General features: G+C 40.2%; 5 protein-coding genes and 1 long non-coding RNA gene across 9 annotated transcripts in view; 1 reads left to right on the forward strand and 5 right to left on the reverse strand.

The window, feature by feature from the left end:
- Nucleotides 1-41,072: 41,072 nt before the first annotated feature.
- fam135b (family with sequence similarity 135 member B) lies at nucleotides 41,073-73,772 on the reverse strand. Of its 4 annotated transcripts, XM_061664673.1 has the most exons (21): nucleotides 73,692-73,772; nucleotides 70,385-70,894; nucleotides 66,033-66,129; nucleotides 63,985-64,064; nucleotides 60,211-60,350; nucleotides 57,391-57,461; nucleotides 56,112-56,285; nucleotides 55,773-55,893; nucleotides 53,259-53,418; nucleotides 52,299-52,348; nucleotides 51,749-51,904; nucleotides 50,944-51,017; nucleotides 50,720-50,874; nucleotides 48,838-50,647; nucleotides 48,061-48,227; nucleotides 47,854-47,945; nucleotides 47,650-47,747; nucleotides 46,529-46,680; nucleotides 45,418-45,528; nucleotides 44,882-44,995; nucleotides 41,073-44,442 (listed from the first exon to the last, which is right to left on the reverse strand). In XM_061664673.1, the coding sequence occupies exons 3-21, from the start codon at nucleotides 66,107-66,109 to the stop codon at nucleotides 44,237-44,239; spliced, it is 4,008 nt and encodes a 1,335-aa protein (XP_061520657.1). In that variant the 5' UTR covers nucleotides 66,110-66,129; nucleotides 70,385-70,894; nucleotides 73,692-73,772; the 3' UTR covers nucleotides 41,073-44,236. The 4 variants fall into 4 exon arrangements, with proteins under 4 accessions (XP_061520657.1, XP_061520654.1, XP_061520656.1 ...); XM_061664670.1 differs by lacking the exons at nucleotides 70,385-70,894; nucleotides 73,692-73,772 and adding an exon at nucleotides 68,627-68,770 and having other exon boundaries at nucleotides 52,299-52,345; XM_061664672.1 differs by lacking the exons at nucleotides 70,385-70,894; nucleotides 73,692-73,772 and adding an exon at nucleotides 68,627-68,770 and having other exon boundaries at nucleotides 50,720-50,865.
- A 986-nt stretch (nucleotides 73,773-74,758) lies between these two features.
- LOC133395745 (collagen alpha-1(IX) chain-like) lies at nucleotides 74,759-92,569 on the forward strand. The gene is made up of 38 exons (XM_061664898.1): nucleotides 74,759-74,787; nucleotides 77,146-77,225; nucleotides 78,577-78,648; nucleotides 79,657-79,786; nucleotides 82,117-82,513; nucleotides 83,927-84,007; nucleotides 85,025-85,042; nucleotides 85,336-85,425; nucleotides 85,636-85,671; nucleotides 86,359-86,430; nucleotides 86,511-86,558; nucleotides 86,650-86,685; nucleotides 86,778-86,801; nucleotides 86,874-86,927; nucleotides 87,301-87,372; nucleotides 87,643-87,681; nucleotides 87,833-87,889; nucleotides 88,005-88,058; nucleotides 88,154-88,207; nucleotides 88,295-88,348; nucleotides 88,426-88,479; nucleotides 88,554-88,607; nucleotides 88,678-88,731; nucleotides 88,849-88,902; nucleotides 88,996-89,049; nucleotides 89,760-89,804; nucleotides 89,895-89,948; nucleotides 90,018-90,071; nucleotides 90,151-90,204; nucleotides 90,302-90,373; nucleotides 90,452-90,487; nucleotides 90,569-90,613; nucleotides 90,705-90,737; nucleotides 90,899-91,045; nucleotides 91,125-91,179; nucleotides 91,248-91,442; nucleotides 91,530-91,616; nucleotides 91,750-92,569. The coding sequence occupies exons 1-38, from the start codon at nucleotides 74,759-74,761 to the stop codon at nucleotides 91,953-91,955; spliced, it is 2,850 nt and encodes a 949-aa protein (XP_061520882.1). The 3' UTR covers nucleotides 91,956-92,569.
- A 1,950-nt stretch (nucleotides 92,570-94,519) lies between these two features.
- Nucleotides 94,520-129,562, reverse strand: col22a1 (collagen, type XXII, alpha 1). The gene is made up of 64 exons (XM_061665360.1): nucleotides 129,457-129,562; nucleotides 128,813-129,379; nucleotides 124,951-125,031; nucleotides 121,479-121,590; nucleotides 120,187-120,310; nucleotides 118,905-119,180; nucleotides 118,752-118,832; nucleotides 117,329-117,445; nucleotides 117,199-117,243; nucleotides 117,048-117,110; nucleotides 116,860-116,898; nucleotides 114,510-114,563; nucleotides 114,360-114,413; nucleotides 114,235-114,288; nucleotides 113,781-113,834; nucleotides 113,654-113,689; nucleotides 112,116-112,169; nucleotides 111,975-112,028; nucleotides 111,574-111,609; nucleotides 111,416-111,445; nucleotides 110,964-111,017; nucleotides 110,802-110,855; nucleotides 109,709-109,762; nucleotides 109,427-109,480; nucleotides 109,281-109,334; nucleotides 109,135-109,188; nucleotides 107,659-107,712; nucleotides 107,517-107,561; nucleotides 107,342-107,404; nucleotides 107,133-107,186; nucleotides 106,968-107,009; nucleotides 106,846-106,878; nucleotides 106,614-106,667; nucleotides 106,001-106,054; nucleotides 105,848-105,901; nucleotides 105,700-105,753; nucleotides 105,539-105,592; nucleotides 104,787-104,891; nucleotides 104,067-104,111; nucleotides 103,473-103,550; nucleotides 103,349-103,384; nucleotides 103,154-103,207; nucleotides 102,988-103,032; nucleotides 102,818-102,853; nucleotides 102,627-102,740; nucleotides 102,265-102,318; nucleotides 101,088-101,141; nucleotides 100,960-101,013; nucleotides 100,807-100,860; nucleotides 100,600-100,653; nucleotides 100,418-100,471; nucleotides 100,259-100,312; nucleotides 100,129-100,173; nucleotides 99,279-99,332; nucleotides 98,696-98,749; nucleotides 98,534-98,587; nucleotides 96,621-96,692; nucleotides 96,513-96,548; nucleotides 96,380-96,424; nucleotides 96,100-96,279; nucleotides 95,942-96,008; nucleotides 95,680-95,862; nucleotides 94,881-94,958; nucleotides 94,520-94,783 (listed from the first exon to the last, which is right to left on the reverse strand). The coding sequence occupies exons 1-64, from the start codon at nucleotides 129,545-129,547 to the stop codon at nucleotides 94,590-94,592; spliced, it is 4,860 nt and encodes a 1,619-aa protein (XP_061521344.1). The 5' UTR covers nucleotides 129,548-129,562; the 3' UTR covers nucleotides 94,520-94,589.
- A 5,360-nt stretch (nucleotides 129,563-134,922) lies between these two features.
- On the reverse strand, nucleotides 134,923-138,768 carry LOC133395992 (uncharacterized). The gene is made up of 2 exons (XR_009767308.1): nucleotides 138,707-138,768; nucleotides 134,923-135,314 (listed from the first exon to the last, which is right to left on the reverse strand). It is a non-coding gene; the product is annotated as an uncharacterized LOC133395992 (long non-coding RNA).
- Nucleotides 138,769-145,102: 6,334 nt separating this feature from the next.
- kcnk9 (potassium channel, subfamily K, member 9) lies at nucleotides 145,103-170,235 on the reverse strand. The gene is made up of 2 exons (XM_061664802.1): nucleotides 169,088-170,235; nucleotides 145,103-147,176 (listed from the first exon to the last, which is right to left on the reverse strand). The coding sequence occupies exons 1-2, from the start codon at nucleotides 169,668-169,670 to the stop codon at nucleotides 146,293-146,295; spliced, it is 1,467 nt and encodes a 488-aa protein (XP_061520786.1). The 5' UTR covers nucleotides 169,671-170,235; the 3' UTR covers nucleotides 145,103-146,292.
- Nucleotides 170,236-178,557: 8,322 nt separating this feature from the next.
- The window catches only part of trappc9 (trafficking protein particle complex subunit 9), a 117,826-nt gene continuing 8,025 nt past the window's right edge, over nucleotides 178,558-288,358 (reverse strand). The window contains 18 exon segments of the mRNA XM_061664150.1: nucleotides 178,558-178,982; nucleotides 179,381-179,604; nucleotides 215,465-215,555; nucleotides 218,595-218,748; nucleotides 225,989-226,099; nucleotides 232,564-232,706; nucleotides 248,683-248,801; nucleotides 255,476-255,628; nucleotides 260,622-260,785; nucleotides 262,472-262,604; nucleotides 262,938-263,064; nucleotides 268,890-268,975; nucleotides 272,279-272,424; nucleotides 273,796-273,922; nucleotides 279,877-280,020; nucleotides 284,087-284,303; nucleotides 285,103-285,228; nucleotides 287,819-287,940. Coding sequence (XP_061520134.1) covers nucleotides 178,803-178,982; nucleotides 179,381-179,604; nucleotides 215,465-215,555; nucleotides 218,595-218,748; nucleotides 225,989-226,099; nucleotides 232,564-232,706; nucleotides 248,683-248,801; nucleotides 255,476-255,628; nucleotides 260,622-260,785; nucleotides 262,472-262,604; nucleotides 262,938-263,064; nucleotides 268,890-268,975; nucleotides 272,279-272,424; nucleotides 273,796-273,922; nucleotides 279,877-280,020; nucleotides 284,087-284,303; nucleotides 285,103-285,228; nucleotides 287,819-287,940 — 2,567 coding nt within the window. The 3' untranslated portion in view covers nucleotides 178,558-178,802.

The raw sequence follows: 288,358 nt of genomic DNA on the forward strand, positions 1-288,358 counted from the left end.
AAGATGGCGGGTTGCTTCTCAATCCTCGTCCACTACTTCGCTGGACCAAAATTAAGCTCCAAAAGTAACTTGAAGAACCAATCATTCCTCCATTTGTTGCAGTTCTGTAGAACGGGGAGATAGAGGAACAAATGCGCTTGGCTAATTAATGCCAAACACGAATCAATGAATCACTAATGACAATTAATCACCTCGACATTTGTGCCTTAATATAAACAAACAAGCAGAGCAACTACATTATGCTTGTGCGTGAAACGGTAATCACGGAATAGCATTTTTTCTTTTAAACATGTCTCTTATCCTCATGGTAGTACATTTTATTCCTCCCACATCCCCAATACATGCTTCTTGGGTTAACTGAAGACCCTAAATTGCCAATAGGTGCCATTGTTTGTCGATATGTGCCCTGCCTTTGAAAATGCTTCTCACCCGAAGTCAACAAAAATAGGCTGATCTCACAGTGTCATTGAGACGTTTTTGTTAAAATCATAATGCACAGGCTAATGACTAGTTTAGCTGATTTTCATGTTATTGTGGATCAAAAGTACACCACCTCCACTCCTCCTAAAAAGCATTGATCAGCTGGTTTTGTGCTAACTTGATCTAAAGTCGTTATTTAGGTATATATTCGGACTTGCCTGTGTACTATAAAATAAAAAGAAATCACTTACAAATCTTCTATAGAGCTGGACGATGAATCATGATAAATTTGGGAAACAGAAAACAGTTTCGATCAGAAGATGACGATATTCAAGTTTATAGATGGACTTTGTATGTCCTTGCCGGTGAGTTCAAGGTCGCTCCCGCAAATGAAACGAGCCGTGAAACTAAACTCCATGACAACAAACACACGCCAACTCCCAAAGATGAAGGACGTGTTTAGAGTGCGGACAGAAGACATGTCAGCGTTAGCGCAGGTACAGCGTTTTTGTTTACCGTATTCTTTCTTCTTGACACTTTGCGATCAAACATCCTGTGATGTAAATCTTGTTGCTCGGCGGCGCCTCGTTTAGAAGGCGACGGGGAAATCTCCGGCATACGCACGCGGCGACATGAATAGACTTGTTTTTTTCTCTCTTTTTTTTTTTACATTGCTGTCAAGAACTTGGCACGCAAATGTGAAGCAAAAAGAAGTAAAGCGGTCATGAAGAGCAGTGGGGGAGCACTGAGCATTAGTCATCCCTGTACACAAGCACTAATTAATAAAAAAAAGGAATGATTTTCATTTCGCTCTTCCACCATCGAATCATTTTAAAATAGAGTTTTTGTCCTCTGGGAGGAAAATATCTTCCCCCACATGGCTGCTCGATTTGACATTAAAAATGGTGAGGACAATGTTCCGATAACCGTAAACACTTAATTGATGACTAATTAGACACGCTCAGTAGAGCGCAGAACTAAGAATGAATTGTTAACAAAAGCGAATTACATTCATTTGTTTGTTCATATGTATGCAGGATTTCCTGGTTCACATTTTTGATTCTGGGTTGGGGGAAGCCATTCTATCATAACAATATGTAACTAAAAAGACAAAAAGAGAACAGTGAAAAAGTGGAAAATATATGTGTTTGTTTCTCCATCAATTTGTTAGTTAGCAGGCTAGTTCTTGGTTCATGCAAGACTGTGTAAGATGTTTGATTGTTAATTTTGTTAGTTAGCATTTTACTAGTTCACTAGTTTGTTTATCTGTTTTTTTTTAGTTAGCAGTCTACATCCTGATTGATGCACACTAAAGTGTACCATTTGAACTTTTGTTCCAAATGTCACTCAGACAGTGAAAAGAAGCAATCTATCTGTATTTTTATCTGGATTTGCAGAAAAATATGGGTTGTGCCACCCCATCCCAAAATATAATGGAAATCGGTTTTGTGGTTTTGCGTTATTCTGCTAACTAACAAATCAATCGGAAACGGTGCCTATGGCCTTGACGCTATTTATTTCACTTGGTCAGGAGAATCATATGCGTTACAGAGCCACCCGCAATACGTGAAAATTTACAATAAAGAGAGACCATAAAAATGTTGTTGTTTTTTTTTAATAAAATGTAACAACACATTAAAACAGCGCATAGAACAATACTCACAGGCATACAGTATAGTGTCTCTGCTCTGTGGGAACAACTACTACTGGAGTTTAGTCTCTGCCTCTTTTTCTTCTATGACGTAACATCTTTTCCAGAAGACCTCAGTGCTGCCTGGCATGTTGTCGCAACACGTGATACTATACTGAAAGTGGAGTACTTGTTACATGGTGCTCATCCTACTGGCTACCCATGAGGTTCAAAAATAGAAAACTTGTTCTTATTCCTTTTCTAATGGCATATGTGTTGAGAAGCGTTCCCATTCTTACTTCCTCCTCCCAAGCAGATTGTCAACTCGTCCCATATTCCATTTACTCCATTTGCAGCATATCGAGCAAATCCAGAGAACTGCAGCACTAAATCCACTTTCCCATTTCACTCCAAAAACCTAAGCCCCGTGGTGACGGCTATTCTCTGCGCTCTCTTTGATTTGACATTCCATTTTATTACTCGTGGCCAGTGGGCTTGCCGCGCTGCCACGGCAAGCCGATGTGGAGGGGGTACTACTGACACAAAGTGCCCCTCCAGTGCGTCAATGAGCAAAGCGGCGTAGAGACAGCGGTCAAGGTTATGATGCTACGAGAGCCATTTCTTCCGTATCCTCGCGCTGCGGGGCCGTCGGGAAACCGTTTCAGAGCTGCGTGGTGGCTTCATCATCCCTTTATCCTTTTTTCATGTCATTTAAATTCACAAACTGAAGCCTGATTGGGCAAGACCAGAAATTCATATTGATATAATCTAGTAGAGAGCAGTGTATGCCTTCAACTGTTGATGGATACATAATAAAATGTTCTTCTAGATTACTTTCTTAATTAAAAAAAATATGGTCGTTAGACATGTCGGGGGTACTTGCAATCTTATTATTATGATGAAACATTATGACACAGAGTTGCTTCTGAGTTCATTCCAAACACTAACTAGTACTCATATTGGAATACATTCATGATAATATTTGTTTTCATTAGCTAAATAGGCGATCGCATCACAGTTCCTTTTTTAAGATTTAAAATATGTATTTTTCTTTTTCACTAGTTAAGATTTTGATTCATATTTAAGATGTATGGTTTGATTAATTATATTATTATTATTTTAGTCATTAAAACAAATTATGTAAATATTGTATCATATTTTTCAATTACCCTCATTGTTTTTTGTGAACATCTTCACAGTTTAATTCTTTTAGTTTCCTGGCACAAAAATGAAAAAAATACCATACAAAAGTACATTTTTGAACTCCTCAATTAGGAGCTATTTTCTTCACGTGCATTTGAAAAGCTTGCTTTCCAACAGTACATATTTGTTTTATAAAACATACAAGTTTAAAAAAGCTGTAACAATAACTTTTTTTGTTTGTTTTCTTCATACAGGGCACGTGCCTCTAGGCTCAAATCAATCGCTGGCTTGGCTAAAGCTCTTGAAAAACCACACTGTAGTTCTCTTCATTTTCTTTTGTTCATATTTTCCCTTTCTTTTTCCCTTTTTAAATATACCTCCATCCATCCATCCATCCATCCATTTTCTGAGTCGCTTCTCCTCACTAGGGTCGCGGGCGTGCTGGAGCCTATCCCAGTTATCATCGGGCAGGAACCCCGCCTCCTGCCTGAACTGGTTGCCAGCCAATCGCAGGGCACATAGAAACAAACAACCATTCACACTCACAGTCGGGCCATTTAGAGTTATCAATTAACCTACCCTGCATGTTTTGGGATGTGGGAGGAAACCGAAGTGCCCGGAGAAAACCCACACAAACACTGGGGGGAACATGCAAACTCCGTACAGGCGTGGCCGGGGATTGAACCCCGGTCCTCAGAACTGTGAGGGAGACGCTCTAACCAGTCGGCCAAAGAACAGTGTGTGGCAAAGCATCCTCATTGATCAGAGCTCAGTATCAAATGCATGATATCCGATCCACATCAGTGGACCACACTGGGGCCTGTAAACAGTACCCTGTTTTAACCTAGCCATGTAAAAAAATGGTAGCAAGTTTGGTAGCAAGTTAATAAATCATGCTCCACATGATTTATTAACTTGCTACCAAAGGGAGAAAAAAATGGCTTCCCCCGGGTACTCTGGCTTCCTCCCACATTCCAAACACATGCATGTAAAAAAAAAAAAAGCAATGTTGTACTGCTAACTACTGGCCTGGAATGCATAGTGCATTATTAGTATTTTTTTGAACATTTAGTAGTTTTACCCACTCCTGGTGGATAATACTGATTCAATTAAAATGGAGGAAAATACCCCCCCTTAAAAAAAGCAAACGATATAAATCGGTAAAAAAAAGAAAGAAAAAAAGAAAGAATCCAAAGAAAATGTCTTGAAATAACCTGATGTCTACACTTGCAAAAATATTTTCTACATGAACTAATAACGAAAATCTAACAGCTTTAATGCCCCTTTTCTTAGCTCGTAGTTATAAAACATGACATTACGTGTTTATACGCTTTCTTCCTTGGACTACCCTCCTCACCGCTTTTTTGCCTCGCACACACCCACTTGCTCCACTCACGAAGCACCTCTGAATGAGCCTTTCGAGGCCTGCATACATTTTCTCATGTTGTCTTTTGGTGTCTGAGGGGCGTACCCGATGCTCAAATTTTGGCTTACAACACAAAGCAACAACAAAACAAAACAAAAACAAAAAAACGACCAAACGACAGCTCGTAACTTGGAAAACTTGCCAGTTGGGGCATTTGTAAGTCAAGGTATCACTGTCGTCAAATAATAAGTCTGGGGCCATATAGACAGGTACCTACTGAGTCCCCCATCTTCTGAATTTAATCGCAAGAAATACTGGTTAGGACGATGTAGCTATTACCAGCCACTATCTATCATTTTTGCTAAAAATGTCATTTTCCAGCACAAATCTTTGTGAAAAGGCCTTTAGTTTTCCATGTATTTATGTTGAAGAATGATTTTTGAGCAATCGTAGATATCTGTATTGTTAGTCTTTCGCCAGCAATAACTTGTCTCGCCTTATTATAAAGCACCGAGGAGTCCTCCATTATCATTGTTGAGGCGCGGCATATGTTTAACAACCTCCCCATGTTCAGGCTGACCCCGTATGCTCTGTAGATTGGTTATCGACCCTGCTTGTCCTTAAATGTAGCGCCGCGTGCGCTCGTTCCCTTTAACCCAGACGTCTAAGCGGCGTGCGATACTGTATCTTGTTGCATGAAAAATGCTGAACGGGATGAGCCCTGTCATCTTCTCCGGCAGCCCCCCTCCTTATAAATAATGATTATTTCACAGGCTCATCAATTCTGCTTTGTGGAGCAATATTTTCATGCGCATTTATTTTTCCAATTCAATAGCTGCTCATATTTCATTACCTGAGGCAGCGTTCTTTCTCTCTCAGAAAGCGGACGCCGGTTGCTGTAATCCACGTTGTGCAGCAACACAATCAATAAACATGATAGAGAGTCTTATCAATCAATAGCACTGTGCCTTCGCATCAGTTAGGACATTCGAGCAACTAGATAAACATGCCATCGGATAGATTTAGCATTATTATCGGAACCTTATAGTTAATTTACCGCTATTTCCCCGCAAAATTGAAAAGCTAGCTAATATGAAACTATTGCGACGCTCACTGCAGCTCCGCTTAATGTTTGGCTTTGACACTGTAGTACCAACATCACTTGAAAGTGGCTCTGGATCTTGGCCCAGCCTAGCTGTGAGCTCATGGGCGTAGAAATCCGGTATTATGTATATTACCTGACGTCACAATTTGTCAAAACGCAGCACGGCTCGCTCACAGACACAAAAAATATTGACTTGGTTGTGTAATTTCACCCTTGATGAGTGCGCAGGCGTGGTATACAAAAAGTTGGCTCACTGGAGACTTAACTATTTGTATAGAAGCAATTAAAACGTTACTTTTACCCATGTCATAACATGCACCCTATCCCTCACCACTTTGAAATCATACCAAATTTAAAAGAAGGCACTTGGGGGGTAGTAGAATAGTGTCGCGCACACTGCATCTCCTCCAAATAATGAATGCGTCTGTGCTCGAAATGAGCGGAGCGATGCATGTGTGGGAGGACATTCTTGCATTTCCATATGACTCTCATGCACTGTAGCAGCAGCCATTAAAATGAAGGGAGGGTTTGAGTCACTCTATTTTATTTTATTTTATTTTTTTGTTCGTGCTCAATTGCTGACTGAAACCAAAAATGTTTTTGTCGTTTTGCCTCCAAGGCAAATTTGGATTATATTTGCAATTTGTATTTGGATTAAATTCAGCAGGCGCTTGTTATCAGGGAAATCCATCCATTGTCCATACATCCATTTCCTAGACTGCTTATCCTGTTCAAGGTCACAGAGTCACTCAGTGGGAACTGAACCAGGGGGGGATTCTAGGATCAGAGGTTTCGGAGTCCTAAATTCCCGGTCTGGCACAATAACATTTGCATTTTGAGGCAATTTCATTCCAACATGAACGAGAAGCATACACTTTTTTGGGCAAGTCTGTGACTAGACCATCAAATCTAGAAACAGAAATGGACTTTTGTGAATACTTTGAATACTAATATCGCTCTTTGTTCCCCCACATGACACAACAGCGAGTTAATCTCATTCCAATTTAAATAGTGAACAGTGATGCTTTCACAGACCACCTAAAACGTTTCCTAGACAGAAAAAAAAAAAACGTCCGTTAACTCCTTCCTAACAAAACAGTAAGCTATGATTAAATATAGCAAAACGAAGAATTGTAATGATAATAGTGTACTGGTATTGAGGGGTAGAATTTAATTTTTTTTCAAAATATCCGAGTTTACACTAAGAACTTTATACCAAGACAGCATATTGATCTGTTCGTACTCAGTGAAATGAATGACTCCATTCCAGTCCCCCCAAACCCCCCAAAAAAACACCACCATTTTCTGTTATATTTTCAATTTAAAAGTAATCGCAAAATGCAACGAGAGCGACCAGCTCCAACAAAAAGTACAAAGACATTTGGTTATTTTCCATTCTACTCGTTTCAGTCAGTGCAGGGTGACAGTCTGCCAGCTGGTCGGCCTCAGTGTTCTCTCAGCCTCCCTCCTCTTCAATCAATCATTTAATTAGCAGTTCCAGCATTCGCAGGGTGAAAATAACACTGGGAATTAGCCAGGAATCTGACACATGGGTAGAATGATCTGGTCCCGACAGAACCACTGCAACCTGCCTGGCAACTGGCTTAGTCTCAGTCTATATGGGGACCATCGTCACCACTTTGTCACCACACTCGCCGGTAACGACGTTTGACGTCCTACGAAGACATCAATTATTCACAAAGAGCTCTATGCAACCCCGAAACATGGCAGCGGGGTGTCACAGGCACCCCGTGGTCACTCGCCACAATACACTTACACAGGGTGGAACTCACACAGACTCAGTAAGTGCTTGATCCCACTGTTTCGGCGAAAGACGGCGCTACCAGGACCAAGCTTCCCAATGGTTAAAAGCGCAGTCTCGCTAGAACAGAGTGACATTGCACAGCAAGCAGGCCGCCGTGACTCTGAAAAGTCCTCTGCGCAGCTCCGACCGACTTACCCCGACTGTCTGCGTGCACGCTCGCGCTTCTTTCGAAGACACTGCGGCCGCAGGGGTCTCGACGGCTGGTGAATGCTGCTTTAATGTTGAGGGGGGGTGAGGGGGGTGGGGATTAGAAAGATTTAAGTGCTCAAGATGACTCCATGTCAGGATTGCGGTGGGAGCTGCAGGGCTGCGCTAAGACTCTTTTTTTGTTTGTAAATGACAGGAGCAACTTTGCTTTTCCAACAGAAAGCACCAGAATGTTGCTTTTAAAACTTTGAATGCCATCGTAATGACAGCTGGTATAGTGCATTTTGCTCTGAGGTTCAGACATTGTTAAGACTCTGGATTTCCTCTCACATCCCAAAAACACGTGTGTTAGGTTCAATGAAGGCTCTAAATTGTCCTTAAGCGTAAATGTGAGGTTAAATGGCCGTTTGTCTATACGGCGTTCCCTCACAGCAGGACTCGTAAATTGCGAAAATCTGCAAATATTATCTAAATTTAAGATAATCAGGTAATAACTTCATACATTATCGCATTGAAATGTGAAATTGATCACTTCATAACATCATACTGAACTTTCTTTCCTGGTGTGGCAGGAATATGCTTCAGTACTGAACCCGAAGGACTTTTTTTTTTAAAACTAATTTTGAATAAAATATGTCAAAATAAGTGCTTTTGAATGAGGCCTGGAATATGAAAAAATAATCTAAATTCTCGTGTTGATTAACTACACAATATGACAATAACTACAATATGAACTAATATTGACAAGCAGGTTGCTATCTGTATCGCTGGCAAGCTAAGCCAGCGAAGCTAGCAAGGTTAGCTACATGCTCCTGGTTGCAAAGTTTGTTTCGGTCAGTTGCTTTCTATTGTTGCTATTATCCTGTTTTACAGGAACACTGTTGCGCCTAGCTACTAGGTGAACAGAGAGGGTTTTATTATTCAGCCTTACAGGAGGTCTACGTCTACTTAGTGCTCTTGTTTATTCCACCTTGCAAAAAATTGGTGTTTTCCAAAACTCGAGGCAGGTGATGCAAAGTTTAACAAGAATCTCCCGACTCTGTGAAAGGCAAGAAAATTGTCACGCTGCCTGAAGAAATCTCGGTCGTTACGAATGAAGGGACATATATCATCGATCTTACCGCTGCAAAATGTTACATTTATCTCGACTGAGGCGCTCTTGCTTTTTGCTCTGCCTCAATCAAATGATTATATGTGCACTGGGGAAAACCTATTTGTTTCCCCTCACTCTAATGGCCCCCTACATATGGGCCCTTTCCAGTCCGGTGATCACAACCTTCACTTTTATACATGCCTCTCTGCGTCGACACCGGTTGTATGAATTGAAACGGGTCAGGCACATCTCGTTCAACGTTTCATTATTCATTGTTCTCATTTTCCATCCTCCGAGATTCATTTATTTCAGGAAGTCATCTAGAAAGCGCTGAATGCCTATTTCCTGCTTGCCGCTCTGTGGAGGGGCTGTGGGAACCGCAGGGCGGGGTGGGGGGGTGGGGGGGGTTGGGTGGTTTAGGTGTGGGGTGGGGTGTTTGTTGGGATATGAAAATGCACTACATAGAGATAAAAAAAAAAAAAAAAAATCTGCCTTAACTCAAATTGCTTTCTTTGTCATTGATCGTAATCACAGCATATATTATGCTACTCATTTATTGATGCAGATGCATTGGAACCCTCATACATCTCTTTGCTGCTGCATTAATTTACTTACTTATTCATTTGTGTGTGTGTGCGTGTGTGTGTGAGAAAATAACCCAAACAAAAGTGGTGATAATGCATTGTTGTGGTCAGCACGCTCAATTTATGGCCCGCCGGCGCCTGGCTGAATCTTATCAGCGGCTCTTGCCAGCAGTGTGACTGATGCAATGTGTGCACGATGCACAGCCAGGTGACAAGACAAGAATACATCAGCTGATATGAAGGTTTTATGGCGCATATTGTCACTGCCAATGAAAAGTGTGCGTTTCTTTTTTTTTTTTTTTAATTCTCCTAAAACCAACAGACCAACGCAATCAGTGTGGAAATATGGACTTACATGAATCATAAAGTGGACTTACAAGATGTTCAAAAAGCAAGAAGGTCTTCTTTGGGATTTTTCTAAGCAGAGTTCCCCATATTGCCAGCCATTTATTAGCATTTTGACTGGTCTTTTATGACTCACAGAATATTGTGTTCACAATATAAGCACTGAAGCTACCAAAAGAAAGAGTAGACGAGGAAAAATAAAATCTACCTTTTTCCATTCTTTAGTATTCAGCAGTAGAACATGAATTTGTTTCAGCTGAAAAGAAACATGTTAAGTTATTTACAGATATACAACTATGAACTCACGCTGACTCACTGCATGGCTCGATTAGAACGGCAGTCGCATTTTTACATGGCATCCTCTTTTCTCACGATCGCGACACACACTTTCTACTTCAGTATCGTTACTCTGTTCGAGTGTGAGGTGCCTAAACTTGTCCGCTGCTATTTCTCTCCCTCATAATCAAAGCCTAATCTTTATCGTCTGCTCAAAAGTTGTTGTGATCTCAAATCCTAAGTGTTGCAACGCCACCATTTCCAGGGACAGGTAATCAAAACACTGCTTTAGAAAGCTGAATTTCATAGACAAGCTGGACAAGACCCTCTCTTCCACGCCTAGAAAAACTTACTTGACGTACATATACGTCGGTGGCAGTGAACGGTTGGATTCCAGTGGACGAAGAAAAATGTCCATGGCAATGAATGAGGGTATTGCGTTGTGGTCCCCATTGCCCAAAGTCAACTGCGATAGGCTCCAGCTCCAGTGCAAGAGAAAATTGATGGAATCTCCCAACGTACAGTCAAGCATACCTGCTGATTTGTTGTCATATTAATGCGCGTTAATTAGCTCTAAGTAGCTAATAATAACGAAGACGTTCTTCAAATTTGCAAGCCTATGTGGCGCAATTACCACTGCATAAGCTGTTAGTGCTAATTAGGTCGCTGTTTCTAAATTTCTTTAGCGTATTGATTCTTCCTTTACTGTATATTTTCAGAGACAGTATTTTTGTTCGATATTACTTTGTTTCTGTTTTGCTACTGCAGGCATTTTGGGAGTGTCTCTGTCTCTTTCACTTTAACTGACACAATGGTCTTTGTAAAATATAAATTTTACCTTACGCACAAGACTGCTAAAATAGATTAAAGCGGAGAAGAAACATCTCCCTAATAATCCATCCATCCATTTTGTTTGCCACTTATCCTCACTAGGGTCACGGGTTGCTGGAGCCTATCCCAGGTATCTTCGGGCGGGAGGCGGTGTACACCCTGAACCGGTCGCCAGCCAATCGCAGGGCACATAGAAACAAACAACCATTCGCGCACACATTCACACCTACGGGCAATTTCGAGTCTCCAATCAACCTACCATGCATGTTTTTGGCATGTGGGAGGAAACCGGAGTGCTCGGAGAAACCCCACCCAGGCACGGGGAGAACATGCAAGCTCCACACAGGCGGGGCCGGGATTTGAACCCCGGTCCCCAGAACTGTGAGGCAAATGTGCTAACCAGCCGTCCACCGTGCCGGCCTCTGTAATAATAATCTGTCAAAATTGAGTGACTTGACATAACATCCTGAATGCGAAGTAATGAGGTAACCTCTTGGTATCAAAGTCTAGTGGCATCAAATATTACATGACGAATAAAAGCTTGTGAGTTCTTTTTCCTGTGAACTATGTGAGCCTGATATCAATCACAGTCGAGCTGAACAATGTCAGCTGATAAGATTTCAGTGGAGTAAGGAGGGGATGACATTACCGGGATGCTGCTGGTGTCAAAAGTGGTGTGGGATCCGTTGTCACATCTCCCCTTCGAAGGATGTCATCTGCCATTTTGCAGCGATCGTCCGATCGATTGACTTTTTCGGCGCCACATTTGGAGAAATCCTACCCAAGGTGACACAGTGGGGGAAATGAAGCATCCCTTTTACCAAAGGAGCTCTTAGATGAGTTAATTGAATCTGTGGACTAAGCAAATTAGCGTTATGATGTATCATGTTCTCACTCCCGAGCCCTAATGGCCTCGTTGTTTGCGAGGCGCCACCAGAGAACACGAGAGTCCCTTTGCAACGCCCCACAAAAGACATCACGACCGTTACTCAGACAGCTCTAATGAAGAAGCCACTGTATAAATAGCTAGTAAGGGTGACAATTAGCTATTTCAAATGAACAATTTCCTATTTAAGTGAAGCACCACTTTAAAATGTTGCTTATTTCCACTTAACGACTATGTTCATTAGGGACACAGTTTCATAAAGTGCAGTTGATTAAACTGTTTTCAATCAAATAACTGGGTCACCCTCAAGTGGGAAACATAGGAAATGCTTTGTTAGCTGAGTATTTTTGAAATACTGTTCGTCACACCACAGTGTTACCAGTGTTACCTTCAAGATGAGATGTATTCCGAGAAACTACACTTACGCTTCACGGTAATATTATTGTAGGCCACTGTAACATTGTGCAAAAACAACTGTACTTAAAAAGGCTGAATGGAAATTGCACCAAAGATAAATGTTAAAAAACAGTTCCTAAACGTTACATGCAGTATTGAATTTAAACCTTAAATACAACTTGTTTCCTTCCAATTGGTGAGTGATTCTTTTGCCTACTACACTTTGAGAAACACTACGCTACACTGACAAAGTGCAAGTCCGTGACTTGGTAATGAAGTGTTTCTTCCACCAGTCAAAATACAATTTAATCTTTATTGCCAGGGTCAAAAAAGTCAGTAAATATAGCTGATAGAATATAGATGCCAAGTAATCGACACAGTAACTTACTAGCTCAAGCCCAGGTCGTCATAGTACCAAAAATTGCACTCTTACTAAACTTTGTGCTAATTCCTTACATTTGTGTATTTTGACAAAACGTTGCCAAAAAGCTTGCATTAATACACTTGGGATCTGTTTTAAATTCCGGAAAAAATGACATCTGTGTGCATTAATGTCATTGTCATAAACAGTTTTACACTCATGAAGATCACACATACATTTTCCTATCTGAAAAGAATTAGTTGGATGGGTAGATTATTTCCACTCCAGCGAGTATGTGTTGTTTTATTTAGCATCATCATCTTCATCATCACTTGCCCAAAAATATGCTTTCATGTTGAGTAATGCCATTTTTTATTTCAACAACTTTATTGACAAGCTGAATCTCACTAATCTATCTTAATTCTCACTTCTTGTTCTCTCTTTTGCTGTAAACTTGCTTAAAAATAACACTTATGTTTAAATCGTTCCACCTTTATGACCAGTGATGGAAAGAAAGACACAAAATTCTCAGTTGTAAATGTTTTTTTTTTTTTTTTTTATAACACCCATACGACACCTCAAGTTTGATCATTCCTCATCTGAACTTTAGCCCCAAGGCACAAATTCCCAACAAGATCTTTCGCACCTTTGCCCTGCTCAAAATGTCAGCAGCTTTAAGCAGCTTTCAACATCTTTTTTTTTTTCCCCCCCAGCTTAATTCTCGACCGAGCTGACACCTGCCGTCTTGATTAAAGAAATGAATCAGCTTCTCATATTCTAAAAATATGTCCGATGAATCTTAATGCCTGCTCCCAAGGATTTATAATTAATGTGGTCACATCCGGTGCGAGAAGGAGAAATCTGATGCCCCCCCTCCCTCCTGAGACCTCCTCTGCAACCAAATAATTCCCAGGAGAAAAAAAGCGAGCTGCAAAAGCATAAATAGAAGCATAGTATCAAAACTCTCTGCTCGTCGCCATTGCTTTTCTGACAGCTGCCTGCGCTAATTAGCCATCAAAGGTCTCCCTCTTCTACCAGCAGCTAACACCCCTTCAATATCATTTCTGCTGTCAGAGCTCATCGTCGCTGTTTGTTTCTCTGTTAACAAGGTTGCAAAACTCTTTGCGGAAAATGTTGGAGTCGTTAAAAAATAATAATAATTCTAAGCCCAAACCGCTATGAAGCATATATGTCAGTTCAGTGAGCATCTAATAGATCTAAAGTTATTTTTTTCTCACTCCCTTATGTAAGCGAATGCGTATGTTTTAACTAGGGCTCGCATTGACATTAACGAATGACAAGCCAATCAGAATCGAATCGTTACTCGTTGTACGATTCTGAAATAAAGACATGTCATTATCCAACAAATGAAAAATCTAATTTGATTATTTGACAACTACCTATAGTTCCGTACAAAATACTATTTGTATAAATACTATAAAGTACAAATGAAAAATCTATAGTCTGTAACTCTGTTGTTCTTTGAAGCGTCATGAGGGAATCTCAAAACGGCCACAGAAAAGAACTGCATAACAATGATCATATGAAACATAAGGAGCAGATGTTATACAAAGGTCAGAGGGTACACTTTCTTTTTTTCCCTGCACCGTCGATTATGGATTAATCAATTTCATCTAGTGTCAGACGGGCTATTGATACATTTTGAAAAGATCTATAGTACATATTTAGGGGTACAAATTAACCTGGAACTGAAACGTGGCCTATATTATAGGCCTGATTTACTAAACGTTTGCGCTTTCATGACAGATATAAAGTTGATTGCTCACCCTAACTGGTTTTAGCCTTGAATGACAGTTAAAAATGGTTTTATGGTCACTGAAGTTCTTTGAAGGAACTGATTTTCCTATGACCATTATTTGGGGAAAGGAAAATTATTCCTAATCCAGACAGATTGTGTTTCTTTTTCCACTGTATTAGACGCAATGACTGGAGTTTTATTGGGTCTTTTTGTCATCGCTGACACGTGACACGGCTCGCTGTCATGGTTTATTCATTTGCATATCATTGTCAGCGCAAAGCCACAGTGTATTCCTTGTTTGCTTCCACTTTTGATCAAAGTCTTCCCCACGTCACCACTGGACTGCGTCCGTTACATTTGTCACTGATGACAAATAAAGCCCATTTAATCCCACTGGCCTCCTTGGAAGGCAATGACGAAGACAAATGACAAAGCGGGAACTTGTCTTGTTTGTTGGGGTCCACAAGTGGCGGTTTTTGCATAGCGCAATTGGCTCCTTGGGAACCTCCAATGGTTTATTTGAAGCTGAGGCCCTGATGTGGGGGGGTGACACTATTGCGTATAATCGCTCATTTTCAGAACTGACACTTCCTATTAATACAACCCACAGACAATCTGATCAATTATGCAAATAGTGTGGGATGAATTACAGTAACGGCAGTCGCTGTGCAAGCGGCTTCTCTGCTGTTGCCTTGTGAGCTGCGACGCATTCGAATGTTTTAATGCATGGGGGGGTCAAACTCATTTTCGGCGCCACAAATGGTTTCCCTCAGAGGACCATTATGAATTGTGAAAATCACAAACATGTACAATGGCCTCATCATATTACATAATCACAATTGCCCCCGCATTTGATTGTTATTATCTGTATTATTAGCAACAAGTTGAATTTGAAATCAGCAGTCATGGAAACTAGTGATGAGCAAATCTTACTATTGTCCAATTATATTTAAGAAGGAATTTGGTAAATATAAATGCTTATTTAAAAAAACAAAAACAGTTACAGTGATGAACAATTGCAATTTTGACAGTTTATATGCTGCAGAGGGCCACATAAAATGATGTGGTGGGCCAGATCTGGCCTCTGTGCCTTGGGTTTGACACCAGTGTTTTAATGGATTTGTACTAGAATTTCATTGAAAGAATTACAACAGTATGTAAGAATTACATATATTAGTCCCGCCGCTCTAGTTTCACTAAACACGCATTGTATTATACGGCCATATCTTTCAATATTATTCCCCAAAATGTGTGTAAATAAATCGATCGCTTCCCTATATGACTAAGTGAGGAACGCAAATCATCAGAATGCAAACACTCCTCAGTCCAATTGAAGAGACATGTGAGTTCACATCGCCCATGGCCTCCACTGCCAAATACGCCCTTACAACTTTTGTACATAACACATTCGAGACGTGCTGACAAATCAGTTTAATGACCAGCAACGGAATAAATGTCACATTAGGCACACTGATGTGACCTGTTGTGATGGTGTTCAATCAATTAATTCTTCAGTCGACAACAAGGGGCTGACAATTTCCCCAAAAAATAAACACATATCGCCCGTTCCCAACTTTAATTTGAGTCTGTAATTTTAATTGTAAAGTCACAATTGAGCTGCTGCGCCATTGATTGGGCATGATCTAAATTAATACAAAACATAAGGCTGAAGCCCATTTTCCTTATCATTTGCTTACACTTATGTTTGTGTGTTTTTTTTCTGTTTTAATTGTCCTGTTTAATAATTGTAGCTCCAGACTTGTGCAATATTTTTTAATTAAAATTCATAGGCAATTCTTGGAAATGCAATTAAACTAATTGTTCAGCAAAAAGGGTTATATTGTATGCGAGGAGTTACATTTGCACATGATTTTCTTTCATCCATAAGAACATTTGAAGCTTTCACACGCAAAAGCAGACATCTCAATTTTTTTGTGAATTTAGTAAAATGATTTTTTTTAATTTCTGTGTTCCAAGCTAATAATGCGTATTTAGGGTATGTCAGGTTAATATAAATTAAGCAATTAAGTCACTCAAATCTAATGTGTCATTGTTCTCAGCATATAATGATTTACTTTCCTCATCTTTCTTTCAGCTCATGCTCTGTCTTTTGTTGTCTTTTCTTCCTATATTATTTACTTGTCTTTTCACGATCTCACCCTTTTGCTTTGTCACCCCCCTTTAAAATTTTGTTCCGTCCAACTGACATTTTCATACGTCCAAGTGAAATTTTCAATAAATATCCATCAGAATACAAAGATCCACAGTGGCATCTTAAAAAAACTCCACTCTGGCAAAGTAAAACTATAAAACTGTTCCAGCATAAAAGGGATACAGAGAAAAAAAGAAATAAATATATATATATATATATATGACAAAAAAGCAGTTAAGAGGCTGATGATTGACGAGTACGTGATGACGTAAATATGTATGGCTTGAGATTTGTTTTTTAAAGGAGATGACACTATCTGCAATAAAATTTGTATGCCTCTTGTCGGTTTCTGGAATAAAACTTTTATTTTCAAAGAGTATTACATAGGAGTTGTTTGGTTTTGTAGGGTTAGGAAATGTAACATTCAACAATGTTGGCTGACTTCAGACCATACTGTTGACTGCCAGTCAATCGCAGGCTATAAAATTCAAACCAAAACGATGCTTTCTGACGAGCTTAATTTGCCCCCGAGCACATCAACAGCCAATCTTTTAGCCGTTATGGCTTTTGGCATTTACCCGCGTCTTGCAGTCGGTCATGCGAGCGCAGCGCCTGACGACGGCAGGATGCAGCTCGTCAGAGCATAAAAGCTACGGTGCTCCGATATAAGTTGACACGCCACTCATTTGCTTTCAGAGGTGAGAAGTCCTCAACGCCATGGTGCCGAATGACCTCGGCAGTCGTGTCCCCCGGGGAGAGAGGTGAATTAATAGCTAACCTTTACATGATATTCTCAACTTCTTTTTATTTGACTTTTTGCTGATGGTCAGCTCAGGCGTTAAAGTGAGAGAAAACTAAACACATTACTTAAGGAACCATATTTGTTCAATTAAGAGGGTTTCGACACGGGAAATCTGAAAAATCCAAAAGTGACCTGTCCGTTTATTTTCTTGCCACGAAAGACAAATAAATTCTCATTGGGGGAAAAAAAAACAGTAACTCTTAATGATCTCAGTTCAGAGACACTGTCGTTCACACACAAACATTAGTTAACTACTTAGACCATTTGAACCCTGTTGCAAACTCTGTTGCTAATCAAAACAGCAGCACCGAAGCACGTAAGTCTCAAGTCAGCTGAACGGAATTAGAAGTCTTTGTAAACAAGTTTCCTGTGCAGTATTAAAGATATTACCTTATGTTGTGACAGCATTTTTTAAAGAATAATTAATATTCCTGTAGATTCCGTTGTGTGCGTCTGTGTTAAAGTTCTGGCGCGCAAGTTATTGGCATTTCTCTGATTTCTCTGCATGAGTCCTTTTTTGCACTTGAATAAATAATAAACTAGAAATACATTTAAGCCTAATGGTTAGCTGTATGCTCAAAAAGTGCTAAAGTGAAATTTATCTACAATAGCAGTACCCATTAGTGTTCGGACATAAACACTAGCCTGATTCAAACTGAACCAGAAACTTCACTCACTAGTTACACTAATCTGTCAGCAATCAGCAGAAGTTCACCGAGGTTCACAGAAAGTTTGCTTTCAAGTTTCCCTGAGAGGTGCAGATGAGATCTTCTTTCCATTCCTTATTATGCAGTCAGCAGCATTAGAATCTGGATCGGTCAACTACAAGGTGAAATTTTAAAGCAGTTCTGCCGACTATAAAAATGTGAATCAGAAAAAAAACTATGTATGAGAGGTCAAATTCTATTATCTGCTCTTACTGAGGTAAGCTCCTGATGAACAAGCTGTGTAAGTATTTACCTTCATGGATAAACCATCTTGTGCTCCTTTGATTTGTTTGACGCCGAATGGCACAAATGCAGTCATAATATCTCCATCATCCTCAACATTGCTGCGATTGGCTGGCAACCAGTTCAGGGTGTACCAGCACTCCCGCGACCCTTGTGAGGTTAAGCGGCTCAGAGAATTCATGGACGGATCCTCAACATTGATTCAATATGCTCTCATTTCCTGGTGTTTGAATACCAGGGCCATGGAGGGGCATTGGCAAATGTTTCAGCATAAAACAGCACAATATTACGTGGTTACTATATTTTCAGCTGGAAAGACATATAAGACAAAGAAAAACACATAGGCCTCAAACCCCAACCTAAATCAAAAACCTAACCATACCCGAACCCCGAACCAAAAGTGTAACCCTCACCCTGAACCCTAACCAAAAACCAAACAAGCCCCTCTTTTTTTTATCTTAAAAAGCGAAACAATTTCAAGACGTGAGTGAAGACTGAAGATTCGGCTTGAGTGTATTGTATGCCTCTCCTCCTTTCACACTCCACTGGAACATTTGCATAACATTCTTGGGGCCGGCGCGGCGCTCTGATGAGTAGGAGGTCCCGCTCAGCGAAGAATATTGCAAGCCAAGTGTGAAATCAAGCACTCCATGAGACTTTGTAATTCTCGCAGCTTGTCAACAGCTTGTTCCAGGAATCCAACCGGAATACATTTCTCTGCTGGAAATACAAGAAATATGTAAAATCAATAATGTAAAGTTTGTATCTTTCATCTTACTTAAAAGTTCTTGTCAAATGTGTTATGTATTGTAATCATTCCTAGCTAGTGTGCAGATGTCTTGCCTGCAGCTCAGGTCATGTCAGGTGAAACTGGAGTTTAAAACTAAATTACAACTACGAGAAAGTAATTGAAATTGTTACACTACTATTACATTTTCAATAACTTTCAGTAACTTTAAATTGTAACCAACTACATTTACAAAGTAATCTTCCCAACACTGAGCCCTGGCACATAAACACGGACGTATACAACATTGTGGAGCGATCACATCAGTCTACTCAAATATGAATCGTCATTGAAGACGTTGTCACCAAATTAGACACAGTTGTCTTTTATAGTGCAGTGGGAACTTATTTACACATTAATTAACAAGCGGGAGGACTCCATGCTTATATTTTTTTGGGTTCTGCTGTTTTTGTTAGCAATAGAGTTCAAATGGGTTAAGCAATTTAACTCCTGATGGGAAATAGTGTTGAGAGGTACAACTAGACTTCAGCAATTGGGTATTTTGTAGCTACCATATGCGGTATGTGTGTGAGTTTACCGTGAAGGAAGGAATTTGCTATTTCCCAGTTGATAACTTTTTCACTGTGTGATGTCTGAATAAATAAATTTTCCATCGTACATTTATGTAAGCAAGGAACATAACTATTCATGACCATCACTGACTCTCAATGGGAATGTTCACAGTTCATTATTTTCCATTTGGAGACACCTTCTTCACCCTGAACTGCACTTTATAACAATATGGTCACTTGTTGAATATTGGGGGGGGGGGACAATCTTTCAAATGAGGTGTTGCAAGAAATATTTCCCAATGGAAAATAGTAGTTTTTGGCACAGTAAAGGACTTACCAGTTCTCATGAGAATATTGTACAAAATTTACCAATTTTTTAAAGTTGAAATTACAGTGGTGCCTTGAGATACGAGTCGTTCCACATCCATGCTCTTACTTAAGAAACAACTGTATCTCAAATCATCTTTCCTCATTGAAATGAATGGAAATGCCTTTAATATACTATATTCCAACCTCCTTTATTTTAAAAAAAAAAAAAAAAAAAAAAATATTGTTTTTGCCACCTTTGTTGATTGAATTCAATGAATATTGTGGTGCTCCTTTTCGTGTGTGCGCCTTTATCACCTGGGAGCAGTATAATACAGATATGAATATACTGTGCATGGAGACATTCTCAGCTCCTCCGTAGGCATCAATAATATTAATCATAAACAAAGAATGTATGCCTGTGAACATTGTTATATTATCTGTCTATGTGTTGTTATGCATGTTTTTGTTTTGCTTTTATAATAGACAATGTGTACTTCTTTGTTTGATTGTTTCTTTGGACAGAAAACCTCAACTTGGAATGGCATTTAAAAAAAGGTGGTCTCTTTTCTTTTTTTGATAGCTTGTTCACTAGTTTTTCAGTTTTTACCTTATGCTGGAGCACACGTCTCAGTAATTATGTTGTCAGGTTACAAAAGGTCTAATTAGAGTGTCACGCCATATCACTCGCTTGCCAACGCCGGCAATATTTTTATCATTAATTCCCTCAAGCGTGCTCGACGGCAATCAGTGAGGAGTTGTCATTTGCACTGATGGAAAGTAAAACCTGGCTTCATGCTAGACTTCGATTTCTAGCCCAAGTCTTAAATATTTCCAGTGCAATTCAGCTAATCTCGATGAAAAGACATCAGTAGGTGGGATCACAATGGATATGTGACTCACGGACAATTATAGTATATTTGCAGTCTTTCTGCATTACCGGGTCGCCACTTTAGAGCCGAGCGTGCGGAAAGCGAAATAATAAATCATCATACAATGGATTTCCAGTTACTAGTAAATCACATATGCTAAATACTGTTGTTGATCAGTGTACTTCAAGTGCAGGTACATGTTAAATTGTCTTTACAGGCTGTCTTTTTGTTGTTGTTGTTGTTTTAATTACATTTTATCCCAGGATTTGACTGACTCACACCCCGGACTGAAACTTAATAGGCATCTAAGTTTAGCAGCTTATTATTTTACATTGTCTTATTTCTCTTTTTATTTCAGATCACCCCCTAAATTATTCATATGAAATTTCCAAATCACTTTTCTATGAATATATGAGTGACTTTGTGAGGGATGTTCACATTTCTACTCAATCTCTCCAGACACCGTCATTAGCTTTCTTAGCAGCTGCTTTGTAATGGGCCTCCCTGTGCGTTGTATCGTACAATCGCAAGCTGCCGTAAAAGTAAAACATCGCCGCAAGTTGGGAAGTTGTGACCTGCAGCAAACCTGACACGAGGTTGCAAACAATAAATTTGAATATTGATGAGGCTGGCAGCCAGAGGGAATATGCGTCGACGTAACTTGCTGTTCACCTTCAGCCGAGTGAAATAGCCGCTGGCGTCACTCCAGTTAAGATGAGATTCAGGACGAGTTGTTTGGGTGAGCTTTTCTTCAATCGTTCATCTATTGCAGTCAAGTAAAGCCAAGTGAACCAGATATTGTTCATTCTTGCTGTCAGAGTTACTACACAGATGAACTGAATTGTTTGTCCATGTTGTGACAGACATAAACATTGTTACGAGGCTTTTTGCTAGATCCAAGTGACTGGAAAATCCCATTTTTTGTATTCTTGGTCAGGGGGGACGTTTCAATGATGACTTAACTGTCAAAAAGACAGACTATCGGAAACACTGACCTTCATTAACAAGAGCAATCCTACTACTTGTTCCATGAAATTGTATTTATTTATTCACAACAGTCTATTCCCTTCATTTCATAGCATTTCTCCTGGCTGCACTGCTTCCAGTACGTGTATCGGAGATGTTGGAGTTTTTATTTATTTTTTAGGTCTAATCAGATTAGAAGCCTCTATGTTTTGCATGTCAATTTGACTTTAAGAACCAGAAGTGTTGATGGATGTAATTTAAACTATATTAGCAAAGGGACTGTTTCTTTAAACAATCAGATTTTAAATTTAGTATTTTCCCGTCCTCTGATTGAGCAAGTTCGACTAGCAAACCACAATCTGTGCGCATTAATACATTTTGTCATCAGCATCTCTGGTGAGTTTGATACCTAAATTGCCCGTAGGCATGACTGTGAGTGCGAATGGTTGTTTGTTTCTATGTGCCCTGCGATTGGCTGGCAACCAGTTCAGGGTGTACCCCGCCTCCTGCCCGATGACAGCTGGGATTGGCTCCAGCACGCCCGCGACCCGCGCGAGGAGAAGCGGCTCAGAAAATGGATGGATGGATGATTCTAAACTGCTTCTGATGGTGCACGTACACGTGCTGTTATATTGCATTTTTGTTTTAGTTTCTGTTTCTTGGTCTGTCCATTTGTTAGTGAGCATTTGTGTACAACTACTAAACACCCAATTTTCTATGTCACCTTTAACGAAATTTGCCAAGTAAAGTTTACAAAATCATAAGTTAAGAGAGCGGTATGCAGGTAAAAGTTCCAAAATTTCGGATTTTTGCCAACAATGTTTCCCATATCACTCGAACATACGGTATAAAAGAAACGCACCCAAGGTAAAGAGATATTTTGCCGGCTTACTTAACCGGAAGCACTGCTTTCTCTCTGTGGGGGAAAAAAACTGTCAAAATGTACATCAGTTCAAAGTGACTGCTGAACCTCAGCAAGGTTCCACACTGTATGTGACCGGCAGAATGGGAGCCTGCTTACTTAGTGTCACATGAAAATTAATAGACATAAATGTGCTCTGCAGCTTTGGATAATCACCCCGTCGCTGCGGGCAAGTGGGGGAAAGCGTAGGGGGGTTGGGGGGAAGAGAAAACCTTCTCCTAAATAGCTCATTAATTCAAATACAGGGAGGTCACAGTGAGATTTTGACTTTGTGATGCTGACATTTTAATCAGAGGTCCGCCAGTGTGTCCATTAATAGACATTTGTTTTACAGTAATAGCAAGCACTCAAAAGCCAACTGTGAGATGTGAGGGCATTGATTATATTACTTTGACATTCCTGTTATTGCAATTATAGTAATTTACCCTTTTTGCTGTAATAAAGTAACGTAAGGCAAGTATAATTGTATTTATTTTCTTATTTATACATATACATTATCTAACAAAAGTGACAACACTAATCCCTCATTTATCGGGGGCGTGTTACACAAGCTGTACACAGATTTACGTTGTAACAAAGTGTCATTTGGCGGTCCTTGAAAAGAAACCTTTCCTACATAAAGGGTTCTTGATTCCTCAAAAAGTTGAGAATCCTTGCTCTAATAGTCCAATTTGTCTATTTGCCTACATTATGCACCAGATGAACATAAACATTAATTAGGAGTCATGTTTGCAGCCACCTGAAGAATGCGAGTGTTCAACACTCACTCCGTTTACGGCCATACGCTGTTTGCTCTCCTGGGGGCAAAATGCGGTACGTGCTTCATTAAGTGCTTAATGCTCCGTCGTCTATGCCGTCCGTCGTGTCTAGCTGCTAAATTTGCACCGTAGATTTCCTCTGCCACTGGACATTTGGCGAGATGCCCGCTGTGTCTGAAATCACACAAAACCCATTTTTAAACGTTATAATTCATTGTGTACATCAGACAGCCGAGCCATGCAGTTTGAAAGATCATTCGATTATGTTTAATTGTTAAATGTTTAAAATGTTTACTTATTAAAAATCGGATTTGAATATATGCTTTGACAAATGGGACATTTTTTTTTTTTCCCCCAAGAGGAAGAAAAAAAAATTCTTTGCAAGTTGATGCTGGGAGAAAACAAGCTGGAAAATAAATGTTTCAAAGTTGGTTGGTATAAGGAGAAATAAACGAAATCCCAAAAAGGGGGGTGGGGGGGGGGGGCGGAGACTAAGATAAAACATTCTTTCATTGTCGTGCCTCTTCTAAAAGCTGAGGAGGAAAAAATACGATTAAAATCGGATTTTGGTTATTCCATCTTAGGGCCATTTCGCTCAGCAAACTGTATGTGTTAAAACACGTCTACATTCTAACTAGTGAAGAAAATGTAGTGGAGCAAAGCAATGTGATCAATCAAAAAACTAAAATAAAATAAAACCGTCTGCTTGATTTCCCATGTGGATATCAACAAAGAGAATTCATTTTTAGAAATGAGAATCAGAGGAAGTCCGATGATGGCGGAAAAGAATACCTTGACACTGAATGAGAATGTTGTCCATTAACATATTTAAAATTGACAGCTTCGTTAATACACATTTCTTTTCTTTTTGAAAGGTTGCACACACAAAATGTTAGATTTGCGTGCATGTGTAAGAGAGGAAGAAGCCAAACTTGAGAGCCATGGGAACAACTCATTTGATGAAGAGCCAGAAGCTTTCGCTGCCATCGTTTATTGCGGCGACGCAGGAGGAGACGGGGACGACAAAGAGCCGTGACAAATAGCTTTGACACTCGAGCCAGTGATACAAACATCAGGCTTTGTGTCGGAAACCACCGAAGACCTGCCAGAGCCTTCGTGATGAATCACATGGCACCGAAAATCCATCTGCCGGCTCAGAAACTTTCAGCTTCTCCGATATCGAGCACTCAGCACTTCGAGGAATAAACACCACACTGTGTTCCTGCATTAAGTCATGTTAAGACATCTTAAAAGGTCTGCAGGACCTGACAAGATGGAGGAAAATTGAGCCCCCGAAAATCTTTTTACATTTTTTTTTTTTATTTGCCTGTCATTTGTTGAACAAAAGCAAAATCTTAAAATTTTCAGGGAGGCAATTTGCATTTGTTTATTCAGGGCTGCGGCTGTCGCCAAAAAAAAAAAAAAAAAAAGTTTTCAACTTACTAAAAGAATACTTTTAGGTCCTCGCAAAGCAGGAAACCCTTCCAAACTTGCCCGACCCATAAATGGCAAAATAAATAATTAACTAAATGCACTTTTCGGGGGTCGGGGTAGACATTTGTCCATTTCATCACGTCCCTGGTAGTGGTAAAATTTTCAAGCTGCTAAACTTGGCTTCCGCTCACCTCGCTTGTCCCAGAAATGAAAAAGAAAAAAGCACATTTGTAGGTAGTTCTGTTTGTTCAGTTCTCCAGCTGTTGCAAAATTGACCATTTTTCAAGTTAATTTGATACTATATATATACTATAAAGTTGATACTATATTTGCCTGTTTCGGCAGGTTTGCAGAACTGCAAATTTTGCTTGGTTGGAAAAAAAAAAATAAAGAAAAAGAAAAAAATAAAGAAATAAAGAAAAAAAAAAGGTTTAGGTCATCTTGCGACGGACTTTGTTCCACAGACAGGCGAGGAGCTTGGCCTGACCCGGAGACATCGGGATCCATTATTGCCCGTCAACTTGTAGGATTTGAATCAAATCGAACCTCTGAAAAAGCAAAAACAACATTTTTTTTTTCCTTTTTAGAAGTTTTTCTAGCACTTCACGACTTAAAAGTTTTTGTTGTGAGTTTATTTTTTTTTTTAATTTAATTTTATTTTATGACAGCCACATACTTGAAGAAATTCGAGCCCCTGAAAATGTGCAGTTTTTTGTCATTTCTGGGACTGTTTGTGTGGGTGTCTGTGTGTACCTGTGTGTGCGCGCGCGTGTGTCCGTGTGTGTGTTCTCAGCGATCGTGGAACTGTGTGTGAACGTGTGGAAGGCAAAAGTGTATTTTCGTTTTTAACAACTTGAAAAATGGACTATTTCATGACAGTTGCAGACTTTATGAAAGAGTCTGCATGTGGTCTATAGTAATATATGCTCCGTCTACACCAGACACATATGAAATGACTGACTGCTCGTGAATGGAACAAAATGGTCCTAAGTGACATTGACGCAAAGCTACTTAAAATGAAGGTCACATTTGCATATAGTCTATCTCTATGGAGTTGTGAGTGCTACAGCCAAATCTCACATCATTTTCTTTCGGGGGCGGGGGGTTAAAAGTCCACCTGTGACAAGTTGTGCAGTGTGTTGTTGCAGAAATGTCACTGCAAAACATTTGGCTACTGAAGAAGAAAAAGAAAAACTTGTTTCATGTTAAAGGAAATTGCCTTCTTCTGTGAGGCATGCATCTTTGACGTCTGAATTGCAGCCAAGAAAAAAAACATATTCTCCCTTCTACAATGGCCTGGATCTTTGATTAGCCCACCGAAGATAAGTACCCATAATACTATGGCACTTTATCAATACTGCTTCCTCTATTCACAAACGGTTCCCTATAGGACTGAGAAGTGAGTGATTAATTTGATTGGTTTTCCCCTGTGGCGCTTGATTTTCCGACTTGCGCCGAGAGGTTTCCCAGCGAGCCGAGCAGACGGGACCGCTACACGACTCAAGATGACATTTATTTGCATGCGCGGTCTCTCCTGTGTGCACACTTTCAAATTAGCACTTTCTGTTCTTGCTCGCCACCAATCCCGGTGGCATTATTATTCACAAATATAATAGCACAGATAATATCAAGTCATTTGCTTTTATTTCACACCGACTACATTTCATCGGTTCCAATTTATGTGAGCTTCCAGGAAAGCAAAAATACTGCGCTTTTCCAGACGGTTCACGGCATGAAAGAAAATCATAATTGCCTCAAATAATGCATTTTTTGTTTGTGTCAAATAACCTGGGTTGTCATATTGGAAATTGAAATAGAGCAAACATCTGAAAGCATGAGTTAGGCCTGTGTAATCCTCATATCATTGCTAAGGTACGCCTTTAAAATAATGTTAAAATAATTGTACATTAATAAATCATGTATTACTCAGCTATTAACTAGGAGTTAATGCTAAAATGTCAGCAGTAAACCTATTTACTACCAAATGTTGAAAATTGTAGTTGAAAAGGTTATTTATAGAGGCTTAATTAATTAATCACAAAGTTTTTATAACATAATTATTCATTTAAAACCCTTATTGTAAAGTGCTACACTTAATTTACATGTCTAGGATTATAGAACATTTTAAATTAGGATTAGGTTGGCTAGATAGATTCTCTATTAATCCCAAAAGTACATTCTGGACATTTTAAGAAATTGTTGTTTGTTAAAATAAAAGATACTCCACCCAAAAAAAAAAAAAAAAATATATATATATATAACATTTAGTGCATGTAATTTACTCACCTTGATAGCAGACTAAACAATAAATAAAAGAGAGACCTATCCAAAATGCAATGCACAGTGCTCAGTTATACTTTGTAGAAAATGCATGTTGAATAATTAATAACCAATAATAAGAACTATAAAATAAGGGTAGCCTTTTGAATTCTTTATAAAGGTCTAGCTCTTTACTAACTACTTATTACTACAAAGATGTCGTGCTATAACCCATATGAGGAGATTTAGATGTAGCAGTATCTTAAATACACTTAACACTCAATGTTAAAAATTGTCGTTTGTAACTGTGTGATAACAAATCACAGAGTTTAGGGCATAATCATTTGATGACAAAACCCTAAAATACAAACATATATTTTAAAATCAAACTTACGGAGGCTGGATAGATGGATTTGCATTATTCATACGGTTAAACCTAAAGCTATACTTAAATAACTGATTATACCACACTTAATCCTTGACTAGAGTTTGCGACGTGAGCAGTAGGTTGGAAATTTTAAACTCTTTTTTTTTTTTAAATGAAGACAAAACCAACTGTTTGAGCTATTATCGTTTAACAGTGTTTTTGCTCGTGTTTTTATGTTTATAAGAGAGGGAACGTGATTACTTGTAATGACTGTGCTTCTGTTTGATAACTACAATCAATGTTTTAAGTATAGTGATGGCAACATATCATTTAAAATAAATAATTGCATATGCTTGTATTAAACGTGACTTAAATTGAATGTTTTTGTTGATTACTAAACTACAAAACACAAAGGGCTACCTGCATTGTAAGGTCATGCGCCTACGTGGTTGCATCTCATTAGGCCCGGCCTCTTCCTTGTAGTTAAACATGCATTCAAAAGAATGGAGCCATTGACTATATTTGACATGTATTTAATAAATAAATAAATAAAGGTATGACCTCATCATTAAAAATCCATGTAGGGCCCTTCAGAGCTGAGCAGAGATGATTTCACGCTTGGCTGCGTCATTTGCTCGGTGAACCCCCCCGCCCCCCTCCAAACACACAGACACACACGTACACACACACACACCATCAAAAACACCCACGATATCAGAGTGTGACGTCCTTGGTTTGGTCTCCTCGGTGGGATGGATATGATGTCTGGACTAATGGAGCAAGGAGAACAGCGTTTCATTGATAGACTCGTTTAAGTCGAGTCTGAGCAAGGAAGACCCCACTTTACTGTAACTTTTTCTAATCCCTTTTGTTTATATATAGTATGGCCTGATGCTCATAAACAGTAGATATGTAAAGAAATGTTTTCTGTGGAACACGTTGTTGTCTAGCAGCAACCTCAGGACAGTCGTAAACCGAGGACCCCCTGTAGTGTGTGGGGTACTTTGCGATGAACAACACAGCACGTAATCCATCGTAATGTTACGTAGTACCCAGACTGACCTGTGGGAGGCAGCAACTTGCCACAGTGAAAATGAAGAAGAAAAAAAGCTAGGCTAGCTATTGTCATGACGCCACTCTTCCACTTTTACATTTCTATTGAAGTAAAAGACATGAAGTATGTGTTTTACAAATACATAACTTGAATACCTACCTTGACTTTTGACTGCCACAGTTTTTCAAGTTATGAGGTGTTGCTTGGTCGATTTTTTTGGCTTTGTGTTGCAGGCCAAAATTTGAAGATGGTACAAGGGATAGTCTGACTAAATTTCCTTGATCGACTATCAGGAAAGAATAATATAATTGATAATTAATTGATATAATTGATTCATTGTTTTTCGGAACTCCTGTTCGATGAATTGAGCAGAATAATGCTGCCAATGGAGTTGTGCCACAGCCAAGGTATTTCCATAGGGGGACTCACGATTTTTTATTAATTTTTTTGTACTAGCTTGCTTAACTGAAAACGCTGACAGGTGTGACTGTGTGAATGGATGTTTTGTTGATGTTTTGAGGACAAAGCAGAATGGATGGATAGTTGAGATGAGATCAACTGGTCAACTGCTAGGAGGAAACAAAATTTTGCCTCAGTGGCCTGAAGATATGTTGAATCAACAACCAATTCCACACAATCACTATTCAATTAATCGGTTATTGAAGGTTTTATGTGTTTTATCCATCTGCGATGTTATTCTTAGGCTGATGTGATATTCTTAGGCTCTCCTTAGCAAACCAGCAGACAAGATGTTCAATCAACTATGCATGACTTGACCTTAATGGGTTTTTCACTAGGAGGCTTGGCTTGGTTATTAGAGAACCAGCTCTTGTGGAACAACCTTGTCACCCAGGGAGGGAAATTACAATAGTGGGGAGGAAAACCACATTATGGCGAGAGGAAAACGAGGGGGGGTAAGCGCCGCGTATGCTCTTGGCTGACCCGCACACTTCTGCTTCCAATGTGCCAACCGTGAGGTCTCAAAAAAAATGTTTTTAAATTCCATCTGTTACTTTACAAACAGATTTCGCTGCATTGATTGTTGAAGTTCGAATGCCGCAAAAGTTGCTTGGAGTTTGACCCAAATGTTAATGCCCCAAAATTCAAACTCTTTTTGGAGTTCAAACATAATCATAGGTGACATCTGCGTATAACGTCAGCTGTCGGTGCACCTCTAAAGGATTTCTTTCAACCAGCACCAAAGGATGTTTTGCCTTTTCCATTGGATTTTTGTGACATTTATTCTGAAAGGACGACGGAGAGAAGACAGGAAGACTCACATCCTTTCCGAAAAGTCTCCAGGGGTGTCTAAGTACTTGCGTATCTCAGTGTCGTATTGGAGGGAGATGAAGTGATGATTAATGCTATGACTGCTTTTATTTTGGAAGGTTTCTACAGCCTGTTTTGTCCCCATTCCCTATACTTGACAGCACTCTTAGCTGTCAGCCAGCAGTTTCATGTAAAGAGAAAGGACTGCAGTCTTAAAACATCTAAAACGGAGGCCCTAATTATTCTTAAAAATGATGATTAGATCTTATATGTTGTTAATTTTTTGAAAAATCACGTAATAAACAAGATTGCTGTGATTGCCAAATGTGTAATTGGTCTGACCTCACTGTAAAAAATTTTACATACATATTTAATCCAGCCATCTTCTCAAAACCTCCTCTAACCCCAGCTACATTATGCTACGCTGACAACTACTACTTTCCTATTAGCTAGTGCTTTGGTGCCATCTTGTGGCATTTTAGGCCACAATCCTGTCACCACTTCTTCACACTACTGTACATTCGACGGTCATTTATGGCGTCGTACAAAGACACAAACCCAAATGCCTTAATGCACAATCTGAGATATTGTTGATTAATCATTTAAAGCAGCCGTGGTGTTAAAATGGTCGCGTTGCGTGTCTGCTTAATACAATGGCAGCCATTTAGGAGAGACAAGGCTCAATCATCAGTGCTCTGTTTACCCTCATTCCAAGTCACGCACGTCTGTAAATAAGCAAACAAAATGGCCCGGCGGAGGATTCATTTTCTCCTCCAGCTGTGTACTCTAATTGCGATAATAAGCCGAAAGGTTATCAGTGCTCCATGAGCCAGCGGCATAATTCAAGCACCTCGTCCAACATCGCTTCTCTCTCCTTCGTTTTCTTTTGGCGACCCTCCAGTGCGCTTAAGTGGATCATAAAGGACACTAAACATCCAGTTAAGGTTACTAATACTTAATAGGACTGAAGCAGCTTTAAAATTGAAGTGCAAAAACATGAAGTCAGCAAAACCTCTGGAATAAAGTCTTACAAGAAGCTAAATTATATTTTGAGTAGATTATATTCCAATATCATGAGATTCAAAAATACCTTCAGTAGTGTACTCAAATAAATGAATGAGAGACGTAAAGCCAGCAGTAGTGAGAAAAAAAAATAAAAATTGTGTACAGTAGCTCACTGTCTCTTAAATACAAACCAATAAAAATCACATAATTGATTTCATTTAAAACTAATGGGATTTTTTTGTAATATACAATACAATACTAAAAAAAAATTCTTTTTTATTGTTGTAGTTTTGAGTTTCTTTTATGTTGGCTTATTACCGATTGTAAATACAAATTACGAACATTGATTTTTCTTCAAAATCAATAATACTCAAAAAGCTTTGTGTATTTTGCAATTTTATTGTATGGGCTCCCTACCATCAGCCAAACGCAAGCATCACAAGTAATTATTGTTAAAAATAATACTGACTAATACAAAAGAAACTTGATTTAGTTTTATTTCATTATTTATTAATGCCTTGATACCATAAAGTTAAATATAAGTAAATCCTATGTTATTAAGATGGATTTTCCCTGAAAAACCAATGCAAGTTTGTTAAGTAATATTGCATAACATACACAAGATTTAGGTTTTCATTTTGATTTTCTTTATTTTTCAGTAAGTATGTATAACACGTTGCATTTTTGAGACAGGATGGGGCACCAGGATGCCGTTGAGTGGACAACATTTATTGGATGGGCATCTGCTCACAGGTCACGGAACTCAATGTTTTGTATATGTTTAGCATTGTAATGCAACAGAGCAGAACGGCTGCGTGATTTGTTGTAGTCCGAGTCATCAAATGTGCTCATCGAAATGGCGACAATTACAAAAAAAAAGTCATTACGAGATTCACTCACTGAACCATTCTAACAAATTGATCTCATCAGCTCTCCTGCTGATTTTTTTGGATTGTTTTTGTTCAATGTGTAGTCACATTGTATTTAACTGAAAGTGGATTTATCAAATCATCACTTATTCAGCGTGGAATAGTTCAGCTTCCCTGGATGGTTATCAATTTTATGCTGAGGGGAAGACACTCAGTCAGTCCATTCAAGCTAGAACTGAAATCTCCAAATGATAGTGTGGAACGCGAGGGGATGTCAGAGGTCTCCATCTGACAAATGTGACAAAAACAAAGTGCAATTTTATCCTCATTTTTTTGTTTTTTCAAAGGTAGATGACTAAATTGTCGCACATCAACCATGACATTATGGACAAAACTCTTACTGTACTTTATTTTGTCACACCATCTTTACTATACTGTAGCTTTAATATTGCTATTCTGTTATTGGACTGTAGCTGTCCTGTCTAGCTGTCCTCTGTGTAGCTTTAGGCAGAGTTGCGTTCCATATGGCCAAACCTTGAACGTCTGCCACTTTTAAAATGGCTTGTTGCTGCACGGTGAGGCCCGAAGATAACAATGACCGGATTATGTTAACATTCACGAGTAGTAGATAAAAGCAGCTGGAGCCTTGGATTGGATCAGCATGTTTAAATGGGGTATAAATTGATTCACTGTGATGGATTATCTGGTCCAGTGTTTCACACCCTTTATTGTCCAAGGCATTTACTACATTTCGTTGTGAGTTAAGAGTTTGAAGCACAGCTCTGGCCTTCCTGTGTGCAGTTTCTTCCATGCTCGTGCGGGTTTTCTCCGGATACTCTGACTTACTGCCACATTCCAAAAACATGCATGTCAGGTTCACTGAAGAAATCTCAATATGTGTGAATGGTTGTTTGTGATCAATCCAAGGTGCACCACTAGCCCAAAGTCAGATGGGGAAAGACTCCAACCCACCCGTCACCCTAATGAGAATAAGCGGTGGTCAAGAAAATAGATGCATGGATGTATCACATTCTTGTTTCCTTGACTGAGTTGCCCCCAAAAGACGTTTAGTCAATATCCGGAATTCGGACCCGACGAGCGCATACACAAGGTTCTCTCGTTCCACTCCCGCTTTCAATCCAGAGAAGAGCAGGTGTGAATCAAGCTACATGCAACACGATAGCAGTCCCCTGCATAAATTCATTCTGATGATGAGCAAACATTGGCCTCCTTTGGCCCTCATTATGCAAATGGGGAATTGTCTTTTCAGTGCAGGGGAGGTCCAGGGCGATTTGTTTCAAAGGGATCCGTCGCAGCCTGGCAGTCATATGCTGTTGATTAACACGCTAATGGACGGGGAGCCGAGTGGGGTGAAGTCATTTCATACCAATCACTATTCATTAACTAATGAGAGATGATGACTCGGGGGCGCTCTCCACCTCAAAAGGCAAAGTTGATGAATCATATTATCATTATTTACCTCTTTAAATTCCAAACCTGTAATTAGGAGACCGCAAAAAAGGGATGTAGCTCATTTTTCCACAGACAGACCGTCATCTATCATGAGCTAATAGGATTTACAGCTCAATGTGCTTACCTGTTGAACCATATGGGATTGAATCAAACAAACACATCCTTAATAAAATTGTTTTTTGTCCCCACAATGTGCAGCTTCCCATTGACTTTTCAAGGTAATGAACCAGATAAAGATAGTTAAATAGTAAGGTTTCATTATTTCTGATGAGAACTCAGTGGCTTCTAATTGGTTGATAAATGCCCAGAGCACAGGTTAACTTGAGGTCACGCTGGTTTGAAAAAAATAAAATAAAAAAATAAATACTGCTTCTCATGCAGCAAGAATTTGGTAGTAAATCCTACAAAAAAATGGCTTGCCAATAATATTGCACTGTGATAGTTTTCACAGCTGTGAAGTCGTAGTGCACACGCACACGCCAAAATTCTGATAAGCATCTTTATTCGTAAAAATCCTACAAAAATAGGAGTCAAACTTGACGTATAATAATAAAGATAATAATGGTCGTTACAGTTCACCCATGTGCATTTGATTGTGGATTACTTGAAATGGAGTGCACTGCTTGAGTCCATTTAATAATAATAATAATAATAATAATAATAAAACTGCCGGCACGTATGTGCCCTGCGATTGGCTGATGACCGGTTCAGGGTGTACCCCGCCTCCCGCCCGACGACAGCTGGGATAGGCTGCAGCAGCCCGCGACCCTTGTGAGGATAAACGGTAAAGAAAATGGATGGATGGATAATAATAATGATTAAAAGTGGGGGCATTGATGAATGGGCTCTCGCACTCCATTTTACATGGCAAATCCTGAATATGCATCTAATTGGGGATCATTTGAGTGAATTCCTCAGTAGGAGCTCTTCAAAATGGCTCCTTCAAACCAAAATGGGCAACTTATTGTTAAATTCCGAGCAGTGATTTTATTTTATTTTTTTAACTTTTTCATTCGACCTGTTACGATGTCCACCAAAGTTTGTGTCAGTTGAGGATACTGCTGGCACGGGCAAATTTCTTTTTTTGAAGATAATCCTTGAAATGATCATCAAACCTTAACGCCATGTTCTGCCCATGTTGAACTGTGTTGGTATAAAAAAAATTAAAATAAATGTCCTGGATACCGGCTTCCGATCGGGGCTCATTTAGGCGAATTACCTTGTACAAGTGCAGTTCTTCTGCAGTAACGCGTTCCACAACATCTCTCCAATGAAAAACGCATCAGTTCGGATCCCCCTATCCATTGCGAATCTTGGATAAGGTTGGCTTTCCCGTACAAAACTCTTTCCTTTTATTCCTCTCCTCCTGTCTTTGTCTTACCTGCGTTCAGTTAAAAACGAGCACATCAAACACGGCCACCGCCGCCGCCACCGCTCAGGAGGCTTTTCCTTTCAATTAAAACTGACCCTGACGGTTTCTGTGGCGGGCCTCCTGCGATCGCGAAGCACACTGGAAGCTCCCTGTTATTACTTCCACTCCGATGGGCTCCCACTTTATATCCAACTCTCGCTTTGCACAACTTCAATAAGAAAGTGAAATGATAACGAAGGAGTATGACGCGCCCCCCCCTCTCCCCACCCAATGAAATAGCAAGTATATAATCCAACCGGGCCTCAAAGACTATGCGCAAAAAAAAAAAATGGACTGCAAGTCATACAGGTTGATTTGCTTTGTGATTCATAAATGCATAAGTGTGGTCTACAGGATTCCATGCAGGAGCTTGACTTTTTTCTCCCCTCTCCAGAAAATAATTACCTTGTGGCCACTCTCAACACGATGATTCAATGCCATCAAATCTTTTGTCTCAACTATCTTTACAGACAATTCACATCTGCGAGCTATTAAATGGGTCAGTAACTTAATAAATTAGCCCCTATTACTTTTTATTAATAGACTTCCCTCTCATAGTCCATGCAGAGAGAGCGAGGGGGGCGTGAGGGGAGATGATACAACTCAAATGAAAATAATGAATAGCCAACTTCTCAATTCAATTCTGAAGTTTAATCAACTTGCCAATTAACTGTATTAACATGGGAGACTTCGTGTTTAGAATTGATGGATCCCAATTGCTGCTCGCTGCATCTAAATGAAGCTGAAAGGGCGGGAGGGGATCCTTGCGAGGACGACCTTCGGATCATAATGCGCTAATTAACTCACTGCTATGCTTTGAGGATCAATTATTTACCTGCGTTAGCGCAGACGCATATTCGGGGATGACCAAAAAACAACAAACAATGATGTTGACGCTTTACACTTTTTTGATAGTTTTCAAAGAGATTTCTTTCAAACGGTACGCCATGATATACAAACAAAGGAGGAACTGTTTACAAAAAGGCAAAATCTTCCTCGCCCCACAAGGAATGGCTCTAATTATTGTGATGTAAGTAAGTTTTTTTTTGTTTTTTTTTTTTAAATTGACATGATGGTGAATCCTATGTAGGGTGCATCCTTAGTCGGGGAGCATAATGTAAAAACAAAAAGAAAATTAGAGTTGATGATATAACTGAACCTTTTTTCTACATTTTGTTGACATGAAGTATAATAAAACAGTTGAGCCGAATTGTTTTTACATGATTTCCAATGGGAAATTTAGTTTTATAATTAGAATGACTTGAAAGTCAACCAACCTCATGTGATAGATTGTATTTCACGTTTTGTCTTTGACCAGTAATGACAGTTAATGTGCCTCAGAGAAGATATGTTAAGAAGACTCTCATGTTGCAGTTTGGGGGCTAAAGTGAGTGGGGGGGGGGGGGGGGGGGGGATTCAATGAATGCACGCAGCTGGTTGGAACAGAGTTCATTTTTGTCCGAAAAGCACACCATATGCACTTGTCACTGAGTGGATAATCCCAAATCGAGGTTAATCTGTGGTTAAAAAATGAAATGGATTCAGAAGCTATCAAGAATGAAATCTCTCGCCTGGCATGTTTTGCGCGTTTGCCAATGCAGCACATTTAGTAGAAAGTCATCACATCGTGCCGATCTGGACCCGCAAGCCTGCGTGAACACACTTTGAGCGCATTCACCTTTCACCCGTCGGCTTTCTTTCGCATGATAGAAAGCAGACTTTTGTAAGGATCAACTATCATTTTGTGGGATTAACATTTCTTTGTATACTGGGATCTTTTAGGATTACAGGAGGATTACTTCTTTCATATTTTCAAGTCCTCTCTGTGCCAGATCCACTTTATCTTTCACCTACCAGCAGTTTTTGGTAAAATAGTGGTTAACCATTCCATACTGTATGTGTCCCTGTTTGTTGATTTCAGCATCAGTGTATCTTTTTTTACTTGAATTATCTCAAAGGATGCTTCCAATTTTGATACAATTTCCAACAGCAAACCTTTTTTTTTTTAATGACAGCATTTAGAGCTGGGAGAGCAGGCCCTATATATATACACACACACTGTATATATATGTATATATATATATATATATATATATATATATATATATATATATACAAACAGGATATATAGATATATACCGTATATTGGGCCCGTTGTATATTGATTGTTTTACCTCGAGATTCAAACCCCAAACCTTCAAACTGCCAGTAGACCTGCTGAGCAGTCATCTACCTTGTAGCCTGCTAAAGTCATTTTTTGTTTCGGTTATTGTTTCTGGCCAGATTAAAGAATAACTTTGTTCTGTCGGAATGCTTTTGGTCCAATTCATGCTCTGTGCTTAATACACACAATGATATCCATTTTCTCGCCTTACTCTGAGACAGGAACCAATTAAATGCATTTCCCAAGGCGACTTACATTTTTCCCCTTTGTTCAACATGGCATTTACCATCCATCGCTCTGTCCGGGGCCCGGCCTCTTAGTAAAGCTCCCTCTCGTCGTCTTGACAGGCCGTCAACCTCCCTCCCACAAATGTATCTGCTTTCAACATCCACTGACCTCTGCAGCGACACACGCACTCAACCACAGCTGAGAAATGATACGCATGTGACCGCTCAAGTGTGCTCGCCAACAATGCTAACAAAATTGCCGGCTATCGTCCAAATCATTTTTTTCTCGCTTTTATCCAGCACCGGGGGAGGGGGGGGGGGCTGGTCACCTTGAGGAAAAAGGTGAAAGAAAAAGTTCTGACTGCTCCGTTCAAGCAGCGGCAATGACGGATGGATTTTAGGTTTTAGCCTTGTCAATCAGAACAACAAAAAAAAAGTCTCTTCTGTAAAACTGCTGAGAGAGAGAGAGAGCGAGAGAAGACATCTGGATGGTTTATGGCCTGTATGGCGTCTGAGATACGTGACCCGAATGCTCGAAAACACACGCTCAGCCGCTCATTATAAGAAATCTGCAACACTAAGATGCAAGTCTACTTTAACGTCTCAGCAATAACATTCGAAATATATATATATATATATATATATATATATATGACTGTCAATAATTGGTAAAGCATAATAATATAATTTTGTAATCTGTTGTTTCAATGGGAGGAACAGATACCAGTAGCACCATCTGGTGGAAGGACTGGAGCATCCTGTTCTAATCTACCAGCGTTTTTCTCCTTTATTGCGCAAAGGCACATTGTTAACATTACACCACCACAAGTTATTATTCTGTTGTATAAGTGGATACACAAGTTAATTGTACCTTCTGCCATCAAGTGGAGGAGGATTTAAGTGTTCTGCCTTTCACTAATAAGGTCGCTCGCATAGATAGATGATGATTTGTAGGAAACCAATCATTTCAATGAAAATTGAATGAAAAAAGTGAAATTGAATACATTTCTGTGGCACAGTGGTTGGGAATCACTCATCTATACAAATATACTACCTAATTATTGAATCTTTCTTCTAGACTTTATATAATAAAAAAAATGATACACTGTAACTGCCTCTGAGTATTTCTTACCAACTATGGAAGTAAATGACTAATGGAATCCTGTTAAATTTGCAGGATTGGGTCTGAATTCCCCCTGCCGATGAAGACCAGAAATCCATTGATCAACAAATGTCATTTCTAAGAAGGCAAAATGTTCCCCTGCAGGTTAGAGCCCACGCCATGCCTACAAAGCCTGTTAACGATTACAATGAAAATTAAGTCTCACAAATAAGCCTCAAAATTCAAGCAGGAGGCGTTTTGCCAATTTGTTTTCTTCCAAAATGTCAGCAAATGTAGTGGGACTGCTCTGTGAGCATCTAAAGCATTTGGACATTATTAATTTTGTTCGCAGACATAAAGTATATTTGTTGCGTTGTTGCCTATAAAACATCCCGGTTCCCTCTGCATCTTCAAACAATGAACAGCTTTGCGTTTGATCAGATTTAGTTGTGTTACTCACACAGTGCTTAAAGTCTCTCCAAACTTGTACGACAGTTGTTAATGTTAACACTGATCGTACAGTTGATTTGAAGCTTTCGTGATAACGGTGGCAGCGTCATGGTCAGTTGTTGTCGTGACTTTCGGCTTGTCCTATCACGGGTCGCCACTGGGAGTCATTCGATGTAAATACCATATTTTGACCTAATAAATGAAGAATTGTATGTTACACTTTTAAACAGACAATCCTTTCTTTCTTTCCTTCTTTCTTTAAATTGTATTTATACTTGGTATTTTATTTATTGCCTCTCTAAATGTTTTGGCTTTTTTTTTTAATTGCTAAAGACTAAATTATTGTATGTACTCTACTCCAATGTCCTAGAAAATCATTATTTCGAAGAAGATCCACATTGTTGATGTTTTATAAACTACGCAACGTCTTCATAGTCAGGCTATACTGTCCCTATTGATTTTAACACCATTGCATGACCATGGGGCCTAATACAAACAAATCACTTTTGAAGATAAATCTATGAAGGTTAAGAAGCATAAAGCCTTTTTCAAATTCATTTCGGATCATGGTCACTTGATAATATACTTCAGGCACAAACAACATGCCCATTGCTGTGTTCTGAGGGGTTTTGCGTCATTCTTCAGATGTTTACGTATGAAATGGTGCTCATTAGCGTCTGTTTGGCTAATGACACCGTCGAGCTCTTATTACCTTGCAGCGCTGACGTTTCATGCAGGCTTAATCACTCCCACTGGAGACTTGCTTATTGATGACGTACGGGCAAAGTATCACTGTGGGACGAATGCTCCTCGCTTCTTTACAATAGCCTGAGTGAGTGACGCTTCAATCAACGAATCGATTTGATGCCAAGTTAATTTTTCACTTTTCGCTTCTCGCAGTGCGCGTCTGGGCAAACGCTGTAAACAAGAACGCGGGCGCCTCTTATTGGCTTCTTGATGCAAAGTGAAGGTGACCGAGCAATTTCTGCTAACTCGCAGCAAATCAAATGCATTACTCCGTGTAAGTGGGTACTCCCTCATCAGTTTTCCCACAATGGGAGACGTGTCTTTTGGCTACGGAAAAATGAGCTCTATTGATTTGAGGGGCGAGGGGGGTAAAGGGACTCCACGAAGAGGCTCACTCGGCTCATGAGCTCCAAACGCAGTGACAAATGGACGGTGGGATGAGAAAGAACACCCTGTAATCAGATTGGCTATGGATTGTTGTGGGCTGAATGGATAGCTCTCGGGTTTTCCTCGAGCTGGAAGTCATAAATTGGTGCAGTTGAAACGGGGCGCCAACAGGGGATTGTTGCTCTGATTCGTTTACTGCACATGTCAACGCTGCTCAATACAGATAGGGAGTCGTCGTTGTCCCGCAAGAGGGCTTCTTAATAGAATGTACATGGGCAGGAGTTTAAAGGCTGTGTCATATCTGCCTCTGTGGATGAAATGGAAGCAGCCTGGTGCTGTACCTTCAAAGAGCTGCTGGCACGGTTCAACCAGTACAGTATTGTGGGCTGTGTCCAAAGAACAGGGTGCGGCTGGATTTGGCTTTTGGGTCAGATCATGGGAGACAACCCGTTCGTGATTAAACTGACTTGCTCAAGTTTGGCAAATCATGTATACCAGTTCCCGCATATGAGGTAAAGACCGGACGTGTAACTTCATGACAAAATGAAGAAAAGAAGATAGAGTAGTGGTTATGCACTTTTTAAAAAAAGAAGCCAAAGTACTGATGTTGCATTTTCTATAAAAGCAAACAAACTATTGCACTTTCCTGAAAAGAAGACAAAACCTTGAAGTTGCACTTACCAAAAAAGAAAACAAACTGTGAATGTTGCACTTTCTTAAAAAGAAGAAAAGAAGATAAATTGAGGATGCATTTTCCTAAAAAGACAAACTATTAATGCTGCACTTTTCTAAAAAAGAAGACAAAGTATTGCACTTTCCTAAAAAAACAAAGAAAATCTTCATGTTGCGCTTTCCTAAAAAGAAAAAAAGGAAGACAAACTGTGATGTTGCACTTATTATGTTGCTCTTTCCTAGAAAGAAGAGAAACCTTTAATTTTGGACTTTCCTAAAAAGAGGACAAATTATTGACGTTGTTCTTTACTAAAATAAATACGCATTTATTGATGTTGCATTTCCTGGAAATAAATGATTGATGATGTACTTTCCTAAAATGAAAACATTTCAGCTGTTACATACTATTAAGCAATATTTGTTTATATGACTCGCGACCTCATTTTTAAAATGTGATTATCATTTATTGGCAAATTTACTGCTTTCATTTTTGTTGTTGTTGTTGTCATTAAATCTGTTCCTGTTTACACAAAAGCTAAGAAATGTTATGTTTTGTGATTTTATTCCATGACTGTAAAGAATGCGAACCGAACTGTGATTTTAAAACCCCACTATGTACCAAATTAAAATGTTTGCTGTACTGGTATACCCTTAGTAATAACATAAAAGTAAAGGCCGCAAGTGTGGAAAAATGGGCCTTCACACTTTTTTCTCTCCACAGTGAAGGGATTTGCATATTAGCTTGTAAATGTTGCATGTTGATATGACGCTCAGATTCGACAACCGGAGGTCCCCCCCCACCCCCCGCTCAGGGTTTGTTGTTTTCTTTGAGCGCTTTTCACTAATCCCGCTTTCGTCTCTTTGTTTCACAAGTTATTCTGTACACGCTCAAAAAAAAGGCATCTACTCAAAAGAGGTCTCATACTGCTTGTCGATGTCAGTGATTAAAGCTGCCGGGGAAATAAATTAAGCACACAAAAGCGACACATTATGCAAAACAAACTATTTTATTACACTGTTGTATCTGTTTAGTAGTATTGGCACAGATGAAGTAGTTTTCTCTGTACTTTACATATTATACACTTCAAAATAAATGCGGGATGAAATACATGTTTCTCACAGTGATTTCAGACTGCTTTGTTGTTGGTTTTCTTTTTTACATTCATTTAAATACATGGAGGATTTTCCAGTTTAGGGCAGACAATGAATACCTTTTCACACACGCGTGACCGAAAACTGGCCAGGCGGTCCCGTAATGGTGACGCATCACCATCATCCTCACATCACACACAAACATGAGAGCATTTCTCTCTGTAAAGGGAGATCGGATTCAAATTGCATTGATTGCTTGGATTTAGAGATAAATATACAGTCTAAATTCCCAAGGATTAGTTGAGTTGAATTTAATACGCAGTGGAACCTCCAAAGTTTTACTCGACATTCGAACATTTCTACAAGTGTAAATGAATTATTATTAGGTAACCTCTGTATATTTTGTCACTTAGCATAAGACTACATGTGCTTAGGTAGTAAGTAGGAACTGTTGAAGTTGTTTGAATTCATTTTTTACGTTTTCGGTAGAGTAAAAATACAGCTGTTCATTTTCCCAAGGAATATTTTAACCCGTATGCTAATTACGTTGGCATCTGCGTGGTAAAATAATTTTGTGTACATTATGTTTTAGTATGATATTTGATTAATTGCGTGGCTCATTTTGTGGCGAGCAGCCAGACACTTCCTTGCGATGCCGCAAGTGCCATTTCTGGTCCTATCTTTTGTTATCACTGGTACGCTTCAGAAGAAAAAAGCAAAGAAAAAGTCACCTGATAGTTTCAACTCCAACTTATGAGGCATATTTTTTTTTGAAAATTGTCCAGAAAAACTCACTCCAAATTCTAGTATAATGCTTTTTTGTTTGACTTTGAAGGTTCCACTTTAAAACATATTATGGCAGCTATTCTTGGGTCGCTTGGCTAAGGGCTGTTTGGGAACAATTGTGCTCCTCAAAAAGATCCATTCAATTCTAATCGGTCACGACGACGCTCTTAATCTCATGACCAGAAAAGAAAACGTCGCGCCGTCATCGACTTGTTGGCGACACAAAAAGCGCAGACAGCTGAGAAGACCCGGGGTTAGGTCGTGACCTTCATCCACGGGGGGTGGTGGCGCATGTTTCAAGGCAAACACACAGATGCGCGCTGGGGGAAAATGGATTTTCTAAAGCCTGCTTGATGTTGAGTCAAGGTTGTCAATAAAGTGCACTTGCCGTCAACCTGGTGCAATGGCTAAACATACACGAGCTTCATGTTTAATACTTTATCTTTGCAGGAGAAGAGGGCGCGATCTGAATGGCTTCATGTAAACTTATCGACAAAATGAAAAAAGGACATTACGGAGAATAAATAAATAGATTGGGACACCATTGCAAAATAGAAGAAAATATATTTGTCGCTACAACAGCTTCCACTCTTCTGGGAAGACTATTTACAAGATTTAGGAGCGTGTGTGGGATGGGGGGTTGGGGTTGAGGTCAGGGCCCTCAAGTTCATCCACATCGAACCATTTAACCACATTTTTGTGGATCTTGCTTTGTACACATACCCAAAAACTGTTCACCAAAAAGTATTTGTTTTTAATTTATTTGTTGTGTCTATTAAATGCAGCAGAATTGGATCTATACATTAGCTTACAGTGTATTGCCTACAAAACAATTTTAAGTAGTATTGCACACGGTTTAAGGACACATAATTATACTGTACTTGTTAAGCTGTATCCTGTTGTTTAGTAAAGCGTAAGCCGAGTTTAGGTTACATTGCCTGGTTGGGTACATATTTATAATGCGTTGTTTTAGGTCTGTGCATGTTAGCATATTGCTTTAAGTATGTAAAATAAAGTAAACCGACTTATCCGGTGATGACGTCTGATCAAAAATCCAGCAAAAGAAAATGTGTTGGAACAGTTGAACTCATTTTTGCTTGAAATATGTATGAATCATAAAATATTGTTAGGGCTGAAGAAAAAAAAATTGAGCCGCGAACAAAATGAGCATTAATTTCAAGAATATTGATAACATAATTTGAGAATAAAGCCACAATTTTATAATCTTAAATTGTAGAATTATTAAAAGAAAAATTACATTATGAGAACATTTTTATTTTTTTTAAAATATTAAAGTACTGCAATAACTCTACAAGAATAAAGTCATATTATGGGGGACACATTCGATCATATTGTGGAAAAAGTAGCAGGTTTACTTCCAAAGGGAAATTTTGTCGTGTGAATTTGAAATTCTGTACATCTTTTTGTGACATCAGTTGTGGGCGTTGAAAATCGATGTTTTAATACTGATGTAGAAAACATATTTTTATCTTCTGGCTGGAGAAGAAGCCTGAAAAAAGTTTGCGGGGGAGTGAACGTCACTTAGTTATTAGTTAAACTTATTCTATATCCACAATAGCACTCTATAAGGGCTAACCTTTCGAGATTGACTGTTATATAGTTTTATATTACATTTAAACTACATACAACACTGGATACGATTTACTTCAAAACACCATCGGATTTCAAAATAAATAAATAAAAGGAGTAAACCGGCCGTGACATCGGGTACACCAACACATCTCTAATATCTGAATCAAGCCCAGTATGAAAAATTCTCCCCAAAATCATTTTTGGTCAACTTTGATCGAGACTACTAGAGAGGTATGATTAAAGCTACATAAAGCAAGAAAATGACAGAAAAATGTAAAAGACATTTCAACATTATTCCCAGATTTCTTATCAAGACCTTGCATTTGATGTTATTAGTTTGTGCATGAAGCGGCTACTCGGACGGCAATGGATGGTCCACACCTAAAAGAAGTCGCAGAAAGGGGACGCGGCGTAACTAGCGTGTGTTAGTGTTGCGGCTGACAGGTTATCGATAAGGCCAACAAAGCATCTATGCTGGATAGATGTTACATACAGTGTTTATGTTACAATTTTGCATCGCTACTAGTCACACTCACACCACTGGGTGAGCACTTGAAACAGTCACAATACACCAATCGCTAACCATCCTAACGAAACAAATACTCGCCTCGTTCCTAACAAGGTGATGTACTGTACATAAGAGTATATCCTACATGGTGGTGGTAATAGACAGAAGCACCGTTATTTGAAGTAGGCCAGTCCCGCCACCAAGAAGAACTTCTCCAGGAAAAGTTCAGAGTCCAAGACGGCGATGTGGGCGGCTCGGCCGATCAGCGTGTTGGCCGTGTTGGGCAGAGCGTGGAAAACGTTCTGGCGGATTAGCCGGCAATCTTTGGCCTCCACGAGAGGCTGGAGAAGGTTGTTGATCATCTCCGTGTAGACGGGGCCTGACGCAGAGGAAATAACGATGATTACAATTTACAGATGTGTCAGGCTAAAGTTGACTCGGTTACCAGGGGGTTAATATTTCACCACATAAAAGTGAAAGATTGAATCTCATGTTGACTGACAAATTTTACATTATTGTCTCATTTTTTTCTGTATCTTTGGTTTGTCTCTGTATTCTGAGTTTTGCAACTTTGCGATATGTTGGTTGCACTTTGCAGTGGTGTTCAACTGCAGAGATGTTTCTAATATTTTGTCACTCTTGTAGCTAAATAAGTCAGCCCCTCCCAAAATTAGGAACACAACTTAATATGCACACTGTCAATACAATCTTAACCAAAGTGAAATTAATACTGAGTGAGCATTGTTATCTAACGGCAGAAAGTGATGTGCCTAAAGTTCCCGCCAGTGAATTTATATCATATACTGTATATACAGTACCAGTGGTTTTGTCTTTGAGAGCGGTTTTGCACATTTCTATTCGGGCAGAGTGGAAAGGAACGTAACGGTCCTGTGGAGACGCCACCAGCACCACATTCTTGAAGAAATGGAGCCCTGACAGAAAAAAAAACAAAACAGTTGAAAGTGACTGAAGTGTGTGTGTGTGTGTGTCTTTTTGTATGAGTGTGAGAGAGGCAAATGAGTCAATTTACTGTAAATGGCAAAGCACACTTTTTCCTTTTGGTCTCTTGTCAGCGAGTGCTTTTAAAAGCGTGCTCTGGTGCGTTTTCAGTGATGGGGTGTCAGACGTGTGTGTGTGTGTGTTTGTTTTGGGGGGGGGTTATAGGTGGACAAAATGCATTTCTGTGATTATCGTTGTTTAGCCCGTGCAACAAACGACCGGGTTGTTGCACTCACACAGCAGGGAGGCCTCTCCCACTCAGAAACGTGACATAAAATAGGCTTATAAATATTTTAGTCTTTTTGTTGTTGTTTTTTTTAACGTTGGCAAAATGGCCCCTTTGCAGTTTTCCTACCCGGTTTCTGACTCAGGAGATAAAGGAACGTTTTCCGCGGATCCATGTGGTCTCTGAAGGTGAGCTGCAGCAGGGATCCCGACTTCTTCAGCTTCTGCATTAACCACAGACCTTCAGCATACATAAGCACAAACACACAATCCTGTCAAACTTTGCCTCAGAGATGAGTGGTGCAGATGATATTATTAGATGAGTCGATAAACTTTGTGGAGCACAAAATGTTCACGTCGGGTAAAAGTAGACCTTTATCCCTTTACAGTACTCCGCAAAATACTTTCAAACTCAAGATAATAATTAGAAGACATTTACGATCATTATTTTTAATGATGATTATACACAATTATGGTCCTTTTAGTGAGGTGAGCAAGGCCAATTTTGAACACCTACTTACATGACCTAACTTGGTTCTTAGTTTGATAAAAGGCTAAAAATACTTGAAAATTCTAAAGTTCTCTTCAATTTGTGTCTTAGCAGGATTTCATTAAAGCAAATAAATCGTTTTATGTAAAAATGGTATACTTCCCAAAGAACCTCTCTCTACAGATAATATAGCACTGTATTCCCTATTATCACATTACACTGTACTATATTGTACTCTTTACTTTAAGAGTACTCTGTACTACTTTTCTTTTGACAATTGTAGTTTCATTGAAAAAGAAACATGTTTGATTCAATCATTTAAAATCAAATTTCAAATGACACTGTTACATGGCACTAAAAGCCATGAAATGAAATAGCACCGTTTTACCCATCTTTTGACAAGGGCTCCCACTTTGTGATTGTAGTTTTTGCAATGCGGTGCAGTCTGATTTTTGTAAACGTGCACACCACAAATGGAATCAACAAATATGGCGAATTTTTATTGTCTTAGCCCCGCTAAAAACTATGTTGAGCCGCACCCCCAAATGTTTGGTTTCCCAGCGGAACAAACCTAACACTATACAAGTGAATGCAAGAAATGACGGCATTATACAGAGTTTCCAAACTTGAAGTTTGTACTACTTGATATTGATATTGTGTAGTAAATGGTTTTGTACTTGATGCCCATGTGGGGTGTTTGGAGGTCTTTGTTACACGAGGGGGCCGTCAGTGCGGCTGCCGTCGGCCTCACCTGTGCTGACCAGCGTGCTGTTGTTGTACAGCGTGCCCAAGTGCGGACCGGACAGCGAGAGGAACGTGTGCAGCCGGGGCAGATAGCAACGGAAGCGAGGCCTGGTCAGCACCGAGCGGATGATGACGTTCCCCAGAGAGTGGCCGATGAAGCTGTCGCCGTGAGGAAAAACACGGTTCAGAGAGAAACTGCCTGCAGTTAGGAATCGCCTAATCAAGAAACTTCTTTCACTTGTCAAATGTTTGCCTGTCCTCAAAGACAATTTTGAGGACACAGCATGACAATTCATTGCTAAAGCCTATAGTCACCTAGTTTAATTTTGCCACTGTTGCTGCAACTCCAACCAAAAACCTTCATCGCCATGACGACTCCCTCTCATCTGTGTCGACACGAGTCGGTATGTGAAATGAACTGGATGCTTTTTGCCTTACATGCACTCGACTCTCCGGAGAGTGCGGCGCGAGGGAAGAAAGTTGAGTGAAAATTCATTTTGAGGGCAATTAAGTGCTAAGACGAATAGCTTAATTTGATGGGGAACTTGGCAACCCGTCGCTGCATTATGGGTACAGTCAGTCAAGTATACATTCAAAAACTTTTGGCTATGAATGATAATAGCTTCCAGGAAATAATAATAATAATCCATTCTGAGTCACTTATCAATTTGGAGTTTTCCGGGGGCAATAAATTATCATGGGGACTATGGGGCTAGATTTCTTTTTCTTTTTTTTTTTTTTCTTCTTCCTGTCTCTGCTGCCCTCTACTGAGTACTGTATGGCGATTAGGAAGGAGTATTTTACTAGCAACAATTTTAAAAATAAACGTGCTTTTGGTTAAATGAACATAAATATACTTAATTCATCATCAGAATATTATTTATTAATTTTTTTTAGTGGACACGTAACAAAAACATGCAAGATCAGGACAATTACAATAAAAACAGAGTCAGGAGTGAGTCTCGAGTGGCGACATGTACTGTACACCTTGTCGCCAATAGGAGGGCAGTTCTAGACAAAACTGAGGATAATATTTAATATCTAAATATCGGTGGTGTTTTATATCATTAAATGGCTCAGGTGTAACTAATATTGTGGTCTGTGTCCTTTCATAAGGTGCACACTGACCTTATCCTGCCTATGGTGAGATTGTACAGCTGGATGTGCTGGATAATCTCATCCAGCAATCTGTCCGTCATGGTGTCAAAATCAGCAAACGTGTCCGTCTGCAAATAAAAAGCGCAGTGAAAATTAAAAAGAATTTAATGAATTGCTTTTAATGATTTATTTTGTTTTAAATTCAAATTGACTGGAGGTCATCTACAAACGTACCTGGTTTCTTTCAGACATGAGGAAGTCCAGCCGGGATCCTGGCAGGCCTAACTCAATGAACGTCTTCACCAGGCGAAGGTCTGCGCTGTTTCCTGGAAGCAAAGATTAAATTATACGGCACGACGTCTGAATCCGTTATTTTGACGAGCTGAAATGAAAGAGAACTCCCCGTGTCCGCTCCTATTCGGCCTTAACTGCAGGACTCACCATCCAACCCGTGCACACACACCACGAGGTGTATTCCGTCGTCAAACTCCTCGTCGTCCTCCTCAGGGGGGAAGTAGGGCAGGTCAGATGCCAGCAGAGGGAGGTCGCTATATAGGCCGCCCTGGAAGCTCACGCCTTTCAACAGCTTCTCCTTGGCTTTGAAGAAACTGGATGTGCGCGTACACGCCAATTATGTAACTCATGAAAGGTTGCGTCAAAAGATCTTAGAACTGGAAAATGATTCATTAAAAAAAAAAGGGCAATTTCATATTTCAACACTCAATTTGAACTTTGCAGAATTTGAGTCATTATTATTATTGAATTATAAATACACTGTTAATAAAAATTGTATTATGAAACAAACAAACACAGATGAAGAGTAAATAAGTAAATTTTACATGTTACAATAGTGAAAGACATTCTTATTTTTAAATAGGATCATTAAGAATGTTGTTGTTAAGATTGTTGTTAAGATTTTTATTGTTTTCTATGATGATGATGATGATGGTTATCGTTATTATTAAATTGCAAATTAAAATGCAAATTTCCCCAATGAGAGATTAATAAAGATGATCTGTTTTGGTCCTCATGTCGTGAAACGAAGTAACCAGCTATTACATATTTTGTCAGTATTCTGTCATTATCAGTATCACAATATAACAAATACAGCAAATACATAATCAGTTGGCAGAATGTCAGATACACACATATGACTCTTGCTGCACTTAATATTGAAAGTGGTCAGTGAGTGTATGAAAAAAACATGTCAAAACAAACCTCAGCATGCGTTCGTTGGTCTCGTGGTCCACGCCAAGATGGTTGGCTAACGTTGAAGAGATGATACCAAAGGAGCCCAGGGGCTGATTGGTGATGGGTGAGGTAGTCTGGCGAGTGGACATGCCACTCATGGACGGAGAGTCTCTTAGAACAGAGGAAAAGGGCAGACAGGTTGGCGCGCAGGACACCGACATGTTCACCACCTCCGCCATCTTCTTATTAACGAAGGCCAGGCCCGAGTTGGGCTCCTTCGAGGGCTTCGTCTGCTCATTGGCGGTCTCGTTCTGGCTGGCTGTTATCCCGTTGTGGTCAACGCGTGACGTGAGCTCATCGGTTGCCGGCCTCGTGAGGTCACAGTCTTGTGAGGATCCCGAAGAATCAAGTTCTAGAAGTGTTCTGGACTCCTGGGTATGAAGTTCAGTCTGATGGAGACTTTGGCACTCATTGACGTTGATGACACTCTGCTGGTCCATTGCACTTTTATGAGCACTTGGCTTTTGTCCACGACTGCAGGGAAGTGCTTCCAAAGCCGCAAGATGCACATCCTTCACAGAGACACTTACACCACTGATGTGGTGATTCACATTCTCCTCATGGGACACCATAACAGGACTCTCCTTGACGTGAGGGCCCTCCACAGACTCGCAACTTAGCGCCGAACTGGATTTGTAGGTCTCTAAAACGTTTTGGGGATGATTTGACATTTCAGAACTGACAGTCCCTTCACTACTAATGTTTGTTATTGAACTTGTGTCTAAAATCAATGATTCTGACTGCTCCGAGTTCAAAGAAAAGTGGATTTGATCGGAATGTTGGTGTCGGATTAGACTATTTGGGGCTTGTACTTCCTGAATTGGCGGTGCGCAGTCCTCTTCGTTGTCATCAGGGCTACTGATCTGCGGCGCAGACATGGATTTGGTTAGTTTACAGTTGTGGCTCTGCTCCCGCTCGTCCTCATAAGGCAGGGAGCTTATCGACGTCAACGAGGCCTGTATGCCTCCACTCGGAAGGCTGCCGTTGCTTTCCATCTGCAGGCCCTCCAAGGAACTGCGAAGCACCGGGTGCCGAAATACTTTTTGCTGTGGAATTTCCCGTTCACTGGAGAAATCCAAAGGGGGTCGACCTCGCAGCGCTACTTCAACGGAGCTGGGCTCGCTTTCGATACCCGAGTCCGAAATGACCGAGGATGAGCGCTTTATGATCTTAGAGATGACTGAACCTCCTCTGTGAGGCGCCTCCTTTCTGAGACCACCAGGAGAGGAAGCTGAAACTGAACGTGCAGAGACCACAGGGTTGCTAACTGAAGCATCCTCACTTTGGCCATCCATGAACTGATTTATGGGCATAGACATATCAAACTCATTGTCCTCACTCTTTTGGCTAATGCTGTCCTTTGAGGCACCATAATGGTAAGAGCAATCTTCTGTAACAAGATGCGCATTACCATTATTTTGGATTTCTTCTGTTCTACAAGAATCGGGGTCAGCCGATTTTCCCAGGCCTGAACTATAGCTTGCCTCAACTAATGAGACATCCTTCGATTCCTGTGGATCTGCGACTGGTTGTTCAATACTTTCCTCAGTTGGAATGGTGTCCTGAGAATGTTTGCAGTTGGTCTTACTCTGTTTACCTATAAGCGATACGTAGGTGGTCAAATCCATGCAGTCGTCACTGTCCGAAGGATCCTGGGATACTTCAAAACATTTGGCTCTCAGGCCACTTAGGTGAGTCCTGTTGGCAGCCACGACGATAGCACCTGAGTCGGTATGATCGTCGGACGTTGCAAGAACCGGCACATGGGGTAACCACTCTGGAAAGACAAGAGCATGATGGTTCTCGAGCAAATATTTTGTCTCCTAACATATCAAAAAACATGATTCACCTGTTTGACAAAACTCCACATATCTGTCCTCAAAGATGATGGGAAGACTGTTGCAGTCGCCATCAATGTCCAGGCACTCGACAGGTAAAGGAGGCATCTTGGCCAAGTAGTCTGAGCACCGCACTTCTGCAGCAATCTGGCCCTGTCTGTTGATTCTTGTGCACAAAAATGACCATTTAGTGAATGGGTTCATCCATTTGTGTTGATCTGGTTCTTATACTTACAGTTCCTCTTGAAACGTCAGGGATGTCTCTTTGGGGTGCTCTGTGAAGAAGTATGCCTCTGAAAACCTCCGCACCTTCCAGTAACGAAATACAGCACACCACTAGGATCACACTGCAGTTAAAATGTCACAGGCTGCCATTAAAAGAAAAAATAGAAACCTTTCAAAAATCTTCCTTTAATTGCGAAATGATCATTGCCCGTGACCTTCTTCAGCTTAGAAATGCTTCGTAGTTTAAACTCAAGCACTGTGAAAATGAATCACCAGCAGGAAAAGATTCCTGGTTTATTTACACCCCCCAAAATAATTACAGAATACTTGTTAATTGAAATTCCACTGACGGATGAAGGCTTGCCAGCATCCCGCCGCCACGGGGTACTTTAATACCAAAGCAAACATGTTCATTACTTTCAGACAACTGCAACAAAAGCAGAAAGCAGAATCACCCCACAGAGCGACGCAACAAACAAGCTTTTGTCTTTTTTTTTTAAATGGGCCCGTGATTACACAGCAGTTGGTGCAGATATAATGGTTGTCAACAACAATCGATTTAAGGTGCGCAAGTCATTGCATTTGTATTTGTATTTGTGAAACTGACAGCATTTGTATATTTTTTTTTGTGCGCAGTATCATAGGGTGACATAAATATAACAAAAATGTAGATCAATATACACATGGTCAAATAATAATTAAAAAAAACCTTTAAAAAAATGCAAATATTGAAATATAACTACTATATATATATTTTATTGCAAAAAAACAAAAAAAAACTAATTGAATTTAAATGCTGTGTTGGTGCCTCTCACCCTGAGCGTGTGGTGCTCCTGGGCCAAGTAGGACAGGATGTGGGGGTTGAGCACGGCCGCCTCCAGGAAGCGGCTCCACAGGGCGGCCAGCTGCGTGCAGAGGTGGCCCACGTCACCGCTGATCTGCTCGGCCACCTTCTCGTGGCCTTCCTGCAGCTGTCGTGGACAGGGGCGTTCCTCTCAATACTATGCTACGCTGCAGTTTGATATGACTCAAAAGTGACATTTGCTTTTTACGTCACTCGGGAAAGTGATTGGCTAGCACACTAATATGTAATATGTCAGACTTATCAAGCTATTGTTCTTTATTACAGATACATTTATATAAATGTTTACAGATGTAACCTTTGACTTGAAAGCTGCTCCAAGAAATCAGTGTGTCATTGGGTTTTGTAGCAAAAACATGATTTATATTCAACCATACAACCATTTCATATCCATGGTTCGTCATCGCTATTATGATTCATGTATTCATTTAAAAAATAATAATTTTAACAGTTGTTGGTTTTTTTTGTCTCATTACAGTTTTGTGTGTGTTTAACATACATACCTGTAACTCTATTGCGAGCTGATTTAGCCTCTCTTCAACAGGCAGGGCTTCTGGGATAAAGCAAGCAGTGTTGAGTAGAAATTACTGCCAAATTTTTAAATCAAATGTTATTGAAAACAAATAGTTTGTTACACACAGCAACATGAAATCATAGTAAAATGCTTTGTGAGACCTGACCAGTCGAGAAAGAGAGTTTATAAACATTATGAAGCAAAAAATAAAAACTATTTTAATAAAATTCAATTTAAAAAGTGTAAAAAGGTTATACTATAATAAATGGAACGAAATAATGATATAAAAATAAATACTGTACAGTTAACAAATTATATAATTGAGAAATTCCTGCGCATGAATGCAGGATAATGCTACTGATACTGATACAAAGTTATGATCAGATCCAATAAGCTGTAGTGCAAATGTATAATGAATTGTGTAAAATAAGAATTTTTGGAAGCCAAAACCGAAATAAAATTAATGTAAAGAAAAATAAAACCAATGTGTGACAAACAAAATTGTATGTACTGTTAACAAGATTGGGGGAAAAAAAGGAAATTTATAAAAGAAATAGAAATTGAATGTAGGCACAGGTATATGGTGCTTAATACTGTGACTGTATTTTTTTTTTTAAATAAACGAAATAATACAGTCAGGCCATAATTGATCAATTCCTTTACGAGTACATTTGAATGCAGTGAAAAATCATTTCTACTGACTAATATAGAGTTCTAAAATGTAGTGCGAATTCATAGTTTGTGTAAATTAATACTTTTTGGAAGCCCAAAATGAAATATGAATGTAAGGAAAAAAATAATAATCATAAATGCATCACACATGATTAACGTATCATAACTTAAATAATCCAGTGTAATTTTAACATGAATATCGAGATAATAATTATGTTTTAGACCTCAAATAGACCATTCAGACTTATTTTGTGCTCGTGTCCATAACGCAGCTCACCCGTGTCCACCTGCATCTGCTGTAGCTGTGGGACCTCCTTCATGAGTGCCGTGCAGTAGCTGCTGAGGCCACCGTGGGCGGACAGCAGGAGGCGACAGAGTCTTCTGTGCCACGTGTGCGCTCTCTGCAGGCAGTCCTCACTGGGCACATAAAAGCTCCCCTGGGGAGAGAAGAACCAAGCAGGCAAATGTCAGCTGCTATGTAGGTCAGTGGTCGCCTCTCCGAAAAAGACCCTTCCTTAATAACGGCCGTGTACACACATTTGAACTTTATAGCCTCCACTGAAACAGTTGTGACGGCTGGCGGCTGACCTTGTGTTCAAGTGGTTCTTTTAGCGCACTGGCAAAGTCATGGTAATTACATGGAAGATCAAATAAGATGGGAGAACAAATGGTGCTTAAACACAGCTTGCTGGGAGCCGTAAATGCACACCAATATCGTCTGCATGCAGAGCAGCAGGATGTAACGTGGCCTTGTTTTTGACCTTAACGGTAAAACATAAAACCTGCTTCTCAACCCCGAATCTCAGAACTGTGAGGCAGACATGCTAACCACTAGGACTACGTGCTGCCTGGAAGCAAACCACAGAATCAAAATAGCGGAAGGAACTACAGTATGAGACTCTTGCAGCAGATGTCTGCCAGGCAAAGCGCTGATATACTGTACTGTAAAAACGGCATCCTTTGATATTCCCCACATAACCTCTGCGAACAGAACAGCCATTGCGGCCATGACGTTGTGTTCACAATCCTGATTTATCATCTAGAGAAGCCATCACTTCAGATATCAGCAAGCCTTCGCCTCGACCACAGGCTGCTGGTGCCTGACCTCAAGCTGCTTCAATTGACCGTTTTTCGTGGTGAGAATGTTTTAGCTCTCCTGGCTTAAAAAATAAATAAATAAATAAATAAATAGAAAACGGCTCATGCCTGGAGTATCTACAGACATACTATAATTTGCCCCGGGCAAGTTCAGTCTCTGGCCCTGTCATCATACCGGTACGCTCTGTAATTGCAACAGCGCAGTATAAGCAAACCAGGAAGGAACATCTGGAGGTTTTCTTTCATAATTTTCTTTACCTATAAGCAGCCTGCGAGGCCGCAGAGTGACGGGTGGGAAAAAAATAACTTATATGTTTTTGTTTGAACTAGTCATTATACTGAAAACTATGTCTTTGTCTATGCTGACAAAAGTTGGCTTCACTCCATTTCTTTTTTATTTTACCTTAATAGTATATGGAGAAGTCAAAATGTTCAATAATGTGTTGTATGTGGAACAATTAATCAAGTCATTGACTGTTAATATTCTGCATCGTCAGTCAAGTAAATGTAGTCAAATACCTATCCCGAGTGGAGAGGATGTTTTTCCGCCATCTTTTAAAATGACTATTTCACACTAGCTACTGACAACTAGGATTTCTTTTTAAAAATCTCACTAAATCACGTTTAGTGAGAAGGAAGCTTTTCACCTGCAGCTACGCAATATGTGTCACTTGTGAGCAGAACTCATGACTGGGATCGAATGGAGATACCTCACCCCCAAACCCCCCTACAACCCAATCCAACCCAACCCAAACACTCCCTCCTCCTGACCCGTGGCCTAACGCCAGAGCTTATTAAAGTGGCCAGCCAGAAGTGGGAATAAAAGCAGGAGGAGGCGACTGGGGCGCTCATTAAGATTTACACTGGTGACGTCCAAAAGAACCTCAAATGCAACTTTAAAAACTGGAACCGTTTTACACCCGTACAGGGAGGCACAGAGTGGTAAATTTGTATTGAAAGTATATTAGTAGGTCACGTTTTAGTGGTGGGGGAAACACATTTGTGGGTTGAACCCACTGCTAATAAAAATAATGTAGAAATACCAACAATTACATACTGTATAAGGATCTGCAACTAAAACAAACTGAGAATACATACTACTGAAGGGACAACTTCCACGTTGGTATCATCAATAAATTTGTTTGTACAAGAAATGGATTAGTGAATTATCGTAGTTGCTGACAGAAAACTAATATGATCAAACATTTATTGAGCAGCAATATGTGCCTCCCGCGCTGACGCCGACTCTGGAGCCAGGCCTCGACTCTGTTGGGGCCACAAACGTGTTCTACATCTAATCATGAATATCATTCCCAGAACAGGATTTAAATGTCACTATAAATTATCTTGATGATGTAAGACAGGCTGGGTAAATAACGTATCCATGTAACAAATTCAGCTCAGTTTGTTCCACTCATCAGCTCTGTTAGTTTTAAACTCTGTAATCTGTGTTAGCGTCTTTTTTTTTTAAGCCTCAAATGACCAATTCCGAGGATGACACACATCATCCAAGATCCATAATTCCGATTTGGCTGAGACTTCATGCAGCATGATGGCGACTCGATGCAAATGGAATCCAGATCCATCAAGTCTCCCGTCTTTAAACAGATCACACTTAACACCACATGACATCTGAAAGCTGGAACATCTATGTAAATGTTGTTTGTCTTGGACTGGATTTCCTCCGCCATACCTCAGAGATGATGGGCTTGCAGTACCCTGCTCCGAACACAAGGTTTTCCATGGCAGCTGGGTCACTGGTGCTCTCGGGTGAACCTTTTCCCAGCCAGGAAACCTTTCCTGTGCGAGCAAAGCTATAGGAAGATGACACATGCTCAAATACAACATTTATGTAATGTATAGGAAAAACTATTAAAAAAAAATACAAAATATTGAGGGCTTGATGTTCCCGTGATATCGTAGTTAGGTGAATTGCCCATTAGGCCCGCGCAATAGGACTGTATCAAAAGACCCGCTGTGGTTTGTGCAATTTTAAAGTCATGCAAATGCGGAAAGGCTGCCTTTGCTTTACCTGATTAGCGGCTGATGTAAGGCAACCAGTGAGGCATGAATGGAGACCGAAATGACGGACAGGTGGAAGTAGTCGAACATGACGGGAACGTGATGATGTAAGCCTCTCTGCGGGTGGAAGTGGAGGTTGAGGGTGCGGCTGCTGATCAACGGAACATAGGCGATCTCCGCCAACCTGGGAAAGTAGACGATAAATTCAGAAATGTATGAAAAAAACTCATTACAGAATGAGGTGGGTCATTAAAGATCCAGGACTGATTTCTCAAAAATACAAAAGAGGCTTTCCAGCGAAATTTCATGATTGAACCTTAACTCCACTATAACCTTGCCAGGTGAACTTAATTGACCATCGCTAAACATTTGAATGCACGCCCAACTGTTTAGTGTTTCAGTAGTTTTTGGACAACTTGCTGTTTTGTAACAAGGACCTGAATGGCAAAATTGGTGTCTGATCCATGACTTGACCAACAACGTTCACATCTGTCTTTCTGTGACTTTCCCAGACTTTCTGCATCTCTGCTGTTTGAAGCCTTGCAGTGGCGAGGTACTGTTGCTCAATCCGGTATATGCACAACGTACTTCCACATTCAGTAAAACCGGTCGTGGCTCGGGTGATTGGTGAAGGGAATTGTGAGAAAGCACCTGTAGGAACTTTAACAATGTCTTTTTTAAACACAAGATGTCACCACAGAGCCACGAAAGATCACAATATTCACTGTTTAGGCATCATTCCTGTTTACATATATCATTTGTATATAAAAAAGATACTGTATTTATTTATTTAATATTTGTCTGAAGACACTAGCCAAAACGAAAACAGCATTTTAGCAAGTTTGGCTTCAAACAATCATGTCATCAAATCATATTGCTCGTTAGCGTAGCGAACACATGAAGTCCGCTGACCTGTTTTCCAGGTTCCGCATATGTTCCGCATATAACAGATCGCGAGGTGTCATCTTGGTCTCTGTGATGTCAAAATGTTAATAGAATGATACCAATTCTCATTGAACCAGGAATGTATTGGTCAATTGACGCATCAAATACCAAATACAAATGTAAATTTTGTTGTTCAGCTCTTTGTTAGAGAACAGCAAGTTGTACAAAAAGTACCGAGACATTAAACACTTGAACGTGCGCTTTGAAAAGTTTAAATAGGATCAAATTAATTTCACCAGAAGGGTTATAGTACATTTCATTTTCATTCTGAAATAACCCAAACTTTTTTGTGGTAGCGTATGTGTTTTTTTATTTTGTCACAAAACAGGCGTGAAGACGCTTACTGTTGCTCGTTGTCGGTGAAGTGAAGGTCCAGCTTCAACTGGAAGTCCACCTCGCTGAGGGCCTCCTCCAACTGCAAAGACGAGATCACTCAGAAATTAATCACAGGTGGCTACAATCTATAGGAAGAGGAACATTTTCATCTGGATTATGAATTAATTCCAATTCCAAGATAACCTGAGCTAATACAATTTGATACAGAAACATTCTACTAACATTCATTTAAAAAGTCTGATGCCTTTTCATACAACCAAAGCCAAGGCTTTTCATTGTAACTACTTTATGCCCAAACAAACAAGAAAAGCCACCAGGCTACTTTCTTTTCGATAGCTTAGGAACCAGTGCCAAATATGTGCATGTGCCATACTGCCTTCGCCCCTGCGGCATTCTATGTCCGATCCCAAGGTGGGTGCCCTGAAAACCAAATACAATGTGCCCTAAGAGCAGTAAGAACAGCATGTGTGGCGTGTGACACATTTTGAAAATTGTTTAAGATGTTCAAAATCAGTATGGGGTACCCAGCTTTAGTGGTACTTGAAGGTACTTGGAAGGCCATCAGAAATTAGCACAAATGCAATAAAAACACAATATTGCTCATTTGGATGCTACTTTTTGCAGGGCTCAATTAGCTATATAGCGTTTAATATGTGTGGAACACTGTACATACATACTGTATAGTTATATATCACCTATACAACATGCTACATATCTTGTAATCTTATGGAAAGTGAGAGAACTCATGCCATAGAATCAAAGGTGCCCAGCATAGTACAAAAATAAAACAGTCTGAAACAGAAACAGAATAACTAAGGGAGTCTTTTGAAGGTTTAGGGTGCAGCAGCCATGTTAAAAGATTCACACGGCGGCGGAGATGTAAGTGCATCCCCGCTGCCTCCGACAACAGTAAACAACAGCGATCTCGCTCCTCTGTCCAGTATCGATGCCGCCATCGATCAGGCACGGACTGCGCGTACGCGAGTAGGGGGAAACGCAGACTATTTTTGTCTACGCAAACTATTTTTGTCTGCGCTATCTCAGGATATGAGCAGCGGAAAACCTCGAGAAGGTTAATGAGCCAGGAGCCTTTGGGAGAGCTCCCTGCTGACACCCGACATGTCTTTACGCTCCTCTGTCTTCCATTAAAAAAAAGTATACTTTTATGCAGATTTATATTTTGCACATTCCGTCATTTATAATTCAACTGGTGCAGACATTTTTTAATAAACAATATCTGACATGCAAATTGAAAATAACAAACAGCGACTAGTTCGAATCTATATACAGTATCCCTGCTGCTAATACTGTTATGTGGACGTCACCTTCACTCTGACGGAGGAGCTTAAATGACGCGTGTAAGGAAATGACGCACATAATTACATAGTTTAAAATGTGACTATGCAACAATATGAATCACAGTACAGATTTTCTATGGAAAGCAACACCAGATGCACAAAATAAGGGGATTATCGAAACTGTATAAAATACGGGTTATAAAGTTTTCAACTAGACCACTATAGTTTCAGAGGCTTATGATGTAACTCGAATAAAATGACCAAAAAAATGCATACCAACAATAACCCATCCAGCCTATTCCAACTCATTTTGAATGAGAGGGGGGTACACCTTGACGAGTCACCACCCCATCGCAGGGCACAACAACCATTCACACCTATGGGCAAATTATAGTCTTCAATAGCATGTTTTTGTAATGCTAGAGTAACCAGGAGAACATGAAAGCTCCACACAGGAAGGCCTGAGACAGGATTCAAACCCTGAAACCAAAAACTGTGTGGCAGACGGGCTATTACACTAGAGCATCGTGTTGCCCTACCTACCATATTAATAATGATTAAATTACAGAATATATAGAAAGGCGGCACGGTGGCCGACTGGTAAGAGCGTCAGCCTCACAGTTCTGAGGACCCGGGTTCAATCCCCGGCCCCGCCTGTGTGGAGTTTGCATGTTCTCCCCGTGCCTGCGTGGGTTTTCTCCGGGCACTCCGGTTTCCTCCCACATCCCAAAAACATGCATAAATTGGAGACTCTAATTTGCCCGTATGTGTGACTGTGAGTGCGAATGGTTGTCTGTTTGTATGTGCCCTGCGATTGGCTGGCAACCAGTTCAGGGTGTACCCCGCCTCCTGCCCGATGACAGCTGGGATAGGCTCCAGCACGCCCGCGACCCTAGTGAGGAGAAGCGGCTCAGAAAATGGATGGATGGATATATAGAAATTCCCTACAACCTTAAAAATGTCTCTAATTGCCTATAATAATGGTTTAACACATAAAAATATTCCAAACTCTGATCCGAAAACAATTTAATTTGATTTCAAACTCATCTTAAGATATTACCCTTAAAAATAAATAAATGGCTTACAGATGATTGGATTTTTTTGGAAAATGCTTTTATTTTTGTTTAAATACACTGGAAATGCACATGTACAAGCAAATGCGTTGTGGGTAAACTTAACTCCTCCACCAACAGGCAAAGAGAGACAATTTCAATTTCCTATTTATGAAGGGCTTTGGTGACATTTTAGGTGGTTCAGAAACAACATTAAAACCACAACTGGGTCAGTTTTTAGCAAATAGTTGGGGCTAGGTTCCACAGAAAGAAATGCAGAAAGGTGAATTTGTGAATAGTGACCCATGATTAAGTGGGGGATTACTGTATAGCCAAAAAAAAAAAACGGCATTTAAATTGTGTAACAGCCCCCCCCCCCTCCAAAAAAAAAAAACAGCAATGGAATGAACCCGGAGAGGAAAGCCATAAACATGTGCTTGTGTACGTGGGCACACAAAATGTCACCCGCGTGACTCACCCTCTCTCCATCCAGCAGCAGATGCACTTTGAAGACCATGCAGTCGTTGACGGTGATATCCTCATTCCTGTAGAGGATCTGGAATATCCGGCTGAACACGGTGCCGTCGTACACCCCCGGGGAGCTGAAGCTGCATTCGCCTGCCGTGCGACACCGCAGCATACGTTACAACTCTCAGCGGCGACGCTCGTTCGCCGAACACGACAGGCTTTAGCTACAGATATGCAAATGGTGTCCAATGCGCGTAGAACGTTAATTTGAATTTGTAAGTTCATCTGAGTGTGTATTTCGACAGACAGAGGGCTTTGATTTGGATACCTCTTGGCTGGTGCACGTTTGAGTTCATCGGTCTGTGCCGTTTGACAAGAAGGAGTAAAGATGTCGACATCTGCACGTTAGCTTCTCACGCTAGCTGCCAATAGGTTAGCTGTCATATGTATCGTGTGATAAAAAGGTAGCGCTATTTTAACGTTTGACATTACGTTATTGGTTGATTTCATTTAATATATGTGTCATTGTTCATGTCGAAATCTTTAAAGCTGTTTTTTTTTGGATGATTATATTAAACATTGAGTTTTTGTTGTATTTTACATTTGTGTAGAAGTGAACTGTACTTTTCTTCAGCTGGACCTGAGAACGTAGACAAGGTGGAGTTGGATTTATGAACAGTTCCAAATTCCAGTCAGTGTTATTCTGAAGACAGCCACATGCTCAGTTATAAGAGGGTGTGCACACGAGTCCAACTGTATGAACTCAGTTGTTTATTTTTACCTCCGCTCTCAAAACGATCTTTTTTCCCCCAATTGAGTTATACAAGTTATAGGTCACATTAATAGTGGAAAAGGTTTTGAAAGGATTTATGTTGCTCTCCTTAATATAAAAAACAAAACAAAAAAACCCTGCCATTTGAACAGGGGCGTGGCCTTTTAAGGAACCAAATTATGGTTGAATAAAAAAGTATATAATATGAAGTAATAAGAAAATATATATAATGATACAAAAGCACAGTTTCTGGACCCGTGCTAATGCTAAAAAATAATGGAAAGCAGTTTCATCTGGGTCTCTGCGTTGTAGCTAGCTTACTTTGTATTTGTCAGTGTTATGTTAACATTTTATCTTTTTACAAATGCACAACACAGTCACGAAGCAGAAGAATAACATAGATAAATTAAACTTGCAGGGTAAAAAAGCAGCACACAGTAAAAAAAAAAAAACAAAGGCTCATGGTATACTGTATTATAGAGCACCGCTGCAATAAGATGGCTGTGTAGCATGCGGTATTTTCACACAAGCCGCACGGCTGTCCAGCTGCGAGCCCCGAGAGGCTTTTGAAGTGTCCCGCAGAGACGGTGTCCCTGTCTGTCTCGGTTTTAATCTGCCCCTCTCAGCGGGGGTCCCTCCTGATAATGCTGCGGCCCCCTGCAGCATCGAGCAGCCCTGAACGGGACGAGTAGGAGTGTGGAAGCGTGACTCTTGTTGGATGTGTGGAGGAGATCGTGTTAACCTTTGTGCCAGTGTGCTGCTCTCGTCTCGATAATAAACGATTCCTCAAATCTGCTATTCCTAATTTTTAAAAAAAAAAGCCATAGACACAATAAAAATTTTTGTTTGTTTGTTTGTTTTTAGCAATTTTGCGAAATGTACAGACCTGAATAAACGTTCTGGGCCTCTAGTGTGAATATAGAAGGTTTCCTGCCACCCAGGGATATGAGGGAGTTTGTCATTGTGTATCAGTGATACAAGAATAAACGCAGAGTCAAGCTCAAAAGCAGCGAGAGTTTTGAATGGCCTCTTCCAACTATTTCAAACCAGACCAAAGCACTAATGACCGTCACAGGTTTTAAACACGTTGACAGCAATAAAGAGAATGATCAATCCCCAAAAAATACAACCTTATATATAGTACATATCACTTTATTAGTATTTTGTTGCATACTATTTTGTCTAAAAACGCGCACCCGTCACACACATCAAACGCTTATTGCATAATGAGACGCTTCCGTCTGTACACGTTTTGGGGCGTTATCACATCCTGCACTTTAAAACCTGCTGAAATGCCCCTAAGCTTTAGTCACAGTGATTCTGTGCCAGAAATAATCTGCTTACAGCCTCTGCTACTCCACATCTGCTGTGTCTATATTTGTGTGTGTGTGTGTGCTTTAGTGCCTTTCAGTAAAACCCACAAAACTCTCAGCGTACAACTGCTCTTCATGATACTATGACATTCCGCCTTGAAAACCACGACGTAATTGCGAGTGAATGACCATCATTAAATGCTTCAGACGAGTGTTTGACGCAACCCGTCTCACACACACACACACACACACACACGTGATGCGTTTGTCTGGGGCCAAATAACTCAAATGTCAAGCATGTACTTTGAGAGCGATCACAGTCAGGGATTATTTCCTGTTGCTGCGTATGCTGAACATTTTCACCTGTGCGCTTTTCCCGCTCTGCAATCAGCCTGCGAGGTGAAAACAGGCTTAATTTGTGACCTTGTGAAAGGAGAAGCAAAGCAAGAAGAGTGTGCGGGCGGCAGATTTATGATCTGAATATGGATATGAATATGTCATGCATTGGTTTTCCTTCTGAGACTTTCACTTTGTGAAAGCCAGTCAGTGAATGCATTACCTGTTTACAGAAAATGACAAATCAAAGCTGAAGTGAGGCATATTATTTGTATCATAAGTCGACATTTGTCTTGTCAAGCGATGTATTTTTCATTTCTTGTAAATCTTAACTTCTCTTGTATTTATGTTGGCGGCTTTGTCCACTGCATGCGCCACATACCCAGATCAGCAAGGTGTAATTTGGTGGTTTGATGAGGAAGTGCTGCCACCACGAGTGAAAACACAGTCGATGCTGACATTATGGTGGCTCACTTTTAGACTCAGGGTAGTAGGCCTCACAGTAGACAGGCTGATATCAGCAAGGCTCAAAACAAAAGGTGTAAAGTGTGTTTAAATTCAGTATCCTTGGGGTATTTTGATGAAAGCCACCTCACAGAAACGTTAGACACCTGGGAAATGTTTAAATTTGCCAAATAAATGCATAATATGTTCCATTTAAATGAATGCTCTGGTATTTATAGCCATAGGTAAGTAATGCTTATGATTAACTGTATATGCTATTTAAAATTCAACTCATGCCATCAATTTATTAGCTAAGGACGTTGGTATTTGTGCCATTTCACCAGAAACGACATAAATCAAAATCATACCGACACACATATCTGCTGCTTTAGCACACCAAAGTCTTATGTTGATATACCAAAAAGTGCTTGTGGTAAAAAAAATGCCTTTGAAGAACAATGTCCTCTTTAAGAACTGATCCACATAATCCCACAAGGACATGCGCACACACACACACACACACGCGCGCGCGCGCACACACACACACACACACACACACACACACACACAGGACTCACCAGTCCGGAGAGGCTAAAAATAACTGTTATTACTGTGAATCATTATTGTAGTGAATTGGCTTCCTGAATTGCTGGAGAAGCAGATAGTAAGGCTCGAGAAGGTTCAGCAAGACAAAAAAAAAAAAAAAAAAAAAAGCTAAATGTCAAGTCGGTAAACTGAGAGCACGTGATTATATTTCAGATTTGCAAGATATAGATTGTATAGGGTTGCCTTCAGAAATCGGTTAACCTCTACGCTATTATGACGAGTGGGAACCAGTCTTGCGGGTTAAGGATTATGCATCACAATATTGTCTATGGTGTTGAAAGATATTAGATGCTGATAAATCCTTGGCACTGACCTGCATTTTCTTGGGTCGTCACTATTAACCTGTGGAGCACCCGAGGGGAGACCTTCAACCCTGTTCGTATCTGGTAGAACCTGATGGAGCCAAATAGACACATACATACTGTATATAAGAACAAAATACACAGATTAAATGGCATGCATGTATAAATGTTTACATATTTTAGCGCATTACGTGCTGTGTGTGCATTGAAAAAACAGTTTCTTAAAAAAAAAACAATTTTAGACGTAGTCTTTTGATATGGATGCAAAAGAATATAAATTATGTAAAATGCGTCATTATGGACCACTTAACTCACATAAGTAAACAACAGCAAAGCATTGATTGATTGATGGCATTGGATAGTTACTGGATATATTTTTCAATGAAATATTTTGCTGGTGTAAATTAAATCTGGTTTATTTACAGAGCGTTTCAGATGATTGAGGAATCAACAACAGCAGCACGAGCAGATTAAATCGATGCTTCTTTGCGCAAAAGGAAAGTCTCACCTCTCCGGGGAATTATTCGACAATCAGGGACAGCAAATTGTGGCGGTAAACATAATTATCACGTCAGCGCTTTAGGGACAACGTTCCCAAAGATGAAAGCTTGGACAGAGACAAGCGCAGAAAAACATTTAGACAGTCAATAGATACATAATAGACGTTTATGGCATGAAAAGGGTCAATATGGTGACCAGTTAATGGTTAGACATTGATCTGAATACTGCAGTTATGCAAATAGTGGCCTGGGGTGTTTAATTACTCAACTGAAGATGGGGAAGACATCAATTAGTGGGGGATGGCTATTCGGGAAGATAAATCCCTTGGCGTAAAAGTGGATTTCAAGCAGTGAAACGGCAAGAAACGAATATGTTGTGTAGCACAAACATGCACGCACACAACATTGTGGCGTGACCACGTCAGGCACTATTAGAACACTAGTGGTTGTTAAAAACGCTTTCTACACACGGCCCAAGATCATCTTTAATACGTCACGTGGTTTATAACAAAACTCCCAAATTGAATTCATCGGCAAGAGCTTTACGTCCTTCTGTTTTGGTTAGCAACAGAGTTCAAATAGGCTCAGCAGTCAACTATTTAATGTCTGTGAACAAGACAGATGAGCTGATAATTCCAGTTACGAGCTGTGTTTTGTTTTTTGGACGGATAATTCTTATTTCTCTGAAGTCGTTGACGCCCACATTGACTAATTGGGACAAAGTGTCTATTTGAGAGATGACTTTTTGAGAAAATATGGTATGTATCATGTTGAAGTGACTGTGCAGATGGATGTAAGTATGTTAACATTTTGTCAATCAGATAATTACGGAATACCTTAGAGACAAATAACAGATTCTAATAAATGACATCAGCAGCTGCAGTAATATGAATATTCGTGTGCTAATTGCGATTGCCTCCGTTACATTTTAATTTGCACTTCATCAATACATTTGCATGAGTCAGCGTACAGACTGTTGTACATACTGACCTTCAGACAAGGATTAACATTGACTTGAGCAATTGCATTACAGTGTTGCAAAATGCTATTTATATTTCTCAATCATCTTTACATTAATATTTAATCCGTGCAAGTGTCTACATATTGTCTGTCCTTGTATCCGTGACAGCATGGCAACGTTTACAATTATACATTACAACAATAATAATTTTACTTTTGACTGAAAGGATTACCATGTCATTACAATAAAAGTTTCCCCATTTCGTGATTGTATTTCACTTTGCTGCTTTGCTAAGGTTTTAATACCCTACAGATACATGATATCGCCTCAATCTCATACATAATATGAATATGTGCATTGATTGGCCATCAGCGTTGACAGAGGTGGAATGTTAATAAGCAGATAAATTGGATTTTAAAGTTCACACTGTGCGTCATCGGTTATATCCATTAGTTAATGAAAATTTGCAGCAATAACTAAAATGATGAATTAAGTCTTTGTTGTTGTACTTCTGCAGCGGTTGTAGTAAGATGTGCAGATAGTATGTCTAAGGCATAAAAGTTATTGCTTAGAATATGTCGTGTACAAAATCTCTTACCCTCTCTGAAAAAGATCCACATTATGAAACTTGTGTAATTCTATGGAAAACTCCAATGTTCCCTGTACCTCAGACATGGTATAATCCCAGTCATCACCTGCCAAAAGAGAACATGCAAAGAAAAAAAATTATGCATTGTATAAAACATTTCAGTTACTATTAGAACACTATTGGGATTGGGCTGTCCAGTGTTGCACAACGACCGAAAGGAACAGTTTTATATCTTTCAAAATCAGCAAGCTGACAATGTGCAAGTGACACAGTTGGTAGCCTTGAGAAAGGATTTACACCTAAAAATATGATGAGCGCACTGTATCACAGACAGCCTGAGGCATAAGTGGCACAAGCGCTGCGTGTTAGTTTTCTGTTGAACCAACAATGTCTGGATCCCATTTGGACAAACAGACAGGGATTTATATTCTCCGGAATAGCGCTATAATGTGCACAAGTGAATAGGCTCTGCCACTTAAGAGAAGGATCATGTTTATAGCGAAGCGTATCCAATAATGTCTGCTGAATGCATCGAAACATGATCCGGTCACGTGACGTTTTTAAAGCGACGTGGCTGCTTGTTACTACAAAAGGATCCAATATCTTGGCGTGACGCCGCTCTATTAAAGATATTGAAGATCGCTGATTGACATAGTTACATGTGTAGGATTTCTAGCTAATTGTAAGTATCGCAAGCTCAGTAGGACTAGTTGTCACCCATTTTAGATATTAGTAGGGTTGGTAAAAAGTAAGATGGGAAAAAAGACGTTGAACTGGAATTTTGAATGAGTTCTTGGAATGATTGAAAGATTGTAACATCACAACTGGTGCTGCATTTTTTGACTAGACACGAAGTTGGGACTAATACAGAAACACAAGCCCTAATGTGGTGGATGAATATATGCTGATTGAGGTGATGAAATCCCAAAGATGTATTTTTATTATTTTCTTTTATTATAAAGAACATGCTGTCTATAGGTGTCAAAAAGGCAAAATCTCTGAAGGAAAAGTGGGACAAGCAGTAATCCCATATGATACGCATTCGCAGGCTCGCGGAATATTGACTGACTGGAGGAAATGTACAGAAGAGGCGAGAAACCACAACGACAACTGTTTTCTCATTTTGGTGACTCTCGGTTGGACAACGACATACACTCGCAGCTCCGAAGAACAGACGCATTTGTGTTCACACAGACAAAGATAACAGCCATTACTTTCTTGGTATTTGCATGTGAAAGGTTATTACTTTCTTCACTTCTCTATAATTTCCATTCATTTGCTGGCTGCTCTCTCTAGAAATGTGCTAAGTGGGCAGCGACCAGTCGACTGAACATCGTGTACCGCCAGTAAAGACGTAACACGGTCTTCCCCCAAAACAATCTATCTTTGTAATGTGATTATTACATAACACACACACACACACACACACAGGCCAACGTCACTAGGTTTATTATTAGCCTCAGCTTGAAAATTCATCAATAAGTTAATTATGTCAGCAAAGCCTAACCCTAATTAAATGCCTTTGGCTATAAACAGGCTTTGTTTCCACTTGTTTTGAGGGTGTTTTTGGGGACAAAGATGGTGCGCCAACACTGTTGCCAAATTGGGTACGTGGCTAATCAAAATAAAGTTTAGAAAAGGTTGTTTTAATTGGATCCTTTAGAATGGTGACTATTTTCCAAGCCTCCATTTTCTGAAGTGCTTGTCCTCATTAGGGTTACGGGTGGGATGCGGAGCCACACGTGAGCCGAGATTCAAACCCGGGACCAGGTTCACTCGACTGTGAGGCCGACGCGTTAACCACTGTTCCGCCGTGCTATCCTGCTGAATGTATTCCTTTGCCTATATCTGAACTGTGAAAAAGAGGTTCTGTATTGCACCCGTTGTTCAATATAGCACCACTGGGGTTCTTTAGAAAGGTGATAGTTCATTGACCACACAAAAGGGTGGTGTCGCTGACTCTCATTAAACCATTTGGTTCTCATTTGATGCTATATAAGTAGGACCACTGAATGATGGTTAGTTCTATGTAGAACCAATAAGAATGGGTGCTAAATAGTACTCAAAAGCCACAAGAAACTGCACTACAATCAATAGAATCGTGCAGTTGCATTTGCACTTGTGCAGGCGTACTTAATTAAGTGTCCAGTGAGAGTATAGCTCCACACATCCAGAGGTCAGGGAGCTGTAAGTACACTTGAGGGCATTGCAGTCATGCCCTCAATTAAAAGCAGTGTTTTTTTTTTTTTTTTTTTTTTATATACTTTAAGAAAACAACAAGCCTATATTTTGAACAACTTTTCTGTGTTTGGTGGTGACACGTTAGTGTTGTGTTAACACAAGCTGCTGAACCCGCCTGAACAAAAGCGTTTCCCAGAAACTTAAAAGAGGAGACAACGTGTCCTTGGCAGGAAAACACTGAGCCAGAAATCATGTGATGTCATAATCTTTGCTGAAAACTCCCCCACACTACCCTGATGCTGGCGTATTAAACTCTTAGCTGTTATGACATTACAATGCAGTCCCTGCTAGATAAATGTGTCTCAGTATGAATAAATTGACAAGTCATTTCAACCACCTAGCGAATTGACATTTTCACTTACACTTACAGCTCGTAGTCGCCTGCCTCCTTGCAAACTTGGTGGCGTGCCATTCCATCTGTCATGCGCTGAGATAGGCACGACAGTGACTATTTGTTCCCCGCCTGTTGCAACGCGCCGACGTGATCTTGCGCTCTCCTGCTCTGCTGTCGCAATCCCAGCAGCAACGATAGCAGCAGCAGTCACATGAGAGGCCGCACACGAACGCAACGCGTAACCTCGTTACGGTTATCCGACCCTATATTTTCAGACCACGAGCCACGGAGATGGCGCATGCATGGCAGTGCAGATGCGTAGAACCCTGGCATCTGGGCAAAACTAATAATAGACAACACACTGCATGACTTGCAGTCATGTGCAGTCATATTACGCGCCATTTTAATTCGAGTCATCCTTGACGTTTTACATTCATGTGTACTTAAAAGGAACAAAGTCGCATTATGTGTCATTTATTGTCATAGAATTTCCTCTATTAAAAAGATGTCAGAATTAAGAAAGAGCCCATTAAAATTTGGTAAAGGTCTTGTTAAAAGTGCAGATCCAGGATTTCTTAACGTGTGTTAGCACTTCAAATTCTGTAACATTCTCATAAATTGTCAGTGAAGAACTGAAACATGAATTATAGCGCTACACATCCGACATATGCTGGATTCGGGTGCAGTGTTCCCCCCGCGGGGTTCGTAATTGCCTACAGATGTCACAAGGTGGCGGCAAAGCACTTTTTTTCTATTAGACTAGACTATGGCCTGACTGAGTGAAGCTCCTCCCCTCATTCCAGCATACTTCTTTGGCCCCAAGATGCCATAAGATGGTGGCAAAGCAATATTTTGATATTAGCCTGAGCACTTTGACAGTGTATAGGTGCGTTTTTCAGCAAATAATAGAGGATAGGGTCCCCAAAAATCTGCATATGAAAGTATGATATACTTTCAAGCCTTAACGGTGGTCCACGTTGTTTGTTAGCATATGTACGCAAAAAGAACTTAACCAGTTTTAACAAATATTTGGAATGGGGTGAGCATGGGTGAAGAAAGAACCCATCAAAATTTGGAGCAAATATAATTTTTCATGATCTACTTTGGGCATATTTAAAAATAAGATTATAATTTTAACCTAATGTCAGGCATTGGTCATGTTGATACAGAGCCTTTTATAAAAATTGCATATTTCCTAAATATATCATGAAATGTTTACGATCTATCCAAGAAGGAGACTTTCTTTTAAGGTTGTATGGCATTTCAGTTTGTTTCACAAAACTTCAGTGAAGCCTCGGTCCATGGGCTGAGAAAGGACATATTATATTTGAGTGTTGCTCTCGTTTTTTGTATGTATTTATTTTTACTTTTTGTGTGTCAACATGTCATATAGTGTTTAATAAGAGAACGCAGGACAGTTTATGCATGTGGTGGTACAATTTGGTGGAGAACTAAATGTGCATCGTCAGGCTTTGGTGGGGGTCTCTGTTTCCCGTTTTGTTATTTGATTTCTGGTCAACTCAATAGTGATGCGTTTGACAGCGAAAGATGCAGAAAGTTGAACACATTTGATGAGCGAGCGTCATTAGCTGACGGAAGTGGCTCCTGATGCTGGACAGTATTAATCATTTGGAATCATCATAATAAGACCTTTCGTCTTTCACGCAGTCTGCCTTGCAGCCTCGTCTGCTCTGGACTGTACAAACCCACTCAGACCGACCAACACGCACACACGCATGCACGCAACCGCCAAGAATGCAGACAGAGCAAAGTCCGGCATCGTTACCTTAGCAGTGATCCAGGGACTGAGATGATCCAGTGACTTAATGCAGATGGATGCGCTCCTGTGCAATGTTTATATCTCCGCTTGCACCGCTACTGCTGCTGCTGCTGCTGTTGCCATGGTTATACATCCAGACCCTGCGTGTACTGCAGTCCCCCCACTTTCCCTCTCTCGCGCGTGCTCTATCGCTCTTCATTAATCTGTGTCTCTCCCATCCACATGGAGAGGAAGAAGGAGGAGGAGGAAGAGGAGGGGGATGTCAAATTCGGGCGTCTGTCGCTTAATCTGCCTTTGTCCTCGTCCTCCAGCATCGAGTCCACGCGCAGAGTCGAGCATATTAATAGTAAAGCGTGCAGACACGGCGGCGTGTGTGTGTGTGTGTGTCCTGCTGGTGCACTCTCGCATCCAGCCAGTCAACCAGCCAGCTGACATCAGAGCCAGCCCACTAAAAGCTAAAGTGAGTCGTCAGTATGAGGAAGGAGGGAAAAGGGATAAATCATGCGTTGATGCAACCTGTGAAAGAGCAACATAGTAGATAAGTTGCAGAAAGGGGACGTCGACATCAGTGGCAACCTGAGAGGAATGAAGGATTAAATGCAAAATTCAAGTTTAAAATATTCCTAAACCTGCATAATACTAATATGATACACAAGTCTGCTGTCTTTCAATAATTGAAGTGTTTATAATTGTAGTTTGCGCCACCTCTTCACAAGAGCTCTCTCATATTTTCATTGCCCTTTTTGACTGAATTAGAGAGGCAGTACTTTTGAAACAGCGCGATAGTAAAAAATAAATAAATAAATAAAATAAAAACTTACATAAATACCATCATGACGTTGTATCTGCAAAGGCACAATAGTTGAAACAGCTCTTGCAGCCATTGTGCAGGTGTACCTAATACATTGCCAGTGGATAGAAACCTATGAAGCCAAACCCAGTAATATTGACATGTCAATGAGAGGTGCAACAATTAATTAAATCAATTAATCGCCAACTACCTTGATAATCGATTCATCGTTTAGAGACCTTGTTTTCAACTGAAATTGTCCAAATCATCAGAATTTCAGCCTCTCAACAGTAAATATTTCTGTAGGTTTGCATGAAGGCGGCACGGTGGGCGACTGGTTAGAACTGTGAGGCGTCTGCCTCACAGTTCTGAGGACCGGGGTTCAATCCCCGGCCGGCCCGTGTGGAGTTTGCATGTTCTTCCCGTGCCTGCGTGGGTTTTCTCCGGGCACTCCGGTTTCCTCCCGCATCCCCAAAACATGCGTGGTAGGTTAATTGACAACTCTAAATTGCCCGCTGGTGTGAATGTGAGTGCGAATGGTTGTTTGTTTATGTGTGCCCTGCCATTGGCTGGCAACCAGTTCAGGGTGTACCCCGCCTCCTGCCCGATGATGGCTGGGATAGGCTCCAGCACGCCCGCGACCCTTGTGAGGATAAGCAGCTCAGAAAATGGATGGACGGATGGAAGGTCTGCAGGAAATCAGACAGATTATCTTCGTGTTTAATTAAAATAAGACATTTGCAAAATTCTGCTTTTACTTTGGAAACCAATGGTTAACATTTTTGCCATTTTTGGACATGTTACGGACCAAACCAGTAACTGAATCTTAATAAATTCATGTTTGTGCATTTTCTGCACTGTCAATTTGATATAATGTCCTGTTTTTTTAATAAAGGGATGGAAATATATATATATATATATATATATATATATATATATTTATTTAAATTTTACTTATTATTAAAATAATAGTCAGTTGCAGCACCAATGTATAAAGTGACAATACTGAAAGGACTTGTCAGTGAACAATATCATATAAAAAGATGAATATTGTGATACAAAGCATCTCCTTTTAAACATACTGTGTCAGGGATGTCAAACTTTTTTTTGCTGCGGGCCACATTGTAGTTGTGGTTTCCCTCAGAGAGCCATTATGACTGTGAGAAACCATAGACTGCAAATGTAAATTGCCAAATCATATCATTCCGTTGACAAATGCATCTCTCGACGTTATTGAAAGTGAAGAGGATTTGCAATTTCGGTACAGATTTTGGCAAGATAAATGAAGTAGTTTCACTCAAAGTCAGTTGGGCTGGGCTCCAACTTCCTATGACGCCGAACAGGATAAACACTACAGAAAATAGACGGATGGACGGATAAACAACACCTTTTATATGATAGATTAGATTATTTATTCTGTGCTTGTGCTGGTTCTTTAAATTCTGTGACGCAACAAGTGAGATGGTTGTTCGCGCTTCCCCTCCCATCGTCACCGTCCTTTTAAAAAGTCAAAGTCAATCGTAGCTTTTCTCGCATGGCATTCTGCCATCTCCTTGGAGCACTCTTGATTAAGGATAAAGCGAGCGCTATTGATTTTAATTTTTTTTTTTTCCTTTTCCTAAATGTGTGCCGTATCATTAAGATGCCAACTTCAATATCATCCAAGACTAATAAAATATTACAGGATAACATCTGGCCGATGCCGTAACTACTTTCAATATCATTGTATGAGAATGTCATTTCATAAAAATACTTTTTTATGTGGAATGGTGGACAAGTTAGCACATCGACACAGTTTTGAGGTTGTGGGTTTGAATCTGAGCTCTGGTGTGTGGAGATTGCATATTCTCCTCATATAAACTCCCCTGTTTTCGTTGGGGACGTTCCCACGTACTCCCACAATCCAAAAACATGTTTTTTAGGTGAAGTGATGACTTCAAATTGTCCTTACGTGTGAGTGATTGTCTCTATGTGCCCACCCGAGGAGAAGCAGTAAAGAAAATGGATGGATGGAATATTCAGTATAATTTGGCTGCAAAAATACTAGCTGCCCTGAAACCGGCTTGTTTTTGAAATAGCCAACGCTTGCTCCGATTAGTGGTGGAGCTTGGATTAGTGAGAGAAAGCGAGAGCAAACCACCAAATTCACAAAGTCCGTAAAATCGCCGAATATATTGTCTCTCGTGGAGGCAGCACTTCACCACCAAGCCGCTTGAACTTCACTAGCCAGTGAGTGTGTGGATCCATATGTTTGGGGGAGTTAAATCAGTTGCACAATTCAGTACTCAGAAATACGCCTCTAAAGTCAACGAGAATCTGTGACTATCTATTATTGTTAACTTGTTTTTACACACACCCTGACAGTTAATTTTCGTGATGATCACGGTTATACCCTGGAACAGGTTCTTAATAATTTCATTTTTATGCTAAGCTAGGCTCAATGTACATTTCTACTTGCCATTCAAGTCTATTGAACTGCACAGCTAACAAATGCATTGAGACATTTGGTTGCAGAGTACTGACCTGGATCCAGTAAACATCGTACAAATGACCACGTAACCTTCGGCGTTTCCTTGCGCTCCGACTATTGCGACTTTGACATTTGCGAGCAGGATCCAGCTGGGGTCCTGCTTAAGGGCGGAGCTGTTTGTGTCCACAGGTCATGGGAGTGCTGGTCATGGGGCCTGCTGAAGAAAGAAAAAAACAAAAACACTTTGTAGTTGTTGTTTTGTTTCCTCTTTCTGTGCTTGCTCCAACTCTCAACGATGTTAACTGGACACATGGTTTCATAGACGTCAATCAGTGTCCTATTTAACCCCCTTACAGTTTGGAATCCCTGCTTGTAAAATCCACAGATATCTTTTGTTTTGGGTTTTTTTACAGATCAAAACGGCCTTTTCCTGTGAAGCAAGCATTCCGAACCCAAACATACACGCTTTCAAACCACAAATGACATTCGTTAACGTTGGGCCTTTCTTCTCGCCTCTCTATAAAGCGTCTGTTGAAAATAGGAGCTTTTTGCAAATCAACATGTTGCCGCTATCCTGTAATCGAGCTTATCAGAGCGTGTTTAGCTTGCAGCATGAATGTTGTGTAGCATGTGTGGTTAATAACAAGGCGACCTCACGTCAGCAGAACTGGGCAACAAACATTCTTCTGGCAAACTGATGCCAACACGTGATTATAAAATGCACAGATCATCACCAGCGCTCTGCTTCTTCACTACTGTGGGAATAATATTAAGAGAATTACACACAGGCCGCACATATGATTAGGGGGCACCCAAGAGAGGCAAAAAAAAAAAAAAAAAAATAGAACCAGTTTACACACATGGGCCCCGGGGGCTCTAGCATCTTTTTAAGTGTTGGTGATAAAATGTTGAAACCACCTCCCAAAGAACTCCTGGCCAATGGGAGCCCATTAGCAAACTTTTATTTGGCCTCAGAAAATGCTTGAACATCCCCCTGTGCGGCCGCTCACACTCACTCCTCAACATGCGCAGGTAGGACCCGGCTGAGGGGTGGTGGATTGCAATTCGACTTCAGCGCCAGCATCCGTATCTCACCGCCAAGCGTCCGTCACACTGAAACATGGCCTTCTGCTCCTCCGCTTTGACGAGGTAAATAACTCACGTCCGCTCAATGTCAAGGCTCCTCATCACTCAAGTTTATCGTGACCTTCCCAGAAACAGGCACTCTGGAGAGTAATTATGAGTAGTTTGTTTTACTTCTCGTCAATTAACTCTCAATGAGGCGGTGGGAAACTGAACTTTGTTCAAGGCAGTGGGGGGAAATTAATTGTGAAGCACTTCCAGTACGTAAGGAATAATGGGGAACGAAATGACATTGATTATACGACATAACTAGTTACATAAAACGATACAGGCTCTTTTGCAAGCTATTGCAGCTTAGCCAAAGGTGAAGGGCTTGAACAGAATTATGGATGCAACCTCAGACAACCTCAGGACTTAATGCAAGACACCCAAGGCTCATTTTGTGGTTTTTCTCTTGTAGTTCTGGAAAATAAATGTGTTTATTGGAGTGTATTTGTTACATTTTGATTGTCTGTGGCCCATGAGACTCTCCAGGAACTTTGTTTTAAGACATCTAGATTATTTTCATGGACTTGTAAACAAGATAATCAATTGTTTTAATTTTATTTGCGAAGTTATTGCTTAGCCTTAAAGCAGGATAATTTGAGGTCAGAGTCCACAGAAATATGCACTTGTAATCCTCCCAAAAATGTTTTGTTGTTTTTTAAATTGCCTTTGGAGCAAGATTTGATGCTAAACTAAGATAACAATCTGTAATAGCAATAAACGTCTTTTTTTTTTTTTTTTTTTCCAAAAGTAAATACTTGGAAATTTCTTGCGTTTTAAAATGACTGGATTTTATTCAATCTTTAGATCATTATATTTTATTGCCCAATTTGTTGGGATAATTACTGTCGTGGGCATGCTGTAGCCAATCCCAGCAATCTTCGGGCGAGAGGCAGTGTACACCCTGAACTGGTCGCCAGCCAATCGCAGGGCACATGTAAACAAACAACCATTCGCACTCACATTCACACCGACGGGCAATTTAGAGTCTTCAATTAACCTACCATGCATGTTTTTGGGATGTGGGAGGAAACCGGAGTGCCCGGAGAAAACCCACGCAGGACGGGGAGAACATGCAAAGTCTACGTTGGCAGGGCCGGGATTTGAACCCCGGTCCTCACAACTGTGAGGCAGATGTGCTAATCAGTCGCCCGCCGTGCCGCCTCGTATTCAGTGTGTATCAAAGTTCACATGGACATTGCATAATTCATTCAGCTTATAGCTATGAATGGGTCAGGTATTTTTTATTTTTTTTAAGTTGTCACATTCATTTAGTCAAGTGTTTAGGAAAGGGTTGTCACCACCTCTCATTACAGCCTACAACAACCTTTATGCAAAAACTACCTCATAAAGTGCATACATAAAAAATGACAGATGCGCCGGTACCTTTGAGATGGAGTGACAGGAAAAGGAAGTCGCCAACGAGATCCTGAGGGGGTTTGAAGACCCTTTCCTCTTCGGAGGCTGACGTCCTTTTCTGCTGACAGGGCCATCAGTCACCTCCCTTGGCATTTCACTCACACGTCCGAGAGTTAACAGAGAGGGAGGTGACGCCCTTGATGACACCTCCGTAGAATCAGCTTCTTGGATGGGATGAGCGGCAGCATTTCATAAAGAGTCCTGTATCTCGATCTCTGGAAGGATTTGGGATTGCAGTGGAAAGAAAATAGGAATAGGAGATTTTTAACTGCAAGGATTATTTAATTTTTTTTACTTTGTGGAGTCGTCAAGTGTCCTTTAAATTTGGCACAAATATTTTTTTTAAAATGCTTATAGAGGATTTTATTTTCTCCCTTCAAAATTTTTCAAAAAGTGAAGTTCAGCGATGGATAGATGACTCAGCAAGTGGTGGTTTAGTTTCGGTGCTGGTGCATCATTATGTTAGTATGTAGTACTATTTATCATCTTCAATGAAATATTGATAGATTTGACAGAGGTTTGTGATCAACTAAAATCTAAGGAAAATCCAATTAAATTTCTGTAAAAATAAGCATCAAGATTGCCATATACACCCCCAAGATATGAATCCCCCAGATGTTAGTGTAGCATTTAAAATGTGGATTATGCTCCAATATTGCCAAAATTGAAGTCAGCCCACTCTAATTCTCAGTGGCTCAATTGTGTAGAGCTGCTCTGCATCATACAGAAACTGTTTCTAATATTCTGCCCCTCTTGTATCGTTAAATAATTTGGCCAAAATTTGTATTCCCATGATACAGGTGTAGCTCATATAAAGTCCAATGACAGTATCTGTATTAGACATAAATTGTTTGGAGTGTGTCTGCACTGCAATGCCAATACAATGTTCACCTCGGCTCTTTCTTCTGTTGCGAACGACTGCAGAAAATCACGCTGATGTTTCCCGTCTTGTTTGTGCAGAAAGCAGCCAAGCGCTGCGACGCTGCGGACGCCCGTCTGCGTGGCCCTCGTCTCCCTCCTTCTTGCTCCTGCTCTCGGACGTAAGTCATTACACAATGCGAAACACATTATCATATTTACCTGCATGCAGTTGAATTAGATCACAGGTGTCAAACCTATGGCCCTGGGGCCATATCCTGCCCGCCACATCATTTATTTTGTGGCCCATTAAGTAAATGAAGTGTGTTTATGTCTTACTCCTTCTTGCTTCTTTGTAAATAGATTTGTTCTTTTTATTTTGGCAGATATCTGTCCCAAAACAAATATCTAATAAATAGCAGCTAATCGGCGTTATAGGGCTTTAAGGAACTGATAATTGAACACAAACACTGGTCGGTAGACAATATAATAATACAGGCATATATTCTTTATCCTTTGCAAAAATATAAAAAATACTAATATTACTGCAGATTACTGAGTCACTTACATTAGTTATGTAAAACTCTTCTTTGTTTATCTGCATGAAGCGGTGAAATGTGGGAAATGATAGCTATGATGTGCACTATGATGAAAATGACTTAGACACCCCGATTAGACTGTGCAGGTGTACCTAATGAAGTGGCCGATCAATGTGTGTGATTAATGTTAAATCCTGTGCTGTTGCCGGGTCATCCTCTTTATCATAAACCGCCATGCAAACGTCCCAAAATAGCGGCCATGCTTTCCTGGTCTGTGTCGTGCCAGGGATTAAATAAGATTAAATGCCCCATTCTGACAATCCCAACAATCCCATTGTCTGCACTTGTTTATGGAAGCCGTAAATGTAATATGACTGCACTAAGCTGCAGATGAAGTAAGAGTGCATCTTTTATTTTTTTTATTATTATTATTATTGTTGTTTTAAAAACTGCACGCGGGACTCAATGTGACGGCTTCACTGTGTTCCATCTCACGCTCGTTGCACTAATGGCTGACTTTGCTCGTGTAAAGCGACGGCAGACAGTAACTTTAACAACTTGAGTGTGCGGTCAGATAAGTGTTTAGTAGCAATAAAAAAAATGGCATTATAAATTCCATCTCACCACTCAGTCTCATGTCTCAGCGTTTATGTGGGCTCGGTGAAGGGCTTCCAGATGTGTCACCAGCTGACTCAGATTGTTGACTAGGGTGACTCCAAATGGCTGCCACCCAGGGAACTGTGGGGGGGGGGGGGAAAGTAGAATGAGCATTGTTATACCTGGAATACATTGGCTTTATCATCTCTACTGTAATTTGTGAAATAATTAAAGTGTGCACGGAACTGAAATTTTGCCAATTTTTCCTCTGGGAAGAAAGCAAAATCTGCAACTGAATACACGAATAACAGTGTTCTCGCACCATAATATGCTGTATTAAATGTGTACGTGTTTACCCAACTAAAACTCATTAGCGCTGTATCTTCTGTCCTGTCAGAGCTGGACTTCAACCGACTGGATGGCGATACCGTCTGCCCACCCACGAGAAGCGCACAGGATGATCTTCCAGGTGAAATACTTCTCATGTACCATCCTCAAATAGTATCATCATTTTTTTGTACAATCTTCTAAAATAAGTGCAGTGAGTCCCCACATATTCACGGTTTGGCATTCACAACTTCACCGGTACGCTGATTTTTTTTTTTTTTTTTTTTGGTAGGGAATGTATCCCCCCTTTATTTACTGGGAAAGTCACTCATTTGCAAATAAAAGTATTACTTTAGCCTTTGGTACCAAGTAACTATGGTGAAGTGAATTGATCAGCTTCATTGAGACAAATGTAGTGCTTTGCCGCCATCTTGTGGCATCTTGGTGCCAAGACCTTCCAATATGTTTATATGAATTGAGGAGCTTACTTCAGACAAAAGTAGTGCTTTGCCGTCATCTTTGTGGCATCTTGGTTCCACGGAGCTATGTTGAAGTGAGTTGAGGATTCTCATTTCGACAAAAGTAGTGCTTTGCTGCTATGTTGGGGTATCTATAGTCCATCATAAACCTGTTTAGGGGGGGGGGGTTTCCGTTACTTGCAGATGTTCACTCTTCGTAAGAAAGGCCCTCAGTTCCCTCAGTCCTTATATATAAGGAATACTGTACAGGAATTAAATGCTCGAAAGACTAGTAGACACTCAGCTTGCCATAAGAAAAGCAATAACCTCAATAATTTCAAAAGGAGGCTTATCACATTCCTGCACACATAATTAATACATTTACGCATGAGGCAAATAAAAGGTTCCGCTTGAGTTTCAATATGTCAAATGTAAAATTATTCTAACGCCCCCATTTTGTAATAGTTCTGTCCCCAAGGCTGTGTTTGAAACCTGTTCCCTGGACTGGTTGCCAGTCACATGGTGCTTGTGAATAGAGCATTTAGCAAGCTATACGAACCACTGCACGAGCAGTTACACCTGAGATGATTCTTTCTCCCTTTGCTTCATCATATTGATAACTCATCAAAGAAAAATTCTATTGTTTACTCGGTTTACAAAACTCCAAATTAATCATATCCATTTCTACTTAGGTTTTGATTTGATCACCCAATTCCAGCTGGATGTCATCCCCCTAAAAGGAGTGAGGAAGGTTGATGGCTCAACTCCCCTCCAGGTGGCCTACCGCCTCGACCGGGAGGCCAACTTCCAAATTCCAACCATGTAAGTACAGTTTTTTAGTTTTGGGTTTCAAAGAGCACGCGTGAATGTCGCCGGGTGGGCTCCCGTTGCAGGTGTTGCATTATTACAGGTACGCCACAGATGTTACTGCATGGCGAGCCACACATAATTGGTAGTGCAAACGTGTCGGAACATATTTAGCATCTAGCGGAGCACAAAGGGATGTTTTCGGATGCATTTCAATGGAGTTGAAAGACTTCTGGGAATTTCACCAATGGCCTTACAAAAAGAATGGTTGGAAACAAAACTAACAGGATTATGTTTCTGAGATGCAATATTTTACAATAAAAGTTATTTTTTTGCTGAAATTTCAAAGCAGCTACATCAGCATAAGGGCCTTGTCAGAGGCGCTGCAGTTTGAGAAAAATAAAGAATAAAAATTGAAACCCAGCTAAAATAACATATCGTTATTCTGAGCCCATTTTATGTCTAAATTGGCAAAATGTCAAAAGGGAAAGGTTTTTTTTTTTAAGAGAAATCCCCAAAATTTTCTACTAATTACAGTGCAGTTTTTGTACAAAATCCTACAAAATTCTCACAAGAGCAGCTTGCTGGAGAAACATCTTGACATGCCTATTTTTTAATGATGTATCTTCTGCTGCATGCGCTCCTTCGAGGCTGTGAAACAAAAGGGAGATAAATAACGAATAACGTTCTGACAACATCACAAGCTTCCTGTCAAAAGTAAATCTACGAGTTCGTAATTAAAGGCTGGACTTGGCAGTGTGTCGGGGGCGGGGCTCCGAGACTCAAACTCAGCTGTGGGTTCCAGAACAGGATTACAAAAAATGTAATCAAGCGAGTGAATCTGAACTCCTAGCTAGCCCAAACAGAAAAAGTCCTTCAGTCATAACCTTTAATTTCCTATAATTATACATGTGTATCTTTACGCAGCTACTCAATGCTTAGATGCTTTGATCTTAAGGTTTTATCAGGAACTAGTGGTGTTCCCTTAAATAATGTATAAATCAACAGAACAAACTGTTGAGTCATTTTGAGCCACTTTATCAGTCTTGGCTTCACAGTATAAGTGGAAAGTGTAATTAATGCCTTCCCATTGGGTGATTATCCATGAATATTAGCCCTGCAGGCTTCGTTTTCACCATAAGACGTGATGTCATATCAGTGAATTAAAGAGTTTGTTCAGGTAATGGCACTTTACATAATCAAAGCCGCCACCCTTCAGCTTTGGCTGCATGGGCGCCTGATCCTCCTGCAGGCCAGCTTGATCACAAGCTATTATGTAACACCCCGGCTGCACTGTCACACTGAATGCTAATACGTGTTTACTGCCTCTCGAGTCCGGCGGCCGCCACTTTAAAGTCTGTCCTTGCCAAGGTGTTTTTTCGACTGCACATCCCCTTTCCTTTCCTTCCCTTTCCTTTCCATCTGCAGAGCAACAGCAGCACATACTTGAGACGTTCTAACCTCAGGCTAACGCTAGAAAGATTTCCATTTGTTTAATTGGGTAACAGGAAACTCTTTTATTGCTTCACCTTTGTTGTTTACAAGACAATAAAAAAAAGAAAAGTGGGCCGCAGTGCCCATCTATGAATTCACCACCGACCGCGAATCTGGCTCATTAAAAAAACACAGCGAGCAAATGCTGGCTGAAGTGAAAGATTGAATTACACCCACCAAGGCAGCATATTCCACAGTGCTTGAATAATTACATAGTAACACACATCAATATTAGCTGATGAGTCTAATTTAGGTACTTTTATGCCAGCTTTATACCAGCAACTTTGACTTTACTTTGACCGATCATATCATGAGTTTATTTTTTTTTTTTTTTTTTTTTTTTTTACTGTGGAATAATAACAAGGCACAGTTTTGATACTTAAAGGTATGGGTATTCATTTGACAAACCTGTCAAATTAAATGATTGATTTGTTTCTAAACACATCATCGATGCTTGAAAATAATTACTGAAAACGTGCAAAGCCTAAGAACTATGTAGAACTGAATTGTGGAGGTATTGCGTGAAACTGACCCATTCAGTTTTCCTGATTTTTTGGGGGTACGGCGATTACGGCACCCAGTGACATCACACCAGGCGCTGGGGACACTTTTTTCATTGACATTTGTGATTTAGCAAATTTTCAAAAACTGTGTGAAAGAGACTTCCCCATTCGATGTTGGTGCTGTTCACCCAGAACAGAAAACTTGGAAAAAGTCCAAATTCCCAGCTTTTATTGTCTCACCCTCTAAAGAGTGGGAGATTGTTCTGGATTTGACCTACTTGTACAGTACGTTCAATACGACATTGATTCAGCTACAGTAATTTAAACCCCGGTTTCCAATGGTCCTAGGCTCAACTTTCCTCGTGGTTTCCCCGATGAGTACTCTTTCATGGTGACGTTCCGCATGATCAAGAACACAGTGAGCAAGGTATGGAACATCTGGCAAATAGTGGACGAGGACGGCCGCAAACAAGCCGGGATGAGGCTCAACGGTGACCAGCAGTCTCTGGAGTACTTCCTGACGAGCCCAGATGGCAACTTACAGACCGTCACCTTCCCTGGCCTGTCGGTGCTCTTCAACACCAAATGGCACAAGGTGATGATCGGCGTAGAGCGCGACCGGGTCACGCTCTACGTGGACTGCCAGCCTGTGGACCAGAAGCCCATCAAGGGCAAGGGGCCCATTAACACAGAGGGAGACACTCTTATCGGCAGGCTGGATTCTGATCCTGAGGCGTCCGTAGTGGTAAGCAATGACAGCGAATTGTCTTTTTGAAACAATGTTCTCTGAACTGTACAGTATGTTCATCCAATACAATCCAAGAAAGAAAAACACACATTGAAGAACACCTGTAAGTCAATCACAACAACCTATAGTGGGCGCTGATTAAAAAGCACTTGAGGCTTAGAGCTTTATCAGGCAAGGAACCATTTTTGGTAGCCTGACTGTCTGAATTAAGTGGAATATGTCTGCCTCACTATGAGGAAGTAAAAAAATTCTGGCAATCAGCAGAGCAATGATTGATGTTTTAGTTACAGAAGAATTAAGGAAAGGGAAAAAGGATAATTACTCCCTGGTACTTGACATTTATCCAGATCCTTTCAAGGGTTCTTCATTGGCCGAGGCCACACGGATTTGAGTGGAAATCATACTCTTGCTGACTAAAAAACCAAATGTTACTAAGAACAGCTCTGTCTCTGTCAACATCCAACAATCTTAATTTGGTTCATCACAAAATTGCATACTTCTTGCAAAAGATTTTCTCATTAAAATGAATGCATTATTCTCTAAGAGTGACTGAAGTTGATATCACACAAAAAATTACAATTGGCGACTCACACCTGCACACTTCGCAATTGAGCACCACACATCTCCCGAAAGGCTGTAAAGAAAAAACTACGACTGTATATCAGGCTTTGAGGCTCTTCATGCAATATACTGTACTGTACATTCTATTTTTTAAACCACAAAAACATGGCATGGATTTTGAAAGAAGAAGCGGATTGCCACAAAGAGAGGAAATGGGTGAGAATAAATGACAGAATGTGGATATTTTAATAGGCTGCTGGCAATGAGTGATGGCTTCACTTATTGACTGCAATCGTGCGTTCCGACTCTCCACAGGTACCTGTAAAATTATAGTTGACTACACTATATATTTAGGCCGCAGCAGCTGCCGGCCAGCTGGGTCTCACTTATGCTGAGTACCCAGAAAAATATTTGTATTTTTTTGTAAAAGCTTGTGTATTTTTAATTGGCTGGTGCATTAGCAATGTTCTGCCACTGGCTGGGGACCTGACCAAAAGTCAGATGGCATAGGCTTAAGCGCACCGTGGCCCTCCTGATAAGCGGGATGGAAAATGGATTGGATGGATGGATCTGCGACATTGCAGAACCGTTCACTGGCGATCGTTTTGAATCGCCGCTAAACTGCCGGCCGACAGTCGGCCACACGTGAAAGGTAGTTGCTGAACCCCGCATACGCGCGACATTCCAATCTGGCTCAGCCGTGTCGCTTGGTATGTAGCGGGCCTTAAGAAAATGTACCAAAATTTTGCAATCGTTTATTTAAAAAAAAAAGACAGACTTTAACAACATCTAATTTCCTCAAAGTATTGTAGTATTTCATTTAATTATCCACTAATATCTTTGTTTCAGTTTGAGCTCCAGTGGATGTTGATTCACTGCGACCCAAAGAGAGCCCAGCGAGAGAGCTGCAACGAGCTGCCTGCCACCGAGGTACATGTGACTCAGAGGTGCTCAGCATCTGCTGCGGTTTGTGGTTTTCGGAGAAGCAAGCGGCCCTATTGCATGCTGGGAGGAAAAAAGGCAGAGATGCTGAGATGGAACGATACAAGTGTAACCAATACATTAATGGGAACAAGGAGGGGAAGAAGTGCTGTTACTCTGAATGCAAAGTTAGCTAACAAGAAACTTTAAACATTAAGCAATCTTATTTGGTTAGATGGAGAATATTAGTCAGCCTGCACACTATTGGTAAATTCCAGAAAGCTGTGGTTACTATTAAATTTGATTCCATCCAGAAATGGTGTGCGCCACACCATTTCTTGGTAGAGATCATCCACACTATTCCCCTACGCAACTCATTAAAACTGGCATTTTTTTGTTTGTTTGTTTTATTTGGACTTTAAAAGTAAGATGTGCAATTTGTTTGCCACAGAATCAAAAAGTTGAGAAATTAATAGGTTTTCATTGTTTAAAAACAAATGCAGAATGTAAGTGAATTATTTTAAAAACCTTAATTTTTCTTTCATGGTTTGGAAAAGCATCTGTAATTAAATTAAATATGGTTTTAAACAACATGTCTATCAATCCAGTATGTTGTGAATGAAAGAGAGAGACAACATTTTCACCCAAGCATGCAAGTTAACGAGTGGGATAGCAATATATTTCCTTTCCTTTTTCCTCCAACATTTTGGTTGTTCATTGAGAAGTATTTAACGAGGTGTCATGAAAGTGACACTGCAGCATTATTGTTTGCATCTACGCAAAGTGTTCAATCAAGCATATCACCTTCATACATGCATTTGCCTGGTGAGCTGCAGGCTAGCATGTGGGGAGGCCGGTGTTTACAAGGGGTGTGTTTGGACAATGGGCTGTGTATTAAAATAAGAGCATGATAACTCACTGCAATGATTCTTAGCAGATGCGCTTCTGCTGGCTCCTATGGTGACGAGGGGGTGTGACTACTTTCACTAACTCTGCTATTTTTTCTGATTTCTCTGGCTCCTTCAGATGTTTGCCAATGCTGAGGTATTTATCTATCTACTATGTTTTTGCTTAAACTCTGTTTCAGTGCTGAGGTTGCTTGACCGCCTCATTGCTTTGTTACAAATCTAATTCAGGATGGTGGTGGCTTGATGGTTGAAGAAGAAAACATTTATCCATTTGCACACAATACTAGCAATACTTAATTCACGTCATGGTTTGTATTGGAATACAGTACACCATATTAGAACTCCACCAAATTAAAAGTGCATTTAATCATTATATAGGCATACGCCATTTTTTTTTTTTTTTTGCTGACTGTCCATTTCCTGTCACAGCCAGACAGGTTAATCCAAGGCCCCCCTGGAGCCACCGGTCCTGAGGGTCCTCGTGGGCCTGCGGGGGAAGATGGCCGAGATGGACGAGATGTAAGAATTTCCATCATCTGATAAACGTCCATATATATATATATATATATATATATATATATATATATATATATATATATATATATATATATATGTGTGTGTGTGTGTGTATATATATATATATATATATATACATACATACATACATATATACACTGTATATAGTCCTATATGTAAAGTATTCTATTGACTATTTGATTTTCTCTCCAGGGTCTTCCGGGGGTTCCTGGCAGCCCAGGTGCGACTGTAAGTGTAAAATAAATCAAACTGCCCCTTCGAAAATAGGACCATTCTTCCTCTATGGCTTTACTTTTGTGTCGCGACTTTTAAATCAAGGTAAAGTGACTCACACCCACAGATGTAAACCTTGGTCCATTGATGGCACCCAAACAGTCAACCTTGGAAGGCGAAGCAGAGCAGTCAAACCATCAATTCTGAAGCCCATCCAAGCATAGAAGTGCAGTGATGGCGGGCTGATAACGGCCAGCCTCTGAACGTGATCTAATGCTTGTAATTATTTTTTCTATGAGACACATGAGGATGGATGCCCAAATCCTTTTGGAAGCTGCGGCACTGATCCAAGAGAAGCGATGCACCGATGGTGCAGGCCTATTCTTTGTTTGGGAAATAATTCACCATTTATCACCAGACCATTTATCATCATTACTACAGATGTGTCTTGCATCACTCTCGAAATAACTCTTTCAAAAAAATTTAATCAATATGTTACGCCTATATTTGCATCAACAACCTAAAGACCACCAACAAGCAAAAGGTTAGCTCATCAATCTCATTATTCTAGTCCCATCCAGCCTTAAACAAGCAGAGAAACAATGATTTACGTTCACTGTCACTGCTTTTGTACAGTCGACCAACTGCTGTATGTAGCGAGGAAGATAAAGCTCTCCTGTTTGCGTTGTGTGCGCTTGGCAGGGCAGCAAAGGTGAGCAGGGGGAAATTGGACTTCCTGGGCAGCGAGGCCTACCTGGTCTTCTAGGACCAGCTGTAAGAAACACCCTCTATTACTATCTGGTCTTTTTTATATCAATTACACTGACATTGCCATCTGTGTTTGTTTTCTGCAGGGTTCTTCTCCTGGCCCAATGGGTCCCAGGGGGCCAGTGGGAGAGAGAGTAAGGAACCATTTTAATCTCTTCATAATCTTCCAGCAATAAGATGCAAGTTTATAAATTAACCTTGACACTGTCTGTCCTAAACCATTAGGGTCTCCCTGGCTTTCCCGGGCCTGCAGGTCCTCCTGTGAGTCAACGGCATTCTTTTAACAACGAATCGATGGTCTCAATACAATCAATACGTAATCAAATGTCTTCCATACTGTTGTGTCTTGACAGGGCCCAGCAAGTGAAGGACCCGCTGTATGTGTTCACGACGACAGTCTCGTTTCCCTATAAAGTGCTGCTGTAAATGACTTTGCGTGTTTCCAACAGGGACCGCCAGGAAAGCCAGGAATACCTGGAGATGAAGGAAATATCGGGCCTGAGGTCAGAGAACAAATACTGCCAAGTGTCCTTAGAAATATTGCAATACTTAAGTTTTTAGATTTCTTGTGTTTTGACAAAACATTTTTGGAGGAGAGAGAGTTCTCTTACCTGGTTGATTGTTTCGGCTGACAATTCAACCTTCGTCAGGGCTTCTCAAGTGCCAGCCAAAACTATCAACCTGTTAAGAAAACTTCTCTTAACCCCAAAAATTATTTGGCTGAACAGGAATTCTAAATGATATTATCAAAGAAGACAAGATGAATGCAATCGATCTATTGTAACACTTATTCCGCGATTCTCATCCCTAGTATTTTTAAACAGATTATTGGTCATTTGGTTTTAGTATGAAAGGTTTTGATGACACGTCTTGCAGGGCGCACCAGGACCCAAAGGGGACAATGGAAACCCAGGACTTACAGGGCTTCCAGGACCTCCTGGCCCAGTGGTAAGAAAAGCCTGACTGAAACCATTTGTTCTTGATGGTTTTCTGGGTGTTAAAATTTAGATTTACAGATACTGATGGTAAGGCTGGCCGGATTGTCAGTGCACTTCCGCCATCAGTCCGTTCGTCTACGTCAGTTTGATTCAAACACAAATGTTTTTCTTCTTGGCCTCTCAGCTCTTCAGTAGCTTTTCTCTGGGAATCTGGTGTTTGATCTGTAGAAACATCTAAAGCCCCTTTGGATGTTTTAGATGTGACTCTGCTGTGTTTTAGGGGCCACCTGGTGCCAGCGGTGAGGGAAGTGGGGAAGCTGTGAGTGTCTTTCTGTCTTTCATTCTGTTATCACATTTCTTGGATGCATGGCTGCGAAATTGTCACAGAATGTTTCGTCATTCATGTGAAGAGCTGCTGTGTTTTAGGTTTTGTTTTTTTGTATTATTATTAGTCTATAATATATTTGTAGTGTCCTGCAGCCTGCCCTGCTGGACCCCAGGGATTGGCTGGCCTACCAGGCATGAAGGTGAGCAATGCTACTCAGGGTTTCTGTGGACTGTTACCAATAACGCTTGGCTTTTAAATTCAAATTGCCAAATTCAATACACATTGATCACTAATTATTGGATTGTTGCCCTCAGGGACACAAAGGTATGCCTGGTGAAAATGGCAAAGATGGTATCCCTGGAGAAAAGGTACTTGAGGGAAACCATAAATGTAGTCCAACAAAAACAACACTGATTGTCAATAGTTAACTGTGAACACATGACAATGTTCATTGTTTCCACAGGGAGAGACTGGACCACAAGGTCCTCAAGGTACGCCAGGTCGGATGGGAGACGATGTAAGACGATCTGTCCATTGTCATAATGTTGTTTTACGATGTCTAAATGTCCTCTATATTCTTTAATGAGATATGTGTCTATCTCAGGGTCAAAGAGGACCCATTGGATTTACTGGTACAACTGGGGAGAAAGGAGACAGAGTAAGTTAAATTTTGGTCTGATCACATAAATTCAACCTATAGATTTGTACCTTTAATAAATGCCGGTTCTGTATTAGGGTCCTCCAGGTTTCAATGGCATGCCTGGACCCACTGGCCCACCTGGAGCTCCTGTAAGCAATCTTGCAGTGCATCTACCCTAATAAGGGTCTCTGGAAGTGTTTAATGAGTGTGTTTCTACCCTCAGGGTGTGGAGGGATTGCGTGGACGTCAAGGTTTGGAGGGACCCAAGGGGGATGAAGTGAGTATTCCCTTAGAACATTTAAAATGTTATTTCCCATATGGAATTCATGATTGGACTGCCTGTTTAGGGAGCAATTGGACCTCAAGGAGAGCAGGGTATTCAAGGAGAAAAGGGAGATGTTGTAAGTCAGCTTGATTGGTTTTCAAATATGTATGAATTTTATGCAGCTGCATTTTTAAAAAAGCACTCGCAAATGTCTTTTTTGTTTTTGTTTGATTTGTGCATTGGGGCATGACAGGGAGCGCCAGGCAAAGATGGCATGGATGGAATTCCTGGAGTTGATGGAGCCAAGGTGACTTCTCAGCTAAAAATAAATGAATAAATACATTAGTAAAATGATAATGAGCTTTTTTTTGTGCATCTAAACTTTCAATCTATTCAACAGGGAGAACCTGGTCCAGCTGGAACAGTCGGGGTGAGGGGGGTTGTGGGTATTCCTGTAAGTAACCTTAATATTTGTCGTTTTCTGAACTATTCCTAATGAAAGACAGATTAGTTTTGCTCAACCTCACTTGTGTTGATTGCTACATTTTAGGCTATTCTTTGACTACTTTCCATGAATAGCCTTTGATTGGCTATTCATGGAAAGTGGAGATTTGCATTAACATGTGCATGTATAGGCGGCACGGTGGCCGACTGGTTAGAGCGTCAGCCTCACAGTTCTGAGGTGCGGCGTTCAATCCCCGTCCCCGCCTGTGTGGAGTTTGCATGTTCTCCCCGTGCCTGCGTGGGCTTTCTCCGGGCACACCGGTTGCCTCCCACATCCCAAAAACATGCATTAATTGGAGACTCTAAATTGCCCGTAGGCATGACTGTGAGTGCGAATGGTTGTTTGTTTCTATGTGCCCTGCGATTGGCTGGCAACCAGTTCAGGGTGTGCCCCGTCTCCTGCACGATGATAGCTGGGATAGGCTCCAGCACTCCCGCGAACCTAGTGAGGAGAAGCGGCTCAGAAAATGGATGGATGGATGTGCATGTATAAATAACGGTCTAAATGTGCGTAAATGTTACGCAATGGCAAGGCGCTGTCTCTGTAATGTCCTTAAGAAATTTCCTCACAACAGCATCAGAATTTGTGAATGGAAAAATATTGGGAATTATTTTTGGCAAACATATTTTAAGGGTCTTTTCTCATGTTTTTCTCTTCAGGGCCTTCCGGGCAAGCAGGGAGTAGTTGGACCCTCTGGCGAAAAGGTATCCTTTTAATTTCAACTTCTTTCTAATGTTGAATGACTACGTTACGTGTCCAAAAATAATCATTTAGAGCCATAACACATTATCTAGGGTGATACTGGTGCTGAGGGAGCCATTGGGCCAGATGGACATCCAGGCAAAACTGTGAGCTTCCTGAATTCGGATCATCTGTCATTTAGTGCTAACTGTATATTAATATACGCATGTGTACAGGGCGAGGCCGGAAAACCTGGAGAAGATGGAAAGCCAGGAGATAAAGGGTCAACTGTGCGTTGATATTTACTTATCATTACTGTATTTGTCTATGATTTAAGGGGTTTTCATTGAATATGTGATTCGTTTTCAGGGTGAACCTGGGAAACAAGGGCCAGTGGGGCCTGCGGGTCCTCCAGGCATCGAGGTGACACCATTTTGCTATCAATGGGGCTGAACCAAAGTGATGTTCCCATGACAAATTAAAAGATTGATTTAAAGTGGTGTGAAACTGATCCTCACAGGGTGAAAAGGGAGTGAAAGGCAACACTGGGGGAAAAGGAATGAAGGGTCACACAGGACACAAGGGGGATCAGGTTAGACAGAATATTTTTTCCTAAAATATCACTTAGCAAATGTAAGTCAAAGTATGTTTAATAATGTGCTGTCTATAGGGACCGATGGGACCAGAAGGACCAAAAGGAAGTTTGGTATGCCTACTGCTCTTTGGAAATATAGAAATTATTATTTAATGAATAGAACATAACGTTTCAATATTCTTTTATTACTAGGGAGCTACAGGTCTTCCTGGAGATCCTGGAGTCAAAGGAGACCAGGTATATTTTTGTCTCGTAACCACTACATTTGACTTAATATTAGTTTGAATCAAACATCACACCTACCCGTTCCCTTTTTTGTGTCTGTCAGGGCCCACCTGGTATTCCTGGAATTAAAGGAGAGGTACAACTATCATGTTAATTCGTATCACTAACTATTGGGACCACCATAGGAAAAAAAAATTAAAATAAAAATCCACACCTAAGCAGACCACATTTATGTGGGACATATAGTTGTTGGTAGTGTAAGAGTGGACTGGCATTGCATTGCACTGTCCTATTCAGCATGGAGGAAAGGGCCTGAGAGGAGCAACCGGAGCAGAAGGAAGACCAGGTCAGCCAGGTCACGAGGGTTTGGCTGGTCCAATGGGAGCCCAAGGGCTGGAGGGCGAGCCAGGATTACCCGGAGCACCAGGCCCCAGAGGTCTGCCTGTGAGTGTTGCACCTGATGACACTGCCATAAGTTTCTCTCAAATACAAACGGTACTAACACACATTTATAAACTCACAGGGGCCAAAGGTTGGCGATGACAAGCTTCGGGAGATGTGTTCGGCTGTTGTTGAAGGTACAGTTTGTGCACTTTGACTTGAAATTGCAGGACAAGTTGACTTGATCCTTCTATTGCCAATGCAGAACAATTAGCAGAATTCATGAAAGACTTCCTGAAGAGGCCCGCTGCCCTCGGAGCCCCAGGCATCCCAGGACTAGCGGGACCACCGGGCCCTGCTGGAGCCGACGGAGCACCAGGACCCCCAGGAGCTCAAGGGTCGATGGGTGCCAAAGGCCATCCGGGCTACTTTGGGATCCCAGGTGCACCGGGCAAGAAAGGTCAGTATGATATAAATTATGCTGAATTTACCAGAATATGCTGGTCAGTATGTTCCCAGCTCCCAATCAATTGGCTGCTTTCTGTAGGTGACCCTGGAGCAAAGGGAGATAAAGGAGATAAGGGTGAAGATGGCGTTGGAATCAAAGGAAGCGCAGGGCTACCAGGTGCACCAGGTAAAATAACAGTTGACATGTTACGATTCAAAGCAAACCAGGTTTTGGTTTAGCTACATGTATCCTTTACCTACATGGTTACAAAGTTATAGCAGATAAAGATAACATATCATTTGTTTTAACACTACCTTAGGTGCCCAAGGTGCGCCTGGCATTGGCAAGGATGGCAAGGACGGAGAACGTGGTGAACAAGGAAGCCCCGGTGTCCCAGGCGCGGCCGGTCCAAAAGGTCCCTCTGGTCCACCAGGTCTTTGTGACCCATCGACCTGCATAAACAGAAATCCACCAGCTCTATTCATGTACAGCGGGAAGAAGTCAGCTGCTTACAAAAAGAAATGACACACCACCGCTCATTTGGCACACTCAAATCTTCAACCTTCAAGTGACGGAGTTTCTAGGCTGGCCCACAAGTCCAGTTTTGATCTTCTTGAGAAGTCTACATTGGAACTGTGGATGTTAGCGACACAAAGGGAAACAAGACAAGGCACAACTGCAGATATTGTCTGGACATTTGGACTTTTGTGCAACCCTAATGGGAGCTTATCTGAAGGTGTGTACTAAAAAGATGCTCCCAAGAAGGAGCTTCTGACTTTCATACCTTTAGCAAAACAATTACGAAAAAACTGTAAAACAGAAAAAGACCTCTCTCTCACACAGCATATATTATTGTTTTGAAAAAGCTCACAGAATACTCAAACGTGTATTCTTTTACAGCTCCGGACAGGGTTTTCACCCACTGAGTCTCAGTGCAATTACAAGCCTAGTTGGGAGAATTTAGGGGAATTATCTTTTGTTGTTTTTTCATCCAAGACAAAACTTCAATTAAATTAAAAACCAAAATTTCAGTTGGAGTGCAGACCACAGGCTAACAATGTGCTTGTTAATGTAGAACCATGACATGATATATCATAGGAATGTTCTTTTTCAACGTAATAAAGCCATATGTTTTGGAATTGTTGCATACCTTGCAAACCAAATGTAGAGCCCATCTCTGTCACGAAGCGGCAACCAATGATATCATCATGTCGCAATTAAAATGAATGCTATCCTGTGAAATAGTAATTTATTAGACAGAAAGTCCCTTAGAAAGGTTAGTCAAGATGTTATTCCTTGTTGCCTGGATACAAAGGAAAGTCAATATTGTCCCCAGTGCGTACACACCGCAAACATTCAGCTCAAAAATACTACCTCACATCGAAACCACCTCAAGGATGATCTTATTGTGCCTCACAACCACAAGGGTGAGGGTATACAAACCAGAAAATACAATCCAGTAAAGGATAGGTGATTAACACTGAAACTATGATGATGATGAGTGCTTGCAATCTATTATCAAATTCACTAGCTGTCATCTCTTCACAATCAAAGCCTACAACTGTGGTTTGAAATGAATTTATTCCAGTCTTTATAGTACAGTACATTACATGAGTCTTTCAAATACTTACAATATGCTACTATTTGAAGGGGGAAAAAATAGCACCATTTTCCCCAGATAAAAACAGAATTTATTGCAGTACTGAATAAAGGGACTTGAGATATGCTTTTCAAATCAGCAAAGGTAACTACAGTAAATGGTTCTGTGTTTTTTACATTACATGCGTTACTAAGGCATGTCTGACTGAGGGCTGTAAAAATCCTTTAGAAAATTAAGAGACATGACTAATTGTTTGACCATCTCAAAGAAAGATAAAGCAGATAACAGACATAAAGATGGGATCATTTATTTGGAAGTTATGCATTATCTTGGCGTCACATAAATTACAATAATAGCTCAATAGAGCATAAAGCAATAGTTAATTCAATATCTTCTTTCGTTTATTGGGTTTTCAAGTCCCAAAGATTCCTTCTTGAGTTTATGTTTGTAAAATTATTTTTGTGTGATGACCAGCACATTTGATAATATAACAAGAAACTGGGGGACAAAAAAAGTTAGCTTACTTGGCCCTTTCATGTGTAAGCTCTTATAAAGTCTCACGAAAGATTCATAAAGTGGCACACGAGAAAGTGGTGAGAAGCAACGAGCCTTTCAAAAAAGCTAGCTGACAGCAAAGAGCCGAGAGGATCAACACTCAAATCAATGCGCTGACAGACGTGCCAAGTTAGTCCTCTTTAATAAACAGAAAGTGCTTTTCGAAATTTGTCACTCACTTTTAAATCCATGCAAAATCATTTGCAAAGTCTTGATTTTTTTTTCTTTGTTATATATATAACAAACCAGATCTTAGAATTAAAAACCGTCCCAATCTCTCCCAGAGGTAGAAAGACTCAAATCAATGAGTTGGGAGAGTGGGAGGTGAGTTGCATGGCAGTAGGTTTCTTCCATTGTTAAAGCTTAAACGCATCAAAAAGAGGCCACTACTATTTACCTCTATTTTGGACAAGCTGGGCAAAAATTATCCCATTTGAGGCTACATAATGCACAAATATGGTCTACCATCATTCCCATCAACAATTGTTAATACTGCCTAATAATCCAAACATGGCTTCCCAAAGCCCCCCACCCCAACCCAATATCAGCAAAATAATAACCCCAACACCGAGCGATTACCCAACAGATTGACCAGCATCTGATCATTCTAGTGAGCAGTAATAGACACTGAGACAAATCTATAGCTTGACATACCTGGAGGGACCCGCATCTTCCATCTTGTCTCCTGATATATTTTACAGGAAGCATGCAAGTCAGGAAAACATATTTAGCTGCCCTCTTTACCCCACATTCCATCTTAAAAAGTCCCCAGCGTCCAATCCCCCATTAATTGCAAGCAACATAACAAAAAAAAATAAAAATAAAAAAATAAAAATAAAAATAATAAAAAAAAAATAATGACCATCAGCACTTATTGCTTCAGTCCTCCAAAAGTGAGGTTCAAACCCCCGCCCCCCCCCACCCCCCCAAAAAATGTTCTTGATTCAGACAATGTTCATAAATACAGCTGTACTTCAAGCTCTTGGTGTCATCTTTTTGAAATTTTAAGTCCCCTTGACATTTTTGGTGTGAGGTCTGTTCGCAAGGCTTGCGTAGTAGGCGCACTGAGAGGGGTCGCATTGGCCAGATGGTCCTGAAGGGCCGGGTTGACCATGGGGGCCTGGGTTTCCTGGCTCTCCTTGGGCTCCAGCTTGTCCTGGGCTTCCATCTTTACCATAACCAGGCATACCAGCTGGACCTGTAGTAGACAGAAGCACTTTAGCCCTCAAGATAGCTCAGTGCAAATCCAATAACAGCAAGCTGTGTCCAGTTGAAAGTTTTCATGTGGTTATTACCTATTGCACCAGGAGGGCCTTGCTCTCCTCTTTCACCAACCCCAGAATCTCCCTTGTCTCCTTTAGTACCCTTTTCACCTGGAAGGAGCGATACAATTGTAGGATCATTGCATTATTTTATGTCAGTCATTCAAAGACTTGGTTGCTGAGTTCTAAACACCAATCACAACTACTGAGACTTGTTTACCCATAATACAGTACATACTCATATACATATCTTTACCAACTATAGTTCCTCATTACAGAAACTGCGACCAAATATTGACTGGATTAAGAACACATTTTCACATTTTAATACCTCTGACTTGAACATTTCTTGGGTGCTTTTTAAATAGACTCAAAAAGTCCCTTTGCTAAACAATACATTTGGTCTGGCTTGGACCTTGTGGATCTTAGTTTTTGGTTTTATGGCAAATCATCCAACTTGTAACTTCCATATGCAGATACAATAACAGAAAAAATACATTTTCCACAAATTAACGCAACCCATGTGCCTAGTATATATGGATAAAATTTTTCATTATTAAGGCCCAATGGAAATGGATGCTTGAAACTAAAATAGCAAACTTCCTGTCTCTTTTTGGGCAAGGGTTTACGAACCTTTTTATAAACCCCAAATGCTTTGGGGGTAAAAGGCAGACTACACCCTGGATTGGTCACCAATCAATCATAGGGAACACTGAGACAGATGACCATTGACAGCTGAGATCACTCATGGGAAACGATCACATGGTGGCTGCACAAAAGTCAACCATGTGAACTTGCCTATACATTCGTTAAAAAGCAATGAGTGTTCTACCTTTAGGGCCCATGGGTCCCCTCACTCCTTCGCCTCCATTCAGTCCAGGTATTCCCGGTTCACCAGGTGGGCCAGTTCGTCCAGGGTTGCCGTCTTTACCTGAAGGGCCGGGCGGTCCTGGGCGTCCTACCGAACTCTTCACGTGGGCTGGTTGCATCTGAGCCATGAGGTAGGCCAATTTGGCTGGAAGCACAAAAGAAACACTTCTAAGTAAATTGGCTCTTCAGACATGATGAGAACCCCAGCAGAACTGCTGCCTCACCGTCCAGTTGCTTAGCCAGTTCCTCCTGAATGAGCCTTCTCATCTGCTCCAGTGATGCCGACTCCCCCTGGTCAGATGTTGATGATGCCGCATGACTGAATTGTTTGCATCACCTCATTCATGCATATGGAAATCGTTTTATAGGGAGAGGAACCCACCCTCGGGCCTGGGATTCCAGGGTTCCCAGAAGGTCCTTGTGGCCCAGGAGATCCCATTTCACCAGGTGGTCCTGACATGCCCATCATCCCAGTGTGGCCCTTTCTGCCGGGTGGTCCTGTGTTTCCTGGCATACCTGGTTCTCCTGATTGTCCTTTATCTCCTTTCATGCCTGAGTCACCCTGAATTATTGTATTGTATGTTGTGTGAGTCACCCTGAATTATTGATTTGTATGTTGTGTTTGTGTGTAGAACCTCATCCTTGTACATCCCGGTACCTACTTTTTCCCCCTTGAGGCCACGATCACCCACTCGGCCTGGCATTCCCTACAAGACCCCAAAGATGTAAAAAAACAAACTTGCAATACCAGAATGCACTGTACATTAAATAATATAAGGTATTTATGTTAGCTACCTGTTTCCCTTCTGGACCAGTTGGACCATGTGGACCCTGGAAATCAGGATACATGTCAACATTGGAGAGGTTTAGATTTGGAAATATTTTTAACCAACGAACACTTACTGCAGGCCCTTTAGGTCCACTGAAGCCCGGTAATCCTGGACTTCCGGGCTCGCCTCTTTCCCCTCGCATCCCCTGAGTGGCAAAGACATGGCTGTTCATCACACACAAAATACCGCTTCCCGTACTTAAGTGTACTCCAAAAACCCTGCTCCTTAGAGAGGATTCAGCGAGATTAACATTTAGCTTAGCGTTCTTATCACCATGGTGCAGTACCGTGGATCAAAATCTCATAAAGCAATCTTTTCTGTGTGGTTTACCATCTAGAATGGATTTAAAACATTTATAAGGGCCAAGGACCAGCGTGGATTATTCAGTATTTGCAGAAATGACAGAACATTGGATTCACGTGGCAACATTCAACGTTTACTGAATGAAGAAAAGTGCTGACAATTGGGGTTATTTCACTATCCTGCCTTTTCACTGCTACACTTTCTCCTCACTTAAACCTCTCAGTTTCCTTCCTTCTTCCCTTCTCGAGGCCATTTCTGATTATCTGCTCCCTCTGCTGACTGATGTAGCTCCCATCCGATCTGCCTGCCCGCCACCTCTTCCCAGGAAACCATTTATCAGCCCGAGGACCTGCAGTCTCCCTCCATCCACACTCCGGTGTTTGTGGCCTGGTCCTTGTATCACCCTGCACTCCTTACACAAGTGGACTGATATCATTTGAGTGTGAAATCACTCAATTACACGGAGAGCAGAGGCTTCACAAGCTTGAAGAGGACTCGGGAGGCACTTTGAAGAGACAGGTGTCTGCAAGTAAGCAACAGTCACTGAGCGAGTCCTCTGTCTACATTGAGGTGGTTTAGTTTAAGAGGTACATTGTAAAAATGAACAATGGGAATTAAACTTTAAAGCCAAAGGAAATAATTTAAAGTTAGTTTCCCCATTTTATCATTATAGTTTGCTTTCATGTTATCCCTGCCAAGTTTGAACATGAGAAATCATGTTTACTTAGTTAGTTAGTTAGTTACCACCCTTTTGGATGGGTTGTGGACAGGTACTAGAAACAAATTATAGCATAATAATTCCGACTATTCCTACTGTTACAATTATTTTTGTCTGCAGCAATCATTTTCTAAAAAGAAAACAAACTATTGATGTTGGACTTTCATAAAAAGAGAGCAGTGCCAAGATATATATTTTTATAGTAATATAAACATGCAGTTACAGTCTGTTCATCCTCAATGTCTTAATAAGGTGCTCTGAAATGCACTTTAAACATTTAAGCGCGAGTAGTTATGTTTAAAAACATGACAGTCAAATGTTTTCAAAGGCTATTTTTTGAACAGCACATGAACAGTCCAACTTCTATAAGTGAGTCGCATCTTAGTGACAATAGAAAATGCGGGTTCCACGGTGTCAACAGTTCACAACCAATTACTAAAACTGCTCAACCAATTCCCACTAAAGCCAGTCAAACATTTGTGTTTGTTCTGGGTCTTTTTAAAAATAAAAAGTAACAATCATAATAATAATAATAATGTTTCTATTTTATTTACTTTTAATTCATGTAAAATATGTTTATATAAAGGCCTTTAAATTATATCATATGTGAACCTTCTGGATCCCTTTAAGTGCAACATTTTCCCTGATGTTCCATCGCAATCATTTTCTAGCAACTAATTTTAAAAAATAAACCTGACAGCTCATCTCCGAGATGAAGCAATACTTCACGTGCCCTCGGCATGCTCCCTTTCGGCAAACGTGTGTTTTCCTGTTTTTTCTTCTATTTATTGCCAAGCAACATAACATCACCATCAGTCAAAGTTGTTATCGTGACAGTGTGGCTCTTTACAGACCTTGATATTGTTGTTGCAGAATATTTTCCCTTTTTTTTTTTTTTTTTTTTTTTTTTTTTTTTTTTTTTTAAATAGAGCTGGCATAGTGTGAAGTTGCGACAGATAACTCACTGGAGTTCCTGGGAGACCTGCTTTGCCCGACGGCCCCGGTTCACCCTGCTTGCCCTGAGAGGGAAAGAAACAAAGAGAGAGGAAGTGATGGACTCATTTCCATATATCAATAAATCTTTCTTCTTGACATGACACTGTGCTGAGTCGTGCGTTCATGCTCACTGGCTCTCCTCTTGGTCCAACAAGTCCCTCTGGTCCTGGAGGCCCCTTTGGACCCTGCCATCACGAAACAAGAGTTTAGAAATACAGTATACACATGGAAGAATAAACGTGCTCTGGCCTTTACACGTGAATGCAGATAGTGTAAATGTTTGTTCCCTCTTGACGGTAAATAGGACAAAACTGTCACAATGTAGAAAGCTCTTACAGTGTAATATTTTAAACTGTTACACAGTAAAATATAGCGATGATTGAAGGTTATTCTGGCACTCTGCTCCAAGCTTGTTTTAGTCATCGGTGGGCTTAATTCCAGGAGACGAAGGGAAGAAATGCTGCACCCTGAAGAATGTTTTATGTAGTTTTAACAGTCCAGGACTTTCTACAGTGCAATATTTATGTCTACGATACAGCGTATCTATATTTATTCATTCATTGTAGGCTTTTCAAGCGTCCCACTTTATTTTTGTTGGAAGGAAATAAACCACCTTCTCTATGCTTCTATATTTGATATATGCGTGAACAAAACAGACAAGTCATGAGCGTTACATACTTACTTTATTAAACAATGTTAATAAACACACTGTACCTCCTTGCCAGGTTTGCCATCCCTTCCAGGTAATCCAGGCTTTCCATCTTCTCCCTGTTTGACACATGAAATAACAGCTTAAAGGACTTGTATGCTATATATGACATAGGATGTAAATAATAAATACATGAGAATGTGAGCATGAACTTGATAAATTTGATATTAGCTATATCTATCCATAAACGAGTTTATGGGTCATTTTTGCAGTTGTCCTAGCTTGCAGGAATTATTATCAAAATTGTAGTTTTTAACATGCATGTTTTTAGAGGACGAAATGGCTTCATTGGTCTAAAAGGACACATTAATTATTCATTAATTATTATTCATAATTATTTAAGTATTAGCCTCAAAGGTTCATTAAAAATATTTATTTTATTTGGACATCACATTGCTTTAAGTGTTTTAGCACAAGTGCTAATTCTCAATACTAGTCCACAGGAGCCTTATGAGAATGAAGCAATAATAGTCAGAGAAAAAAAAAAGGATAAAATTGGAATTTTGATGAGGAAAGTATGACACCAAGAGTTGACAATATCTTCTTTTAGGAAATGAAAGATACTTGGTGCTTCATCATATATAATGTGTTTGTCATGCTGTCAGAAGCATCTCATTAGCCATGATGTCCACCAGCCAGAGGCTGAGCTGTATTTATTTACCAAATAGAAGTGATGAGTATGCGAGGCAGTTACAATTCCTGTCCCTTACCGCAAATGTTCTGTTTAGGGACTCAGTAAAACTCTATACAGTAAAGGAAAATCTAAATTGGAAACTACACTGTTACCGTTATATACTGTAAATCACTTATACACTGTAAAATACAGTATAGCTCACTCATGATCGCTTCGCTTACCTTTGACCCGGGAGAACCATGTTCTCCTCTGTGGCCCTTGAAGCCCTGAGCAGGAAGAGATGCAGTCGTGAACTGGCAGCAGCTGCCTTAAGTGTTTTTTTCATTTGTTAAATTTATGGAGGCTACTTACTGGGAGTCCCCGGAGCCCAGGATTTCCTAGTGGTCCGGGTTCACCTTGTTTGCCCTTGTATCAAAAAATAAATAAATAAATAAAAACTCAAATGTAAGCATCACAGCATCCATCAGGTGAGATAAAATGAGGTTTTTATTTTTTTATTTTTTTACTTACTGGTTCTCCTTGTTCACCTTGTATGCCATCTTTTCCTATTTTTCCTGGTGGACCCTGCAGGTGAGTGGAATGTATTGTGATTATGCAGTACTACAATATTTTTATCCAATTAAGGGCTTTATGACCACACTGCAGTTGAACGTATATACGTTGTACTTTGGATGCTGCACAATTATTCTTACAATCAAGCCAGGAAGACCCGGAGGACCCTGAATCCCTTTGAGACCCTCTTTGCCCTGTTAAAAACAAACAGACAGAATCATCTAAAAGATAAAGTGAGCAATAGAAACCGCAACTATTAGAGTGTGACCCATATGATAGAGACGAGGTTTGCAGACTAATGACACGTGGCTTTTATAAGTGGGAAAGTGCAAGACTTCTGGCCTGACCTTTTCTCCAGGGGGTCCTTGGGGACCAGGTGGACCAGGTTGTCCATCATTACCCTGAACACGAACACAATGTTATTTAAATAAAGTAAATATGCTGTTTCGGAGACTATTTGAAGCATGCATTATGGGTAAAAATGTAAAAGAGAAATTCACCGCTGTGCCCATCATTCCAGCAGGTCCGGGGTGGCCTGGAGGTCCAGGGTGACCCTATGAAATGAAGAAGAAATTATTAATACATAACATATGCCAAATATTGATGAAATCAATGTTTGTTTCTCTACCTTTTCTCCTTTATCTCCTGGCATTCCAGAAGTTCCTTGCTCACCTTTAAGTCCCTGTGGGGGTAAATTAATAAACTTCATATTATAATTTGAGGATGAATAATTTTCTGCAAATAAACAGAACAGAACAAATAATGATTTTTATTACATTATTATTATTTTTAAAGGAGACATAATGGATAATTGACTTAATTTCTTGTATACAAATAGTTGCGTCTCTTTCTGGAGTGTCTGCCCACGAATTAAGTCAGAAATTAAATAAGTAAAGTACATCTTTAGTTAGCGTGCCATTCTGAATTTTGTTGGATTTTTGTCACAATTTGGCTAATTTACATAATAACACTCGCACATGGAATTTCTCCACACATGACTTGGTAGCTAGGTTGGGCGATGAAGAAGTGCTGCCTCCACGAGTGAAAATACAATAATTCCTTGCACTGTTTTCATGTGCACTCGCTACTTTCTTCACACTCTGGGCAAGTCTTGGTCACTCGCCTTGTCGCAAACCCCTAGCTTCGCTCCTCGTCGTCATGCTAACGAAAGGCCTACTTGGCATTGGCCTCACAGTAGAGGGGGGTTCTGTGAGGAGTGGCTTATTTGCATGAGACAGGAAATGCATATAAAAATGCATATATGTCGCATTTAAGTTTCAGGAATTATCCGAAAATGGTAAAACTTTTTAAAGTGGAGTATCAATGACAAGATTTTTTTTTTAATGAAAATAAAAATCCCCAAATACTAATCAATAGGGAAAAGTGTACCATTTTCAATATAGTTTGCTGTTGATGTAATATACAGTGTTTTACAATGTGTTGTTACCTGGGGGAAAATAAAAAAACTTTGACAGCGGAAATAAATTGACTGTTGCAACTCATTCACTGCCATTGACGGATTTAGAAGTCAAATATACATGTTAATTGGGAGGGCTGGCAGTGAATTGGAAAAATAAAGACAATTATAATTTCCCCCAAAAAATCTGAATGTTTTTTCCAAGGGTCCCTTTAGAATAGCTTCTTTTTTTTTTTCTTAAAATCTGATGATGTAATATCTTCAACATTACATAAAATTATAGTTTGGGTTGTAATTGAACAAGCAAAAAACAAACAAACAAACCAACAAAAAATATTAATTAGCATCTGTGTCAGCAACAAGGAAAAGCGTAACTGTGCTAACTTGCCTTTCCACCGTCAGCCCCGGGTGGTCCTTGAGATCCCGGTAGTCCTGGTGCGCCCTGTAATGACACAACAGACAATCAGTCTTCGTCTTGGAAGACGAAGTGTGCCCTAATTGCTCACTACTGCCCCCGGAGGAGGCCCTACTAATGATGCAGACTGTGTTTGGGCGTACGTTGATCGATGAGAACACATTAGTAACTTGGACCTCATGCCTTGTTTTAGGCGTAATGAATACACAAACACCCGCGCCTATGCCCGCGCCCACAAACACACACACACACACACACACACACACTCGATTGACTTTACATTAGGGGAGAGGTGATATTAACGACAATCCAGAATACAAATGACTTTGCCCTACTTGGTAGCCATCTTGACCATCTTTCCCAGGAGGTCCATGTTGTCCTTTGTCACCTGGCAGTCCCGGGAGACCAGCTGGCCCAGGCGGACCCGCTGGGCAGTCAGAGCAGATGTCCTAAAAGATGCATAAAAAGGCTTCTACTGTATGATCTCGAAATTTTATTTTATCTCGAAACAAGCAGCGGAGCTTACCTTAAGTTTTATGTCAGAAAGGTCTGCTGCTTTTCCCTAGAGAAGATGACCATAAAGTATCAAACTCATTTGCAGGATGCCCAGTGGGATACATTGTGGTTATCTAGGACCATGTATTAAAAGAAAAGCAAAATGGTACATGCTTTAGAGGTCATTCTATCCATACATACAGGCTCTCCAGGTGATCCCTTCTCTCCCGGCCTTCCTGGTAGTCCCTAATTAGTGGTGGATTACATGGATTACATGTACAATACTATATTTTAAACCCCACGGAGTCAAAATTTTTTATCAAATGTAGTATTCGTATAAACAAGACAGTGCCGTGTTTGGACTCACATTATGTCCCGGGGGGCCATCGGGACCTGCAATGCCAGGTAGACCCCTCAAGCCCTGAAAATCAGTAAAAATAAATAAATAAATAAAAATAAAAATTATGTGTAAGTAGGTACATAAATTTTTTAAATGCATAAATAAAATTACATAATAATAAAATACAATAAATATACATAGAATACATAAAAATAAACATACAGGAGTTCCAGGATTCCCATGATTTCCAGGAGGGCCCTGTAAAAAAACCAAAACAGTAATTGCAGAAATGTTCTAAATGCAAACAACACAGTATAGTGGAAGTGGCCTGTACAGGCGATCATACCTGAGGTCCGGTTTTGCCTTCCCCTGGGGAGCCCCTGTCCCCTGGTAAGCCTGGCTCTCCTCTTGCCCCCGGGGGGCCCTGAGGGACATAAACCAAGCTAATTGCATATTCCTCATCCTAAATTATGAGAATTTATCATTAATGTTTTGGTCTGTTTTGTGCATTGAATATCAGAATCTGTCTCGGAAAACAATGAATTGTTCATTTTACTGTGACAGTGGTGCGAGTTGATTTGCCACCAGGGGGCAGTTTGATACAGACATGCACGAAGAAGAGTTTCACAACTGTAGTAATATTTGCAGTTCTTCACAGGGGATAAATAATATATGCCTGTGAGAACAGTTATATTGTTGGTCTACATGTGTTGCTGCACTGTGTTCAAATATCCGTCATTTGAAGGGTTATAACACCGCAACATTGATGCTAGTTTTGTCAGCCCATTATGGCATTTTGTGAGTTAGTATTAAGCTAGCGGACTTTCGTATGAGGCAAATTTAACTACTTCTGTACAAGGCTAAAGTTAGTTAACTGTTCGTACCGTATCTCCATTTTTTTCCCTCTTTCTCTTTCTCACACAAAGAAAAATCCCATTACCTTTAGTCCTGGGGGTCCTTCATTTCCCCGTGGTCCTGGTTCTCCCTGTCATGTCACAAAGTACGTCAATTAAACATCTTAGACACACAAACACCTCATTTAAACCTCTTAAGGCTGAATCATTAGGCATTAGAAAGTGTGTACGAGTTCATTCTTTATGGACATAAATGGCAACAGCGAGGCCTTGGGGCCACACCTGGCTGTTGTAAAAAAAAAAAAAAATAAATAAAAAATAAAAAATAAAAAAGAAAAGGAAGAAATAAAAGGAAAACTAAGTGTGCTTCCTGTTGGCCCGCGCCTCGTCAGCGGCTCTGAGCTGGGGGAAAAAAGGAACACGTTAGGCAGCAGCACAAAATGTGCTGACTTAGTCTCGTTGTGTTATGTTGTGCTGTGGTTCAACATGTATGCCACACAGTGCATATTTACAAGCACAATACGTGTGGAAGAAAAGACACTTTTTTTTTGCTAGAGTTAAAGAGAGTAAAAAGCTGTTATTAAAACATTTACAAATCAATACAGGTTGAATGATCATTTAATATTTCCTGACACTTCATACACTAATACAAATAGAACACATTTCATTCAAGGGTAATGACTGCAAACACTTGAATTAACACTATAAAGAAAAACTGTAATAATCCATCCATCCATTTGCTTATCCTGTTCAGAGTCGTGGGTACTGTAAGGTGTAATATGTGCATTTTATAATGGGTTCCTTACAGTTAGTCCATCTTTTCCTTTCCCTGTTGGTCCTTGGGGTCCAATCAAACCAGGCTCTCCAGGTGGTCCTCGTTGACCTGCTTGCCCTGGTTTGCCTGACTCTCCCTAAAAAGTAAATAAATAAATAAATAAAGTTGGTGGTACATTAAAACAAGAACACGTAGTAATATGTTGTTTTAATAATACGCTGTTGTTGTTGTTAGTAATAGTAGTCTTAGTATTATGATGATGCTATGTCTTACAATTATTTCTAACCAGTAAACAAAAAAATATAGACATAAAATACAAATAATAAGAAAATAAAATGGTATTTAATGTCACGAACAACAACAACATACTACTACTACTAATAAAAATAATAATAATGGTAATGCAATAAACCATGCAAAATTCAGTGTGCTTGATTTATAATACCGTCTGTGTTTATTATATAATATTTATAATATTTTACAATTATTTTATTTATATTGCCAAGAACTTTATTATTATCTTTTTGGTAATATTAGAATTATCAAAGTATAGGCATTTATCATTATTTTACAACATTTCCGACAATAATAATAACAACTCATTTGGCTGCTTGAAAATATAAATAGCAATTTTAAATATATAACTTCTTTTTTTTAAAAAAAGGTATGTTTCAACATAACCATTTTACCAATTTAAAAATACAATACTGTACTGTATTTAGAGTCTATTTTCTTCCCACATATAAACATATCATTAAACCATGTGAAAATAAACTGGGGGACCTTGTCTCCTCTCTCTCCAGCTGGACCAGGAGGCCCAGTGATGCCTGGTATGCCCTTAAAAAAAATATATATAAAAAAAAAACAGTGTCATCAAAAAAAGGAAAAAAAAACTGACATTGTGAACTTGTGTTTAGTCACACAAATTGTACATGTAGACGTACCACGTTGCCCGGTAGCCCGCGAGGCCCTTGAGGACCAGCTACACCAGGAGGCCCCTGGAGCAAACACATTAGTGGTTACTATACTATTTACTAACTCAACGATTATTAGGCTTCTTACGGTGAATCACTTTAAATCCATGAAACTCACTGGGTCCCCAACACGTCCTGTCTCTCCTTGAAGTCCTGTGTCTCCTTTTGGACCCTACAAAGAAGAAAGGTCAAGTCAAATACGATCAATTGATTGATTGATTAATTGATCTATGTAATTGTTGCTCTTATGTCTTTAGTAGCACAGTCTTACCGCTAGTCCAGGTGGACCCTTAAGGCCTTGCTCCCCAGGTAATCCCCTCGGGCCCTTCAGACAAAGCATATTCAAGAGCACATTTGATAAAATTGTGTTGTTTCTCTTTTCTTTATTTTTTTGGACTGTTTTTCACTTCAATAAATCTCTTTTCTTTAAAAAAATCAAAATTAAAATGGTAAAAAAAAAATATATATATATATATATATATATATATATATATATATATGTAATGTCCATAAACGAAAAATGAAGGATGGAGGAGTAAAGCATTCAGTTAAGGCATGTTTTCTATGTTGATACCGTATTAATTTTTACACAGATATTAATGAGCTATGATATATTACCATTAATATCTAAAAAGTATATTATAATATGAGACAAGTTGAGAAACTTAAAACAAATTATTATTATTTTTTAAATGGTAAGCATCTCAGCCCTCCTGCTTGTCTACGGTAGAGATTGAGAATATTCTTATTGTATCTCTACTGACATCTAGTGGATTTCTGTGCACATTGCCACATGTAGTTTGTCTCCATTTAAAGGAATCTGACAAATGTATTTTTAAAAAAACGTTATGAAATATAAACATTTATATTGAAAAAAATCCCACCATTTCTCCAGTTTGTCCTTGGTCCCCCTTTTCTCCTTTTTCTCCTGTTTTTCCCTACAAGTTACAACAAAGTCAATATGCGTGAGTTTAAATGAACATATCAGGGAAGCGTTATAAGGATTACCACATGAATGTTTCATTATTATTTTCATAATTTGTTATATATTTTATATATATTAAGGACTTTGTTTTATATTTTTCATTGACATTATTTTGTTGAGAGTCAACTTACTGGTTCACCCGGCTCAGGAATGACACTTGCCACCTGTAAAGCAAAAATATTCAATATGTGTGACTTACTGGAGTAGTAATACTATTTAGACATTTTTGTGTGTTATTATTAATGTAATTTACATTTCCAGGCACACCGGGCAGTCCCCTGGCTCCTACTTCACCCTAAAGACAGCAGGAGAAGATTATATTCTTAATTTAATGACAGCAAGATAAACATTATTTAGACGTTGATGAACCGATGATAGGTGAAGCAATGACATTTTTTTTTTTTTTTTGGTGTTTTACCTTGTCACCCTTTTCACCTTTTGGCCCGAATGGTCCCTCTTGTCCCCTGTCACCCTAATAAATGAAATAAAACAGAATAAATCCTTTCAAAAATATAAATTCAAACCTGGGAAGTTTCACCAATGTTTAACTGAATAACAAATGAAGTGTTAGAAGCAAATAAATATTCCATCAAAGTAAATGCAAATAAATGTGTTTTTCATACATACAGGACTTCCCCTCTCTCCTCTTGTTCCATCAGCACCAGCTACACCAGGAGGGCCAGCCAATCCCTGTAAAAAAAAAAAAAAAAAAGTATAATAATTATAATAATAATAAAAAGTAATAATAATTTCTGATCTCCACAAACAAAAACCATTGAAAGAAAGTCATCGGTCCACTCACTCTCTCTCCCGGAGGTCCTCTTGGTCCTGGAGGCCCATCATCTCCCTATATGAGATTTACCGGTACATTTATAAAAAAATTAAAAATAAATAAAAAAGCCACTCGCTGTGTTTGCAATCGAGATGCAGAGTCGTCACAGTACCTTTGGTCCAGCCTTGCCAGGAAAACCATCTGCTCCACGTTCTCCTCTGGGCCCCTTTAGAGACATCATACCTTTAGTAGGATGTTAGATAGTACTTCCAAAAACTTGATTCACATACTGTATGCCAGGTGTGCTTTGCAGGTAATCTAACACTAAATAAACAAATATTAACTTGTTCAGATAGGACTTTAATATAATGATATAATGCTCTAATGATTTTTTGTCAATGTCTTTATGTCCCCAAAGTGTTCTGTAAATTGACTGTCTGTTGTACTAGAGCGGCTCCAACTACCGGAGACAAATTCCTTGTGTGTTTTGGACATACTTGGCAAATAAAGATGATTGTGATTCTGATTCTGATTCTGATATATTATATTTGTTACCAAATATGGTTCCCTATTTCAGTAGCCGGTACCATATAAGATTCCTTACGTCAACATAAGTTACTAAAATGGTTCCTTATTTCGGTGTCGGGTACCAAATATGGTTCCTTACTTATGTGTAAGTTACCAATTATGGTTTGTTACATCAATTTGTTACCAAATATGATTCCTTATTTCAGTATAAGTTGCCCCTGGAGGTGGGGCTCGAAGGCGAGCGCCTGGTGGGGTGCCCGGCGGGCACCCATGGTGCCCGGCCGGGCACAGCCCGAAAGGGTAACGTGTGTCCCCCTTCCCATGGGCTCACCATTTGTGGGAGGGGCCATAGGGGTCAGGTGCAGTGCGAGCTGGGTTGGCGATCCGATGTCCGGCTACAGAAGCTGGCGCTAGGGACGTGGAATGTCAACTCTCGGGCAGGGAAGGAGCCATAGCTGGTGTGTGAGGTCGAGGAGTCGACTCGCCTCCACACACAGCTGACGGTCATTCGAGACGATCTCAGAGTAGAGCCGCTGCTCATCCACATCGAGAGGAGCCAGATGAGGTGGCCGGGGCATCTGATTCAGATGCCTCCCGGACACCTCCGCGGTGAGGTGTTCCGGGCACGTCCCACCGGGAGGAGACCCCGGGGATGACCAAGGACACGCTGGAGAGACTACGTCTTTCGGCTGGTCTGGGAACGCCTCGGGATCCCCTCGGAAGAGCTGGATGAAGTGGCTGGGGAGAGGAAAGTCTGGACGTCCCTGCTAAAGCTACTGCCCCCGCGACCCGATCTAGGATAAGCAGTAGAAAATGGATGGATGGATGGATGGATGGATGGATGGATGGAGTATAATGTGCCAAATATGATTCCTTACTTTACTGTAACTTTTCTTCCTTTAGTGTTACCAAATACGGTTTCGTTTTTGTGTTTATTCTTTTTTAAATATGGCTTCTAATTTCAGTTTTATGTACAAAATACTTTCTGGTTCATGACTTCAGTGTAGGTTACCAAATATGGTTCTTTACATCTTTACAATTTTAGTGTCAGGTAGAAAAGCAGAAGTTTAAGTTGCCCAATAGGTTTCTTGGCTGACAAAAGATTTTAAATGATACTAACCATAGCACCATCATTTCCAGGAAGACCATCCAGCCCATCTTTACCAGGAAGGCCCTTTGGAAGTTCATAGATGGAAGACATTCAGTGACAGACACGCAGTATTACATGTTGGTTTAATTAATTTCAATAATTGAAGTTAAACTCACAGGCTTTCCGGGCTCGCCAGGTTTGCCGGAAAATCCAATTTCACCTGGCAGGCCCTTTATTATGAAAGAGGGAAATTATTAAACAACCCAGTCAGGAATGAGTCTCATTAATAATACATAAATACATGTGATTATATTTTACTTACAGGTGGTCCAGTGTTACCATTGTTGCCTGGCAGTCCTGGTGGACCCTGCGGACCCTGCAAAATAAACATTTACAGCCTGAATAACAGTTACAAGTGAAAGCCTGCAAACTAATTTTTTTGGCACAATCTCCAAAGTTCATTTGAAGCTCAACGCCGCCCCCGAGAGAAGCAAGTCATTTTTTTATTCGACTTTAAATTATTGTGCAGTCCACACTGTTAAAATATGTAATACATTTTCAGTGTTCTTGCTCATTGCTTAATGAAAAATGAACACATTCTTACGATCGGTCCGGGGAGTCCATCCACTCCAGGCAATCCACTTTCACCTTTCTTTCCCTAGAAGACAAATTAAGAGGAAAAAAAGGTAAAGATGAAAAAATATGTTTCTGCTGTAAAAGTGTACATTTGATTATAAACCACATTAGCAGCTACAACAGTTGATTGTAACATATTTGGGTATATGTGACGTTAACAACTGCCAGTGGTCTACAATACTGTTTTTAAAAAAAAGTACTTATTAAGTACCACCATCATGATTAAAATACAGCATTGTAGCAGGCCTAATTGTTCATCACAAACCTTATTTCAAAAAGCATATTTTATATCGATGTAAACTACTGTAACAGTGTGCTTAAATATAGGAAGAAACGCTGTAATTAAATAAAGATTCAGTGAAAATGTATTGCAAATAAATGTTAAATACAAATTGTATCTAAATATTAAAAAAAAAAAAAAAAAAAAAAAAAAAAAGAAATGTACTAAAAAGTTAAATACAATTGAACTGTAATTAGTCAGGAATTATTTTGCATACCACTAGAGGGAACCAGCGTACCGCATATTCAAGATCACTCGATGAAGTCTCTTATCTTCATTCATATTTTGGAAGTAACTATTGTCAGTGTTTTAGCAGAAAACCACTGGGACCTAACATCGGGTGGGTGGATGCTACATAAAAGCAACATACTGCTCGTTAATTAGCACAAAGAATTAATGTTGAAGCTTTCTAAATTGTCTCACTGTGCTACGATTCATTTAGCAACGAGATTAAACGCTGCCAGCAGACACGGGCCATATGGTTGGTTCGCTGGAGAACATCTCAGGAGAGAGAAAAAAAAAATCATCCAGCCAGAGCTCTCAAGGTTGTTTGTTTGTTTGCTAGCAGTTATCTTATTTCCCTTGTGGGGCATGGCCTCAGAATGAAACAGTCGGTGAATTTATCAATTTTGGTGCAGATTTGGATGAAGGTGCCGATTCAGGATTCACAGTGAACATTGTGAGATTTTTTTTTCTCGCTGAAAAAAAATGGATGAATATTCATAAAAAACTAAACAAAATGAAATACGTGGGATCTTGCCAATAAAAACACAATTCCTACCCTTTGACCAAACTCCCCAGGCTCCCCTGGTATTCCCTGTTGCCCGGGAGGCCCCTTTGGAGCAGAAGACATAGTTACATTGGTGACATGATGAATGCCATCACACTGCATGGTTCTGAACATTCGCCCATAACAGCAGAAAGAAAAGCAATAAAACCTTACAGGCGGTCCGGGTGGGCCATCAGCCCCTGGAGGTCCCGGAAAGCCAATCTCTCCCTGAAAATATGCAAAGGATGAACATTGATTTGCACATTTGAATGAAAATACAACAACTTCACTTTGTTCACATTTTGTTATGTTACAGCAGGATTCCAAAATGGAATAAACACCCCCACACACACACCTTAAAATTCTATAGATAATGCACCAAAAAGAAAAGGCAAATATTGTTTTTTTTTTTTAAAGATTTTTTTGTTTGTTTGTTTTTTTAAATAGAAAACTTCTTTGTGGAAATGAATCAACTTTGATGGACATTATGTAATAATTGAAAATATTCATCATATTTTTAAGTCTTGTTTTTGTATCCAGGTTCATATTTGACAGAGAACCTGCGAAGCCTTTCATAGGCGTACAAATAACATGTTTATTAAGGTAATATTATTCTAGCAACTCACCTTTTCTCCCCTTAGGCCCTCTTTATGATACTAGGGGAGGAAAAAATTAAGAAAATTACGGTGACAAACCCTGCTAGAGGCACAAAAAAAAAAAAAATCTAAAATGTGTTTATCATGTTTTCTTTGTTGTCTTTTGGGGGGGGTGGGGGGGTACTTACCACATCACCAGGTAATCCGGGAATTCCTTGTTCCCCCTGTGACACAGTTCCCACACAAGAAAAAAGAACAAATCAAAACTAACAATTCTTACATTTCCTCAGGTGACATGATAACGAGTAGTTAACAGTAACTGCAGTCGTAAAGGGCAATTTGTGTGTGTGTGTGTGTGTGTGTTTGTGTGTGTGTGTGTCTGCCTGCATGCACATGGGCGTTGCGAGACGCAATAAGATGAAGAAAGTCACTAATTGCAGGCGTGCTGACTTTTGATGGTACGAAAAGAGAGAGAGGAATGTCTGGAGTATTTACACGCATGCTTTTGAAAATGGATTATACCTTTATGATTTATACATGTGTGTGATAACATTTTTATTCATGGAGTGGGGGGGGGGGCATACTCTACCTTATCACCTTTTACCCCACTAGCCCCGGGCAAGCCAGCCTGTCCCCTTAAGCCCTTAACAATTTGAGAGAAAAATATTATGATTATTACTGCATTATAGCAACGAGAAACAAACTTTCCACATCTTTGCTGATAACTTACATCTTTGCCATGAATGCCAGGTTTTCCAGGTAATCCGTCCAAACCGCGCTCTCCCTAAAAAGAGAGGAGCTTTCAAATATTTGCCATGAAAATAACTTGTACCCCTGTGAAATTATTAAAATGAAGTGGCAATTTAAATTTGTTTTCTTAAAAATTTACAAGAGCCACAAATTATTCATATCCAGTTCATGCCATGAACTGAATATTCAATTAAATTATAACATTTTTGGTCTGAAAATTACTTTTTTTTTTTAAATGTTTGCTACAAATAATGTATCTTTGTTCATCTATCTCAGCCAGCGATTTCTAATGACAGGAAGAACAGTTAAATGCTATCCCACTGAATAGTAGTAAGTACAATTAACTTCGTGTTTATAGCCATGGCCATTCATTCAACAGAATAAGTCATGGCGAGAACAAATCTGAGGAAGTAAATTTGTGACTAACTTGAAATGACTTCAGTATTTTAGTGTATGTAATTGACAGTTTTATTTTGTGGTGTGCCACGAGATTTTTTTTATTTTTTTTTATGTGAAATATGGGCCTTGGCTCCAGAAAGTTTGTGAAACACTGCTCTAGATTATGATAGAAATTACAAGTATTCTTTGAAATTGCCTTTAGGGTAAAATATTGGGTCTCAGCAAAATTGGCAGGGATTTTCAATATGTGACAAATAATAATTCCCCTTGTCATCCTAATGAGTTTGATTTGCACAAAAACTTGCTGGGGAAAACTGTACTGTATTAATTTTACATAGGGATTGTAGATTACTGCTTATTATAAATACCTGCGTGTGATGATTTTGTAAATGTCAATCATCAAATCTGTGGCTACTGGTTTTAATACTGTTGCGTTGACATTCGCTCCATAAGTAAAATGGCCTTTTCAAATTCAAATTAAGCACTAGAGCAGTCGTTCCGCAGAGAGAGGGGAGAATAGAGGTCAGGTAAGGGATTTTGTCTCTTCATCACTTTCACGTGTACTTGTTCACTTTTGAACCCCCCAGGAAATTGCCAGATTGCAGTTTAAGCAAAATTAAGCGGAACGTCACAGTTTGCTTGTCCGTTGATGGATGCAATGTGTGATTGAGGTGTTCCAGTTGTTTGAGGAAGTTCTAGACATCAACAAAGCGTTTTGGGTTTTGGAAAATTCGGTGCATTGGAGCCAAAACAAGCCCCCGCATGAGAACCAGACGGGAAGTGGGGAGAGTGAATCAAAGAAGTCACATCTGTTTGGGCAATTTTATGTCCCTCGGTTTGCGCTTCTCACTGAGAGGAAGGGTCACTGTTGTCCACAGGCATGACCACATCACGTGCAAATCATCATTTGACAGTTTTTCTGACATTTTGTAGAGTTTAACAAAATGCACACTGTGGTCCAAATCAGGACTGATAAACCATGGCAGAGGTATGCACTTCCCTGAATGCCATTGTAATTCATTTGGAAAATCGTTGTTGTTATTTCAAATGTTTTAATTACTCATCTTGAAGGAATATTAAGTTTTCCCGTAAAAGTGAAGCGCGTTACAAATCACTCACGCTTTGTCCTGTTGATCCTTTTTCTCCCTCGTCACCCTATGAAGGAGTAAAGCAATGTTTACAATATAGTTAGAAAAAAACAAAGCTCATTATCATAATTCAACATTGAGTGTATGCAGACACTTACAGTGACACCTTTTGGTCCCGGTCTTCCTGCATAGCCTGCATCGCCTTGAATGCCCTACATTGTACAGCAACATAACATTAGGATATATTAGTTGTCTTATATTTTATACTTCCCCATTAGGGTCACAGGTGTGCTAGGGCCTATCCCAGCTGACTTTGTGCAAGAGGCAGGGTACACCCGCGACTGATCGTCAGGGCAATTACAGACAACAATACAATCCATCAGATTAAAACAGTTAGATGCTTAAAAAAAAGAAAAGAAAAAAGAAAACAAAACAACTTTAAAATCTGGGTTTTTGTTTTGCTTCGGTGAAAAATTGACATCTCGCCTCAACTCACTTCGAATTGTTTCCATAGCACCATACAGCAAATATGAAGGCGTTTACTGTGTTACAATATTGTATTCGACTAGTAATCACTGTGAATGGATTTTATAGTCGAAGCGAATTACCCACCTTTTCTCCAACCAGACCAGGAAGTCCTGGATTCCCAGTCCGCCCAGCCTCTCCCTGTCAAAACAATGACAAAGAACTGTACAGATTTCATTTCATTCTCAAAATAAAATCACACAAGTAATTACTTTGTCGCCTTTGTCTCCAGATAGACCATCGATACCGGGAACACTGTCAGCTCCCTGTTAGATCATTAAAAGAACAAAATCAGGACCAGTTGCGACTGTTTGGATTCAGAAACCAAATCCGCTAAGAGTCCAGGTTCAGGAGTGCCAGACCTTCTCTCCTTTTTTCCCCGGGGCACCTGTCAGCCCTATGCTGCCTCTATCACCCTGTTAAAACAAAGTATTTGTTATTTACGTGGAGCGAGGGGCCACACTTGAGCATGCAGGGCGGCACGGCGTGTTGTCACAACCTGTTAGCGCCACAAAAGAAGTTTTTGTCTGTTGGTTGGTTAGGCGGTGCATGTTGAACACAAAGAGTTAGACACACACAGACAAAAGTGGCCATCATTTGATTAGGACACACAATTGTCGTATTAAGAGGTATTCTCATTTACGATTGTTGGTCAAAGCCAACAATCGTAAATGTTAAACCTGTTGGATATTTACGATTGTAAATCCATACATGTGGGGTCATCCCTAAGTTCAACCGATCCACAGACGCTGTGATTGGAACGACAGACAAAAAAAGTGGGGGGGACACATACCGATAATCGGGCTAAATCTGAGTATTTTCCATCTCTTGCGATCAAAGTCTGCAAAATTCTGACTATCGAATGATTCTTGATATTATCCTGTAGTGTGGGTTCATCGTTCATTATCCTCCCTGATCTGCTTGGAAAAATGGTTGTGACCCAGAACCGTAAATGCTAAACCTGTTCAATATATGCGATCATAAAAGGGAACAATAGCCAATAAGAAGAGCGACTTGAGTTGAGTGTGTTGATAATGAGTCCCCCAAGTCATTCACCTCAATAAAAAGGACATGGAGAAGATTTTACATCTGCAATGTTTTTGCCTGAGACGCTACCGTTAGCCTAGCATCTTGTATTTCTTCTTCTACTTTTTCTTCTTCTTCTTTGTATTTTCCGGCATCCTGGATGTCAAGTGGTACCATGCTACCAGTCTTGGTACTACGATTTCCGGTGGATATATCGTTATGTGTGCGGTGTACTGTGTTGGTCAACGTGAATACGCCACACACTATAAGAGCAGAAAGCTTGCAGATTATTTTTTTTTTCCTCATGGTGTGGAATTTCTCACAACACTTTAAAAACTTGAATGTGTGTGCCCCTCTTTAGACTGAATCTTTCAGATTGTTCACCGTCCGGCGCAGCGGGAACTTGAACCAGACACTAAGACGTTTTGGAGGAATAATGCGAATAATAAACCTTTTGTCTAAACATAGTTCCGAGGTGATTTATTGGATATTGAACCCTGTTAGGTCTTGTCGTACTTTCAAGAGGTTCTTTGGGATATGGTCCGCGGCACTTAACAGATCACGTGTAACAAGAAGTACAAGATTTTAGTAGAAAAACTCAAATGAATGTCTTTTAAATTTCCCTGCTATTGATCTATAATAAACCAATTGAACACGTCATGGTTCTGCTGTCGTTCTATCAGGGACGTACATACGGAATTTGAACACACGTCATTTCTTTCCTCCCAGACATTAGGATGAAGACCGTCTCCGCTGACAGGAGACATGACTTCAAACATTACTTAAACTACTTCACAGGGGAATTGCCCTTGTGAGTGAGTCACTGGAAGGTGCAATTAGAGGAATTGACTTTCACCCCGTGCAACTCAACAACATGAATTTGCAGTTGTTTTTTTAAAACCGCAGTGCAGCGCTGGTTTATGTCACAATTTTTGCGATTTAAGCAACAAATTGCACCCAGCTATTGCAGGAAACTAAAAAAAAATAAGAATAAGAATAATAATTCATGCATAAATGAACAGGGATGCTGGGGCGTAAAAGGGGGTTTCATGCAGTGGCAAGAAATAATTGAAAATTCAATTTCATTTCATTTTCTGTCATTAAAAGGAATTAAGTGAAAATAATATATATAATCTCAGGAGAATTTTGCAGGGAATTTTACAAAATATAAAGCCAACACAGTGGAGGCTGTTTTGCTTGTTCTTTAGCTTTTTGTTACTCTTACATAATGCAACGAGACTCCTATTCAAATCAATAAGGCTCCAATGTCCCCAAGTGCATGTTTTGCTTTTTCTTTGACTTTTTACAACACTTACATGAGTTAAGCAGATTCATATTTACAACAAGACTCAGTGTTTTTGCTTTTTCTTTGTTTTTTTTGTGAAGCTTACATAAATAAATCAAAAATGTAAACAATAAGAATCCCGTGACTCCATAGTAACTCATTCGTTTTTAGCTTTTTCTTTGGCTTTTTTTTTTTAAATGCTCTTGTGAAGAAAGCGGACTTCAGTCTGCAACGTCGCCAAGTCTGCCTTTTGCTTTTTCTTTGACTTTTTGCAACACGCATATTGATCCATCTGTTTAGTAGAAGTTTAGCAATTCATGCAGTTAACGAGTATGCACGCTCATATGCAAATAGAGTGGTTAATAAGGCCCACGCAGAGCATCAGCGACAGGTTTACTTACCTTCTCACCTCTATCAACTCTAACAGAGATGACTTTGCCCTGCAAATAATTAATCAACGGATTAATTATTATCGAGGCTGGCAGAAAGCCAGAAGAGACTACAGAAGGCAAGCATGCGGTCTGAAATGACTTGTGTTTGCTATTATAAGTCCAATAGTTCTCCGTTTAATTGTTGTGTTTTTCCATACACTTTCTCCTTTTTCTCCTTTGAGGCCCGACAGACCGGTGGCACCTCGAGGGCCGGCATCGCCCTGTAAAAGTAACCCACACAAGTAAAACGATACCGTAAATGTGTGTAATTGTCTAACAAAGTGCAGCTAAGAGGTAGCGGTAGAAGACCTTTTCACCCCTGAGACCTGCACGGCCGGGTGCACCAGCCTCTCCCTGCGAGGAATGACAAGCCGTTAAAGAAAAAAAACAATGTGGGAAAACATGGCCAGTAGGAAGAAGAGAACAAAAAGTCATTCACCTTGTCTCCACCAGGACAGGAGCAGTTGGCTTGGGGTCCCCTTTGCTGCTCCACTGTGGTGGGTGTCGGAGTGGGGATCGCAATTGGAGGAGCCTCAGTAACTACCTTCTTAGGGCACTAGAATGATACACATGTACAGTAAGGACAATATATTCTTCACATCACACAATATTATTATTTATCCATCCGTCTTCGATACCATTTGTGCTCATTAGGGTTGCGGGGTGAGTTGAAGTCTATCCCAGCTGACTGAGTGAGTGAGAATGAGGGAGGAAGCCGGCATACCCAGAGAAACCCCACGCAAGCACGTGAAGAACTTGCAAACTCCAAGTGATTCAGACCAAAAACCTCTCAACTGAAAGGCAGACGTGCTGACCACCCAAAAATGTTGAAAGAATATACAGTATAAAGTTTGACAAAAGGCATTATACACCTTTTTTTTCAAATTTCATTTCCTTTGAACAGACATAAGACATCAGCACTTGCCAGCTTCATCTTTGCAGTTTTTGTAAGCATATCATTCCCATGCTGATGGATCCTCAATCAATCTGTCTTTGACAAATAACGCAGCATAACGCCTCCTACTACCACCACTGATGAAAACACTGAACTCCTAGAGAAGGCGTCCGTGCAAAACCAGGGAAAACCTATCCAGAGGTCTGAACTGAAACTCAGCACCAACAAAAGCTCGATTCAGCGGACACCTCGGAGAATGATTACATTACCCGTACCGCGACTTCCAAGGCTTCAAGGTGAAGATTATGATACTCATCAAACTGAAGTCAAGAAAAGATTCTGTTTCGGGAAACTTGCCATGAAAAGCGTAAATTGTTCTATGCGTTGAAGCACTGTGACATCCGTAAAGCTTGTCAAACTGGTGCCGAACGACGGTCGGTGACAGAAAAACTTTGAAATGTCAGTTGGCGAGAACATGGGCAAGGGAATTACTGCATACAGTATGTTCACAAAATCTGCAAAAGATTAAGCAGTCAAATGCTAATGGCCTCACATCTGTGCGAATTAATAAGGAAATACAGATGTGTATAGTGACTTTTGGGATAGCTTGTATATTATTTAATATGATAAAAACATCTCCAAACTCCAAATTGCCCATAAGTGAGTATATGAATGCGAATGGTCGCTTGTCCATATGTGCACTGCGATTGGCTGCCAGCCAGTCTAAGCTCCAGCTTGCAAAGATTCTGTGGGGGCGTGCAAAAAGGTCATCCAGAGATCAGCATTTCAGCTCAACAACCTTGGTTAGAAAATATGAGTTGTGGTTGTATGGGGGAATTGCGTGTCATGATATTATTAGATATTGCAGTATTTCACCAGAACCCACACTAACCAATGTGTCAAAAAAAAAAAGAAAAAGCCAAAAATAACTTGCAATCCACATGAAATTCCATTGATGTGTACTCACAGGCCCATTGGGTAAATCGCAGCAGGTTTCCAGCTCGGTGTGTTTGGAGTCGCAGTAAATAACCATCCTCTGGAGGTCAAACTGTGCGGTAAACAGGCATATGAGCGACGCCGTGGACTGTAAAGATTGATGACACTTTGCAAAGACGCTCACATCAACGGGCACGCTGTCATACAATCTCTTCCCGATGACCGTCTTCCCTTGGATGTCGATGTCCTCCCTGTCGCCAATGGGCAGCGTCTGGATGTGTTTACAGTCCAGGTAGAGAGACACAGTCTTGGCCTCCACGCTCAGCGCTATCTTGTGCCAGTTGCGGTCGAACAGCTTGTCCACTTCGGAGTTTTTGAACACGGCTCGGACGGCGTCCTTGGTCAGCCCGACGGCGTTGTACTCCACTGCCTTGTTCTCGCCGTCCAGCCTGATAGACACCTGAAAAGACAGATGCAGGACTGTGTTGAGACAAAATCTTATGCTATTGAAGCTGCCTGTCATTTATGTAGGATATAACGGACAGAGAATCTATATAGTAAGCAATTTTACATGATTGTATTTTCTTTTATCACCCATTTTCTATACTTACACTCATAGTTGCGGGTGAGCTAGAGCCGATCCTTGCTGACTTTAGCTGAGAGGCAGCACACACCCTGCACAGGTCATCAGCCAATAGCAGGGCATTTTATTTGGATTTTTGTTTTTATTTGATTTATTTAGTTTAAATTTCATTTTATTTTATGAGTTGAAATAACAAACAATCTTATTTAATTTAATGTCAAAAGAAATTGTAACATTCTAAATTACATTATAGAATGGTAAACACATAGTAAATAAAATATATTAATTAACCTTGAAAATATGAAACTGGATTTTGAAAACCTCAAACGCTTCAAAATGTTTTCAATTTGAACGAAATTGGTTTAGTGCATTCTTCTATGTATTAATATGTAAGTATTATTTATTATTTGCATAATATAATGAAATAGCTGTGACTAATTAGTTAATTTTAGAATAGTTAACCATACAAATTAATACAACTCAATTGAATTTGATTGAACTCAATCTAAATTACATTATAAAATTATTACGCTTTGGCAAAAATAAATACAATAAGCTAATATAAAAGATTAACTCTTAAAAACCCAATACAGTGAATTCAATTCAATGAAGTACGCTAAATTTGCTTTGATGCATTTTAAAGTAGTCACATTTTATAATATAGTAAAACCTATAATTTGTTAGACAATTAGCGTGAATGTAAAATAGAAACCTTTAAAAATGACAAATTTATTTGACGTGTAAAATCCGTGTCACATTTGCTTGTTAATGATAATATTTTCATAATAATACCAATTTTTCGAGTGAGGGTGTCCTCACCCGAGTCATTTGGCAAAGACCTAAAAATAGACCCATTTACGGCATTTGGGGTTTGCTGACCTACCTGCGGGATTCCATATTTGTCAAAGACCTGCCAGAGGTACCAATCCTCTCGCCTTGAGGTTTTCCTGAATTTAAATGTCGTCACAAAGGCGTATTCATCTGGCAGCCCCTGTGGGAAAACATCGCTATGGAAAGAAGGCACACTTTGTATTATAACAAATAATAGCTGATTGAAGCTTAGTATTAGCTTCACTCCTGACCATGTATTAATTGCATTTTCTGTCTGTATTTTGCAGTCAGAGGGTGGTCCTTAGACCTTGTCCATTGAAACCTGTTTGCGCAAGTGTCTGTTTCTGACTTATGTGTATAAGTCCCTGAGGGACGAATAAAACAGATGAAGCCAAAGGGGTCTGCAATATATGTTCAAGTGCAAGACAAAGCGACACAATTTCTGTTTAGTGTATCACTTCACATTCGCCGGATAAAATTTTTTGGATGAAAAAGACCAATTTGTTTGAACCAAAGCTAAGCAGGAGTAAATAGTTTGCATGTTTAATTACCTAACATCAAAAGTAGCTTCTTTAAAAATTAATGGTATGAATTACAGAGCAAAAGCCTCGGGCAACACCAGCTTTTCCTATTTCAACATTTTTTTTTATAGCCGACAAAGGTTAGGGCTCGATTATATTTAGCTTTCGGAGAGGTTGGTTTACATCGTTCGGTCATTAGAATTTTTACATATTTGGAATTAGGAACAGTTCCGAGGTCCATTTCACCACACAAATACAAATATCTATTTACCGTATGCGACAAATAAAGTGAAGATGTGTTTTTCTCCCTTTGTATTCAATTAAAGAGACTGCAAAACTATTATATCATTGTTTAAAAATCGAATCTAAGATACATACATTTTCATCAGCAGACAGGCATGCGCAAAATTGTTTTCGGGAATGTGGAGACCCCAAAAAGACGATTCCTTAGTTTGTCGCTTTTTAATTGAGAATTCTCCAAATGATCATCAAACTTAGATGCCAGGCTTCGCCCACGTTAAATGGCGCACGGAAAATAACATTGGCAATTCAGCGTGAATATCTGCTTCCGATTGGGGCTCTTTTTTTTTTTTTTCTGAACTTTTCAGGGGACGCTACTGAGTGAATTCTGGGGGGGTCGTGTTCCAGACCCTTAAAATACTTACTTACTAAAATTTTACAGCATATTGATGTCCCCCATTCATTAGAAAATAATAACAAATGGCGATTCCTCGAGGGCCATCAACTGCACCGTACTGAATACGATATGGACTCCTGATATGCGCAGTTATTGCGGAGCTTAACGCGCTGGTTGGCTACTTACTCCGCCTGCTGTACAATGGGCATGGTGCCGAGACGGACGTACGCACTCTGACCCTCGTCGAGTTTGGTGCCCAGAATATCTCTGACACTGAAGTACTCCATCAGGTCAAACCCTGCATGAGACCACAGCAACAAAGAAGCACAATTACGTCACTCTAGCATTGAGGTCAAGTAAGGACTTAAATGAACATCAGCGACACAGTGTCAAATTTTGGCTTATGTGTTAGAGCGAGAGGAAAAAACACTGGTACACTCCCCAAATGTTGAGTGTTTAAGTGCACATGTGCGCATGTTTTTCGTTTGAAGTGGCGCGACCACAAACCCTATATCCCTGCGGCCGTAAAGGGGACACTCCCTTATACAATAAACAAACCCATAGCTATGGCGACGCCTGCACGACGGCTCCTTCCAGTTTGTCCAGATGACCTGACGGTCATTCCGCGAACTCTTCCTAAAGTGGACCATTACATATGGCAGGGCTGCAAAAGCTTACATTTTAACAAGCAATTTTTGTAAGAGGACCCGAGCAAGACTCTACATAACAGCAATGACATGATTTGCAATATCAGAAGTTACTTTTGGCTATTAAAGTCAAAACAAATGATAATAAAATCAATTCAAATTTTAAAAAAATAGGGGGGAACTCATCCATGAAGGCAGATACATTTGTGTGCTTGTGGAGTAAGTTTTATTATGATGTTGTATAAATAAAAACAAAAATAAATAATAAAAAAATGTAGGAAAAAAATGACAAACTAGAAAAAAGAAAAAGAAATAATTGCAAGATAGAACTAATAATGAATAAATAAATAGTAAACTGTAAAAATGAAAAAGAAAATAGTAGTTTGAAAACAAAAAAATTGTAGTTAAGGATAACTAGTAACTAAGTAGTAGAAATAAAAAAAATAGTAAAAATAGTAAATAATTAAAACATAAAAAGTAAATAGCAAATACCTAAAAAAAAAAAAAAAAAACATTTTGGTGTTGATTGAACCAGACAGCATCATGAATGAAAACACTATGACCTTAATATCGAATCCTAATAACTAGAAATGCATGGACCTAGATGACCACAATGTATAGCATGAGGTATCCTCCAATTAGTTCTTATACTGTGTATGTTTTTGAACCAAAAAGTTGCTTCAACCAAACAATCGAACGCTAATAATAGGGTCAAAGCAAATGACAGTGTTAACCTTCACTGGAACAGCAATGTTATTTAATGTTATGAATGTATTTTACATTGTTGTTGTTGATGTCCATTTTCCTACGAATTTGGCTTGAGAGCACGTTGCCCTTTGTTTGACAAAGACACACATGATCAATGTTTCCATGTGTCTGATGTGACCCTATTGTTTCAGGCACAGGCTTTCCTGCACTGCTGGCGTCGTCTTCGCTCTCCCCGGTCACCAGCTTGCATTGTGCACACTCGCACAGCACGCCGCCTCTGTGTGGTTGTTCGGAGGCCATCGTTGCACACACTTGTAATTTAGACTGGCGATGCGTGCTGTATAATCAAGTCAGATAGTTATTTTGGACGGCTACGAAAACGACCGTTTTGTGGGTGGGGTGAGGGTGGGGGGAGAATCTGCGGCAAACGCCAGATGAGTTCACGGACCGGCGGACACGGCGAGGTTCGGTCGTGAATATTTGCGCCGCACAGACGCACGGCCCAAGCACGTTCAGACGCAACGGTCCTACCAGACGGCCCGCGGTGAATACAAATCTGGAGCAAACCCACCGTTGTCTTGGTGGTAACGACCCGATAACTCACTATTATCACCTTACTACTTCTTTCTCCTGCTTCTCTAGGAACTAATCTAAAGTTGGCACTAGAAAAGCAGAACCAAGTCATTCAGATTTGAGGTTCTGAGCATATTTGCTGAAAGGAGGATTGATTGGAATGTTGGTATGAGCAGTAAACATCCATCCGTCCATTTTGTGTAGCGCTTGTCCTATTCAGGGTAGCGGGTGAGCTGGAGCCTATCCCGGCTGACTATGGACGAAATGCAAGACTGCACTCTGGACTGCTCGCCGGTCAACCACAGAGATAGAAACACAGAGACAGAAACCCAATCACACTCACAGCCACACCATCGCTGAGTGCGACTGGCAAGTGAACTGCTACACTATCAGCGGACTCAGCCAAAATGATCCGTAACCTGGCAAATTTGAATTTGTATAGTATTTGTTGAATGGGTATCTCTCAGCAGGAAATGACCCTCAGCTAGGGAATAAGGATGATCAATAACACGCCTCAAGGGGCAGCAGACCACTATTAGTGGATGAAAACGAATTGACATGATTTCCCCTTCAAAATCCAACTTCAGCACCTCTCATTCCACAAACGTTGCAGGAGAACAAGCAGTCCGTCCATCTGTTTTTTCTCTCTGCACGATACACGTGGGTGGGAGATCTAGACAGGAACTCGCAATCCCCCCGAAAGACTCTCTTGTAAGAACATCCCAACTTTCTGGAGAAATGCTGTCCAAGTGTTCTGAGAAATGTTGAATGGGAAGAAAGGGGGGAAATCTCACAGGAGAGTCCAAACATTTTCTCAGTACAGGACTGGTGAGGACCACTGCAGAAGTCCTGCAGGTATTCCAACGGCCAATATCAAGTCATTTCATTGAGAAAGTGCACTTATCACTGACATGTTGGTTACAAGAGAAGATCACTTTCAATCCATGTCAGGTTGAACATGTTACATACGGTATGTACAGTCATGGGTCACTTATGTGTTATCATGTTTGTAGTTTACAGTGGTGTTGAATTACTTTGCAACATACTGAGAACTGTTTGTACTATTTCTCTCTCCTTTTTTAACTAGCTAAAAAGCCAAAATATTAGTAACAGCCCTCAGCATTATGTACTGCAGTTCCACACCACTGCAAAATGCATTCACAATAATAAACAAGCTTATTAAATATGTTAACTAAAACTCGGGTTTTAAAGGATGGATTCTAGAAGAGTAGGAAATCCAAAACTTTCCAAGAGAATAAATATGCAAAACTGCAATATGTGGGAATTCACTGTCATGAGGTTAAAATCCCATTAAGATCTGAACTAACCTTTGAGCTTATTCTGTCATAAAACAACCTCAATGTATGCAAATGAAGTTGCACCCTGCAAGCCAACTATTAGTTGCTAGTTGAGGCCACACCCCTTGCTTGCAAGACTATTACTTGTAATATTCATAAATGTCTTTAAAAATCACTTCATTCTAATGGGTAATGTCAAGAATTTCATATTCTCCACCTGAAATTCCAATGTAAATTTGAAGATGACGTTTTTTGTATGAAAGTAAATGTGGATGTTTATCACCCGGCCTACTTAATATCCAATAAATGAATACATACACACTTGCAGGTTGTAAGTGACAGCGACTGACCCCATTGCTTACTGTACATTGAAATAAAAGTAATCAATATTGACTGTAGTCTTAGCATTGCATTAGCATTTTTTGCGCATACCTGAAACCTGTTGAAGGCCATAACTGGTGCTGCTGTGTTTAAAGCGATCAGGCTGCACCTTCATGTTTGGACATAGAACATCTGAGGAAAAAGGACATGTTAGTATGCACGTCAGGCAATTATTATAAAAAAATATATACAGGAGCAGATGTTCGGGGGGGGGGGGGGGGGGGGGGGAAGTAATACAGTGTTGCCACCCCATTCGCGAGGGCTCGGGACCAAACTCTGGCCTGGCTCGTGAAAATCTACCACTTAATTGCCTATATGTGCCACAAGATGGTGGCAAAACCCTGTTTTTCTATTAAACCAGCATTATGGAATGAATCTTCTACCTTCATTTCAACATAGTTGTTTGGCACCAAGATGCCCCAATATTGTGTCAAAGCAATATTTTGAAATTAAAAATGGCTTTGGCCTGGGCACAAAATAGCAAAAAGGTGAGTTTTTCAGCGAATAACCCAGATAGGTTCCCCACAAATTTGCTAATTAGAAAATTTGAATGCCAAGACTGCAAATATGAGGCTGGCAGGGAGGGGGTCACTGTAATGTTTTGAGATATGCATCCGGTGGTCTGACACGTGAAGCGAGGAGCGCAGACAAATGCCCTCCCACTGTGTGGGGAAAAGGTGTTCATGTGTGGGAGCCCAGGGGGTGTTTTGGTCTACAGCAAGGGGGCCCACTCGCAAGTCAGTCTTAAATTTCCACACAGGCGTATTTTACACATTGTGATGACAGAAGAACAGATAACGATGCCAGTATTTAATGGCAGGTTTGCTATTTGTGTAAAGAAGGCAGCTCTGTAATCCAAAAACACATCCTTGTTGATTCTGTTAAACTAAAAATAATTTGGACGTGTTAAGAGAAGGCAGGAGGTCAGTGAGCATGAATAATAATTAATATTTGAAGGAAAACTGAGCAATACATGTATCTTATACTGTAAAATTGCTTGTATACAAATAGTCTCTAGACTCGTGCCTGCCCACCCATCAAGTGTGAAATCACACAACCAAATAAATCTTTTGTTTGTTGCCTATTTCGGAAATGTTTCCGTGAGCTAGCTGTTCTGAATCTCCGAACACTGGGATGTCACAATTCCACTTTTTATTTTATATATATAATATTGTCCCCACACTGATTTTCTCTGCTAATGATTTGGTAGTTAGGCTGGGCAAGGATTCGCCATTTTCAAGCAACGACATGGAAGCACTATTGTATGTGTGTTAACACATATTAGCAATAGCAAGTTGTCGACATGAGTGGGTGGCGGGGTGAACTTGTGTTTGCTGCATGGAAGGATCCGCTACACAGCGGAATCACACTTGCGCAAAGCCAGCAAGTGTGCCAGAGATGGGAAAATCTGCTGTTCTAAATTTCAGAGTCGCTAGATTTGTTAGCCACTTGTTTTTTTTTTAAAAGGAGATGCTAATGGGAATTGCCCTCGCTTGGTAGCGAGGCCCTAGCACTGCCCCTGGTTGTCGTGGTGACAACAGCCATACTGGGCCTTTGCATGAGACCTCCCCCCTCCGCCCATCAAAAACTGAGTGATTTAAAGGGGATGTTAAGTGTCTTCTTTGTGTAATTTGCCCAAAGAAAGTCAGCGAAACATTTTATTAAAACACCTGGGAAGTGTTTTGTATTGTGAAAAAAATGCATTATGTCACCAATAAAACGCAGTATAAAATGATGAATGAAATTTGACTAATTGATGAAAAACATGCTTTTATTTTTTGCAAGGTGCAGACAGCTCTATTGATCCCATTCAAGCCTCGTGTCAAAAAGCGTTAAGCAGCTATGACTAGGCTGCCAGCATTTGCATGTTTTTGGTAAATTCTAATCAAATCTGACGCACCGTTCAGCATTTCAGCGGTTATTTTACTTGCATGTATCTATTTTGGGCATAAGGAAGGAAAGTATTTTCTTGACTTCTTGACTTTCTTGTCTGTGAAGACCACAACTCCCAGCAGAAATTGCAAAAGTGTGCGGGCAACGCTTGTGCGTCACCGTTTTTAGGAGCGCCGCCGTCGCGCTGCCATGACACTCTGCACACCGTAAATGAACGCTGACATCAGGGCGGCTGCACTGGACACACTTAAAACAACAAGAGCTGTAATTTCTTGAGTGAAAATAGCCTGCGCTGCTCAGCGACTCCACCACTGATACACTTATAGGCTCACTTGTGGTCCTTCAAGAGATTATTGAAATAAAAATTTGCTTTTAGGGAGAATTTGGCCTCCCACTGTGGTCTACTTTAAGGAAACGCTGCCACCCAAGGGGTCAGTAATGCAAGGTTAAAGGGCAGATGCATCGAAATGAGTAGCCGAGCTTTCAAAGAAGTGAGTGCTTTTTTTGCCACTGAACAAAGTGACACAATTCAATGACAGCTTAAAGTGAAACCGCAGAATCAGATCCTATGGAATTAGTACTGTATATCCTCTTCATGGCAGGAGACACAAGGCCTCGTTTTCTTCTCTCCCAGGGTTTATTTTAAGCTGGAATTTTCATGCGTTGGAGTGTCGTGCATCCATCATTCCCAGTGGCGTATTTATATGGAGAAAAATAGTAGGGCACCAACCACTTAGGTAGGCTACATACCAGAAAGACTGTAGGGCTATTTACTGTCTGGTGTGCTTCCAGTTTCTCTTGCATGTTGAACAATGCATTGAACAACAACAACAAATCTTTAAAAAGTATGGAGCAGACAGAAGTATAGACTGATCACTTGTTGCAAGGCAGAATTTCTGGGGCGCAATCATTTGTGCCCCAAATAAAAACAGTTGACATCAGCTTGCAGAATACAGTGCTCATTCTAATGTGATTCTGTGCTAATGTGCTTTTTATTTTTAAACTCACAACTTAAATTAAAAAAAACTAACTTCCGACGCAGCAATGTAAATTGACTACTTGTTGCTTGGCAGAATTCATCAGGGCTCATTCATTTTATGCCCCATTAGGCCAATAAAAATTTAATTGATTGTGGAATACTAAGGATTTTGAGACAAGTTAGAAATACATTAACACTTGGGATGGATGGATGGATGTAAAAAGTCAACACACCCTTGTTCAAATGCCAGGTTTCTGTGATATAGAAAACTGAGACCAAAGAGAAAATGTTCCAAAACGTTTTCCACCACTAATGTGAACAACAAACTGTACAACTCAATTGAAAAGAAGAATATTTTAGAGACGGGAAGTAAAAATAAATAACTGAATTAATGTGTCTGCACAAGTGCGCACACCCTCTTAGATCTCAGATACGTCTATGTTCAGAATAAACCAATCACATTCAAACTCATGTTAAATGTGAGTAAGGCACACCTGCCACCATTTAAAGTGCCTGTGATTAAGCCCAAATAAATTTGAGCTCTTCCTGTAGACTTTTCCTGACGTTTGAGGGTGTGCACACGACAACCAAATTATTTCAGTTGTTTATTTTACTTCTCCTCTCAAAAGATAAAACATTTCAATTGAGTTGTACAGGTTATACTGTAGGTCAGTTTAATGGTGGAAAACATTTTTATATGCTTTACGATATGATTTATGATCTTATTATGTCACAAGAACTTTGTGTCACTCTCTCTCTCACTGATCATTCCCGAGAAATCACTTCATTTTGCCTATTGATTCAAAAGTGTACACTCATGTAATATCGCTTTCCTAACCAGTGAAAACCTCCTCTGCAGCAATGGCAAATTCAGCTGCACCACAGAAATGTTCGACTAACTGAAACAGCAGGCCATGATCATGCGCTTTGTGGTCGGTGCGGGCCTTTGAAGGTTAAAATAAAGGCCTACTGTGATGACGTGAGCATTGAGGGTGTGCCGTCTTTAAACTGAGAATGCAAAGTGAGTCATGACTGACTTACTTTCGCACAGCCTCCTCCTGAGCCTGCCCCTGATCTTATCGATGGCGTTGAAGTCGGTCACGTGGAAGACGTGGGCATTCTTTGGCTCTGCCGCAATCTCCTCCAGCTCCACCTTTAGTGCCTCGCCGATGCCCACTGCGAACATCCTGATGCCAGCCCTTGCGGCCGCCCTGGACGGCTCCAGCACGTAATCCTGACTTCGGCCGTCTGTGAGCAGGATGGCCACCTTCTGGATCCCTCGAGCCACGGGCCTCGCTCCGTTTTGCTCCAAAAAGATGTTGTCGGTGGTGTAACTGATAGCATCCCCAGTCATTGTATTCCCCCCCAGGTAGCGTATGTTCCTGGCGGCTTGCTTCACCTCCTCCAAGGTCCGGTATCTCCCTAGGTCGAACTCGGTGGTGGGCCGGTCACTGAAGCGAACCACGGCCACTCTGGTCTTATCTGGAGCCACGTCAAAAGACTCCACCAGATTGGCCACCCATTGCCTGATCTTCTCAAAGTTCTCCTTGCCCACACTGGATGAGGTATCCAGGATGAATGCCAAGTCATAGTGGACATTTTTGCACCCTGACATCAAGAACATATACATATGAAGGGTAGTCCAATGCAAATGAACGAATTAGAACCTATGCAAATGTTCTTACCTGCCCTTTGGGCTTCCACTCCCTCTCCAGAAAGCGTCACGGCCAGGATGACCAAGAAAAGCGTGATCCTAAAGCCCAATCGAAATTCCATCTTGGTCTTGGGTTGGTCCCCTTTAGCGTATTAGCACCATCCAAGTCTCTGGTGTGTGGAAACATCAACAGCATCCACGTCACAACCGACAATTAGGAGTAGGAATCCTAACCTTCAAAGAGCAGATGCTGGGGTGTTTTCATTTCAGCCAGGCAACCAAAATGAAACTGATATTAAAGATCCCGTATTTTGGCTATTTAGATCTCCATGGAGTGACTCTCTAACATGGACTTAATATAAAAGTGTCAATTTCTTATTTTGAAAAATACCTTGGTTTTGTCATGCGTGTGTCCAGAAAAGGCCCCTCTGACAGCTACTTCTGTTTGACCGAGTTTTGCATCCGCTTTGTCCATATTTGGCTAAGACCGCCCCCTCCCCTCTGATTGGTTGCCTCCGTACAGAAAAACCCACTTGTGAGAGCACACGCGTTTGTTATGTTGTCAGCGCTGGCTCGGGAGCGGAAAGAGAGCGAGATCTTCGCTAGTGACGTACGGCGATAAGTTTGAGAAACTCAATTGACCTGATTTCAGGCCTCTCGGCAGAAAAATGTCTGAAAGTCGGGAATGCGTGGATGATTTGAATTCATATTTCACATATTTACTGAGGCACCATCGAGACAATATAACATCCCACATACAAGAAAAAGTAAAACAAAAATTTTAAAAAACGATGCTTTTGATGATGTTTACTGCCTCATCTAATGCAATTCAGATGGTTTCCAGTCTAAGTTGTCTTCTAATCTGGTGTCCAGTTGGAATTTCTCGGTTTCTGCTACGAACTTTGGCAATGGATGTCCTCTATTCTCAGGATAATAATACCTATGACCAAAATACACAAGTCTCCCGGAGGAAACTGGCCTCACCAAAGATTGTTGGGAAAATGTGCCAAACTCGTTTTATGATGTCCAAACACCCGGCAAGGCATGAGCAAGAAAATATGACAATGCAGTTTTTAGACTTTCTTCATGCTTTTCAAGTTAGAAATCCACAGAGGTGATTCTAGGGTTGCTTAGTAACAGCTCTTGGAAGACAACCATTCTGGCATCTTGAAGGAAGATTATACAGTAGTGGTGTCTTATGCCTGTGTGGCAATGACACAAATGTGTCGCATCAACACAAAACCCTGTTTGGCCTTATTGTACACAGGTGGTTGTGATGCCTGCCATGACAACGGATGTGTGACTGGTCATAGTCATAACACAGTCTCATCCCTCCTGGAAAAATATGCCTCGAGTCCAAGTTGATGGCTATGGGAGGTACTTTACATCCAAATGCAACATTATGATTAACTTCCTGAATTATTTGTGCACTTTTTCAACAATTTCAAATAATTTTTGGGCCAACCAATGAATTGTCTCAAGTGTGTTCACTTGGACCAAGACCCTAAAACGGTCTGAGAATATTCTCATTCATCCAGGTCATTTTACTCTCAGGGCGTTGAATCGGACTGGATTGTTCTGGTTGTCTTAGAAGACTCTGTATTGTTTCAATAAATTCACTATTCTCCGCTGTATTTTGCTTGTGTGGAGCTTTATTGAGCAAGGAACCATATTTGGTAACTTGCTACATTAAGGACAACTGTAAAGTCTGACACATCTCTCCCGGAGACCTCTAAGCGTTCCTGAAAGTCCAATGTAAACGACAAACATGGCCGACGTCCTGTAAAAGTGCTGTTAATATGCTAAAAGCTAGTGCGTATGCTAACAACAAAGCAAATCTTTTTTGGTAGCCACATTTGGAAATTTCCTAGATGTTGGAATGCAGCAATTGGCTGTTGAAATATGTCTCAAAATGAGGTGGTAGCACCATGTGATTTATGCCAGCCAACCATTGAGGAGTGTTGTATTGTTATGGGGATATACCAAAACAAAATGTTCCCAAGGCTTTAAATAATCATAAATTGGCTTTATCTAGTTCAATTTAAGGTGTACTATTCCAGTATGCATTTTGTTTTGGGTTAAATAGTGCACTATTGATTCAGCACAAATTAGCTGCTAGCTGCTAAATTAATCTACAACTGCTAAACTAACAATGTGGCTAAAATCACAGACACAAAAAAAATGAATAAATAAAATTTAAAAAAATAATAAAATACTGAAATAAACCCTTTTTTGACGCTTACAATAATGTGTTTGATTTGCCATGAATCTTTAGCTGTCAAACACAAAATACAGGACTTAGAGAAGATAATTTTCATGTATGATGTATTTGAAGTCATGACAAAGTGGATGAGGTGGAGTACCAAACCAAGTAGCTTGTGAAGCAGAATATTATTTCCGCTCCGTAAACGACGTTCTTATCTGATGGTCCATGAGGCTATTTCTGCCTCTTGGTTTCACTGGCGCTATTCAGTGGATTGAGCATGTTACAGTACTAATTACCGCCAATTTGTCTGGGAAAGGCGGCCCAAAATCTCCTCACAGGTCTTACATTGTCTCAGTTGTCTTCTATGTAGGCAGCTGTGCAATATGTTAAAGCGATAACCAAGCAGTTTTTGCTTCTGTCAAAAAGTCATCGATGCTGGTTATTAGGATGTGCGCATGTTTCCACTTCCTTTTTCTGTGTGTGTGTGTGTGTGTGTGAGTGTGTCAATGGTAGATTTGGAAATGCGAATGAAGATGCGTATAGCAGATGCATCATGCTTATCATTGGTTAAATATGAAAAGCAGACTGTATTTCCCCTCCTGGTAACTCAAAAAAAGATAAACAAGAAAATGTAGTGTGGAAAAGTAGAGCAAACAATTACAACATGATTTGATTTGAAGAAAAACCTAACGAGGTGACGTTTCCTTACCTGCCTTGTCAATCAGCTTGACTGGAGGTGCGAGTCCGACCCCTTGCCTGCAGGCCCTCGCCGCCCGTATCAGCAACCCTGCAGCATCTTTATCCAAATTGCACTAAAGTGGCGTAAAATGTGTAAACATATTCCTGGGTGAAAATCCAGTGCGCTGTTAAAAATGTGAGATGGATTGAAAGAACCTTGTGGATGCCTGCGTAGAGTGGGAGGGAACAGTGCAGTGGTGGTGGTGGTGGGAGGGGTGTTGGGTTTCATGGCAGTGGTGGTGGTGGGGGACGAGGTGGCGTCTGTAGCCTATTGCTGCACTCGCACATAAAAAGCACGGCCAATAATAGATCCAACTTTCAGGATATTTTTGGTCCCCCACCCCTCTTACTTTTTACCCCCTTCCTTTCAAGCTGAAGCCTGTCTTGCTTTTTTACCATCCTGCCACCACAAGTGTCCAGATTGCCACAGCGGAGCCGCCCTTTTTGGGCCGGGCCCGCACAGGCCTGTGTTTAAGTTGGCCAAATGATTACAGAACTGCATTACTTGCGACGTGCTGTTAGATGTCAGAACTTCTAGTGGTTCTGTGATCCTATTACGCAAATTCGACATGACTCTTGACAGATTTACATGTATCGGACCGCAACATCTGTCGATTTTTTTTTAGTACCGGTATTATTTTTCTGACACGTTTGTCTTTACCTCATCAGAATGATTCATCACTTTCTACAACATCCTGGACTGGTGCGCTAGTTAATCACAGCGTTCATTTCGACAAACAACCGTTGACCCTCACATTCACACCTATGTACAATCTAGAGTCTTTCATGAGCACAACATGTACATGAACATGTAAACGTCACACAAAGGAATAAGCCAAGATTCTAACCCAGAAACGTTGATGCCTTTAAGTTAGCATTATCCAATATGTCCTCAAAGTATGGGTGTGTTAAAAGAGTTCCAAGACTGGTGCCACATAAGATGCATCTCAAACCCAAACTACGAGTTTTGTCCTTCAATGTGGGCCAGACGATCCTGCAGTGTTTGCTTCGTTTAGTGCACGACGAGAGGCCAGAGTTGTGCCAGAACAACTCGTGGCTGCTTCACCATGGCGACGAACCTGCTCACAGCGCCATGAGCACCTGACAATTCCTTGCCTGGGAGAACATCACCGTGCCGGAGCAATCCCCACACACGGCCGAACTGGTTCTGTGTGATTCCCCTCTGCTTTCCAAAGCTCAAGGAGGTCATCAAAAAAATAATAATAATAAAATAAAAAGTGAAAGTGGAAAAAGCGAAAGACATCGAGATCGATGTGACAACAGCATTGCAGAGGACCCAGGAGTGCATGAAGGAGTGACAGAGAAGGCTGGAAAAGTTGTTTGGATTTGAAATATGCTGTATCTTTGTGGCACCAGTACTGGAACATTTCTGACAGATCTTATAAATGAGTACACCAAACAAACAACCGAAACCCCACATGCCTTTTTCCTTCAAAGCCAAATGTTTACACTATACATTATACGTGAATGGACTCCCTGGTTTTGTGGGTGTGGCCATCTTCGAAATGGGAGTTAGCCCAGTAGTAGCACTGATGAATCAGCAATCAGCTGAGTGCAATAATGGGAATATCGCCCAAATGTCAAAATTGGAAGTAAACCTTGATTGTCTAATAAGATATGAGTTTTCTTGATTAACTTTTGCACTTAACTTCAAAAGGACAAAAATTGAGTTAGCCAAGTCTCGCTCTCACCGACTCAATTGCCATAACGTGAAAATGGATGGACAATTTTCTATAGTGCTTGTCCTCATAAGGGTCGTAGGTGAGCAGGAGTCTACCTCAGCTGACTTGGGGCAAGAAGTAACGCCCGGCTTGGTAGACGAACAACCATTCATACATGGACAATTCAGTCTTATTTAACACAACACAACACATGTTTTTGGACTGTGGGAGGAAGCAAGGGAGAGAACATCGAGAAAGTCAGATTCAAGACTTAAACCCAGAACCTTAGATGTGCGAAGCACATGTTCCAGCATGCTGCCTTCATTTAACTATATTTTGCAAAATGTACTCAAAGTGAATGAGCACATCAAGCAAACAATTATACATCCCACGTGACGTTTTCCCTCGAAGGCAAATGTTGACCTCATGTGTTGTATGTGACTGGACAGAATATGATATAATTTAGTTTATCGGTCCACCAAATAAGAATTGACATACAGTTAACTATCCATCCATCTTAAACAGTGCTTGTCATCTTTAGCGTTGTGCGCTACCCTGGACTGGTGGCCAGCCAATCGCAGAGCAGCTACTGTTTCGACAAACAACCATTCACACGAATTGACTATTTAGTTTACTAATAAAGATGATTCTGATTTCGATTGTTAACATTTCATTTCTCAGGGAATCGTGCATGAATCTTAACAGTAAAAGTCCCCCGCAGAAAGAATTCTTTAGCCTTGGCGGAGGCCTGTGCTGAAGAGACTGCCATTCTAGTTTGAAACTATCTAAGCTACATAAAGCACCCTGATCCAATGTGTGGTCAGACTGTCACACATACTTCCCGTAAGTTTCTGCATCACTGACAGCTCTATGGTATTTGTTTTTTTATTTGTTTTGTTTTGTTTTAAAAGACATCCGCCACAATCTTTGGAAATAAATCTCTTGTGGAGCTGATGTGGCGCTAAAACGCTCCACAGCACATTATTTCAACATTCGAATGTGACAGACAACAAATAACAGAGCCGTTCCATGCAGGCCTATTTCCAGCACCTTCATAGCCAAGGAAAGTGAGAGCGGCTCTAGCCAGGCTATGTATAGATCGGCTCGGCGTGAAGGAAGAGGCAAGTGTGATGATGATGATGATGATGATGATGATGATGACGGCGATTCCGGGCAGATGCGTGTTACGATGAACGACGGTGTCGGTCTGGAGGAGCGTCTGGTGCCGTCGGTGAGAGGGTTAAGGAGGTACCCATGATGCACCTGTGGAGGAGAGAAGGCCATCGGCCACGCGCCGGACAGTCCAGATTTCACCATCCTACATCTATAAAGTAGACTATATCTCAAAGAATATGTGCAACGTGAAGTGTTGATGCAGAAAATACTTTTTTTTTTTTTTTTTTTTCCACTAAAGCCTCCAGGTGCAAACATGGGGACCAGTTTTATTTGTGTTAAGTTTGCATTCGTTCTAATGACCACCAGCAGGCAATCATTCTTACAAACAAGAGCAATTCTATGAGGAAATATATCTAATATATCAACTCTATACAAGAAAAGTCATGAATTGTTAGACTGTTTAGATAATTTTCTTAGAATTAAGAATTATATGATTGATTCACTCAAGAATTATTACAAAATACATATTTTCAGGTTGAATGGTTCCATGCAATTGCCTTTTTAACACATTATTTTTGCAGTGATGTTAAACGAAATTAACATCTGTTGTTATGTTTAATTGTTAAAGTTGAGTGGAACTGGTTGATAATGAGATAAACCAAAATAGATTTTAATTTTGGCGATAACGATAATTATCACTATTTAATCCTCTTATTTTAAATGAAATAAAATTACTTGGTTTGAAAAAATATTTTTCTTTTTTCTTTTATGGGTATCTTTTATTTTACATCAGTAAATATACTTTATTCCACCGACAATATGTTTTGTTTTGTTTTTAATTGATAAAGCAGCGGGAGAATGTTTTTTTTAAGGGGGGGAAAAAAACTGTGGTTCTCAAACACTGCAGTGAGAGATTATCAGGACCGCCTTGGGTCCCTCGATGTGGGACGTGTCCCGTCCGCCAGGCTGCTCTCGTGTGGACCCCTGGGCCTGATCCCGCGCCTCGATTGATTGGGTGGGGTCCTCCTCAGTCTCCGTGGTGCGGCCACAGCAATTACAGGACACTTCTGTCAGTCTTTGTGCATGTAAAACGGTGTCAATTCACTTGCGTGTATACGCAGGCACACACCCCTTGGACTCTTTCACTGGGTGTGGGGTCACGCACTTACTGCGACAAATAACTCACGAATATGCAAATCGCTTGTGTATCCCCTCACGTATACACTCGTCCTGTCCTGTAGACTTTTATAATTTACATAATTAATCCCACCACACTTCATTTGTACAGCCGGGTTCACGACCCTTGTCCTGCATGCTTCTTCTCCTGTCCTTGTCCTGTTCTATCTTGTTCTGTCCTTCCCTCACAGGGTGTGGCACTACAGCCCCATGCAACACGCATATCTAATGTTTCATTGTTGTAGGTAATGTAATGATTTACTTCTCTCATTCTGTTTACAATTAGTGCTTTGTCTTTTGTCTGTGTTTCTCTCTCCCTTCTAGAAACTTTGTTCTGTTCGACTGATCAAGTCTGATTCTCAAAAAAACGCAATTATAATACCACAGCGGAAGCTTCAAATCTCCGCTGTGACAGTAAAACGGTTCCAGCATAAAAGGGATCCAGATTTTCCATTCTGCTTGACCTAACAGCCGAACAGGACAACAGAAAAAAGGAGGGGGAACATATCCTCTGTTATTTTATGCTTCTGTGCTCAGGCCAAAGCCATATCTAATATAAAAATATTGCTTCTGTGCCATCTTATGGCATCTTGGTGCCAATGCACTATGGTGAAGTGAGGTGAGGAGCTTCATTTGACAGGCCATAGCCTTGTCTAATAGAAAACAGTGCTTTGCTCCCATCTTGCGGCTTCTATGGACAATTACAGGCCTCAGACCCGATCTTGCGTAATTTGCAAGAGTTTATTGTCCACTAGGGATTTTCTTTAGGCTTGCTTGCTATTTCTTGTTTGTTTTTACGTCCAGCTGGTGGCATTGCTTTGATGGCAACTAACGGGGAGTTTTCCCTCCTGGAACAATCCCAAAACTCGAATGTCCCTGAATGAAAGCATCATGGTGGGACTTCCTGACACTTTCATATGTCGTTTGCGGGGGATTAGCACAGCACGCCGAGATTTTGATGGCATCTCCCTTTAGCGTCTTCGTCGTGGGGGAGGACACCAGAGTTTCTCGCTGGAGAGACTGCAGTTTTTTCCTCTGGATCTTCACCACGTGGTCAGACAGAGGCGCCAACTTCAGGGGTCGTCTCATCGGTCCTTTCCCGGCCTGGCCGGGTGACTCGAGTCTGGGCGGCTTCAGAAGCGGCGAGTCCAACTGCGGCGAGGGCGGCGTAAGCTGACTCGCGGTCTCCTACCCATGTGTCGCGGACAAATGGCGGCCAGGAATTTTTGAATGGCGGCCATTTTTAGCAGTCAGGCAAAGGTTTTGACCGTTCAGAAGCAACGCGATATTTTTAACTTGGACAGTCGACATTTCTTCCCGTCGAGGAACTTCCTGAACAAAAGACACTGAATATCAGTGCTGAAGAATTTTACAGGAAATGTAAGTGGATGCATTTTAATTTAGGCATACATAGATATATTTTTAGCATTTATTGATGGGTGGGGAACATTATTTCTATAACAGTCATGAATTAAAAAAAACTCAATCATGAAGTCACCCAAACAACGTGTAATTTTCCTACTAATCACAAAGTATCACGTTTTATACAAAATCCGACTAATTTTTCTTTAGGAGCGGCCTTTCAACGGACTGCAGTAACAGCCGAACAAGTTTAGGGTTTAATTCTATGACAATAAGTAGTTTTGCCTCGATCATCTGAAGGACCATATTATAAACTGAACATCACGAATAAATTCAATATATTGTATAATGAAATAACACCCGAATACAAGAAGTTGTGATAAGGAATAAAATAATACATTTAAAAATAAAAACATAAACTGATCGTTTGAAATACTGTAAAATATAATAATCACCTAAATATATTAAGACATACATTAAACACTGGAAATAATATTTACTAATGAAAGAGTCCATTTAAAAGTAAATACACAAGTGCATAGTAAATATTTCAAAACAATACACGATATAATATGGTATTATTTTTTTATGAAATATTTAATTTTAAATTATATTCAATAGTTTTAAAGACACTATAAAATATAAATAAACTAAATTATATGATTTAGTACATCTGTAAGTATTAGTAATCAATTTAAAATACATACATAGTCACTAAGATAAAAATAAATCCCATAAAAATTGATTTGAGAAATCAATACTGAAGCAAAATACTAATTTAAAAAATTGTAGCTAATGGAGGGTAGTTATATTTCTGAGTGTGATAACTTAAAAGTTAATTCTAAATTGACTAGTTCTATGAATAAATAAGAAGGTCATGTTAATGTAAACATGATAACTTACTGTATATGGACTGGATATAACGAGAGTTTAAAACAGTAATAAACACTTTCAAGCGATAAAGTTCTTTCATTGCTCTTGAAGATACCAAACAAACTCACCAGTGTATCTTCCTTCATCTTTTCCTGAGTCATGTCCTGTGTGCGGAAAAAGAAGAATGATCAAACCCATTTGGATGCTGCAGCTCGGACAGGTTTAAGCAGCCTTAATGGGATTACAGAGATTATACCCGCTAAGAAGTAAACGTGGCTTCTAAACAAAGAACCAAAGCCAAGCAACGAAATATCGTACAAATATCTTCGCTATCTTTTTATAGTCATTATTTTCAGTGCATTCATTTTCAACTGATGGAAGATTCATACTCACCTGGAGGGTTACAAGTGGTTTTTTTTTTTTTCATCTTGCCACTAGAGGGTACCAAAGACCTCCATTGTGAGTGAACAGTCTGAGAAGTTACTGCAAAATTAGAAAACATTTCTTAAATGTAGTTTAGTTGTTTTATATATATATATATATATATATATATATATATATATATATACTAAAATTCTCTGAGGCCTTACAAATAATGCAAAAATAATATCAGTAATAGCTTTACAGGATAAGACAAAAATTGACACCCCATGTCAATTAACACCGAAATGGAAAGTTTATAATAATTAATAGTGCAGGGGAAGGAATTTTAACATAGGAAGTTTCAATTAAAACGTTGTGAAGAAAAAGCACTACCTTGGGTTGTTATTGGTATAAATAAAAATTAACAACTATAACAAACAATGGAGAAAGACAACATATACAGGAGTTATCATGTGGGGGACAATATCCATCCATCCATCCATTTTCTGAAATTAAAAATCGAAAAAAATTAATATGTAAAAAAAGTAAACTAATTATAGACAATTATATTGAGTGTATATTAATATTATATGGAAAATGGGGAAAACCTTAAGATTAAACAAAGCCTGCATGACTGGTATATTATTATTAAAAAGATTGTGATAAAAATACAATATTTAAATCATATATACAATGGTCATTAATAAATAAAGAAAGAAATAGACTCAAAAAATGAAATAAAAACAAAATACATATAAGGGTGTGTTCTTATTATTGTAAGGAAACATGAAGTCACAAGTCATAAAACAATGTAATTAAAGCATACCTTAATTTGGTGTATGATTATTCAAAAAGTATGACAAAAATAAGAGTACAAATAATATTATAGGGGTACATTATTTTATTAAGAAAATCTAAAAAAACAAAAAACAAAAAAAAAAAAGTATATTACTGTGGTGTTTCTAAAAATATGAAATATGAAAGTGCAAGTTCTGTAGTTTAGTATTATTATAAATAATAATCCATAATGTAAAAAAAAAAAAAAGCAAAGTACATTATAGTGGTACCGACAGTATATAATTTTTGTAAATATAAAATAGTTCATAAATTAAAAAGAATTCAGCAGCTGTAATTTAGAATGTTGCCTTTTTTCTGAAGTACTTAAAGGGTTAAAGTGACTCTTAGTATTACAGGCAATATTACATGTGATGAAATGCATTGATTAGTCTCTCTCCTGTTCCTTTGCTCCTGGGATCTCTCTCTCATCAAAGTGTGATAATGAACAAGATTCACCAGGCTGGAAGCATTGCGCAACTCAATATGAGAGAAATTTACACACGTCGTTGAGTGGACCGAGCGCTGCCTGCGGGGAGGAACAGTGTTGGGGCACACAACCTCGACAAGCTCAGCGCCTGGTTTTAATTTTAGCTCCATTACTCCCACATCAGCCTCATTTATTGAATTTGGGAGGCCAACAGTCGCTGAGTTTCCACAATGGATGCCATCGTGACTTTCCGACAACACGTCAATATTTTTCATGTAATTTTTCATTTCATTTTTCAATATATTTCATGAACTATTGACGTGTGGTCTTGGGTTTCCCCCCCCCCAAAAAAATGGCGGAAGAAAACCATGTGCACCTGCTTATTGCAGAGCTCCATCACGGTTCCAGCGCAACCTGGCTCCGCTTACGGGATCGTTTTCCAAGCCAAATTACAGCTGTGGACGGCACGAGAGGGCCCCGAACGCCCCTCCACCTGTGCTCTTACTGCGTCGCCCCTTGGGCGGCCTGACGTTTGTGCGGCGCTTGTTGTGATTACGACAGTAGTGTGGGCGGCTACTTATTTTCCCACCCAACACGCAGCTGCACTGGGGCCTACTGGGCCACCGGCAAAATAAAGAAGCAGCTGCAGTTGCGTAGTTCAGTCAAGAAAAGCAGGAGAAACTGTTTATCTTTATCACGGCGCTCGAACAATTTGAGAAAACGGCCGACAAATGTTGCAACCTGGGAACAGGTAGCTAGCCTTGTTAGCTTAGCCGGCTAGTTGGTAGCGTGGAATTTGCATTTTGGATAACCAGCTAACAACAACATACAGTAGGTTATTTTCAGGGTGAAAATAAAATGTATGCATTTAAACAAAAATAGCACTATATCATATTAAAACATTAAAGGAGGGTATACATAAATGGTGGTTAATGGTTGATTACAGTAATCCCTCATTTATCACGGGTATAAGGTTCCGGACCACCCCCACAATAGATGAAATCTGCAAAGCACCGGGCACATATTTTTGGGGATTATTTTTACTGTGCATATTTTAAAACTGTATGAACCTCGCCAGACTCTTATTAATCCCACCCACACTCCTAGTAAACTCTAGCATGCTCTTATAAACACTTTCTAAACTCTTAAACACCTTTTTAACTCTAAAACATAAGGTAATACAAAGTAGCACTGTACGCTACCTACATTTTAACCTGTGTAGTGTTTTAATGAATTTATTTATTTTTTATGTTTGTTTTAGGCTAGGAAGCATTTTTTTTTAATACTCAAAATCCCGCAATTTGGTGAATTAGGCATGAAATGAATGTAAAAAAAAAATCCACAATGCACTGAATCTGCAATAGATGAACTGTGATATAGTGACGGAACACTGTACTGTACATTAGGAGAAGCCGGAAGTCACAACAACGCGCTGTAGCGCTGTTGTTAGAAGTGTGCCTTTAAGGGGTGTGGCCTATTGAGTGACATCAGGAGTCGAGGTTAGTCCGCCTTGGCCTGTTAGTCCGCGTGTGAGTGTCTGAGCGTGAGTTGTGGCCTCCTGCAGCTCCTTGCGAGTTTTCTCATTTTGCATTTGTGTTTGGTTCGTTAGTTAGTTGGCAATAGTTAGTTTTTTTAAACACGTAAAACAGAAATATGTTTGACTGTCCCGTTCAAGAAAATGGCTGAAAATGCATCTATCTGTTTTCACTTCACTCGACCGGCGGCAGTTCTGAAACTTGTTTACAACTTAAAAAAAAAAAAAAAAAAAAAGACCAAGTGACAGCTTGTAAATTGTGACACTCATAAGTCAAGGCACTACCTTACATTGCAAGTGTGCCAGTTGATTTCTGACTTCCATCTGATTTCCATTCACTTTGTATCGCGCTTGTCTTCATAAGGATCAGGAGTCAGCTGGAGTATTTCCCAGCAGACTGTGGGCGAGAAGCTGCGTACACCCTGGAAACATGCAAATTCCACAAGATGGCCAGAGATGAGATTTGAACCGAGAACCTCGAGACTGTGAGGTAGATGTGCGAACAACGCATCCACTGTGCTGCTTAGTGAAAAGTCAATTATTAAAATGAAAGCCACACAAGTCTCCAGTGTAGCATCCGAAGACAGAAGAAGACAGAAGGCTTTCAGAAGCTCAGCATTTGTTTGTTTTATTATTAAAGTGTGCTATGGCTGCTGAGCCACGCCACCCAGTGAGTCACACGCACCAAATCATGCACACACCCCTGAAAAGAACAAAAAAAAAAAAAGTGCTAAGGGAAAAGTAAACATTCAAATAAACTACATAGAAGGTTCGTTTACCCTCGGCCTTCTCTTCCGCCGCTGTTGACTTGACGCATGAGCGTGTAACCGCATACAAGACTCCTGTTATAGGAATACGGCATACATGATTTGTTCAATCACAGAGAGGATGTAACACAAACAGCAGTAACGGGAGACATCGGAGTAGAGATGTGGCGTTGCTCACAGCGGAATGGACAACGCCGCCACGTGCCAACCAACGCAGTTTATCTCAGTTTTGCGATGTTTGGGGTGGAAACACAACACGCTTTATGCCAGTGGTGGTGCGTGTACGCGTCTGTCGAGGGGCACAAGTGTAACATGTGGCACGGCAGCAGAAGAATCAGAGTCATCTGTGCGCATGTGGTAGATGGGGAGTCGGCCAGGGAGAGTTTGGAAAAATCATCTGACATTCAGGTCACGATCAACGAATTAGTTGTTCAATCCAATTTGGCTGTTCTTTTTTTTGGATCCAGTGACGTTTGGATATAAATCACAAATGAGTATTCGTGTCAAATTGAAAATAAAAACAAAATAAAATAAAAAAGATAAAATCACCATCCAAAATCTTTTAAAATATTCAGAAAATGGCATATTTTCATGACAAAGACATTAAATTCCATCGCAATGTTATGAGAATGAAGTCGGAATGTTACAAAGAGGAAGTTTTAACTTTAGCTAAAGAAGTCATACCGGTAACCTTCGCAAAGTTGTATTGGTAGGAGAGACAAGTCATAACGCTACAAAGATGAATTTGCAACTTTAGGAGAAAATGGCCTTTCATAGAATAAAGATGGAATTTTGAACTTACAGAATGGCAATAAAGTCGCATTGTTAATGAGAATAAACTGTTATGAAAATAATAACAAAATGTTATTAGGATAAAGTCTTAAGGTTTTACAAGAATAAAGTTGTAATTCCACGAGAAAAGTAGAAATGATACAAAATTGAAGTAACTGAGAGAAAATGTCAAAACTTTCATCGAATAAAGTTGCATTTTAATTTCTATTGTAAAATTAAAACATTGTATGATGATAGCATGTGAAATAAGCATATGCACAGTAACTTTTGAGCTTTGTGGTGAGTCTACAGAAGGTCCGCTTGAATGTTAACTTGTCTATTTTCTTTAGGAAATCATTATTACAAATCTGTCTTGGTTGATGTAAAATGTTGCTGCAATCAGTTCTATGTAAATATGCCCACTTGTGCAGAAAGCAGTTTCTTCAAGGCACGTACATCCACAAATGTGTAAAAAATACACATGCCTCTTTATGTGTTGTTGTATTTATTCCAAAGCTTGATACAAACATATAAGCCGGTCGTGTTCCCATAACGAAACAATGTTTTTCTCACACACCATTGCCTTGCCTGTTTACATTTGTCATGACTCGATCAAGATTTTCTTCCAAAGTAAGAGCGGGTGTGGTGGTGTTCTCCCATTGAGGAGACAAGGCAAGATGGACAGGGGTTTGAACTAATAAATATAGTTTTTCATTGGATAGAACTTAATAAAGAAAGGGAAAAAGAGCTCCTAGTCTTGTGATCTTATGAAATGTTAGAATTGGTATACAAACAATATACAGTTGAAATGCTTTCACCATGCGTTCATAGACCAGCTGTGAGAGAGAGAAAAGGCAGATTGGGCTTTAAAACAGGCCAGAATGGTCTCAAATATCTACAAAGGAGACCCGGCCTGGCGAGATGATGCACCTCAGTTGTCTTTCTTGGAAAACTTCTTGGAATATTTTATGGAGAACAGAGGTATGTACATTGTGTGTCATTTTAGGAAGGAGCACAGCAAAACAAAAACAAGGCGATTGGTTCAAACCTGAGAGCAAACATTATTGGCGAGTTTGACCAAGGGGAACATTAGAATGCATTGAAGTCAAGCAGGTCTCTTTAAAACACAAAATGCGAAATGGACATGTTATGAACCATCAAACGTATGGCCTCTCAGTTAAACATTTAATCCAAATAGACGTAACCCCTTGAATTAAAACTCAATGGATCATGCTGATGTTAATGAGGAATATAATTTTTTTTTTTTTTTTTTGGGGGGGGGTTAATAAACATTTTTTGCAATGTATTACTCTTAAAATGTATTATTTTCTTTCAAATAATTTAGGGAGGAATATAACACTCCCTTCAGTCCTCTCTTACGTGGCTAAAATACATGCTCTTTAAGGTTTAAGTCTGGAGATGGATTTGAATACAAAAGTTGTCAAGGATTTCACCACAGTGTCTTTCAGACACTGGATTTGTTTTTGTCCACTAAAAGTAAACTTTTTCGCGGGTAAAATACATACTCTTTAGGGTTTAAGTGTAGGGATGACTTAGCTGCAAATGTTTGCTCTAAACTGTTGATTTCTTTTATCGTGAGGTGAATCTTAAAGGTTTTCAGTCTACAGCAAAAACAAAAACTGGCTCCACAGTTTCAATACTTTGGAAGGGTGCTGATTTAAATTAGGATTGTTCAGCGCTATAGAATTTGGGGACAATGATTAGTAGTGTAAAAAAAAACATGAAGGGAGGAGAAATTAAAAAAATCTAATATTTAGTGATTTTAGAATTGAAATGCATGTTTTTTTATGATACATTTCCTTGCTCTTACCACAACCTCTTTCAGTTTATTTTAAAAGGTAGCTCCCTTCAGTATCCTTTTTAGCGGGCAAAATGCATCCTCTACAGGGTTTAAGTTCAGAGATTGATTTGGACACGAAAGACTGACAAATGCCAGTGGATCACAGGTTTGATTGTCATTTTCTAAGATGTGTATCAGATGCAGACTTTTGCTTTCTTATCTCATACTCATCTTTTAATCAATTGTCAAATATTCTCAGTCTCCAATCTTGCACCAAAAATAAAGGAATTGGCCTCACTATTCTGACATTATGACGTGTGTGTATGAGTGTATGACGAGGTATTATTTGGTACTGCTCTAAATTCAGATCATTCATTATTAGGTGAATTTGGAAAATGTTTGAAAACCAATGTTAAAAGAAGCTGCAGGGTCGCAGAGAATCCATACGGAGGAACATCAAATGCCAATATCTCATCATTCGGACCGCCGTCTAGTCATCTGTCTTTTGACCCGTGTGTCGCTTCATAGAAATGATGGCTTTCCACTTTATTCAAATCCTGACACATCTTTTGCCTGCACTCGCTATGTCTGCCACTTTTGCAGAGGAGTTATCCCTGCAGGATCATTTCATATTGATGCGTTCAATAACGAATCCCAGGGAACGGAGCGAGCGGCACAAAAGCCGTCAATAAAAGTGTTTGTGTTCGTGAGCGCATTTAGAGCTCGCCCGGCCAGATACCATCTTTAATGCTCCACAAAAGGAGAAAATAAGGAGAACGATATTAGGAACAGCAGCATGATCCTTTGGATTCCAAACAAAGCTGGTTGACGACAGACAAAGGAATGTCATAAAAAATACAGGGTACCGATTATTAAATGCACATGCTAATATTAGCGACAATGTTTGTGTGTGATGGCTTGTAGAGAAATCATCCTCTGCGTCTCCGCGGCGGGTTCTTCAAGTTAAGGTGACACGAGCGTCCTCCCTTATGAAAAATACCAGTGTGCCTCATTTGGTAGGAAACCAACGTTTTTAGATAAGAGTTTTGGAGATTCCATCTAGGTCTAAAAGGTGTGTGGTAATCCCTTGAAAAAATAGACATCCATGCTTCATGCTTTGCATCCCATGAGTGTGTTCTCCATCAGGAGCAAAAACAAAACAAAAAAAAGAACAAAAAGGGAAAGTGCTTGGAATGAGGTTCGGCAAGGGCGGACTAGATGGACTTTCTCCTCCTCATGAGCTGGAGCTTGTCCGTGAAGCTGTGGAGGCCCGGCGACACCGAGCTGATGGGCGACGGGTAGAAGCTGTTCTTCAGCGTGCTGGGCGAGATCTCCTCGATCTTGTAGGAGATGGAGTGATAGTAGTGACCCGGGTTCAGATGCGAGCCCAGCGAGTTCTGGTGGGAGAAGGCACACCCCAGTCTGCCCATCAGCCCCCCGGAGGTGGCCAGGTCGTGCGAGTGGTAGTGCATGCAGGAGCAAACAGAGTGCAAGTCGCTCATCTCGTCGCGGCGGCTCTCGCGGCCCCCCCGCCCTCGCTGCAGCGACTCGTCCTGGATGTGGATGATCATGCTGTTGCGGGTCCCCGCCAGCGACGCCCTCTCCTCGGCGTCCCGCCGCTCGTCCTCGCTGTTCATAGTCAGGAAGCGCAGCACCACCAGGTTGAGGAAAGCCCCGATGACCGTGAGGCCCACCAGGATGTACATGAAGCTGAAGGCCACGTAGAGGGGCTTCTTCTGCAGGGCCCTGTTCTTCTGCAGGGCCACAAAGTCCCCGAAGCCTATGGTGGTCAACGTGATGAAGCAGTAGTAGTACGACTGAAAGAAGCTCCAGTCCTCGTAGTGCGAGAAGGCAGCGGCGCCAATGCACAGCGTGCCGATGCACGAGAAGAAGCCCACGGTCACCATGTTCTCCATGGAGACGTCGGTGATGCTCATACCACAGCACTTCTTGATGCGCTTCAGCAAGTACTTGACAAACGTGTTCATTCGCTCACCGAGACTCTGGAACATCACCAGAGTCAATGGGATGCCCAGGACGGCGTAGAACATGCAGAAGGCCTTCCCCGCGTCGGTTCCTGGCGCCGCGTGCCCGTAGCCTGGCAGGAAGCAGAAATAAGTGCATTAGTTGGAAGTTTTTGTTTACAGTGCAGACTGCCAAGAAAGTAGAGGTGGAACTGGCACACGCCACAGCGGGGGGGTTATCCAATTAGTTCGCGAAGAGGTAGATGAGTTTGGAAGAGGGAGGGCTAATGCAGAGCCAGTGACGCTTTTAGCTAATGAAACTTAAGCTGCTGACTCACAACATTATAGAGCTCGCAAATATCAGCTGAGGTTACACTTTTAAACGCTCTATTATGAGGAATGTGTCGCAAACAGCTGTCGGGCACGCGGGGTTGCCCCACGGAGCTGGTCACTGCTATTATGAGAATCATATAGGATGCAAAAAAAAAAGTGGAGCCAAACGACGCCCGCTTCACTTGGAGTTTACATCACTTCACTGCTTTCATTGCAAATTTAGTCGCGCGAGAAAAAAAACAGAAAGTCTCAAGCTACATCATATTTTCTGTATGCAGTAGCCAGAATGAATCATTTATTAACCTGTTCCCATTCATATGTCCAACTGTATGTGTAGTATTTTTATTATTACATATGTTTTATTTTATTCTTGATTTTTGTAAATAAATTATGTACATTTTTGTGATTTTTTTTATTATACTGTATGTATATACTACACTTTTTTTCTTTTTGGCAACATAAAAAAGTAGCGCCATTGGCAGGAGTATTAGAGCCATGCAGGAAAAAAATAAAAAATAAAGAATATCGTTGGATTAATGAAGTTATATTTTGGGGTCTGAATATGTTTGAATATTATCAGACAGTAGTGTTTTATGGAGTAAAAACTAATTATTATTATTTTTTAAAAGTTGCAATATGAGATTTAAGTTGTATTTTTTTGACGAAAAAGGAATAACATTGTAATTCATGTTGTATTTTTTATTTTATTTTTTTAAACCATATGAGAGAAAAAAAATTATGAAAAGTTGTAATATGACAAAGTTGATTTTTTTTTTACAGAAAATGTCTTCATATTAAGAGAATAAGGTCAGGCTGTTTTTTTTTTGTTTTTTTTAGAAAAAGTCATAAGGCGGAAATGTTTTAATTTTATGAGGAAAGTATTCTTAGACAGATTTTTCGAGGAAGTATTTGTCCTAATATTATGACAATAAAGTGGGTTTTTTAATCATACAAAGTCAATATTAGAATTGCAATGTTGCATTTTTTAGGGGGAAATCTTTCCTTATGTGAGAATAAAGAAAAACGTCGAGATTAATGCTTTTTTGAGAAAATCTTATTACGAGAGGAAAAGAAAATCAGAAAAAAAGTCTTGATATGAGATTGAAGTTGTTTTACAAAAAAAAGGTTTCATATTATGAGAATAAAGACATCTTAAAACATTACATTATTCTTGTAAGAATAAGCCTTCCAAAGAAATTCTGATTCACTTTTTTTAAAGTTTGATTGAATACCTGTTGAATACCTTTTTTTGTATGTTTTGAATTTGCATTGAATGACCCACTTTGAATTCTATCCGTTGTTGACTGATGACAATTCACGAATGTACACAAAATAGCCCTGGAAAGTACAGGATTGCTTGAAAGCGCTTGTGTTTTAAACTGTTTGTGCTCATGAATGATGAGCACAAATGCGTGCATGCATGCGCTGTTGTCTTTGAAACGGTCGTCGTTTTTGTTGTTCCGTGCACAGGTGCTTTTGTACTTTGTGTGCACAGGTGAATCGTGTGTTTGTTTGTGGAGAGAAAGGATAAAACACACATACGCACACAAACAAAGAGTGGTTTGCAGTGAAAAGAGAAAAGTCAGTAGGTGAGTAAAGACATACAATGATGACATCATCTGTGGTCACTCACAAATGTTAACAAACATTGACGTAAACATTTATTGGAGAAAGCGAAGGAAAGAAGTGCATGCGCCACAGGCACAGTCCGCACACAAATGTTTGAACTGTGGCATCCACAAGTAAAAACTAATGCTTTTACTGTCTTTATTGGTGTTAGTTTTTTTAATTATTATTATTATTGTTACATTTATTTTGTTATTGCTTATTGGTAATTCTTGATGCTCAAGGTATTTTGACTAAAGTGCATCATATTGTTAGTAGGACAACAAAAAACAGTTTTAAATTATGAGGGGGATCCATAATATGCAAACAAAATTTTATTACATTCTATAACTCTTGTTTTGTGCCTTGGTGCTTCTGTTTTGGTTAGCAACATAGGTCAAATGTTAATTATTTGTTCATTATTATATTTCCGTTCAGTCATCAGTTAATTATTTGATATCCTATAATCGACTGACATAGTGCATAATGCAATGTTAGTTGTCCACGGGTGAGAAACAGTGCACCTGCCATGTTCCACACTCGTAAGACCGCACGCATACTGCTGTGCTCTAGTACTGCATGAGTCAACATTTGTTTGGCTGCTTTGCACTTCACTCATTTGGAACGTCTGCCCACACTTACACCAGTGTGTGTGCGTGCGTGCACGCGATGACCACAGCAGCGCTGGACTTTTGAGTCATTGATGCTCGAATTGAACTGACACAGCATGAAAGGGCAAATTCCATTATGATGTCGCTCCATTAGAATGCCATACATTTTTCAATTATCTCATCATGCAAATCGCAACGGCCTAATGAATACATCAACACGGAAAGGGAGATTTGACAGCAGCGAGAAGACAAATGAGAAGACTTGTCCGGCTCTTTAAAAATCCGACAGTTTATAGTTTATAGATTTCTGCATATTATACACTTAACTAATAATGACTACAGTAATACAACATTCCAAGGTCTCTTTTCATTCACTTCTGTAGTAGCTACATTAAAAAGTGAAAATGTTCTGAATAAATCTGCTCTCTATTGTACATCTACATGCTAAGCTAACGTTAGCATGTTAGCGTATTTCCTGTGGTTACCGCAGAGTAATTTTTTGATAGCCTATTATGATGTTTGTTAGTTGGTTAGCTAGTTAGACGAACACAATTTGAGTGATAGTACGAATTAAAGTGCAGAAAGAGGAATTGTATTTTGTTTTTGAGTCTCTAAGGTGTTTCTGAACCGAAACACTGTTTCCAGAATGGCACCACCGTCAGATAATAAAGTTTGACGTCATCCTCCATGAACGAGGAAGCGGTCTGCTAGCAACAGCAAACCAATGCAATGCCGCACGATTTTCTTCTTTCACTTTTGTTAACAGTTCCACTCGACTCCGCTCCACTGAGAGTCATTCTTGTTAAATCTGCTGTTGGTCCAAATGAACAGTTGGCTGGTATAAAATAAATAAATAAATAAATAAATAGAGAAATAGAATGAAAGTCAACTAAATTTCGTATAGCAGACACATGAGTCCTCAGGCTGAATGGTTGATTAAGATTAAAATTCCTGGCTGATTTTGAACTTATTAACGGGGTGTTTCCTGACTCACCAAGGAGTAATGTGCAAACACTTCAATCAGGCCAAACCGTTACTGAGTTATGTCGGTGAAAATCAGATGTGAGCGAGCCAATATATCATTTCATCAAAACAGTCTCACTGATGGTTTTTGCCCATGAGAAACGTGAAACTTGACTGCTTATTAAGAATCTGGAGGACTCCACGCTACAAAACAGCTACATATGGACCAATATGCTTGCCGTCTGACTTCGTATATACATCAGGCTGGGAAAACAAGACACTTTGGCATCCCAGCGGGCAAAGCAGACCAGCTTTAAGGGCGCCTTTTCAGTCTGGCTGTTGGAGATCACCTCTTTTAAAAAGCATCAGCTCAACCAGTTCACACAGAAGTGTGTATAAGGGAAGAAAGAAAAAAAATGCCGCAAACCCAGCCTGGGAGCTGTGTTAAGTTTGCTTTAATGGGGATGCTTTTGATTTTATGGAGATAATTGGGCTCTGGCAGGTCATAGTAGCATGGCATTTGATGGCTGAAAGGAGTGGCGCGCACCTATTGATGCAGAGGAGTTTTAAATCTCAGTCACCAAAGCTTAGAAAAAGCGAGTAAAGGGCAGATCAGTTCTGCATTAGTGCACGTGGAAACTGGCTTATTTTTCTAAATCAGTATTTCTCAGCATGTTACAAAATGTGTGGATAAATGAGTCACTATGCTGGTGCTATGTATGGGAAACAACGAAAGCGAAGAGGAAGATTATGCTGTAAAAGTCACAACAGTGCATGGTATGCTGCTATCTGCTAGGAATTCAAAAGACCTTTTGCATAGCCAGTTTGACTCAAAATGTGCCAAAATATGAGGCGAGAGAGATGTTTTGTCCAAGGGTCCAGTTTTGGAAGCCAGCTACAAAGACAACAATTTTATGATACCATTGAGCGAATACACAATACAATTGTGTATGGTATGCTGCTCGCTATTCGGAATTTAAAAGTCTGGACACGATAGGGATAGGGGTTTAAATCCAAAGGTGTCAGCAAACACAAAAGGTCTAATAGAAAGATTTTAGTACTGGGATAGTCATGAAAGTGCTCATTTATGCTTGGAATTAGAAAGTTTACACAAAATGGTGGTATTGAATTTGATGAAAATTCTGTCAACACAGCCAACAAAAGCATAAATAGAAGATTTTAGGTATAGTCATGACAGTGCATGGTAAGCTGCTGGCTTCTACGATTTAGAAAGTCTGAATAGAATGTCGGGAAAATTGATCTACAAAGACACCGAAAGCATAAGAAGGAAAAGGTTTTTAGCATTAAACGGGGGTTACAGCCGCAGCCTGCTGCAAGGAAGCCTGCATAGAATGTTGTGAATAAATTTTATGCAAAATCTGCCAATAGTGAAAACAAACGATGGGATAGTGCAGGGTATGCTGCTAGGAATGGCCCAAAATGCACCAAAATCCGAGGACATTGCTGCCAAGTGTATACATTATTTTACATCAATGATAACACAAGAATCATGATGTTTTTAGCATTACAAAAAGCTTTCTGATGTGATGATACGCTTCAAAACTAATTTTGTGAAAAAAAAGTTGAATAAATCATGTTCAATTAAGTTTTTATTAGTTTCGTCGTTAACTCATTTGCCTCATGTATTATTTGTAACGTATTGAAGGCCCTCATTAGTGCCCAAGCCCAGTCCTGCTATTAACGCTACAAGTGTTCGAGCACTTGCTTAAACCAGGGCCTTTTACTCGTTTGATCCGCAGGTTAATCTGCCTCCAACCTTCTCAGGTTGCCCAGAGGTGTTCATTGCTGCGGGCTCTGGCATTTTAATGAAGGTCAGGAGGAGCGCAGAGGCGAGAAGACGTCAGGCGAGTTAAGGGGCTGCAGGAGGGCTGCCGAGGTTAACCCGGAGCCCATCAACTGTCAGGGAATTTGCCCAGACTTCTTTTTTTTTTTTGTGTGTGTGTGTTTGACTTGACTGGATAACATCAAATGTATGGCCTCTAGGCAGCTCTGAACACATAAAAAGGGTATCTTTATTGGTTTAGTCGACTTATTTTGATACATATATATATATATAGATATATATATATATAGATATATATATATATATATACACACACACACATTGGTACTTTTCTTAGTGCAAGCTGTACAGAAGGAAATAAAATATAACATTTTATAAAATAAAATTCCTGTAATACCACTTGCACACATATTGTCACCACTCTAGCAAAATTATAAATTCCTAATTTTTTATTCCTTTTTTTTTTGTTTGTATCAGGGGTACCCAAATACAAATCTTAACATTTATTAAGGTTTGTCAGTTCACATGCAGTAATACTATGATATTCCAAACATGCACTTTTCATTCCAAACAACAACACGAATACATACGAAAATGTGTCATTTCCATTTTGACAGAAAATTAATATTTAATAAAACAAAACATGACCTGTATCATGAATCCAAAACAAATATGTCACGGTCATCTTTATAAAAGTAGACACAAAGAACCACAAGAAAGAAGGAAACATTTTATTGGAGACTCATGAAAGTATGCTCTTATTCTGAAAGACAAACCGTGGAAGTAGTGAAAGTAGATGACTTATTGATTGACACATGGTAACTTTCACTCATTAATATTTCATAAAACAAACAAATCATCCAACAAATAATAAACAATGCTAAGGAGGCACTCAAAGTATACTTGTGTGTCACTCCTGACTTTGTCATTGACGCACACTGCCTAGCCAAACCTAAAATCCGGTACACACAACTGAGTCGCACGCTCTGCTTCCATCCACTGTGATGTCCCTGCCCGTGCAGAAGCCATGAAGGCTGGACCATTCAAAGAACAAATACACAAAAAAAATGAACACAAACGTAATAAATTCTTAAGGCACCTAAATAACAGAGATGAACATAATTTTAATTAATGAGCTTTGGGCCTTTTCTACAGCCTGTCTGTGTATCGTTGGCATGGAGACAAGTCCCAGTCTACAGGTGGTGAACCATCCAAAACGTAAAGGGACAGGAAAAAAAAGTCTCAATTTGGCAGGCGCCAGCCAGCCTTGTACACCACGAGCCTCACATACACAATAAATGGACACTGTGCTTACAGCCCTACTACTACTCTGAGAATGGCTGCAACATTCCGGGGGCCACAAATACTTATGAATGAACTTTTTAGACACCTGCTATCTCCTGTACACTTGCCAGCCACAACATTAGCTAAGACAATGTTCTCTTTTCAAAGATAACTGCCTTCAGTTTTTTGATTGACACTATCCTTGGACAATATTTTTTATCATTGTGCTTGTTGTGTTTTCTGTACTGGACAACTTTATACTGAGAGTTTTCATAGATCACCAACATGGTGCCCGAGGGCACTAGGTCGCCCCCAAGGATCATATAAGTAGCCCGAGGGCCTTAATAATAATAATAATAAGAATTTTTAAAAAGCTCTCCAGTGATGGGACATTGTGATTTCCGAGGAATGTTGTAGAAGTGAACATTCAAAGTAAATGTAAGTAAATGTAGAGATGTATAGAAATGTGTTGCATATCTTCACTTTTTACTACCTTGTTATATCAGTGTTGATACAATTATTATAGTGAGAAATCATTAACATGATTAAAAAAGAATTCAAGGTCATTTTAGCAAATTTCTCATTTCAAAAATGTGTCCCAAACTGGTAGCCCTTCGCATTAATCAGTACCAAAGAAGCACCTCTGTTTCCAAAAGGACGGCGAGCCCTGCTATACTGTAAATGTATTTAGCTGCATGAAAGGGACAAAATATTAGCAACAACTCTCAGTATGATGCTGTACACATCTCAACCATCATAAATCTCAGGTATGAGACTCAAACACGTAAGGGAAAGAATGTTAATACCAAAGCACACTGCCTGCATTCAGATTTCAGATTTCATGTTGTCCAGGCAAGTTAGACGAGGCTTCTGTTGTTATTGTAAAAGGAAGCAGTTGGATCGCATGCACCGGAAATTAGCGGCTAAATCAACGGGAATGAATTCAGTTCGTGCTATGCCTCCATCTTTGTTGGGCTCTTTGGGAGAATCGGAAAGCAAGTACAGCAGGGGTGCCCTAAGTCCATTTGTTGTTGTCGTCGCCGTAGTAATAAGTCGTTCTTCTCATTTTTGACACTGGTTTTGGTTAAGAATGTGGCGACAAGCTGCTGTTAATTGCAGCTTTCTTGTCCATGTAAGGGGTGTATCTAGTGAGATCCAGGGCCACTGGCCACCCCAAAAATCCTACGTTTTATCTTGTCAACAGAAAGGGAGATATATCCGTTTTTTTAGACTACCACTTGTAAAAATGACGAGACCATTAAGCATCATGAAGGACTTTAATGCGCACTCCTTCAATTTTAGTGAGCTCAGAATTAATTAAGCAAAACATCCATCTATTTTCTATCCCCTCATTAGGGTTGTGGGTGAGCTGGAGCCTATCCCGGCTGGCTTTGAGCGAGAGGCGGGGTACACGCTGGACCGGTTCCCAGCAAATCGCAGCGGCCGTCCAGACCAACAACTATTCACATTCACACACAACTTTACTTCTTCAGCCAGAGTACACAGAGAATATCTGCACGAGCACAGGGGAGGAGGGCCGAGATTCAAACCCCAACCTCAGAACTGTTAGGCAGACGTGCTGGTGTATGAACCATTGCGCAAATATAAATGATTGAAGGATTGAGCAGAGAAAAAAAAGGCCCACAGCTATAAACACGAGAAGGCAACAGATCCACGTGGCGACACGCGGCCCGCGCACGGAGCGCGACGCCAAACAATGTGAGGAGCTGTCAAGACGATGCAGACATCCTCGCTGGCATTTGCCGCGTGACAGCGACAGCTTGTCACTTTCTAAAATGTGACTCGGTGTCTTCACAGAAGGCTGCCGGTGACCCCCCTCACCCGCGTATTTCGAAAGGTCCCTCACCCTGAAGCCAAGCTGCAACTGTACATTTATAGTACACCCATCTGGGCTTCGATCTCTGACAAATCAGGTTAAAGTAAACTAAATCACGAGCTGCAGTCATTCGGATGGACAACAATTGTATTTATTTGATGAAATTCTTGCTTAATTATAATGAACTTACAGCTTTGTACACCTTCGACCTATTTTACCATGAGTGTGCAGTTACGTTTTGAGTGAATGCTGCCCATAAAGATGGATGGATGGATGGATGGATGGATGCAGCACATCTTCGACAAGCCGCCGAATTACACTTCAATTAGTGAGTGGATCTCTCAGTGAACTTTGACCTCACAAAATCGCTCGAGTTGCAAAGAAAAGAAATTGCGTTTGATGACTACTTATCACTTTTAAACTACAGTGGTGCCTTGACTTACAAGCCGAAGAGTTTTCAAACCGTTTATTGCCGCTCCCAGTTGAAGTTTACTGTCAAACTAAACATAAACCAAAGCAAATTAAATGTTGCGTATTTAAAACAACCACATAGATTTGCCTTAGGAAAGTCCACTAGCCTCATGCTAACACAATGCAAAACGCTAACGAATAGCATCAATGTCGCTGCGTTATACATCTTCAAGCAACGGATACTGAAACACTATTGGTGCAGCCACACATGTAGACAGACAGTATAACAATACTCAAACACACATTAATCTGCTTCGAAAAATGACAACTATTAATGCAGTTTACTGAGGGAATTGTGAAACTTTTTTCTGTGTGTGCGCCCCTCGGTGGCCAGGGCGCGCACACCAGAATGAGCACAATATAGGGCTGGAACAGATTAACTGCATTTGTATTCATTTCACTGGGGCAAACTGATTTGAGATACGAATGTTTTGCGTGAGGAGGGTGGTCAGGGAACGAATTCAAACCATCAAGTCAAGGCACCACTGTGCTAATAAACAAGGCAACTTATCAACTCAGCTCAACATTGTTTTGTTTTTTTCTCCTCCCTAGCAACACTGTCGACCAGAGATAAAACACCACAGAAATAAGAGGGGGGGGGGGGGGGGGGGGGGGGTTATGAAGAAATGAATCATGCAAATTTCAAGGCAAACTATAATTTCATCTTTCTATTTGACAGCAATTTGCTCCCTTTCAAATGCAGGCGCTTTGAAACGTTTGCCGTCCTAGTGATGTCAGCTCGTGAGGGAGTGACTGCAGCCTCCCCGGTTGTACACAAACAGCCTCATATGAATGACAACAACCTGCTTGTACCAGGATACTATTCAAGAAAACTCTTGGTAATGTTAGTTTAGTTTTCATACAAAAAAAACTAATATATTTCTTTAATTATCAGAAAGAAATAAAGAATTAAAAACAATTGAAGGTTAATTTGGTTTTAGGGCTTTTTTTTCTTCATTGCGAAAAACAACAAAACAGTTATTTACTTTTAGCATATAAATGAAAACATAATATGGAAATGCAACTGATTTTGTTATGATAATTGTCTTGATTTTTTTCTGTACAAAGACATTTTTCTTAATAATGTAGACGAAAACCAACTACAAAATAATTTCTGAAAAATTTTAATAATTGAATTCAAATGACAAAAAAATGTTCAGATTAATTTTGTATTCGTAATTTTATTTTCAATGGACAATAACAATATGTTGAATGATACTTTGTTTCAACTGAAAGACCAAGAAAAACTCGCATGGCTTGTGTTCGTCTGTCTGTCATTTAGCACTGGATCCACTTCACAGTCAAACAAATGAACTCATTTAATGACATTTAGCCAAGAGGACGCCGAAGCGCCAGACTATTTGCACAGATGCAAATGGGAATACAAGCTATTTCCTGAAGCTCAAACCTTTACGTGGCTGCGCCCGGAAAGAGACAAGGGGGATGCCAATGAATGGTAAATAATTTAAAAGTCATTAATGTCTGCTGTGTAGAGCAAAAGCCGCAAAAATGTTTGCCTCTTACGTAAGATGAAACTGAGTTTTAATGCTACCAATAAGGTCTTTTAGGCTCATTATGAATAATAGCAATATCCATTAGTACTTTTTATAGCGGGGTTGTGATTTGGGGCTGTTCCTTTTCTGAATGCAACACAAATTGGCATGTAATGGTCTGTATTTGTGTTATTATTGCACTAAATAGTTTATTATAGAGTATTAGTGAGTCTTTCAATGTTAATGTGCGCCTTAAGTTGCTGCATTGTTGCTGGAGTAGTAGAATTATTTTATTATTCTTTAAAAATCTAATAAATCTAAAATGTAAACTAATAACCTAAATACAGATATATATATATATATATATATATATATATATAATACAAACAAAACAAATAAATGCAAATATGAAATAAATCAATGCATAGTACTAATGATGAAAATACTGTATTTTATGATTAAAAATAGATATATAAATATAAAAATCATCAACCATATAATATATACATATATAAATATAATACATATGACAAATGCATTATGCTATGAATGACGTAAATACGAAATGTGCATGCTACAAATAGACAGCCATATTAACCTTAAATAAAACGTATATAAAATAAAATAAAACGTACGAAAATAAAAAAAAAATACAGAGTAAATAATGTAGCTATGAATGATGGTCATATTCCTGATTCATGCTACAAATGCATTTAATAAAAACAACAACAACTGGAACTAGCAATACTGTAAAACTGCACAATTTAAAGTAGCCTTTTATTGTGGGCAGCCCGAGGCATGCCTGTGCAATAAATGCGCTGCCTTGCGTGAGGCAAACGGTCGTCATACTTTAGGTTGGACAAAAACGTCAGGGGAGCATCATGTAACATCTCGGCTCAACTCAGGTTTAATAACTTAATCTGAGACTCTTGAAAACGTTACATTAAGGTCAGGTAAGCAAACTCTTGCCTTCAAAGATTTCAAATCACACCAGTGCAGCTAGGTCGCCTGCGTCCCAGGTCTCTTCGCCCTCACTATAGGCTCCATCACCTAATGAAGCTCGTCGGCCTGTGTCAGAAATTACGGCCAAGCGAGTGCTGCTTAGCAACAGGCACTTGACCGTTCACTCTCTGAAATCACTTCCTCAGAGAAAGTGACACCACTTGGCCTTGCTCCCTCAGTGTAGTCACACTCGGAACAGCTTTCACCTCAATTACATGTCAAACTTGACAATACTTTTTTTTCAAAATGTAATTCTCCAACCTAAAAATTATACCCATTCACATACCTGAATTTCTTTTTTTAATATGCATACCAGACCAGTAGTTGGCGATGTCACAGAGCAATGGGCAAATTTAATAACTAAATACAATTGAAATGAACACATTCCTGAAAAAAAAAAGCAATGTCCACGTTCAACAGGCACCCATCCTGCTCCCTTTCACCGCTGCTCGGGTATCATCATATCATTGGGATTGCTCGGTTCTACGCAATCGTGCACCACACCAGATGATTACGAGCTTTGTCTGGCTAGCTAGCCTGGCTGAACACGGTGCAGAGTAATTCCTCAAAGTCACTCATCATCGCCTCCATGGCGGCAAAGGCGCTACACTTCTGACAGGTATCCCGAAAAGAGGACGAATACTAATTAACAGGAGAAAACGGAGAAGCTATAGTGCAAACATTACTCGTGAGAGATTCTACTAGTGAGTCAGTCTACTAGGTCAACCTAGTTGTTCTACGAGTGCACTGAATTCTCTTACGAGTGAAGACAAAGAGGATACTACTACATGAACCATAAGCTGGATATCAAGGATATAAATAAATGTTTAAATGGGGGTGGACTCTGCCTTTCGCGCAGTCAGCAGCGACCCTAAACCGGTGGGACAACAAAATGGATGGGAGGACTGGGGGAAAAGTCGGAATTTTAGGAGAAACAAAAATTGTAGTTTACAAAAAGTCTGAACGCTCGAAGACAAATTTGCATTTCCAGAATGAAGTCACAATTTTACAAGAATAATACATGAATCATTTTTTCAATGAATCGGCAACTTTATCGAACAGACTTTTTCCTAAAAATTTAAAATTCATTCTTATGTAATTCCCATAGCTTTTTTAAAACTGACCAAATACTCATGTTTCAGAGAGCATGAATAATGACACAAACAAAACAAAAAAAAAACAAAAAACGCACACAATACTCATCTCACAGGTTTACAACCTGTGTGGGTCAGCGCTCGTGCCAGCTACTGTGTATTTGCTTTCCACCCTGCAGGGGTGCCGCATTTAGCATCAGAGACGTTACTCGTGCTTTATTCTAAAAGAAATAAATACATTGCGATCCTGAGCGAGCGGACCACACACTGTTCACGAGCCGCCAACGCCGATTTTCATGCTGCTGTTGTGTGCCGATAACTGGAGTTGCACACGCAAACACACACACACACACACACACACACACACACACACACACACACACACACACTCCCACGGAATCAAGTGGTTGTGAGAAGACTGTGTGGGAGCGCATTACAGCGCAAAGGCTTTCACTGGGAAAATAATTGTCAGCGTCCAGCAGGAGAGAATTAGCAGCAGGTGGTCACGGTGGAGTCACGCGGGTCACATAATTATACAGTATATCATATACATTGGACGAGGACTGTGTGGCCTGACCTGAGATTCGAACCTGAAACCTGACTGTGAAGCAGACGCACTATTGTTGCATCATAGTTGCACAAATTTAGAGAGGCCCGAGGAGGATTTAAATGACCCGTTTGGGAAAAAAGTTTCCCCATGCCCTGGCTTTAAACAACAATTGACTGTCCACAAAATTATTCTAGCCCACCATCCATTTTCTATAGCAATTGTCCAGCGAAAGGAAGTCTCCACCCTGGATTGTTTGCAAGTCCATCACATGGCACATACAGAGACAGACGACCAATCACAAGTCAGCTGAGGGAACCACTATTATATCTTTACAGACATAATAATTGCAATTTTCATTGTCAGAAACATACTGTATGTTTGTTATTGTAGTACTACACTGAGTCATACTGAGAGCGAATTCTACCTCTATAAACTGCAATCACAATATGTAAATAAATAAACTGTTAATATGGCTAGGACTGGATCTCAGTATGCGCAAGTGGACCAAATGGTGTAAAAAGTGAGTGTATACTTAGGCAATGTTGAATTTTCCAAATGTATTATTAGTAGAGCTGTACCTCATGTAGTTTTTATGGATATGAATTATCCAATAAAACAGCATTACATGGTCGACTGAGGATTGAGCTCTTCTACTACATAATGACAGGTACAATAAGGACGTTAGCTGTGATGGAAATGTTCCTTCTCTTTACTGAAATATTTTCTTTTCTTACAATAAACCACCTGTGCTACCATTTGACTGAGAGTGACTCTAAAAAGGTTAACTATCTCAAATCAAGGCAAAATATCCTTGTTCTTTCTCTGCCAAGATATTTCTTCTTACCAGGCAGGTTTTGTGTAATTTCCTTAAAAAACTAAAAAGGGTATTCTAACTTGCTAATGAGATTTTATTACAGGTTATGAGTCAGTTTATCTCAAATTAAGAAATACTGTATAATGAAATACACCATAATTCTATAGGTGTAGGTAGCATAACTACGCAGTTTTTTTAAGATGGCTCTATTTACATGTCAAGTCCGATTTTCCTGCTCTAATGGAAGATCATTTCACTTCAAATATGTTATAATTACTAATTTCATCATACCCCACCCCCCTGTTTTTCTGCCCTATTTTTGCAGAGCTGCAGGAACCATAGAATAATACAAAAAAAGCAAAACAATACAGGTCCAATGAACCATCTTCAGCCTGTTTTTCTTTCTGTCCGTTTGTGCAAGCTGCTTTTCATTCCTCACTGTTGATGAATGGTTGTGCTCGGCCCAGGGCAAAGTGATGTGTAATAGGGACAGATATCAAGCCAGTTCCAATTAAATACCACAGGGCCACATCTCCTGCGTTAGCACATTTTTTATGTTTTCATGGCTTTAGTTATACCGTAGTTGATAACAGCTCGACAAGGCACTTTGTCCTCTGTTCACTTTCTACTGTGAGCTCCAAGCCAAATGAAATAAAGTTAGCGGCTAGCGCGTATCCCAGACACGTCATTGAGTTCACCTGCGCCCTCCGAAGAGATACAGCTGTATCAACAATTCCGTGATAAAGATAAGACGAGCACCATCAAGGCCAAACAGTAGTAGCCCGATAGAAGGAGATTCCTCCCACCGCTGAGTTTAGCTAGGAAACGAACGCTCAGTCAAGATGCATACCAAGGCCTGACGAATTCAACAATAAGTTTTTGGACTTTCTTACAGTGGGGCGCATTCATAAATAATTCACAAATCTCCAAAAAGTAGCCCAAAAATAGGTCTGTGGACAGCAGGACGCCCGCGAGGCTAGCTCGCCCTAAACAGATAATTGCTCCCTGGGGGTCTTGAAAAATGACTGGGCTACGTCACATCTGGATACTTTGTCCAACATTCTGTGCTGAACAAGAACATTGGCTCATCTAAAGGAAGGAGTTTTTAACAGTCGGTTTACGACGGTCACGACATGCAATTGAGGTTACGGCGGCGTAAGAAATACATTGCCACGTGGCACAAAAAAATAGCACGCTCATTTATCGTCTTACTGTTTTTCATTTGATACTTTTACATTCATGGCTAAAAAGTGTTTGTCATCAACTACTGACTGTAATTAGGATTTACGACTACTGCGTTTGTGTAGGTTAGAGCAATGTTTCCCAATCATGAAGAACCAAGGTACACTGTAGGATTTTACCTTGGAAAAAATCTCATGGTACACCACCTAACCAAAATGTCACAAAAAGTATATGACATCTTGATCTCATCTAAAAAAAAAAAATTTTTTTTAAAAAGCCCCTTTTATAGTTGACGAATGAACACAAAGCTATTATTCTGTTGTATGAATGGCAACAAGTGAATACAAAAGTTAACTGTACCTTCTGCCATCTAGTGGGAGAGCATTTAACTATTGTGCCTGTCATTAAAAGTCACTGGCATAGATAGACAAAGATACATTATTTGTAGTAATTATTTATTTATTTTTTTTAAGTGAAATTTGGTAATTTCTTGCCACACACCTGATTATATATAAGGCTTAGAAGTGTTTTGCAAACAAATACATACTGTAATTGTGACTTTACAACTATGTTAGGATGGATTACAGCTGTAGGAAGGGATCCCTGTTGTAAATCGAGGAAGAACTCTACCTGTATATATAATCTAAATAATAATGTAGTTTAAAAAAAAAAAAACTGAACAAAATGACTTTTATTTGCTAAACTCATCCATCATCATGAATCGGTTAATGATTGTATTTGCTTGCCGCCATCAAATATATTCGCTGCATATTTGTGCTCTAAACCCTCCTAAAGCAGAGACAGTTGCTCACGTAGCGTGACGGGCTGCTTATTGAAAAATGTCGTGCCGGCGCACTTTGCTGCCAGTAGATTATTTTCACTTTGCCGAGGCCGCCCGCCGTGAGCTTGATGGAGGCCTTGGCGCGGATCGATGGGAATGTTTTCCCGCGGTGCCGGCGATCGCTGTGGGATTCGGACGCCGTGGAGACAGCAGTTTTAGACCGCCGCTGAGCCCCCTCGGAGCGTAACAGTCCGTCCCTCGTCTATTAGGAAAAAGTGAGCAGCTGTCAAGTGAATTCTTCTCATCATAACGTCTTACATGGGTGACACATTGAGGTTAATGAAATGCAATGCCTCACTATGTAGCTAGTCCAAGCAACTATGAGGCTTTGTAGGTATGTATTCTGCTTAATTTTAACAGGTAATTGGCAAAAGGAATCCTTATAGACGGCTTAAAAAAGAGGTACCGGGATACTTCCTAGTGGCAGAGAAGTGATTGGCTCCTGCTGACCTGAACCAAAACGATGACAAAAACTTGTATCTGAGGTTGTGCCGCCAGAAAGAAATCTTGTAGGCGAGGATGTCATAAATAATTGTGAAGAGAAGGTCATGTGACTACATGGTGGCAGAGAAGCCACTTCTGAAGGCACAAACTAAAACCAAACCTCCATAATCAGGTTTGTGGAAGGCATTTTCTCACAGGTATGTGTAAAACGCTTGGTTGGGTTGTCTTTGAGAAATTCAGCAAAACATAATAGATAGCCTGTTAGTAGGAAAAGAGTGTGTGTGTGTGTGTGTGTGCCATTAATCCAAGCAACAGAAAAGTCAATTAATTAGCCAGTCTTTCGAGAATCATGTTAACTATGGCTGAGTTTCCACCACGTCTATTTTTCAATCAAGCTGTTGAAATGTAAATTCGGGCGCATTCCATCTGTCTCTGAAGTAATGTACCTCAGTTCAGTAACTTTTTGACTGACACTTCAAACATTCCAACTACAGCTGTAGAAAAGAAGGCTACGATCATCATTCAAGCCATTAACCCTGTTTTCTCAATTGATATCGTCACGGTCTTGTTGCTGTATAAAATAATGAGCCCTTGTGCTTAAAATTTGGTTTTGGGCCGGCTATGCGCAGCCACCAAAAGTAACAAAAAATAATTGTACTCAAATCACACAAAAAAATGGAGTTGTCTGCTTTTGTGTTTGAACTCATCATATGGTTGTTCAGCGAATACTGTCTTGAAAAAACAAAAAATGCACAGTGGATGTATACCAGATATATACGCCGGTGTTGATATTTCCGGACATTTAGCCGAGACGACTTCAGTCTCCTGGCAACGTGTTGCGCGTCGCCTGTGCAGCCGCGGCCGCTCTTGTACTGAGAGACTTTGGTGCAGCTGTCGAGGTTAAGTGTCACATTCTGTGCAATTACTCCTTGAAATCAACAGAGTCAAGGTGCAGGTCAGTAGGGATGGAAAAGGGGGGGAGGCAAGCGTTGTGGTTTCAACAAGACAGTTACTTTTCCAGATTTTTTTTGCCAGAGTTGTGATGATAACAGGGAAGCAGGAAAGGGTCGAAAATCTGAGGAACATTTTATCTACCTCCTTCTGCAGATTACAAGTTCTTTTTTTATCTTCTTGGTTTGATATTCAGCCAAACAACTAATGTTGTTACCTCCTCAACTACTATTACAACTGGATTTGAAACCAGCAGGGTGTAAAAAAAAATATATGTATATATTATACAGCATGTCTGAAAATGTAATGTTAATGGACTAAAAATATAATGGCTAATTTGCGTAGTATGTAGGTATGTTTATTCATGAACTACACGAAAACACGTATTACTATTACTTACAGCAGCTGTTATGATGATGCACTTTACAACTAGTCGCGCTGTCGTCCGCTGCATATCAAATGAGACATAATTGCAACCGTTAAGGGAATTACGACAATAGTGCTACACAATAACGATGCAGGAAATGGACTTAAATGGCCCTGAGAACCCTTTAAAGCGCGTCAACAAAACAATATATTTGCAGGATATTGTTCTGTGAGCTGAATTGCATCTTCCAACGTACTAATTTCATCTTTGGATCGCTTTTGAATAAAGGACGGACTTTTGTCAATTTACACGATCTTTAAAAATGATGAAAAATAATTCATTTGGTATAGCAAAACCAGCCCAGTTCTGGGGGACACTAGACCAGGTGGAGGCTTGGGGTGATCTAGTGTCCCCCAGAACTGGGCTGGTCTTGTGATACCAAATTGATTACTATTTTTTGGAAAGAAATAAAATCTGAGATAATAGAGCTCTTTTTAAAGGGAAAAGGTTCAAATTAGCCTTTTTTCTCATGGTCCTTATTTTGGATAGGTAAAAAAAACAATGGTTATCAATAGCGACTGACGAAATATTTATATTGTGATACATTTTTTAGCCATATCGCCCAGCCGCGGCTGGAGGGGCTGGGCTGTTCTTAACTCCCTCAAGATGGAGGGAGTCAAGAACAGTTCCACGATCTCGTCCAAACACTCACATGGAAGTTCAACTCACTTCACACTATGTGACTGTATTGTGTTCTTCTGTCTAATGTAGTGTATGTAGCATGTACAGTGGACTTGACTCTAGTCTTGAATAGCAACCCAAAACATCAGCTATCTTAATCGATATCTTATTTTGTTTCATACAGAGCTGTGTGATAACAGCCGATATAATTAGTTTCTACAAACAGCGCCGTTGACACAGTCCAAATGACTCCCTTATCTTCACCGCGGCTACTTTTCCACTCCTTCAATTTCACCGATCCTGGGCACTGGACGCAACCGGGTCTCATTATTTCTGTGAGAAAATAATCCTCGCAGTTGAGAGTTGATAAAGTGTGTGTGTGTGTGGAGGGGGGGGGGGTCTCAATGCCGTTTGCTGAATGTGAGTGAGAGGCAGCGCTCGGCCTCAGTCCACTTCAGACGACTTACTGACGAGCTTGGGTTGGAGTGTCAGTCAGACTCTCTCGTGACTCCTGCGCAATACAATGACTTCCAACAGCAAACATACTGCCAGTACGAAAGCTCTTAATAGCACTGTCTAATAGTAAAGTTGTGTTTTGCCGCCATCTTGTGGCATGTATAGGCTATTATAAACCTTCCTGGGGCGGGAGGGGGACTGTAAATTAAAACAATGTTTATTAATTGCTGTGCATCACACTGAGAACTGTTTCTAATATTTTACAACTCCAAATATTAGACATGTCCCTCAATGTGATGCAGTGCAGTTCTACACCACCACAACCACAATAACGAATATCATGCTAAACGAGAAGACTTCCACCAAGGCCAAACAATCCGAACAGTAATCAGTTAGCCTCCTGTCGTATCAAATGAAGGAAAATAGTCATTAGAAAAGATGAAATTTGACATTTAACTCCAAAAGATGATTTTCACATAACACGTTTGTTTAGTAACTTCATTACATAACTAGTAATCTAACGTTATTGCATTCACCATAATGTAAAAATCTGAGTCATATACTGTTCGCATCTATTTTGACTTCAGTTGGAGTGACCAAATATGGCTCCTCCCCCTTGAGTGGCGGACACATAAACAAATAATTGTGCCAAATTTGAGCATTATTACCCCCTTAGTGATCAAATTCAACAAAAAACCCATTATTGAATAGCTCTAAAATATTATCCTGAGCGATTACCTTGTGTAAACTTTTGCACTACATTTTCAAACTTTTTGACCCAGCTCTTGTATTGGGTCTCCTTACAGTACATTGTGTAGGAGTACTTCATGTTCGTGTATGTTTGGAACATAATGTACATGCTACTCCAAGACAGCATGAATCTGACGGCTGTTTCTTCTCATGCACATAATATGCATGTGAAGAATGCATGCATGTACCTGTATGCAAGTACATACAGGTACATGGAAGGGAGGGGTAATAGAAGTAGTGCTAGTTAGTAGTACTAGTTAGTCTGTCAGGTCAGCCTCCGTTATGTTCAACTTTCATCTGAACAGGTGTACGTATGGAAAGACATTTGAGCATTTATTCAATAACCAGCTTTAAGTGTGTACTACTAGTATGTGCTTTGTCCTCACTAGTCGGGCAATTCAGCACACAAGTAGAATGACTATGCCACAGTAGTTGAGCCACTGTCTTACCAGTAACATTTTTTCCACTACTGTAAGACATGTTTTGCATACCAGTCGGACAACTACAGTACATGTTGCTAGTTAGGCAAAATAGTTGATATGTGCGCACTAGTACTAGTGAAACGCTAGATGTTAACTAGTGGAATTTTCATTATGCAACTTCAGTGAACTAGCAGAACATTTTTTTTCCCCCAGTACTGCCTTCCACTACTTTATGGCATACTAGCGAGCACAACTTCAGCATACTAGGAGTACAACCCCATGTTACAAGTGAGGAAAAACTACTAATGAGCATTTGGATGCGACGAGTTGGGCTTACACATGCCTACTAGTTGGGCCTCGTAGTGTGACTTTTGCAGCACACTAGTAGGTCAAAATTGGCACTAGTCGTGGAAAAAAATATTGTTAGTAAGACAGTCATTCTACTAGAGAGCTGAATTGTCTTACTAGTGAGGAAAACGTGCATAGTAGTACCTGGACCTTAAGCTGGATATCAAGGATATCGAGTAAATGACTCAAACTACTTTCCATATGCACACTTACTTTCCCATCGACTGTTTGGCACGAAGACAAACACACCACCGCGCAAATCGAGGGCACCCTCGGGAGACCTGTTAAAGACTTTGGGGAAAGCGTCCACAGAATGCGAGCACTTGATAGGAACATGAATATTACAGTGGCTCCGGTAGCCGCAGCCTGGAAACAAACGCGAGCACGGAGTCGTCGGCCACGGCCGGCGGCTGCGGCCCCCCTCTTAAGGGTTGCCTGGCAAAAAGTGGACGACAGGCCCCGCGGTGCATTAGCCTCTCAAGCTCTCACCTTGAATAACAGCATGTGACTCCCCATAATGGAGCGGCCTTGTGACCGCTGAACAAGGGGCGGGGGGGTTGAGGCCGCAGAATTTAAGCAACAAGTCTGACAAAGAGGGTTCAACAACACATTTGTGGCTGAGACGCATCGACGTGTAAACGTGCGGCAGCTTGAAATAAATCATGACGCAAATGCACGCCGCCAATTAGCGTCAAACGGATGTGATTTATGTTCCCTGTAAGCGGGAAATCATGAACAATAATCGCGAGCTATAAAAACACAACACGAGATGGGAAGAGGAGGAGTAAAAATACTTTCTTTTTTTTTTATCTTCCAGAGCTGTCACAGTTCATCCTTAATTTCCCTGATTGTTGTTCTCTTCCTAAGAGGGGCCATAAACGGGGCGGGGGTGCATCATATCTGATGATGGTGATGGCTTATCATAAAGCGTCCTGTCATCCCTCAAATCTCACTACATTAGGCACACCTGTACAATCTAATAAGATCTAATGCAAGATATCTGTATAAAAAGAGAGGAACATACAACTCCGAGTAAAACAAAGACAGCAAGATTTATAAAAAAAAAAAAAAAAAAAGAAAAATGGAGATCTTCAAAATCAAAGATGGACTTGAGGGCCAATCATGAAGAAATTTACAGAAAAGGACAACCCCTTGAGTTTCTTTGCATCTCACTGAGGAATTGTTGACATATTTATTTTTGACATATTTATTATTCAGTTTGGAGGGGGTTCCTAATATTGTGCCCCTCTTATGTGGCTCAATACCCAAATATTTGAAACACCTCAGAACGAAGCAGTGCACTCAGTCAGAACTCGCAGTGGATGGTGAAGGTGTACCTAATGACGTGACCACGGGGGAAGGAAAACGCACGTGCGACAGTGACGTCACTGCCTAATTATTAAGCGCGATCCTCCTCGTCGCCCACCCCCAACACAATCATCCGCACAACTTGCAAAACAATCTACATACAAATCTCATTTCAATGCGAATTGCGCGTGCAATCTACAGCTCTACATTGCATCCTGGTGCTACAAAAGTTGAGTTAAATGCATCAAATGCAGCGCACGTTACATAACGGCAACTAATGACATTTCACCTGTGCGCGTACAAATAGATGTGAAGTATATGAGCGCGCGTAAAAAAAAATAATAATAATAAAAACAAAACAAAAAACTTTGAGATGATATTGATTGTGGCCGAAAAGGCTGCGTGAGGCGTGGACGGGGGTTGTGGTCACTTACCTATGGTGGTGATGACCGTGATGGCAAAGTAAAAGGAACCGGCGAATTTCCACTGCACCCCGGCTCTGTGGGGCTCGGCCTCCATGATGATGGTCTCCAGCTTGCGGTAGTCGTCCTCGCTGATGTTGTACTTCCCCTGGAGGCGCCTCTCCTCGGCTTCTAGCTGCTCCTTCTCCCTCATCTCGAAGTCGGACTCCAGGGCGTCGAAGACGGCGGCCCCCACCAGCAGGTAGGTGAACGTGCAAACGATCAGGGATAAGGTCCGCACGTTTTGCCGCTTCATGGCCACGAGGAGCCGGCGAGTGAGGGGCTCATGTCCCCTCGTGTTCCCCGGGATGGTGCGACGAGAAGGGAAGAAGCCGAGTGCACTGCGCCTGGAGGCGGCGGCGGACGCGCTCCGATGACGGTGGCCGAGGTGGGCGCCTGCGGGGCGGCTGGGGCTGCGGTACGGGAAGCCCGGATCGTGCTCCTGGTTGGCGGAGAGACACAAAAGACTGCTGGAGCGCCTGGACCAGGAGCCCTGCAGCCGCGAGACCCTGCGCAAGACCCGTCCGAACCAAGTCCTCCCGGTGCGCAGTGCCATCAACGAGCTGCTGTCAGTACCGCCTGCTGGGTTCCGCCGATGTGGACATCTTAATATTCACTCGCAGAGCCTGTGGAAGCTCCTGCGGCGGCGTGGCATCCTTCTTAAGTTTCAACACCAACCTGTTAGCTGCAACATCCTCCACCGTGCACACTTTTCTTTTTTTTTTTCTTTTACGCACGCAATCCACACGCAGGAAAAGACAGCAGCACAACAATCGATCAAATCGTTTTGGGTTTTTTTTTTAACCTAAAAATCTCCGAACGAGCATCCTGACAAAATGTGCTGAGTGGCCAAAAGAAGACGTGAAGTGAGTGCCACAAATATTCCACGCGCGCCGAATGACAACAGGTTCCATGGCAAGGGAAAGGAGCTTCCACGCGCGTTCGTTTGTGCGTGTGACGTTTTAGTCAAGACAACTAATATGCGTGAAGGGACAGCAGCTGCGTGACAACCGTGGCACTCTGACAGTGGGTGGGGGTGGGTTGGCCGCTTCCACGCGAGATTCTCCCTCCCTCCGCCAACTCAATTAGACAAAGAATACATAAAAAGGAGTGAGTGATCGTGCAAAGGGAAAAAGAGCGTCATGTGAGTTCACAATCTTTTTTTCCACGCGTTCTAGAGAGAAAATCAGTGGGCGTCGCAGCTCCTGCATCACTTTTTTTTCCTGAAAAGTTACACAAATGCAACAAATGACTGCATCTCTCCCCCACTCCCCCCACCTTCATTTTCACACAGCGCGCGACCCCTCCCACTCCCACGAGTGACCACTACGATCCGCGATTGTGGATGGCTCTGTCCGAGGTGCTGAACATCCTGGTGGCAAATGTTGAAGCTACTGCCTCCAACTTTGCATATATATATATATATATATATATATATTTCTAACCAGTTCTAAAATATTTGTTTTTGTTAGTGAATGTTTTGAAAATGTGCCCTGACATCACATGAGTGCTTCCTTCCATGTACTACAGAAGAATTTGGTAGGATGTTAGAATGGAAGAAAGTCAAGAAAAGCCCACCTGAACATCTGAACTTTATTTGGGGTTAACCCATGGCACTTTAAATGAGAGCAAAATAAAGTCAGTAAAAAGTCAGAAAAAGCCTACTAGAGCATCTGAACTTGGGGTGAATAAGAGGCACTCAAAATAAAATGGTGGCAGGTGTGTGACTACAGTTTGACATGTTTGAATGAGATTGGTTAATTCAACCAATGAGATTGGTTAATTCTGAACACAGGCACATCCCCAGTCACAAGAGGGTGTGCACACTTGTGCAACCACATTACCCGAGTTATTTTTACTTCCCCTCTTGAAATACAAAACTTTTTTTTTTGTCAATTGGGTTGTGCAGGTTATAAGTCACAATAATGGTGAAAAAAAGTTTTGGAAGGATTTGTCTCATTTTGTATTTGCACAAAAACTTGGCATTTCAACAGGGGTGTGTAAACATTTTAGATCCACTGTAAGTACTTTTTATTGCTAACCCTGTAGGACCTTTTACAAAAGTGCTAATATTACATTTGTTCAATTACTACTCATTAACAGTAATACACGTACATACTTTAACATACATTTTTCTAATGAAAAAATATGTTGGTTTCTACTTAAAATTGTGCACCTTCTGTATCAAATCCTACAAAATTCTTTAAAAAAAAAATCATTTTGCTCCTTGGAAGCCCCCCCCAAAAAAAAAAATAACATTTTACCTAATTAAAATACATTTGAGCTCATTTATCCAAAAACGATAGGTTTCGACGAAAATGCACTTGTTTTGCATGAAGTTGTATTACACTTTTACAACGATTATCAGGTTGCAGTCATGCATGCTTCGATTAAATGGACAATTAAAATCTACTGCACCTAAAAGTGAACTAAAAACTGTACCTATACAACATTTTAAAAACAGTTCTTAAAGCTTAAATGCAAATGCATTGAAATTTAAAGTTAAATACAACTGAATTGCACTTGGGCAGTTCTTTCTGTCACCACTAGAGAGAGCCCGTGCAGCACGAGTGTTACGTGTAACAAACAAACAAAAACGGTCATGCTTGATCACATTGTTTTTTTCTTGTTTGTTTGTTACACGTAACACTCGTGCTGCACGGGCTCTCTCTAGTGGTGACAGAAAGAACTGCCCAAGTGCAATTCAGTTGTATTTAACTTTAAAAAAGTAAGATAAAAACGGTCATGCTTGATCACATTGTTTTTTTCTTATCTTACTTTGTTTTATATATGCTTTTCTGTTCTGTGACAGCGTCAATCAAAACTAAGTTTTGTCATCTTGAGATAAGCAGAATTTTGGATAGAACTCTTGAATTGGACCATTGTAGATTGTATGTATGAAAGTACCAACCCCACAAGGCTTATTATGTACATGTTAGGCATGTAACCTTTTAAGTAGTTTTATAGTTTAAATGAATACAGGTACACGTTTTGTGTGGTCTGACTGGTTCTTGGTGAGAACCATAACAAGCCAGGGTTGGAGTTACGGACCTGAGCTCCCAAAAAGTGCACCAAAGCCCCCATAGTCCATTTCAGTTCGTTTAGGTTAGGTTAGAGGTCGCAGGTGAAGAAACCAGCAGTATGAAATCACTTGTACTGGCCAAACAAAGGCACAATTAATGCTCATGTTTTTCAGGAACATTTAGACTTCTTTGCCTAACGGCTTTCATTTTTCAAATCAAAGTCAGGTGACATCACTGAAAAAGCAAAATTCTATCCAAGTGGACGTTATACAATTTGTTGCATACGGTGTTTAAAATGGGAATCCCTCACTTTTTTGTCATGCAGAAAATGTACTTGGAGACACTTACCAGCCACACCATTAGGTACATCTTCACCATAAAATCTGCCTTTACAGCTGCGATTGACACGTTCAGAGACGTATTAAATTGACAAATGTTCCCGCACCTTAAAGGGCTTGTAGTTTGCAGTAGCGGAATATAGACACGAGGGAGCACATATGTCGTAAAGACGTCGCCACACACTCTCGCCTAATCAACAGCATCTAGAAGCGTGGCTTATATTTAACTCCCCGTGGTCAACATCTCAAGTCTCGGGGGTGAACGCAGACCACCCACAGAATTCCTAATGCATTTGCGGCAAAGATGCTCAGAGGAGAGAAGAAAAGTTTAATTATGGCAAGCGCTAAGCTTCATCTCCATGGCGATGACTTACAGAACAATGGAGTTAAAGCATGATTTTCTTTTTTTTATTTTCTTGTTTATCACACAGAAATATTCTCTTTTATAACTCTTATAGTTTGTTGTTGTTGTAAATGGAAGCCAAATTTAGTTGGAAATTGTACAAAAGTTATTGCAATTAAATAGTAATGTATAAGGTAATTTTTTTTTTTTATAAATAAATAATTTTAACAAATATATATACATATATGTACACATATATATTAGGTCAGGGCACATTTCAACAAAACTTTCTGACAAAAATTACATTTAACAGTTTGAAACATTTTTCGAAGAGAACAACACGTTCATTTTTTTCTCAAAAGAGTGCACTTTTTCTATGGGATACTGCAAATGTATACAAAGCACTCAAGTTTGGATATATTTTCATAAGAATCACAAATTATAAATAATAAAATAACAATAAATTATTAAATGTTCTAATTGAACCCAAAATGTTAGACTTCTATATTGAAAAGAGTACTTTTATACAGAATCCTACAAAATTCTTAAAAATGCCATTAGGCTCCTGTGGTACATGGTAAGATGCACCAAAGTCAAGTTTGGATGTAGTTTCATAACATTAATTAACAATAAAAAAAATAATTGAACACAAAATATGTCAAGCTAAAAGAAAATTGTTTTTTAAAAAAAAAAATCCCCCAAAATTTGTAAACATTCCATTAGGCTGCTGTTGTACTTAGTAAGAAGCAGTCAAGTAACAGGATATTCTTTCATTCAGTATATTAATAAAAATAAAAAAATAAAGCGTATAAACAGAAAATGTAACCCAAAATGCATTAGGTTTCTACTAAAAAGAGTACTTTTTGTGTAGAAACCTATAAAGTTCTTAAAAATACCACAGGTTCCTACATCGATAAATAAATAAATATTGTGTACAATAAGTATTGTGGATGAAATTCTACTATTTTTTTTTACATCTCGCAAGTTGCAGTCGTAGCACTCAGATGACATCAGTAACGTTATCAGAAAATATGAAACATGAATAACATAAAAACACATGCGCTTAAAAAATATTAAATCATAATTAAATCAAAAAGTTTTTACGAAATGGTGTGCACTTTTTGTATGCAATCCTACAAAATTCCGACAAATATCCTACAATAATACATGACAGGAAGCAGTCAAGTGATGTCAGAACATACAGTATTTCATGAATACAGTATATCCAATTAACCCAAAAATATATTAGTTTTCTATTAAATCAAGTGAACTTTTTGTATGAAATTCGACTAAAGCCTCACAAACGCCATTAGGCTCCAGGGAAAATCTCGACAAAACAAACAAAAATGCCTCTTTTTAGAGACAAAGTGTAGTGTTGACATAGCATTAAGCATCATTTAGAGTATTTCTTACGACTGCCACTTTAAATTTGTGTCAATATGATCTATGCTCATTTGGCTCGGAGGACTTAGTTGCATGTGTTTAGCTCTCCTGGCCGCGCGGGGATACGTCACTGTCTCCGAGATGATTTGTTAGGTCTGTCAGACATCAATAGCAGCCAACGCTAACAAGCTTTTCATGAGATATTTCTCTGCGAGCAAATGCGGCAAATCGATAGCGACAGGACGCGCGGAAAAACGCGCCGGCCTTCGCTTCGATAACATTAATGAAACTAAAATCACCAGTAAAAGGGAGCTCATTTTAATGACACCCCCTTCCGTGGCTTCTAATTCCGCTTGCATCTTTTGTGGCACGCTTTTGATTGATGGCATGATTTACAAGACACAGCGACGCCCTCATGATGGAGGAGCCCTTTAGTGGCGACTGCTGATAGATGAAGACAAAGCCCATCACTCATAGAAGCGAACAACCTTTTTCCTTCTCTTTTTGCTGAGGGACATGAGGTACGATACTAGTTACTACACATGAATACAGTGGAACCTCTACATTACAATGCCTAGTAACTGTCGCACTCAGATGCTGGAACAGCAAAGGCAACCCAGGCAATTGCCCAGAGCCCCCGAAAGACGGGGCTGTCAATGACACAATAACGGCACTGCAAACACGTGTTAGGAATCCCACTTGTATTTCTTTCACAGTCATAAGAATCTGGTGTGTACATGTTTTATTGCTTTTAACTTTGAACCTTTAACTTATTTGTATTATTATTATTATTTGCATGTATCGCAATGTTTCACAAAGTCAGCTGCGATTAGCCCTGCCGCACACTGCGCGATGCGGTCGAACCTCATTGGACCGGATCATCGCCAAAAAAAAAAAAAAAAGACATTTGCCGACTCACTCCCACACATGGAGAGATTGGATGTGGATTGGATAAACGGACGCCCTGAACAGCGAGCTGCACATACAATATATTGCATTTCATCACATTTCCTAAACCATAAATATATAGATCAATAGTTAAGGAAGAAGCTGGTTGTTAAAGAGAGTGGATGTGGGGGAGAATAAAAGTGAGTGTGGATATTTTAAGAGAATAGCTCGCTCCCATTTATTTGAACATACACAAGATTTGATACTTTATACATTGTATTTATACGGCTGCCGCGCGCGTCCTGTCTCTTGCTCGCTTAAAACCCAGGAAATGTATTTTTGGCGTAAGTGGAAAGCTTGATTTGGAGTAATCTGCGACGTTGCGTGCGCCCGCGATTCAAATTTTGATTTGCGGCAAAACTGATCGGCAACTCATGAAAACAGCCGCCAAATCCCCCGCACAATGCGCGACAGATCGGTCAGGTTCGGCCGAGTCGTTGGGTGTGCGGCAGCCTTTAATGGGAAAAGACCCGCCTCACAGACCCAAGCATCTGGTGTGTACTTTTTAATGCTTTTCTACTCCAACAGTGATAGCGTGTAAGCTATTTTTTTATACTTGTTTGATTTGTTTAAGAATGTTAAGAATAAATACAAACTAATAAATCTTATATGTTACGCGACTACTCAAAATGGCAAAGTTGATAATTTTTTTTTTATTTTTTTTTTTTTAAGTGATACATTATCTGTGCCTTTAATACAGGTGATTATGATTCTATTTCCAGTATTTCCTCTGGGGTAAAAATCTGATTAACTCAGAGGTCAGTCAACTAGTCGTGTTGTAATGTTGTAAATACTCTCTAAGCTCAGTGAGAAAATGTCCTGGTATGACCTCGCGAAATCACCAGACGCGTTATATTTGGAACACAGCGCTAATTTGGTGGCCAATGTGCACTTTCCTGAAGGGAACCTGTTGGCTTGGAGCATGTGTGATGAAAATATGCATGACGAAAAAGCAAAAATCATAAAATAAGCGAGGCAGAGAAGGTTTTTACTAAGGCCCGCACGCCTTAAGGAGACACAAGAGCTGCTTTACGATGTCCACAAGTCAAGGTTGTGTCTCTTGCGCCTCATAAGCCTGTGGTGTTTGTTCTGTTGTCATGGAGACCATGCAGTTATCACTACACAATCTATGTACGGACCTCGTAGCATATAATTTCGAGCCACATACGGACAGAAAACAGCGTAAGCATCTGATGAGGATTCTTCAGCTCACTCAACTTTCCAGTTTCCACAGCACACAGACATCCTAATCCACCCCCCCTCAAAGGAGCCCGGCGTGGGTTGATTTATATATCAAGGTTGAAGGTGGGACTTTGTGAATGGACATGACTTAAGACTCGCCGCGGAAAGTAAAAAGGGATTTAATTGAACTCGGGCTTCATTTGCATTGCCACGTTCACGTGGAGGCGCACTGCAGAATGTGTATTTGCTATTACGTGAAAGACGTTTGTTCTTCGACTGCTCTTTTTCTGTCTATGACTTTAGATTCTGTGATCATGCATCACGCCACAAACAACAAAAGTTTGGATTTTTGGGCTTAGAAATGTATACAAAATTGCCCGGCGAACAGTAAGGGCGTACATCGACTCTCGTTGCATAAACTATGAAAGCGACACAATGAACATGGGGATGTTTTTGTTCACTCTTATTGTTTCCTAAATAAATTTGACGTTTTGATTTTCCACTTAAAAATCCTATGAACCTCTTACAAATATTCTTAGGCTCCTGTAGCACAAAATAATCACTCAATAAACATTCACTAAGAAAAAAAATACATATGGAAACACACTTTAGCTAATTTAAGCCAAAATATGACGTTTTTCTCATAGATTGCACTTTTTTTTGGGTATGAAATCTTTTATTATTATTTACTGAATATTATATTCTTCCAAATACAGTCAGCCTGCAATCATATAAAAACACTCAGATGACCCAAAAATACATTCTAACTAATTAAAAATACAGTTCTGCTGCTTTAACTAATATTGTTTATTTTTTTCTTTCAACAAAATGGAGTGAATAGTGTGAAACCTTACTTATTGTCATAAATATTGTCAGGGTCCAGTAGTACATAAGAAAGAAGCTCCCGAGTGACAACATAACATTCACTAGCAATACAAAATATGTTCCTAATATAACATATCAATATGTTATATTAGGAATACTGTAGTTTTTCTTACTGAGCCAAAATTGTCAAATCTGAACTTTTTTTCTTTAACATTCTCAAACGAAGAAGCTAATAAATTGAAAATATGACCATTTTGTACTCTATTTAAATAGAGTGCACATTTTGTTGTGGATCAAATATCAGGCATGTAGTACGACATAAGAAGCACTCAGGTAACATCAGGTCATGATTTAACAACATTCACTAACTAAAAACCTACATTTTAACTAATTAGAAATACATTTGAGCTAATCTAACCAAAAATATGAATTTTCTACTGCATAGAGTTAGCCTTTTTGTATGAAATCCTAAAACATCCTTACAAATATTGTCAGGTTGCAGAAGTACATGAAAAAAAGCACTCAGGTGATGTCAGGACACGTTCATATTTCCAATAAAAATAAATGTTAAATAATTAGAAATCCAGTAATTGTAATTGAACTAAACCCATGAGTTATTATTTCATTTCATTCAGTACCTTAATTGCTGAATTTTGATTTTTCCACTTCACTCGAGCAGCTCTGTATGTAAAGGTGATTTATAAGTCAAATTTTGGCTCGCAACACAATGCAAATAAATAAAAAAAAACTCAGTTGGGGTATTGTCAGTCAAGGTAACAACTTTAGATATACATTTCAATTACCCCATTAGTTGTTAAATGTCGTTGAGTCCTTTGAAAGGCCATTTACATTTAAGCTATTGTTATTATTCTTATTATTATTACTCTTACTACTATTAAGTGAATGGTCAAGTATTGTTAACTCTCACGCAGATTAATTTCTACATCAACTGTACGACAATAATTACTGGGCAACAAATGATGGGTTCTTTGCTAATTGCTTTGCTAATAGACTCCAGAGGTGTTGCCATGAAACAAATAAAAGTAGCAAGGTTAACTCCCATTGCGTCAAAATATAACCACGCTGATCCAATGATGAGGTGATCAGTGTACTGACATCTCAATTATTAACTTACCTGTCAGTCACAAGCGTCGAAAGAACAAAGTTCGGTAGAAATCCGGAGGATACTCTTTGGTGCTGCAACAAGATGTAACAGCCTCCTAGGGGGCTTGCGCACCATGCCGTCCAGTTCCTCTTGCTGCCAAGTAAAAGAGACCCACAGAGATATACAGTGTCCGGACACACATGCATCAACTATAGCGAATCAAAAATGTTACCTTTCCGAAGACTGCAACCTGCAAAATGTTGGAATGACAACACGAGCGGGGGTAAAAACAGTTTTGATGATTTTGTTTATTTACATTTAAATGAGTGCATTTCATCTGCAGTTCAGTGTGGAGGAAAAAAAAATATAACTTACCGACTTTTACATCCTAGCTATAGACTGGCACATGGTAGCGAGCTCAGCAGGCGAGTTGGCAAGCTTACTCCTAACATGGTTTGTTTCATGTTAAAAGGGACATTTCCATGTGATGTCTACTTTATTTACAGATATGAAGACTAAATGTATCAGTTTTGTGGGCCAATCAGGCCACGGCCTGCAGAAGTGTGTCCAGTGTTCTGATGTGGACGCTGGGCAGAGTGAACCAGGCCAAAGGCAGTTCTCGCCCAGCGCTGTCATCCTGGAACTTGATGTTAAGGTAGAAGTCTCCAGTGTAGAGGAAGAGCAGAGCGCCCACACAGATGGACTTTTCTTTAGGTTTGACCTGCAAAAAGTGGAGACAATGTGAGAAAAATTATTCATAGCTTCCCTTCCACTCATACTTTTAAAGGTCGATGCTTGGGAGTCCGGAGGTTTTTTTTGGCTTCAATTTTCGAACAATTCCTTTTTAGAAACTTTTTTTTTTTTTTTTTTTTTCTTTTGTTGCAAAAGTTCCAGTCAAATCTCAGTAAGTGCAAACTATAACTTTTTATTGGTGACTTTGTCTTGCTTAAAATCATTAATTTAAGACCCTTGAACATTTTATTCCAAAATTTCATTTGTCCGGTACTGGTCGTGTTAGACCTAAGATGTGGAACTTTAATACTGGTGGAGGGGCAGACGCTGATTGACACAATGTGAGTGTTGATAGTGGATTGCCAATGTGGAGTGTGTAGTATTAACCATGTCGATGCAGAAGGTGTTGGAACCGATGAAGGTGACGGCCTCGCCCAGGTCGTAGTTCTGAACCCCGTTCTGGTAGTCCTGATAAGGCACCACGGTCAGAGCCAGGGGGCCCACGGAGTTCTTACTCCGGTTGGTCAACTTGATCTCCAGGGAGACGGCGTCGCCCACTTGGCAATCGGCGATGACGTCGCAGTCGCACGGCTTCCCGTTCACCAACACATCTACAGAGGCATAGAAGGGGATCAGAAATGTTGGTATGGAAATATGTTTAAAAATGGAGTCTTCCTCTGCAATATTGCGGTTCATCGTTCACGCTATCACTATCGCAACATAGCCCACCACCTATTTCAACAATTGGCTCGGAATTTGGTGGCCATGTCTATTAGAACAGGAAGCACAAAAGTGTCAAATCAGAGCCAGTGATTCCGAATCAGTGTGTTGGGCCAATATGCATCTTTGTTCAACTATCTATGCCAGACATGTATAGTGAAAAGCAGAACAATTAAGTGCTCTTACACTAGATGTCAAAAGGTGCAAAATTAACCCTTGTATCCATTCTTTGTGATATTTTTGGGATGGTGTGCTGTGAGATTTTGTTCTAATTTAAAATATATGCCTTCTGGGATTTGACGTGAAAATTTAAGTACATTAAAGGCTGTTAAGGAAAATGAAAGCACTTTTCAACCTTGAAAAATCCTGACTCTAAATGTCTATCAAAGAAAAACTCTTCCCTGTCATTAATGGGAAAAAACATTTTACGTATATCAAGGAGCTTTAAATGCTAATCTCACAAGTTACTTTTTTTCCTAAAGTACAGACCATAATGATCGTGAATAATAATTAAAATGCACAAACCCCGCTTCGATGTATACGTCGCCTTCATCGGAGACAAGTGACAAGCAAGTTTAACTCAAACTCGCAGTCCTCTTATGATTTGGCCCAGATGCAGAGGCCAACGTGGCGGTTTGATTTGAACAAGTGAACTCAACACACACACACACACACACGCATGCACGCAGAAAATGCCACACACGTTGTTGGTGTCACGCCCGCGGCTGCGATAAACACTGTGAGTCACAGCAGCTGACGTCGTGTGACAAGCTGATGAAAGAGCTGAGCGGTGTTTGGAGTGTGTTGGGGAGGGGGCGTGAAGATGGACAGATATTGGGGTGAAGCTGGTGGGTGGGTGTGTGTGTGTGTGTGTGTGTGTGTGTGTGTGTGTGTGTGTGTGTGTGTGTGGCATCTGGGGCCACCAATAACGCGCTGTCGCTAGAAGAAGAGGATGAACCCCGCCACCACATTAAGTCTGGATTGACCGGAGACAGACAATACCTAGAAAAGGTAAAGATATAAAAATACTCACTGCTAAATATGCAGCGGTAGATTGACTGAAAAGTTTAAGTTGTTCTGTAACCAGACTCATAACTCAGTTTACTGTAATAAATACTGTAATATTCCCGAATGAACTGAAATGCTATTAAGCCATACCCCCCAAAAAAACACCGAGTCGGATTTAGTAGGCATTCAAGACAAAAAGTAATTGGTAAAAAAAAAAAAAAACAGGTCACTTGAATATGCTTTGAATTATTTATATCATGGTGAAATTGTGAAAAACACCGATTACCACTAACAAGAGGCTACATTAGTAACAAGGTGTTACGTAACAGGCGCTCAGTCTCGCGTGCCGCCCCTGGCCAGATGCTGCAGCAGTCTTCTGCAGGAGTCGCCACAGCAACAAGGCGGGGGAAGGGGGGAGGGAAAATGGCGCGAGATGACGCCTCCCTCCCGTGTAAAATAAATAAATAAATACATCAAACTGAGGCTCAGAGATTAAATAAACCAATCGGGCCCCTAGCCAGAGCAGAAGAGCGGAAGATGGAAAGTAACACTTTGGAGGGTTGCGAGCGCTAACTGGATTAGGGTGTGCGTCACGACAGGTGCGGTGTCAGCTCATCACTGTGTAATAGCGCGGCGCGAGCCGGTAGTACGCCAGCCCATGCACACCTCTATTCCGCCTCATCTAAAACACTCAGGATTCCATGCATTTGAATCCTCAAGCAGATTCATCGAACAAAACGGCTGTTCACGAGACTACAACGATGACATCAGCAGAATGCATTCACAAGCCACATCGATTGGTGAATCTGCTGATTCCTACATTTTTTAATTTTTTTTGTTGTAGATTGAAACCATTTGGGTTTGACAAAGGATGAATATGAGACCAATTTGCGGACGAGCCATGGAAATTTGATTTGGTCACATTCCATTGAACATGCGCTCCATCTTTGAAGTTGGACAAAATGAGAAAATATTTGTAATGTTCAAGCATTGCATAACTGGCACATGTATTATTGCTGCTGTGTCGATTGAATACCTTTCTATTGATAACCCCAAGATGAAGAGATATTAGCTTCTGAATTGGCATTATAACAACACTGAAGATATTCATGAAAAGAAAGCACAGTTACTGCATGTTCTGGCCCTTCCACAGTGTGTGCAAGATAAAAATCAATGCCTATCAGATTTGAATGACTATATCACAAACAGACTGCCCACAAACGCTTGGGGTTCCTTCTTGTTTACTCCATAAACCGCCCATGTTTTATGGCTGTATGAAAAGTACAGCATGAACAGATTGCTTTGCAAAAATCATTCCCCTTGAAGCCAGCACTGTCTACACATAATGGAGCCCCATTCCAAGGCTTGAAATACATGTGACAAGTGGAGAAGGAGACATGCTTGCGCATTTCCTTTTCCATTACAGTTTACTTTGCATACAACACACAAAATCAAAGTTTCCTGCATCTTAAATAATGAAGTTTTACTCGTAATTAATTCTCAGTAATGAGTAAAAATGGTGAAATGTGTTTTAGCCACTTGAGGCTTCTGTTCCATTTAGCTTTTGCTGTCAAGTATTGCTCTCAACAGCAATCATAAAATTGGCAAACTATGCCTGCATGCAATCAATGGTAGTTCTGGTTAATTGATGCCAAACCCTTTGTGAAAACTGGAAATTCTAGTTAACCTTGAACGTTTTGATAGCGAACCCAGAGATCCCAAGTTACACCACATTTCCAGTTCCTTATTTTTATGTGGGCCGAAACAACAAGCTCAGTTGGAGCCAGTCTGAAAAATATGTTTGAGGTTCAGGTTGGATGAAAAGGTGTATCTCTTTCAATCCTATAGATTTGCAAAATCAGTTGGGTTAGCTCCCCTTTTGCAGATACCATGAGTGGTGAAGCGTAGTGGGGACAAAAAACAGCTGCCACAATAAATCTTATCTGTTTATTTGTGCAAAACGCTGAAGAGTGACAGGCACTTTCAGCTATCTTTCAGCTCATGTCCACATAATAAATATTATCATGTGAATGGAGATGGCTCCGATTCCATTATCTGACCCTAGAGTGTACACAGACAACTAAAAAATCTTTATAATAAACAAACAAAAAATGGCTCACTTATACTGCCACTTCTTGTCAAAGCTGCATATTAAAAAAAATAAGTTATGCTGATGTATCTTTTCGAGTTACAATATTAAAGATTACTGCCATTTTTCTTCTCTTACCTTTGACACCTACTTGGTAATGGTACACATACAGTGGATATTAAAAGTCTAAACACCCCTGTTCACATACCATTTTTTTTAGTGACAAAGAAATGATACCCACATAAATCATTTCAAAACTTTTTCCACCATTAATGTGACCTTTACCTGCACAATTCAATTCAGGAAAGCTGACCACAGTCGTCATTTTGCATTTTGAAGGAAAGAAGAGGAGGAGCCGGTAAGAGGCCATGATTGTTTTGACTCATATCCCGAACAAAATCAGTTATTAACTAGCCTCCCCCGAGAGTTGCACTATATAGTGAGGTCTAAACATGGCTGCTGTCATATGCCGAGCCGCACGTTTACTCCGTTTTCCCTGCCTCATTACTCGGCTCTGCTTGCCTGCTTCCTCGCTTGATACATTGCAAGCCTAATTATGCAAACGAATCGATTTTGCCTTCAACAATAAAACTTTAACATATATAGATAACCTTAGGCGTGGTGCCGGAATTTCCTTCTGTCTAATGTATTGATTGAGTTTTGCTGACACATGAGGTGTTTGTTTAATGGCCCAGAATCATCCATTTACATGATTAGCTGTCAGAGCATCATTGTGGGCGATGTTAAGAGACAAGCAATCGTACTAATGCGACTGTATAGTTGATTTATTATCATGATATTTAATAGAAGGCATCAGTGCTTCATCAGTGAACTTAGGCAAAGAACAATCCATCCATTTTCTATGGAGTTTGTCCACATTAGGGTCGTGGGTGGAGTCTATCCCAATCGGCTTCGAACTGACTACATCGTGGATTTCTCACCAGTCATTTGCATCGTCAATGAACCAAAGTTAGTCTTTAAGAAAACATTTTATGAAATATTTGACTCAACTGTGGATTGATATGGACCTTTACCTTTTAGCTTCAGTTACTAAAGAAAAAAAAAACAAGTTAAACACATTGCTTTATGCATGAACTCTGCCCGACTATGAGATTGCCTTGACGCTGGCGAGGCATGGCATTGCCCATATTCCGCGGTGCGTTTCAAGTGAGCAAGCCATCATGTGGGTGGCTGAAAGCATGTAAAAATTGCTACTGATGACACAGCTGAAGGGGGTGACATGAAGAGGATTTCCCAGGCATGAGCTAAAGCCATTGCACTTGAAGGCAATGTCATTTTCTCATGTAAAAAAAAAAAAAAAAAAAAAAAGGAGCACCACAAAAGCCCAAACTATTCACCCACTCACAATCTGCTGTGGCATGATGCTCTTGTTATTGTATCTGCGGATGACATACAAAAAACTGTGGGTTAGAATGTTATTATGGTAAAGCTAAATTAATCCTACAGCTGTCGAAAACAAATGCTTCACAGGCTTCTGATAAAAAGATTAAGTGCTTCACGGCATCATAGCATCATCATCCAAAATATCTGTGTATAGCTAAATTTACATTTGCTGGTCCCAACATTACAGTATGTTAGATACACCACCATTATCTATTGAGCTGCAGTACAAGGTGTTGATCAAAAGTCAGAGACATTAAGTTTTCATTGTGTTTATGGAAACCGGTTCAGGTTGAAAAGGGCCTCTCACCCAAAGTCAGCTGGGATAGACTCAAGCTTACACTCCACCCTAATTAGGGGTAGCTCAATTGGAAAAAAAAACCCAATAATAAAGTGGATGGATGTGTTTATGAGAAGAAAACTTTATTTAACCCAACAGAAAGAGCGTCATCTTTGGTTTGTGGAAAATTGCCAGGCTAGTGACAGGAAAACTAGCAGGGTGCCTCGATGCTATCTGAACAACCACGTGAACAACTGTCAACTAAATGTGAACAAAACGCTGGACGGTGAATTTTAACTCAAGTCGGTTCTGTGTTTATGGTTCAGTTTGTCGAGGTTAGAAACAACCTATTTGACCACCAAAATGCCAAAATCTGTCTGGAAATACGAGCATAGCTTTAGTGCCCTCTCTCCTAAGGTGGCAGCCTTTCTAAATGCATTTTTGGAATGATATTTTACAATGGTAGAAGTAGATTACAATTCATGACAAATGAAGTTTACAAATGAATATTATGGCGAAACGACAAGAACCGAGGCAGACAGGACCCTAATCCAGAATATAAACATGGGCGCACACAGCACTGCGTAGTGATCTCAGTGTGTGTGTGTCCCATCCAATGTAAGGACAGTTTTATTGATCTTAAGAACAACGCAGCCGGCGACCAACAGCGGCTTGCCATCTTCCAGCGATGGCTGATATTGAGGAACTAGGTTGGTTTTGAGGAGAGATATTAGAACTTATCAATGAAGCTGAGTTTTTCAGGTCAAAGAGTGTCCAAACGTTAACTTTGGTGGCAAATTCTCGGTGAAGCAGAACTGTGAAGGTAATGAGCTGTCAGAAGTGCACCCGAGGGCAAATCATTAATGACAGCTACCTACAACATTATTATTTCCTCCACAGAACAAATGGCAATCAATGGCTTTGAAAAATGACTTCAGTCACCCGCTGAGCTAGCCGCGATTCATTGACGAGTTATCTCATTAAAAAGTAACTATCCTATCTGCCCATGTCTGCCTTATATTGCAAAAACAACACTAATCACTGGTGGCATACTACTTAGGGGATTAGCTTTGGTTATGAAAGCCTAAATAGTGAATGTAAGAGGGATAGACGGCAAAAGGTCCAAGACTCGTAATGAGGCAATGCATTAATGTGTGAGTGTAATGTGTCACCCTTGGTAATACACAAACAAGTCAAATAGCACTTGTGTGTTGACAGATCTTTCGTTGTGTTTGTTTTCCAGCTGTTAATGAGTCCACTCTTTGTATCTTAACAGGTTCCTATTACCAGGACGGCATAATGAATGCACTCCAATTTAAACGCAAGGATAGCGAGCGAGCCTTCAAACTGCTCAGCATCATGTGCTGTAGAACTGAAACTGAAGGGGAAATAGACCAATAGACAAATAGAATAGTATACAGCTGCCATACTGGCTCAAATCAGTGGAGTCACATCAATCCTCCAAGTGATTAATGGCTGTATAATGCAAGATCTCCTGCAAATGGCCAAAAGATGCAAACCTAGTTTCTGTGACTCAGAATCAAATTAGATCCAAACTGCACACTATTTGAAGCTGTGTGCAATCAATCACTGCTTCACAAAAACAAGTAACAGACTGCACTCATTGCATGTGCCTCCTCCTAAGACTTTTCTATCGTCACTATTCAACTCATCAGGCCTTTTTAAATTCTCCTTTTCAGGTTTATAAGAAATTCTGTTTAATCTTCCTGAAGGTAAGACATCTCCAAACACTTTAAAGGTAGTGAATACAAGTTACCTGCAATATTGGCATTGCGACAGGCCATTCACAACAAAAGATTCTCAAATTAGATTTTGTTTTAAAAATAACACGCATGCATGCACTAAGTCCATACTAAACCAGGTCTATTTGAAATCTATCCTAGACAGTCCCCCAGTCAAGTTGCAAAGAGATGTATTATTTAAACCATTTATAAGACAGTACCCTCAAGGTTATTAAGCAAAGCGATACGAATAAAGGCTCTGATTCCTTCTGAGATCTGCTTGAAAAGAAAAACAGATGCTAAATCCAGGTACATTAATAATACCTATACATCTGGCCTTTTACTTTCCCATCTACACCATCAACCACAAGAGCTTGTGATGGCAATCAAATGCAATAGCCCAGAAATAAGTGCAATCTTTCTTCGGCTTATTATGCTCAACTTTTATTGCAAAGCGATACAAAAGTGCCACTGAAATGATTAAATGATGACAGACTGAAAGGCAGGTATGTGGATTAAATAATTGTATAACCTTGATGATAAAGCGGTAGTTACAGTCAAATAGTGCTGCGCTTAACGTTAACAAAATCATATTAACAACTTAAAAAGGAAATCCTCAAACATATACTGCAATGAGAATGACAATTAAAATTGCTTGACTGTGACTTATACATCGGGAATTTGATTTGATCAGGTTTCTACCATTCTTATCATCACTGGAAAAAAAATGCAATTTGGGAATAAACGAATCAATTGCAGAAGCGGCAAAAATGTATTTGTTTTTTTTTTTGCTTCCACCTACGTCCCCCTTTTCCCTCCTCGTTCTTTTAATTATTCAACTTTAACACAACCTGAGTGAGCACTGCCTCCGAAGAGGCCAAGACATCGTCGCCAATCAGGGCACCAAAAACACACTGGTTTATTGATGAACTTCTATCATGCCGAACAGAAGTCGGCATCTGCTGAGTGGTTGGACATGAAACACTCTGAAATTGGTCCAGACACAGGTTGTCCGATAGACAGTCAAAAGACATGAAATGAAAGAGCCATGATTAAACTGTTACCTACTGTTTCCCCCAAAAATATAATCAAGTATTTGCATTTTTTTTATTTTTTTTATAAATGTTTTATTTGGGGTTCCGCCATGACTTAAAGAGGAGAAAACGACTAACAGCAGTAATAAAAAATGGTAATGTATCTTTGTGTTTGTCTGTCGATGTGTTAGCTAGAAGGCTTTTGGTACACGGAGAACGATGTAAGAATAGACAGACTGGAGTCTACCATTTGCATTCTTGGACCTGTGGAATTGTCAACTCAAAATGGTGACGTTTAAATTGTACCCCTCTAAAAAAAAGGGGGTGAGGGGATGTCGGTGCCATTGTCCTTCAGTTTGTTTGTTTTTAACAGGCTTTCTGGTTCTGGTGTCGTATTTGACGTGATCGTCTATGTCAGTTAATTTTGAGCTTGATCGAGAATGGCGAGGAACAATACGAATTGATGGCTAGGAGAGTAACATTTACAGGGGGAACAGTTCTATCCTGGCTCAAAAGGCAAGGATAAAATGATGTCTTTTCAAACATAACTGGAAAAAAAATGTTGAGTGACATACTCATGTTCATTAGTTAGCAGGCTACTTTTTAGTTCGTGGAGAATGGCGAAGAACATTTGGAACAGATTGGACAGGACTCTACCATGAGCATTCTGGGGCAGGGGGAAACAGTTCCAGCATGACTCAAATTGCAAAAAGAGAAAAAGGAAATTCTAAAAGTGCAAGAAATCGCAGAGTGCATCTGTTTGTTAGTTAAGAGGCTAGTTTCCAGAATGGACTCTACCATTGGTGAAAATAGACAAGCAAATTCCTCTCTGCATTATTAATGAGAATTTTATGGACTCCTCCTTGGCACATGTGCATCCCCCCTCCCCAATGGTTCCCCGAAATTGGATGTCCAGTTTTTGCGTAATTCAGCTACCGAAAAAATTTAACAACAAACTGCAACTAGTTCTCTCCTTTGTGGAGTCTGCCACACCCATTGCACATTTGTAATTGTAATTCGACAAAGTAATACCGACAGACTATATCCCTAGCAAGTGTTTTAAATTGGCCTGGCTTCTGTGGCTTTACGCTTGCTTACACGGCCGGCATGCTCCGACAGGGGAGAGAGCGAAAGGGCAAGTGTGCTTCAGTTTAAGAGCCTTTTCTGTGCCTGTAAAAACAAATACTCACAGCTACATGAGTAAAAAGCAAAGCTTGTTTAAGCTGCCGGAGCATGAAGGCAAGGAGCATCCTAATGCTCAGCGGAGACTAAAACTGCGCTCTCCTGAAAATCTTTATGGGAAATAGCCTGCAGTATCTTCGCAAGAAAAGACAGATGTCAGGTTTAAGTACAAAGCCTTCTTACTTAGGAAGTCTGAATTATCTCCGTAAGAAACGTCATTGCAAATTGTCGCAGAAGTTTACATACAGTTCTTACAAAAAGTGTTGCAAAATTCACTGGATTTCTTTTTTTTTTTTTTTTTATTTCTAAGGACTGTCATTATATTCTACAGGATAACATGCTTCGTCTCATTTGTCAGCCTCTTATGGGCCAACTGAGGTAAAATAACAAATGTGGCTATTTTAGTCCGTGCTCTCAATGTTGCACATAGTGGGAGGAAAGAATGAGAGGTCAGGTGAGAGTAGAAAAAGGCAAACAATCAGTGAGGCTGAGTCTCGTTCTGGATAAATATCCATCTGCCCGTGAGTGTGTTCTGTCAAATAATCTCGAAGCAGCAGTGAAAGTCTTCTATTTTATTATCATTATTATTTTACAGTTTTTGCCCTTTCATAAGATCCCGGACCATGCTCTGACTCAGCGTGAGTACAGGACAGGACACTATGTGGCTGTTCAAGTCAGAATGGTGGCTGCTGCTCATACAACATTAGAAAACATCAAGGCAGGTGGACACGTATGACAGCTGCAGGTCTAAAAGGACGTGGCAATACCTTTGTATAACTATGAGAAAGCTGTGCTTGTCTACCTATGAGCACCTTGACAGTGACCCATCTGGAAATTTCTCAGGTTGAAGACACTTCCAACAATGTAGTGACAATGTAGCTTAATTGGCACTCAGAAGAGAAGTGTTTTCCAACGTGTTTATGTGTGTTTTATGGAGCCAAGGAAAATTATTTTACATTACAACAATCTCACAGAACAACACCAAACAAAAATGTCACAGTAATAACGGAAATAATGATTTTCCCATCTCAATGCATTTACAAATTTACTTAAGTGTGAAATCCAGGCCTGTTATAAGTTAAACCCAAAGCTTGTTTTGATTTACTCACAAACTGTTGATTGGTATGAAATCTGTTAATGTGTGTGGTAAATAAATTTCAGTTGCAAACTTTTACAGATGCGCTTTCAAACACAATACAACCAGTGGCTCTAATTGTGTGTAATCGTTCCATTACAATCACTGAGTCTGTGGCTCAGCCAGACTCGGTGGTGACCACACACAAGGATTGTATCGTATATATTGAACGGGTTTAATATTTCTGATTGATGGCACGACCAATTTTTTAGTAGATCTGGGAGGAAAAATCACTCGCGACGCATTGCACACCAGAGGATAATCACTCAGGATAATCTTTCCAAAATTTGATCGCAAGGGGCGGGGAGAGGGGCGGGGAGGGGGGGGGGGAGTAAAAATAACTCAAATAACGTGATTGCAGAAGTGTGCACACACTGGATGTGGCAGTGTTTAGAATCAACCAATTAAATTTAGGTTTGAATGTAATTGGTGAATTCTGAACACAGACATATCCACAGTTATAAGAGGGTGTGCACACTTGTGCAATGACATTATCTCAGTTGTTTATTTTTACTTCCACCCCTTTTACAATTGAGTTGTGCAAAGTATAGGTCACAGTAGCGGTGGAAAAAGTTTTATAATGATTTATCTTGGTCTAATGTTTGTTTTTTTTTAATTATGAAAACCTTGCATTAGAAGAGGGGTGTGTAGACATTTTATAGCCACTGTAGCTAGGTTCCTGGTCTTTTTCTGTTAAACCAAACACCAAAAGGCAAACTCACTTTTCCTCAGACGTATCACCCGTAGTGATGAACCAATAAGAAGTAATTACCTGACTCAGCTATGAGGCTTAAACGCATTGATTTGCTGCCAGGCTGTAATTTAAATGTGTCGCTTCACTCAGGCCGCTCTGAGAGCGTTGTTCGGTATTGAGAAAAGCTGTAAAGATCCAAAATATCCACACAGACACAGTTGCTCAACTAAATGCTGAACATATAGTTGAGAACTCAGTCAAAGATATTTCCCTTAGGAATTTAGAACAGCAACGGAGCAGAAGGTTAACCTTGAATGGTCAAAGGTTTATATATTCTCGGGGTTTTACTTAGGAGAAAAAAAATGTCTTTCGACAATAAAGTAATAAGTAATGAATAAAAGTACTGTATTATTTATATTCATTAAAAAATATTACCGTGGTTTGTGGACTGTTTTGGTCCATTTTAGAGTGCATCATGGCTCGGGCTTAAGCATTCACATCGCGCTCAAGCAGTACAGTGTTTTTCGAAAAGGGGACTTCTTGAACTTAATATCTGTGCTTAAGGGTTTATGCTACAGCTACCCTAAATTATCAGCTTTCCTAATTATTAAAATATATATTTTTGTTTCTGTCAGGACTAAAATATATATCTTTGTCACCATACCATGAATGTTCTAAATGACTGTTTAAAAAACAAAACTGAAAAAAAATTGTAACTCACGCTACTATTTCTTTCTTAAGATGTCAACTTAAGGTTACTGTTCCCATGGTTAAACATTATTCTTGTTTTTTTCTGACTTCTCAGAGTAGCACAACAAGCCAACTCAACTTTGGGTCTAAAAAGGTACATCCATTTGAAATTTGTCATTTCTGTTCAAAATGGTAAAAAGTCAAGAACTCACTGAAAATGAAATCCTTTTTATTTACGGTATTCGGTGAAGGCTGCCTCAGACAACAGAAGCTGCAGCAAAATGGCAGTGGCGCTAAAAAAAGTTTAGTTTAGGTCAGTTTTACATATAGTTGGTTTGGTTTTGCAGGGTTTTGAAATGCACCATCTAACGATGCCATTTAAAAGGCAATCTGCTAGTAAGCGTGCCTCTTTTTGTCGAAATGGCACTAGTCGGCTTTTACGTGAGAACCCTTCGAATGTAGATTTCAAAATGAAAAATGTCACAGCAAAATTTACTGTTGGTGTGTCATTCAAGCAAAAAGCCCATTCAAGGCGGCGATATGATAAATACTTGGACGTCATATGAACTGATTGACTCTGTTGCAGATGTGCGAGTTCCTTTCCTCAGCCTTTCTGATGACTAATATCTGGAGCCACGGCGAGACACGCTGAAGGAGGCAATGCCCCCCCCCCTCTCCCTGCATGATGAATGAGCCAGACAAAAACGAGATTAGGAGTAGTCCGCTGAATAAATGAACAAATTCATGAAGTGAGAGAAAAGACAAGGTGCCAAGATGCGGCTGTCAACACGTTCCTTTCCTTCTAAATAAAGTGTTGCTTCTAAGAACAGCTTGCCTCTGGTTACAGGCTGTGACTGCCATCGTCATGAGCACCCTCGCGGCTATAATAGTATGTTGATACCGCCTGTCCTGTTTTGTTCATAAGGTGTCACCTCCCCTCCAGTGGTGCTTTTGCAAGAATTGTGCCTGCTTGCAGCACCTGGGGCTGCCTTACACATATTTCTGTAATTTAATTTGCGTCCCTTAGCGAAACATGTACGTTTTGAATAACTGCAGGTAGAAGGAAAACAAACCTTGGCTGAAGCGGGTTCTCAAAGGGAACGCTGCCTAGCCTAGTTAACTTTAGCTTTCAAAATACACTGCTCAAAAAGAGTTTGGCAAATTTGGTACTGTAAGGGTAAGTTTCACCCCAAAGCCCAATATTCCTATGTAAACAACCAAGCCAAAAGGTTTGTGCTAAAAGCCGATTCCCAAAACAATCATGACCAAGTCATTGCACGCTGGAATCCCTCCAATTTTGCACAGACAGCAAACAGCATGATGATGATACGAGACTGGGTAGTTTGCGCACGTTCATAATGTAACACGTTCACGTCTCACGATGACTGGTGCTATTAGAAATCAGATTGTATCCCTAACAACTGGTAAAACGACACTAACACAAGAGAGCGTGATGACAACGCGGGCCTTTGGAGAGCGAGAGTGGCGTCTGCCGGGCACGACGACAGTGACCTGCTTTTTGTAAGTGTCATCACACAACCACAGCAAGTAAACAAACGTTGTTTTAATGACACGCCACTCATAACTTATTTAGTAATTAAAAAAATGGCACACTAATTAGACAGACAGTGTACATTGGAGGAGACACAAATTATCGGTCCAAACAGTGGGTTTAGTCAACAAATGCATTAGAAACTTCACCAAGTGGATGGATCTTTTAAGAGAATTTCTGAAATGTTGGTCCACTGGCTGTTGCGAAGTTTTTGTCCTCATTAGGGTCGTGGGTGAGCTGGACCCAGTATCACAGCTGCCATTAGGCGAGATGCGGGGCACAGCCAGGAATGGACGGCAGTCAATCTTAGGGCACTCGTGAATAACCGTCACCAATAATTTCCTCGAACTGCACGAAAACCAGCTGACCTCAAAGTTAGAGATGCGTGACATGTATCTACCATCAATTATAACAAGTCGAGTGCAGTATTGAATACATACTTCCCAAGAGATGGGTCGATAAATATGTACTTGTAATGTAATGATTGTTTTCATGTTTTATGAATGATTAATACAATAACCTCCCGCTACTCCTGCCGTGAAAAGCCCCCGCCCCCACAAAAAGCGACGAATTGACTCCCCCTAAAAATGTTTGCAATTGCCCATATTAACTCATTCATTGCCAGCTGTTTTCAGAGCAGAGTTCCCCATATTAGCCATTTTAAGAGAATTTTGACTGACCCACAGAATATTGTGTTTTGTGACAATGTAAGCAAACCTACCAGAAGAAAAAGTTGACTCTCTTCTTTTACCAGAAAAAAAAGTTTGTTTTTACCTTTACTCGTTTTTTTAGAACCTTGGTTGGCTTCACCAAAAACACCAAAGGACATATCAAGCAGAACAGTGACTTTGACAGCAATGTTTTTTGCTTTGTGACACCTCAAACTATAAAACAACAAAAACAAGACTGAGAAAGGGCATTTGAAGCACAACAATAATTCATTTACATATATACAACTGAACGAATGAATGAACCGTGCTGTGAACGACACTCACTCACCGCTTGGCTCCAGTTAAACTTTCATCATTCACTCCATTAACTGCATCCCCTTTTCTCACAATCGCAACACACAATTTCTACAAGCTAGCGTGTCATTATACCATATACCAATCTACCATTCATATACATAGTCTGTTCAAATGTGAGGTGCCTAAACTTGCCCAGCTTCTAACGTGTTGGCATTTCTCTCCCTTATAATTGACAAGACAAGCCAAAATTAACCCCCTCATCTTTATCTTCTACTCAAAAGCGGTGTTGATCTCAAATCCATAGCACTACATTTCAAACTAATCTTACAGCATTACCCTAAAAAAATAAGTGGCTTACAGATTACTTGATTTCGAAATATGCCAAATACTCTCGAATACATTTGTCAGAGATTTGTCAGTGTGAGCATAGAATTCTTTTTTTACAACAATGCTGAAAATATTAGCTCACATCAATGAAACTCTACCAAATGGAAGAAGGGACTGAATAGTGTGTAGCTGATCAGATGTACGGATGGATGAATACATAGGTTTGTGCATGACCCTTCTGACAGCAGGACAGAATGAAGGCTGTGTGTGGGTCTTTGCAAAGTTTATACAAGTAGTCTCTTGTTAATCTTGAGAAAGTCAAGTTCCACCTACTGGACCAAGACACTATGCCTGCAATTCTACATGCAAATGAATCTAAATTATAGCTCATCTCTGCTGCTGTTGACTTTCTTTGAGTATTTAAGTGAGTGCTTGAATGCTGAATTAGTACTTTTTTTTTTTCATTTTTTTGGTTTCACAGAGACTATACACATATATTAGGCTGCTACGTATTGCACTCGCTGCTGTTCCAAAGTCCAAATCTTGTCATGCACTATTACACGATTGCATTTCCAATTTAACTGCCACAATAGGAACATCAGAAAAATTTCTCTTCATTTGCCTAGTTACAGCACATCTTTCCATCTGTTGTCTTCACACTTTAGCAGGTGTGTGCTCCATCTGCAGTTTCACATTTGAGCAAAATCCTTTGTCAAAACAATAGTGAGTCACACCGCATTAATCAGTCCACCTATAACAAATCACACAGGGCCTTCTGTCAATATTTCACAAGCCCTGACATCCTGTGACCTCTCCGTTAAAAAAAAAACAAAAAAACAAATGGAGTTCATCAGTCTCATACACTCACTGATAAAGATTTCCTCCTAACCAAATCCTGTTTTCTGAATGAAGCCTTGAACCTCTTTCTGCTGAGTCTGTACTTCAAATAACTCAGCCACGCGCCCTTAACACCAAGTGAGTGTCGTGATCGAGAGAAAAGACGATGCAGTTCATGGCGTAAATGGTGAATGCCATGTAAAAAAGCCACACTCAAGCCATGTGGTGTGTCAGCGTCATTCACGGCGCGTTTCTAAGTTGTATATCGATAAATAAATGATATTTTTTGCAATCGAAAGCCCTTCCTCAGACCTGTTTTGATGTTTTACAGCTTGTGGTCCCACCAAAAAAAAAATATTAGCGTCAAAGTCACTATGCTTGACGTTTTTTTTTCCCTTTTTCCACAAAAAAACAAACAAAACAAAAACTCTGGTCTCTGGCTCTTTGGTCGGTGTTTTTGGTGACACACAATGTCCTGCTGCTGGCTACTAAAGAATGGAAAAAGCTAGAAACAAACTTTTTTTTAGTGTAAGAGTCTACTCTTTCTTTTTCTGTGTTTAGATTTTTACAGAACACAATATTCTGTGAGTTTTGATAGTTCAGTCTAAATGCTCTAAAACCGCTGGCAATATGCTTTGAAAATGGCTGGCAGCTAATTAATTAAACTTTGCATTTCTGTGTCTCACGCACTTCTACTGACAACACACTAATTGGCCACAATTTGAAATGCAATACGTGTTTTGAAAATTTTGCCATGGAAACTCAGTGTTTAATACTTCCCAAATATCAGAGGTTACTGCTGTTGGACAAAATGTAAAACTGTTACGCAGCCATAACGTGATGCTTATTTCTATCAAGAAAACTAACTTTCTTCAGTTCAGAGCATCAATCTACCATTTCTTGCAAGCAACATAATGAAATTTAGCCACCCTCACTACACCTTGACCTAAAGCTAAGCCTAAACCCTGTTTTTCTTACCATGACACTCCTCTAATGCAAGATGACTCCGTAAGCACATACGACCCAAAAATCTCATTACGACCTACCACAGCCACCGAGTGCTGTTGCATTATTCATTTGTTTTCCCAAGCACTCGAAAATGGGGTGAATAATTCTACGTGATGTTCAAAATGCACAGCAAGGTTACTTCCAAGCATATTTTTTTTGTACCAACAACACTGTCACCAGGACCTTAGTAGCTTAAGGGTACTAAGAGAGGGGCCCTGTCAGCATGTCCACCTGTATAAAGGCAAATCTACAGAGCGTATTTCATTTCCACGCAGTAGATGGTATTAATGAGCACTGCATATTTATGAATGCTAGGCTAAGACTGTAAAGTGTGTTTATTAGTGGTAAAGTGGGACATGCAAGTGGTACAGTCTGGAAAATGCAAACTATAGTGAACCCACGCTTATTTGCGGTTCTCTAGTCAAGGATTCACCTCACCACAATTTGGGAACCTATCCTCAGCTTTTCAACATCAGAGTGTTACATACATTGGTAGCTGAAAACGCTCACAAAAATGTTAAAAAAAACAACCTTTGTAGTCTTCTAAATAATTTACGTATATACGTATATATAATGTATATATTTTTGTGTTAGTGATATTTTTTTTCTCATTATTACTCCAATATATGACAAGCCTATAGGTAAGACACGACTGACGATACACCATCTTACACACTACACCAAGTCAGTTAAATTGTGGTACTGCTTCATCACTAAAAAAATAAATAAATAAAACATCTTAACATGTGGCGTATGCTGCAGGCTAGCCCGTGGAAGGAGGCAGGGGATTCCACAGCTGTTGCAGCTAAAATATGCAAATTGGCAGTATATGGTGGCAGCTAAATATAAAACGGCCATCAAAGTTTTAGAGTTGCATTAAGCAGACGGATAAGAGAATAATGATGCAGCTGAGTAACAACCTGCAGGTGATTTAAGTAATGTGCCATCGTGACAGGTTAGGATGCAACTATGAGTGCCTGTATAAATCTTACACACAGGCTATATATATATATGTGTATATATATATATATATATAGATCTTTTCAAGATTGTGCACTAAAATTAATGTGATGGGTGAAAAAATGACTGGAAAAGCATTATTATTTATCTATTGTTTTTAAATTTTAAACTATTTTTAGAGGCATTTTATTTCTATTCATCTTGATGTATTTAATATTTTCAGTTGTTTTCCATTTATATTTTTTAAATGCATTTTGTTCATCTTTTGAGTGTCCTTGACTGTTTTAAAGTAAAATATTTTTGAATTATTACAATGGGTTTAATCCATAACATATGAATATTAATTGTTTTCAAATGATGGCAAAACAGTGACAAAATATTACATTTTCAGCTAAGCCGGTGCACCATGTCTGTGAATTGTATTGCAGCAGGAATTCAAGGTCCAATTGGGTAAATAGTACAGCACAAAACCTTTTGTAGAATTGTACAGCTGGTTACCATTCATAATTGCTGATGCCTGAATTCATTTAATGTTTCAACATTGTATGTTTTATTGGACACAGGGCAGGTAAATGTCCAATTTGAATGTCAATAACTGTAATGCATAAATGTATCTATCATTAGAATTATTTTATGATGGTGTGTCATGTTTTTGAGGCCTTTTCTCTCTGAAGTGCCATAAGGACGAGGGTGCGCTATCATGGAGTGGAAAGTAACTCAGACTGGCAGATGGGTCGAGGGCATTAAGTAAACAGTCATGCAGGTCGCAGTGACATTAAAATGTCTTTCATTGGCTGTCTAGATAAAGAAGGGGGAGCCCTCACGCATGCAAATGACTCACTGTCACAGGACAACCCTGTACACTAAACAAACGGTTGACAGAAAATCTTCAGTTACAGGGCAATTAATTGTAAACGTACACTATTGGTCTGGAGTGTTAGTAATATTGGTAAACCAGTCACAGCTGACGGCCAAGGGCGAGAACTGGAGCTGACAAACTAAATTGCTGCATGCCTTTGCCTGAAAACGTTACAAAAGCCTGCAGTGCTCTGGATACATGACATGATGTTATTTTATTTATTTATTTATTTTTGGGCTCACATTTTACTGATTCTCTCAGTTCTCGTTGGCTCCGTCTCTCAAATGAAAACACTACCCACATTTGCTGCTGTAGTGTATAATTTTGGTATGAGAGAGTGTGTGGGTTGCGTGAGTCTGAGGCTTTTTCGTCACGACATTACAACTGTTGCTGCACAGTGGTCAAGGAATGTCGGCCATCGGCGAATGTGACGAAGGCGTATGGAAGTCCAGTGTGAGCAACTACAAAGCTCACTCATGCCCAGGCTGCGGTGTGACAGATTAATGCAATATGTAGTACGTAGATTTGCTTAGGGCAACTGGAAGCGTGAAGCCCCTTTCACAATGCTTTCCCCCTAAATGGGATCACAATAACTACAGTAAATACTGTCCGTCCGTACAGAAGCAGAAAATTGCTACAGTATGTCCACAGGGTGTGTTCACACATGTAGCTTCTTGCATTCAACTAATTACATCTCTGGTCGTTGCCCCCCTAAGCACTTACTACAACTACAACCCCCCTATACTGTATTGGTACTTTACACATGGGAAAGGCTTAGATGGCCTCAGAGCTGTTCGTTATGATGCAATACTGTTGGAATGTAATAACTTTTCTTCTGATGAGGAAAAAATACACGACATACAACAATAATGCAAATAACAAATTAACCAAGGGTTTGCAAAGGCCTGGCCTTGAGGGACATTGTTCTGGAAAATAATGACATTTTTGATTTATGCATTTTGTATTTTAGATCATATTCCCCTTTAATTAAAATTGCCAGCCAACAACAACAACAAAACTTCCATCGTAATGGATGGAGCAGCTTCTTTTAAAATGCAAGAATAAGCCATACTAACAGATTGGCTGTGTTATGTCGTGCGACCGCGTCGTGCACACGACCAAGTGTTTGAATCACGAGCAGCAAGACGGCAGCGCTGGGGTCCTTCTGCTTTCATTTATAATTCAGAACAGCACCGCATTCCATTTGTCCTCGGCAGAATTACAATTTCATATCTATACTTTCTGGGGAATTGCTTTTTTTTGAAAAGGCAAAACGATGCCCACCTATACGAGGCCTCGAGTAGTCAATTGTTAAAAGAACTCTTCGGGGAATATAACGACATTTACCGGGAAATAAAGACTGCATGGTAAAGAAAGTGTGTGAGTGTATGACAATTCTGCACACACACACAAACAATGAGGGCTCAACCCATCCATCTGCGTGGAAAATCCATATCGCTGCACTGCTTTTGCTGCATCTTATCTTCTTTATGTCTGGTCAAACTCAAATGGATACGTCTAAGACAAGTAAGGTTCTCAATCGATTAATACAGTTCAATAATGGATTTGTTTTTTAAATGCAATGCTGGTGGAACGCCAAAAGTCAAACCGTGAAAAATGTAAAATTGCCCAATTGATGGCATTATGAGGGAAAAGAAATGTCCGTAGACGCCTCTGCGCAAGCATCCGAGTGGATAACTCTCACTTTAATGAACCGGGGCAAGTATAAACAGATGTCTGATAAAACAGTCGGTCGTGTCTTGGTTTACAGCCAGAGTTTCGGGCAGCTTCTGCTGTTAGCACAATCAATACATATTTAAGTCTGTTAACCTAAAACCAGCTAAACTACTCAATATGACAACTTTTATCTCGTTTGAGGAAAGTGACAACCTCACTCAACAGTGATGTCAGATCACGGAGCTTTCTGTGACACGAACGTGGACGCATGACACAGTGTGCCATCTCTTTGTTATTGCTTTTTCAATTGATTTGTGTGTGATAAGACACTATATTCATCTTTAAATGCTTAATTACTAACACTGTTAAGCTTTTTTGACAATAATGAATGAATAAGCGCCAATTAGATGATCTGACTGCATGTACAATTAATTTTATTTCATTCATTCTTATCTCCTCAGGGTTGTTTTAATTAAAGATAATGGCAATAAATGTCTACTTTTACTCAAAGAATTTGCGAGGACAAATGTATGAAGACACGTCAATAATCTTTAATTTCATCGAAACATGAGGTGGTGAGAGATTTCCAACGCTAATGACAAGTATATTTTGCTCCAGAAGTAACCAATAAAGTGTCGTAATTTGCGCTGTGTGCTAAATGAGCCTGAAAGTTTTCAATTGATTATTTTGCGTGAAGAACTCCGATGTTCAAATCTGCTCTCTGATCATTACTGACAAACACTCCTGTGGAACATATCCCCAGCTATTTTCTTAAAAAAATAATCCTATTCGTGGTTTCTGTGCTCTTGCTGAAATACCCTAAGGTGCCACACGATGCCGCCAAAGTCCTGTCAAAATAGGAAAAGTCTACAGAAATGATAGCGGAAGTGATACATTTCGGTTGACAAAAGAGCTTTGCATGTCGGGGAGGAGCTCAATTGAGCCTGGGTTGTTAGTGGAAGTTACAAAAAGTCTTCAAATAATCTGTAAGCCATTTTTTAAGTAATATTTTTAAGGCTCATAAGAGGTAAGTTCAAATTGATGAACTCGTTTGATGTAATCGTTTGTGGTATATTTACAGTTTAAGCTATTAATATGGGCAGTTCAAAAATGTTTTCCTTTTTTTTGCTAGTTGCAGCTGGGTTCGGTCCCTGTAACTCTACAATGTAAAAACAGCAATCTACTAAACACACACAGTTTGAGGTAGCTATTTTAATTTTTTTTTGTTATTATTTTTGTCACACATTTTGATCATATTGGCGTGACTAAACAACGTCTTTAAAGGGGCTCGGTGTTTTGTTTGAGGGAGTGTGCGGGGAGAGAAAAGCTGTTGTCAGGTACAGAAAAGTGGCATTTCACGTCTGTAACCCCCACGTACCTCATTAGGACATTATGGAACCTAGTGCCGTCGTGCCAAGCAACAGAGGGAAGAGATTTGATTTGTCAAGCGAGCTGCAGGCGCTCGCGTGCGGCACACAGCGCTTCCACGGTGGCTCGGCCGGGCCTCGTTGCTCTACCTGTCATCACCGCTTCTGACTCACCGCTTAACCTTTGCGACCGTATACGGCACGACACTAGCCCCCGTGGGAGGGGCGAATCAGTTAACTGGATGGGGCTCGCAGCCGGCAAGCTCGACGCCAATCCTCACACACGAGACCGTATCAACAGTGCACACAGCACATTTGAGTCCCTATCGTAGATTCTCTTTATAGACCGTCGAAACTGACGCACTTCAGGAAAGAACACAGTGGAGACTCCAGAGGCAACCCGTTTGGCCAGGTTTAATAACATGTCAAACAAAATTTCACAATTTAACCTTTAGTAAAATAACTGTATTTATCCTTATACAAGTCAACACAGCAATGACATGAATTATACATTGTTAAAGTATCTTTTGTTGTATGTGATGTGTAGATGTCATATGTTAAAGGAGCAGTTGTTTAAAGTTTGGAACTAATGTAACCTCTACGGTAATGTCCGTTAGTCCGTCCATAGCAATTTGCAATATATTTTAGCATTAAGCTAGCAGACTTTTGTTAATACATGGTTTGGCTGAACATTTGGATGTTTAAATATACAGTGTGTAATGTTCTTGTTTTATGTGTCAGTTTTACAGTAAACAAGAGAGAGTGTCAAATCAACATCTTGAAGCAAGCACACTTGGCCTCTTATTTGGAGAAGTGTGCAAGCGAGAGAACTAAGGAATTCTTAAAAAGTTTCAACGAAGGAATACATTTTAAAAGTATGTTTTAACAAGTTAAAATGTATTTAAAATGTGGAAGGGGTTAAGGTATTTAAAAAAAATTTTTTTTACCATATATGGTGTCTATTAATTGCATTTTTTCACCTTTACCAACGTGGGTTAAGAAATTATCCCCGTGATAAACGCGTTCACTGTTTGGAACTTTCGCTAGTAGCAGAGGGAAGTGCTACAATGAGTTTGAGTACAGGGGATCCTAGGTTCACTACAACGTAACCTAAATTTATACAGTCGGAACGCACCATAGTCAATCAGTAACACTTGCATGAAAAACACTTCCAGGCCATCCATAATACAATCAAACGAATAGAATAAGTACGGCCTGAAGTGACCATGCCTTCACAAACTAGTTCAATACATTTCATTCATAACCTTGAAACGTATGCCGGTCAAGTCTTAAACTGAGGACCCTCATGTAAAGGACATCAGAATGAGGTGATATATTTCTTTTTTGTCAGGTACGTGCTTGGGTGAAGAAATGTAGTTTAGAATAGGATTTACACTGGAGTTTTGCTCCTATGGTGGAGACTTTACTTGAATTTGTGAGAATGCGCTGTAGTATCATTAAACTACAGTAACACAGTAGGAAAGTCTTAATTACAGTACATATTTGGTATGGCTACTACATTTGTAGGCCATATATATAAAACAAAGAAAATAGTAAGGTGGTAACTGAATGTTCCCTCTTTTTGCCTCTTACGCCAACTCGTTTGCTGTGCATCATCCGTAACCTCGAAACATCAGGATTACAGTAAATATTTGTATAAACAACACTGTAACACAAAGCAATCAAATGAAAAACAGTAAGTATGGCGGTAACGGAGCATGCCTTCTTGTGCTGCCTTACGCTAGTTCATTGCACGTCGTTCGTAACCTTGAAATGTCGTTTGTCGGTACTGTCGTAAACCGAGGGCCCCCTCTACGAAAGGCCCCTTTCTACCAAGCCGTTAAGTCCATTGCATACAAACAAACAAACAAACCCTAACCAATCAATTTGACCGACAGGCAGCCGAACAAAGGGCTTCTGAAAACTGAATGGTACATCTTGGATACTATGTGAAACTTTACAATGGAAACATTGTAAGCTAGGCACAAACTGAACCAAACTGCTCGTTGGAAACAGCGCTTCGCTTAGTTTAACTCATTCAGGACATTTCACCATTGGACCACCTGTAGCGCTTTGCCGTTGTTGCCTTCAGGGACCGCCGAGGATATTGTGTTTGCAGACAATACCGCATTGAAAACAGCTCATAATTACTCGTCAAAGCGTGATTGTTCTTAAATACCAGGTGTTTTGTGCAATGACAAGAGTCGACAAAGGGGGAGAACAAAAGGCCAGCCCAGTTTGAGAGGAGGAGGACATAAAGCGAATCAGCTGCTAAGAAATAGGTGTGTGCATGGTTTTCTGCGTGTGTGTTAGACTATCGCAAAAGGTCATAGATGGGGATATTACCCTGTGTGACATGCAAAAACCTGCACTTATCCACAAAAAAATACATTTACAGACCAATAAAGTAAAATTGGATAAATCCCACTGCACACTTGACGATTTCTCAAGGCACTGCCTTAACCTGTAATCATTAAAACGCTCCATCTCATACATAATTGGGTGCTTTGCCATGTGTCAACCATGTGACTTACAGTAGAAGGTCCTGGTATTCATAATGAAAGGGCCTCTCACCATTTGCAAAAGGCTGTCAATACACGGCATCATTACATTCAAACTGTGCCTCAACTGTGAGGTGGAAGAGGGATGGAAGGTCCCATGTGCGTTGAGAGCAAACAACATATATGAGCCCCTGGCCATCGATTCACTCAGACCTCCACAGACCAATTATTTCCCCTCGGCACCTATTAAAGGACGCCGTTCTAATTGACGCTCGTCGTCAGTGCTTTCGCCTTCAGAGTTTGAACCAGTTTGTTTGCACATTGACTAGTTTGCAATGGTATAAAAGTAAGCGATGAACTGCCAGTGGTTAAAAAAACAAAAAGAAAACATAAAATAACGCAAAACTGAAAAAGTCTGTACATTTCAGAATTATACAAAAAGAATCAGTAGTGCTGACCAATGTAAAAAACATTTACACCATACCAGTCACCATTTATCCATCCTCTGATTGGCTGGTCAGAGTTTAACTTGTAACAGCCAACATTGACAAGAAAAACACACCTGCAGCTATCAGTGGTCATTAATACATTTAATTATCAGCATCTCCGGTGAATACAATATGATTTATCTTATTAATATTCTTTATGTTTCTGTCATGTTACTAGAAAAACATTGATTCTGAACTGCTCCAGCTGTATATGGCACAAATGTGTGCCGTTTTATTTTATTTTACTTTTTAACTGCTGTAACCAGTGAAACGCCTCGCTGTATGATCAATAGACTTCTCCTGCTTTTTGTATAGTATTGATGGTTTATGTTAGCGGGACGTGATAATGGCGGTGTGAAGAGGTGGATTCAGTCCCAATTGGAGGCCCGGGTACCACATGCATGGCCCGCCACTGCTAAAGTGCATACGAAAAAGCAATTGATGAATCAAGGAAATTTAGACAGTAGATTTGGACAGTATACAGCGATAAGGCATTTTATAAATGAACAGTAACAGAGAAAGTGAAAAGAAATCCTACATGGTAAAAGTTGCAACAGCCCTTTAAAAAGATAAAAATACAATTAAAAAAAGAATTCTTAACATTACAGATGAAACCTTGTCAAAACGCGATACCGGAGCTTATCAACGTCGACCTTTCTCATGGATTCATGCATTATTAAAGGCTCATGATTGAAATATATGGAGCTGTTCTCATTTACTTTTGGTTGGATCAGACTCAATCAAATATAGTTTTTGTCAATTTTAATCTTGCCATCTGATAGTTGCCGAAAGCAATGAATTGCTTCCCTTGAATGACATTGAGACGAAAAGCTAATGACAGCAGCCAGTCAACTGTTCGTGTCATGTTAATCACTCCGTGCGGTTAATTATGTTAGATGGCACGTGAAACCCTATTCTAATTCCACGCAACATTCGCAAGCGCAACCTCTCTGAACCTGTTAAATGCCGGCACCACCATTAGAGGCAATAACACCAGTTATAAATGTGTGATACAGGACTCTACCCGCACGTGGACGCATTGTGAAAGCAAGAGGCAGCCAGCAAATGCAAATAAAAGTCTGGGGGAGAAAAAAAAAAAAAAAAAAAAAAAGTGACAATGTATTCTCATCAAGTGTTACCAAAAATAGATTCTCCTGCACTACACCAGGGGAGGCGGGGGAAATGTTCCGTGGCCCTGAAACCCCCACCTCTCCATGATATGCTGTCACCCGGTAAAGTATTTATTTATTTTTCTACGCAGAGAGACACAGTTTCTTGCTTGTGCTATTCCGGCGTGCGATGTTGTGCTCAACCTATCTCAGTAGGAGTCTCGCTCGAGCCCGCCGTGTTCACTATATGTGACAGCGGCAGGTAGCTGTCAGCGGTCTGAGCGGTGAATATTGTGTGTACAAGGGCTGACAGTGCATTGTCAGCGTGCTGGTCTTTCCTGAGGACCCCAAGCTGGCCTACCAGATATTAAACGCATTATGAAATGACCTGTTATGTCTTCTAGAGCAGCGGTTTATAAACTTGGGTCTGGGAGCTGTAGCTTGTGGGTCCGCAAAATAAGTTGCAATAAATTATGTTGTATCATTTAAAAAAGTGCATCCCAGCAGGTGCATCTCATTAAATTAGAACGGTGTCAAAAGCTTCATTTAGTTAGGTAGCCCAATTCAAAAAGTGAAACTCATATCATAGAGCTAGCTGTACTACCCAAACTGAATTGAATATACCGGTATGTGCAGAATTTTGATGATTAGAGTTTACAGCAAACAAAAACCCAAAATTTACCGTGCATCTCCAGAAACTACAATATTATCCAACAAAACAATTACAATTCTTTCTAATGTAGATATTAGTTTAATGAATCTATATAATATATGAGTGCTAAAATAAATTATTTTCTGTACCATATTCTAATTGATTGAGATGTATCTGTATACTGTATATAGGGACTGTCACATCAATAAGGTAAACATAATAAGCTAATTACCCATCCCTGCTTTAACAATCTGATATCTCTGCATGAATAAAGTTTAAATTTATATTTTTACATTTATATGACAGGAATAAAGTTCTATTTATTTGTGAGCCCAAAGGGTTAATTTTAGAGACCATAGTCCTATTTATTTTTATAGAATAAAAGCATATTTTCTAGATTATTAAATTAAGATCTTCCCTAGTTATACATTGACGTTAGTATCATAATATTACGACTATCTTGGAAAAATATGACTATTCCCATAAAATTGAGATTTTTGCTCTGTGAATGTGGGAGTTTTTTGCTGTTGTAAGTTTTTGCTCGAAAAACAAGATATTTAAAACACAGAGTTGAGTTGATGACAAGACTTTGTTCTTGAAAAAAAAAATTTGATTCTCATAACATTCTGGTGTATTTTATTTTCTCTAAAACATGAATTTGTTATTGTCACATTATGAATGTTTTTCCTGGAAATAGGTGACATAATTCCTATGTCATTTAGAGGTACACATGGTTGTAATCTCTCCCTTGCAAGGATGTCCCTGTACCCAAATATTTGAGAAAATATTCTGGAAGTATATGGCACAAAAGTCAAAGAAAACTAATTCAAACCTTCACAAAACATCAACAAATCTTCTGAAAAAGGACAATGATAACCATACAACTAGAAATAGAACTTACTGGGTCTGAGGTGTCGGTACAGTATGAGCCATACAATGACTCAAATATAAATTACATCCACTGATGAACTTTAATTAGTAGATGCTAGAGTGAACACTCTTATTATACACCACACAGAACCTTTTGAATTCAAGTGAAATGATGCTGATGGCTAAAAAGTAGTCCAGCCCAAATGCAGTAAAATGCTAAATAAACATTCAGGGTGAGAACACAGAGCATAGAATGCGTGTGCAAGACAAGACCCTTTTGAGAAATCAATGTTTGGCTAGAGTAATCTGTCCATTTTCGACAGCACTTATCCTGTTCGGGGTGACAACAGGTGAATTCAGGCGAAAGGTGGACTATCACAATCACAGGTGGATTTGTAGGAGAGCATTAAATGGAACTTGATCCCACGTCAGCTGTGGGAAAGTTATGTGAACCGCCACACTACCAATGTTATCTGGACAGAGTAATTTAAAACCTTATTTTACAAACAAATCAACACTGACTTTAAGACTGTACACAGTGGACACAGAGATGAAGAAACTGAGATAACACTTTCTGTACTTTGCCTTCTTGAATTTCACTATGGCTAATTACCTACCAATTGTATTTGGTGCCAACACACAATAAAAAGGAATTCTGCAGAAAACTAAATAAGACATATGAAGAATGACTCAGTTGGCGCCAGAGGATCATTAATGAAGATCAACGGTGACAAACGAGCATAGCAAATGGGACTCGTCTCTGACGTGAGGGTGTCACGACTAGTCGTCGTCAAACAGACAGACGAACTCAGCAGGTGGCCAAGCGCCCTGGGAAAAGTGACAACTTCATTTGGTATCCCATACTCCGAAAGGCTAGCCTAGATTATGTAGTATAGCATGTGGGTGGGACGTACAAATTAGACAAAAACCTGATTTAAATAATCACTTCTGTTCCACCTTAAAAACATTCTTGGCGGATTACATACAAAGGTAAATGCCTGTAGTAATTTATACAAAGCGTTACCTTAAGCACAATACACAAATACCAATAATGGTGAATTGAAATTAAGTATCATGTCCCCTTTCCGATCAAAGTTAGCAAAGGCCCGATTACGGGATGTCTCTGAAAGATTATGCTATGGTTTGGGGCATTTCAAGAATGATTTTTTTACTTCCTGATTTGCTTTTCAAAATGTACGATTGCAAATACTTATTTGTGGGTTCAACACAGAATTCGGCCGATCCACGGACCCCATAATTGTGATGTGAAAAGAAACGATAACAAATTAGGAAGCAACCTCAAGATTTTTCGGGTAGTCTGGATGCCCTATGGCACCATGCTGCTTCTCTAAGGCCCGTTTTGGTACAACCACAAACATCAGTCTTTTTTTTTTGTTGTTTTTTTTTTTTTTTTTTTTTTTTTTGGGCAGGGGACTTCTGATTGTTGGTGGAGATTGTGGTGTGCTGTGTTGGTCATCTTAAGTACACCATATACTATCAGAGCATTAAGCTGATCGTGTGTGTGGTTGGTTAAGATATTCAAAATCGATGTGTGTACCCCACTTTAGCGAGTAATAATTTCAGTTAAGTTCATTGTTAAATTGTCCAGCAAGGTACATTTGTATTCAAGACCACTAATTTCCATGTTCTGATATTCATAGCTGAGATACGGCACTTAAAACAAGCTTTTCCATCATTTCACAGCGTTAAGCTATACCGCAAACACTCACGGAGCCTCAACAAGACATCCAAGGGATGATCTGTTTGTGTTTTCTCCCGATGAGGATTGATGACGCTTACTGCCTGCGAGTAATAACACAGCAGTGTTTATTTTTCCTTACACAGGTGAGAGAGGCACATCGCATTACTCCCTCTTTTTAGTGGCACTTCTAATGTGGCGGAGAGGCTGAGCGCGCAGGGACCTTCGGGTGACGACACAAGAGAGACTTGATTTTGTTGCTTTGAGAGATGACAGGTAATCTGTCTTCCAAGTATGAGAATGCAGCAGCCGCCGGGGATTCTTTTGTTGCGTCTCAAAGAATTAAAAAAAAAGTGCTTAGAACACAATACAGTCAAATTCACCCAAAAACCTAATCCCACCTGTCGAAATGAATGAAATCTTCTCAGGTGGACTGTCAGTGGCAGGTGGGAGAAGGTCTGATAAATCTCTACTACAGCACTGACGGCCCGTATTGTTCTGTAGCTATGATAAATGCCTCCTAAATGGATGCCCCAAGCCTGTTAAATGGGCTAACTTTGACAATCACACGCTTACAGAAGGGAGCTTGTGACACTTCTCAAGCGGAGTAGACGCATACAGTACCGATACAAAACCTAATTTGAGCAGATCAGTCATCAAATGATAGATTAGATGGCTCTAAAAATATGTTTCTGAGCGATTATCCTTTTTATTGTGAGGTCTGTTCAAAGGAATTTTTCCTCCCCAATCCGGGCCAACAATTATGAATTTTAAACCTGTTCAATATTTATGATCACAAATTCTTGTGTGGTCAGTCAACACTCAGCTTTGACCAACCCACAGATTCCATGACTGTGACGTGAAACCAAATTAGGATGCGACCTGAAGCATGCACTGTTGACAAACACAAAATAGTGTCTCAGAAGTCATTCACCAAAATAAAAATGACAAGAAGAAGAGTTTGGAACCTCAATGTAGTTTCCAGATAAACATTTAGCCTATGTTCTTCTATTTCTTCTACTACAGTGAACACCTGCATTTTTGTGGTTTGGCATTCCCGAACTTGCCTATTCCTGAAATTTTTCTGGAACCTATCTTCTTTAATTTGCTGAAGAAAGTCACCTATTCTCTGTTTTTGTGCTCAGGACCAAGAAATAACAGTAATGGACTACATGCACGAGATCCGCGATCAACTTACGGCCTCGCCAGTGATCGGGAAATTATTTTCTGGTTAACTTCCTGTTTGATTCACAACAGTGGGAAAATTAAAGGACAGAAATGTGAGGGATCGGAGTCTTTCGGAAAACGGTGGAAGCCAATTTTGCTTTTATGGCAACTCAATCCAGTGCAAAGCGGCAGACAGCAATGCTCATTTGAGCTGCCCACCGTTTTATTGAAATTAAAATGATCCTTTACATTGTATTTAAACATTTCTTCTGGAAGTTGAAGTGCTCCATTTTCTGTTCATTCATTTTTCTTTTGGACTGAACGGAGCAGGAAGTTAACTAATTTGCCCATCAATGGCGAGACTGAAAGTACATAATGGACCTGGTGCCAAATAGTGGCATTTTGGTGGAATCGAGGGTTTTCAATATTTGCGGCAGCGGCAGGGCTCAGTCCCTATCCCCACTGTACGACTATTTTGTTTCTTCTTTGCTTTTTCCGGCATTCTGCATGCCCTTTGGCGCCATGCTGCCTCCCACAGGTAGTATGGTAGAATGTAGTATGATGGACCGCTTGCGATTTTTGGTGTACGGTGGTGTGCTGTGATGGTCATCTTGATTACATCACACTATAAGGGCAGTGAGACCACGGATGGCGATTCTTTTACCCATCATGTGTGGGGGGGTCTCACATTTTATACATTGGCATGTGTGTACCCACACACTAAAGAGAACATGATGTCAATTTGTCTATGGTAGCGCCTTCAATGTGAGAAACAAAAAGCCCTCCAGATCAAGGTGTCAGATCTGAAAAACTTCACCAATTAACCTTAAGAGTGTGTTTGTCCAGAGACCAAACATATAGTTCCTTTGAGTCAGCTATGCCTCTATGGATGAAAAGGTGGGCCCTTTTCATCGCGCACGCCCACTCCGGCTTTCTATTGAAAGAAAAGATTGGGGTAGATTGACAGAGCCTGGACAACAGAGGTGAAAAACAAGCGGATAAATCCATCTCTGCTTGGCCAGTGCTCCTCTTCGGGCCTATCAATCAGCTAAATGGGCAGGTGCTATTGCAAATTTAAGATTCTCTGTTCCAGTAGTTGGACAGTGAGGAAGTGGGGCCAGTAATAAAATATCTGCCTTTCCCCCTGATATTTTATTGACTGTTAGCCTGACGTCTCTATGTGCCAATTACGTCGGCACTGCGCAACATTTGCATGGGAGAGCTTGTTCTGAGGGGATGTTACACAAATCCTTATTACCATGCAAACAAGACAAAGACTATTTAAGTCCGCTTGAAACACAATCGCCATCCTTGGATAAAATACTCTGTTTTGATGTCTCCTGGATATGGATTGACATTTGAGCAAATAACGTATCGACAATGGGTAGTTCATCGATTAATTTTTGTTTTTATGTCACCGATCACGGTATTTCGATGACATCAAGCTCACACTTATGAGGTATACACAATCTGTACGTTTACGGTGCACATTTGGCACATATTCGATACGTATCCGTTTTTTATCTACATTTGGAAGCGGTCTGATTCTGATCTGAAGATATCCAATTTTGTTATCCATGTTTGTTCTTAGTTACGCTTCCATGACATATATCGCGATTGTGCCACTTGAGAGCAAAATATCAGAATTGTACCACTTGAACCATGCAGTGTGAATCAATCCTTAGTGAACGCATTAAAAAGTAAAATTCAAACCACTTCATCCATGTTGTTTTCAAACACCAGGATATTGGGCTGGCAAAACCTTTCTATATTAAGGCTTTACCATTTTTGGGATATGACAAGTAGGGGAACTCACATTTATATAGAAGCTTGGCTTCAGGAAGCTGTATAGCCTCTCCCAAAGGCTCCATAGCATTGCATTGCAGATATCTGATGATGTATTTGCACACAAATTACAAGTTGCCAGCGTAAAAGCCTTCGTTCCTTGCAGCCAAGCATGAATATATTCATTGTCATCCTGCCTCTAATGTTGCAGGTTTAATCCTCATCAACACAACAGGACTGTATTGGGGTACTTTTTTTGGGGGTGTGGAGGGTTGAACCACTTGGCAGTGCCATTTGTCAACCTCCATCACTCATGGCAATTAGGCACCTGAAAAAAGCTTGGAGGCACACTATTACAGAGGTGAGATCCCCCTGCGTGCGCTCGAAAGCCAAACATCCATCTGTGTGAGCAGGGTAGCAGGAGGGGGCAGGGAGGGCGGATAAAATAAAACTGCGACCATGTGAGCCGCTTCACAAGTGCCGTCTTATTAAATTATCTCTTTGCCTTTTACAGCCACGGCCCGCACCCTCCTCTTTCCATCTCTCTTCCAGGTTAAACATTTGTCTTTCCATTCATGGGTGAATTTGTATTCCATTCAGAAAGGAGTGGAGGGAGGGGGGGGGCGGTCAATGGGTTGCAAAGTCCACATGCGGGATTACTGTTTTGTCTCTCAAAGCAAAACAGTGAGAGAAAAACCCCACTGTTTAAAATTGAAAATTGATTTGATAATGCATGTATTTTTATATTTTGTTACAGTCGTTTATACAGTCGGTGAGGCTATATACAAACTACGCAAGTGTCGATCCAATTGGCCAGATGACTGTGTATTTAGCAACACCCCATTAAGTTGATATAGTGACACCTCATCACGAGGCACACCACTTTGCCTTTAATCAAGTTGACAGACCAGCAACTCTATAATCAATAAGCTTATCTACATGACGCCAGGCTGCAAAAGGCAAATAAAACCACCTGTTCTGGCATTGCGACCTCTACTACAGTATGTGTGGAGGTAGGAATGTTACATGGTGTGATATTTTTGTTAAATGGATCAGATGTCTTTGGTATTTTTTCTTGAGATTCATTCTCATGATAAAGCCAATTTAAAAAAAAACACACACGCATTCAAAACCAGTATTTTAATATGTATTATGAGGAATGTGACTGTAAAGAAAAAAAATTCACGCCTTGGAGCATGTTAAATTTCTCTCAGTAAGACAATTTTGCAAAAGCTACAATTCATCTCAACCTTACATCTTCACATTCTTTATTCTTTATTTAACCTGAAAACTGGTCATCGGTTGGCGGCGAATGAGATGGAAACATATAATGACTGAGGGCTTTTCATTAAGTTCTGTGGAATGAGGAACTTTAATTTGTGTTTGGAGATCTATGCACCAAATACATACAAATGAATTGCTGCCTTCTCCATATGAAAATTATTTTTTTGTCTTTACAGCACTTGACATTTTTTTCTGCACCCTGGACTCCGGTTACGAAAGCGCACATTTGCCGGCAAGAGGACCAGAGCCAAACCGCCGAGCAACACAAAGGAGAGAAAACACACACTTGCAGACAAGATCCAGTCTATTGTTATGCATACATTTGCTGGTGAGAACCAACAGCTGTTATGTGCACATTTGCGCGATGATCCGGTCTACTGTTGCACAGAACCTCAGTGGTGAGGTCCAGCCCGCTGTTACCCACACATTCACTGGCAAGATCTAGCCTCCCATTATGTGTACATTTGCTGGCGAGCTCCAGCCCACTGTTACACAGCCACTTGCCATGAAGCCTACATTTGCCAGCGAGACGCAGATGACATGCTCACACTCGCTGGCGGGAACCGCCCAACTTTTGCGCACACTCGCTGGCAAGATCCAACCTGTTCTTTTGCGCACACTTGCCAGTGCGATACAACTGACTGTTAGGCATAAACTTGAAGGTGAGATCAGGCCAACTTTTACACAGGCATTTGCCGGCGAGATGACGAAAGCACCCCGCCAACCCACTTCAGTCGCAGTCCCAGTTGTTATGGTAACAAACTCTGGACTTGTTGGCCCGGCATTATAAAGTGTTGATTTCAGCAAGAAAGAAATAGCAAGAAATAGGGTGTGTGATAGATTTTTAAAGGGGTATTTTGACAAAAAAAGAGTAACAGACATTTAAAAAAAAAAAAAATTTCTGTCTGCTTCAAAGTGTGTTGTAGTTGTTGCAGCTGTTGTTATCGACATTGCTGCTGTCCTGTTTACAGTGATGTATTTGTTGCTGTTGTAAAGTTTTTAATACTCAACTCTTCTGTCCTGTAAAGCACCTTTTGACCACTGTCTTACAAAAGTGCTATATAAAATACATTATTACTTATTTTCTACTTACTGAAGTTTGCAGCGATACTGTAGTGCAGTTTATCATGGATGATACATTGCCCAAAAAGTGTTGGGCAATTCAAACTGATTCATAGCGTTATAGCTTTGGTAGAACGGGGTGGGAGAAAACAAAAGTACAGCAAAAGTAGTAAAGATGAGTCTACAGAATGCATGACCAGTATGTGAAAAAATACAGTAAGTAAATGCTTTCAGTTGTTTGATCAACAGCTATTTTAATAACATAAATATCTATTTGACAGATGGAAGAATGAAAAACTAGGCTGGGACAGAATTCTGTTTGAAATTCCTTATTCCTGTTCAAAATGTGGCGAGCTCATTGTGATTCTGTATTAATTGTGAGTGTATTAAAGCACTTCATGATGTTTTTTTATTCTTGCTCTGGGCTCCCGCAAGTAATGGACGCTTGTAATGGAAAAGCCTGTATCTCTGCTGCCAGTTGTCATGGTAACAAAGAAGCTGTACTTAGCATTGGCCCAGCAGTAGAGGGGGGCCTTAAAAAAGGCAGAAAAATAGGGTGAACAGAATGCTGTAATTCTTTATCCTTGGGGTATTTTGACAAAAACTGTGGAAAACAATACATATGTCTCCTTTAAGTTGAGGTGTTTATAAAATGAGTCAAGATAGACTTAAGCACTGCATGTAAGTGACGTCCATATCCTAATTTTTCACGTTCATTCGCCAAGGCTGCCAACAAACGTCTTCTTTTTGAACACTTCCGAGGAGTACCCCTTATATCTGCGAGTGCAATAAAATGTTGTCAGAGATAATAAAAGCAGTCAGGCAGAAAAAAAACATGAGTCAAGCATCTTCGAGACTCAGCTTCTGGCATTTAGGAAGTATGTAAAACTGTCTACCCTTTTCAGACACAATGAAATCAATGGTGGATGTGTACAATTTGGTGGGCTTTTCTCTCCCCCACCCGAAATTTGTCAACAGAATCAAAGAGGGTCTGACAAGTTGACTTTGATTGCTGAGGCGGAAAATGAAAATGAAATAAAATCAAGACTTTGCAGAAATCTATTGGCATTAGTAAAGAAACCAAGCCACAATTAATATCATCGATTCAAGTTCATAAACCGGAGACGTGACTAGTCTTATTTACACTTCCTTTTTGTAATGTGGCAGCGCCTTTGTCAAATACATTTTTTTAAAAAAATCTCTACCACCCTGCAGGGACAAATTTGCAATAAAAGATGTGCCTGAATTGTTAAAAGCTTCCTGTGCTTTTAAAAGTGTCTGCCTCGGCCTCCATTTGTTCCCTTAAGACGAATAACAAAGTACAAATAAAAATAATGCAACATGGGTATTGCTGACAGATAGCATCATTATGGCCTTGGAACAGCATCTTCGTCCCTGATAACTGTCAGAACTTGGAAAAGGCTACACACACACACACACACACACACAAATCAACAGAGCACAGATAGAAACAACCCTTAAACGACTACAAATACAAACGGAATGTTTGGCCAGCAGGCCTAATTTTACACTCGCTCTGTGTGTGTGTGAAGCTAGGAAAAAGTAAGTCAACATATCCAATTAGACTTACACTTTTAGGCGCAGGGGAAAAGCTTGAATTACATCCGTAATTGAGCCTATGATAGTTTTGGCAACACAGATAAAGGCATCCTAATGGGCCGACGCAAATTACTTGGCTCATATAATCAGCAGGGCTCGTAAGGCCGGGACTGAAAGTGTGAGGCCACCTTTACGGAAATAAGGATGATGGGGAAAAGAAACAAATGTAACCCTTGTTTTTTTTTTTTTTTCAGACATTTGTACACTAAGGAGGGATGATCTAGGTGATTTCTACACGATCCCTCCCACCTATCTCAACAAAGTCTACATTTCCACGCTTGATCTGCTCTGGCACCTCATTTTGCAGATTGTTTCCTCTTTGCAGGAAAAAAAAAAAAGCACAATGGTCCCAGCCAACTAAAAGCTGGCACTGCCCAAAACGAGGTGCCGTGAATCTCCTACAGAAAACTACCCTTGGTGAATCAAAAGTGATTTCCGATGACGATCGCAGATGCTGCGACAGAAAAAAGTGCTCGGCGGGTCCCTGGAGGTTCACACACTACCAGAGCTGCTGTCTCCACTTCTCCAAAATAGACCGCAGGCCATTATATATGCAAATAAAAACATGGGTTGAGACCAGTTTCGGGGCTTCACATGCTAAATGACAGGTAATGAGGTGACTGGATAACCGGAACCGGGTATGAAACGCAAGTGAAGCTTCTCTCGGATAAAAAGCAACACGGCATATCACATATGAGACTCACCCCACTGCAAGGGAGCGAGCTGCAGGTGCTCCAGGACCAGCTGGTTGAGGACTCCCTCCACGCTGGCCTCGCCGTGGCGCCGCAGGGAAGGGTGGAGGGTGGTTAAGGGACAATATGAAGAAATGTTATGCCACTGTGTTCGACTTTAGCATTGCATAATAGTAAACGGCTAACACTTAGCATCCTCTGAGCAACGGGTATTTGAACACAAATGGTGAAGCGACACATGCAGACAGACAATATAACAATACTCCCAGTCATATATTCTTTATCCTCTGCAACAAACTAATATTACAGCAGCTTACTGAGTCACAATACAGTAGTTATGAAATTGTTCTTCTTTTTTTGTGTCTGCATGACTGTATTATACAGCCCCCGGTGGCCAAGACAGGCACACTAGGAGGAGCGGCACAATAATTGATTGAATTGAAGCATTAAATCGTGATGCAGAAACTGCATAATTCTTTAAATTCTATTTAATTATGTTACTGCTCTATGTTTTCAGAAAGAACAAAATTATAGGGTGCTACGACCATTTATTTCAATGGGGAAAGATTAGATGAGAGTATTTTGATGAATTTTAACGAATTAAACCCATATCTCAAGGCACCACTCATTTGCTGGATCATGGTCAGGGTTTGATTGTGGCAGTTAACAAGCTAACACAGCTTTACTGATGCTTGTTACCAGACCAATGAAATATGAAAAATCCGTAATTCTTTTAGTCACCATTTCATAACTTTGTCTCATCAACTGTGTAATTTTGTTTTGGCCCCCCTCATCGCAGAAAATCACGCTTCATAAACGTAGGATGGGGGGGAAATAAAAGCAGGGTATTCAGCCAGTGCTTTATTTGACAGTTTTTGAAGGCTTCATTGCCTCATTTGCGAGCCTGTCGCCACTTATAACGCAGAGCGGGTTAGGCGGGTGAGAATCACCTGTAAGTAGGACTGCTGATATTTTCTTTCAAATGCAGCTTTCTTTTTCTTGGTAGTTGTACACTTCTGTCTCATTACTTGGACAGTTCTTCTTTCTGAAGTAGCTCTCAAAAAGACATTTGTGTTTTACTCATTTTTACTGTCTTGCAGGCTTACCTTTTTTACTACTGTACTATGTGACAGACGAGCGGTTTGACATTTTTTACAGAGGCACAGGCGGATACACCGGATTTTCAAAATAACACTCTTTCAGACTCTAATAATCAATAAAATATGTTTGGTTTATTTGCTCTGTGCGGCTCAGTTCCAAATGTCCTATGGTGGATGGGGACCGCTGCTTTAAATTACACAAACTAATGTTAGGTCATTACCGTTATTAGTGTTCACCTCAAAATGTCAAAGGCTGCTGGGAAATATGTTTCTGTAACCTGACTCCAGAGGGAGCAGCAAACTGATTGATAATGCACCAGAACAAATATGCCTAATAGAGAGCAATTATCCAGATAATATAAGATGATAACCTACAGAGCTGACATTTGGACAACATGAATAAACAACACACTACGATTAACCTTTGAGAGTTGTCAATACAGCTAGCAAGAAATGCAGGAACCTTTAACAACATAATGGTGAAACAATGATACTTATCACGTGATAACTGAAAATGCAGAATTAGTTCCTCAGGGCTCAGTTGGTGGACCACCTGACTACAGGTGTATAGTTTCATGGGTAGACTTGTTGCGACAGTAAGGTGATGATGCTTGTCATTTTGTGTACAATACATCTTGAAAGTATTCGGAGGGCTTCAATTTTTCCACATTTTATTTGGTGCCAATTCAAACCCAGAGCAGACCGACTGTATACGCAATGTGGTGATGTCGAACAATCACCTTTTGAAAAATTACCTGATTAAAATACACTAACTAGTGGCTAGCACATCTGCCTCACACTTTTGAGGTTTTGGGTTTGAATCTGGCCTTCATGTGTGGAGTTTGCATGTTCTTGTGTGGGTCTCCTCTACTCCCACATTCCAAAACAATAAAAATAGTTGAAATTTTCCTTTGGTGATGTTCCCTGAAATTGGCTGGCAACCTATCCAGGGTGTAGTCCACCTCTCCCTCAAAGACAGCTGGGATAGGCTCCTGCTGCCCTGCACCCCCTAATTAGGATAAGCACTATAGAAAGGTAATGGATGGATATTTCAAAAATATATACATACTGACAGATTCTGCCATGCAGACAGCGACTTCGAGTGACTTTTCTGATCCCCTAACGTTTCTTCCACCAACATCGTGAGGTCAAAAGTTTTATCCTGACAACAAGATTAATTGCAAGTTGACCTTGATGTTTAGAAAGAAAGAAATTGTGTTATATGACGATGCCATATTTCTTCAATTTCATCACGAACACAAGCACTGGCCTGATATTGAGTCTCCCCATTTCAATCTGTCCTCGGGGTCACATTATTTATGCAGTACCTACACTCAGAGTGAGACTGATATTGTATTCAGTTTTCAATAGGACAGGCATAAGTTACCATAACTACCGTATGATGACCTTAGAGCACTGGTGTCAAACTAAAGGCCCAGGAGCCGGAGCCGGATCCACCCCCCCACACACATTATTTCATGTGGCCCACTAAAAGCAAAAAAATTGTGTCTACTTTGTATTTCTTGCTAAATGGATTAGTTATTTTCATTTGGCAGGAAATTGCAATTTTTCTTCATTTTAACTGGTTTTACAGCCCTCTGAGCAAAACTACAATGTGGCCCGCGACTAAAATGAGTTTGACACCCCTGCCTTAGAGACAGACTACACTGTGTCTTTGAGGGGCTCAAAACATCGTGAGCATGTTTGAGCCCCGTTGGTGTGAGATTCAGATTGACACACGAGAACATCGCTTCACGGTGTCAAAGTGTCAAGCACGGAGCCCATAAGCCATCTGTCAGCGCCAAGGAACAAGTTCCCCGCTGGCCAGAGGGCCTCCAGATGTAGACTCCAGATGTCTTTTATCACTCTTCTGACTGTCAAAGCACACCAAGCTCTCTCAATCTACTCACCACCTTAAAAAATTGATCGCCTCCTTATGGACTTGAGGTGTCTTAAGACTGCTGAGGATGCTAAATAATGAATACAAACCCTAGTTCCACGTGCTTTATGTCTGGAAAGGTTGAGCCAGCGGAAAAGGATATGATGCTCCAACAGATGCCCAGCTTGCTGTTGATCTGGAAGCCCTGCGCATGCTGTCGCTCCTCTTCCAGCTGTTTGGGGTTAGTGAAGTAAATTGTCTCCTGGTCGGGCAGGGACAGACTCTCAAAGTCAAACTTGTCAACCTGGATGGCCATCCTGGGGGAGAGACAGTAAATTATCTCATGTATCCAGACGCTTAAGGGACTTTATTGTAAATCACCACAATGAACAGAATGATGGAAAAAAAAAAATATATATTGATGAGTCCAGGGACGCATCAAAGTGACATGGTGGAAAATGCAATTATTGTCAGGGAGCCTTTAGAGCAAAGCAGCAAAAAATGAGATAATGATGGTTCAAAACAAACAAGGGAAAAAAACTGCTAAACTGCAGGTCTTGCAGCAGAACAACACTTAAACAGTCACCTTTGAAGATTAGTGGCATAAGGCTTATGTCAACAACTGAAGTCCCATCTTCAAATGAGTGCTGCTTTTTCATTCTTCAAACACATTACACACACCAGGACTAAAAATACAACAAGGCAAATGGACACCGTCTGGCACGGCGTGGGGGCTGCTGTTCGTTTTGGACAAGTAATTACAAAGAACGACACGACCACATTTACACTTCAAATAAGACCAAACGTTTGGGAACTGAAAGGGTTCATTCATTTTTTTTTCCTGGAAACTGCACCAGTCAGAATTGTATATAAAAAGTACACACAAGCTGGGCATTTTTAAATTCCTCGTCATCAATGCGCACCAAATTTGCAAATTTGGTGTGCCACGCCATAATCGATCACTAACCTAATAAAGGTGTTGAGTCACGATTTATGATTCGAGTAAATATTCACATACAGTATGAAACACTAGGTCATACATCACAAAACATCCATCCATCCATCCATTTTCTGTACCGCTTATCCCCTATAAGGGTGCCTTCTTTTGCTGACGTATTCTTACGCAGCTGCGAAAACTAATTCAAACCTTGCTTTTTCTTTCTTTCACTTGTCCCAAAGATCACCACCAACAACCTACTTATTACGCCAAGAGAGAAGCACCAGACCAAGTCTCTTGCCTGAGATGATTGTGCCGTCTTTTTCCTGATTCGTCCATCCGCAGGCCAATCTAAACAGTTACAAGAATTTCAATAACAAACTGTGTGCTGAAGATGGGCCACAGAGGAACGTCTCTGCGCCAAACGCAAAGGTCGATGACACCTCCCCTCACCAATGACACCGTTCATGAGCTTTTACTTATATGACTGAGGACGGCGTATGGGGGGATTGGATGGATGAGCCAGATTGAAGCACTTAGCATCTCGACATTCTTACTAAGACTGCGCAAACGAAAGCTACATTTGCATAAACTGTAATTTCATTTGTCGATGCATATAAATAGACAGTTCTATTTTCTTTTCGCTGCGCTCGCCAAGCTCAGTGTGTTTTGAGCCCGCATCTCATTGGCATTTTCAGGACTCCCAATGAGTTTTACAGCGAGAGAGAGGTGATTTGAGCCAGCTGAAGGCATTCATCAGCAGATCCAATTCAAAGATCATTATTCTGGCTATTTTGCTTTGATGAAATCCATTCAAGGCAGCACACGATTCACAGAACCTTTTGTTTGCTGACAGTCCTTTTCAAATGCAGAGATGTTCCAACCTCAGGATGTTGGGCAGGCACTCTTGAGAGTTGCCAGGTGAAATGTTAACAATGCACATCGCACGTCAGCAGGGAACGGCTGCTACATGCGAATTGATGCATGATTTTTTATTTGTAAGATTAGTTTTTGAAGCAGTAACAGAGGCTGCAGACATAACTGAAACCCATCTCGAGTGGTGCCTTGAGATACGAGGCTATATTCTAGAGAAAGCCTTGTGTTCCCAGTATGTACAGTTATTCTCAGAATAAAAGCAATGTGTTTAAAAAAAATTAAGAGTTCTTATTTCCAAGCAAACATAACTAACATAAAAAAAAATAATATGGGACAAGCGATCAATATTTCAGCGTCTGGATGGGATTTACAACTTTGAAGCACATTTTGTTTGAATCCACCCATTTTTCACGTCAGCAAAACTGTAACATGTGACTGGCCGTTGTGTTTTGCTTCCGGCTCTGTCCTATTACATTGATTATTCCAAAAATAAATAGCGTTGGAACGCTCGGTTTCAGATTTAGGTTTTGCCTAAAGAGGACTAGATTTATACTATAAAGGTGTAACCAACGTGAAAACCAGAGAACTGAAAGACAGAAAGAAAGGGGGCTTTTTTTGTTACCATCAGAGGAATAGAACTCCCCATAAACAGAGGACACCTTACACAGTACTACCTAACGTGTGTAAATGTTATTTGCAGCTTGATATGAACAAAATGCAAGGGAGTATATACAGCCTTGATCATTCCCAAGAAAAGTTGCTCACCAAGTAAAGTTCCGGATGATGCAGGCACACATTTATTTGGAAAACCACACACCTTGAAAAACCGTGCAAATGAACAACATTGTGTCCGCCGGGTGTGACCCCTGACACCGTGCTTCTAATTACCGCCATCTCACAATAATTTGGCAGTGATGCCGGTGTAATGGCAGGGATAACTCCAGCTGAGAGGGTCGGGGTGGGAAGCGACCCGTTACTAATTAAATGTTGTGTTGCCTTTCGACCGAAAGTACATGATGATTATATCAAAGCATCCGGGCTCACTTTCATTTCTGAAATGCTCCCACTGCCATGCTGAAGCCGCAGATGGCAAGGGAGCACTGAACGACACATTATCCACAGAATTGCGGCAGTCGTGTTTGGCGATGTGTCCTCTGCAATCGCCACAGGAAAATAGAATGCATGAACAAAAACTGGTTTATTTTATTTAAAGTAGGACGAACCTAATTCTTGATTCTTCTGACCTAAGGAAGCATGTTAGATTTTACTAAAATGCCTGGGGAACTTTTTTTTTTTTTTTTCCACTGCCACTAAAAATAGATAATGTCTTCACTGAGCTCAAGATGTGATCCAAGCATTGCCCATTTCAGATTTATATCAATGTAAATCATAGTTAATGGAGAATTTATGCTGGACTGTGCTCGTGTATGAATACGAGACACTTTGTTGAAATATTGATACAGTATTTTCTTCCACACCTAATTCACTTTAATCTTTTTGCACAAGAGGTCTTTATGTTACTACAACATATGACTGTACACAACAGAATTATGAAAGTTGTGTTTGGCGATGTGTTCTCTGCATGCGCCACATGACAATACAATTGATAATTTTATTGTCTTTATGGGCGCTTGGTTTGCTTTTCTTCAAAACAGAACCTTCCACCAGAAGATGCTGATGCTCCAATTCTATTTATTTTTTCCCCCTTCAGCAAAAGCATGCCAGATATTATTAAAACACCTGGTTTTAAATTGTAACCTTGATGTTTCTCAATAAAATTATAATAGTGACATGTTTCCACAAAGCCAAGGGTCACCTTTATATTTTAGATTAAAATCAATGTAATTAATAGTTTATGGTGAAATTACGCACCTTGATTCTTGACCATGCCAGTACAGTACATCAATACCACGAGAAATTACGATGCGATATGGATTTTTACATCCAAGCTTTATTTATTTTCTAACCTTGTATATCTTTTTCATGAGAGGTCTTGACTCTTTTACGTGACTACGACGTCCAACTGTATGCATGTCCCTGAATAGTAAGTCAGAACGGAATCAATCCTCGCGCAGCCCAATGCGGAACAGGAAATGATTTCCAAGCAGCATTTTGCAACAACCTTTTTTGCATCTTTCCTAAGAGGCGCCGAGGTGTTAATGCCGCAGGGGAAGAAGCTGCGAGCTCACAGAGTGTGCGTATGCATGTTTTCATTTTCAGGTTATTTTTAGCTCACGTGCAAGAGCTTAAGGGCGGCGATCCATGGAGGCCTTTGCAGAGGCATGCGAGAGCGAGCGTCTATTTTTAGACTTCGGCTGACTCTGTGTAACCCTTTGTTTGCGGCGGCCCTCGCAGCTTCCCTGCTCCCCGTGCCTCAATCAATATGCTGAGCTACATCCAAAACAAATCCTCACGGCCAATTACGGAACGCACCGGCGCGTCCAAGGAGGTTACTGTGCAGACAATCTTCGAATACGCCGACTGTCATTAAAAGTGAGGAGCGGCAGACTATTACGAGGGCTGACAAGAGTGAGCTATTTCTGTTTGTGCTGTTAAAAGCCAGAAGGTTTTTCTGGGAGGTGGCTGGCATCGCGCACAAGTGAGAGACTTGACAAGAGGTGAAGGGAGGCGATATCATGCAAGAAGAGCCACAGCTGGAATTCGAGCAGGGATTTTATTTTATTTTTTCTGAAAATAAACAGTGACAAATAATACACATCTGATCTGCGACAATTGCTCGGGGACAATGGCTTTGCCGTAGGGTAGATCGAATCAAAGGTGATTGGAAAAGTTCCTCCAGTGTTTCCGTCTTCATGAATATTTAAATTGAACAGAGAATGGAAGCAATTGGCAGACGCACGCCGTGCTACGCCAAATCACTAGTGTCAGTAATCTGTGACAGATGGGTTGACTCTAGGACTACAGTGTTTCCCTGCTATATCACCGCTCATTTTTTGTGCCTCGGCTATATCGCAGAGCAGAGAGAATATATGCCTGTGAGTATTGCTGTATTCTCTGTTTGTATGTGTTGCTACTCTGTGTGAGTTAAGATTGCAACTGTTTTAAGGTTTAGAATCAAGGTAACATTACCATTATCCCTTCTAGGGGGTTTCGCAGTATATCTTTGCAATAAACTATTCCTTTTCTCAATCTATCTCAGTCTGGTTGGAATAGAAACTTCAACCTAAGAACAGCGCACTAAGAATTTCAAAAATTGGATCATGGGTTCCGGAGAAGGGCGGTACAGTGGCCGACTAAGTGGTACAATGAATGAATGGATGGCTGGATGGATGGACAGACGGACAGATGATGGGTTCTGGAGAACGAGAAGTTTTTTTGTATTGGATAATGTTTTATGATATCACATAGAAAATCTGGTAACAAATATTTTTAAAAAGACTTCAAATTAGAGTAAAGCAGTATAACAAGCTCCTTGACCCTTTCATTTATTCTGCTACTCTGGGGGGGCTCCTTATTTCCCCTTCTCCGATTGGCTAACAAGTTTCAGTTGAAAAAAATCCACCAATAGTTCGGCCCAAAATTACCGTGACAGTTCAAACGCCATCCACTTGCCCTAAAACCTTGAATGTGTGTGAATTATTTGTAAGAAGAGCAGTGTGGAAAGTAGAATAGGTCACGTACTTTAGTATTCAATTTTTTTTTTTAATGGAGGATTTTAAAGGCCTTTGACGTGCTCATTACATTTTACTGTACAGTATTTTTTAAAAAGATCTCCTGATGTTGCAGAACCTCCAGCAAACCTCATCTCACCAGCGCCAACGGGGGTAATGCACACCTCCAGGGAAGATATTATCTCCCCAACATTTGCTGAGGAGAAAAACAGAAACTTCCATCGCGCAAATATGACAGGATTGGGAATTGTGAATTCCAGAGAGACGAGCATCACGACTGTCGGCTCTAATTGTTGTCAGAAAACATTGCTCCCATTGTCCTCAGCATGCACAGGTTTTTTTTTTTTTATTTATTGGACACAACATCGCATATTGTTCGTGTAATGAGCATCTCATACATTTAAATGACAGAGCGAAAGAGACTGAGCAAAGCAAATATTGCAGGAAAAGCACTGGGGGAAAAAATAGTATTCATGTCCAACTGGGACTTACTGAAGATGGGATAACTGACTGCAAATACATTATGTGCTTCGCAGCCACAAAGGGTGAAGGTGGTCACCATGGAAACAAGCTTTGTTTGAAAAGCCTATGCGCCGAGGCGTGGCCACACCCGTGCGCGCGCTGATCCGTCAGTGCTAAAAGCGAATGAGGAGAGAAACTGAAAGGAGAAAAGTGCTGCAGTTAACACTAAGTGGCCGGGCCTACTACAGTAAGTAGATTTACAGAAGTGGCAATGGAGGACTGCAGTGTGACGGGGACGGACCAGTCAATACCTCGGGATTGATGTAGTGATGGTGATCTAAGGCACCAAAACAAAGAACAGTGGAATTGTAAAACTCTAACAAACTTTGTTGACACGATTACTACTTTCCTATTAGCCAGGGCTTTGGCACCATCTCATGGCATCTTAGGACGTTTTGGAAAGAAGACAAAAACTGAACAGGTGAAAATGTGACTAGCGAACTATGATTAGGCGAGGTGCAGACTGTATAAGTAGTCTGAACACAATTTACAGAACATGACATTTTTCCACAGGGGCACATTGTGTCACATCAATGTTACTCATACATTCTTGAAACATGGCGCTTGGGCCACTGATGACGTTCCTATGTCGCATTTATTTATAGACAGCTTTTATCAATGACAAATGACCATGGCTACAGGTAGCATGTGAGAGATTTTTCAGCAATGACAGATGTTCTAATGGAACTTAGAATATGATTCATCGAATGCCATCTATGTACAGTTGATTGGTATCTTCATTTCAGTTTTAGACAAACTGTCTGACTGAAAAAAATACCACATATACCCTTGGAGTGGTGTTGCATTTGTTTCTATCACCTAAAGTATTTATTCCGTTTCCTTGATATCACGCTGACTGGCCATTTCTACCGTCACCGAGTAATTCCCCTTGCACAATAACATTCCAGCCGCGTGGGAAAAGGCTTATGAGTCACTGTGTCTGCGTCTGTCCATTCGCAGGGCACACTGGAGAGAAAATACTGACAGTAATCATAATTTGCCACTCTGCTGCGCAACGACAAGTCTGCACAAGGGGGTGCATGAGACAAGCCGAAGTCATTTACAGAAATGGTGAGATATTTTCGGGTTAATGAGCGGAGAAATGTTACATTGGGACATTGGCGAAAACTTGAGATAATTGCCACGTTTCTTTTGCGGTCACAAGTCCGAAGCCCTATTAATACCCTGATGAAACTGAAATGTAGAAGACCGTTATGTCCAGACAATCTTCTATACATATTCATACATTCTATAAAAAAATTCATCCTGGTGGGAAAAGTATGTTTGGAAGGGGTCGCAAATGTGATCCGCTCCCAAAAATCAACTCCAAATCACCTGGAATCTTTTAAAAATTCTGTCGTTAAAGCCAGTTTCACTTACCAACGTGAAATTGGTAAGGTATGTCTAGCATGGGTAGACCCACAAAAAGGTCTCAAGAAACCCAAAAAGACACAGGAAGTCTGACATTTTGGGTGGAAGCTGACATTTCAGGATCATTTCCCATTTCTAGTTGTCCTTCAAAAACAATTTGTTTATGGTGATATTTTTCCGTTGGCCTGTTCATCACTCTTTATTTACAATTCTTCTTACCTTTGGCACTCACTGGCATGGAGAACCAGGTCCTGGTTGTTCTTGGCACTGACAGTGAGCTCATGTTCTGTTGGGTTGAAGATGTCCAGCAGTAGATGACACTGACGGGTGCTATGAGAAAAATAATAACCCCAAGAATACAGTCCATGAATATTAAGTCAAACTATTTTCTGCATTACACACAAATATGAATCAAAAAGTAAAGCATCACTGATGTTCACATTGGTCAATGTGAACCAAGCTACTTGAATGCTCTCAGAAAAAAAGTGAGGGATATTTGCTTTTGGGTGAAATTTCAGGATCAACGTAAAATGCACTGTAATTTTTACAGGTGAATGTAATTTCCCAAAACTTTTGAATGCCTATCTCCAGCTGTTCAATGTTTCAGTACATTTTGTAAAATCTAACAAGGAGCCGAACGTCAAAATTCATAATAGGTGTTTTATCCCTGAATCGACCAATAAACTGCTACTTAAATGTTCTTCTTCATCTTATACCAAGATGACACTAACAATTGACCAAGAGTAACTCTCCATTGCAAGGCTTTAAACATGTAAACAGCAAGTTGCAACAGACATACAGAGAGACTGGAAGAGTCACAGAAAGGCATCAAAGTGGACAACCTTGGAAATTTTCATAGAGCAAATGTGAATTTTGCCATTCGGTCATTAGTACTAAAACATTGAACAGTAGGTCAACTGCATTCAAAATTCTAGAGATGGTCCAATTAAGTTTTAGGTCCATCCTGAAATTTCACTCAAAAGCCAACTATCCCTACCTAACTTTTTGGAAGTAGTGTATGTATAACGGATTGGCTACATTTTTGTTTTAATTCACAGACATGTATGACTGAGATAGGTTATGAAGCCAAGATACAGCATCTATCAGTCATTGCCCGAACATCAAAAGGTGGCGACGCTTTCATGAGAGGGCGGAGGCCCGTTTGGAGCAGGCCATTCTTCAAAATCAGAGCCAGACAGGCCTGTTTTTTTTCTATTAGAGCTCATAAGAGGGTCAAATTTGCAACTGAGATCAAGCGGGAGGAGACTATACTGGCTTTTTAGCTAAGTGAATATTTCCCCTCCTGGTAATGAATGATGAAAAGGAATTTTAGCTCCAAACAGAAACAGATAACACTGTCAGGTGTTTTTTTTTTGGTTTTGTTTTGTTGTTTTTTACTTCCCCTCAAAAGTGGGGGAAAAATATTGCAATATTTTATCAGTGAAAACCATACAACAATAATTAATATATTGCAGTAAACAATGGCATATACCAATAGAACAAAATATTATTTAATACAATTCAGGCTCTGTCACCGCCGTCAGAAATAAAACTCCAGGGTAAACCAAGGACCCCCGGTATGGGTATTTTCATCTGACCTATAATTTCCACTGCATAGGGAATACACGGTGCAACACATCTCATAACGAGACACAATACGACCAGCATTAAGTGTTATGCAAATCATGGTGTTAAGGTAGTGACCACAAAGGAGAACACAGCAGAGGTATTAAAAAATATATGCTGAGTGTAAATTAAACCTCCCATCACCTCGTTTTGCTCCCAGGGAAAACCGAAACTCATTCCCAGCCTGATTCCTGTCTCTTAAATCCCAGGGTTAATGGAGGATTACGGTGCGTTTGCCCAAGTCGCTAATAAAGTGCCGCGGCAATTAAAAGAGCATATTTTTTAGGCTTCCCCATGTTTCTTTAATTGTCTTGTTGTCTATGTTGGCAGACGTGATGAACAGGCTGAGTGGAGTGAGCTACTGATTTATAGGCTGGGGCAGTAAGTTGGAACGATCAATCAGAGCCACCCGATAAGAACCACAGACTCATTGCTCTTACAATGTCCAACCAAGATCAAGACAGGGATAGAATCACCAGACAATGTGGATTTCTGGATGTTAGTTTGGTTCGAAAAGAACAATAGCGTGAACCTAAAATAACATTAAGAACCAGTCGAATGTTCAGTCACCACCAAAGTGGTGGCTCTACTTGTGAACGCCTCACGCAGCATAATCTTATTAAGCATTCGGGTGAGCTACAACAGATGGCACATAGATTTGAGGTGGATAAATGATTCAAAACTGCCAATAGGGTCTTCCATTTTAATATCCATAAAAAGTTTAAATCCCACCACTTTGCCAGGATGCGAGAGAAGAAATCACCTGCTGCTCAAAACTGCAGATTTATCATATCATATTACTGTGCACTGTATAAAACTGTGTTATATATACCATATTAATAGCGAAAAATTATATGCACCAGCACTGCTGTGTGCCTGAATTCTATATATGAAAGAGAAATTATATTTCAAGCACACAGCCGTGGCCATAGAAGAAGACCTTTACTCGTGATTATTTCAGGTACAGCAGCAAGTGCGTCACAGGGGAAAGAAAAAGAAAGTTAATGAATGCCACTGTCTATTTCACAGATATCTGCCACGCTAACAAATGAAGCCGAAGCGCAACATATTGCTAATATTGGGAGGAAGAGGACACTGTGAAATGTCTCCGAAGCTGCCACCAACCATTCAATGCCAAGATGCTGTAAATATTGAAAGCCCAGGTCAGATCATAAATCTAAAAAAAGGACAAAATGTGGAAGTGGGTGGGCTGTGAGGTGGCAGTAGGTGGATAACAAAAGACAAAAACTATTAGCTTGATCAATGATTCTGCGTCACCACTTGAGTCTGGAAGTGCTGATGTTGCCACCCTGCAGAAGGAAAAGTGTCCAACTCCACAAAAAAAAAAAACAACACATTTTAAAATAGTTTTTTTAAAAAGTGCATTCTCTTTAACTTGCAATCTCGCCTAAAGAATTCTTGGAAAAGGATTTAAAAAAATAATAATAATTTTGGGAACGGTCTCTCAAAGTGAAAGTTTTGTTTACGTGTCCACCACGTGGAGCAACTAAGAGTTTCGACATGACCACGGCATAACGCGCAACGTTGAGAATGACATCAACCGCCATCAAATCCCAAGTGAGCTTTGCCCCTCCACATTGAATTTTATTCCCAGAGCATACCAAATGAAAGTTCTTTTTTTTTTTGTCAGTATCTATCACCGCATATTTCACGCATGCTGCTTCACTGCCACTTCGTTGGACAGATGCGACACCTTTTATACCCCCTAAGCCCCCGAATAGTGAGTCGAAGGAAAATAACAAAATGGTGTCACTTCCAGCACAGGGAAAGGTCAAAGTGCCGGCAGCAGAGTAGGAGAAAACTGTTGTTTAAATGTTAAAGGAGCAGCTCAATGGAATTTATGGCGGTGTATTTTTATGTATCAAAAAAAAAGAGAGAAAGAGAGAGAGAGTACCCAGGAACAAAAAGTCAAATTTGATGACTAAATGTTGATGTGAGAAAAGTAGGTGAGACAAAGAGAGAGCACTGTGGGAGGAAAGAGATAATGTAGGGATAAAATAAGATGTGTGAAAATGTACACTGACCAAAGACAGCAACACCAATTCTAAGTAGAAGGATAAAAGTCATGAGAATGCTCATTGAGAAATAATTTACCGTAAGGTAAAACTATTGGTCAAAATACTAAAACATGAAAAAAGGGAGATTTATTTTTTATGCTGTCTTTTAGAGCCATTTTGGATATTCTGTCATTTTACGCTTTATAAATGAGGTGGTTGTATAAGTTGAGATGAAAGTCAAAAGTAGAGTTCAAAAGTAGACGAGGACTGGAGGGGTTACGTGATGGAGTAGACACTAAGATGAAAGTGGTGATAGGCTGAAAGGAAAGGTGAAGGGAAAAAAGTAGGGGCTACAATCCAAGAAAAAAAGGTTGTTATACGCAGGGGATAAAAAGAAAAGATAAAAGAAAGTGCAATGCTGGTGCAAAGTAATAAATGGGATATGCAAAATGTTAGGGACTCTCGCCACAGAACAGTTTAATAGCAGAAAGGTGGTTGGGCCACAATATTGTCAATATGTTAATATGATGTGCAATATTTACATTTTCATCATTACTGCTATTATTATTACGCTATAAGATACTTCTATCTACATCACTGCACTCTGTAATACGATGGGGTCATCCGAGCAATATTCACATTTCCATTAAAGTCATATCCATATTAAGAGATTTTACAGAAAGATATGCCATTTCAATGACCCCATGCATAGGTATTTGCACACTCGACCCTTTTTATCATTGCACATCTGATTTTTAATACCTTTATACCTAACTAGTAAAACAGAGTCGCATTTTATTATAGAGCTACAACCAACCCTTGAGTTATTTTCCCAACAATACTACTTGTATTTCTATGTATTTTCATCTGTAGATTGCTGTGCTTGAATAAGCTACAGAATATGTTGATTTTACATTAAATTGCACAGTTTAATATGTTCAAAGGCAATAGCTTATACTGCACAATTACTAATTGACCAAATAGTATTTTAAAGTTATAACAATTAACTCAGCCTTGTTTTCCCCTCCCTAAATTGTCTCAAAGTGGGGATTTTGTTTGTTTTGTGTCACTCAAGATAAAGAGCTTAAAGGTCCCATATTTTGAATATTTAGTATAAAAGTGTCACTTTCATTTATAAAAACACCTTGGTTTTGTCACATGAGTGTCCAGAAAAGGCCCCTCTGACAGTTGCTTCTGTTTGACCCAGTTTTGTATCCGCTTTGTCCATATTTGGCAAAGACCGCGCCCTTTCCTCTGCTTGGTTGCTTCCGTGTAGAAGATCACACGTGTTTGTTTTGTTGACAGCGCTGGCTCGGCAGCGGAGAGAGAAGGCGGAGATCTTCGCTGGTGACTTAGATCATGTTTACTGAGGCACCATCGAGACAATATTACATCCCAAATAATAGAAAAAGTTGCTTTGGCAAAATATGTCCCCTTTAATATTACTTCTTCAGCAAGGTGAGCTGAAATTCTCAACATGACGTGGGATGTACGTATACACAGTTAAATAAAATTTCTTGTAAACCTACCTTAATTCTGCAGGAAAAAAATACATCCAAGGAACAAGACTACAAAGGGGAAAGTGGAAGAGAATGCAACAATGTAACCATTAGTGTTCTTCAAAATCCTTCCACCAAGCAAAACCTCACCATTTCCTCTATTTGACTCATTACTAATGTGCCAACGAATGCAATATTTGGATTATGCAAATGAACCTTCCACCTGCAGGAACCCTCACATCTATTTAAAGGCTCTTCATTTTGACACAATTCAAATATTTTGATCTTCAAGTCATCAGAGTAAGCAGATAGCGCTCGCCAAGATACCGTGAAGGTAAGAGGGTGACAATACAGCCAGCCGGCTGAGCAGCATATCTATCAGCGCTGACCCCAAGACGGATGGCGTACGCTGTGGGTATTATTACAGCTAATGGTTCATCTCAAGTGGTCATTACCATGAGCGGGGCCGCTGCCTGGTTTCGGCGGGAGTAGGGTGGAGAAGCTGAAAAGTCAAGCCAGACGCAAAGAATGTGTATGCATTCGAGGACACTGACACGGAATCTAACATACAGTGAGTGTACAGGATAAGCCAGGCTGTGAGTGAGCAAGAGATGAGAGTCAATTTCATTCTTTCAGACCAATCGGCAAAATGACTACTTCTAAAACGTGGTAAACAAATACCCTGCTATCCATAGGGGATTGGGACAGTGCCCTGCCATGAGTAGGGAAAAAAAGTATTTGACGCACATGCAAAAAAAATTTCATAACTGCCTATATTAATGGCTTAAGCCCTAACTACAGTGGAACCCTGCTATTGCCGGGGGGTAAGGACCAGGCCCTACCAGGAACAGTAAAAAAATCTGCAAATAATTCACACCCATTCTCATTGCAAAAACAATGTCTGTTGTAGTAACAAAACTAACCTGTGAAAGGCAGCATAGTGCCATAGTGTAGTCGTAGAGTATTAGTAGAAGAAGAAGAAATAAAAGCTAGGTTGACAGTTAGCTTAACTGGTAACTAGATTGTGGTTGCAAACTCTTGTCATTTTAAATGTGATGAATTACGTGGAAGAGGTTCAGCTCTCTGTTTTGCCATTGTAAATATTGAAAGGCCTGAACATTTACAATTGTCGGCACCAATCGTTTTCTGACTAGATTTGGGAAGGGAAAAAAAATAAATCACTCTTAAAACACACCAGACTACAGGATAAAGGCGCAGAATAATATTTGAGAGACATCTGAGAACCAGGCTGACTTCTATCACAAGAGTGGGAAAATACCCATATGACTTCTGATTGTCATTATATGTGCACCCCGCTTAAGTCAATTTAGGCTTGAATACTAAAAATGCCACAAGCGGTGGCTTAAAAGATATTTTACAGAAAAGAACATTACATTTGTAAAGTATTTGAAAAAAATGTACACATCATGAATGTCTACATAGGGAGTGTAACACATGATTGTTAAGGGAATCATAGCTCATTATCCTGGATTCCACTGGTTGCACCAATTTCTTTCAATCCTTTGCACTCTGCTATAATACGTCTAGCAGTGTATTGATCAAAAACAAAAAGTGATGAACTGAGCTGACACTGAAAACGAGAAATAATTTATTGAAACCTTTTTTTCTTTCTCGTATCACCTTCTGTTACCTGGTAGCGGGAAGGGTGCTAACTCTGGTGAAGAACACCGACGGCTCCACATCAACATGGACTCCGACAGACAGCTCCCTGTAGTAGCCCTCCACTTTTCCAGCTCCCCCAGAGTACTTGAAGTTGAGGACTGCCTCTAAAGTCTGAAAAACGAGAACATGAAACAAAGAAATGTGACAAAAAATCGTGAGTGTTCCAAAGAATTTCAGCACAGAGGGACTTTGTGTAATTGAGGTCAGATCAGATGCATTTTGCCATACCATCGACTGTTGCTGCTTTTAAGATAATAAATGCACTGCAGCAGAGCTATTGTGCTGTTTGATGACATGGAATTGAGAATGCCTTGAGCGGAGAGGCCGGGACTATGAATGGTATCTCAAAGTCAGGATTTGGACTCAACCTGTGGGTTCCCAAACGGTGAGACGAGGGGATTGGGTGGGAATTGCTGGCTTTGCTTCGTAGTGAACACACAAAGTCCTCTGTCGAGAGGAAGGAACAGCGTTTACGCAGCCAAGTGGGCAAATGATAGGGAAATTAAAAGTGGCAGTTTATGGCGAGGGAGCGCGAGCTGACTCAGGTAATGGACTGAAGCGAAGCAAAAGGAGCATCCAAGGTTCTGCTTTTCTTCCCACAGAGCATACATCATCACTGCACAAACCGCTGATTGAGGCACTGGCTGTTTCCTCGTAAAGAAAATGTCCCCCGAATCCTTCGCTCTATTACAAAGTACAAAGTGGAATCATTTTAAGCTCGCTGGCTCAGTTCTTACCAATTAGAACAGAAGCACAAAGGCACCGCACATTGAGTAAAGAGAGATGAAAGCATTAAAGTGGGTTATTCGTGTAGCCAGTGATGGGCGACTTTGATGATCACGGCGGCAACAAATGGTTTCGTCTATACATCCACTGGTGCCGAGCAACAGTAGAGATCCGTGTTCAAGGAAGCTTCCCGAGCCGACACTACGCAACACCGCCTGTCCGACCAACCAACTTCCGACATGGACATCCTATCAGACCTGAGTTACATGGCATCCCCACAATCACGGGCCACCAGTTTCCCATGCTTTGTGGAGACCATTCACCTCAACCTTGTCTTTTTCCCTCTATTTAAAGTTTTGTGAGGAGAAGAATTGTGGAATTAGCTGCGGGGAAGAACTTTAACCCTCACTAGCCTTTTAATGGTTGCAAATTTTGGAGTATGCATGACAAAGTGACATTTCCAGTATAGATACCTCATGACAAACTACTCGCAAAAGGTGAGGGATATTGGGCTTTTGGGTGAAATTTCAGGATTCACCATAAGGTTTACAGGGAAACTTAATTTGACCCTCTCTAAACTTTTTAATGCACGTCCAACTAAGGCTGCCGCTATCAAATATTTTTGGAATCGATTATTATCCCATTAACTAATTGGATAATCAGTTAAAAAGGGATTTTGCATTGTTAAACAATAAAATGTGCATGTGAGGTGCATATATAACTGTTGTCCCTTTGAGGTAGTCATCTTCACGTTCCACACTATAATATCTGAGATTTTAAAACAGGGCGGGACCTGGTCTGGTGAGTGACGTGGGAGTCAACGAATGAGAGTGTAGAGTTGGCTGTTGTGCGCTCAGGTTAGCAGCTTGCTGTTAAATGCTTAACCGTTAGCCAGTCTGCCTCCGCTGCTTGTGTATGAACAAGCTTTTTACTTTTTTATTTTGTTATCTTTTGTTGAATAAAGTGATGAAAATGCACCTCCGGATGTTTCTATTCTTGAGCTCTTGCGGGGGCATTAAAATACATTGTAGATAGAGGTGGTAGGATGTACTAAATAAGCTAACATAGATGCCTCGTGTTGGCAATCCGAGTTGTTCTGTGGCGGAACATTTGTTAGTTTTTCTTTGCAGCAGAAACATCATCCCAAACTTTGGACATTCTCTGTATTTTACTGACTTTTTCTTCCTGGCTCGCCACCATCGCACCAACTTATTTCAACACGGAGTGGTGTGTGAGTCTGCAGTAAAACTAGTCTGTCAAAAAATTATCTCATTGCGAAGCCTCAAGACAGATGTTTTTGTTTCAACTTTTTGTGTCATTGAGTTTTTTGGTGAATCAGTTTCAGCCCTATGTCCAACTGTTCAATGTTTCAATTCTTTTGCACAACTTCTCCGACAAACAAACAAAAAACAAAACAAAAGTCAAAATTCACAACAGGTGTTTGAGCCATGAACTGACCAATCAATACATTTTCTGGTTGCAACTAGAAATGGTATTTAAACAGTCCGTTAGCATGATCAAGACCAAGATGACACCTAACAATCAATCAATGGTACCTCACCATTGAGAGGCTTCAAACGAGATGTTCTCAGAGGGAAGCGGCCACTCATCAGCATGTCTCATCAGCAAGTTGTAACAGAGATACAGAGAGACTAGAAGAATATTTTATGACAGCATGTAACAGACGTGTTATCATCAGACCATTCTAAAATATATTTATAAAAAAAAAAAAAAAAAAAAAAAAAAAAAAAAAGCTGTGTCTTGCACACTGATGATCCTTTTCATGTTTCCTGAGTAACTGTCGAGACCAATTTTTATCAATGTGTTCAAGTGCAGTGCATTTGAGGTGAAATATTTGTGGCATATTTACAGCACGCCAACCCGTGCTAATGAATCTCTCTTTTGCCAGCACTTCATTGACTTGGCTGTTGTTTTAGGACCAAAAGTTCTATTTACACACACAAAAAGCTAGCAAAGCTGAATCCAAGTGATGGCTTCTGTTTATCTCCCCGCAGTCCCATTCAAAAACCACAAACAGAGCCGAGCAGCCAGATTCAAATAGCCTAAACCTATCTGTCTCTGAAATCTTTAATAACAATGCAGTTTCAGAACCACATTTTAACACTATTTGCACTGGGCAGAGAAAACTGGCTGCGCTGATAACGGGCTGCAAATATTTCATGGGGTGAAACAGAAAGTGTTTGTCAATTTGACACCAGTGTCTGTGGCAATGTTTTTCCCAGTACTTTTTATAGAAAATTATAGCACAGGGAATGTAAGTAGAGTATAATTTGCAGGCAGCAGGCGACGGAAGCAGTGTGATCCCACGGCTGCCTGTATGGCACTAATGGCCTCAGCATGAGTCTCCAGAGGAGTAGCGATTGTCTCAGAGACACTGGCAAACACTGATTCCTATATCCCTTTTGCCGACTGCAACAAGACTTACAGTTTCTCATCTGTTCAAACCTCCTTCCCGCTCCCTTGCTGTCAGTTCTCCAGCTCTTCGGGAACCCTTTTTCAATTACACCAGACTGAGAAAGGCCCCGACAGTAATAAGCTGACAAGAGCCAGGAGTGAGGGTGTCGCAGAGCAAAGCCTAATCAAACGGGTCAAAGAGAATTGGACAACAATTTGTTTGGCGCAATACCAACCATAATACATTTTTACTACAACTGCGTATATCTCATTCACGAATCGCTCGAACAAATCAGTCTGAACCTTTGTGCTGAAGCTTCAAATACAAAATAGTATACAGTAATCCTTCGCTATTCGTGAGGGATATGGATGAAACCCTATATTTCAAACTTCTCTTACATTACCCCCCCCCCCAAAAATGGCACACAGGTGATTTGATTTTGGGGGGAAAATTCACTGGAAATGCATGTGTATATAACCTCCACTCACAACCCTGGCTCAACTTAGCTCCACCCCAAAATACAAAACTCTTCACTTCAACATGCACTACAAACAAAAAACAAAAAGTTATATTTGCCTTTATGATGAAATATCATGATGAACCTAAAATGAACAATAACATTTTCAAAGGGAACTTCTTTAGACCTTATCTCTATACTTTTGCGTGTACAAGTCCTACTGTGCAGCGTTTCAGTACTTTTTGTACAACTTGCAACCCGTAGATTTCCGAAGGACATATTGCATTTGTATTGAACTTCTTAATGTCCTTCCACAGACCTCCAAGTGGTACTATTTCCCATTCATTAATGACCAAATTATTTTCCAGAGGCTGCAACGTTTAATTGGCAATAAAATTACTGCAAGTCGGTCCAAAACTAAACACTCTGGCAACGTTATCTAGGACTAACAGAACTTGTCTCCATTAAGTGACATAATGCTCGCAAAAAGCCAAACAACATACAGCTCTAATCGCTGTATGTAGAAGTTTAAGAGAGAGCGCTTGCCAAATTGGCCGTCAAAATAAAAGCCTAGCTTGAGCTTTGCTTGTGAGCACTGCCATACATCACCGGCATCCATAAGTACGGGCAACTTCTGAGGGACTGTGCTGATATAGAAAGGTCTGACACCAAAAATGAAAAGTGTGCCATGAGTCTGAAGAGCCCACTCTTCCAATTTGTCTTGCCTCAGGAGGTAACGGACCATCTTGATGGGAATCAGCGTAATGGTGAAAAGGAAAACAACATCTGTGATGGCATTAAGGTGCAGCTAGGAATGCCAAAAATACACCCCAATGAAAGCAATGCTAGCTTTAGAGGAACACATGCTGCCATCCTTATCCCTCTTATACCATGTACGTAGATTTCCTCATTAACACACAAGCTCATGGTGATAACTACTTGCCAACAGTATTATTTCCACGTGTTGATAAGGCAGAAACATCCTTATCTTAATGCAAATAGCCAAATTAGAATTTGGTTCTAAGCCTCTATTTGTTGGAGACTTACATTAATCTCTCAACTCTCCTTTTTCTTATTTTTTTTCTCAAGGTCTACGGCAACATGTTCCCTCTATTTTCTTCCCTTTCTTGCAAGTGTTATAAAGGCAGAACTTTGTGGTGCGTTTTGATGAGGTGATGCGAAGGCAGACTGTGTACCTAATTGTCCTTAAAATAAGGCTTGAACCCTGCTTTGGATGCTGCTGCTCAATAGCAGGAAAGCAAGCCGCCAGCCAAGAGAGATATTTACGCGGAGGTGCTGGCCCCGATGGAAAACTTGAGCTCTGACTTGAGGCCATTCAGATGCAATATAGCTATCTGGAGTACTGCTGGGACCGCATCTCGTGTGTACACCTGTTGTCAATCACTGAAACAATCGGCTCACCCCCAGGGTACTTAGTTGAGATACAAAAGTGTCAAGTTTAGAAGAAAACATCCTGTTGATAGCTTTCTGTTGTGCTGTGGGGGAGTTGCCTTCAAAACAGCAACGTTGTCTATGAACAGATTACCCCATTTAATGTCATTTATGTGAAATCCATCACTAAACGAGAGCACTGTATCTATACAGTCTGCCTGCCAGCTTTATGGCTTCCTAAAAGACTTCAGTTATAACTACTAAAATAGGCTGATTCCTTTATATTTGGTGTTGACTAAAAGCATCTGGTTTTGGCATATCAGCTTTCATTTCCAGGTACATTGAATACATTGTTTCTGGAGAAACTGTCCTTAGCTATTCATTGAGGCACTCTGCTATTCATGAGTTTTTGTGCTATATCAGTAATACCCTAAGGTGCCACAAGATGCATCCATATCCCTGTCTAACAAGGAAGAGGCGATTGGTGCCAAGGAAGTATGTTGAAGCGCTCACAACAACCTTGAGTGAACAAAAGTACAAACAATACACTGCTAGGTTAATGCAAACCACTCATCAAAAACACAACAAATGGTTTTGGTAATTACTGTAATTACATTGCTGTTAATTTTAGGCAACTGTAACATAAACCTTATATTGGGTGGTGGTCTACTAAATGCTTTACTGCATATTTGTTTCTAAAGTTTCACTCTCCACCAAAACAATGCCTTGGGGTATTGTGATATCCACTTCAAAACTGCTGACTCTAAATTTTTTCTCTTGACAATATAGCTTGAAAATGAAAGATGTTTTTAAGTATCACCAGACACACGAGGAAGCACAGCATCTATTCAAGTGTGATTCAAGGCAAACACTGAACTGTTAGTAGCCTCAAACAGGGAAGCTCCTTTATGCAACCCTGTGGTTGTAGAAGTACTGATTCAACTCCTGTGCAGCAGTAAAAAAAATATATATGTATTAAAAGTACCAATCTGAAATGTACTTATTTACCAAAGTAAAACAAAATAGTGTGTCTGCAAATAAATATTTTCCCTATTTTATTAACTGACATCAAATCACGTTATATGTCACATATATATATAAGAAGCTTAATTTTTTATTTATTTTAATTTTTATGCTACCAACATGTTCCCATAGCTTTGCTAACTTTGGGAACTAAGTAACAAAAACTGCTAAACTTGCTAATTAATGACAACAGAAAAATATGCCTTTCTTGTATGTGTTTTTCAGATTAGAAGAATAAAATTTGAAAGCCAGACGCCGGTGGTTTTAGGGTAGCACAAAACAACAAATTCACTACAAATCATTCAACAATTCCCTTAAGTAAGGCCATAAAGGGTGAACAGCTCCTTAAGGCGTCCTGGTTCACATTCCTCAATGTCACTGCTGTCTTTTTTTTACTTTCCCCCACTTTATAAGACCATAAGATTTTAATCAGTCAAGATCGCAACTGTGGTCGATTTTACCTCTCTCTATTTACATCATCTGCGGGAGTTGAAAAAAAGCAAGCCTATTTTGACAGTAAAGAGTAGAACTGTACTGAAGTCAGTTTTCAAATGTAAGGAGTCAATGGAAAATGTCTTCAGAAAAATAAATGGTCACGTCAAGTACAGATACCTGAAAAAAATCTACCGAAGTACAGCTATATGTATTTTGTTATTTCTCACCCCTGCAGATAGGACAAATGGAGCTGAAAGCCAGAGAATCCAAACGTTTGAAAAAATGATGAATTACATTGCAACACATGAGTAGACATTTGCGCCAGTCATTTTATTTATTTTTTTAAATCCCTACAAACCGTTTATTATACTTTGCTTTCTACACACAAGCACACACACATCACCAACAATTACCTGTCAAGTAAGAAAGCAAGTGGAATGGATGGCGCAGCATGGTGGCATCCAAATATCCTGTTCTGGTGACTGCAATACAGTTGTACAGGGATGCAGTCACAGAGGGCGGCGGCATATGGAGGCACACTCGGCCTGGCTGACTGGATTTCACACATGAATTCAAGTCCAGTAAGTATGATGAAATGCTTGACTCTCTATTAATTACATGCCGGTCGGCTTGCATACGGCTGCTGCAGGCACGCACAGCTAGAAGAGTCAACAAAGCGAACTTTATCATGATTCATTACGGTGTTGATTCAGTATCCGTACAGACTCGTGAGTAATGGATCTTAAAGATAATAAGTATTCTATTCTTGGACAACGGTGTATACATAACTAAAAATTACGCTTAAGTTTATTTCCAGTATCTGTGCAAACCGAAGCATAGAATAACCACAATAAAATCGTTTGCAAGTCATTGTATTTTACTGGTCAACATCTTTTTGGAATATTTATAGGAAATTTAAAAAAATAATAAAAAAAATTACATCTTGCTTGAGTTACCAAACACCGCAGCATTCAAGTTAGTATTAAAACTTAAATTGCTATCATATACCGTTGCACATCAACACATCAGCCCAAATTCATGTCCAATCACTAATTTAATATGCCGCTAAAAAAATAAGAATTAAAAAAAAAACAATTGGCAATTGCGCTGTCATTGACTATAATGGTCGGACACGTCACCAGTACCAGCCGTCCACATGAAAGTGTAGTCTCGTGTCCATGAGGGTTACAACAAACAAACAAAAGTTTACCTTCCAATAATAAGTTAAGCGCAAAAGAAACCCTTAACTGCTGGCTCCAGTTCATTTTAGGATTCAGTACAAGATTTTAACAGTCAGTTACAGAGCCCTCAATGGTCAGGCTCCTCCATAATTGGTGGATTTGGTGTCATTTTATTCTCCTGTTAGGTCACTGATTCCCTTTCACTGTCCCTCACAAAAGAATAAATCAAGAAATATTTAAGTTGATAGAGCATTTCACTACTCCAAATTGTGTGATGCACTTCCTTTTAGGCCAAGAGCTGCCTCTTTAGTGGACATTTTAAAACGCAGGTAAAGACACATTCGTGTATAGACAGGCATTCCAGAAAGACTATATTGTTTTATTTTTATTTATTTATTGTATTAACTGTAATATGTAAAATGTTTCTTTATTTTATATACAGTATGTATGGCTATTCTATAACTATGTCAAGTACGAGTCCTCTCTCTCTCTGAAAACTGCTATATAAATAAATAAAATGTACTTTTGTACGGAGTAACTTTAGTTGATGTTAGGATTATGAGTGGGTGCTTGGTAAAATGTCTCCCATACAAGGCATATCTGGACCCAAAACGTTGAAGAACCCAGTGCTAAACCAATAAAATGACAAGAATATCAAGGATAGCTGTGATAAACCAACAAGAATTGAAGACAAATGCGGGGACCATACAACAGCGCTAATAACAAGACAACAAGGACCAGGTTGAAGACATGAGAATGAGCGAGGGAATAAAGGTTCATGATAGCCATGATAGTCAGGTGCAATGAACGGGACACACGGCACTTAAGGGAGGCACTCCACCACATAAAACAAGATGTTATTGGCTTCCTACAAGTGCATGTAATATGAAAAAAAACTAGATGTTCAGAAACGAAAAGTCTCCAACTGGAAATATTCCAATTCCTAACAGGGCTGTAACTCTCGTCTTGCTAGGATGAAATGGCCCCCACTCCCCGCTCGCTGCGAGCACGCGCTATGAATTTGATGGAAAATGCTGCGCTGACTCTCCGCCAATGCGGGTACGACAACAGGTTTGCTGACTCATCGAGGAAGTCAAGAGAACCATTTTCAGAATTCACTCAAACATTAGTATCCCTCCTTTTATTGTATCCCAAAGGTCTAATTTGACAATCTAAGCGGAAGTGGTACTCCTCCAGGAAACCACTCAACATTTGCAGTCAAAAGAAAATGCAGTGGTGTGATTAATACAGTGTAATTATCATCAAGTAGAAAAACAAAAGAAACAAAGAGGCCTATAATTACATTTTTTGTCAAACAACTATTCAAGGTACGAGAGAGCGAGGTGTTGGGACGTGGTATGAAAGCAAACGCGGCTTCCGCAAAACACGTCACTGGAAACGAGCGTCATGTGACAGGTGAAAAGGCTGCACAAAAAATCTGCCAGCGTCCCAATCCCCTTCTCTGAGGGATTCCATAATCAGAAGCTTCTCTGTGATGGGTTCCCCGCACCTTGCGTCTCATCAATCCTTCCATTTTTCCACACTCATGGCCTGTCGTCATTTATCGCCGCCGTGTGAGGGATGTGCTTTATGTTAAGGCCTGCTGGTCTACAGACTGCAGTGCACTGATAAAGTGGCGAAGGTAGAAGCGGCACAGATGGCGTTTGCAGCCTTCAAACACATCCAAGAATATCAAGCCATCATTTTTCTAGAGTGTTTGCCCTCCATAGGGTTGCGGGTCAACCACGGACTGGCCGACAGTCAATTGCAGGACACATGGACAAACAACCTCGCACACTCAAAACTATGAACAAATTAGAGTCTTCAATTAACCTAAAAATGCAGATTTTTGGAATTTGGGAGTACCCAGAGAAATCCCAAAAAAGAACGAGAACAACAATTTTCCACACAGGCAGGCGGGAGCGGAATCTCAGAACTCTGACATAGATGTGCTAACCACTAGCTTACCATGCTGCTGCCTAAAATATGGATGGTCAGTTTATGAAGGAAGACAAGTGATTAGAGAACTGTCACCTACTAACACAACAGCCTAAGAACAGGAAGGCAGATTTAGTGCTTTTCATTTATTTGTTTTATATGTATGGCCCAAAAGTGTTTTTCAAAAAAATATTTACTTTACCTAAGACTTTACTACTGTTTTAGGTTAACATAGGTTATTGCTACACTACGGAACATCCATCTATCCATCTATTTTCTGAGCCGCTTCTCCTCACTAGGGTCTCGGGCATGCTGGAGCCTATCCCAGCTGTCATCGGGCAGGAGGCAGGGTACACCCTGAACTGGTTCCCAGCCAATCGCAGGGCACATACAAGCAAACAACCATTCGCACTCATAGTCACACCTACGGGCAATTTAGAGTTGTCAATTAACCTACCAAGCATGTTTTTGGGATGTGAGAGGAACCCAGAGTGCCCAGGAAAACCCACGCAGGCAAGGGGAGAACATGCAAACTCCACACAGGCGGGGCCGAGGATTGAACCCCGCTCCTCAGAACTGTGAGGCAGATGCTCTAACCAGTCGACCACCGTGCCGCTCACTACGGAACATTCTGACAAATTTGGTTATGTCGCCTCCACAGGAATGGAACTTACCCCTTGCATCTTGATAATACCCAGAAATTCCCCGGAACTGGGCCTTGCCGCAAATAGCAAAAAACTAAGATCCCCAAAAAAAAAACATCAATATAATTTATAACTCACCCTACAACATTTTTGATTTTGAAAAAATGCACCGGAAGTGCGTAACTTCCAAACCAAGGGTAAACTGAGCTTCTCCCCAACATAATTGCCTTTCAGTTGAGATGCATTACTTAAACATACTTCTGTGACACCAATTCCTATTTAGACAGGGCTTTGATGGGACCTTGTGGCATTGTAGGGCATTTAAGAAAAAGCACACAAAAAATGCCTAAGGTGAGTTTGTCAATGGGTGAACTGGGGGATAGATTCCAAAGACAAATATGATGTTCTGACATCATTAGTGCATGAACATCCTTGGAAGAATACCAACCATAAGATACCAAAAACTCACGAGAAACAATGAAACCGGGTTGCTCCTTGGCAGAGGTAATAAAGTGGCTTATAGGAATCACACCGTAGATGCCGTGAACCCACCGATGATGACACAGCCTTTCGATTAGGTCTCAATTACCCCCTCGTCTAACATTTCCGGGCAAAGCGCGGCTTGCTCGGCAGCAGTAAACTTTCAGAGCCCTGACGGCGAGGGCTAAAAATAGACGTCATTTGACAGATTGCCGCGCGCCACACCGAGCTCGCTGCCACAAGAGGATGGATGGTTTATTTAGTCCGTGTGTTGTCCCCCCGAGGCGTCGGTGGAGACAGTTGTGTTAAATAAGGACCAAATCTTTCACTGAAGGAGGCGTTTGTCTGCAGCCTGGGATGGAAATATAGCACCGTAATATAGAACCCCACTGAGAAACTAATAAGGCTTTCAAACTTTTTGCAATACTTTACCGTCGTTGCAGTATTTTTGTCTGGATGGTAGCGAGTGTACTGTGGCTGCACCACAGTTTCATAAATAATACGGACTCGTGTCCACAACAGCTGTGCTCGATTCATGGAAAAAAACAGTCAGATAGCAAAACCACCCTCTAAATCCTAATCTTTAGTTGAACCGTTTTTGTTGTTCTTTGGTCTTTAAAAGTTGTGCCATTTTGAGATTGATTTAAGTCTTAGGGTGTCTAATCAGCATGGGTTTATAAGCAACTTCCTGGCTACAGACATATCTAGATGAAACTAACTTTTTTTTAATGATGGGCAGGAATTCTTTAAGAGAGAGATACAATAATAATGGGAAAGCTTTAACAAAGTTGTTATTTTTGTCCAATTGTATCAGATATTTTGTGGTGCTTGTGAAGTTGTGTACAAACAAAATTCTACGTGTAGATCAAATGTGACCTCGTAGTTGTTCATTGATTTTGCTGCTGATAAATGTTTAAATATTGTTAGTTGTCGTCTACATTCTCTGAAGGAATCTCTCTTTTATTAGTGCCAAATTTAAGACTGTTTTTTAAGGATGCCAATCAAATTCAACACCTCTCATTCAATAAATGAGCATTAGGAATAGGTAATATGGATTTGATATCTTAAATTTTCTATACTAGATCTGATAGGATTTGTGATGATTCCGCTCACTCCAATCCAATATTTATGTTAAAATGCAAAACACAGATTGCAAATACTTTACAAACATTTCTGTAGAAGATATAGCAACATAGTTTACCGTATGTATGGATTATTTTATTTTTTTAAGACGATTTAACATCAGATTTAAGGATTAGGTATAATTTTTAAGGATAATTAAGGCCTTAAAAATGTGTGTTTACTACTTGATTTTACACGAATAGGAGAGCTGAAGGGACACAGGGATTTATTTTCTGAAAGAAAAATTCTTATTCACATTCTCCACAATGGCGATTCCCAACCACTGTGATCATCAAGTGCGCTGCAGTAAATTATCCAATTTCACTTAGTTGGTTCAAAATGTATTATTTATTTACTGTAAGAAATGGTCCTTTGTTTATCTATCTGTACTAACTGTGTATAGTGCTAGGCAGAACAATTAAATGCTCTTCCACTAAAAGGAAGAAGGTACAATTAACCAGTGTATGTACCTTTTGCCATTCATACCAATAATAATAGATAATAATAGAATAATGCCTTCATTTTCACTAAACAGCTGCAGATTTCACATCAAATCTAAATTTGTGAGTAAATTAAGAGGAGATCATCATTATTTCAGTAGTGTTCCCTAGCATATTTGCAAATTGTTACTTGTGACTTCACCTACTCGTGATTTTTTTGTTTTCTGGAATCTATTAGATTGGCTTTTTTTTCTGCTCAGCCAAAGCCCCATCTTATATAAGTGTTGCTTCGGCGCCATTATGTGGCATCTTAGTGTATTAATGCGGACGTGAAGGGAGGAGCTTCATTTAGACAGATAATTGCCTTGTCTAATATTAAAGTTTGACTTTGGCGCCATCTTGTGGCAACCTTGTACCATTATAAAGCCTTTGTGCAGGGTGTTAATTACAAAGTCTAGCTGTTCACAGCTGAGCCTGCTGCCTATCACATGCGAACATATCTACTTTTCGTGACATTTTTGTTTGGTGGTGAGACATGAGATTTTTCTAGTGTAAAATACTGTATGTGCCTTGGCTCAATAAAGGAAACACTGCTCTATGGTGTGCGCAACAAGTAAACTGTGAACTAAAAAAGCGATATAAAAGGGATTGCAAATGTGAAAGTCTTCACTTAGCTACATATGAGCAGCCCGAGAGTAAAGCTCCACCTTGAAAAGCAGAGGCTCTTTCAAAGTCAACCCTACACCTGATGACGATGATGATGATAAACAAGCGAAAGGACAGGGGTGAAGAGGAAGTTGTTTTATTACCGAGCCAAGAGAGAGAACGTCATTTGGTCACTAAGCTGGAGGATCACATTTGGGCAGACAGCTGTGGCAGTTATAAATATGGGTATCGCAAGCTGGGATCAGGGAGCTGAAGCGCCGTCTGCATCACTCGCCGGCTAAAAATAGCACTACGGCTGGCTGGCAGGCAGGAGGGAGGAAGACGACTGTGCTTTTTTTTTTTTCCTCCTCACACAATGTGATTAGCGCTAAAGACGTTTTGCCCATCGCAACCATCAGACACGTGTTGTATTCAAATCCGATGCAGATGTTGTCTGTGGTCGTGACAAATGCACAAATACACCAAAATCAGATCCCTTCAGGCCATCTGGTTTCGAAACAAGATAATGGTCCGCTTCTCATTAAGCTCAGTGCCAACGGCGGCGGCAGCCGCCGTTTCGATCAAATGGCCAATAATTGTTGCAAACAAACATTCACTTTAATCCTATTGTACAATCTTGTTTGTTGGTTTTAAGTTTGCTCAACAGATCACAAGGTCAGAAATATCTAGCAGTACCCATAATAATTGTTAATTGATTGGAGGTTTATATTCTAATAACAGTAACATCTATGCTTAGCCAGTCTTTGGCGTTTCTCACTATCTGTTAGCAATAAGATAGCGGACTTTGGTTAGAAGAAATTATATGGTTCTTTTGAACATTTTAGTTTTAATATGCATTGTTTAATTCTATTTTATGTGTTAAGTTTACAGTAAACTTCAACTGTGAGTGACAAACAGCTGAAAGCAAGCATGCATTGCTTATTATTTGGAGAACTGTGACAACAGGTGCTAAGGAATACTTAATGTGCTTTAATGTTTAAATGTGTTTAAAGCGTGTGGGAGGGGTTCAAATATATATTTTTAAATGGTCTCTCTGTAATTGTGGATTTTTACCTCACGGATGGGTCTGAAATGTAGATTGTTAGAGTGATGTGGTTTTGGATATGTAACATTTACCTCTTGTGTCCTTTTTCTTTTAGTTTTTTGCAAAAATCCACATATACACGTGGGTAATATGTCATTTTGTCTTGTCCATATGTCTGGGAAATAATGGTATTGAATTCCAATTAATGTCTGTGAACCTTTGTGGTTTATTCGTCAACAAGTCACACATTGTCCATAACCAGTCATATTTGTTTGCAATATTGCTTCTGGATTCATTTAAACAACAGTGTCCCAATTATCACGTATTACAGACTTTATTATATCAAAGTTTATAAGCCAACTATTGCAGCGTAACTAAACAGAAAGCCAAATATACTAAAAGAACTAAGAGAGTTGTCTGTTTTTTAACTATATTACAATATTTTATTTTCCTTTGTAACTTGTTTAGAGTTAAAGTATGTCTTTCAAATCACTCCATTAATGGGACTGTTTTCTTTCAAATTGGAAAAATTGTGCGGTCCTCTGACACAGGGAGGACTGCTTCATTTAACTTTTCCCAGCATTGGAACATACACCTGCACGCAATATCTGCAATGCAGTAACAAGACATGATCCTCGGGATATTGAATTGCCCTGGATGCATCTTGGCAGCAACGTCGACATATTAAACATAATTGCCTCTGTGTGTCTTCGGGAGATGGGGTGGCCCATTTTTGTCTTATGTTTCTGTGGCATCATCTTACACTGAAGTCATATAAAGGTTAATTGAAGGAACAGGTCCACATTATGGCACATTAAGCATCTGAAATTTCATTTTATTTTCTCTTATTCCCAGACTACCAGTCAAGTTACCCGGAACGCATCTCCACAATAGAGGATGCTGGCATTCCAAATCCCCCCCCAAAAAGCAGCCATCTCAGTCACGTGGGCAATCAGCACAGCACTCTGGAGATAACAAAAAGGCTCAGCATTCATTGCAGACACAATCTGATTCCATCAGAGCTGCAATAGGTGAGCAAGGGATTTGCTTCAACTGGGTGGAGCAAATTTTTTTCAATCCTACGTGTCTCTGGTACTCGTTGGCAAAAATGTCACCAAGATTGAGCGACGAAAAAGTCAGTGAGAAGAACATAGTGCACTAAACAGATGGCAAACACGGGTAAGGTTATAGCATAATTTGTACACGTTTAAAATGTTTGCTAAGGGATGTGGTGAACAATGTAAGATGTCTCCCCGGGCTCTAAGGTTTTGAGCCAAACTTCTTGAAACAAAATAGCAACTCTGAGTCATGCAGTAGGAAACCCAAAATAAATGTACTGGAGTACTTGATCAGACCCCTCTATGAAAAGAAAAGGATGTTTCCTTGCATCCAGCTTTAAGGTGCACTTCTATTAGCTTTGGCAAGAAGCTCTTAAAGGGGACATATTATGGAAAATGCAAAAAGTCCTGAAAAGGTGATCACTGCATGCGCAGATCTGCTACACTATCTGACAAGTCAAGTTTATTTGTATAGCAAAAGAGTCTCAGAGTGATTCACAGGCCCACAGTTGACAAAGCTTGACAATATGCCCTGATCAAACCCCCCTCAATCGGGCAAGGAAAACACGTGCAATTGGTGATGAAGTGCTGACCCCACGTGTGAAAATACAAAATAGCAAACAGTGTATTGACTCACAATGTAGCGACGAGCAATCTAGGTAAGATCACAACAACAATATTGATTGGAATCTCAAATGAGAGTCTCAATGTCATGTTCTGTTCTGAAGAGAGGAACGTACTTTTTCTGTGTGTGTTGTTCCGGGCAAGCCACCAAAATTGTAGTTCTCAAGACTGCAGGTGACCCCGCAGCAAGTAGACAAAAAGAAAATAATCCCCGGTACAGATCACATCACTTGAGTTAATTGCCAACCTATGCTTCCTCTCCCAACTCCACCAATTTTCCTCTCCTGTCTGTCACACACCGTATTATCCCTTTGCACTTTGACTGAACTTTTTTATTCATGGTTAAGTACAACAAGATGAGACTTGGTACCATGTTTTTCTCCAGTCAAATATAAAAACAATGACCGCTTGCATCTTCATGCATCCATGCACTTCCCAATAGGCTTGTGTCATTTATTTACCTTAATATGACTGTACTCCCCCTTGCCGGACTCGCCGCTGACAGGCTTGCTTTCGGGCCTGGGCTTGAGGACTTGACGCAAAGGGCTGGAGATTGGCAGGCCTGTCACACTGATTCCATCTACAAAATCCCACAAAAAAAAAAAAAAAAAGGAAGCAGCGTCAGCGAAAGTAGCAAGGTTATTTGTAATCGGAGGCAAGCAGAGCATCAGGGGAAAGAAGAACATTCACAAAGTTAAATATCAGCAGTCTGTGAGAGAATTCACAAGGATTTTGCTGTTCATTGTTTGAATACCCTTGATTAGTACGTCCACTTTCGACCTTCTGTGCAAATCTTTACTTTGATCAAAATTACCAGACAGCCTCCTCGATTTGTTAATTGTGTAAATTCACGGCGACCTTGAACGCAATTGTAAACATGGGAGCAGCTGTGAAACTATGGCTGTTGCCTTTATTGCACTCCGTCCATGATCAAAAGAACCCGGAGCCAACAATCTCACGTCAGATGTACCAACATGTGTCTGTGACGTCAGCAGAGCGCTGCATCGTTTTCCCCCCAGGGAGGAGGAAACAAAATGAATTGGCTTTGTAAGCAAATAGGTTTTGGATGAATCAGAATAGGCACAGCTTGGTATACAGAACCAGTTGGAAGTTGCTGTTTTTTTCTCACATTCTCAAAGCATAACTGCTAGATTTAGAGGGAACTAAATTTACCATGACAGCATAAGCACCTAAGTTTGCAATGCAACACAGAACAGATTGATGGAAGAAATAGTACACCTACATGGAGGAGTTTTCTGAAGAGAGACCAAGATGGTGAATCATTTCAGAAATTTTCAACTGGGAAATTCAATTGGGGAAAAAAAAAAAAAGAGTAATGAACGTTGCAAGCAGCAATGACTCGTCCCCTGGACTGCCTTTGCGGCAAATCCTCAAAAGACATGCACGAGCAGTTGTCGGCAGAGGATGTAAAGTGCATACAGGGTGTCCCAAAAATCACTATACAATTCTTTTTTTGTTTTCATTTTTGTTTCAGGTATCATTTGGACAGACGTGAGGTCATCGGCATTTGACAGCTTATGCAACGCAACTTTGACATTGACATGGGAGACATGTTGCCGCCTGACAAGAACCTTTTTTGTCCGACTGCAGGTTAGCGCCAACTGGTCTAACACGTAATATACAGCGTATGCTACCTATGGCAGGTTTCTCAAAACAGGATCTGTTCTTACCAAATCACCCAGCAGAAGGCTGAAAGGAAAACTACGAGATGAAGTGTTTCAAATCAGGAGGGCTGCACTGGAACTCAGCATCAACAAAAGCTCAATTTGGCGGACGCTTCAAAGAGTGATAAAACTTTACCCATACAGACTTTCAGTTGTTGAGCAACACAGTCTTGCCTTGATGCCTTTGAACAACCTGAAGTCAGTCTGGGTAAGGCATAATCACTCTCTGAAGCATCCGCTGAATTGAGTTTGTGTTGATGCTTATTTCCAGTGCAGCCTTCTGGATAGACTTCCCTTTGCCTGCTGTAGGAGTTGCGTGTTTTTCATCAGTGGTGGTAGTAGCAGGCCTTCCACTGCATGGTTTGACAGAACAGATCCTGTTTCGATAAAATTGCCATGCATAGCGTAATTTGTACAACACGATGGAGCAGTGTGACGGCCATAAACCTACTCAAAAGCTTCTCACTGGCACTCAAATACAGTCGGGACAGTCGATTTTAAACCAACTGTCAGGAAGGCTACGCTGTATGGAGGCCCTGTTGAAGCATTACCAAATTCACCCCATTCCATCAAGGCACGATCGCAGTAAAACAACCAATATACAGACACTTTCACGCTTTGTGGTGTGTAGCCTGTTCAAGGCAGCAGACATGATTCCCCATGTCCCATGACGTGTGAGTCATGGATTGGGTGATTAACGGTGGCACCGCTCGCAATAACCGCCTTGGTTACACCCCGCTTCCGATCCGTATCAGTCATATTCTCCAGAATTGTGCGAGCTCAGCGTTTGTGCGGAATGCAGCTTGTGCTTAAGTAGTACAAACAGAATGCAATGAAGGCAGCGCTGTTCTCGTATTTACAAATTTACGAACCCCCGATCAACATGCGGGATACGTTCCCGACCCACCCGCAGTCGGTGAAAATCTGCGATATGGAGAAAGCAATTTTCTTTTTTTTTTTTTTAGTTTTTTTACCCCTCCACGCACTTGAAAGATATTAAAACACAATGTAAAGGTCAAACACAAAAGAAAATGTCAAGCATAAAAAGTATAGAAAATACTGGATATATTGTAGTATCCGTCTGTTAGGTGCCTTTAAGAGGCGGGGCCTGGTCCAATGGATTACTACCTTTTTGTATTCATATATTTTACAATACAGTGCTATTTTTCTTTATTAAAAATTTTTTTCAGAGAGCTGGAACGGATTAATGGCGTTTCAATTCAGTTCAATTCGAAAAATGTATTTGATATGTAAGAAAATGAGTTACGAGCTTGGTTAGCGGATGAATTAAGCATAGAGGTCAAGGTACCACTGTACATTCCACAAAATCTGCAACGTAGCAGGGCTGCGGTGGTTGAACCACGTTATAAGCCGGGGCAAGGAGTGGGCATTTTCTGGCAAGCTCGAAACAATAAGCCAACAACAGGAGTGCAAGATCGCAGCTGCTGCCAGCAATACAAACGAGCAGCGATGTAGGGACAAACAAGAACAGCAGGACAGAAAGAACACCTCCCCCACCTTTCTCTGTTTGAGTCCTTCCAGCAGTATAGGTTGTGGATGCTTATTTACTGCGGTGAAGGTGCACCCGAGGGTGCAGCTGCCGTCCCTACACCTACACATGGACGATCAGCGCATCAATGTGGGGCTGTAGCGCTGTCATTAGGTACGACACTCGTAGCATTTAACATGATAAAGCTCCCTGTGAGTCGAGGCCCATTTGTCTCGAGTGATGTCATCACTCCTGTCGGGTCCTGAGTTATGGTGTTGTCGTTTCAAGGCGGAGCAAAAGTGAAGGATAAACTCATTTGAGGATATATCGGCGAGGCTCAGCCTGCGTCGAATGTTCTCTCCTGACTGTCTTCTTTGTCTAAAGTGTCCCCGTCTGCCTCAGCTGACAAAGGACACCAGGTACACCGGGCCAAAAAAAACAAACAAAAAAAACATCAGGCTGATCGATTAACCTTCTTCATATGTGCATACAAATAGAAGATATGATTAGTTACCAGGCCTAATATACTGTAGCATGACAATCAGTCACTTCAGCTCGCAGACTATAAATAAGCACTAATATTAACACAATGCATCTCTGACGCACACTAGCCCGACACGTGAGCTACAAACTGGGGCTGTCAGGAGACGGGCCTAAAGCGGGGCTGTGAACTTGCGAATCAATTCATTAATAGTGATTATACCCAATGATGTTAATTTCATTTAACTTCAACAACAGGCCTCATAAGGATTTTGCATAGTCTGTCTTGCAGTTGGATTGAATGAATGAGGTTAAAAAGATAAACAGGGGCTCCTCGGTTTTAATGTTTAGTTTTTACTGGTACAGTAAAACAGGTAATAATGACTAACTTGGTCGGAAATGATTCATGCGTGGATAAAACAAATTCCGTCCACATTGCCGTCTTTGTCGTTTCCGTTTGCAGTCTGCGGTCCCCTCGTTGCAGACAAAAGGGCTTAGAAAGCGATTAACCGTGTTTCGTTTTTAGTGAAAACAAATTTAATCACGGTGATAGCGCGTAACTTTGGAATATGAATGAACGTCTGTTGCATTGAAGCCTACGCCAGGCAAGGTCCCACAATGCCGTTTGACTGCCAGGCAAATATCTCAGCATTTCACAACAGACTGGAGAGGGTTTTTTTCCCCTTTAGATATTTTTTTTCCTGTTCTCTTTTATATCTGGTGTGTGTGATGACATTCACACATGGGTGCACTGCTAGTGGTGCATTTTATTTCACCAGGCAATGATTGGTTTGGCTTGAGCTCAAGGGGTTTAGGAGGTAGAAACAGTAAGGGAGGGGTCGGGGGGCACGCATGCAGAGCCAGTGTAGCTAGTGCTTCTGAATGTAACACAGGAAGGTTTCATCCACCGTCAATAATTTAAAAAAAAAAAAAAAAATTGTTTTTTTTACAGTATACAGTCTGTATTAGAGTTGCGTATCTTCAGCATTGTACTACGTGGTGCCGCTGGGCAGCACCGAGCTGTACTGGAAGACTTGCGGCGCGACAGAATACCAAAAAGAAGGCAGAGAAAGTCCCCGACTAAAATTCAGTAATAGTTGTTATTTCCAAAGAGCAGTGAGAAGAAATGCCTGTGATTGTTTTTGTATGCTCTGTTTGTATGTACTGAGCAGTTGAATAGATAAAAATGGATCTGCACGCATTTGCCTTCGTGGCTCACCAGTTCCTTCTGCACAGATGCGTTTATCAATTTTTAACAAAACAGGCTTACTCTAATGTAGTTAACCTAACTATACTACAAATAACTTGAGGCGAAAATGCTGCACGGCTCCCGCAGACCGAGGGAAGAGGCGGAGTTTTACAACACTTCTCAGACAGTTGAGCAATCAAGACCGGTAATAGATTTGTTAGTTATTTTCAACAATCTAAATTGGTTTGTAACGCATAAAAATAACAGACAACATGGGGACAGACCGATAGTATCGATTTGTTAAAAATTAGGAAATTGACATTGACATTTGGACAAACAGGGTTTCTGCCCGACAGAAGGACATGGTCTCCCTATACAGCAGATTTACAACTATCGCGGGTGCGTCTGCAGCTTATGCCCTACGACAAAATGAGGTTCACTTTAATGAGGCAATAGTTCAGGGGTAGTTTGTTAAAAGTCCACCAGAGCATTAATCTGCCGTTAATTATGCTATTTCATTGACATGTCAGTTTAATGGCATCCAATGTGTTGACTGAAAATTGCATTGCCATAACAACAGCATACTTAGCCCTTACTTGGGCAGTACCACGCCTTATCTCTTTTATTCAGGGCCTCGATTATTGTTCAGCTAACTAAAAACAGTGGAACGCAATCGTTGAAATGACCTCATGAAGGGAGATAAACACGGAGTGCTGTATGTGTTTACTCTGTCAGTCATCTGCATCCACAAAACACACACATCCACACACATGCACACACACGCACAAAAATCAGTGTGGTGCAGGCATCAGTCCTATATGGTTCCCTCATTAACATTTATCAGAGTAAGAGCTTCAACAGTCACAAGGAAGAGGTACAGCGGTCCGGAGCGAGAAGGAAAAGAAAGAGCTTGAACTTGGAAAAATGACGGGAAGGAAGGAACACAATGAACGATCTCTCAGGTAGACAAGAAGGTCAACCTTTTTTTTTTCCTCTCCAAATTTGGAATACAAATGAGAGGAAAGGATGAGTGCAAGCTAGAATCCAGGGAGTGAAATGGAGGAATAGAGACCTTAAAGACCTCTCTCCTGTTATGCTGAATGTGAAATAAGGCAGTCTGATCCTCGTTAGCGGAGAAAGAAAATGCAACCACCGCTCTCGTCTTCTCACCAAGTTCAGTCAATTAGGGCTATACTTAATAGAAAAGTTCATTCTTGGCGTACATTGGCACAAATAGTGCACATGTTGCATTGATTGTCTTCACAATTAGTTACGGGGTCTCGAACCATGGATGGCAAGCGTCACATACAAAAAAGATTTGCAATTAGAAACTAATGAAAGGACTTGAAAGCCCATGAGAATTTATGGTGGTATTTGGTTTTACAAGCTGTCGCTCAGCCAATTTTTTTTGTCTCGATTTGGGAGCAAAAATTTTTGTTATGCGTATACGATGGTGCCAGTGACCTTCACTACAAAGAGCAAATGTAGAGCAATCCTTAAAAAAATAAAATAAAATGAGAAAATTAGGCCTAGTACTTGCTTCAAGCTTCCCAGTTGAGGTTTACTGTAAAACTAAGCAAAAAAAAAATATAACAATAATAATAATAATTTACATCTTGTGTATTTAACCAGACCACATAATTTACGAATATCCACAAGCTCAATAATGTACAATACAAAAGCCTTAGACGGGTTAACGAAGCGAGCATAGATGTTGAACAAGTTATAACCCTTCAAGCAACAGATATTTAAACACAAACGGTGCAGCAACGCATGTAGACAGACATGACAATACTCACAGGCATGCAGTTATCCGAGGCGAAACATGACTAATGTTAGCTTAGTTGCCACAGTCTTCTTCTGTGTTTCATCATCAAACCTGCGCGTAGTATGTCTGTAGGCATTGTTCTGCCTCCACGTGGCCAAGGCGTTACACACCAGAAGGAGTAGCCCAATGAATAAATGCATGAAATCATGACACACAAACTGTTAATTCTTTGAATTACTGTCACGTTTTTGTAATGTACATTATTTGAGTGCTATTTTACTTATCAAAAAACATGTTACAAAATTATGTTTTTTTTGGGGGGGGGGGTATGGCACAGATTAACGGCATATGTATTCATTTCTATGGGGAATGATGATTTGATGATTGGCTTCGAGTTCCAGGTCCTTATAGTCATCACATTTTTCACTGCCCTTCTGTGGTGACATTACAAAAGAACAAGGAAAAAGCAAAACATACTTGTGGGTTGCTTCTGAGAAAATCTCACATAATAGGAGAGGGTTTTCAAATTTTGGTCAGATACTTCAGGGGTTCAACTGTACACGTGGAGCTCTCAAAAAGTGCAAAACAGTGGGCTAATTGTTTTTTTTATTTATTTTTATTAGTTTTAGAACGGTCAGCTTACCGTCATTGAGGTCCTGCAATAGGTTCTCCTGACCGGAGAAGTCCAGTTTGACGTTAATGTCGACTGTCAACGTGACAGCCTGGCCGGGTTTAAGAGGCATGTGAGATGAGACCTTCTCCAGGTCCCACCTCAGAAACTCCCCAAACACTTTCTCTGCACACACAAGGGACAAAAATGCCTTTAAAACCATAGAACAAAGAGTTGCCCGATGCAAATACTGTACAGTAAACGACCTCCTGTTCGTCATGGAAGATACGTTGCAGGCCCAACGCACAACAGGTGAAAATCCTTTTTTTTTTTTTTTTTTAAAACAAACAAAACATTTTCTTTATAGTTTTACCCCTCCCACACATTTTAACCATATTTGAACTTGCTGTATTAAAACACACTTTCCAAGCACAATGTAAACCGGTTGGCTCAAGCTACGGTAAGCCTGTGTGTGAGTGTCAGGTCGTGAGCTTTGGCTGACAGAATCTCTTGAGTGCGTGTGCTTATTGTGTTTAAAGGGCACCCCCAGTATATCGCGGCTGATCATTCACGCGCCTGGTATTCCACGGATTTTTAAGCGATCGTTTTTTATAGGCTATCAGAGTATACAGGCAAGGCTGAAATTCGAGTTGTGCACCTTTAAGTGTAGTACCATTTGGAGGCAGCATAGTTCCCCAACTAAACTACAGTAATCGTCATTGTTCCCACAGAGCAGAGATAACATATGTGTGTCAGTATTGTTGTATGCACTGTTTGCATGTGTTGCTGTTCCATGTGTGTTAAAGTAGCAGTTGTTTGGAGGTTTATAATTACCTTAACATTGCCGCTAATTCTTGTTACAACGTCTATGGTGCATTGTTTGGTGGACATTTGTTAGACGAAATTAGATGGCTTGGTTGAACATTTTAATGTTTTATACCATGTTTAATTCTGTTGTTGTAGGTGTCTATTTTACAGTAAAACTCAACTGGAGCGACCAATGAACAGCTTGAAGAAAACACGCTTTGACTCATATTTGCAGCAATGTGATGGTGGTGGAGAGTCTTCTTTTCCTTTCTTTAAAAGTGTTGTTTAAAGATTGTCTCCAATTTCTTGACAGCCAGAGGTGCTAAGGGATACTGTGTTGTTTAAAACAAAAACAATGGTTTTATTGGTTTTTAAAAAGTAAATGTTTTAAAGTGTGTAGGAGGGGTCAAACATTTATTTATTTATTTTTTGTCAATTTTTAAAATGATCTGCAATGTATCCCAAGCAATGAACAGGGGTTCAGTGTCTGGGTTTTGCAATAAACTACTTAAAAGTGCATCAGCAACTGTGGCTCTCTTTTTCCACTTGTAAAAGCATTACAGATTTGCACGATATATCAATAGACAAGTAGATACATTCCACAAAAAATCTGCGATGTAACAGAGCCACGGTGGGTGACCTGCGATATAATGGGGGAACGCTGTAGTGCAGCATAGACGGGGCTAAAACAGAAAAAATGCAATGTGGCAGGAGCATGGTAGCATAATTTGTTTTCGGGTTGTTGTTTTTTTTGTTGCCTTCCGAGATAACAAAGCCACTGATTGGCCCGGTGCGCTCTCAACGTATGCAGCTCGATGCCAGGCTGTAATTTACGCCAGCGAGGAATGACTCAGCTGCATCCACTTGAGCCCTGAGCGTCAAATGAATGATGCATCACCTGAATAAAGCATGTGTTCACTCTGTGCAGGTGAGCCACTCCTGTTCCTGGGGATGAGGGCAACAGGCAGGCATATTTTAAAGCTCAGTCACAAAGTGAGCTCTGCATCCACACCGCTAACTCTTTTAATGGCGATGCATTTTTTTATTACAAACACCCAGATTTACACATTCAAACACTGTGAATTAAAGACAGAAAGGAGGCGAGTGAGCAGAGACAAACACGACCGCAAAGTCATTCGCTTGATGACGTTTTTTTTGTGACTCCAACTAAAGCAGTAACGGAAAACAGCAGCGACAATGACTTCTCTTTTCTATGAGAGTTTTTTTTGTCACAAAAGTCATTTCCTTTTTTTCCAATTTCATTTCAGGTATCATTCGGACAGACTTGAGGCCATCAGCATTTGACAGCTTATACTTCGCAGTTTTTGTAAGCATACCATATCATTCTTTGCCTACGGCTGGCCGATTGACATTCGGGCAGCGTTGCAAAATTGCCGCGAGACAAGAATTTTTTTGTCCCAGTCTACAATTCCGCACCCTTTCGAGAAGCTTTATGGCGTCACACTGCCCCAACGTGTAGTACAATTTACTCCTTGGCAAGTTTCTCAAAACAGGATCTGTTTTTGTCAATTAACAGCATAACTCCTGCTTTTGCCACCACGAATGGAAAACTCCAAACTTCTAGAGCTGGTATTTATGCAAAGCCAAGAATATCTGAGGGGCTGCATGTAGTTAGCATAATTTCTTTTTTTTTTTTTTTTTTGAAACTTGATTCAGCAGATGCTTTGGAAAGTGATTACATTTTGGTTGTACTAACTTCAGGTTCATCACAATGTTCTGCTTGAAACCTTTGACCAACCTGAAGTTAGTACAAATAAAGCTTTATCACTCCCCAAAGCGTCCGCTGAATTGAACTTTTGTTGATACTTTCTTCCAGTTCAGCACATCGTTTAGACGTTCCCTGGCTTCGTGTAAACGCCTGCTCTAAGAGTTTGGTGGTAGTACCAGGCCTTCCGCTGCGTGGTTTGGCAAGAACAGATCATGTTTATTAGCAGATTTTGTACTAGAGTGTAAAGCAAGGGTGTCAAAGTCATTCTTGTCACGGGCCACATCGTAGTTATGTTTTCTCTCAGAGGCACGGGCTGTGAAACCATATGAACGTATGATCGCCTCATATTACTATTAACTAGTTTTGAAATGAGAAGCCAGTAAAAACTGTTTGTTCAACTATTATTCAATTTATTTTAAAAGGGGGATTGTAACAAAAACTGACAACAATTAAGCCGAAAGTCACACAAACACACTGTCCTATTTGTGTGTTCACGTGCCCAGTGGGCGACGTCAGGAACTCTGACTCCAGCTCAAGGTTGGCCATTTACCATGCTGTTAGTTGAACGTTAGCATCTTCTCCATCCTCCTTGCAGGACAGAAAGTAAAGAAAAGCATGTAACTCGAAAACTCATCAATTCGGGCTCCCTAGTCAAGGTACCGCTGAATAAACTTTTTGGGGGAAGCAGATTTTTGCTATTCGTGGCAGGGCTTGGCCCCTATTGCCCCACAAATTATTGATGGTACCCTGGGTCGGATTCTTTACGATAAAAAGACTCACATTAATGTTAATGCTTCATTAAATTGTCAAAAGGGGGTGTTTATTTTATCAGCTCAAATGTTGTCAAACTTCTTTTCACCTCCGAGGCAGAGAACCCCGCCTCACGCCGGCGTGGCTCGTGATGCAGGAACCTAAATCTTTTTGTCGCCCTCCCCCCCCAGTCTTCCCGTGGTGACTCGCGCATCTTTTATTCATTCAGCACTCGCTGAGAATTCTAAACTGTGCCAAGATAGAGAAACTAGAACAAAACCATTCCAGGCTGTCAGGTTAGTGCCGAGGAGGCGGGCGAGTGAGCGCATGGTCACGTGAAGGCCACTGATGATGTAGACGGTCACCATGGTGCTGCCTCGTGACACCGTGGCCTCTGCACCTGACCTTTAATTTGTCATCCATGATAAATCTGCCTCCACTATCAGAATAAAAGAGCAACAAAAATGAGGCTATTATTACCCGGATTCTGTTTTCGAGTACAGAGAACCACCGCATATGTGCAGTTCAGCATTTGCGAATTCGCCTAAAAATTGGTAAAGGTGTTAAAAATCGGTCTGCATGTACCCCGCTCATAAGTTCAATATGACACATTCATAGAAAGCCCATTAGAAAACAATGATTCCCCCACCCCCCACCCGCAAGTTATCAGCACTCTCTCTGGTTCCAATTTTTTTTTTAAAGACACTAATATGAAACCTTTAAGAATAAAGTGGGGGGGAAAGGAGCAAAAAATGCTAATTAAAGGGACATTAAAGGAACCCTGTGTTGTCACAATGTCCACACGAAGCTCGTCTGACATTAAAATGGTCTTCAAAAGGTCTCACTTTGCTCAGATGTGGCGCATCTTTAATTGCTTGCAAGGGACTTTTTCTTTTGACTGTCACGACACTGATTATCGAGCACATCAGAGGAAAAGGAGGAAACCAACTTTAAAATGTATGCAAAAAAATAACCTTACACACAACGGAAAAACTAGCCCAAAATAGTATGTCTAAAGATATAAGCTAGAAAGAGTCGATTTTACAGTTGAGGTCAAACTAAACCAGTAGTAACAAACGAGAGGACTGCAGCTAACCTGCCTCATAAAATAACAATGACAGTCATTTATGGCAGGCAAGGACAGTCTGAACTGCTACAATGGCGATACGCCACATCACCTGCACAAGTTTAAGCGGGTTGTTTCTAAAAATAGCTCTGTATTTTTCACACTGACTCAGAACGAGAGCAAAAAAGGGCCAGACTGAAAGTCAGACTGCTAAATAATGACGAGTGACCACAATGATCTGAGGATGTGGGCGAGTGTTCAACACGAGACACCGCACATGACGAAAGGCCATCTGGATATGAAGAGGTATAGCTCAAAGCAACAAGAGTTGATTTTGTGGCAATGTAAACAGAGATCCTGAAGTCTGTTTTCATGAGAATTTTGTAGGATTAGTAGAAAACAATATTTCGACATCATAAAATACATTGAGAAAAATCGATCACTTTTATAGCACACTCTCGTTTGTATTAAATACATAATAATTATACATTTCATGTGTAAGTTCATAGAATAAATTATAATAAATAGAGAAGCGCCTTGAGATACGAGTTAAATTTGTTGATTTCTCAGGAACACTTCAAAAAAACATTGTCAGTTGACACAGTTTGTCACTACGTCTACAAATATGTTAAAACGCTACCATGCAAAGCAAAAGGCATATATCAACAACACCCAGAAACCATACCAGCTTCTCTGGACCCGAGCTCCTCTGAGATGGACTGACGCAAAGTTGAAAAGTGTGCTGTGGTTTACATTCCACATATGCTTTGACATATCATTCCACATATATTGACATATCGTACATTCAATAATGGTGGATTACTAACCTTTGGTAGTGACAATCTTGGAGGTGAGCTCCAGACTCTCGATGTCCTTGCAGCCGATGTTCTCCAAGGTGATGGTCATCTGCTGGCCCTCGCCATTGAAAAGCTGCACAGACACAGTGCTGGAAAGCTCCTCTTTGGACATGGGCTGAGGTGTGTGGGCCGACCTGAGTGTGGATAAAGAAAAAAAATTTCATGCAGAATAACATGCTCATTCCTATACTGACACATGTAAACAAGCGGTGGGAAAACCTGTGCGCTCAAGGGCCACATTTGATTCTTAGAAACAGACCGTCGGGCCAGGTAATTTATAGATTAGGGGGTTGGAAGTACAGTAAAGCCCTGCATATTCGCGGTTGTGCATTAGTGTATTCGCATTTTTAGTTTTTAGTTTTTTCCTGGGGGGACCTAGCCTCTGTTATTTGTTGAAAAACTCATCCTTATGGACTCCTGGTGCCAAGGAACGATATTAAAGTGGATTGAGGCGCTTCGTGAAGTCCTTTGCCAACATTTTGTGGCATCTTAGTGTCAAGGAACTATTTTGAAGAGAGTTGATGAGCTTCACGTAGCGCTTTGCCGCCATTCTCAAAAGCAGTCTCATTTTGAAGTTTGGGGAGGGTAAGATATTAACTAATCACTTAATCAAATGTATAACTTTTTGTATTGTGTACATTAAATACATTAACCAATTATTTGAAGAGATTATAGATTCAAAATACAATAATAAAAAAAAAATGTTTTTAAATCAAATTACGCTTTTTGGGGGGGAAAAAAACAGCTAAGTTACCAGAATGCAACAATTATTACAGGATGCCTGATAATGTCAATGCTCACTGGGCCCGATTCAAGGAAGGAGTGGGTCGCATGTGTCCTGTCACACTTTGTCCACCCCGATGAAAACCTTTAAAAAAAACATCACCGTTTAACGCCAATAGCTTAGCGTAGAAGGAAAAGTGCTGCAAGTTCTGTTGCAGAGAGAAAAAATGCTGAGAACTCTGAATGCTGAGGAGCCTCCTCTGATGTCAAAACTGAAAGTCTATCAGGATGACCCTGGAGACCACCTATTACATTTCTATTCTCTTTGCCGCATGTCTCTGCTACAGTACTCTTGGAAGCAGAAAAAGAACAAAGAGATCCTCAACATCCAAAGTGCTGTACTTGAAGGCATGAGGGTTTTGCTACGGTTATGCTTTCACCAGGATCAGACATTTGTTTCTTTGGAAGGCATTCAATTAATTCCCCTCTCTCATGTTGCTCACAGGGGAAGCCTGCCTGTTTCACATGTCAACAAAATAGGATGGCTTCTTCATAAATCTAGAGTGGCAAAATGCGTCCTTGTGGGAACCTCTGTTAATCTTGGGGTACCAATGAACAAAGCTCCCAAAAGTCATGATGACAAAGACACAACACAGAACTTGGAGTAGTAGCTACCGCTACCAAACACAGCTTAGCAAAGGTGTCTATTGTTTTGTTTGCTCGTCAGGTTGTAGGATTATGCAAAAAGCACACAGCCAATTTCCTAACTTTACCGAAGTGTGGCAGCGAACCCGTTACATTTTGTGGGGGCGGTGTCATTGGTTGTCAAATGTTTGACACCTCAAAAAAATAATTCAGTCTTAAAGTCCCATCATATTGACCAAAATTTAAATAAGTATTCAAATGTTCATAGTATGCCTAAGTATTCATAGAAAATGAAGCCGGTTTAGCTCATAAAAAGTGTATTTAATATTTTTGTAAGCTACTGTTACAGCCCTCAACATTTCATCAAAATCAATTAAGTAGTAAAGATTGTTAATAACTTGACCTGCTTGGCAAATGGATGTACAGCGAAAGGATAAAAATGTTCCTCTAACCGGGGCAGTGATGTACTGAGCTGGAGACGAGGGAGCGAGGGGATGACCTCCACCAGGCATCCATCAGTCTTGACGCCAAGCAGACCTTCCAGTAGGCAATCGCTGGTAACGCCAAACACTGAGGTGTGGTAGCCTTGGATCAAATAGTAGCTTAATTATAGAAAGACATTTATTGTTCGCATTTATTCGATATCCTGCTCTTTGGTCACACTACTAGGACAACTTTAGGACGACTTCGTGTAACTAGTGAGGCAAAAGTGTACACACGTCAATTAATGCACAGTTTTGTCTCACTAGTAACATGTATTTGTTGAGAAATGTCATACGGCAGTGGAAGGCAGTTGTGGAAGAAACATTACTAAGACAGTTATTTTACTCATACGCCCTAGTTGTTCTAGTCTAATTATAACATTCAGTTTGGTTATGGGGTTTATAAATGTTTTAGATCAGATCAGATGGGACTCACCATTGACGTTGATGTTGCCAGAGGTTCGTGGGACGCCCACTAAAGTGACGGGGTAGAGGCCGGACTCTGCAGGCAGTGACAGCGCAGCGGGGAGGGACTCAAACTCGACTCCGGAGGTCAGCAAACCCTAAGTAGTGCAACGTAGAATGGAAGAAAGATCAATTTACTGAATATCACTGATTGGACAACACCAATCAACAATCAATGCATGAAGATCTTGTTCTTGTAGTGTTTTTAATTTTGGGAAAGAGGTTATATGTTCAGTGTTTCGGTTATGAATACAATTTTGGTGCGGGAGTTTCGACATTGGCTTCTATTTTGGTGAGCAACAGAGTTGAAATAGTGGGCTGGTTCCCAAGTGATTAAAACAAGAATGAGTGGGTCCTTTTACTCATATAATAACCTTTACTCCACCCAGGGTCATACTAAATGTAAAAAAAAATTTCCTCGTGTAAGAATTCATCACAGTTCCTCTCCAGTTTTGTTTTTAGAATTGTAAGGCAGACTGTATTAATTGCTCACGAGGCCCGTGTACGGTCCACCAGCCGTAACTTGCCTGCCCGTGGTTTAACCCGTCGCAAGAATTTAAACAGGAAGTGTACGGACTATTGAATCTCAACTAATGAGCCGCAGGAAATTATTCTTTTCACTCATGCAAAAATCAGCATTTATTTACTCCTACAAAAATGCAGCTTTAATTGCACAACTTTCTGTTCTCCAACAAGGGACTGAAACGGCAAAATTCACAAAATGTGTTTCATCCATTAATGGACCAATAAAATTCCTAGGTCAACAAGAATTGGTACCTAAACAGTCCTCGTTATCAGGATCTCGTTATCTCGGTCTCATTATTTTGACATAATGAGACCGAGATGACACCAATCAACAGTATCAAACAGGATGATCACATAGGGAAGTGGACACTGAGATGCGAGTGCCTCAGTGTCATCTACAGGTTGCAACAGAGATACTGGATAGAAACTGGAAGAGTCACAGAAAGATGTAGAAGTGGACATCCTTGGAAATTTGTATTGATTGAACACATTATGACTTTGGTTTGGAACAGTTTGCTTTGGTCCATACCCGAATCAATTACTGTTCACACCTGACCAGATTAGCGTTTTAGCTGACCAAAGTGGGCTAGTGTGACAAGTTCTTGTAGGAGGTGGGGTCATCAATAAAGTTCCACACGCGGTGCGGATCCCAGTTAGGATTGTTTGGCCTCGACGACGCTGTGTGCTCTACTGAGTGCCATTCAAGTTTACGAACGTGCCGGTCGCTGTGAAATCCTTACCATAACTGCGGGAACCCAGAGCAGCACGTTTTTTTTGGTGGGGGGGGTTGCCACCGTGTCGTGCTTTTGCACACTCTGTCGGGACCGGACCGTCTGAAATTTGTGTGCAGGATTTGACACCTCTGCTTGAGCAAATTAAACATTTATGAGTGCAGACCTGCCCAACACATGCACACAGTTAAAATGCTGTATTTACTCAGTGAAAACATAAAAAATGATTTATTTTAATATGACAATTTACAATGTTAAATTATTCAGGCTGAGGTCCATTAAAGTGTCAAATGTTACGGGGGAGGGTCTATGAGGGGGACAGCCTTTTTGTTTTTGTCCAAATGCATGTTTGGGATAATAATAATAAACAATATTACTGCTCTACACTGAAACCCCACAGATACAATTTGTTGCATTTGCAAATTTGCTGATTTTTGGGGGGACCCAATCTTCCGTCACTGCTGTTTTTGTGCTAACTGACAGCCTCTCGGTGCCAAGGAAACAATTTGAAATGAGTTGGAGAATTTAATTTAGACAAAAGTAGTCCTTTGATGCAAACTTGTGATGCTGGAGTTTAAAATTAAATGAATGACTCTTATGGAGAAATGCATCAAAATGGCAGAACTAATGAGTTATGAAGGAAGATAAACATGGATGCACACAACATTGTGGAATGATCATAGTCAGTCTACTCAAACGTTAATCTTTGTAGATGTCACCGCCAAACGACGAGATGTCACCGCCAAACGACGCAAGATTGTCTTTAATACAGTGCAAGAAATTTGTTTGGGAGGGGTTAAACTATTTGGAAAAAAAAACAATTCCATCACCAATTGCGGGTGGGTCGAACGTATTCCCCCGTGATGAACTGGGATTCGACAAACATTTTATGCTTGCAATTTTGTTTTTGTTTTCAAACGTGTTTGCAAGGTGACTATTAATAAGTTTAAATCTTTTTAAGGCATGTTGGCAATGTATTTTAAGCTTCAACTGCGAACAAAAGCGTGGATTTTCACCTGTTGCGGGTGGATTTGGAACATAACTCTCAGTGTAAGACTGACTGCACTTTTCTGCATTTTCAGCATGTGGCTAAGAATTACTACTAGTACACACAGCATTCAACTGACAAATTGGAATGCGTTCCGTGCAACGTGCAATCAAGCCCCCTTTGAAAGACCGCATTTACATTCCCAGCGCACGCTGCACGAGACAGACCCCGGTCACGCGGTGACGCAACGACTGCATCAATCCGTAACAGCAGACACTACCTCACAGAGGATAAGGCAGCCTAAGACGCAGGAGCTTTTGAGGTGCTTTGATTAAGAACGTCCTTGGTATAATTGCAAGTGAGGCGCAAAGTAGCGGCGAGTATTGCCGCTAACATATCGGAAATCCTTCATTAGCGTTCCGGCCCTGAAAAGGGTAATTACCCTGTTTTACTAACGGTAACGATCAGAGCCATAAATTGTATTGTTTGAGCCGCTGTTGATCGACTTGTTTTAAAATCACCCCGCAGTGTGCGATTCAGGGATTGTTCTCTGACAAACAGCCAGTCCTAATAATAATGATGATACTATTTCTCTTATACAAGGCCAGTGTAACACATCTACTAAATCAAGATGTTGATTTACACTTCATGGTTCAAGTGACACAATTCCGATGTTTTGCTTTTTAAGTGGCGCAATTAGCACCTGCGTCATGGTATGGAGAAGAAAAAAAAAAAGTGTCTCTTCAAAACACTCGATCCATAAAAGCGTGGCGTGGATACACCCCATCAATGCGAACCTGACTCACTGACATAAATATCCACGTCAAACACTAATAAACATGTTAAAAAAACACCCATTGAAAAAATTTAAAAATTATATAAATATGGTTCAAATATGACATTAATGCAGTGATTCCAAACTAATAGTGCCGTATGAGAGCTAAACAGGTGTGTGGCGGGAAATTTAAGTAATTGAACCAAAAATTGCATATAAATAATGTATATTTGTTCATTTATCTATGGCAGCAAAATGTAGTGACAGGCATAATTATTTAATTTAAAAAAGGTACAATTAACCTGTGTATCCATCAGTTGCCTTTTATACAACAGAATAAATCATGGATTTCTACGAGTGTATTAGCTTTGTTCAACTGAAAAGATTATGTCATTTTGTTAGAGTTTAGAGTTTTAGAGTTTTAATATCCAATGCTTAATCCTAACTTCAACTAGGAGTGTCAAATTACAACTTGAAGCATGCACGCTGTGCCTCTTTTTCTTTTTTTTCCCCCGCCATTTCTTCAAAGTGATAGTATATCATGGGTGTCTACTGTAGACAGTCAGAAAAATTGGATAGAGACATTCACTCATTAGCCTAATAGTATAATTGTCTCAGTCATTTTTGACATTTTCAGAAAACAGGAAAAAAAAAAAAAAATACAACAACAGGAATCCAGTTGCCTTGATTCAACCTTTGAAGATTACTATGACCTGGATGACACAGAGAAAGGGGGAACATTTTTTTTTATTATTGATATTGTGACAGTAAGTGAAAAATGACTGAGGCTATTAGGCTTACAAAAACGGAATCGGAGAACTAGGGCCTGCAGCGTATCACACCTGCGCGTCCACCTCAAGTAGTCACGTTAGTCTTGCTTGCATTTGGCAGTGAGCTTCTCCGCCGCGTGACTCTACAACACCACCCACAGTTACCCGCTGCCGTGCAACTGCGAGGGGCTTATGTCTCCATCTGTTACCTGATCAATTCACCTCCAGACATGGGGGGGGCGCTAATGGAATGCTTGACCCCATCGGTCTGGGAAGATGCACTCCAAATATGAGTGACTAGAATTTTAACGGTATTCAAGTCAACCAAGACTTGACAAAGGTGGATTTTTCTGCAATATTTACTGATATCATTTTTGTACCCTTTCTCCACCCTCAATTATGTGCTCCAAATGTGAGCGTTATGGTTGTTTTGAAACCAACACCACAATATGACTGGAGCAAAAATTTCTACATTTGGTGTAAACACTTTCTAGATGATCCCGCCTGGATATTTAGGGTGGGCTTTTTTGCCATTTTCGGCAAAGCACATGACAACACAAACGGCCGAGGGGTAAATCCAACAACCAATATCTATATAAGGCAATTAAGCTTCACTTATGAGCTGCGACACATTTTTATGAAAAAAATGTTACAAATCCATGCAGACATCACTTGTGAAAAATAGTACACTGCATGCAAACTGGGTATGCTCCTGATAGTTACGCATTTAAAAAACAATTTTCCCCAGGCGAACATTTAGTAAGCTTGATGAGTACATAACTGCATGAATAGAAATTGCATAGCTGGGAGGAAGAGGAGTTAAGAGTTATAATTAAGTAGGACTTTGTACAAAAAGATAAAATTGTAGGGATTGGCATTGGACTAGATACCCTTGATCGATGATGGAGAAAATTAAGGATCAATTATTCAATTGTTTTATAAACAGTCTGTTATATACAACATGAGAATTGTCTCTCTTGAACCAAATAACGCAGCCTGCCATAGTGTAGATGTACTTCCCATTAGTGACGCAGTTTTGTTCTTCCTCAGGCTGCATCTTATTTGAGAATAAATTAACAGCACCTCTGCTGGTTGCAACCATTAATTAAAAAAATTCTCAAGAACTACTAAATTTTTAATCGATTATGCCAATATTGAGTAATGGATACGGGGGTCCTCAGGTTATGAGAGTCTCTTTTTAAATTGGTGTGGAAATGAGAATGTGCCATAGTCGTAAATATTTAAATGAAAAACATTTCTATGCCATAAATATGAAGAGATGAAAACCAGGATGTACAGCGGTAACTGAGTGAGCCTTAAGGACCAAGTCCCAACGCAAATGTTATAAATGTAGATAAAAATAGTTTAAACCGATAAAGATTAAATGCAAATGTATTGAACGTAAAAGTTAAAGACAACGGAAATGTATTCAGGCAATGATTCTTTCATGCACCACAAGAGGGAGCCCAAAAATATAAAATAATCAAAATAAAAACAGCAACTACGGCGGTAAATGCCGCGTGAAAACATATTGGATGATTGTCATCGGGATAATCATAAACCAAAGACCCTTTAGATTGTATAATGTCCCACAAAATTTTCATGAAAGAAACATTCTGAATATTTAACACAGTTAGGGTTGTCTGTGTTGGTTTTTCTTGAAAAGGGAAATGCTTTCCACTTAGAAAGCTGCCATTACCAGGGTGGTATTCAACAATAAAAGGGAGGCGAGACTCGCTGATTGCTTACTTTAAACTTTATCCTATATGGGGGGAAAAAAAGACAATGAAGGGTCTTTTGTACCTCAGTATAGGAGTTATCTACTCTAACAGGACGGGGTGTGCGAAGCCATAAAAGTAATGCAGCATGCGCAGTGGGATGCTGCCCTGACGGCCTCTTACTGTCAAGCAGTGAGGAGTTTGCTCTCACCTCAAGCCGATACAGTATTAAATTGTCCAAAAAAGCTTTTAAGGGATCTTAATTGGGCAGGCCACGATAAACAACTATGACTTGATGGGGTCTGGTGGTCGAGAATTTAATGCTTCTGTAGATAGCTTTTTACAACATAGCGTTTTTTGGAGATGACAAAAGACATCAGTAGATTGGAGGTGAGGGTGTCATGAATGCCACTGACCACATTCTCTACACGGAGCTCGTAAGGCATGGGGTTGTAGACCATGAGCTGCACTTCACAAACATCTCCTTGTACCCACTGGAAGTCTAAAAAAAACAAAGACAAAAGACAGACTCAATCAATTACCTTCATGTAGGAGGCCAATAATTGTTATGTCGCGAGGTCTAACGTAGGTACGATGTCTGGAACAATGTTGAAGATGTCGCTTAATGTTGGAGAGACAGAGAGAACAAACAACCTCAATGAGCTTGAGCTTGATCTTACTTTCATTTCATTTCAAATATTACAGATATAGGCAATGGAGTATCCATCACTTCTGATTTGTGGAGACTAAAACATTAACATTCACAGTTAATTGCTTTAAACAGACAGGAGTCTCTTAGAACCCTGGAGGGATTGAGAGGAAAAAGGGTTCAGGGAAGGCAAACTCGCTTAGCAATGCACCTTGGGAAATTTTATATATATATATTTTTATATATATATATATATATATATATATACACAAATATAATATATGAATATATATACAAATATACATATATATATATATATATATATATATACATACATACATATATATAGTAGTATATATATATATATATATATATATATATATATATATATATACATATATACACATACAAATATATACACATACATACATACATATATATATTAGTATATATGAAGGATAATCGGTTGCGTCAGCTCAAATGTTTGAGCTCCACTAAACCTCAAGAAAGAACAATGCATGACCCACACCGTTCCTGTTTTATTCCTCCTTTTTCTACAACCTCAAACAATCTATGGTTTTCAATTGCTTATAGATGGCACATTTTTTTCTCTATTAAACAAGGCAATGGCCTGACTAAATACAGCTCCTTCCTTCAGTTTGATTGTTGATGGCACCAAAGAAATATTATATTAGACATGGCTTTTGCATGTGCACAAAACCAGCAAATAGGTCAGGAGTTCTTTTAGCCAATAACTGAGGATAGGTTAATAAAAATTCTACTAATAGGTTAATTAGAAGTGAATCGTGAATATGCAGCGGAACACTGCTCGCCACAATTTTTTTCCATGACTTCTGATTTCAAATTAAATTTGTTTAAAATACATATAATAATCAAATGGGCATTTGATTTTTCTCAACTCAACTTTATTTATAGAAGAGCACTTTAAAAAGACAACTGCAGCTATATTAAAGTACTGTAAATTATTAATATAATGAGATGATTGTATGGTTAGTATACGGTTTTCACAGTCATAACAGCCCTCTGAAGAAAACCATAACTACCATGTGGGCCACGACAAAAATTATTTTATGACACCACTGCAGAACACTGGTGAGGAATGGTGGCTAGGTTGAAGCAGTAAGAAAGAAAAAAAAACTAAGAAAGTTCAGCAATAACATAATTAGCCAGCTATCAGTGCGAAATACAAGACGGCATAATCAGGAATATGGTAAGTGGAAGAGAGATTATACTGGGTCAAACACACTGGTGACGCTTTTTGCAAAAATAATCACATCGTGGTTACATGCACAACAGCAGGAATGTCGTTCTGTGCGTAACCCTGCATCGTGTACGAAAGCAGATCAGATAAAAGACCCTATCACAAACATCAGACTGAACGCAAAGCCTTTGTTTTACGCTGTCACATCAATCCGATGCACAGCATGTATCTTGAAGATTACGAAAACACACATCATATACAGTATACGGCGCCTCCACAAGCCATCGTTTGCAGCCGTGTTACTCAGAATACTAATGACTCGAGCCGGCGATCAGGAAACCCCGCGAGTGGCACATGAACACAAGCTCTGAGGCTGGAAAGGTTTAGAAGTGCGCCACTGTGGGAGCGTAATGAAGTTCCCCAGAGTGGATTCCTCGTACGTATATTCCACTGATCACAAGACACCTGAGACCCCCCGTTTGTTCTTAAAAGTCTTTAATGTTGCCAGTTCCATCGCGGGGTTAAGACACTACAAAACTGACAATCGGGCATGATCTTGGCATGAGTTTGCGGAGATGAATGCACGCTCACAGCCATCCCAACATCCTGGGACTCCATTTGTACTTCTCCTCCATGCTAAGAGATGCTTTAGAAGTGTGAGGAGACAATCAAAACCTCATCAGGTGGCGGAGAGCTCCCGGGAGGAAGGGGGATTCATCTCCAGATTGGTCCCTGAAGTCTCGTAACACGCAAGACTCCAAGGAGGAACGTGGTGTTTAGAAAATGTGTCCACTTGTCTTTTTGGGTTACTAACATCTCGCTCGAGGAATTGTTCGAAGCCTCCATAACTTGTGCTGCATAAAATAGCCTGTTCTTGTGCGCATTAGCATTCCACACAGAAAAAAAATGCACTGTATTAGTAGATGTAGCAATATATTCTATATTACTCAAAACACAGTTTTGGTCCTTGCAAAGAAGAGGCGAGATTAGTATGACACAATTGTTCAAAGTATGGAATGTGGTATACAAGGTCTTACACTTAACAAGCCGCCTCGTGATCACAGACATACAATTACTGACTGTTACTTTGAACATAGTGTACGGGAACAACATTGGGTAGTGGGCCACATGCTGCTTCACTAAGTCTATTGTTATATGATCACTGTTGTAGCAGACTGTTTTGGTAAATTTCCATTGTTGAAGAAATTTGAAATAGATTTGTATTCATGAAGGATATATGGATTAAACGTTTCAGATTTCAGAAAAAAATACAATTTTTGTAACGGAAGTCTTTAAAGCTCATCATATTTGCATTTTGTAGAACTAAATGTATAATTAAATTCAAGGCAATAGCTTTTAATGATAGTCAGGCCCAATTTGATAGAAAACATTACACATTTACAGTACAAGTGTCCCATTACAGGGACACAGGCAATTTTAATTAAAGATGCATGTAATTGATTTTGTTATGATTGTTATTTCTGTGCAAATAAATCATAGTAAGTCAACATAAGCGCATTTCCTCTGCACAAATAATGCACAAGCAGAAGAGGAGGAGAGGACACAGCGACTGCAGGTACCATATATTTGCAGAGGGAGATAACAGCCGTCGGCTAATATCATCTAAGCATAATTAAGGTGGGATTAGAAAAGTCGCCAAATGCTCATCTTGTTTGATAAGGCCGTACGAGATAAGCCTCAAGTGGAGCGAGCGCGCCCAGTGAAGCGGAGTTCCATCGTCACGCCGACAACCGGAATATTTCATCAATTCGAAGCTGAGGCTCTTTGTTGCCCGACGTGTAAAGCTTTGTGCAGTCAAGTTAAGTGCACCTCCTTGCCTGATCAACCCGCCTTCTCATCATTTCAAGGGCATATGATGATGCCGCCGTTTGGCCCTGGAATGAATCGCCGTGTATTCTGTCAAGAGGTTTTACCGATCTTCTTGCAGCGCTCCTCTCCTCTGTTGTGCATGACGATGGGCGAGTAGATGAAGGGGCTGGCCGTGGACACGTTGGGACCCAGCAGGCCTTTCACCTTGTGGGGACGCAGACTCACTGGGAGGTTAAGAAGCTTCACCGACCTGAGAAATAATAGAAACAAAGGGGGACTAAAATACTAACTTCCAAGGGAGTATTTATTTACTCAACTTGAGTTAGTTTGAGGCTTCTATGAGGGGGCTCTTTTTTTTTTTTTTTTTTTTTTAATAGAATCAACCAATCACATTAGAACTCAAGTTAAATGTGAGTTAGTGCATACCTGCCACCGTTGAAAGCGCCTCTGATTAGCCCCAAGGAGGATTTTCCTGTTTTTTTTTCCTTTGCTCTCTTGCAAAAGCCTGAAGGTTTTGTGGGAAACACTTACTGCTATTTTGAACTGTTCGAAATTCCCTCCATGAGGCCCCAGGTCCAGCGAAAGAAAAAGAGCCCCAAAGCATGTGGCTGCCCCCAGCATGCTTCACTCTAGGTACGGTGTTCTTTTAGTGATGAGCGGGTGTTGAGTTTGCACCAAACATATCTTTTGGAATTATGACCAAAAGGTTCAGCCTTCATTTCATCACACATTTTCCGACGTGTTTGAGAGATTTTGTTATGATCCACTTGACCTCCGCTCAGATGTTTGAGGTGTCACTAAAGCAGAAAGTTCTGCTTGACGTTACTTTTCACAAAAAGCTTTTCTTCTCCACTTATTACAACAGGTGTTTTTGGTGAAACCAGCCTATGTTCTACTGCTGAATACTTAAGAATGGCCAAATTTGAATCGGGTGAAATAAGAGAGTCTACTGTTTCTTTTTTCAGTGTTTACATAGTCACAGAACATCATATTCTGGGGGTCTTGACAGATCAGTGAAAATGCTCCAGAACGGCTGCCATTACGTGGTTCTTTGCTCTGAAAATGGCTGGCAGAGAATGTAATGGGGGAAAAACTTTTGAAATGATTTGTCTTGGTCTCATTTTTTTATATCACAAAACCTGGCATTTGAACAGGGGTGTGTAAATATTCACTGTATACAGGGAGACTGGAAGTGGACAGGATATCCTTGGAACCGTTCATGGATCAAACACCTGTTGTGAATTTTGACATTTAGCTCCTTGTTAGAGAACAGGAAATTGTACATAACTTTAAACAGATCAAAAGTTTAGAGAATGTCAAATTAATTTTAGGTACATCCTCAAAATGCAGCCAAAGGCTCAATATCCCTTCCTTTGTGTCAGTAGTATATATTCTATCTTTACAAAGACAATAATGCCCAATTTTGAATACTACTGTGAGAGATCTTAATTTATGCCTAAATTAATGTTATTGTGGTTGTGTGGCAGTGGCGCTTCGCTGGATTATACTGAGAGATGAGTCGGCTCCTGTATTTAAAGTTCATTAGATTGCGTAGTGGTTTCTAATGAAATGTCGAGTGAGTGTATTTCAGTGGTGTCATCCATTGACAATGCTGACTTACCGGACAATAGGGAGCTTTGTAAAAGGCACCGGTGGGAGTTTAAGGCCATCCGGTAGGGTGATGACCTCCATTCCTCCCGGGCACTTGGAGGTGTAATTTTCCAGGCTCTGGGTCACTTCTTTTTTCTCTATAAAATGTAGAAACATCATACACTGTGTTTTTGATTGTTTGTTTTTTTTTACTACCTAGGTTTCATATCCGTGCACTATAAATAAGTCAAACATTAATGACCTGTGCGGTGAGTCTCCCTCAGCAATACCGCGCAGAGTCTTCAAATAAAAATTTTAAGCCTTATTGTACCATGAATAGCTTTAAAAAGTGGAACATTACTGCTCACCCGGCCATAAAAATTGCTTTGGCTCCGCAAGGCTCAGGAGCGGCCGTCGTGCAGAGAAGAACACTTGCTTGCGAAGAATTTAAACAGAGTCTGTGGCGTGGCTTAAATTAGCTGATGAAAACCTCATTGTGATTATAAAAATTACAGCAAAACACTTCTCTAACGACATCTTGCCCCAGTTTGGATATTTGTTTTTATATTTATTTATTTCGTCAACATTTGTCCCAGTTTCCATACAACCACTCAGTTTTTGTTAAAAAAATAAAAATAATGAAAAAAAACTGCATAACTCGGCTTTTCATTTCGCAGAATCCTTCATCTAGCGTACATCTAAATTGTAAGTTGTGTAGAAAAAGGTTCAAGGGACAGCAAGGTGTATTCCACATTGCAACCTTATATATTAACAACTCAAGGCAATAATCGTCCCCTACGGCAACATCAGGCTAACACAGCCTGTCAAAAGTCACACTTTCAAAATAAAAGCAAGCAGTATAAAAACACAGTTTCACAAAAAAAAATTTTGGCGACGTGGTGGCTTATTTAGCAGTCATACTCAAGAAACAAACACAAAATCGTTTGCGTCGTCTGCTAAATCAACCACCATAGCGCCAAAGAAAGTGAGGTAAAACTGTTATTATACTGGTGTGCTTTTATTTTACAGGCCTGACTTTTGACAGAATGCGTTACGCCAACGTTACCCGAACTTGCCAAGTGTTGCTGAGCAGACTGGGAATGTTTGTTATTATTTGCCTTAAAGCAACATAAATAACACTGAAATCAAGCACAACTGCATTTAGTGAGTGTACCTACATAAAAGATTTCTCTGTGTACAAAGTGACACGTCGCAGTTCCAGCTCGAGCGCTCAACGTAGAAAAGACCGTTTCATACCAGTTGGTCTTTTGCAGAAATGCAAAATTGCTTCATGCCGCAAGTAACAACAATGGGCGCAGAGGGGCGAGGGCCCGTTCGTCGCTGCTTGCAGCTTTAATTGACGAGTGTAAATCAGCGGCTTGGCGATGAAGTGCTGCCACCACCGAGGAAAATACAACTCGTGCTTGTTAGTGTATTTTTGATTGTTTGCCTTTTTTCTTACCACTCTAAGCTACCACTTATAGCTGTTGGGCTCGTTGCAAGGCCATATTGTCATGGTAAACAAAAACACACTGGGCATTGGACCAGCAATAAACATGAGACAGGATCAGCCCCTCAAAACATGCTGAAAAAAGAAAAAAAGAAAAAAAAATCTAGTGGTATAGTGACAAAAGCATGGCATGACATTAATATGCATAATGTCTCCTTAAACTTTCCACATCAAGCTAATTTCGTCTGATTCATGCCACTGCTTTTTCTAAAAACTGCGTATGAATACTTTGTATCTGGCCAATCATGTTCGGCCTGGCTATTAAAATGCATCGCAGGCGATTCTATCAAAAGTGGACAAGTGCGTCGGCTCACACCTGGAATTAGAATGCGCCTCCAAGTGCTTCTGGAGTGACCACTACTGACTGGATCTCAATCCTCCGTTCTATATGCAAAATAAGTGTCCCCTTGATTCCCCATCCCCACCCCCACCCCCATTAGCAGGGATTACATGGCAACACGAGGAGCGATTTCAACCAACAAAGATGGGTTCTATCCAGTGAAGCCTCATCATTTACTTCTATAACAAACAATTATTTAGATGCATAGGAAAACGATTGGGATGCAAGAAATTTGTACTTTCCTGAGTAGAAATCTATTTTAAATGTGTATTGTGCTTATTTTGCATTCCACGTGCCCCACAAAAGAGATTAATCACCAACATTGAATACTAGGTGCGGGTTTACAAAAACAAAACGAAAAAATAAACAATTTGCATTCACAAATCTTTGCCCAGCCCATCATGATTAATCTTTTTCGGAAACATTGTTGTGCTGCACGACTGTCACAACAAACAAACATGACTCTTCCAACCTCCATTAATATCACTTTTTTTTTTCTTTTACAGACTCCCGTTATACATGTGGAAATGTGCTTCAATTGTTACGACGTGATAAATGGATTGATTGCACTTTTTTTTTTAATTGCAAGCAATTACAATTCTCAGCAGGTGGCGCAAACTTTTCATCAAGTTGTAAAAGAAAATTGTTTTTGTTTGAACCACTTCAACATTTTCAGTACAATGCACAAACAACTTTTGGATGGCCTCTTAAAGATATGCAGCCCTTGTAATCCTTATATATATTAGGATATTTTGCGACAATCATTCCCCATTAAAACTAAGTTCGAGGTTTTTACAGACTTCTACAATCCCGCTTTGGAGCTGAAAGCGTTATTGCTTGTGGCATAGACATAAAAATCATTACCTGCCATTCTTCCTCCGAAGCTTTCTATACACATAGAAATTCCAGCACATTTCATCGGCGGGATTTACTCTGCTACGCGAGCGACCTAAAATGCGCTGCCTGACATCTTCAATGAGACAAAATGCAGACAGATGTAGCAGTAATCAAGAGGAGGATGTCCAAAGTTGCACAAAGTAAAGACGAAAGAGAAACTCAGCCAACAAGTTGACTCTTCATTGTAAATCGAATGAAGTTGATCCTCGGGAAATGTTCTGGCAGCTGAAAGTGAGTCGATGCAAATCTGATCTGCTGTTTACTCTAAATTGGCCTCTGAAGTAAAGCGGCAGCCCCCCTGTCTGAGCTTAAAAATGTGGCAGGGCGCATTAATATGGGTCCCACTCTGTTTGGCTGGATTTACACCGCATGGTTCAAGTGAATCTGAAGTTTTGCTCTTCAGTGCCACAATTCGGATACGAGTCATGGCAGCGTGAATCAGGGAAAATAAGGCATGGAATTGGATATTTTTTAGATCGGAATGAGGTCTCTTCTTAATGTAGATAAAAATCCAATATGTAAAGGCGTAGATTGGATAAATCTCAAGGTCACACCAAAGCAATATTATAATTTTAGATACTGTTTTGGTCTAAGCACAAAAACAGCAAGTAGGTCAGTTTTGAGTGACTAACAAAGGATAGGTTCCCCCCAAAAAATTCAGCAAATTCCAAACCATGAAAACAACACAAATAAACAAAAAATGCCCGCTGTAAATCCAAATTACAATGAAAACTTTGTAAATATGGTACACGGTAAACCTTACCATATCGCATGTGTGTCACTTGAAACGTACATAAATTGACAATTGTTGAAGGCATTAAACTGGAATTGGGCACTTGGACCTACTGTTTAAATCTAGTATTAGAATAGACCGCTTAAAATATGACAAATGGTCTGAAACTGACAGCAAAGTGTGAGGCACGACTCAGCACCTTAAGAGGATGAAGACTTCTTATGTTTTAAAGTTAGCTATAAAAAAGCTAAATGGATAGATTTTTACCTCCTACAATGTGTTGTAGCGAACACAACAGCGTAGCAATAACGGTCACATCAACGTACAGGGTTTCGGACACGGGATGAATAGGCAGAAATCCATGAAAAAAAGACCCCAAAAATGTTTTAGAATTGCCTAGAAGAATTGCTTAAACTGTAAATATATCCTAAACTAGGATCCCAAAACACATAAATATGATTTAACTCACCCTACATTAAGCCTAAAAATAAATGGCTGACAAATCAACTGCGTAAACGCTGGCATGTATGTCGCATTCGCAACCCATAAATATAATAATTCTTCTCTACTATATTATTATTATTTACAAAATTACAGTAAATATTTGTATTCAAGTATTTCTCACCCTTAAATATATCAAACAAATGAAAAACAGTACCTACGGCAGTAACTGAAATGCATTCTTGTGCCAAGGGACAACATATTTCTACATGAATGTGCAAACTAGTTCAATGTGGGCTATTCGTAAAAATTTGACTTTCCACCAATCTGATCGGCGTTATCGGTGTCGGCCGATAATTAGCATTTTATGCTGATCGGCTTTCATGTCATAAGTCGCCGATCCGATCAATGACGTCATCGATCGGCTCCGCACAAGACATTTAACTCAGTGTCTTTGTCGCGTATGAATCCAAAAGCTAGTTTATTTTTAGCCTTGTCACGTGTCTTGTTGTGCAGTGCTGTTACTATCTGATGGCCAATAAACTTTTTTTCAATCTTGTCAGTGAAAAAACACGTTGTCGGTGAGGGACTATTTTGTGGTGTCTCAGACAAACGACACGCAAGTTATTTGCAGTCTGTGCACAACTGAAGTAAGTCGTGGGGAGCGTCATCTAAATGCTTCAACACAAATTTGATCGAGCACCTGAAGAATGTACACGAGGATCATGCCGCGTTCAAGCAACGCAGTGTGGGGCGGGAGTGTCAAACGGACTCAAAACTCTGGATAACACCCAGCCATTCAGCCGGGACAGTGAGAAAGTTAGAGTAAGCATGTCATTAACAGTATTTTATTAAAGTAATTTAATTGCAATAAGGTAATTTAATTACAGTAAGTTAGCACCCATTATTTCTGTCAGTTGTAATGTTGATTTGACCTAAACTTATGTCAGTGGCCAATCCTTGAACGCCCCCTCCAGGTCATTGGTGTTTTAACTTTTGTCTAAAATGCTATAGAATAATTTGAGCTGGGATGGCTCCAGCACGCCCGCAACCCTTGTGAGGATAAGCTGTACAGAAAATGGATGAATACACTTTACAGTACACAAGTATATACAAATGAAGAAGTCATGTAAATAGACAACTGTTCCATCTTGTGATCGGATCGGCGATTGGTTATCGTTTTATTTAAACTTGCTGAGCGGCCCCAAAAATCCTGATCGTGTAAAGCCCAGTAAAAATTAAACTATTTATATCAGGACCCTCGTAACCCAAAGACCCCTACATTGCTTATTTTATTCCTACTTATATTGGGAAGAGGGAATAATGGAGGCGCTGGCTGTTTTTCTATGATGTTCCATTTTTTCTCTGTGCTTTCAAGACTCGAAATTTAGTCAAGCGTTCTCAATTTCTCCAGTCCTGCTGATAACTCTCATTAAACTTGCCGTTTCTCATCATAAAGATCTAAAACATGACTGGAGGCATTCAGGTGTCATTAAAGACGATGCATTGTGAACAAAATTAATTATTTAGAGCTGTCAGATAGTTTTCCAATATTGATGTGAATCAACAGGCGCACGGCACTGCGGCTACAAAGAGTCAAACACTACATTTTCAGTTAAAATAATATGCAGTAAGTTCATAACCAAGTACGCGAGAGAGTTGAAATTATGGCATTCGGTTGTATCATGGATATACAGTACAGTGGCTGCTGCAGTTATTCTGTCCTGAATTAGCAGCGGCCTATAAAGAAAGCTGCGAAAGCTCTTTGTGCTCAAATGTAACGTTCTGTTCGCTAAGCTCGTTTCATCTCGTTCATAACGCAACTCCTCCTCCCGTATCCCCGTTTTCATTCATATGCTTCGAAGCCAAGCAAGGATTACGGTGGCCTCTATTGTGTGGCCAGAAGATTGTCCAGCTCATGCTGTTTCGGTAAAAGCTCAAACTGGCAGCCCAGGATTTCTGGTCAGAGCACAATGTTGCACTTTGTCCAAGAAGGAGGCGGCTTTGTTGTGCACCGCACACTAATGAGCACAGTGCTGCTATCACAAAAGGCCAGGGTGGCGGTTTCTAAATGTTTTTTTAAGCCTGTGTATAAAAAGAAGCGCCTCAAAGGGTTTAAACAGAACATGTAATCAAGGCGTACTCCAGCGTCTTTCGAACTTTTCTATCTCTCTGTGTGTGGTCCACCGACCTTGATCGGACAGGAAGTCCAGCATGGTCTGCAGCAGGAAGGACAGGTGGCGTACAGAGAGGCCAGGGTTACCCATGCGGCGGGAGGCGTACACCAGCTCGTGCAGGAGACGCATTTGAACGGCGGCCCAGCCACGGTGGGTGCCTGCGTGAGAGATAACAAGGAGAAAAGTCAGCACACAGACAAGGCTCGCTGGTGACATCTAATGTTGAGGTGCGATCACTTAGGCTGATCATTTTCAGGAAATGTGCACAAACAATTTCTGGACAACAGGATATGGTCAAACAAAAAAGCATATTTAAGTAGCATTTATATCAAAAACCGTGTAAAGTGAATTCAGTGATTTGTTTCTAAATATACTAAGCATTTGAAGATAACTGCTGAAAACATCTGCAAAGACTGAGAACTACTGTATGTAATACTTATTTGTGGAGATACAGCATTAAACTACCTTTCAACATTTCAATTTTCTGGATGTTTTTGGGGGCATGACTAAAACATCGCCCCTCCCCCACCAGAAAAAAGATCTTTGACACCTTTTTTTGCATCACGAGTTATGCGGCGCATATGTGACATGCAAATAGCAAGGTAGGCATGTGTACACCCCGAAACGGCATCTTCCCCTTGGATAGGCAGTTGGTCTGGCCACTTTAGAGTGCCTCATTGTTTACTGTGAGTGCAGGTACGTCACCCAGAGAAAGACAGAAGAAGAAAAGCCAAAACTAAAAGTTTTGGTTTTAATGAGGAAAAATAGCAATGTACTGTATAAAAACATAAAAGAATGTTAAGAAATAAACAGAATTTCTTTAGACGTAAGCGTAATGGAAGGCTTCTCAAATGTAATATTTTCTTCTGTGACGTCCAGGTGGAAGAATGTTATTTATCAAGCTAGCTCATGACTCAAAAGTGCTCCTTCAAAGTGGTACCGCCACAGCCAGTGACACCCTAAAAGCATACCAGCCTAAAACCAACCGTTACATAAAACCCTCAGCACCCCCTACGAGATTGCCTGCTTCACTCCCAGCTGTCCGCTGTTGACTCACCGAGTGGGAAAAAGAGAGAGAAGCCAGAGGAAAAGGAAGTGGAGGGAGGGAAGGCTGACAGGGACCGCAGAGGAGAGGCGGTCGGATATTTACAAAAACAATCTCGCAGAAACACGACTTGCAATAATGTCGAATCACATTCGAGATGCTTTTTAGTTGTCAGCGTTTTTTCCGTGAAGTTTATTCCTTCTGGCTGCTGCTGCCTTCCGAACAAGTGCTAAATGCGATTCTTTCACGAGCAATGTTATCCGTTGTGAATCTGCAAACACAAAGCGTTAAAAAAATAAATTAGCTAACTTTCGGCCAAACACCCGAAAAAAAATTGCTATAAGTGGTGCTTTCAAAATGGGTGAGTATCTATTAAGTGCACTTGGGGGGGGGGGGTTCAGGATTTGTCTTGTGAAACTGCAGGGAAATGTGTACAGAGAAGGGTGAGCTCACTTGGGATTTTAGCACGGTCTTGAGCTACTTAAAAAGACATTAGTGCCACATCGCCATCAAGCGCATCCGCCTCATTAGAATGCATCACCAAGCGTACTGCTTGACAAACTTACATCTCATCTCGGCCGCCTAAAGGCAAACAACACTGCTTCCCGCCAAGTGCACGGTCACCCTTGGCGCGGCATGAGGAACAATCCAAATTTGGACCTGTACCACACCATACAACAGATACCCATTTGTCTGTATAATATTGCTAAGATGACTGCATTGTTTACTGAGCTAACACTGAGGGCCTCTTTATTCTGATGGAATTCAGCAAAACCTCAGAAGCAGGGACACAGTGGGACCTCCGAACCACTACTTGAGTTATATTATGATAAAGTAACAGTACACTTAGTACAACATTTGTCTAATTTATATATATATATATATATATATATATATATATATATATATATATATATATCAACCAGAAGTAAAAAACGGAAAGCGCTCTACTTCGGATGTTTCATTGTATTTATATAAGGAAAGTATACAGGTAATATATCCATACTGCTTATTTGTGTGATTTTGATAGCACAGTAACAGTAAAACCTGGATGGCCACATTAACTGACTCATTCAGCCTGCAGCTTGTTGCTATTCACCGCATAAAAAGGTCAAACGAAGCGAGCCATTGTACGAGACAAATCCTCTCTCCGTGTCTCTTAAATAGCGATCATGGGAGATAACACAGATGTCCCTGAGCCCTTGTGTTCGATCTTTTATGTTGCGTGCGCTCAAAAGGCTGTGGAGTAGCTGCAAAGAGCCAAGGGGTTGAGAGTCTGCCGATCCGAGAGGCCTGTCACGGAGGCCCGACAAAAGCGCCCGGTCTCTCTTTTGTGCGCTGTTTGCTTGAATGCAGAAAAGCCTGAAGAGGCACTCCTGGAAAGACGGCGAAACCTGAGTATGTGATGCAGGATGCTCTTTGTCTGGTAAAGCTGTACTACTACCACCATGCTCTACCAGTTGTGCTTTCTAAATCTGTCTGTATTACATAGCTAAATGATCAAACTTGAATGGGGTACTTTGGAAATGCTTGTATATAAACAGTGTGGTCTCAGGTATGCCTGCCCTCCAATCAAATCTTTCATTAAATAAACAAGTAAGTCTTTTGTGAGGTGCCTATTTCCGGAAATGTATCTCACGGAATTGGAATGAAACAATGGTCTTAATTTAGTACAGAATAATCGCCCCAACATGGAGTTTCTCTGCCAATTACTTGACGGATACGCTGAGTGAAGATCAGCCATTTCCAAGCAAAAGGTAAGCTGAGCTGCATTGAGTTTTGATTGATTGAGAGATTGACCTTCCGGTAAGCAACACACAGTCAAATGTTTCGCAAATTGTCAACAACAGAAGGCACAAGCGTAATGAAGTGCTGCCTCCAAGAGTGAAAATACAATTGATGCTGTTTTATGGAGGCTCGTGTGCGTGTTGCACAATTTTTTTCTCAAGTACCCACTCCCTAAGTCTGTCTCTAGTTTTCTCGGCATTTGCCCCGTAGTAGTGTGGGACAAGGTGTCCAAGGAGTCATTTTCATTAGACAGGACCCCGCTAATCTTAGCTCGAGGAGTGGAACTTTCAGGCTTAAAGTATAAAATAAATGTTTTTATTTTTATTCTATTACATATGTTCGACACAATTTACATCTGCAAAATAAATAGTGCTCAAATATGCTAACAACGTGTTTAAAAAGTGTGTGTTGAATACATTTTAATGTGTTTAAAGCACATGGGAGGGGTATCTCAAGGCTTAAACTAGAGGTGCAAGAATGAATCAACAACGATTTTGACAATTGATTAATCATTTCGAAACCTTGTTTAACTTAAAATTGTCCAAATCCTTGGAATTTCAGCCACTCAACAGGAAACATTCTCTGTTTTCTGTAGTCCTCCATGAAAGCAGACTGATAATCTTTGTGTTGAATCAAAATAAAACATCAGCTTTTACTTTGCTTTTATCCATTTTAAATTGTAAAAAAATAAATAAATAAACACATATCTTTAGTCCCTCAGCTTGTTTTTAACCACACGATGACTCCACATGGCACTGATAGTGTAGTGGTACACTCGCCTAACCTTGGTGCAGGCAGCGTGGGTTCGGTTCCGACTCAGTGACGGTGTGAATGTGGGTGCGAATGGTTGTCCACGTCTATATGTGCCCTGCGACTGACTGGCGACCAGTTCAGGGTGTAGTCCGCCTTTCGCCCGAAGTTAGCTGGGATAGGCTCCAGCGCCCCGTGACCCTAACCAGGATAAGCGGTGTTGAAAATGGATGAATGACTCCCCATGCCTGTCTTGTTTGACTTTACATAGGGTATAAACAAAACTCCCAGCATTGTTCAACTTCTAGGACAAAATAAATAAGAGGATACAAAAAAAACAACTCATCCTTTTCTTTAGGTTTTGTAGTGTACTTATGGCAAAGAAAAAGCACAATCTCAAGACAATTCTTTGATGTTATGATCTCAATCTACACGGTTATCTGACTACTAGCTACCTTTTATTGCTCAGCGACTGTTTTTCTCAATGTCTTTATGTCTCAAAAGTATTCTCTATCAATTGACTGTCTGTTGTCGTACTAGAGCAGCTCCATCTACTGTAGACAAACTCCTTGTGTGTTTTTTTGGACAAACTTGTCAAAATAAAGATGATTGTGATTCTTATTTTCAATTTCCATCACTACCTTTACTGAAGTCTTTGGGGTCGAGGGAAAGGCTGTATCCGGGCAGCGTCTCCAGCAGCAGCTTGTAGCAGGCCCTCCAGCCGGGCTCCGGGATGGTGGGGGCCACGCACTGCATGGCGGCGACACGCTTGAAAAACGCCGACTTGCGGCGAAAGCCGATCAGTTCGTACAGCTCGGACAGGATGCTGTAGCGCTGGATCTTCTCCTCCTCAGAGAGCTGCGAGCGGAAGCCACAAAAAAAGAAAAAAGAAAAATCAATGTCCTTAAATTATGTTGGAAACCACTCTTATGGTGTAGATCACATGATGACAAGAAGTCTGAGGAATATGATCAACTTGAGAGCAAGCACGTCCACCAAGGCCATACATCTCCTATAGTGCTTATCCTTACTAGGGTCACCGTGTGAGCTGGAGCCTATCCTAGCTGACTTTGGGCAGGGTAATCCTCCGCAAATGTTTTTTTCTGTGGAACCGGTCCCTCGCTATTTGCTGAATTCTAGGTTCTTGTGCCTCCCCTGGAGCATTGGCAACACGGATATAACTCCTGCACAGTCCTGTCAAATATTCATTGTTTTACACTAGACCGAAGCGCTACATAATCCTTTATTACCATTATCAGAATTGATGACATGCATCTACAGGTATTGTATGTTGTGTACCGTATGTATATGCGTGCTTAGCTGTAAGCTTTTTACTGCAATGTAGAAGAAGACAAAACGGTGGCCCCCACAGCACCCGTAGATTCACCTATTCGCAGACTGTATTTTATATATTTACACACACATTTTGGGTGGGACTTACACACATTTTTCACAAAAACAATTTACTCGCATTTTTTTTTTTTTTTCACGTCAATTATAACGGGTAAAAAGTATTTGCAGATTTCGCTATTCACAGTTAGGCCAGGTCCCTATCCCTCGAAAATAGTGGGCAGGTGTCCACTCTTTACCTTATTCCAAGTATACTCATGATTCAAGTCAAACAGAAAAAGTTGTTGGTCCCACCAAGATGGCGTACCTGTCCCAGGTTGATGTAAACGGCATTCTGCAGGAACTCCGAAGCCTCTCTAGCCCTCTTCTGAATGGCCAGCACCCGCACTGCCTTCACGCAGGCCTCCAGTTCGATCACGCCCGCATTCTTATACTGTGGAGGCAGATAAGAAAGAAGAGGTTTCTGCAAAGTTAATTTTGACATCTGTTCCCACGTGGCAATAACATAAGCACTCCCTTCTCTGAGCTCTGTGCTGATGAAAGGAAAAACATTTCACTTTTTTGTCTTTTTTAAAATTATTATTTTAGTTTCCGTGTGGTCCTGTTTCCACTGAGACAAAAAACTTGATTTATCTTGCCATCCATTAATTTCCTTCCACTTCCACACTCATTTTCTGCTCATTAAAATTCAATTAATAACTGAACAGCTGTTTAATTTCATTGTGAAAGAACTTGCTACAGGTAGGGGGCATGCAAAAAAAAAAAGACAATTATAATAATGAAGATAAAGCTCTGGGTCCTCAACAGGTAATGAGCATTTTCAGCGCTCCGTAAGCTCTGAGGGATATACAGTCCCCTCCAAAAGTATTGGAACGGCAAGGTCAATTCCTTTTTTTTTTTTGTATACTGAAGACATTTGGGTTTCAGATCAAAAGACGAATAGGCGACAAAGGTTCAGAATTCCAGATTTATTTCATGGTATTTACATCTAGATGTGTTGAACAACTCAGGACAAACCACCTTTTGTTTGAAGCCACCCACTTCTCAAGAGAGCATAAGTATTGGAACATCTGACTGATGGGTGTTTCTAGTTGTTCAGGTGTTGCCTTTTAGATTGATTGCTTAAACATTAGATAGTGCTTGTTTTTGGCTTTGGGTTTCACATGTAAAAATTGCATTTACTGTTAAGCAAACATGAAGACCAGAGAGCTGTCTATGGGAGAAAAGTAAACCATTTTGAAGCTGAGAGAAGAGGGAAAAATCGATCAGAGCTATTGCACAAACATTGGGCAGAGACAATAAAAAAATTTGGAATGTCCTGAAAAACAAAGAAACTACAAGAAGAGGGCGGCCAAGCGTAACAACAGCAGTTGATGACAGAAACATTGTGAGAGCTGTGAAGAAACACCCAAAGACAACAGTCAGTGACATCACTGCCAACCTCCACAAGGCAGGGGTGAATTTATCACAATCCACTGTTGGAAGAAGACTTCGAGAGAATAAATACACAGGCCATACGACAAGATGCAAACCACTCATCAGCAAAAAAAAATAAAAAAATCTGAAGGCCAGATTGGATTTTGCAAAGAAGAACCGAGGTAAACCACAAAAAATTTGGAAAAAAGTTTTATGACCGATGCGACCATGATTAACCTCTACCAAAGTGATGGAAAGGCCAAAGTATGGAGAAAGAAAGGATCTGCTTATGTTCCAAAACACACAAGCTCATCTGTGAAGCTTACTGGAGGTAAGGTCATGGCTTGGACTTGCATGGCTTCTGAAACGGGCTCACTCATCTTTATGGATGATTTAACTCATGATGGTAGCAGCAGAATGAATTCAGAAGTCTACAAAAACATTTTGTATGGCAATTTACAGAACAATGTATCCAAACTAATCAGGAGAAGCTTCATCAAGCAACAAGACAATGACCTTAAACACACTGCCAACACAAGAAAGTGGAATTATGCACCTTTGTCTCATCTTCATCTTTTGATCTGAAACCCATATGTCGTTAGTATACAACAAAAACACAGTTATTGACCTTGCCGTTCCAATACCTTTGGAGGGCAGGCCTGTTCTTTTGTATTTTTTGTTTCAATACATCTTGGAAGTACAACCGCTGACTCATAAAGTTTGATTCCCAGGGCGTAAACCTGCTCGTGTGCGTGTGTTTGCAATGTCCCCCACGTCCAAGTGAGTAATAAACAGCAGCTGTCAGCAGCAACAACTCAACATATTGCCCTCAAACTCAGTGCCATCAATCTAATACTGCCCCCTCGTGCTTTGGGTGGTTATAACTAGACAGATTTGACACTATCTTATGGCTTGTTACTATAAATTCTTAATTTAGTGGTCAAAAATGACCATACATATATTTTTTGTTCCCCACCCCGTCGGTTATAAAACGCATAAATAGTTTTGCTTTGCTTTTGACTGATACCAAACAAGCTTGAAAACTGCCACAGATCTTAAAAAAATAAGACACTTGTGCGTGTTTATTCTATTTGACCTTTTTTGTTTTATAATGTATATTTTTATTTATTCATTTCATAGTATGTTTTTTTTCTCATTTATAATGGGTGATAACGGAAAATGGGTAAAAATGTTTCGCTAAATAATTTGTTTGGGCTTATGCTTGTCATTTTCTACAAATGCAGTTTAAAAAAAAAAGTTTTTTTCTACTACGACCTTTTGAATACAAAATTTATTATTTATATGTGAATAAAAATCCCAATAAAAATATTTTACCCAAAATATCTAGGACTCTCGCTAGTATGCAAATGAAAGAATTACTGCTCAAGTACAGTTCAGATGTATTTAACTTTAAGTTCAATATGTTTGCATTTCATCTTTTAGACCTGTTTTTTTGTATTTATTTGCAATTATGACTTAGCTTTTATATGCACAACATTTTTTATTAATAGCACCAAAAATATATATATATTTTTCTAAAACTGCAAATCTGACAGGCATGGATGACCACGATGCCACAAATTCCGCTTTTAACATTTTTGAAATACCTTTCCATAGTAGGAGATTGCCTCTTTGTACTTCTCAATAATATCCTCCGGGCTCAGGCAGTTCTTCGCCCGTCCGATCTCGGCGCTGGTGTCGGCGCTGATGCCGTTGGCTGTGAGGGCACCTGCACTCAGGAAAATGGGACGAAGAGCAGATTAGTTTGGGATGGGAGGCGGCACAGCACGGTCTGCTGCCAGACTGACGAAATGGGAAAAGGAAGCCAACAGAAGGGACTTGACTCCACTGCTCAACACGTGAATAATCCAGAAATGCAAACAAAACACTCAGGTCAGCTGTGCAGAATGTGTGTGTCATATCTAATACGTGATCAAGGAGCTTACTTCTCTAGGTGGGCTAACCTTGCACTTTTTATGATTTGATGAAAAATGGAAAGGTGAATCTTTCAACCAGATAGATTGAAAATAATTAAGATCTAGTTCAAGGTTCAATTGTGTTTTTATCTAAGTGTTAAATAAAACAAGAAAAAAAATGTTTCAGTAACATGCTTCAACAAAAGTGACCCTTCCATAAGTGAGATTTTG

This window comes from Phycodurus eques, chromosome 20, assembly GCF_024500275.1.
Source record: "Phycodurus eques isolate BA_2022a chromosome 20, UOR_Pequ_1.1, whole genome shotgun sequence".
Taxonomy (NCBI): domain Eukaryota; kingdom Metazoa; phylum Chordata; class Actinopteri; order Syngnathiformes; family Syngnathidae; genus Phycodurus; species Phycodurus eques.

Excerpts from the sequence above, each read along its gene's own strand:
- fam135b (XM_061664669.1), bottom strand. The coding sequence starts at position 68,681 with ATGGAATGGCACGCCACCAAGTTTGCAAGGAGGCAGGCGACTACGAGC. Across the intron at positions 50,648-50,719 it reads TGTGGAGTTTTGTCAAACAG|AGTGGTTACCCCATGTGCCG; the intron begins GTGAATCATGTT and ends TTGTCTTTCCAG. Across the intron at positions 46,681-47,649 it reads CTCACCATAGGCAGGATAAG|CTTCATCGGCCACTCTCTGG; the intron begins GTCAGTGTGCAC and ends TCACGGCGACAG.
- LOC133395745 (XM_061664898.1), top strand. The coding sequence starts at position 74,759 with ATGGCCTTCTGCTCCTCCGCTTTGACGAG. Across the intron at positions 86,559-86,649 it reads GGGGGCCAGTGGGAGAGAGA|GGTCTCCCTGGCTTTCCCGG; the intron begins GTAAGGAACCAT and ends CTAAACCATTAG. Across the intron at positions 88,608-88,677 it reads AGGGACCCAAGGGGGATGAA|GGAGCAATTGGACCTCAAGG; the intron begins GTGAGTATTCCC and ends CTGCCTGTTTAG.
- col22a1 (XM_061665360.1), bottom strand. The coding sequence starts at position 129,547 with ATGGAATTTCGATTGGGCTTTAGGATCACGCTTTTCTTGGTCATCCTG. Across the intron at positions 118,833-118,904 it reads ATGACAGCGTGCCCGTTGAT|TTTGACCTCCAGAGGATGGT; the intron begins GTGAGCGTCTTT and ends TTTACCGCACAG. Across the intron at positions 98,588-98,695 it reads TTGGACCAAGAGGAGAGCCA|GGCAAGCAGGGTGAACCGGG; the intron begins GTGAGCATGAAC and ends TTTCCCTCTCAG.
- kcnk9 (XM_061664802.1), bottom strand. The coding sequence starts at position 169,670 with ATGGCACTGCGCACCGGGAGGACTTGGTTCGGACGGGTCTTGCGCAGG. Across the intron at positions 147,177-169,087 it reads CACGGTCATCACCACCATAG|GCTACGGGCACGCGGCGCCA; the intron begins GTAAGTGACCAC and ends GCTTCCTGCCAG.